Genomic DNA, 252,533 nt, shown 5'->3' with positions numbered 1-252,533 from the left:
CTGACACTGAGCTCCCGAGTTTGTAGCCTGAACGAAGCCCCATCCCTCGCCACCACCCCCTGCAGCTGCTGCTTTGGCCCTTCTGCAGCTGGGAAGCAGGCCTGGAAATCCCAGCCCCAACAGTGAAATCGTGGCCTTCAGATAGATCCCCAGTGGCCATGGCACCGCGGCACTGATGCCATGAACACGGTGGCTGGCACTCATCACCAACTAGCAGGAGCTCTTGCCTTCAGCTGAGCTGAACTCATGACACTCATTGGTGTGTCTAACCCAGGAAGATCAAAACAAATTAAAAAAAATCCCAAATTTAACAGGACTTTTTTTTTTGTTTTTCCTTTTTTTTTTTTTACCTCTGAGGGTTGGATAAAGTGTGCATGGCCAAAAAGAAAAATATGAGCACATTACTCTAAGCTTATAATGGTAGCAATAAGTCTCATGGGTGTTTCTCCAAGTTGCAGTTGGACTTTTACAATATGCAGAACCCACTGTTAAGACATCTCATTCTACTTTTTCACAAATGCAAAGTGCTAGGCAATTATTGCAAGGTTGGAAATGCCGCAACCTTTAAATGACACAAGAGTCAATATATTTTTCTTTCAAGAATCTTACACTCTTATACTCTGCAAAGAGATTTATAATGTACTGTTCCTGTTCCACATGCAAGACCTTGCAGAGCATCTCTGGAGAGAGCAGTAACTTTAGCCCTGTGTCCACACTGGGCTAAGGCTAAATGAAGGAAACAGGAATGCTTCCCTCGAGTCCTCTACTTCTGCCTCTGATTTTACAGAGCTTGGTATTTCAGGTACTCACCTAGGCCTTTTTTTTCCTCACCCTCCCATTGGAAAATTAATCAGTTCTTCACAAACTGTAGGTGAAATTTCTGACAACTCTCCCGAGCTTTTTCAGATTCTTTTGTACTGGAAGACAGAGTTTTTCTCTGCATAGTAGTGGCAATCTCTCCCTCAAGATATAGGGCTAACATTTAGCCTAAAACATTAAGTGTATTTCATATGTCTGGTGATCTAAGCCCATGCCATTTTTATTGGATAAATATTTAAGAAATTATAGTTTCAGCATCACACTAAATCAGATCATTTGCACATGGAAGGTCCTATCACAGCAAACTCAATGTGTTTTACAGTGTGACAAGAACAGTTACTTGGAGAAAGAAGTCATATCTGTTGATAAAATGACAGAATACAAGTAATCAGTTTTGAAAGTTTCCTTTTGGGCAAGCTGCTCAGACATTTTTTGACCACTGATTCATTTGGCTCTGTGCCTGTTGAGTCAGGATACTGTATGGACACCAAGGACACGGACTAAGAAAGCATCTGATCTGGATTTCAGATTGCTTCAGTAAATTCAGAAAGATTAGGAGAAAATTTTCTAAAAGTTGATTGTTTCAGTAGTTCCTCACAAGATGGAAAATTTGTTCCGTTTTTGTTTTGAACAGCATCCCCTCTTGTGGCACAATATCTACTACAACCCACGAGATCTTTCTTTTGAGAGTGGCAAAGCATTTCAACTGTAATTTTAGCACTCCCCTAGCAGGCACTTAGCAACAAAAGACTATAGCCAAAAATCATTATATGATTTCATTAGGAGGCCATATAACAGCTAGTGAGTGCCTACACTAAACTTAAAGATTTGGGCCAAGGAAGGACTACTGGGAGAGAGGTTCCTCTAAAAAAGCACTTAACAGATACCAGTGAAAACTGGCACGTCATTGAAGCAAGCAGATTGCAGGGTGGGGAAAGAGGATGTTGTTGCACTTGCCATAGTTAAAAACAGACTAGATATATACAATCAGACCTTTTTTTTTTTTTCAGCTTTGTCCAAAATGCACTTCAGATAGATTAAGAGTGCTTAAAAAACAAACAGCACTAGGTATTGTGGCAGCCAAAGAGAATAAGCTAAAGAGCTACTTGTATCCATAATGTTCATATATTTTTATGTCTAAAAAACACAGATAACAGAGCCTGGTCTATATAGAATCATAGAAACATAGAATGCTTTGGGTTGGAAGGGACCTTAAAGATCAAATATATAATGTAGATCTAGGTCACCATCTAGCACTAGGCAACTTTATCTTAAGCACTAATACCATGGATGACCCAGGTAGCATGTGGGTGCTATTAAATACCTTTTCTCAGCACAAATCCATAGCTTAGCCAGCTATGGTACTTAGCAGAGGATATAGCAAATAGAAACCACAGGAGAAGGGGGAAAGAATACACTTTAGTTTTGGATGTGAAGGCTAGTGAAGGTCTCTGACTTCTTCAGCCCTGGGCTTCAGGATATCTTCCTCCTGCCTGGGGATGGGACTGCTTACCTGGCTTGCTTAAAGCATAAGCACCAGGAAATTTATAAAGCTGTGTTACAAGGTACAATGGTTGCCTGGGGCCGGAGAGAGAGGTTTACTTTGATTTGATCTCTTTGTATTATTTTGTATTATTTTACATTTTATCTTATTTTTGTTTGAAGGAATCTAACTATTTCTTTGGCTTACTTACAGTTCTTTATATTGTCCATGGTGGGGAGATGTTCACATACACATTTTTGATGCCTTTGATACACTTGTTTTTTCAAAAAAAAAATAAAAAAAGGGAACCTTATATGAAGGGGATAGCTTATATATGAGGAAGAGGTAAAAAGGGGGAAAAAAATAATTCCTCTGTGGGTCAACTCCTCCTCTCCCCAAAAACCCACATGCACAATGACAGAATGAAAGTTGGGAAGAGAGAGAAAGAAAAATGAATCAAGCAATGACATAAGATTAAAAAAAACACAACCAAAAACATAAAACCCAAGAAAACATCTATATCTAAACCTCAGAAAGAGATTTTATTTGTTCATATTGTTTCCTATTTCCATTTGACTTCCTTGGCAGGTAGCCCAATGCTCCATCAGTTAGTTACAGGAAAGGAAGTTACAGTATCACATTGTTGTAGGGATTGAATTTTATTGCTTTGCTATTACAATTAGGCAAGTATTAACTCAGTTAATGAGGCATAACTTTTTTATAAAAAAAGTATATACAACTGGGGATTGTGGATTAGTCCTCCACTAAATCCCCAAAAAACCCTTTGTGAGCATGAAGGAAAGAGATTAAAAATAGCAAAATAATAAAAGATGATGCAACTTTGAAGGGGCATACTAAAAGCAGGGAAACATTGATTGGCTGACAACCAGCCTGAGGGCAAGCTGCATGTTTTAGCAGTGACCAAACCCACTAGCAAATACCCACCTAGCTATGCAAAAAGCTGCCCAGATACCGCTGAAAAGATGGGGAGCACACCCAGGATCCCTACTTCACCAGCCTGTGGGGGGGGAATATCTATTCACTGTCCAAATTATGAGCTTGAGAGGCACCACCCCTCGCAGTAACCTGGATTTTTTTGGGGGTTTTGTTGGGGTTTTTTGGTGTTTTTTTTTTTAATTTGCTTTCATTTTTCTTTTAAGCATCATCTGTTTTTATTAAAATGATATCATTCTGTAGCTAAAATTATTATTCTACCACTCTAAATCCTGAGTGGAAGGAAATGTCTACACTGAACACAATTTATGGGGAAAAAAAACACAGGCAAACCTAAACGTCTGGTGGGACTTTGCATAGTTAAACTTGTATGGCAAGAGATCAGATATGGGAAGCGCAGCAAGGCAGGCAACTAACTGTGCAAATTTTGAAATATTGCTTTGACTCTAAATATTGCTTCAGTCATTTCCCATCCTAACTTTTGGGTTCTCCAGTGGGTTGGGCTATAAGCCATGGTGTATTGGGACCCCCTCTCGCCAGCACGGGAAGAAGGGGGGTCAGGACGATGCTTGGTGGGCACGGCAGGGGACAGCGGGTACCAAGGAAAGTCTGCGGGAGGAAGCGGTGCTGTGACACACAAAACTTTTGTGGTTTAAGCCTAATTTTGCGGCCCGCTGAACTGCATGAGGCAAGATGGGAGCTCTGAGAGTAATGAAAGTGAGGAGTGAACTACCTTGTGAAAATAAATCGCTTCAAGCTGTAAACTATACCCAAGGACTCGTTTCTGCTGGGTGGGGAGGAGGGACGACAGGAAAATTAGCCTCAGAGATGCTTATTTGAATCCCTGGTCAGACAATGGCACAAAGCTACCAGACCTCCATTTTCTTGTTCATTCAAACAGATTGTTTTTAGCATATATATTTTTTTTCTGGCTTCATTTCAGCTCAGTGCCTTAAAATAATATGTTATGCTCTGTGCTCATGTGAATGCAGCAAGTAAACGCTTGGGTTTTGTTCTTGCAGGCCTTGTGCCAGAAGAAGAAATCCAGCCCCGTGGGGGGAGCTGGGCTGGGGCCCGAGCAGCATTTTGAGGTGAGGACTGCAGCCCTCCTAAGGCGGAGGTTGGTTTGGCTGAGGTGTTGAAGAGGCAGTGCCTTCACAGCACACACCACTGCTCAGCAACGCGGACGCATGCGCACTTTGTCAAACGAGAAGCAGTCTCAATGTCTAACTGCAGCAGCTTCTTCTGGGAAGGATAAATAATATTTATTAGAGCAGCATCCCACAGGCACTTTACATACACAGGATGATACGTATGGGTGCCTGAGATCTCACATCTGGCACTTTACGCCCAGATGTGCTTTACTGTTGCTGAAACTGAAATTTCTGCTATGTATCGTGGCTTAGCAATGAATCAGTTCAGATACAAGCTCAGCATCTGCTTCCCTAAATCCCCAAATATTAAGAATATAAAGCTCTCGTTATTTCACACTCTCCTGCAAACATACTTTTGAAAGGGTTGGAAACCGACCTCGGCATTAATTACAAATCCATGGTAGGCAAACTCAAGTGGCTCACTTTACTGAAGAGATTTAAAAAGGGAGCTTTCTAATAATATTAGGATAAACTAGATGGAAGAGGACTGGAGGTGATAAAGGATATTTCCCCCTTTATGTAGATAGCAGCAGAGTGAATTATTAGAAGATTTCTAATGATCCCAGACAGTGGATCTCAAGTACCTTCACAGGATGTTTGACCTTATCATCCAACTTCAAAGTCAGTCATACAGTAGTGATGAACGTCAGTTGTTCAATCTAATTAAAAACAAATAATGAAATTTGCTAACCAAACAGACATTACTACATGCTTCTTTAATGATGACTCTTAGTGGTTGCTTGCTTGCAAAAATTCAAGACATAAGCTGAAAACCCGGGCAAGCAGTAAAAACATTTGCCCATATGTATTTTATTTTTATTTTACGATTAGGAACCCTAGGAGTCAGAACAAGTGAACGATGCATTCAGGTTTGCAGAGTCTGTGAGATTTACTACAGCAACTTAAGGGACTAGTCCAAAGGTAGCCACTGGCTATTCTTTTGGAGGAGTCATAGAGTCCAGGCAACTGGAAAAGAGCAAAGATCATCCTGACCTTTAAAAAGGGGAGAAAAGCAGAGCCAGGCAATTAGGGACTAGGTATGCTAACCTCAAACACACAGAAAGACATATATATCACACATTACATTTCTAAGCAGTTGGAAGATTATATGGTCTTAAGAAACCAACTAAGATTTGTCAAGAATAAACAAATCATGTCAAACCAGCCTAATTTATTTCTGTGACAGGATAATCTAAAAATGAGTAAATGTGATTTATCTTGTCTTTAGTAAGAATTCTGGTGCTGTCCCACATGACATTCTTATGAGCTAACTGGGGAAATACAGGCTATTATGAAATCATTGTAATGTGAAAGCAGAGTGAGCTGAAAAATCTTGTGTACTGAGTGCTCTTCATTTACCAGAGGTTCTCTTGCCATCTGAAAAGCATAACAAAGCAGCCAAGAGAAGGCTGTCCTTCATGTGTCGTGCTGTTCACCATTTGCATTAGTAACCAGTATGATGAGTATGTGGATGTTTACATGTGTGAATGAATCAAGGCCAAGAGAAATATTTTGAGGAGAGATACTTTTAAATTAGGAAAGTAAAATTCATTAAGAAATACACAAAGAATTGGCCTGAGAACTGAAAAAGAACCGAGTGCACACATACAAATGGGGAATTACTGACCAAGTAGTAACAGCTTGGAAAGGATCTGAGGGATTACAGTGACTCAAAAAATGAAGGGTAGTCAATAGTATGGATATTTGTCTGAATTAACAGGGGTGGCATATGTGAGACAGCAGAAGTAATTGTCTGATTCCACTTCACACTGCTTAGGCTTTTACTGGTATAGATATGTAGGTCTGGACATCACCCTTAAGAAGGAATGCAAAGTGGAAAAAAGTCACTTAGACATTACCAAAATAAGATGTATCCAAATTTGTGGAACTGATTATCAGCAATTTATCCCTCCAGATTTGAGCTGAGACATGGTGGTGGGCTGCAAGTCATTTGCTTGTTCTGCTGCTGTTTGTGTGAACTTATCCTACTGCTGTTCCAGAATTGTCTGCAAATATTAATACCATTTTACAATAAATGCAACAGTTATAAAAGCATTAACATCCACTGTGCCCTTTGGGATATAAAGCAAATACAGTGTACCAGTATGGCTAAAGGGATAGATGCAAGTCAGGGTAACACAGCTGCTGAAGTGAAACCTAATTGCAACGTAAATAGTTTGCATACTGCATAGATTAGACCTACAGAGCTGCTTCCCTGTTGTTCAGCATCGAAACCCACTCACTAGAAGTTAAAATGACACCATATGGACCCACTGCAGCACAAGGCATACTGGTGTTAGGAAGAAGTGGATTTCAGTCCAGCTGTTGTCATTTAAAGTTAAGTCTAATTTTTGTCTGTATACTTCTGGGTAGCTCTTTTCCATGATTGCCCTTTCTATTAAAGATACCAAGACAAAATGCCAAAAAAAAAAAAAAAGTATGCCACATCCATGTCCATAAAGTTTATCAACTTACAGACTCCAGGACAGGTATATCATTCTCCGTTTTGCACCAGTAAGCACAGTAATATACAAAAGCATGCAAAATAATTTATGGTACAGAAAGATCCTGCAACTTTACTCCTCAAGTAACTGGTGAACATTCAAACCACTCCTACTTTTCTGGGAAGATAATTCCTGAGATGCAAAGTTGAGTTGTATGTTGGCATTTTCAAAGACACCGTACTTCAGTGAAGCATATAGAAACATCTTGGTAGTGACAAAACAAAACAGGAGCAAAATATTATCTAACACAGATACTCAGAGGCAAGAAATGATCATGGGGTTAAATTACAGTAAGTGGTGGGCTTTTTATTTTGTTAAAAAGTACACAGTAATAAGATGAAAAAAGGTCCACTGGCAAGGGAGGAAAAAAAGCAAAAGTTTGGAAATACTTGACACAACTAAAATAAATGACAGCTTTTTCACTATCCCATAGTCAGGCTGTAGTAGACGACATTTTCCCGTATCCATGGAGAAAGTAAAGTCTTTGACTGATGTAAGTCAGTTTAGACAAATGCTGGTCTGTCTAGTTAAAACCTGCACTACTTGTTTCTTTTAATAGATAATATAGGTAATATCCAGCTTTCACTCCGAACCCATGCTTTAACACTCAGAATTTATCCATATTTAATTACAATTTTATCACACTTCTCTAAATTTCTCAAAGAAATTTACCTTGTCCTCCAAGCAATCACCTCAGTATTCCAGTATGTAAAAAATACTTTCATTATGTTTATTATAAAAATATAAATGTTTCCACTACAAATCATTTTACATTAGTAAGAGGCCATCTACAATTGCACAATATATAATCTAAATGAGTAAGTAATGCTTTGAAATACAAGTTAAAGTAAATACATATTGCCAATCAAATCACATCTATACATTGCTTATTGAATGCTAAGTAACAGCACAAAACTAGATATGTTAACAGAAATAAATAAAATGGGAACTATATTTAAAGATACAAACCCAATAATACGGCATGTCATTTTATGAGTAGTTGCATTTTGCTTGATGTCGATAACCGATGCAAGTCCTGTACAGGAAGATGGCCACACAAATTCTAGTATCTCTACTCCACAATGAAGAATTGTACACTGCTATGTATACATATGTACACGGGGACAGGGAGTATAGGATGGTTGCAACAGAGGCCACTTACAGTACAAATCAACTTTTGACAGGGAGAGAAAACTAAATGTATTTTAAAACTCTCTACTCCTAATAGCAAAGAAAAGCAAAATTGAGTTTCTTTTTTTCCCAAGCATCAGTGAGATTTAACCTTTTATGCTGAGCATGCTCAAACAGCGGGCATGGAACATGACATGATACTAGGAGAAAACAGAGGGTGGTTGGGGCAAAGTTTTCAGTCATCATCTAAAACTCTAAGAACTGGTTCTGCATTTTCAGAAGCATTTCACAGATATCTTCCCCCCCCACCCCAGCCCCCTCGCTCCCACTCTCCAGTGGCAGAATGAAGCTGAAGAGAAATGTCATGAGGAGTATGTTACAAAAAGTTGTCCCCACACAGACAATGTCTGCAAAACGGATTTTGGAGACTTAAATACACTAACAATGCCTGATTTAGAGCAATCTCAAACTGAAGAAAAGAAAGATTCTGGGTGAACTAAGCAACGGAAAATACAGCTTTTCTATTCAGCATGCTGCATTTCACAATAGATTGGGGCAGATAAGGAGCAGTGTTCTTTATATCTTAAGTACTTTATTTTAATTTTCTTCCATTTTTCATTTTTTATTTCAACTTACTTTAAACCCATTCATTTTTCTTTCAGAAAATATTACTAATTGTTATCCTGTGAGTTTGTTTATAACCCAGTCCTTTACAGCATGCTCACTGCCAGTACTCATTAAAAAGTCTCTAATTCTGCTTCTATTCAGCCATGTGTGATAAACATTGTGTCTCTACATTTTATAAGTCCTGGACCCATGATGAACAATTTAAATGCTGATCCAGTCACACAATTCCTAGGAACTAATTCTTCCTTTATGTGCCCAATGCTACAAGGAGCTTCAAAAACCAAACGAATACAAGAAAGCAAGCACAACTAGTTACCTGCTTTTGCATGCACAGTGAAAGGCAGCATGCCATATAGTCATCTGCCTCCCACACAGTCTTGGGCTCACAGGGACTCACTGTTATTCATCAGAATCAGGTTTAGATTCCAGTATGGCAAGTTGGGAAGTGGTTTCCACTAGTTCCAAAGCTTGACATCTGTGTGCCTGGCATCATATGTGGAGCATTAAGAAGCTTGCCTGTACGTAGCACAAAGGAGTGCCTCACACTGCGATTTAAACCACTCACTCTCAGAGCAAAGTGCTGTGTCTGCTCAGAATCAGGACCGACGTGCTCTGGAGCAACAGCTTGAGAGCTCGCTATCGGGAAGATGCTGAAGATGGGGGAGGACTCTCGAACCTCACCTTCCAATCTCCTTTTTCCACTGGGAAATGTGAATGTTCTCCTAACGGTTGGCTCCTTTCTGCTTTCTTTTAAGGAACAGGTGCCTAAGGAACCTGTGCCATAAAGCAAGGCTCCTGGAGGATGGTAGTGCCTGGACAGATGTCTTCTAGGTCAGACGTATGTAAAATTACATACTAAAGTCCCATTTCACAAGCTTAACTCATCCTTTTAAACTATCCTCTTATCCTTGGCTGCACATCACCGCCTCAGCGTAACTACCAGCGGCTGTCCACATTGTAGTAACACTTCCCAGTTCCCAGCGCAAGGAGCAAAGCCTGCCAGATGCAAGCCAGAAATGGACCACTCCCCAGGGAACTCAAAAAGCATACTCAGTTAATGCAGGATGAAACCCTGACTCTTTTTTATATTTGCTAGGCAAGTGTCCCACCTTAACACCCCTCGAGAACAGGGGTCCTTCGACAGGAAAGCAGGCAATTGGGAAGTCAATGAGACTTGTGTACTTGACCGGGCAAGATGCCATCTAGAGATCGATGAGCACACAACTCTTCCAGAACTCAAGCCTGGGTTAAAATACCACTCACAGCAAATGGAAGGAATCTCAGCGAGTCCAGATGCTTTGTCTAGTGTCAGAGCTGGAGAAAAGACCATCTTTCTTTCCTTCTGTATTTCATGAGTGATGTTATGTGTATAAAATAACCTAGTAATTAACCCTCAGACAATTTCTCAGGTTGAACCAATGAAGTTTTGATAACATTTGGCACTTGGCAATAATACAGCCAGGTTAAGGTATGTAAGCATAAATATAAACAATAATGGAAACAAACAAAGGAAATAAATAAGTCTTTTAAAAATTAAGACTTGTTGCTCTTTAAATGAACACAATTAGGGAAGCTAACATAATGGCAAAAATCTTTTGTCAACTAACTCAAAGACACTACAAACTTTATTTCTGTGTTCCTTTCTGAAGTTGAAATAGCATGTTACAATGACATTATAGTAAATATGGCCAGACAGGTTGTGAGGTAAATCCTCTATTTTCCTTGCTTTTAAAGAAATAAAATACCTGTTACAGATCTCTTCTGTATAAAAATACTGCAAGTCTTTCTTTCTTCTTGTTTGCTGTATAGATCAAATACACAGCTTTCACGTCCATGGGTTTTTCGTGTTATTCAGTCACTTAATATTCAAATGGCTCTAGGTTTTAGTATCACTGTTTTTTACTTGGAAGGATTTTTTACATATTTTTTTTCTTTTGAAATTTACTATCTGCATTAACAGTCAGTCAAGAGCACCCACCCTTTAGGATTAACAGATAGAAAATAAGTTCGCTCCTATTTTTAAGGCATTTATACTCAATATTTGAGTGTCTTAGTGGGTTTGAAATTTCAACCATTATGTTTCCAAAGCTGTTGCAAAGAACTCCTTTAAATTCTGCCATTTATCAGCCACCGCTTTTGCCCTGTGATGCAACTTTTCTCTTTTTTTCCTCTCCTGAGCAACATCATTTTGGTACCTTACACAGGAACAGGGCTGTTCTTTGTATGAGTTTCTAGAGCTTTGATACTGCTAACAATCTTCTTTTGAGGCCCCACAACTGTCACACCGACTTTCTTCGTGTCACTGGAAAAAAGAGAAGATGCACTGGGTGAGTGAGTACTGTCTCTGTGTTTCCTAGCACTAATGTGAGCAAACAGCAATCAACTTGTTCATCTTATACTGCCACGTTGGAGAAGCCTCCAGGCATGGCAATACTGATGAAACACAAGCCCTGGTATGAAAAATACTGAGAGCCATTGTATGAAAAAAGTGCAAAAAGAAAGAGTAAAAACTCATTTAGCCTTGTTGTGTTTGCTTACCTGGAAGAAAAGACAATGAAACAGTGTTCTCCAGTGATACACACACTGGGACTTAGGGGCAAAGGGTTCACTTCTGGGCCAGCTGTGATCTTGAGCCTCTCTACTGTCTCCATCCCCCTGTCAGTCTGATCACTTTTTCTAAGCAGTGCTGACATCTCGCTGTTACGTGCTGAGCCCTCTGAATCCTTGTCTTAACCTCGGTATCAGCACTGAGATTAATGGCTACACGGCCAAGCTTCCACCATCTACTCTGTTATTCACCTCTCATTTCTCCAGGCTGTCCAGCCTCTTTGTTCCTTGTGCGACACAGAAGTGGTTTAACACTTGCGAAGGGCTAATTAACCAGTGGCTCACAGGAAATTGGGCATTCCTAGAGGATTTCTGCACTGTCCCCAAAGGGTAATTGTTACAAAAAGCCATTAGCAGCCTTTTTATAGTTGCAATAATATACTAATTAACGGCATTGATGTGTTTAATTGTCAATACCGCAGCTGCTGCCTACTTCTTCATAACTTGTCTTCTGTGCAGCTAGCCCAACAGGGAGTCAACATTTCCTTTGGCAGTAAGTTCATAACTGTACTTGATGCCTTTTCAGGTGCAAAGAGGACATTACCCTACTCTTCCTTCTCACAAGAACAAAGATGGATTGCATTTAAATGTAATAAATTTACAAGTTGTAAACTTCCAAGTTTAGCACATTTAAATGTCAAAACTGGAGGCAGGAGGGAGTTCAGCCCCTGAATAATTATTAGCATGTAGGAGGACAGCAGCTACAAAGAGCTTGCTCTGTCTCACCTAGTTTGATGGAATATGGGATGGGCAATAAAGGAAACGACTGGCACATGTGCCAGCTGTGGGGAAACCCCCATACAAAAGGCAGAATATAAAGAATCAATAGAGAAACTCCTAAACTGTGAGTGAAAGAAAGTGATGCTGGTGTACCAGATGATGCACGGTGCTACTGTATCAGAAGAAACTGGGACTTTCCTTGGCATCAGTGAGAAAAAGGTATGGGACCGTGGCCCTCACGCAATCACAAGAGCATCTAGGTTTCCTGCACGTGTATTGGAACTACAACAATTATTTACATTTGTCTCTTTAAATGTAAGAACGTTTTAGCTAAAAACTGGAAACTCCATATAAAAATGCTACTCTTATGTTTAAACTTGTACCTCCAGCCACAACCAGTGTTGAAGAGCTGTAGCCAATTCAAACTTACTCTGTAGAAATCTTGGCTATTGTATCACAGGAACTGTACTCCACGCCCGTGAAAATGTCTTTGCACTGTCCTGTCCGAAAACCATTGAGCCAATCACCTGTCGTGCGGAAGGCTGAAATGTCAATGTTACTTTGGTCCAGGAGAAGATTTGATGGCCTGAAATAAAAAAGAATACGATGAAAGTTAGGGAGCAGGGATACGTGTGGATTTATTTTGTGTCTAAACAGTACTGGCATCGTCAGGAGCCTCCAGGGTAGACGTGGCTTTTCTGTTCGTCTGTGGAAGTTATCTGCTGCTGGGGCCACCACATGTACTCACGCTGGCAGCTCTAACGAACGTTGCGTAATCACCTTGCTTAGGACCTCCAGCTTCTTACGCCCATGTTTAAATCACTGAAGCATCACCAATTCATGAAGTGTATTGTTACATTATAATTTAATATGTGAAGCACTAGCAAAGACAAGCCTCATTTAGATTATATTTATGTGATTCACCTAGTCCCAAACAACAAATGATGCACACTCTAGACTCCACGTTGAGCATGTTGGTAGAATTTACACATATCAAATGTTCAGAGTATTGCAGCCCACTGACAAATCCTAATGCTGCTACTAAGTTAGAAGCACAAATAATAAGACTTTATAAGGCAGCTTTAAAAAAATCACATCAAGTCTAAAATTCTAAGTCTAAAAGTTAACTGAATTTTGTGAGACAAATGCAACTGCACGAGACTGGCATTCTGCAGTGCGCAGAAGCAGAAATGAGGAAATTTGTTATTAAATACGCTTAGCCAAATTTCAAATGCAATTGCCATGTCCAGTTTAAAATTGATGCTCACTCTAAGACTGAAATTTCCATAAGGATCTCATACAAATAATTTAGAAGTGAGAACTGAATAATCTCCTGCCTTTGGTGCTCATGATGCTGAACTGACATGACTTGCATCCAAGTTCTCTACTTAGACAACAATAAAGAAACCAGTAAGAAACAAACAAAACCAACTCAATGAATAAAAAAACCCCATATGTCCATGCTTTTTTGCCCATTTAAACCTTTTTCCATCTGCATAAGTCCACCTAGAAGCTATTGAGAAAACAAATACTTCTGAAAATAATGATTAAACATATAGTTTTTTATCAAGGAATATATTGCAGCTGACCTTGCACTTTGCATATTGCAAACGGCAGAAGTGGCTGCTCCCATATTGATCCAGAAATTCAGTTCTGTCTGGTAAGAGGACTCTTGTTTTCACAGTCTTTTGAGCATACTGTGAATTCTTCTTTGTGGGGCATTGAGGCTAAAAATGAATGCCAGCCCTTCCCCGTAGAGTCAGGCTCTACCACACCTCATTTTAGCCATCTAAAAATACCACAAATAAGCCCAGCTAGTTTTCTGAACTATTGCTGCAGTCCATGGAGAGACACACGCATTTCCAGGCAGTGGGGTTGTCCTCTCTGAAACAGGTCTTTCAGGCAAACAGCTTGGAGGAGCCACCCAGCTCTCAGAGAGGTGAACGTGTTCCTGCTGTCCCTCCTCCCTGACTTGCTATCTTTTCTAAGCGGTGTGAGAAGCCCCTGAATAGCAATACGAACAGTAATTTCTTTGTACTGACAAGACATCTTACTAATTCTAATTACCTTTCTCTCTCAGTGCTAATTAGCACAATAATGATTTCCTCGACTAGTCAGATGTTATTAGAGACATCAACTCTATTTCTGCATTTTCCCCTCCACTGACAAACATACGCCCATATTGGACAGCTTTTTAGCTCCCATTCAGAAACATATGTGCTCTATTTTAAGTAAAGTACTCATCTCAGGCTTAAAAGCTAAGCATGTGCTTAGCTGTGCTCCTATAATGGTGCTACTCATGAGCACAGGAGACTGAAATTAGAGAATGTCCAAAGCAGTTAGCACTGCAACATTACAGCCTATTTTCTGCCCCATAATTCTTTTTCCCCATGGCTCTAGTGAAACATCACCTGCAGAGGAGTCTGACTACTGCAGCTAAATCCATCTGAAGTGACTTTTGTCACTGGAAAGAAGTGAAAATGAGAGGTGGTTAGACTAACACCGTAATTTAAAGGTAGTGATTATGCAGTGTAACAGGTAGATTACAGGATCTGCATTGTAAAACACCCTCTTCACCCCAAACCCAAGCCATCTCTGAGTATTAGAAAAAAGATAAAGGGAGAGTTTGTAAATGCTCCAAAGTGAACGAAGTGTTTAAATATCAGTGAATTTAAGCTCATAAGCAGCCTAGAAAATCCAAACATTTCAATCTTAACTAACTACTAAGTTTCATCAAGATCAGTAGCACTTCAATAGCTTACTCTTGCAGTCCATCTGACCAGCAATGGAATCAGGAGATTCCACATCAGTTACACTGAGACTTTTACCTTTGAAGAAAAGAACAAAAGAGCTTTGCAATACAGTAACTCTTCTTAGTACTGGCTACCTACCAAACAGCACATTTTACTTATGATGTTTTGCCAATTACTATCAATCAGCTGATTTCTTTCAGGATCAGAAAATGATTTTAGTATCTTCTTTTCTGAGATCACAGACCACAATTAAAGACCTCGTTAGATGCTTGAAAATCTTAACTTCAAAATCACAAATGGACATAACAACGCTGTAGATTCACCACCGATTTTCACACCTTTCGCTTGACTACCTTCCCTCTGGAGCCCAGCCAGGACAAGGAGCTGCTGCAAATGACCATCATCACTGGCATCAACTACGGACCTCATGTCCTGGGAACACCCGTAGCCAGAAAGGAAAGCAACAGAAGACACCAGAAGCCCGCTCTGCCTCCAAAACACTAAAGAAGGGAAAGCACAGCATGGCCGCACTGACACAAAGACCGAGCTGAGGACAGAAGATGCATCACACTCCAGGTTACTGTTCTTATGCTAAAAATAGGTCTTAGGCACCTACGTGATACACAGCTTTAAACTCACTCCAGTTAAAAGCTCAGGTTAGATAATCAGGCCCGAAATATTTTTATTCAGTAGCTGTATGGCCTGCATCTCCCTGACTACTGTTTGTCCCATGAAGAGCCAATGCTTTTTATTTATAGTTTTCTGGGTATAGCATCTGGAATCCCAAGACATTTATTAAGAGTATTTATGAAGCATTCTTAGTGTTAAAGCATGGAGATTTTTTTTTTTCCAGCCTAGTATGTCTTTTCAACTTAAATCTAATAAAACAAGGCCTGACTCAAGAATCACTAATGAAGAAAAAAAAGTATAAACAAGTTGAAATAGAACAGGTCTCTCGGATTAGGAATTAGAGTGGCCCAAAAGAGCTTTTATGTTTATTACTTGGATCAAAGTATCATCAGGACAAAAAATATGGCCTAATTTTAATGCAAGTGACCTCAGAATAACCAGCACTGTAAAGTATCATTTTTCTCCTCGTAGGATTCCAAACAAAAATTAGTTACTTTCCTCCTCAGAGAGGACATCTGGACAGTTTATCAATGAACAGGAATTTGCCTCACTGTGAAGAGTCTGTGATGTCTCCTCACATGCACCGAGGGAAAGCTGGGCTTTCAGAGCATCTGCACACATCGGCAGTTTTTCTTCCCCCGACCCAGCCCCTAGACAGAAGGTCTGAACATGAAATTTATGGGCTGGGTGATGTGCGCCATGAGCTCACACTTTACTAGACAAATTAGATGGGTTGCAATCCATGCAGCTGTAAACGACGTCCTGCAGGGTTCCACCTGATCTTTTACAGCTTTTCATAAATCAGTACCTACTAGCTTCAGAAGAGAGTCATTATAAAGAAATCATGGAAATTACATGTTTGCTCAGGGGAAGTGAAATAGAACATTTCCCTCTGTCTTTTCTTCTCTCCCCTCCTTTTTTGGAACCCTTTTTACTTTGTTGCTTTGACCAGCTATGATATACCCCATCGTGTCATCTTTCAACAGTCATGGAAAGACTGTCTATCCTGTTCATCCTGACTGTGTGTCTATCTACGGAGTTGTATTTATTGACATGTGGTGCCCTGAAAAAAATCAGCAAGACTGACTTTTTTTTTTTTTTTTTTTGAGAGAGACAAATTTAACAGCAAGACGACAGTTATAAAATGCCCTGTTGCTCAAAGCTTTCTCTGGATGTGCCCATTACATTAACAGTGGGACTTAAAACCTTTGAGTCATCCGCAGTAGCAGGGAGAACTATAGTTTGTTATCATTAGCGTGGCTTTTTGTCACAACCCAGTGAAACTTTTGCTGCCTCATATCGTAATGACAAAGACCACAGAAAACATTATTAGAACACGTCCCAATATGGCATGGAAATCTCATCTCTGGTCGGCTGCTGCCTGGCGAGAAAGAGATACATTTAACTGGTAAAATCACAGAATCACAGAATCAACCAGGTTGGAAGAGACCTCTGGGATCATCGAGTCCAACCATTGCCCTGACACCACCCTGTCAACTAGACCATGGCACTAAGTGCCATGTCCAGTCTTTTCTTAAACACATCCAGAGATGGTGACTCCACCACCTCCCTGGGCAGCCCATTCCAATGTCTAATAACCCTTTCTGAGAAGAAATTCTTCCTAATGTCCAACCTGAACCTCCCCTGGTGAAGCTTATGGCTGTGTCCTCTTGTCCTATCGCTAGTTGCCTGGGAGAAGAGGCTGACTCCCACTGTGCTACAACCTCCCTTCAGGTAGTTGTAGACTGCAATAAGGTCACCTCCTTAAATCCAGGAACTGAGACAAATAAAATTAAAAAGTCCTGCCACTTCTGCATGAAGGCTGGTATTCTGCAAATAGACAGAGGAGTTGTGCACACACGATCCCGGACTTCGTGTTGCAGCAGCCTCTCTCTTTCCATCCCTTCCTCCAAACAACACAAGCAACCTTCAGTTTTTAAATCTGGACCTCCCCTCCTGCAGTCAGATTCTTTTAAAGGGGAAAGCATTTAAAAAAACATAAAGTAATTTCCTGTGGTAAATTTTAGGTAATTATAAGCTGATTTTGTAAAGTGAAATTGCTCCCTAGGAGGGAGCCAGGCGTGGTTTGAACACAAATCGTACGTGCTTTGTGATTATGGCAAGCTGAAGCACAGAATTCAGGTCTAACATGAAGGGCATCTCCTATTTCAAAAAAACAACCAACCAAACAAAAAACAACAGCTGGCATACAAAGCAAATTTTAGTTTTATCTTCTACAGCAACCAGAATCATAAGTACACATGTGTATCAACAGGAGACTAGTAAATAAATGACATGCTGAGGAAAAGTAAAGTCATTGTGTTTACTTGATTATCCCTGGACCTTAAATATAAGAATCTTTGGAGTTCCACCTCTTCATGTCCATTGCTAAGGTACCCTTTGTAAAATTTGTAACTTAGTCCCTAAAATAAAATTTACCTCTTAGGGTGGCACATCTACTTTTCCCAAGGGGCTCCGTATCACGTGTGCACACTCTAAGAATACGCAGGTTGTGACTACTCTTTGAAGTCAAAAGAGAGCTGGAGAAATAAAGAGGGGTAATACAAATAACCAACGTGGGAAAAGAATGCAGGTGAGGCTGCTGGCTTGTTGCAAAATGATACATCTCTCTAAGTGTCACCCTGGACTTCTTATTTTCTAGCTCTATATTATCCGTTGGCAAAAAACTTACCACAGCTTCCTCTAGGATAATGAGGAAACAAAATTTAAATTGCCCCATAGGTCAGTTTTCCACTCTTCCCTACTCCTTTAGCTGCCCCTTAGAACATGGTTTTCAAGGGGCTTATATGTTTTCAGCACCCCTGTGGGGTAATAAATCATATGCCTGGGTTTATCCATGTTCCTCAATTTAATTTTTCCCCCCACCAAAACCACTGGAGGCAAAAAATACCAGCACGTTGCTGAAATGGTTTTCTTTTTCTCACAATACAGCTTAAGCTGTGCTTTCAAGCCGCAGAAGTAACGTCATGTGGCCATTTCCTGGGATTCGTAGCTGGCCCAGAGACAGACCCTTAACGGCAACCAGTCATTATTGTTAGGACAGTCTACAGGCTCTTTAAAAGAGGGAGAGAAAAATGCCTCAGAGCGCTTTTAAAATGCTTTTCCAGCTCTTTGCATCTACCATTTGCTGTGTACGACTTGCCCTTATAGCCCACATTTGGCCGCGCTGTGAATTTCTACAGACTTTGGCTACAGCGTCCGCAGCATCAGGCAGCGGCTCCGTGCAGTTTCTTTTTCCAGCACTTCCAGCGTACAATTGCCATTAACGCTAACGAGGGCCTCACGTTGTAAACCCGGCACATCGAGCTGAGAACAGCAGAACAAAATCCCTCGGAACCCCAGTAAACAGCAAACGCTCACCATCAGGCCTCCCGCTGATCTGGCTGCGTTACTATCTAAATTATACAGTGCCCGGCTCGGTCTGCTGTGAATTCTTGTCTGAGTTTCACCAGCAGAGTCAAATTAGAGGTGTGAAACTGCAAATAGATGTTTTACTGTCTGTGTTAACAGCGAGTCCCAGCAACTTTTAACTTTGAAGGAACAACGTCTGATCCGTGTCTGCCTCAGGCACGGTATTAATGACTGCTGGAAAAGGCAGGTGAAAATAGGGCTTTTCTGTCTCTAGCGTGCTAACTAACCGAAGTCCCTACAAATCTGCTCAAAACTCCTGATTCCCTGCACAACCCAAACTATGATTAGACACCAAGGAGTATAACTTACTGTAATCTTCCATTTTTCTTTGTGATTTGCAGTGAAGTTTTTCTCCCCTCCATAAATTCACTATTTTATGTTTAACAGGCTTCAGAAAGAGAGCTAGCATTGTAGGCTTACATTACTTGAATTCTTTTAGAGCCAGCAGTCCATTTTAGGACACAGATTATATTGTTGCTGAGTTTTGAACGAGGCTAAAAATTCACACGTAGGCTTGCACTACGCAGCATTTGGCCAAACCCAGACCCTGCTGTTAATGCCTGGACAACCACAAAGCGTAAGCCACCTCTGAAACGCTCCAAGTCAAACTGAAATCTCCTTCCTTCAGCTCTCCAGCCTGAAAGCTCCTAACGGGGAGAAGCAAATAAGCAATATTACAGGAGGTCAGCAATACATGCCAAGCATCTGAAGCCTTCTGACCTGGATGGAAAAAAAAGGGAATTTTTCAACAAAATCTTCAGCCAACACAAACAGTTGTTTCATTGCAAATATTGTTGTAAAAAACAGGGCTTGAATTATGCTGCACAATGGAGCAGTCTGAATTTTTGATTTGATCTGTTCGCTACTCCTATTGAGTTTAATTTTCGTAAATATCCTACCATGCTTGCATACTAGAGAGTTTCCACTGAATCATCAGATTTTAAGTGGAAACAAACTTTGTGAGAAGCAAACATCAAATTTTCAATTGCAAATGATGCCTCTAGATGTTCCAGAGCAAACATTACACTTGACACCAGTGAGAGCACCACAATGACGGACAGCAAAGCACACGTTTAGCAGTGAACACTTGCAATCAATTACTCGCAAGTAACAGGCCGTCCAAAAACTGCTCAAGAAAATTACTCTAGTGAAAAATTCAAACAACACATCAAATTCAAGAAAATCAGGATAGGGTTGTAAACAACTTGCTAACCCATGAAAGAATGCGTGAGGAATTATTCATACACATTTTTGAAGACTTTTGTTTTTTTCATCAGGAAGACCCTGACCCCCTAAATTTCTCAGACTATATTAAAAGAATTTCAGCTATGCTTTTTCTGAAAATAAGCACTTTCTTGTTTTTCTAGCCTTAGCTATAATAATAGCGGTAGAACTCGTATTTTAAATGGAGAACTTCTAACACATGAAAGAGATCTGAAACCAAATCTACCTCCAATGCTGCAGCACAATCCAGAAATAATGCTGCTTTTTTTTTTTTTTACAGTTACATGGTCATGAATTACCAAAAAAAGATGTATTTTGGTGGTGGAGTCATCATCTCTGGAGGTGTTTAAGAAAAGACTGGACATGGCACTTAGTGATATGGTCTAGTTGACAGGGTGGTGTCAGGGCAATGTTGACTCGATGATCCCAGAGGCCTCTTCCAACCTGGTTGATTCTGTGTGATTCTGTGAACTGTTCATAGATGATTTTTTTTTTAAATTTTTTTATTCCCATAGTCAGGCATGCTGCTTCCTCATCACAGAACTGGGACTTGGAAATTAATGAAAGATGTGAAATTCGTATAATAGTATGGGATATAGAGTCTCGGGCCTCTGAGTGGATTTTCAAGGAGGCAACTACACATTTTGTAAACTTCAGTTCCATAGCCTTCAATAAAATCTTAAGAGGTTTTATCCATGTACCTTAATTATCATTCATAAACACAAAGAATAGTGCACATTCATTACTGCAAATCAAAAATAACTTGACTGAGCCTGACGAGGTACCTTATTATGGAAAACAGAAATTTGGCCTTACATTTTATTTAAGTTCTACAGACCTAAAAGGTACATAGTTAACATGCATAACGGTCTTCATTTTTAAATTAGCATAAATATTTTAAAATTATGCTAAATTTATGCTAAAAAATATTTTTTTTTTTTTAATATTGGTAAGCAGCATTATTTCTTTAAATATCTGATTTGGTTTCTCTATTTTAGAATCAGCTTTTCACTTTGTACATCTATTCAGAAATCCTTAATAAACTGAAAATAAAAGGCAGACGTAACTTCTTACGTTTTGCAACACATAACATTTATTATGTTATTCAGAGCAGACTAGTGGGCTAAAATGAGTACTTGAAATTACAAAATAAAACTTTGCTTCAGAAGCCTCTATATGTGAGAACACTGATTCCTATTTTTAATCCTTTGAAAGCACCTTAAACTCAAGGACTGACTGGAAAGCAGTTTGGCTGTTTGATCATAGAATCGTTTTGGTTGGAAAGGACCTTTAAGATCATCAAGTCCAACCGTTAACCTCACACTGCCAAGTGATGATGCTACAAGCATCAAGTCTACAAGTCTACAAAGTGCAAGAGAGACAGCCTTGTGTCCTGCCTCTGTTTATGAAACCAAATGGCTTTAATGTCATTTACTGCCTTTGCTGAACAAGCCCACTCTTTTCCATGTATTTCATACTAAAGGTAGCTCCATGTCAGAAGAAACAGATGCTGAATCCTGTTGGCTGGCCTCTAAGCAACATCTTCATCTTCAAAGATGTGGGGCAAACTTGCTAATTAATCCTCCTGTGAGGAAGGTAATTTAAATTTTCGGTGAGACACAAAAGTTAGCTAAACAAAACAATAATTTAAAAAGTCCCAGTAAGACAGCTGCCTTTGAAATGGATGATGTTTTGACTTTTTTCAAAATAAAATGAGGACCAACTGATTTTGCAAAATATTTCATAGCTGCATTTCCAAATTGAAAATTGTTTCACAAATGTGTTTCAAACCACATTGCTGGCATCTGATTAATAAGTGGACGAAAATCACCAGATAATTTTACCAAACTCCCCGTAAGCAGTAAGACGTGATAATGACTTTCCATATTAGATGCTTGGGCTAGATATGGACTGAGAATAAAGATACCGAACGATAAATGTCCCATTAAAATCTCCATCCTCTGAGAACCTCCTCTCAATTTGCAATGCAAATTAAGTAGCATTTTCTGTGAAGACCCAAAGAAACTACCAAACTGTCATCTGTTAACTCTGAACAGTTCATTAAAAAAAATGATCTTTTTTACAAGGAAGACTATTAGCTGTTTATTTTCTGCATTCGATATACGAGACACATTCTTGCAATTCTTTCACTTAGATATAGCTAATAATACAGCTCGAAACACAAAAAAATTGTTACAGACTACTTAATAAAGAAGTATCCTGAATTCTCAAGTGGTCTTCTCCCCTTGTTTGCAATATAATTCTTTCCTCCTCTCCTGAATATATGCTTGTGGTATAAAGAAACAACAGCAGCAATACCTGACACTGACTTTTACTTTACCAAAAAGTTATATAGAAACAAAAATACAGAAGCAGTTTATTTTTCTGTGTGGATTCCTTCCCAGTTTTGAAACCAACCACAGATCTGGCAGAAATTTAGAATTTCTAAAAATCACATGTTGGAATTAGAAACATTTTTCAAATTTTTTTCAAAAGCTTTTTCTCGGCAGAGGCTGTGGATTAACTTGGCTATTCCTGGTTTATAGCAGGCTCATGAAGACCAAGTGACTTTAGTTGCACCTTCATCACAGATGTGAACATACATAGCAACTATAGGAAAGCTGCCATAATCCTTGGGTTGCCTGGGTCCCATATCAGAACCATTATACCTCAAGGTCACACTATCCTCCAACAGCTTAATTCACTTTGAGACACAGAAATGCTTTAAATATATTTCTAATTATTCACTACGGTTTAAATATATTTTTTCAAATGGCTGTGTAAGAGCAAGATTCATCTACATGAAATGATAATATACCTTTTAACTCTAGAGAGCCATCATATATATATATATACACAAAAGATCAGAATCAGAAATATAAATAAGAAAAAACAGAAATATAAGTGGAAAAATAAACAGATAAAGAAGAAGTGTTATGAGTCCATTTAAGATTTGTAGAGCATACAAAGTATTTCCAGCTGTGTGACTCTTGGCTTCCATTTTTTTTTCCCCACACAAATGAAACAACAACTAATAAGCCCTTTCAGACCACAGCCTCACCAACTAGTTAGCAGGTGGGTGAAGTGATTCTGTCTCTCCTACTCAAGTTTAGAAAACTTTCCATCTGCTTTGTATCTGCATGAAATGTTCACAAATGTGAAGCAATACACAGTGGACTAAAAAATAATAAGCTCAAGAAGAAAAATAATGAACCTGATCAAAATTGGAAGAACTATGAACTCACTTCCACCCTGAAGATATCCAAACAACCTAAGGACTCTGTTATAAAAATGAACATCACGCTTAGAAAACAGGAAAGAACAGCAAGACATAAATCAAATAAAAATATCATGAGGTTGTGCTTTATAAAACCGCAGGACTTGTATGACTTTTTGTGTACTGAGTTCTGTTCCTACAGCCCTTTACAGAGCTAGATAACTCCGGGCAGCCTAAAGGACACAAAACACCCGGGTGTCCGTAACCAGTGCGGGTCTTGTCAGCAAGAGCTCAAGGTGGCCACTTGATTAAAAAGTGAATTTTGACAGGCAAGAAAGAAATCAGCCATACTCTTTAGCTTACAAGGAATGGGAAAGGAATTTTTACATGAATGAGGGATGAAGCGCAACAAACACAAGGAAAGGTGTAATGAAACGTTTGTTGTGCTGAGGTTACAAAAAGCATTTGTCAACGTAAGGTTCACAAGCACATAGAATGGTCTGCAAAGAGACAATCAGTAAGGATAAAAATATCCCCCTGGGTATCAAGAAAATATTAGATGCCATGGAGGGGCCAGATAGGATAGAAAACTGAAAAGGAAATACAGAATTGAAGGCTTTGGCTCCTCTCCTGTATTCCTAAGAGGTATTAGTATAAAACATGCCTGGGCTATGGCCTGGAATCAGATGTACAGTTAAGCACATCCTTCAGTTGAATCAGTTAACACTAATGCACCAGAGGACAGGGATATCCTATGCACCTCCAGCAATGTGCTTTTAAATAGGATACAACAGTGCTGTGACTATTTTAAACAAACATCAGCTCTAAAATCTGTAAGAAGAGACAGGCTTTGCATCTGCAACAGACATCGTCAGGTTAAACACTTTTCCTGACCAAGTATATTCTGAACACCTACAAGCATATGGTGGGCATAAAGCTTTAGAATTCTTCCAGTAGCACCACAGACATGGGTAGAAGAGAGCTGGGACCTCTATAATTTAGATTAATTGCTTATTATGGGTACAGGAGAGGTGCTGCGGGAGTACTACAGCCTCAAATAACAACTGAGAGCAGCCATTTGATCTGATGCAATCCCCTGAGCCCTCAGGGCTGAGTCGCCAAGTGCTTTACCTCTGCAGCGATGCCCGTCCCTCTCTGGCTGCTGACAGGACAAGGATCCCGGCAGGGATCCGACTGAGGGTCTTGTTTTCGAGCAGCTGCCCTGACTCACCGCCCTTTCGTATCAGTTACATATTTTTGTACATAAGGCTACAGCAAGACCCAAACCCATTTTAAGTTTGGCTTCTCATTCTTCTCTGTCAGCCTGTGGAAAGGCGATGCTGGATGGACCTCCAGCACTCAGTCCCCGTCCAGGAGCACTCCCGGCTCCCGCTGCAGAAGAAGCGCATGTTACCTGCCAGCAGTGCCTCTCTGCAGGACACGTAGCGGGTGTGGAGCTGGCTGTAGCTTTTCAAGCCAAGTCTGAGGCTCGAGATTAGTCTGTTTTGGCAATGGTTACATGGGGATGATCACTGATTTCCAAAACTCCACAGGACTGCCCGGCACCCCTCATGTCATACCTAATTCTCGGTTGTACTCAGGTTTAAGGATAACCTGCGTTGGTCTGCAGACACTGATGGGGGGAGACTGAGGTGGAGAGATCACAGATCACACATTCCTTGAACTGCAACAAATGCCTTCCCAGAGGGGAAGGGCTTGGGCTCAACCACGCTGGTGTGTGCACCGCTCAGGCCCCACAGTCCCCCATCTGTCACCGGGGAATGAGGAGCTGCAGGGAGGGAGAGATACTGCACTGCTTGGGAATGCAAGGGGTGCAAGGACGTAACAGCAGAAAGGTAATTGGGAAGGAGGGAATAAAAATCACCTTTGACACTCCCCTCCTCAGAAATGTGCTCCACATCAAAGCAGCAGCCTGCCTTGAGGAGCATTTTACTGAGAGCTCACCTAAAGCAGCTGTGAGAAGTCTCCTACCGTGTTAGCAGCCTCCTTCCTTCCCCACGCTGTGCCATGAGCAGAGAGCACGGCAACCTGGTATGGATGTGCAGCCTCTGCTGCCCACGCCAGTGAAGCATATAATGAAATAGGAGCAAAGACAGCAAGAGAGAGACAGGAGAGAGCAGTACTGCACTGTGGTGCTCCTGTGCAGAACCCAGCAAGTGCAAGCAGCACTCAGACTGAATTTGGTCTGCATTAGAAGATATCAGCTTTTACTGGTTATGAACAGGTAAACTGGAAACGATGGTTCAACAATGTTTTCAGTTCTGCTGTGGTTCAACCCCCTAATTTGAAGGACAGTAAACAGGGAACATTTTGCTTCTGTTTGGAATGCAAAACATGCAGCACTGGTTTCTGCAATCAAACCCCCAAATCAAAACGTGATAGTCATGATTCCCAACTCCCCTGTTCAGCAGATTGCTTCAATATACCCCTACAAAATAACTATTTTCACCAATCATTTGCCAAATGGGGGTGCAAGATGTTTAGAAGAAATGTGCTTGACTGAGAAGATAGTGCTTAAACAGTTTGGGGCTTTTTCCAACAATTTTGTGGCCTTTTTTTTTGTTTTCTGTTATCTGGCAGGTAACAGAAATAATTGCTTTGGTAAGCTTGTTGGTTTGCTATGTGTTAAATGCTCACCAATCAAATTATCAAAACACAATTACTGTGCAAGCAGTATTCTCTCATTACATATTTTTAAAAGCAAACCCCATTAGTATGGCTGCCTTCCTCCTCCCGTCTCTGCTTTCTTTTTCATGTGTCTGTAGTGGCAGTGGGAGATAATTAGGACGGCCAGCCTCTAGCTCAGGATGCAACAAAAGGCCAGGGGCCAGGAAAAAGGAGGGAAGGTCCATGTCAGCTGCCCAGCAGGCTGCAGTACAACGTGGTTCTTCCCGCTGCCTTGGCTCCATTTCCCTTCTGTCCATTCCCACTTGACTGCTATGGCGAGAAGTGTGAAGTAAAGCACACAAAGCACTCCTCTCAGAGGAATGTTTTGCCGTGTTCCTTTTTGAAGCTTGCCTCATGTCAGACTCTGGTCTCTTGCCCATTGAAACAGTCTCCAAGCCCTGGGTCTGAAGCAGCAGAGTGTATTTCTCCCTGACTCTGCTTTGCAGACACAGGATTATGCACTAGCATTCATGCTAAAAGTAATTTTACATCTTTTCAGATCACTTCAGTAAGAGTATGACATTTTGTGCATTATATAAACCAATTCACTTAAACCCTGCTTAACCAAAGCTCTTCTTTCATTGCGTCCTCATTATGTTCTTAGGTGTCAACACACTCTTCAGTTACTCTCACTCAATGAGATAATTCTTATCTCATCATAGTGATGTTCCAGAGTGTGTTGAATAACCAGGACTATAAATGAATGTTTTTAATGCAATTCAGAGTATTGCACAGGTTGGAAATGAATTCCTAGTTAAGGCATTGATCTAACAGAGAATGTAAGTGCATTTTTAGGTTTGTGAGTCCTACTGACAGCAAAATGATTATTCATAGGATTAAAGTTAAGGTGATTTGTCAGAGAAGAGCATAAGAGTGTAGGATATGTGTTTGGACCCAATTCAGAAAGATACTTAGGAACATGGTGAGCTGTAACCTACGAAACACCAAGCACTTAAAACACTACCTAAGGTCAGAAGGAAAAGGAAGATCCCATGATGCCCAAATCTGCCACCCGTGTTTTTCTCCCAAACCCCTGCTCAATCTTACAATGGGTTTCATAACTCTAGCATAACAGTTTTTCACAATTCAAATAAATAATAGCAAATCATTAATAAAAACAACATCAATAATAAAAATAATAACATTAAATCCTTCTCCTGAAGGGACAGTCAAGAAGCTTTCTCTAGCCTTCAAGATTGCAAATAGCTAAGGTTAAAAAAGTTGAAGAAGTGGGTGAACTAAGTAAACGATTTCTAATTATGGCAGATGAAGAAATCAAAGACATTTATTTATGTGCAATGTAAGATCTAGTATGTCACCTTGCCGCCGCATTGGTGATTATTTTCAGACTGCTGGGATTACGGATCAGCTTATCCAGGATGCTGACAATCTGCTCAAACTTGGGTCTGTTGTTTCTGTCTTTCTGCCAACAGTCCAGCATCAGCTGATACAAGGCAGCTGGGCAGTCCATAGGAGGTGGCAAGCGGTACCCTTCATCAACAGCCTTAATCACCTGCACAAGTAAAAAAGTTTTTGAAAACTTAAAGGCACTTAAATCAACTTGTTTTTATCAGTTCTGTGAACCACATTAACATGGACTTCCTGTGTTTAAACAAACGTGTTTATTCACTAATTGCCTTGTCATGCAATGCCTCTGGTTTATCTGCAAAGTAAACCAGGCAGTACATTAGGCATACAGAAAGGGGAGTTAAGATACAGTATGTGACTTTGAGGAAGGTGAGAGTCTAGAAAGGATCTCCAAAACTCACACTTCATTGAACTAAATCCATAAACAAAAGCTATGGTTAGTAAGGTGCTTGCTTAACTATGCCAAACTTCCAAAGGACTTGAATATCTCTCATCTGACCACCCCAACAACACACGCTTTCCACACTCTCCAGTGGTCACAGCACTTGGCAAAAAATCAACCTACCCTCTCAGGGGTCGCCCTGAACTGGTAGATAGAAGGTCTTATGGATGATCTCACAGGGCCAGAAAATATTCTTAAAACTTACCACGAGGATAACTACATTTCTTACTAGGCAGTGCAGGCCCAATTCTTTTATCATTTGTCTAGATTGTCTATCATTTGTCTAGACTGACAAAAGAAAGTTAGCCCAGAATTTACAGTTATGAAGCTTTTTAGTACAATCTTTTCACTAGAGTCTAACACCTCTTGATCAGTCCTACCGTATCTATTGCACCATGAATAAAAAACCCAAGGTATTCTAAGTAGAAAATGACAAAGCCATATTCTGTTAATCTTTTCTTTTTATCTGGATCAGCTAATTCAAAAGCAGGACAAACTATTCTGAGTCAGAACAGGGATAGGAAAACAGTCCATGGTTTAAGCAGCCACGAAGCAGAGGCACATAAATAGGCTAATCCTCCTGTTTCTGATTTTAATGTGATATTATTAAAGGCCTTTCACTAGTATATCATCCTACGTAACACGATTCATTAATCTCCACAAACAATAAAAAAAACGTTCATGACTAATTAAAAGAAATACATGGTTTTCTGCAGAGACTTGTATTCCAGAGGTACTCATTTGAAAGGAAGTTTTCTTCTCTTTTTCCTGGTTTAACATAAAGTAGTACAGAAAATATCTGACTACAACTAAGTTATTGACTTTTTTTCATTTATTACTAGTAACAATATATACCAACCCTATGGAAAATCTATTTGTGCTAGTGACTGTACTTCAGAAAACTCGGTTCATAAGTAACTCCTGTGGAATAAATCTAGGATTAGTAAGACAACAGAAAAAGAACCCAAAATAGATATAATAAAAATCTTATTTGGGGAAATGTCCTGCTTCTTACAAAAATACTGGGAGAGATCCATTAATCATTTGGATTGCGGGCTTGGATAGTTTACTAATGTTGCAAAGAAGCCTGTATTGGAAGTCTTCTAATCAGATCACTCTACTTCTCTATTTTATCCGTTGATTACTTCCAGAAGTATATTGGTTTCATTAAACTCTTTGTAGAAATGCTTTGCTTCTTTTCTTCACAAGTGCCAAGAGCAATTTATCTGGTGTATTTGACATTTACAGAAAACTTGTACAGAATATTATACAAGTGGAACCAAAGGGGATCAACAGAAATTTAAGAGGGTTTTCTAACAATAAGCTAAGGAACGTAAAAGGCAATGATGTCATTGCAGTGGAATTGTTCGAATCATCCTACAGAAAACCACCAGTGTGATAAAATTCTCTAAGATGTTCCTTCAGAGGTCCAAAATACCCTTCTATAAAGATGTTGGCTTTTTGTTAAGTTCATTAAAACTTTTACTTGACCAGGGAGATTTGGAGTTTTTCATTTCTACATCTTATTCAATGTCAACGTCAAAAAACTCAGAGCCACCTGGTTTCATTATGCTTCGCTTCCTTTCACAGCTTGATCCTTTATTTGAGAACATAACTCAGATAACAATATACTCACATCCTGGTTGGACATTTCCCAGTATGGTCTCTCTCCATAAGACATCACCTCCCAGAGAACAATGCCATAGCTCCATGCGTCGCTGGCTGATGTGAACTTCCGATATGCAATGGCTTCTGGTGATGTCCATCGGATAGGAATCTTGCCCCCCTAGGAGCAAAACAAAATAAAACACTCCATTTGACTGCAATGCAATGAATTTAATCCTGCATGACTGATTATTTTATCTCTGAGATTCTCAGTTCTCCTTATATTGGTGTAAAAAACAGTGTAAGCTGGAAAATGCTATTGCCATTTGTCACGCAAGCATCTTGTACATTACAGAGAGTAAAATATATTACAGTGCAAAATCTACTGAAGCTATAGATATCTAGTATAATATACATACTGTATCCATGTACATATATACATGTATGCACACATAGATATTTATGTGTAGCATAATATGCACAGATAATAATAAACAGTAAGTTAAGTATGGTTGATTTTCAGTTATAAAATGTTTGGAAACTGTCAAGACAGTCACACAGCATTGAAAACGAAAAAGCTAGTACGGGGTCCTTGCTTATATCTTAGACCCCTTTGCACAGCACGAGAGGCCTGGATTTGGCTATTTGTGAGCTATTGCAAGTGAATTCCCTGTTGGCATGGAACCGGCATGGTTTCACTGTGTTTTCACTCCATGTTTTCTAGGACATTCAAGAAAATGAGGGGCCACACTGTTGCTCTGTTTCACAAACACCAAGCCTCCAAACTGCACAAGGCAGTGACTGTGACCATGTGCACAAATTTCCCATTCCAAAGCCATCAGAGACAGTCACAGAAAGACAGGTTCGGATGGGGTCATCTCTGCAGAGGCGAGAGGGCAAAAATGTCACCTGGGGAAGCGGGCTTAAACATTTTTTACAGTCACAAGAGAAGCAAGCCATCATTAAACGATGTAAACTTGAAAAGAATTAAAGCTACCATTACAATTAACATTGCTGTTAGGGGAACATCTCTCTCATTTTGGCCACTACTCAATGCCATAGGTGAAATCAGTAAAATGGACACAAGCAGCCTCAGGCTGAGTTTCTGCAAGATGAGAATGAGAAGTAAGAGACAATTTCCAATGGTGTTTAAGAAAAGACTGGACATGGCACTTAGTGCCCTGGTCTAGTTGACATGGTGGTGTCAGGGCAACGGTTGGACTCGATGATCCCAGAGGTCTCTTCCAACCTGACTGATTCTGTGATTCTGTGTGCCAGCTTTGACAGATGTTTTTAAGACTGATTTGTGAGTCACACATGAGAAAACAAAGTTCTAAAAGACAGTGGTGCAAAACTTGTTACTTAAGGTAATTCTGGAGAAAATATATTTGAATACAGAAAACCGTGAGAGTTTAAAGTTGTTTCTAGTTCCAGGGATGCACAACATGTACAGGGGTATATTCTGAAGATTTCACACTAGACTAGCTATTCGAGGTACCTCTCCAACCCTCATTATGCTACAGTCATACACCTATCCTCACAATAACCTGTGTGGGAAGGGAGTGCTCTTATTTCCACTGAATAACCAGCAGGAACTAAAATGTAAAGATATTCATGCTTTGCCTACACTTCCAGAAAACATACCTGCACTGAGGGTAGCCATACACTCACCAGCTTTAGATTAGCTAGCTTGGTTATCAATAGAAATACGGACATTAGAGTTAATTAGAAACCTAAATACAGCTTAAATCCACTGCAGCCTAAATATCTGTAATTTCATGGCCAATATTGCACAAATTAGATTAAATATAAGCAACACAGGCAGGCCTGACTCAGGCTACAATTTAGACCTCCAAAATGTCACCAGATGTGTCTTAGAGGCTCGGCAAAGGTCAGAGAGGGAAACTATCTTGGCATACAGATTTTATGGATCCCATCCTATTTAGCAGACTCCCTACCTTAACCAAAAGACAAACCTTCATTTCACACACAACCCTTGAAGTTAGGTCAACAGTGAATTTTGACGTTACTTGTGGACCAACAAATAGGACATAGAAAAAAACCAGCAGTATTGGAAACTACCGTTTCATCACAGAAGCCAGACTGAAGAGCCTGATGTCTCCCTCTCTCTTGGAATATAAGATGTTCTTTAGCTACAAAAAGTACATTGTATTTTCTATTCATTGTAAGTTTATTCACAATTCCCAGTGCTGCTCCATAACAGTACCAAGAACACAAAAATGATTTTGTTTTTCTCATACTCTATTGATAAGCAATATTATACCCGCTTTGTAAATGTCCAGGGTGAGTCCAAGGCACAGCCAAGAAACAAGGAAAGCTCTCCTGTGTCCTAGCATTTTCACAACAAATCCACTTATACTTTTAGATGTGGGGATGATAAAGAAATCAATCCCACTTTTTCAACCTTTTTTCTGCACATACAACTAGAATGAACTTTGATTTCCAATAAAGAATGTCAATGCTGGAGGAAAGCCATATCCTAAATTTACACAAACAAAAACCCGCCACCACGAACAGAAAGAGCTTCCTCATCAAACATCTCCCACTCATCCCACAGGCTCAGAAGTTGCCTGTGAAACTGAGCGGACTTACAGCACAGCTTCAAGGCCAAGGTGCCTGAGCGCTGCCTGCATGGAGAGGCGGGCGGGGGGAAGCCAGGGCTGCATGCTGAGGACGCCAGCAGAGCTGCACATAGGGTGCTCACCCACCCCAGCCCATCTCAACTGCCAGGACAAAACTGCCTCTACGCTACCCAAGACGTAAACTGCAAAGGACTTTTACAGATCAAACCAAACCCCGTGGACCGCATCTGGAAAGGATCATATAGCTCGTGGGGCCACTGGAGCGCAGGCATGAGGGGCCACCACTGTGTCTCTTGACTGCTGGGGTCTTCTGAGCTCCATCCCCCTGCCAGTGCTCCCACAGGTGAGTGTGTCCAGCAAGGATCAAGCTAGACCAACACTGGCATTCGGTTTGAGATGAAATGTTTCATATTCCTGGCCAGGTGGAGACATAAAACAGGGAATTGTTGATCTTTGCTGCTTCCGACAACAGCACTGCCACCCCAGACAAGCCCCAAGCTCCTCTCATCTCTCCTGATCCCTCCCCTTGTGTCCAGAGGCATCAGCTCTGCTGGGAAAGAGACTGTGCCATCTGATTCAAAGAAGCTGAGATACAGAGCTAGGTATCATCAGTGGGCTCATGGAAACATAGCCAGGCTGGGCCTCATTCTCCAGCAATTGCTTCAGCTACATTTTGAATAGAAGGATGGCAGAACATAGAACCATAGAATCATAGAATGGTTTGGGTTGGAAGGGACCTTAAAGATCATCTAGTTCCAACCCCCCTGCCACGGGCAGGGACACCTTTCCTCTAGACCAGGTTACTCAAAGCCCCATCCAACCTGGCCTTAAACACTGCCAGGGAGTCCATTGTGGAGGTCATCCACAACTTCTGTGGGCAACCTGTTCCAGTGTCTCACCACCCTCACAGTAAACAATTTCTTCCTAATATCTAATCTAAATCTACTCTCTTTCAGTTTAAAACTGTTCCCCCTTGTCCTGTCACTACTTGCCCTTGTAGAAAGTCCCTCTCCAGCTTTCCTGTAGGCCCCCTTCAGGTACTGGAAGGCTGCTAGAAGGTCTCCCTGGAGCCTTCTCTTCCCCAGGCTGAAGAGCCCCAACTCTCTCAGCCTGTCTTCATATACCCATGATTGTGCCACATAAGAAAGCCCTTGAAGCAGGGAGTAGTTATTCTGTTTTTCTTACATCAGTATAATGGCTGGATATGTGAAACACAGAAGTATCATTTTGGAGTTTCCAGAATATTACTTTCTAAATAATCTGAATTTCCATGGGTGGCTTCAGGCTCACTTTTTACATTTCATGTTAAGATATGAAAACGGAGCCCTTCTTGCTGAACCCAAGGGAAATAATTGCCAGATACCACATGGAAAAATGTGCTCACGGCTAGAACAAGAGCACTGTAGGCAAGGGCAGGAAATATCATATTTGATAGAAGGTCTTTACCTTTATAAAGTCATTTATACAATTGGAGAAACACATTTACACAAAATGACATTAATTAGTCTCCTAACATTTTGGAACTGCTTTATTTTAGGGTAAGGAAGCTAACAAACTCAATGAAACAAAGTTCTTCTAGCTTTGTTTGTTTTAGTGAAAAATGAAGGTACATCAACTCTAGATTTCATTACAAGGGAATAAATTTTCTTTGCTACGTCTCAGCTGCAACTCTGTACAAGCCTACAGATACATGTAGCACTACCATAAATGAGAGTAAAATAAGGAGAGTATTAAAATGTAGCTAAAAAAGAAATCAACTGCCACTGAAGAGAGCATAAAACTATAATTTTGCTATTCTGCTCCCCAATTTGTCATAAAAATGTCAATCTTATCTTTGTATTTAAAAGGGGACTTTGTTGACTCATTTTTTGAATAATTTAAGAGAAAGAACAGCAAAAAATGTTCTGGTAAATATTTTTAGACAAATAAGCATTTTAACGCAGAAACAATTCCCCCCAAAGGATTATGCAACATTCACATTTTAGCAGATGTCCAAACATCAATACATGCAGAAAATCTGAAGAGTCGTGTCAAACTAAATACATGGTTTTCTATTGCTATTACCTTCGAAAATTATAAGGCTTGCTATAAGTCAAATAGCCTATTTTGAAATCAAAATACCATGATCATTCAGCATTAGAAAATCCCTTTTCACTTCTCTCCACTATTTTTGAGAAATACACATCTCATTTGAACACATATCACCTCTTCAATTTTCTGCTTTGCCAGAAATCAGGATATTCTTTGCAATATCCTTTGCCAGCATCAAAGCTATCTTACATAATTTACCTTCGCATAACTTAAACCAAATACTTTCTCCTAGACCACAGAGTTAAAGCTGGGAAAACTAAGCTCCCATACTTGTTTCTTTACTCGTCTCTTGCTTTTTACCCCCTTTCCCCAGTCTCCCAATATTTAAAATGAGTATAAGGATACCTGCCCAGTAAACTGCTATGATGAAAGAAGAAAGAAAATCTTTAGATTTTCAAGATTTTAAGATAATGCTAAGATTTCAAGATGCAAGATTTCAAGAAAATGCTAAGAAATCCTACCTTTTTTTTTTTTAATTGTGTATCGCATGTCCATTAGGCTTTCATGCAATTTATTCTTCTTTATCTGCTATCTCTGTTGCTTATTCTCCATGGGAAAATCTGAAACTCTAATATTATTGGCTGGTATTACTGGACTCCTACCCTTCAAAATTAGTACTATCAGGACTGAACACGTAACACAAATGTGCTAAATGAATGGGGCTCTTCAGCCTGGGGAAGAGAAGGCTCCAGGGAAACCTTCTAGCAGCCTTCCAGTACCTGAAGGGGGCCTACAGGAAAGTGTGAGAGGGGCTTTTTAGAAGGACAAGTAGTGATAGGACAAGGGGGAATAGTTTTAAACTGAAAGAGGGTAGATTTAGATTAGACATTAGGAAGAAATTGTTTACTGTGAGGGTGGTGAGACACTGGCCCAGGTTGCCCAGAGAGGTTGTGGCTGCCCCCTCCCTGGCAGTGTTTAAGGCCAGGTTGGATGGGGCTTTGAGCAACCTGGTCTAGTGGAAAGGCGTCCCTGCCTGTGGCAGGGGGGTTGGAACTACATGATCTTTAAGGTCCCTTCCAACCCAAACCATTCTATGATTCTATGGTTCTATATGCCTAGGAAAAAGGTCTGTCCAAATCTATTTGATACAGGCTTATAAAGGGAAATCTACATGTGCATGCATCACTAGCTATTGGTAATATATTTACTGATTATCTTCTGAAGATAAGCACAGGTTTTGTATATTTTTGTCATGGTCTCCTTTTAAGGGCATGCTCATCATGAAGCCAAATAAGCTGCCCGAATTTGAGCAGAAAGAAAGCACGAGTATTAGAAATTGTAGGAGTTTGTTATTGCAGCTCAAAATCCCAGGCAGTCTAGGTCAGAGAACGACTCTCGGGGTTTGAAGTCAGTGAGGCAGCAGTAACCAAAATTTTTATCTGCTGTAGATGGAGCTGTGATTCCTACAGTATCTGGCCGTTCAGCGTAATTCATCTAAAGTCAATTAAGTCCTCAATTTATTTCTAGCACGTCTGGCATTCCAGCACAAGGCAGCTGTTTCCAGGCCTTCATAACCCATTCCAATATTCTGATTTATAATCTGTTACAGGGTGACTGCCACAAGCACCTAAGCCACAGGCCTGGGGAGAGGAGAATCAAGAAAAATGGATTCTAATATAATTATTAGAAGAACTTTGCAGGAAAACCTGAAGGTAAAAGCCTGACATTAATTCATTACATGAGGATGTAGACTAGTTCAGGAGACATCTTGCTGGTACAGAACAAGATGGTTTCATGTGAGTGAGACGAGCCTCACTGACCCTCTTAAGCACCTGAAAATTACCTGGTGCTACTTGTTCATCCCTTACCAATGAATATTTTATCTTGAAATTATCTCCTTCTTGAGTGGTAAATGATAACAGAACACTGTTTCTCTTCCTCCTGCTTACCAGGCAACAGAATTTGTGGGTTTTTGTTTCCTTTTTTACCACACCCTTCAATACACTCAGACTGTATTACCGTGTTTTTGCATATATAAGGAATGAACGAACAATGACAAATTTCTGTCAAACACCAGCTGCAATAACCTGTGCATAACAGAAGGGACCTGTGTGTCCTTCCCTGTGGCACACTATGGAGCAGCGCCTTGCCGTGCCCTCCCTGCTCTGGCACCGTTACCTGAGGGCACAGGCTACCAGAATACGTGCCATAAAAGAACAGTATTTTTTGAAGTGATGTAGATTTAATGAGAAGTTATCCATGCAAATATATAATAAATGGACAGTGTTTTACATTGAAATGCCATGAACATCAGTGATGTATCCGACGATGTGCTTAAATAGTCAAAGTTTGTCTACTGATTAACCAAATATTATGCCTTTGAGAGACATAATTACAGTCCCTCTACATGTCTGATGGCTTAAATTTACTTCTACTTCATACTGTGTCATTAGTCCGCCCATTTGTCATACAGACATCTAAAAATAATAAGAATAAAAAAGATCAAATTGACATTTACAATTTTAATACAATCTTGGCCTTTCAATTAAAAAGTGAATAGGTACGGAGAATGCAGATAATTACAGAACATCCCCTCCAGCACAAAAGGCTCAGTAAAAAAAATCCAAACACTCAGTCAGCCCGATTCACATGCTGGCTTCTGCTTCTGTAAGCAGGAAGACCACAGGCTGCCAAAGGCCTTTTGTGGTATCTAGCCAGTGACAATAATTCAGGAGGTAAAAAATGACCCTGTCAGGTAGCAAAGTTTTCTTACAAGTCCTGATTCCCTGTATTTCACACATGTACCTGTGATCTTTGCATTGTCCTTCAGAGCTCTTGTACAACAGCATGAACATCACAGATTATGTATTGATATATAAAGGGATACATACATTACTGATACATAAAAGGATACACGTTCATATCCTTTATGGATATGAACTTCAGACACAGCTTCTGAGAACAGAACAACATAAAATTTCACCCAGTCAGTGGTGTGTATTGAAAGCCTGAAGGGCTGACTGGGCTTCTTGGGGGTAGACCAATCCTGTTTTGCAATTATGAATTAAAGCAATGGAATCGTTCTCAGGCTTTGACATTTACAGGTGGAAAATAGGGGTAGAAGAGGAAGCTAAATAGATAAAACATCTGTCTTTGCAACTAATCCTATAAATGTCCGTAGTTCCACTGACAATAAATGGAGAACTTGGAGTGGGAAGAGGTGGAGGGGAGGCAAAAACTCTCTATCTGTTAATATAATGTGCACACTTTACTGTTTGAATGTTTGGAATTGCTGTTATAATTTGATTTTTTTTTTTGTCTTTTCAAAGATCTTACTCAGTAGTTGTCATCCTTTAGTTGTAAAGGCATGGAATTGTTTGGGATGATGTCAGTATTTTAAAAAGAGGCACTATTTTCGTCTTGGTTTTGTCATATAATTAGTGCTTGCAAAATGCACTAGGAGCAGCCTAGGAAACGGTCCTCTGTTTTGTGATATGACTAAGCAGCAGGAACATGAATTGCCCAGCTTTATGCCAGTGGAGTGAAGCTCTGTTCCACACTTGTGGTCCCCAGTTCTTTAAGCTGAGGATCATACATACCCCAGGGACACACTACCTGGACATGCACACAAGATTCACTTCAAAGGGAACTGGAGCAAAAAGATGAATAGCAAATAGCTTTGTCCTTCTCTCAGAGTCACGATGTGGCAGAGGTATATTCAGCAACTACTTTTGAAGAAAATTAGATTTGACCTAGGTTGTATTTGAAGGTTTTAATTATCTGAGCATCTTCCTGCAGCAGTTTGCATACACACCATAAATGCCAGATGGAGTTTACTGAACACAGATGATTACACTTTACAAAATAGTTTCTTTCCATCTGATTCCATGATCTAAATGTAAATAGGCAGGTAGGCTCAGAAAATAGGTGGCAGAAGAAGAAAAAAAAAAATCAACATTGCACTTGGCCATAGGAAACTCACATGTAACACTGGCCAGAACCCCTGACACCCTGTGCAGCCTGGTTTGTCCTAGCTCACCCACGGATGTAAGTCACTGATGTTCGCTTCATTTTCAGGGAAGAATACTTCCCTTATAAAGCTGTATGATATGCAGTTTGATGAGGAGCTACTTTTTCCTCCCTGTACAACTTTTTCGTCCAAGTTAACTAGGACTCAAAGGTTTCTTCAGCTCTTCATGTGAATACACAAAATGCCATTACTAAATTACAGATTAGTTTGCATGCCCAGATGAATTTTGGAATAAAACAATTGCACTTCGAAGCCTGGCAGAGGTATGGGTCCAACCATGTAGCAAAGCTGTGTTGGGGGAGACACAGCGACTTCTCACTCCTAGAGATATTAACAGAAAGGTCACATGTAAGAAACATAAGATAAATATGCTATGCTTGGTGCTGGGGATTAGTATCCCTTTTTGGGCATCACTTTTAAGGAAAATGTAGTTAAATCTGTAGTTGAAAAGAATCTGAAAGAGACCAGCAAGAATAGTAAGTTTGGAAAAATTGCTTAGAAAATAAAAGAATGGAGGGATGCATGTGAAGAGGACAGCAATCTCCATACATGTAAGCTGCTGCTTTAAAGGGGAGATTGATCACCTGCCTATGGGCAGTAGCGGTAGGACACAGAGAGCAATTGCCTTAGCTTGCAAGCATACATGCTGGGGGAGGGAAGTTAAATACGGGACCAGATAAATACTATATCTAAAACTGTTTACCTCAGAGACACTAACACCCATTACTTTCACAGGAGTTTTCAAGAGGGCAGGCAAGCATATCTGACAAGGCAATAAACCTCTGGCTGAACTACAGACAATTTTCTCTTGAGGAACTCTTGCATTATATTAATATTTACTTACGAATGCTGCACCTATACTGAGCATGAAAGCTGCCTTCTCCAACTAATGTCTCTTTATATTAACCATAAGAGATCTCTGCAGACAGCTTTCTAAAGTGGTATGTATTGCATATTTCTAACAACATGCCAAAGCTTATCAGAGGTCAAATAAAGCACTGAAAGGTCAAGTAAAGAATAGAGCCTTTATGCCTGGTAAGTTATGAAGGTATGATTGATAAATATGTATCTATAAATGTACGTGTATATAATGTATATATAATGTGTAAGAAAACAGCTAGGATTTCTTTACTCATTTGTCACATGTTACTTTATTTCAATCATGAAGAAGGCAGCATGCAAATGAACACAATAATTGATTGCTCCTGTCAGTGATCAGGAATGAAGGAAGCCCTTGAAAACCCACATTAAGATTTTGCTGATACATTCTACTCTATTCTGGTTTGTACAGTGAAGAGGAGACAATTACTAGGCATCACTGCAAATTACACTTGACTAAGATAGTGGAGATTAATGCCACTTTTTCTAAAGTTAATAAAATCCACTTGCAACAGGATTAAAATGAACAACCAGTCATTCCAGTGTAATATCTACATACACAAAGCTAAATGTATGCCTTCAAGGTCTCCACAATAAAACAGAAGAGTTATTCAAGTGAGAACGAGAGGTGCAACACAGCTGTATTTAGAAGACACTCTGGCTTTTCTAAGGCTCTGAGCCAACAGTATAGCTTCCAGGTAGATTTTCAGGTGGGATGAAATCCAGAAAAGAAACAAGCAGCAGCCTACACTGTGGGCAGTCCCTTATCCAATATAAGCTTCTCTGTCTCAGGACGAAACAGTCAGAGGTAAGTCTCCTCCTTGATACCATTACATCTCCAAAAGATGGGTACCACCTTGTATATATGATACAAGGAGAAAACACAGTAGATGATTTATTACATTGTTAAGCAAGATTTCTTTTTTTGTTTTACTCAACTTTTTACTCAGTTAGGGATACATCAGCAGGTATAACTGATACACCCTTGCAGAACAGTGATATCAGTATGTTCCAATCAGACATACGTCCCATCATACTAGAAGACACAAAAAAGATAAAAAAGAAAATCTTGCTGTGTATGTTTTTTTTTTTTACTGAGTGGGAGCTAAATCAGCAGTGTAACAAAACCTGCTCAAAGCACATATGAAGTCTTACATTATTGTGTGGCAAACCAACTCAGGCCTTAATTGTGGTATTCATTTCTTTACACATCCAGCAGAAAGAAACAGAGCCATGAACTTTGCATACTTTAAGAAAAAAATCTACCAACAGAACCCATATTTTTTGCCTTCTATCTTCCGAGACATGAATTAAAAAATAGCTGTGATGAGTTTATAGTTTATTGAACATCTCTGGGCATGCAAGACTGGATGGCCTCTGCAACACAGAGTATAAACCTCAGGGACTCCCTCAGATTTCAGTCTAACTTTGTCACAACCAACAGGAATTTTAAAAGGATAAACAATCACAGAAACTCACCCTTGTGGTATAAGCAGCTTCTGGGTCATCTTCCAGTACACGAGAGAGACCAAAATCTGAGACTTTGCATACCAAGTTACTATTGATGAGGATATTACGAGCAGCTAGATCTCGATGGACATAACCCATATCAGACAAATATTTCATGCCAGACGCAATCCCTCGAAGCATGCCTACTAGCTGGATGACTGTGAACTGGGCATCATGTTTCTGAAAAACATTTGAAATGTCATTTCAGAGATTGTTCATGTTCCCCCTTGCACAGAATTTTTGATAAAGACCCTGGTAGCTCCTCAAGTGAAGAGTTTGTGAGCCAGGGGTCATGATTTAAATGCCACATGTGGAATTACTTTGATCTGTGGAGGATATCTCCCAATCAGCTGAGGGAAGAGGACAGATTTTTGAATTCAGATAAAAACTCATTTTTCCCATTCTTGCTGTCATCAGAATTTTAATTTCCTAGATGGGACCTGTGTGAAAGCGGCACATAAATCTAAGTTGTGTGTGCTCATGAGGCTGGAGTGTTAGAACATTAAGGAAACAGATGTCCAGCCTCTCTGAAAGGCCATAGGAATTGTTAGTGAAAACCTCAGCCTCACTCAATGGACTAATGAAAGTTTTCTATTACACAAGCATTTTTTCTAACAAAAGCAAATGCTGATCTGATTCAGTGCCTTTCAAATTCCATTAAATTGTAACTCATTCCTCAAAATTTTCCTCAACTTCAGGAACACAAAAATCACTTAAACACACTGTGACTTAGCCTATAAACCAAGTTACATACATTTCTAATTGTCTATTTCTAGACACATGTTTTAAATCTCCCAGCTCTTACTAATGCTGTTTATTAACATCTAGCTTTGATAATGATAGATATATAGACAACAGGACAACAGTACATCTTAGTGCAGCTCTCAAATGAATCCCTCAGTGCTGTAAATGTATCATCATGGGCAGCTCTCCAGCTCTTCCTGCTGCTTCTTCCAGAATTTTATTAAATACATGGGAACTGGCTCTGCCATGCGGGGTGAGCTCACACGAATCAGTCTGCAAGACTGATGGCATTCATTTCATTTTTGATTAATATACTTAGGGGCGATATTAGCACTGTAAACATTAGACAAATATATGGCACAACAGATGCTTAAAGAGCCTCTCAGAATTCCCCTTCATGAAGAAATTCATTATTATAAAAGACTCTCAAAGGTTCCCTGTTATGAAACCTTCTTTAACTAGAGCCAACACAAGAGTATCTATATAGAGCCTGGAAAAGATTTAGCTAGAAATCAGGAGAAGGTTTCTAACCACAAAAGGAATGAGATGCTGAGATAGCCTTTCAATGGCAATGGGGCAAGCAAACTAATTAGTTTTAAAAGGCATTTATAAAAAGGGTTATATGGCCTGGGTTGCCTGTGATATTAATGAGTCACAAGGTTCTTATCTATGATTCCACACAACAGTAGTAAAAAAAAAAAAACAACTAACAAAAAAGCCCACGCTCAAATGAATGAACAAGCTGAACAACTGTTTTGTACAGTCAGAAACTATCCTCCTTTCCTCCTCAGAAAGCTCCTCAGAGCTTTCTTCAAGGACTTTTAGCCTAAACAAAATATATACAGTTCAGTACAGATATATTTCATTCAGATATACTGACACATTATTTATATGTATTTTACATGCTCCAGTGGACATCATAACATATATAGTATATACTGAAACTAAGGTTGACAATATATCCCCTTTTGGGGTTAAATGTCTAGTTCAGTGTCATGAATTTGGGGGATAATGTCATTCAACCGTGGCAGAACCAAAGCAGTCTCCCAGCCACAGCTGAGTTTGCCCTAACAAATTAAAATTAATCTAGTGTTTCCCCTCAGATGGGATTTCATTTCTGCAGCACTTCTTGTTTTGCCTCAAGTAAATCTTGGTGACACGGGGAGCGTTCAAATTTTTTTAGGCTCGCTACCAACTTTGACAGAAAACAAAGATAAATCAACAACAGTATTAGTATGTCTAAGGCTGGGGAAAGAAAACAGGCCAATAAAGTTTGCTAGCACAACATTTCAAACACCCTTTAAGTATGGGGTTATTCCCTAAACTTTTCACATTTAGGGATATGGCTCTTGGCTCAATACTGATAAAATTTCCACAAATCCATTGACTTTGGAAATCACTTGATAAGATGCACAATAAGCTGCCAACCAATAGGCATAACAACATTATGGTAGTAATTCAGCCCTCAGAGAAACAATTTCCATTTTTGTGTGCCAGAATGTTGTTTTGTTTTGGTTTTATTGATGTGACATACAAATAAAACAAAAATGTTCTTCATTTTGGAATAATACTTACTGCAAGCAGTCAAAAGGGACTAGCAGATCCCTGCCTGGCTTTCTGAGCACATCACAATGCACGTAAAACCAAATGGAAATAATGAAATATCAAGCAACAAGAGCTGACGAATAATCAGAGTACAGTGGCAGCAAAGTCATAACAAACACAGAACAGGAGCCAGTCTTGCACCACGTAGTTCTCTGTTGCACTTACCCGTAGGAAGCTGTCCAAGGAACCATTTTCCATATATTCAGTAACAATCATAACTGGTTTACCTGCAAATATATTACAGGGGTCAGGCATTTAAAATGAATACATAAGTATTCAGTAAAAACAGACATTTCAGAAATGTGCCCAAATCTTCCAAATCCCAAGGATAATTTTACATTTAGAAAGAAAGCAAAAGATGCATGGGCAAAACCAGCTCTGTCCACAACATAACTGTGATTTCACTGACATCAACAGAAATACAGTCATTTCAGCATAAACTGATAAAATTTTTAGCAGCTCAAGTCCCAAGACACAAAGTGAAGCATCCTGCATTTTCAGTATACGGTGTCTTATCCATCGCCATCGAATATAATCCTTCATATAACTGTTGAATTTATGCAATGAAGGCGGTGTATTTTGCCATGCATTTGCCCCCAGGTTCCCTCTGGGAGGGAACTGGGCACCTTCTGTGGAGAGAGTCGCAGTTTCTCTTGAGGTGCCCTGGTCTGCACAATGGAGGGGCAAGGACTGTGGAGCAGTGCTCAACCACATGGGCACAGGCAATATGTTCCTCAGATACTACCGTAGGGGAGAGATTAAATAGCATACATGAAAGCCTCTGATATTTTTCAAAACTTGTCCATGCAGATTCAGATAATTTTTTGAAACTATTCTTTCTACCCTAAGGTATTGTGTAACACAACCAAGGTTTCATACGCAACTCCGACATGTTGGGAGAGAAATGAAATGCAAAAATTAATGTGATTACGGTGAAGTTTCCATACAAAGGTCATTGCCCTGCTAATATTTTACCATCATATGGATTTTATTATTTCATAATATTTTCTAAAGCTTTGTTTATTTTCTTTTTGTGGTAGAGAAAAAGGTGGGTAAGAGCATGAAGTTATTTAAGGAGATGAATTATTATTTCACATATAATACAGGAAGGCATCTGACCATAAAAGCACGATGAAGGCCTTCATGTTGTATAGTAGGCGTGGTGATACTTTAGCTTTTAAAATTGGAACAGCATGAGGCTTGAAAGAGGTACCCAGTATAATTAAAAGCAAGAAAGCCATTAAAAAAGTAAAGTAAATGGTAACAACTCCTTTTTTGTTTGTTTTTCAGAACATACAAGTCCTACCAAATAGAAATTTGTAGAAGAGAAATATTAGTTTCAAAGAATGAGTTTAATGTAATGAGAAGAAAATCATTTGTCCTCTATGCATGGATTAATGGGTTAAAACATTTCTGCTGTGCAAATGATGCATGTGGGAGTCACACTAATGGTAACTGACACTCTCATCCATTAACTAGCAGGAACAAACTATCCAAAACATTAATCCTAAATTATATAGGATATGGTACAGATAAAAGACCCAACAATCTAAACGCCCCCCAAAAAAAAAAAAAAATCTGTTGCTTGCTCACTCACTTATACTGTGTGTGTAACATTCACCCAAAGGCATTTCTGGTAACGTACAGAAATTGCTGCTGGATCTTTCAAGTAAAGGGCAGTGCACCGATGGGGCTATCAAAAACTTTCTACGATAAATCCATGTACTTCGAAACCAGGAGACAGTTGCCTGGTTTCTGTATAAACTCAGTCAATTTTACGACACATCAGAAGATTGAAATTAGAGTAAGAAGATACGTCTTTCAAATTATTAAGAGAGCATCTCCTTGCCTTGCTCACCCATACTCAGAAAGCCCCAAGTGCAGAGTTTCATTCTCACTTAGTTGGAAACGTGTCCATAATAAGAAGCATATGCTCTGAAGCAACACGGTGCACTTTTAAAAGAACATTCTGCATTCATTTATCAAAGCACAGCCGTTTATACACGATAACAACTTGTGTCAACAGTGTTGCCGAAATTTATTATACTAACAGGCTACAAATTGCTGTAAATTATTAGTAAACTAAGCAGAACATGTGTGCTGGTTATTAAGACTACTGCCTCCAGCGTGCCCAGGAGACCGGTGTAGCAGGAAAACACAGAACAGAAATCAACATGAAGCAGGGGAACAACTCTGTGTTGAAGCAGAGGATTGAAGTCTTATCTGGTGGGTGCACCCCCTTCATACTGCCGGTGGGTTGTCCCACTGGCAAACCACAGCCACCCAGCTTGAGAACTTCTCCTACCAAATGGTCCTGCTACAGGGGATGATGACAATTGCAGTTATTCGGAGTTGCTTCAGATGATCTGCTTAGTACAAAAAGCTAGATCATTGCTACGGGCCACCTGTCAAAAAGAATTTGGTTAATGAAGAAAAGGTCATATCACCTCTTTATCGTGAGTTATCCGGACTGAGAGTGATCCAGCAAATACCACAGACTCTCTACTGAGTGTGCATAAACTAACGCTTTTGAGTGTGATTTAATACCTATCATTAAAAAATATGAACACTTGCTAATTTGTTATTACAGTATATTGGTTTGTTATTAAAAAAACAAACCCCACAACCTTCTTGTCCTTCTATCACCCTACAGAATGTTAAAGAAAAAATTATCTTTACTTACATTTATGCCATATAATTTTACCCAGTAAAATGGGTACAAATAGTTCCACAGCAGTTTTCTCAACTCCTGTATTCAAGCTATCTGGAGAGGGTGTTGTATCCCTGAGGCCTTTATTGACTTCAACTGGGAATATTCAGAGCTTGCTCTCTCATACTTAAATACGATAGGCAGCTGGCCCTTCCAACCCCCCCGAAACAGCCAGCAGTCTGCTGTGAATACAGCTGAGTAGCAAACTTACTAATAGTCACTTATACAGAATACGGACAGCATTAGTAATGCACATTCAAAAGCAATGCACCAATTCCTGCATGCACAGCAATTAAATTATTTTCTCAAGTGCCACAGAAATACAAAATGTAACAAAATAGATTTTAGCTCAGCTCTGCATAGATTGATGCTGGCGTTTCAACTACTTTTGGGACTGCAAATGTTATTCTGACTGTACGAAGTGTGTGTCATTAAAAAGCAGGAGATAGCTTGGATTTACACAGGCAGATCTGTCAGTCCTTTCCTAAAGGGACTGTGAGACCTAGGCTGCAAAATAACTTCTTTGTCATTTAAATCAGCAAAATAGACTTTCATGAATCACACTTAGAGAAAGCATTATTATTGTAATTATGTCTCTTCATAACATACAGGATTTTACATACCTTTCACTAGTCATTTTTAGACACATTCTTGTGGTGTTTTTTATTTCATATAATTTGTTGCAGTAAGCTATAAAATTCTTTCATGCCTGTCTATGTGAAACCTTTAATCACACGATTTTAAAAACTAGATTCCTTAAAAACCAATAAAACCATCTACTTAACAACACAGCATTTGGTATACTTCCTCCCAGTTAAACTGGAAACATCCTCAGCACATTCCAAGCAGTTCACTGAAATGGGAAGGAGCTGCTTTGCTGGCAGAGTCCTCTAGGATGAACTAGGAAACATCCTACCGATTTTTTTCCACTCCCTTGAAAAATCTCAGGGCATTCCTGAATTTTTTTTTTAACAATACCTCACATAAAATCTTACTGATCACCTAATAACTACTGCAGGACTTTGATCACTAAATTTATCACCTCATGCTGCAATGGAAATTTAGAAAGTCTCTGAATTTACATCTCTCAGAACAAGCCAGTTTTGGTACTTCATGCAACCTCTCTTTTCTACTAACTATTTCTGTCTTTCCTCCTCAACGTAGAGGACAATCAGCAGCACAAGCGACGAGAGACAGAACTTGCCTAAATGAGGCAGCATCACCAGCACCAAATCCCACCAGCTCCTCATAAGGAGAAGAGCACGCAGGATCTGAGTGGCTTCAAGGATGCTACAGTGGCTGCCACGGGGAAGCTGGGCAGGAGCTCTAAGATCACCACCGCTGTTCAGGAATGCCTGTTACAACTTGCTGTTATCTTAAGGAAAGTGGAGCTGGAGAGAGTTCTTAAAATATTTAACTTTTCCAGGAAGGTACTGAGCATGGATGGAGTTTTCAGTTATATTTTCTCAAAACGAGAAGGTGATTTGTTATCAGACAAAAACATGCTTTAAAAAAAAGAAAAAAAACACAACAAAAACACCCAAAGGCAATTTAGAAAATGTCTATTAGTAAAAATACAAATATTATCAAAGAAATAAAATCAATTTTACTACTGACAGCTTAAAGGCCCTATATTTTTTTTTGAGATTTTTACTAAGAAGTATAAATTCTAGAGGATCAGGATCTTTAAAGTGCCTGTGGCACATACTGAATATCACATGGATTATCTTCCCTGAGTGAAAACCATGTAGGAAAAAGTTTGGACTTATTTACTAATATACTAGTATCAGCTGCTGTAGCCAGGTAGGTTGTTCATTAATTTGTGCTAATGATAAAATCTAATGATTTAGTTGAAAGCAAAACATATTGCTTCAGTGCAATTAGGAAGCCTTGTGATATCAGGCTCCATGACTCCTAACAGAGGCAAGTGCCTCTTGGCCACTTTGTAGTAATTTGTAGCTCTGGAGTTTATTAAACCTGCCTGTTTATTACTGAGCTGCACTGATCTTCAGAAATGCTCCCTTTTCTCCACGTTCTCTCTGGTTTTTTTTCAAGCAGATCATTTTTATTTCCCAGTTTTTCCCATCTCGTTAACCTGGGGTACTGTTTTTAAGTTCTCAGCAGCCTGAGAGCAGCAAGAAGGTCCTGCAGCTGCACTGCAGGCAATTGCCTCCGACATCGTGCTTCATTGGATCCAGCAGCGTGGGTTTAGCTGGTGCTTGTGCATGGCTAATTTTTTTCCTGCTTTTGAGGAAATATAACATACACTGCAAAAGCCAAGCTATGTGTTTCCGCTGTTATATCTTTTGAAGGATATTTGGTACATAGTAACAGGATTATAACATAAACATTTCTGGAAGCATTTGCAGAGCATAAACATGGATGATTCAGTTTTTTATTTGCTTTTGTTCTTCCTTGAAAGATCAGAGAATCACAGCATAATTTAGGGTGGAAGAGACCTCCAGTGACACTGCCCATGCAAAACAGACGCCCCTGTAATATCTTACTTTTAGTGACGACTCCCTCTAATCGAATGATATTAGGGTGGTCAAACTGTCCCATGATACTTGCTTCTCCCAGGAAGTCCCTTCTCTGTTTTTCCGTGTAGCCAACTTTCAGGGTTTTGATAGCCACCGAAATTTCCTTTTTAGAAGGCAGCTTTAGGCGCCCACTGCACACTTCTCCAAATTCCCCTAAAAAAGTGGAAAAATGACAAAAGATGAAATGTAGTTATTTCATGGGAATTTAAGAAAGAAGACTTAGCATTCAGCAAAAGTCCCTGAAGTGTGATGTTTACTGATGGGCCACAGACCGGAGCTCTAAAGGAGGCCTTCGGACAACTACTTAACATTTCCATGCTTGGTTTCTCCAGCTGTCAAACTGGACAATGTCCCTTATTTACACTGCATATCCAGATGACCGTAGAGCAGAAGAATGCATAAATGTCACCAGAAAATTCCCTTTTTGTTTCAGTTGATGCACTTTGTGACAATAGCAGGAGGGCTAACTGATTAATGCAGACGTATCAGTAGAGTCATGCATCCTTGTGAACGTTATAGTCTTCATTTCTACCAGAGATAGTACAGTTCCCAATTATTTTACTTATTTCAATTAAAGTAGCAAGAAAATTCATAATAAAAGAATTTATGTACACAGCTGCAACTAAAAAAGTAATCCATACAGATTATCTTTGTTCTATCATTATTCAGATGGATCTAATCATGCAAAGTGTCACTATGGGGCTCCAGGACATGATAGTCCACCATGACTATTGTGCCCACTGTATATTGGGTGAGATCCCTAAATAGAAAATGGCAGATATCACTGCATGATTACTTACACACAACATGGTTTATCCTTTGCTATGTAACATCCAAGAAGAGCACACATGGAAAATTATTTTAGCATTCAAATGAGCAAGTATTTAATATGTTGACAAATTGCTGGAAGAAAACAACCCACTTGAAAATTTGTGTATTTAACTAATGATTACATAAAGCATATAAGGAAGTTTCAGTATCTTAAAAAACATCTGAGCAGCAACTGACTTTTGATTCCTAATTATCCAACCCCCCATCTCAGATTTCATATGATATAATAAACTGCACATACAACATCCCAGTTAAAATTACAGTAGAAACTTTTTGTCTCCTTGTTTTAATGACAAAATAATTGAAATAATGAAAAATACAATAAAAACAGAGAATGGATAAAATACACAAGAAATATGATGGCAAGAATTGCCCTACATGATTATTTATATTTAAAGACAAGGAAAACACTTTACTGAACAGAGAAGAAAAGAAAAGTGTTTTGTTTTGTGTTTTTTTTTTCTTTCAAGAAACTAGACAGTGTTGCTGGAGGGCTTTAACACTCATTTTCCAACAATACATGCCTAGTCAGGCTGTTTAGTCAAAATACATGAGATCTAAATATAAATATTCCCTCATATGCCTTATTTTGTCAAGTGGCCTTGTATAGAAAGTTTGACTTGGAAACAAACAAACCCTATAAATCTAAATCTAGCTGGCATAATTTTTATGAAAACTGGGAATTTTCTTTTTATTTGTGAGTGAAACATAACGGAAAGAGTGATTATACTGCTCACATATGAGCTTTTCCCAACTTAATGTGTAATAATCTTAAATGCAATAGCATTACTATGCCTCTAAAGACCAAAGGCTCTTGGAGCCCATTTGCCCACGATTCTTTCTTTATTTCTGCAGCTGATTGTTTACATTGAGCAACATCTGTGAAAACGAAAAATGACCAAAATCCACAGAAATAAGATATTTTTAAAAGGCAAATTTAAATCATGTTGCTCTTCATAGATTTAATGCTCAGAAATGTGTGATGGATTGACAGCCCTTCACCATTGACTTCAGATGTAATACCACATGGGATACATTTTAGATGTTACATTCAGCCCATTTATCTGCAAATTGAAATTATTCTTTCAACAACTTTCCACCAATACAGCTGGCATGAGAGTCCATGTCCCATTTGCGGCACTGCAATTCAGGAATGATAAAGGGAGTAATAACAATGATGAGAATCTTAAAAGTCAGGGCCGTGTCTTCAACGTTCAAATCTCAAGGAACTGGTGTTATTTATACACAACAAGGAATGAGAAGAGAGAGACATGACAACAGTTTTGGCTTATCAAAATTATGGTTATAAATAAGATGGACACCAACTCCTTTTTCTACACACAAGAGGCAAACCAAAGAATAGTTGCAAATTACAACGAAGGTCTGTTAGATCAGGAAAAAAATTCTAACAGTAAGGACACTTCGACAGTACAAAAGATTTTTTAGGGAGGCTATAAAACTCTCTTATCTTGGAGATTGTAAAGAATAAGCATCTGTCAAGAATGGTACCTAGCAAGTTCTGTTTTGGGCAAGGGTGTGGAGTTAATGACCTCTTGAGGTCACTTTTCAGCTTTATTTTCTAAGGTTTCTCTGTTAGACAGCCAATTTAACCAAAAAACATGAACAAATGTGTCACAGGGCAACGACCTTTCTCTGTTGCTAATCCAGGCTAGATTTGAGTCAACAACATAGAATTGAATGTCACCACATCCTATCACCAGCTGCTGAGCTGCTTCATCCTCTAGGCATGGTACTGCACTATTAATGTAATAACAAAAAAAAAAAAGAAAAACAGGCTATATCTTTATATACACATATATTACTAAACCAGCATTTTTATTACATCCATTGTTTCTAACATTATTTGTATTTCAGGCTGCCAAGACAGGCAGCAGCTCAGAAAATGAATCGTAAAACCTATTACTAGTGACTAATGGGTGTTGAGTTCTGTTCAAACTTCTTAATCAAAAATATTCAACCTCTGCAAGCCAAAACGACTAGGATACTTTACCAAGAGCAATCACTGCTTCAGTTCAAATACTAACCCCAGCTCAATACTGCCAGAGCACCACAAAGAGGAAGACCAAAGCACATCTTGGAAACAGAAGGAAGGGGAAAAAGCGCTTGAAATAAATCTTGTAATGTCCAGCTTTGTATTCCCTTTTCTCTATGTTTTAATGGTCCAAAAAGCTGCAACAAGCTAACCTCTTAAAACTATTGTTCAGTTACTGTCAATGGAGACTATAGCTATGATTTCAGCAAGCAGTCCAGCAATCAATCCTTCATTTCTGACTGAAATCGTATATCTGATATTTGTTTGACTTTTGGGAAGGAAAAGGTTATGGCTAATGTCCATCAACACGGTTCCATTTAGCCATGGCTGCACAATTTAGAACTTGGGTGATTAATCAAGCGCCCCGAGGCCAGTGGATGCTGCAAGAGACTAAAAGTTGGACCCTTCATAGCAATGGAGCTTATTGTGGTCTGTGAATATAAAATGTATTTACTTTATTGGAAAACTCACTGTAAAGCTCACTGGGCAGCCCAACTACATTAACCTTTGATTCTTTCATGTACAGGGCAATATGGATGCTACATAAGTCTATCTGGTCAACACCCATCGTGACATGCAGTTACGCTACATCTTTTTCCTGCAAATCATTATTATATGGTCCCAGTAAGAAATGGACTGGATCTCATCAGATTCAGGAGGAATAAGGACTTGTGTTCAAGTTGGAAGGCGGAAAACCTGGTGCTGATTTTAAGAGATGAAGTTGATGGCTTTTCATGTAAAGCCCTTCTGAAGCGTTTATTTTCAATCATGCTACACATGTAAACATTGTATAACCTGCCCTGCAGACTGATATGTCTATTTACATGTGGAAAGCAAGTAGATATTATCAGGAGGGCTGTTCATGATACAAAGATCTCTCTTCAGGAGATCTTTATTTCTTTTTAAATAGGCTACTTAGTGCATCAGTAAATGGCATTTGTTGTGCATTTAGACCCAGCGGACAAGTAAAAGATGACTGTGAAATTAGCTACTCCCTTTACTTTGCCGTGTTTTAAATCATGACTGTACTGCTGTGCACAGAACTCCCTCAGAGTTGGAGAGGCACCTAGGCTGAATGTTTCATAAACCTTGTGAACCTCAGCAAGCCCTCACTGAGACACTGCAAACCTTCACAATAAGTTCATGGACAGGTAGCCCCTAAATTTTAGAAGATATTATACTACAAGGATATTTAAACTTTGAAAGAAAAGCAAATGCTTGCTTTCATGTTCAGCAAAGCATGTACTTACATCTATCCCAAATCAAGAAAGTACTTTGTACAGTATTCTCTTGCTATCCAATTGGATTTAAACTTCTTAAGTGGTTTGCTGAACAGGATCCATAAAAACAAGTAAGTTGTTTTAAAAGAAAGAATTACTGTAAAGAAAAATCTGAAAAAGTGGCTCCTGACCTCAGTTTTCTTATGCTTAGCCTCCCACTAAAATCCCTTGTGTTTTTCTTGAGGTTCTTTTGGACAAGAGTAGTTCCTTATTGCATTTGGATGTGTTTTCAAAGCTATGTAAGCTGCCCTCTATTCTCAGAGACTTCTGGCTAAAGCTGTGAAAAACTAGTTGGAAAAGTACCTCAGAATATCAAGATTACTTGCCTGACTTGAAGGTCCCATTACTTACATCACACTTCAACGCAGTTAAATGAATCCCTTCTTCTCAAATCACTGTCTTTTTATAATTTCATTCACACTTGCATTTGTAAAGGAGAAGGGCAGGAAAAGACCAAGTCATTCACTCAAATGAGTCATTGACTCAAGTAAGAGACAGGAAATGCCTTTCTGCTTTGGGGGAGGATAGAAGTGTTCCTGCAGAAGCAGTCTCGGAGGCACTCACTCCGAATGCAAAAGCTACCACGTGCTGAACGTGACAGCAGTGTAAAGTGACGCTACGAATGCATTTTGGAAGCTCCCAGCACTCTATAGTCTGATTTTCATCTGTTCTTCCCTGCCTGGCTCTTCCTGTTGGCATCTCTGGCAACTGCTAATAGGAAATGCTACCTGTAATGCCATAGGTAGTTTAGGCTACATGAATCTGAGTCATGGTCTCCAACAAATGGCATTATTGTATCTTGAGTCCAAGCTTCAGTGTAGAGGACCTGCAGGAAACTACTGTCACTTTCACTGGAGCGGAGCAGAAGGACTTATTTTTAAACTACCTGACTCTTTTAGGACAGATCCCTTTTTTTGAAGCCTCTCAGAAAACTCTTTCTCCATTTTCAGAGGCCATATCTGGCAGATTTTGGTTTACCTCTCATTCTCATGTGCATTCTGATTAAAAAGAGGTCAGAACAATGAGCTATACATTATGACATATAATTGATTCTTATGAATTTGTTTTCTAGATTCATATACTGCGTACAACCCGAGTTTAGAAAGCTTATAATTGTGAATGAAGGCTCCTGAAAGTCTTACAAGGAAACACACTGCTCTTGGACTTAGCCTTTCAGTAATCCCCTTCTCTATCCCCATATTAATTATGTGCAGTAAGCAGAGCTTTGCTGAGTTGACTGAAGATGATGGAGAACAGTGCACTCTTGTGGGGCAAAATTAAAACCAGCAAGGAATAAAAATTCTACCTTTGCAGAAAATAACCTAACTTCATACAAGCAGTTGAGTAGCTGCAGTAAGAGAGGATGTTTCTTTTTACTGGGTGACTCAGGAGCTACTGACTACAGTAGCTTGGTTCTACATTTTTTTCCAAGTGAAAATCTTTTGCTGTGCACTAGGAGTCTGTCTCTCTCACATCTCATGATTTTAATTCAAATAATACATTTAGAGCAAAGCAAAAAATCAATAATAAAAGAACTAGTAATTTTCAATGGATTAAAAATCAATAGTACTTCTCACAAATGCTTCAATTTAGCAGGAAAGCTAACACTTCATGATCTTCTGACTTGACAAGACAACCTGCCACTTCACTTCAAGGAGCAAGCACGCATCCTATCGGGAACTACATGCTGCACTGCAACATGCACAACTCAGCGTGACAAGACTTTCTGTAACCTGGCTTCTCTGCTACAAAATCTGCTCTTTTCAACAGTTTGTTTTCTGTAAACCCAACAATCTATGGCATCTGTATGGCTCAGACATTCAGTTATCAGACAGACAACCCTTTCCTCCTAAATCGATAATTCAAATCCAAAGCAGTGACCAAAATCAATCCAAAGACCAAAGGTCATTGCAGTCTGATGGATGCATGGTGACTGGTATGAAATGAGTTTGTGGTTTCACTCAAGGCATAATAGTCAACAGTCCTTTAAAGGGAAAAAAAGAAAACATCTTCACAGTTGATACTATTTTCTGTGCTGACAGATTTTAAAGAGAAACATAGAAATGAGGCTGAACTCTAAATTCACTCCCAACAGTGCTGAGTCCAAGTATGGGCTGACGGGTGTCTTTTGAAAAACTGTCTTGCTATCTGCTTTCTTTGGGGAAAAAGAATAGAATTGTGTGCCCTTAACTTTTCATATGCACTGAAGTCAGCTCTAAATATGACATAGTAATTTGAAGACTTTAGAACATTTTCTTTTAGTCACAAGATGTAAAACAGTATATACAGCAACAAGCTATCTTTAGTTCAATATATCTGATGGTCATTACCTGCTCCAACTACTTTATCAATGGATATATTAGAAGCATCCAGTTCCTTGGCAAATTCATGCACAGCTTGATTGGGATCCTCATATGTATGTGGATCTACGTAAGTTCTCAGGCCTGGGAGTTTTACTGTATAAAAACAAATTCAGAGAGAAAATGTTACTTAGACTTAATTAATCCTTCTAAGGAAAGCTCATGAGACAACAGAAATCAAATCAATAGAAGAAAAAGGTATACTGCTTCTTCAAATCAAACTGCTTTTCATGGGTCTTCAGGAATCTTAATATAGAGTGAAACCAGAGACACTAATGCAGTTATTGCACAGAAGTCTGAAAATCAATTTTAAATATATTTGCACTTGCCATATTTAACTGCTTTTCAAATATTAAAATACTACCCATCCCTCCCACATTTAGATGCTTCCTTATATTGTCCCTTTCAAGGTAACAACAAAGAGGCAAGGAACAAAATGCGTGATGCTACAGTCAACCTGAAAATTCTTAGGAATATATTAAGGATAGCACATTAACTCAAACTTTTTCTTTCCAAGTCCTTCAACAAGATGCATAAGAAAAGAAAATTATCTGTGAACAAATGCACCTCTGCCTCAGTCCCTCTGCTAGTACATACAAGGATGGCAGCCAGTTGTTATTATTAAAGTCTGGTTCTAGTGCTCAGTTACCCTAACATCCATGTTATTATTTTGTTCCCCTCTACAGTTTCCTGGCTAGGGATTGTTCTGTTTGCCCAGGGCAAGTGCTAGTTCAAACGACAGAATGATTTTAAGGGCAGTCTCAAGCTCTCCATATCTCTTCCTCCAGCAGGACTGGAGGTGGGAAGAACATATTATCATTCCCAACCTTTCTCTCCAGCAAAGATGCTGAAGGCAAAGCATAGCCTCATTCCCCCTCCCCAGCTAAAGGCCCTGCTTTTGCTTGTACCCGCTACCTTGTGTGCCTGCCTCTGTATTCATTTTAGAACACAAAGATGTTTTGTTATCAAAAAGTGAAATAACCGTTACATCTAGCTTGAAGTTTTCTGCTTCTGACACAAAACCTGCCTTCCTGGACATGTATTGTAGCTTTTCCTAACTGTACCAGTTGGTCTTGTAAAAGATATTAACTCCTCCTACAAACACTGCCTTAACCCACTCAGGAATATCCTTTCCAGCTTGACATTATTATACTGCATCAATTTGTTGACTGCTAGAATAGTTAAACCTTTTTTTCTGGGTTTACACAGATAGGAAAAAATACCTTCACACCATTAGTTAGAGCACACCATTGTTTGTCAAACAATCCCAAGTGTATGTAAAAAAAATAAATAATCAATTTTATGGAGATTTATTGGCCTCAGAATTGACAAAGAAATGATAAAACTGAGTTCCCAAGCTAACTGCCTGGAAAACAATGCAAACTAAGAGCCATGCTCTTAACACAAGGGCTGTGTGTGCACGGCATTAAATGCCGACTGCCTTTCCTTCAAGAGCCTGATGATTACAGAATTACTTGCAAGTAAAACAAAAAGTAATTGGCTGTATATTGCTGTTGGTTAAAAGTCTCGTAAATGCTCCTTTCCGCCCATACTGAATGTACATTACAGGCTCCCTCATACCCCCAATAAAAATAACAATTAAAAGCTTCTGCACTGTGGGGTTTTTTGGCTGCAGATTTTTAATGCTGACCCCAGAGGTTCCCAAGATCAGGTGACGGTGACTGCAAGGAGAATAATCCCTTCACACCAATAATTAAGGGCAGCCTGTATAGTAACTGGGTCCTGTCATGAAAAACAGATAATAAACACATGCACATGTGTTAAGCTGTACTACTTTACAGCTCATTCTGTGCAAACATAATAATTTACATTTTCATTTTAACAGCATGAATTGCCCTAAAGGTAGCAAAAAAATAAAAAGGGCCTAGCCAAAGAAGGCAAAGGGAGAGGATCTGAGGAGGTGAAACATTTTTGCCCCTTTGAAGTAATATTATAGGATTTGTAATAAGGCTGCAGGGAATAGTTCATGGCTGGAACCTTTTTTAAAGTAATTCAGAATAAACTGACTGAAATAAACCAGCTGCTGGATTTAGGATGCTGAAAGTTTACGACAGCCATGGAAGTTACTTTATCCTTTTTTACTTCATAGGAGCAATTTGCTTATTCTTTGAGAAAGACTGTAATTTAGTAGAATAAAGTTTCAACAGCCACACACGTACATACATACAAATCCTAACAGTTTAATATCTGCAAAACCAACAAATCATTTTCAAGAATTTCTAACAGAAATACCAGGTCCATGATCAGCTCTGTTCTTACTACACAGTGAATCAGCATGGCACTACTCAGAAAACAGTACATAAATATCTAAAGCCAAATTAAAAGCAATTTAATCCACAGGAATTTAACAGCACTGACATGTTTAAGAATAGTGATTGCAATGTTCCATTGTGTGGGAGTAAGGAGAGCAAATTCTGACCTGTTATTTGTCTGCGACACTTTTTTTACTGGCTGCTTTTATTTTATAACCTCATTAAATTTGGATGATGAAACATTAATTCTATGGCCACATGTAACCATACAGATTTTTTTTTGAGACTAGTTGGTTAGCGGTTGTTGGGCTGCACGAAGCAAACCCACTGTTACAGCTTGTGTATCCCTTGACAGTGCAAGGGAAGGAGCACGTGCATCATGGATATGCATGCTCAGGGCTCTCTGGAGATAAGGAGGGGCTCCAAACTCAAAATAAGGATAATATGAACAGTCAGAGAACAGTTACTCCATTGTCACGGGGATTAGGAAGCAGTTCTAATTTCCAACTACTGCAGGTAAATCCCTCATTAAAATGTTAATTCAATTATATTTGGTGGGGAGGCATCTCATTATGCTACCAAGAGCTCTTTTCTTGCAGATGGTACAGTGCGACTGTTGTGTGCGAAAAAAACATGTACATTAAACTTACAACATGCTAAGCAATAGAAATATATGGTTCAATATGGTTTACATGGTGTAGCAAAATATTTATCTGGAGCTGAAACAGTTTCAAAGACAAACTACTGCTTCTTATCAAAAACACGCTCATTAGACAACAAGAATTCTGTGGGTGAAAAAAAGGAATTTCCAGTCTTGGTGTTTATGAAGGGCATTATCTTTGCCCTGTAAGGATGAAAAAAATCCAAAATGGAGCAATAAAAAAACCCCAAGAATCTCCCCCTACTCCTGATCAGGAAGGTTAAACCATCACCTTCCTCTCCCCTCAGCTTCTGCTGCTCCAAAACTAATTTATTACTATTTTAAAGAGGGTATAGATGGGCCTTTGACTGTGATCTTGTCTTCATGATCCACAGCTCGTCTACTGTGGAAAAGTGCTGCAGGGTTATGCACATTGCAGAGAGGAACCAGGATCGGAGAGGAGCTGAAATACTGCAGGATGACACTCCCCTCCAGCCACGGGCCATAGCAAGCTACTTCTTCCTGGTAGCCAAGACATGTGCCTGGGCTCAGAAAATCAACACGTCTTCCCCTGAGCATCTCTCCTGGATGAGATCTTGCTCCATGCGGTTCCTTTCACAGGGCACAGCCAAACGACCCAGAGTAGCCATGAATAAAGTCCCATTTAGCCTTACTAGAAATAGGTATGCAAACATCAGAAATAGATAGGCTTTGGGTCTGGCGTTTGAACACGTTTCAAAAGTAGCCCAGACTCCTCAGAATAAGCAAAATCCCTCATCCTTAACTATATACAGTTTTTGTGATACAAAGACAACATAAGTCAATAAAAAGGTTCTCTTCTTAGTCCTGGATGAGACTCAAAGAAAGAACAGACATATTCATTCTTGCAAGTGGGGAATCAGGACTTGAACAAAACATGTTTGTAAACAGAGCTGGATTAAAAAATCCCATTACTTTGTGAGACACGTGTTTATTTGTTATTCTTAATTTAAGAAACTACTCCAAAACACTTTTTAGCCTGTGCTTAGAATATTTCCAAACTAAATTATTAGTGGGTCAACTTTGTCAAGCAAGCAGTTTTCCTAGTCCCTTCAGTAGTCATCAAGACAGGTTTCATTGATTTTATATTTTGCTTTGGGAAAAAAATGTCATTTCTCAGACTTTTTACAGCTGATAATGAGGAAGCTGAAGATACAGTCTGCATTTCAGTAATGCACAGCAAAATCAATATCATATCGCTAACCACACGCACTGTTTGAACACAGGCAGAGATGTTTTGCTCATTACTAACCTGAACACAGATGAAAGAATTTGAAACAAAGAATAATTGTTTGGGGAAAATCTCCTTATCCACAAGAGAAGAGATAATTCTCTTCCCAATTTCACCTTGCTTTAAGTGAGGTATGACTTCTTTTATTTTTAAATTGAAAAATACCAGTTACCTAGGGGATGAATTCAACGGATCTGGAAGCATTAAAAGACTTCAGTAACTTACAATGGCCATTCCCAAAATGTAGTCTTTTCTCATCAGTGCCATGTTTAGACTTCTTGTATCCACAGAATCTGCAAGCAACAGAGAAAAAAAAATTAATATAGAGAATTTTATATGCTAACAGCAGGTGGAAACAGAATAAAATGTTTTCCCTCCACAATTAAATGTCTGTTTGAAAGTTTAATGATATTTACATTCTCTGTGCCCTATAGAGGCATGTTATGTTCTCAGGGAATTTGAGGAAATTGGCTAATGAGAGGATTTGTTGATTTTTGACCACTACAGTTTAATTTTACAATTGCCTAAGAATGTGTTTATAGCATTTTTTAACAACTGCTGCGTGATTGGGGCTGCTAATGTTAGCGGGCTCATTACAGAGCATGAAGTAGTATTTGGAGCTCCTGGGCAGCAGACAAAGGAGAAGGTGCAAACCAGCCACGCTGCTGCCCGACGACACCCAATTTGCCATGCTCATCAAGGCCCCTCGGGGAAATGGAAGCAGGAGTAAACGTGCAAACCAGATGATAAACTAACCTCCCAATCAAGACGTACACCACAACTGTGAGGAGAATAATGGCGACCGCCGCTGAAATGGCAATCATCACGACCTGGCTGTTCTCACTGGAAATGGAGAATGCTGGAAATGTAACACAAAAATATATAAATAAACACCCCCATACATAACACTGATTACATCACAATTGACTCATATAGGGAACAGACAGATTAAGTCATCACTATATAGCATTTGGTCTCCTGCCAAATATTTAATCTACTAAGTAATTTTTCATCAGACAAATAAATACAAGGGAAGAAAACAAAAGACTCTGGCCATCTTTGACAATTTACCAAAGTTGTTTCTGTTACTGCTGATTTTTACTCTTGCTGATTGTAGTAACTGCTGTTAAACTGATACTTATATAAACATATTTGTAAATACAAACATACATACCATGACATACATATATTTTGTCATGGTCAGTAAGGAATTTTTTCTTAGCAAGAAATCCCAGGCAAATCCCCAAACCCCCCCAATCATCACCCTTGCTCTCACTTCCATATGATGGAAGGTGCTTTAATGAATTAAGCTTCCCAGTTAAGCTTGACAGTATCCCCGTGAAGGTTGTGAAAAGCCAGGGCACACAGAAGCAGACAGAAGGACTATCCATGGTTAATCAATGTCTATAGGAAAAAGGAGGGTTATTTTCTGCCTTAGATTGGATGCTTCTCCTGTCACCTTCCACGTTTTTGGATGGCTACTTTTTTCCTTCTTTTTTAATATTACTTTGCACAGAAAACTCGTTAACCTCTAAATTATGAAATTTGTTATCACTGCAACTGATTTTTTTCTCCTTGCTACACTTGTTTGTCCTATCTTGAGTTCCAGTTTCATCCAGTGTGCCAAAGCTGCCTGTCACCATAACAGTGATTTGTAACTATTTTCTTAAACTAGAAGCTTGTTTGCTTTTCAGAGTAAGAGCTAAGGTTGGGGAGGAAGAAGTGGGGATGAAATACGTAATATATCTCAAAAATACATGGATGCCAAGTGAAAGACCATTTGGCTTGATGCTACTCTTCTTGGTTAAAAATTTGTTGCTTTTAGCAGAGCACTTTTTACACCATGGGTTCTCAAGCCTTATCATAAGTACATGAATAAGCCTTATGAGAGTGTTATCAGAATTATAGTCCTTAGCTGTGTTGTAACTCTGAACAGCAGATATGAGTCTTCTGTGAAAATCTGACCTTCTAAAAAGCCAGAAGTCTTTAATTATGCATCATCAGTCTACATCGGTAACAGGGTACCTAAGCAAAGGCTGACTTTTTGATGCATTAAGCCACTTTCAGCTTCTGGCAAAGAGAAGGTCTGATTTACTATATAGCACCAAGTGATGAGAAAGTAACAGTTAAGACTATGAGTTCTATTAAGAGTCTTTCTGATATAATAACGGAACTTGTAAAGAATACCTATAAGGTCATCAGTTAAATAATGTTATTATCTAGGCATTAGAGAAAAGGAAAAGGAGTGCCAACCAGTAAATAACTTCCCCAAGGCCACCCAGTAGTGACAGAGAGGGGGAGGAACGCAAACAGCCCAACTCCCTGACCAGCCACTCAACTGAATGACCATCCTTCCCGGCCTGTGCATATTAGTTTCATCTCAAGGCTACGCAGGAGACATCAGCAATGCTCCGCAGTAGCGTAGAGTATTACACACTGACCCACAGGACTAATGGATCAATATAAATATTACTTCTCAAGGAGCAGGGGTTTATAGTCCATAGGGTTCAGGCCACAAACTTGGAACAGCACGAGGCTGTGAATCTGTTTTTCTATCAAACTTCCTCCCCTGACAGTAGCTGTGCTCTAGCAAGGTATTGATTCTGTCATGAGGCAGAGGTCGGGTAGGGAATGGAAGAAAATACCACCTGTGATAGTCATGGTACACTCTTTATAGCATGTTTCAAGTTTAATGACAAATATAAAGTTATATAGTAACACTACCCAGAAAGACACATCATAAACAATTATGAGTCGCATTTACTAAACTAGAAAAGGAGTGAAAGCAGCCCTTCCAATCAGTCAGAAACTGGGCAGAATGGCAGTATAAACCATTTGAACAAATACATACAATCCGGACTGGTTTCAAATTCAAATTTGCGGCTGTTTGTCCCGTATCCAGCTGCAGTTCGGGCTCGAATCTGGAAGACGTAGGTGGTATCAGGTTTGAGGCCACTGATGGTAACATTGGTACCTTTGGCTCTCAGAATAGTATAGCTTGTCTCTTGCTCCTGCTTTTGGGAAGAGAAATTATCAGATTAAAACCACACCCTAAAAAAACAGAAACAAGAGGTGGTTGCTACAAAACTACTACAAATCACCTGGAGAGCATCGGCGTATTTTTTGAATACTTATAGCCTGACAAATGCCTCTACAGACATTTTCAATCAGCTAAAAATATTTTGATTAGCAAGAAATCTAAATCATTAGAGCTTCTATGGCCTTGTGCTGTAAATCAAATACTAGACATGCTGAGTATATGACATTTCATTATATGGCTTTGCATCATTTTGTCCATAGTCTGTAACACAACGTGAAAATGAAGATTAAAATGTTATTTAAAAAACCATAAACCAGATTTGCCTACTGCACTGAACTGGAAGTTGTAACAGGCCAACTTAGGTATTTTAGGGCCCTGCGGAGCTATTGCAGGATGCAGTTTTTACTGCCTCACATTTTACAAGACAGTGTTTACCTTTGTAACAGCCAGAAGAGAAACCCCACTCAGGCTCCTCACCTCAGCTCTGTGAACAGGCAAATACAACTGGTTTTCTATTATGCTGTAAAAACTATGACATTGACGCGTCCATCCTCATTTGGGCAAAACCTCACTGAACTTGCTCCTGAGTGAGTCTTGGGCTTTAGTAGCCAGAAAGGAAACGTGTGTTTGCTCATTAGTGCTTTTGCTAAAGAGCAAGGTGTGCGTCCAGTACGGATGATAACGCACACAACCACACTCTGCTTAATAGTCACATATTTCTGCCATAACAAATTTTTTATATAAAATAAGAAATTGACCATTTTGTAATTTAGTAAGTTTGGATACACTTCACACTGTGTAAAAAGCTAATTCTGATAAAAGTACATCTCAGTCCCACTGTAAGCATGTAGTCTAAAAATTTAAGCATGCATTTGGAGCCTGAGGTATTGCTTATTTTATTAAAGCCATCCTGTACCAAAAGAGCATTTTTGGCTTCCTAAAAACGGCAGCTGGAACTGCCTCAGAAAAAATCTTGGACAGCAGCCACACATGTGGGGAGCTGTGAGAATCTCAGTTGTTTAGGTTCCCAACCATGAACTTTTTTTTTATTCTGGAGGTGGTGGGGATTTCATATGCTGCCCTTTTACTTTGAACACTCTGAAATACACTAAAACCATTGAGTTTTGCCTGGTTGAAAGCAGAAACTGAGTTAACATAGGTCGGATGTGAACAATCTCATCTAATTCCCACTAAGTTTTATGGCATTGCATTAGCTTGCAAGGTACTGACATTTTAACTTTGACAACACTAGAGTGCCGACACACAAGTATAAGGTTGGAAAATACTCAAGACACTTATTGTCAAAGCCATCTCACCTTCACGTGAAAAGTTCAAGTGAGTGGAGCTGGTTTAGGGTGTTTGCTCTGCAGCGCTGTCTAGAGTAAGAAAGTTAGGTTTATTCTAAGTTAGTAGGTGGACATCAGAAACTGCTCACTTTGGTGCTACAGAAGTCTAACCACCCTGTTCCTGGCAGTCTGATATAGAAACAGAAACATTTACACCATAGTTAGGGAAATTGCCAGAATCTCCACATAATATTCAACGTTATGCACACGAGTAATCACTGTGAAGGGGAAAAAAAAAGAGAAAAAAGAAAAGGCAGCTAAGCCTGTGCCTAAAAGTTACCATCCAGAATCAAAACCTCAGACAGGGTGAGCTGAATAAACATAAAAATGTTTATCATGGCCCATTTTCTTTGCACACTAAAAATAAAAAGGAAATCAGCATTGGACCCCCTCATAGTTTCACGATACTTCTCTGAAGAAGTTTTCGGTTATAAATTCAGGGGAGAAAATTTACAGGAAGACATTCTACGGAGCTAACAGGCTTGCCTAAAATTATTTATTTTTGAACTAACAAAGGCCTCGTATTATAATTTGCAGGCTTTCCTTATCTAATCATTCAGTTGAATGTAGGCAACTATTTTCATTTCAAAGCCATAATAATCTTGTCTTTAAAACATTAAATCTTTTGTGTATGCTATGACTGGACATTCATTTTGATCTCGCTTCAGGCAGCTTTTATGAAATGCAAACATTTCCTTCTTGTGCAGATACATACGTGCAAGGGAAAATATAGTCATGGCCCTGTCTGTTAATAATCCACAATGGAACTTGGAAAATAAACGTTTAAAACAATGGTATGGAGGATGTCATGGTATCTTAGTTTATGGCAAGCTTTTTACATACATATTTTGTAAGTCATTTTTTACGTTACTAGTAATCAAATCAGTGAAACACCACATAAAAGCCCAAGTTTATCTTTCTTGAGGATGAAGTAAAACTTCAGAGATACAGCACTATAGCTGCCATAAGCAGAAAGAATATACAAAAAGGAGAGTCAGTCTTTGCCAAGCAGAACTTTAACCAAACACTCTGATGATAAATTTGAACTTGGATGCACAAAGCATATTCTTCCTGAATATTTCTGCATAGTTTACCAGACACAATCTTTACTGGGAAGCAAATCCCACTACTGTTAGTGTCTCATTTGCGAATGACATTTTATAATTTTCAACTATGTTTTACAAAAGACATATTTTAGATACATTTAACATTTATAGTGGCAGCACTAGTGAGAGTGAATGGTATGTCCTTTTTCAGATAAACACAGTAAGTGTTTATATTACACGAGGAAGAACATTTTCTCCATCAGCTGCATGTACACTTGAGAGGCCAAAGCCAGACTACACACCTTTGGGAGGATCCCACAGTCCTGATACTGCTTCCCATTATTGCCAGGCGTGAACTGTTTGTCGATACGACAGCTCCTACAAACCTCATGGAGTATATGTGGCCTATCTGCCCTCAAAGCCAGAATAATAAGAGTTTAAAAACAACTAAGTGCATTTGCATATAATTTACTTTTTCAGCCTTGGAAAGAATCACAGAATCACAGAATCAAGCAGGTTGGAAGAGACCTCAGGGATCATCGAGTCCAACCGTTGCCCTGACACCACCATGTCAACTAGACCATGGCACTAAGTGCCATGTCCAGTCTTTATTTATTTGTTGGCTTTAGCCAGTCTACTGAGCACACAGTTTCAACGATGGCAAAGGCAAATCTATTTTAGGAATGTGAGACTGCAATTAAATTTTATTTGTTTGCAGCAGACTTCACCTTAATAAAGTGTGTGGGATTTAGTTATAATTGTAAGCCACTTATTTAAATGAAGCAATTAATAGTTTATGTGTGATATTTAGGAGACAGCTTTTTTTGTATCTTTGCATGACAAGATACTCCTTCCAGAGAACCTAACTATGTGAGCAAGGACAAGGAGGAAACAAAATATCTGCTCGTGTAAGAAAAAAACCTGACTTTTGTCATATGTGCACTTTGGTGGCTGAGACGCTTAAAACCCAGCACAGCATTATACGGACGGACTGAACTGGGGTGTCATTTGGTACCATTAACATAATATAAAATGTTATGCCCTGCCATAAAATAAATGCCTAGAAGTTCCATACCGTATTCCTCTGAAAGAGGATTTTACTTCTTTTAAATATTCTGAATAAATAGCAGCTGGTGCCTCAGAACCAGGCCTTATAGATTTTTACAGAAAATACAATTCTATTCCAAACAGTGAGTCTGAAAAACTGTCACTCTCCGTTCATAATGTTATGCATTAAAATCCCATAGGTTCATTCCAAAAAGTTAAAACAGTTTCCCCAAACTGTAGCTCCTAATCGCTCTAGAAACATCACATAAAGCTCTATTCTCTGTTGGTTACACAAGTGAAATCATTGGTGAAAAAAACCTGAATAGGTTAATTAATTGCCCTTGCAGCAAATAAATATTTTCCACATACTTTATGCCAATAATGCATTGTAAAAACTACACGATATCATAATTTAGATGCAGGACATTCTATTTTTATTCCAAATCTGTTCTAACATCCTGAATATCAATAACATGCAGCTGCCCATAAATATCACATATTCTTTGAAATTTAAGAACAACTTAGCAAAGTCAAAAAAATATGCATGGACAAGGTGTACGACAGAATTGGGCTGACCTGTATTACTCTGTTCATGCTGTATTTATTAATTTCTAAGGGATCACAAAAGGTATGTCAAGTAAAAACAAGCAGCAGGGAAAAGAATGGCTCAACATAAATCAGCAATTAGGTACGACTTGTCAGGACAAATACCCACATTGCTAACCGTGAAAGGTTTATTTCCTAGCAGCTGTCACTTAACAGCAGTGGGTTTTTTGATGAGCACAACCAAGATGATTTCTGAAGCAGAAAAATCAAACGGACTGGACTGTTTTAAAAAGAAAGCTCTCTTTTCAAAAGAGGAGGGGAGAGGAGCTGCACAGAGATCTCAGACTGAAAAGCAGCATCTTCCAAAGGTGTTTGCAGAAGAAATGAAGAGTAACAGTCCAGCACGAGCTGCTCTGGCCTCAGGTAAGTTTAACATGTACAGAGTAGTAGTCTCAACCTTTTCCAATTTGCAGACCTAAAAAGGGCAATGGATTACAGCCTCCTGACGATAGATTTGCTTGCCTTAGTTACCTTTCATAAACCCTGAGGAATGGGCTTCTGACTCCCCAAGGGGCTGCAGAACACACATTAAAAACACTGGTGTCAGAAGTGGGTTTTGTTTTTTTAAAAACCCTTTGCTCTAAATGGTCTGGCTCCTATTGTCAAGCAGTTGGCTTTCTGGTTTAGGAAAGCTGTCTGGTGCATATGAACTCTTGATCACAGACTTCAAAGGGAAGAAACACATGTGCAAGATCAGCCTCATAAGGCTGGCTGTCTTATGAAGCTGTCTTGTGACAACCAGTTGCTCCATAAGACTGGACATACTCGGTGGGAATAGCAGCCGTGTGCTCACTCTGTGCACACAATGGTACTGGGAGGTGACAATTTTCTTGAATAAAGCAAGCTAATTTCAGCATAGAATGATGATCAAAACACCGCAAAAAAACAAATAAAACTTCTCAGTCATTCAATTACAATGAACTAAATGCTCACAAAGGGAAAAATTCTCTCCCTTTGGAGCAACTACAACCCAAGAGATCACCCTAACGCCACGGCATGCAACGCACCCGTGTGTTAGTTACACCCCATGCAGAGCCGCCCAGGCAAGGACTTCCACCTGGTGAGTCTGGAGGTGGAGCTGAGACAGGGCTGCAATAGCTCTTGGAGAACAAAGGTACAGCCAATGGCCACAAGAGCAGCCAGGTAGCTCTCAAATGAAACGTGAGTTAATCATACAGAGAAATAACCTGGCCTGTGCAAAGCAGGCTGAAGTTCTGGGATCTGTCAGGCATAAGCTCTTTGTGAGCTAAATAGCTCTTCCAAGCCTTATGAAAAGGCAGTATCTATTTTCTTTTCTCAGAAAAATTTGGAAATAAGAGACCCTAAATAATTCCTGCATCTTTTCACTGCTGAGGATGTACAAATAAAGACAATACAATGCATGAGCTGGTTCTCTTTCACTTCTCAAGCCCAGGATTCAGACTTGATCCTGTCCCCACCGAAATTAACAGAAAAAAAAACAAAGCGAAAATCTATAGTGTACCACTCTATAAGGTGAGACTGAACCGAAATGTTTAGGAAGCTTTCTTTTTCCCCTTTTATCAGTAGTGCTACATATATTCAGATTTTTACCAAGGTCTTTGAAGGTTCAAGTTCCCACCAAGAAAACCTCCCAAAATCAGATGACATATTAATTTGGGAGAAATATTGTCAGAATATGGCCTTCTGATCCCCATTCTTCAGCTGAAGATCAGGCATGGACTATCAATACCACACATCCCACTGGTAAGCTCCATGAGCAAACTTTCTAAAGCCTAACTGAATACCCATGGAGTCTTTCTAACACCAGTTTCTAAGTGGATATTGGCACCACGTCTTCCCTGGTACCTAAGAAATATAAGCCTGATTTCTAAATATGAACAGCATTAGTAAATGCTAAATTAAACCATTGTTTCTGACATTTTTTTCAAAGTTTGTCAACTTCAGTAGCAATATATTTCTATCAAAAGGTCTCTCTGATCAACCTAACAATGGCTAATACCACTCTTCACAATCTTCACAATGATTTATGGCCTTTTCAATTCAACCAGTAAGATTTATTAAAAACAAAACCCCATTCTGTTATGAAGATTTATTTTTTCCTAAATACAGATCTATATAGGATGTAGAAATCAACAGCTGTAAAGACAAGAAAATGTCAATATAAAGCAGAACCTATTTAATGGCAGATTTTCTTTGATTTGTAGTTATTTACATAGAATTTATGAAGAATTCAGTTATTCAAGTAAAGTGGGAACTTTCCTAGTGCAAACCAGCCACTAAAACATTGCCCATCTCTTTACCAAATCATTTTTGTGTGAAAGATGCTTGTGCCATGGGGAAGGACCAGCACACGGATGCTGACAAATGAACACTGACAGCATAACAGAACTGAGTAAACAGTATTCAAGAAGAAAAAATAAAGTATTACAGCTTGTCTGCATCACTTTCTATATTTGTTCTGATGTGTTTGGGGATGAACCTGGTAGACAACACAACTTAACAATTTCACTTCATATTTTCATGATGTTCTCCTCACCAAAAATTGAAGAGTTTCAACACTCAGTGTCATTGAGACAGACAGTGAGCGAACAGGGGTGTCTCTGAATCCTTAATATAGGCAAGATGCAATAATTTCCTTACAGTATTACCAGCACAAAAACCTCCCCTTCGATCTTTCTTCCCACCTTTTCGTAGTATTTGACCTCGTAGTCCAAGATGATCCCATTTGGATGTTCGGGTTCTTGCCAAGACAGAGCCACGCTGTTCCTGGATGTCCTGTCTTTCCTTATGACTGTGATGGGGGATGGAGCTGTAAAGGGGGTGGGGGGAGGAGGGAAGAGAGAAAAAGCAAACTGAGTTTATCTCTGTTCCAATCCTTGGCAAAGAGTATTGTTTCCATTTAAAAGGCTCATATGAGCATAGGTCTGGACTTGTATCAACATTCAGCAGCTGGATTATAGTCCTGGTACACATGCCTTAAAGCATACTGGCCTCAAGGAAAATGAACTGAGATTTTCTGTTAGACTGGCAGACGAGTGGCAAGGCAGCAGATGGTTTCGATCTGCTACTACAGTGTAAGCAATGAAATACGTTTGATATACTAAAATAGAGAACAAAATAACAGTACTACCTATTTGTTATAATGCTGGAGTATTATCATTACCAGACTCTGCAGAACTCTGATAACATTTTCATACGCAAGTGTAAAATGGTGCTGGGATGCATTAAGCACAAGGAGCTCCTGGTATCCATGGTTAGTAATAACCATCAGCATACTGCAGAACACAGCCTCTTTTATAAAATTATTTGGTAAGCTCTCCAGATACAAATTGCTCCCATACACACTTCTCCTTTACCACATTTCTTTGAAAATGAAATTTGAAGAAAAAAAATCTAAACTGCAAAATAACCTCGTTTCTGATCTGTATTAATCAGTTCGGCATGACGATTGATTGCATGCCACAGACTCACCCACCACCCAAAACTTGGAATTATTAACAACATTACAGAAAAAAAATATAATTACCTAAGATTCTTGAACATCAGTTAAGCTTCAGACCACCCAGCTCTACGCGTTGTTCCAAGACCAGGCCTAGGTTTCCTGGACTCACTGAAAGCTATGCAATTTTTAAAATTATTTTTTTTCTGTTTCTTTTGGGTTGGCTTCCCACTCCAAATGCTTCTCTTCCATGGCTTTGGCCAAAATTAATCAGTTGATAGCTTACAGATCACACATTAAAGGTCGTAACTGTCATTTTAAAAAAAAATCTTTTACCAATAAACAGCCTTTTATCTTAACATGTAAAACAAATGTGTTTATAAGTTCAACATTGTGCTAGCCTAATAAAAAGGCTCTCGCTGATCTAAACAATTTTATTTCAGCTGAATCCTATGAAGCTTTTATTGTTCATATAAAGCTGGTTGCACTTTACAGGCATTACACATTTGCATGCATTAGCCAGTGCCCATTCTGTTTAGGTTTTCATTCCTGCAAGACATCTTTCAAAAGCCAGAAAAAAAGAAATTTTACTTAAAATAGTCCCTTCCGACCCAAACCATTCTATGATTCTATGAAAATAAATTTTGGAAAATTCATTCTGTGTTTGATTTTGCTAAACTTCCATCAAAACATACTTTCTAGTCTTAAGTCATAATCTAAATGTTGCTATCCTCCTTTAATTGAGTATATTTAGAAAGCTACACACACCCGCACAAACACATATGTATATACACACTTCCACATTCGTTCTGGGTTGAAACACATCCTCTGAGCAGCACTTTCACATGTCGCATGGTTCACAATAGCTTTCTGAGAAGAATTAAAAAAAAGGCTTTTTGCAACTTTTTCTTTTCTTTTTTTTTTTTTTTTCTTTCCTCAGCAGGCAGAATTTATCCTGAATTTAAATTAAAGAAATCAGATCTATGCTTGCTGAAGAGCTGAAAAGCATTAGGGCAAGGTATACAGGACTGGTTTGTAACGAACATCCTTCAGTAATTCCACTTGAATTCCATTCAGGCACAAACCAGTGCTAGAGCCAAAATACAAAGTGGTTAGCTGGCTGGACTGCTCCACCAGCTCTATGTTAACTCGTATACCCATGATTGCTGCTTTTATGTTCTTCTAAGTAATTTTTATGTCTTCTTTTTAAGTCAAGCTATTCATCTCTTTTTTTTGTATGTGAATAGATTGCCAAGCCCAGTACCCCAGCTGGTAACACTTCCCATTAAGGTAACATTAACACAGATTTTATGAATAATTAATATATGATTAACAGAAATGGCTCTTCCCCTAATAAATTATGGTAATTTGTGCTATAACACATTCTTGGGGCAGGCTGAAATAATCTTATATGCCTCAATACAGATGTGCTTTAAAAAAAGCTTTCTTCTAACACAATATTAATTATTTTGAGCTCATTTACACACATCTCTGCAGATGCTACCAGTAACTTATCTCACAGCAGTTTATTAGAAAAGCGTCTGCTCTGCAGTTATCAATAACATCATAAAACATTCATATACCTTTTCTAATCCCTAGGGTTCCCAAAGCTGCTTAGAAGTTATATATACTGAGTGTTTGGAAGAGACAGCATCCCACTGCATGGGCAAATGGAGGAGAGATGGATAATCACGGGAAACACGAAGTTTCAGGCACCTTTAATCCCACGCGCAGAACAGATCCGAGTCCTGCAACACAGCACTACATGGCAGGGCACTCCAACAGCTACTGAACCTCCGACCTATGGAAATTATGTATTCCAAATCTGTTTAAAAATCACCATCTTATCTTAACTATGTGGATTACAAAAGTTACCTGGTTTTAAGGCATTAATCTTCAGCATGTAAAGGAACAGTGTCTTCAGATCTTTCGGTGGTCAACTATTTACTTCTAGAGGATAAACCACAGTATTGTGGCAAGAACTGACTCTATTAACACACAGGATCTACTGATGAACACATGCCACACTTTGGTTTGACTAAGGTGAGATAAAATGGTTTGACCAAGATCAGATAAAATGAAAAAATTACCAGCAGAGCACCAGGCATAACCTTTCTTTGCTGGTCTGCAAGAAGCTGGACTGTCAAGTTTTAAATCTTAATGCAATCTTTTTTGGTTTTCTGCTATACCTGTTAGGTAGGTAGGTTTGAAAAGTGTTAGAAGCCCATGAACCCTAATTTAAGAAAACACCTCGTTCAGATGACTTCTAAGGGTCTGGAGGGTCTGACCTATGAGGAACGGCTGAGGGAGCTGGGGGTGTTTAGCCTGGAGAAGAGGAGGCTCAGAGGTGACCTTATTGCAGTCTACAACTACCTGAAGGGAGGTTGTAGTGGAGTGGGAGTCGGCCTCTTCTCCCAGGCAGCTAGCGATAGGACAAGAGGACACAGCCTGAAGCTTCGCCAGGGGAGGTTCAGGTTGGACATTAGGAAGAATTTCTTCTCAGCAAGGGTCATTAGCCATTGGAAGGGGCTGCCCAGGGAGGTGGTGGAGTCACCATCTCTGGAGGTGTTTAAGAAAAGCCTGGACATGGCACTTAGTGCCCTGGTCTAGTTGACAGGGTGGTGTCAGGGCAACGGTTGGACTCAATGATCCCAGAGGGCTCTTCCAACCTGGTTGATTCTGTGATTCTGTAAGTTTATGCTTAAATCTACCGCAATCAATGGATTTAAGACACGGTAAGAGTTAAGGTACCTGTAAGTATGTATTGTCCTGCACAGGGGCAGCCAAAGGACAACAGAGGTGCCTTCCTGACCTACAGTCCCAGCTCAGGGCTGGGGTGCAGTTGGGAGGAATTACTTAACATTTAGACCATGGAATTAATTTCTTTTTGTATGCATCCCTAGAATACAATGTAATAAATCAAAACTCATCAACTGTGTTCTAAATAATAGTGTCTAAGCAGAATCCAGCCTTAATTTCCATTTTGTAACACAACTAATCCTCCCTTCTCACCAGAGCAGCTCCATTACTGTATTTTATTATTTACTTGGAAGAGTCTGAAAATCCAGCAAAGAGAGAAACCACAGTTAAAGGGTATTAACATTATAAACCATTAAACAACGAAGGCATCACCATGAGCAGCAATGCATATAGTTTTTAGTCTTATGTATGAGGAACCTCTTCCTGTTCCCTGAAAACCATTAAATAGTACAATAGGATGAGACTGAATTCAAAATCAGGCTACAAAAAGGAACAGAAGTACTTCATATTTAGAATAGCCATTTTTCATTGCAGTTCTACGATTTTCCTTTCTTAAATTAAAAGAAAATTAGATTGTGCAACAACAGAATGCTAGAACAAATATTTTAAATGTCTGCAGCTCCCACTGACAAAAACAATTTTGTACTATGGGTTAGCAAACATGGACACATTATGAAACTTTTTTTGGATAAACTGAAGTTTTAAAAATTATATTAAAGCATCAACAGCAACACAAAGTTAGGTTAAATTAATGTATCATTTAGAAAGATACACTTCAAGGTAAAACTTAAGGAAAGTACTTTTTTAGACTAAGAAGTTGAATAAACACTGCTTTAGTGATTTTTGGATAAATCCTGTGGCTCATATACCTTTGTGTATTTAGATTTTTATTGGTGTTTTGATTAAGGTTATTAGTACTCTTAACTTCTTCATGGAATAAGAGTTGTTTTTTTCTTATAATTAACTTTAGGCTTGTACAGTCATGCATTAAGAGGTTTAATCTCAGTAGTCACGTGCAATGCATATAGAGGCATTTTTATGCATCAGATGGTTACTATTTGTCCAGTACTACAGTCTAACTGGTTTACGACTAGTTTAAGCAGTTAATAGGAACATTCAAAACTCCCTAGAGTTACAAGGGGAAATGTACTTTGAGCGCTCAATGTTGTTAGGTAGCATTTGTGACAACTGGGAATGCAGATGATGAAAAGGTAACAAACGCAATGATCCAGGGAGCTTAGACTCACAAGTGTAAAAACCTCCTCAGTCATGACTATTAAAGGTGCAAGCAAATAACATGAAGGATCTAGCAGAGACGACAATAAAACTCTGCTCAAATTGATTTCCCAGCAAAACTGACCCCAACAGATCATTTGTTTTCCTCCAGTTTAATATCAGCTGTATATAAATCTCCTTATTGACTTTTTCCTTATTCCTTGGTTATTGTTTTCATATGTGACTGGTTTACAGATGTATATATATACTGGAAGAAAATTCCCTGCCCTGTGACAGAGAGAACTCAGTATTAACTTTGGGAAGCCATGTGTGTACAACTGCTGAAATATTTAGAGTCCTTTTGCTTCTTGCTTAGGTCTCTAGATCACAAATTAAATTTTAGGGAAGGATTTCATTCTAAAATAACCATGGCCTGCTCACTTCCAGCTTTTGCTCGCAACAGCTATCAGCATCAGAGAGTAAAATATTCCTAGCTATGCTGAAGGATGGTGATCAAGAATATATCTGAGCCAGCAGAACGGACTGTATTACCCAAACTGCAACTTACTCTGCACTGCTGAATAAATGGGAGGCTTGTTCCTTTACCTTCCAGGGCATCACAGACATTAAAGAAAATTCATACATTATGCCAGAGGACAGTATTATGATCCGATAATAAAATAATCAGTTTTCTAAAGAAAGAAAAAGAAACATATATAATACAGTAAAGAACAGTAAATAAAGATCATAATCTGAGAATTAAATCTGCAGCCTCTGACAGGAGGATCCACTGGGACCCACACCCAAATCTCTAATTCTTAGAGGACCAGTGTCCAAACGACAAAACGATCATACAAGTCACAGTGGAAATAACCAATGTTTGAATGAACAGACCGATCTCTTGCTTAGAGGCAGCTTCTCTAGAAAACTTGAGTCACACCTGCAGAGTCAGGATGCACGAGAGAACTCACCCCGGTGCAAGCATTAGGCGCCCATGGATGGCTCGGTCTGGCACTGCTCATGATGCTGCAAGTACACATTTCACTCACTCAACGAGAACTCAACATCTGGGTTTTTGTGAACCAGCCTTTCTATCGTTAGGTTTATCCAGCTATTCTACTACCAACCAGCATTCAATTTGTGACAGAGTCCTAAGTAATGACTTGCAAATCATTGTAATGATGTCGCATCTCCATGACACGATCACATTAACATGACGTCTGTATGAACTGCTATGCTTGTCCTTGCATCCTTTACATCTCCAACACCCAGTCTGTGGATTAATATCTGAGGGGTTTATTATAGAAGCCTGCTCACAGAAAGCAGGAGTTGCACTATTTTAAACCTTCTCTGATTGCATTACTATTTACTTTCTCCGTTAAGTGCAGTTAAAGGCGCTGCCGCCCTCTATGAGGGAAGGCTGATCCCACAGGCACGTTCCAAGAAGGCTCAGTCAGCGCTGGGTCCCCAGGCACCTCCCAGGAGGCAGGAGGAGGAGGAAACAGTTATGCTTTTAACAGTACTTTGGAAACCTGCTAAACCTACACGCTCCTCTTCCAGATACAATCACCCACCTCTTCAACGTGCATGCACACACAGTCCTTTGCCCTTTAATCTGCAGGACACGTAGTTAAACCAGCACAGTACTTGTGTTAGCATTCCTGCACCTTTTGCTTGAGCTGAAGCAGACTCAATACATTTTTATGACTTGGGCTGTAAAACGTCACCCGATTCTGTAACATCATTAGGTGACTGTCAGCCAGAATGCAGTGCACCTTCTCTGTCCTTCCCTGGCGCCAGGGACCAGGCGTTAGGGAGCCTATCCATGCAAACAGCAAGAGGCCCATGTCAGCATACAGAACCCTCACACCAGATCCAGGATGGATCCCAGCAGGACACAATCCTAAGGAAGTGGGTGAAAAGCTTCCCATTTTCTGGGAGAGGGCTATCAAGATCTGGGCATTTACACACATCAAAATGTGGAAGGAAAGAATAGGACAAAATTTTTAGGACAAATAGAAGCAGGCTAACTTTGGATGAAACAAAGCTCTGTGTGGGAGCTGTGTATGTTCCTCCCAGAAAAGGGACAAAATATTTTAAAGACTGACTTGTTCATGGTCATTTTAATGGATGATTGCCTGCATTATGGCAGAAATACCCAAATGCATCTGGAACCTGGTGGACTCCAGCCTGTGGTTAGAGACTCCAGAGCGGCTGCAGGCATTGCACAGGTGCTGTGGAGGAAAGGCAGCAGGGGACTGGAAAGGGGAAAACAAGCAGCTTCATCAGGAATTGCACTAAAAGGCAGCTGCTTGATTTCACTCTCAAGTGCGGAGAAAGGCAACCTTCTGGGCAGCAGCTGTCCCTGGACAAGTGATTATCAGAGCTCATTTCTCACTCTTACAAATAAATTCTAAATTAAAAGCAAACTTCATTAAGTGTTGCACATTCATGTTCTTATTTCTCCTTCTTTTTATTAAAAGAGATAGCAAATGCCTTCCACAGAGCAAACAAAACGTTAGACTTGCTCATATGTTTAACACGTGTGTAATAAATCATGGAAACGCCATGTCCATTTGGGAAGTATCAGGCTGGACAAGGCGCTCGCTTCAGAAACTGAAAATTATGGTGCCATGGCGTTCACAGCTGTTATTTCAGAGAGGAGACAAATGCTGTATATGCTTTCATAAGGATTCAGCCCAAAGGTACTCCTAACACAAATGTTATTCTTTCTCTTCTCTGAGATGGTGATGGTGGGAGCTTCACAATACTTCATATTTTTCACTGAATGTGTTTAAGACCGTATCAGTTTAAAATAAAACAGTTTTGCTTTGCCTTTGCTACCCCATTGTTACATTACTTTATAGAATGTTAGAGCCTCAGGCTTCCTGGTGTGAAGTTTACTTATTACCTCAACCAGAGAAATCCCACTCACAATTTAAGAAGTATACTTAAGAACCATCTCTAGAAATGCCAGTATCCAAGGCTGAAGAAGATATTTGCCCTCAGGTAAGTAATTTATGATACAAAATACTCCTCTCCTTTTAAGTAGCCACCAAGAGCTCCTGAACTGGTCTGTCAGTAAGTTCCATCTTTTCAACCTGGTCAGAAAACTCTGTGAATGGAAACAATATTTCTCAAACCTCTTGCCATGTCATTCTTTGGTAGTTTCACAGACGGCTCTGGACCAATTCATTTTGCAAAGGCTAACCAGGACAGAAGAATCTCTGAAGGAACAGACTTAAAAGGTGATCACATCTCCTTTCACTTTTTTTTCGGATTTTGGGGTGACTTAACTTTTATTTTTGTTTGGTTTTAAACAGTTTCTTTATACAGAGAAGCATAGTTTACTAGAAGGAATGCTAGAAAGAAAACTCTTTCATACGTGTTCTGCTGTAGAATTAGACTGCAAGAAAAATAAAAAGAAACAAAGAAATATAACTTCCTTGAGGGATTTCTGGTGTCAAGCTTACAAATTCTGAGGATGCTCACTTTGCAACACTGGGAAGTTGGCACTAGTGAGAAGAAGCAAAGTCTTTAATTTTCAGAACAAGGTCTACTGGCTTCAGAGGATACCTGTCTTCACAAGAAGGATGACACATCCTCAGGCTCAAATCAGCTTATGTAGTTGGTCTGAGTAAAACCAAAGCTTCATGTGTTTGAAGACTGTAACACGCAGGGGTGCGTAACTTTGAAACTATAATTTGTCTTTGTATCAAAATGTTTTAAAAAAATAATTATTACATTAATAATTCCTATTGACAGCAATAGTCCCCAAACCCAAAAAAACCGGTAACGTTTTTTTCCCCAGCTGTCCGCAGCCTGCAAATTGTCTAGACGGAATAGCTTCAAGAAGCAATGGAAGTTGATAGCTTTGTTTACGATCAAGAGGAACATAGACGACTTCCCTCAGTGATCAGTGCGGCACTGGTGAGGCCGCACCTTGAATACTGTGTCCAGTTCTGGGCCCCGCACTTCGAGAAAGATGTTGAGGTGTTGGAGTGAGTCCAGAGGAGGGCGACCAAGCTGGGGAAGGGTCTGGAGGGTCTGACCTACGAGGAACGGCTGAGGGAGCTGGGGGTGTTTAGCCTGGAGAAGAGGAGGCTCAGAGGTGACCTTAGTGCAGTCTACAACTACCTGAAGGGAGGTTGTAGCGAAGTGGGAGTTGGCCTCTTCTCCCAGGCAACCAGCGATAGGACAAGAGGACACAGCCTCAAGCTTCGCCAGGGGAGGTTCAGGTTGGACATTAGGAAGCATTTCTTTTCAGAAAGGGTCATTAGCCATTGGAATGGGCTGCCGAGGGAGGTGGTGGAGTCACCATCTCTGGAGGGGTTTAAGAAAAGCCTGGACATGGCACTTAGTGCCACGGTCTAGTGGACAGGGTGGTGTCAGGGCAACGGTTGTACTTGATGATCCCAGAGGACTCTTCCAACCTGGTTGATTCTGTGATTCTGTGATTACTGTGAATGCTAGCACCGATAAGGGAAAGTGACTCAGAAGTCTAAGGAATATTATTTAACTGAGTGTTAATCTTCCTGTTTACCCACATTTGTTTATTTTTACTATTTTACCAAACCAAAATATTAAATGAGCATTCACACGTAGCCTCATGTTAAGGCTGTAATAGAAGCAGTAGAGAAAACCATGATCGACTGATTGCTGAATACAACTTCACCATGACCTCTGGAAAAGGTAGCTAAAAGCATTGGAAGTGAAAAACACTGGCTGAGCCACAAACTTCACCTGCGAACTTTCTCTAAGGTCACAAGCATTCACATGAGGACTGTGTGCACACAGAAGAGACCAATGTATGTCAGAGACTTTGAAGCCTCAGCAGAGCTTCCTTGACGTTCAGGGGAAAAAGGATCAAAGGCTTTACAGGCAGAACATCTCTAGCTAATAACAGGCTATGCATGGAGTGACATTGTTAAAACACTTCCCTTTTATATCCCTAAAGGAGGAGTTTTATTGAGTTAAAATGATCCTTGAATAGCCTCTGGGCTGAACTGTAAAACACATTTGAAAAGCGTAAAATCTTTATGCCAGGAATGTTTGAAACTCAAAAGATAAATGTCATTCAAAAAACCAAGCATGTCCTAGGTATTCAGTACGTAATGGGGCACAGCTGTAACAACAGTCAGTGAACCTGAGACTCCCTACATCATGTCATTAGCTCACTTTTAATAAGTCTATCTTCTTGTCCTTTTTACAAGGACCATAGGGAAAGAAAGAAATATATCATGCACCAAACATCTGTGGCTTTCTCAAATTGTCTCTCTTGGAAGGCGGATCTACTTAAGGGACCTGTCTTGGGATATAGATTGTAAAGTGCACACAACCCTTTCTAAATATGGATTTTATTTAAACAGGGAGCATCACACATCGTTTGCGAGTTGCTGAAGACAGTGCAGTCTAGCTTAACAGAATAAAGGTTGAATACATAAAAAACATCACAGTTCCTGCAAGTAATCAAAGACATATATTGAAGTAAAGCTTGGTGCTCAACTTGGTGCTGAATTTATTCCCTTGAAGCCACAGATTTCAGGCAAATAAAATTCTAGTTCTGAGGAGGTTTTAACAGCTTTTCCTGGGAGCCAAGTGAGTCTTTGCTTATAACAGCACTGAAAAATTTACTGATTCTTTCCTCATTTTAAATGGTTATCCCCCAAGTTGAAACTAAAAGATGGCTTGAAATTTTCAATCTGTATATGACACATATAGGTCAAGATATTAGAAACCAGCTACATCTGCCCTTCAAGACTCTCCTCCCAATGATCCTCATTTCTGTACCTAGTGGTCAGTTCTGTTCTCAAGCTTTTTTGAACAATTTTAATCCTGGCCCCGTGCAAAAACTCCCTAGCGCCTTATTGGTTCCCTTGACCTTAAACAAACTCATGCCTTCTGTGTTTCAAAACTGCTAGATTTGCCAACCAATACATTTAAGAAAAAGACAAAAAGAGGAGTAAAAATAAATTTGATTCAATGTATGTAACAGACTGGGCCATGCGTTTACACCTGAAGAAAATATCTGGTTGATGTGTTTTTACCACATCGTTGTTCATTAATCCAGAAAAAAATGAATGGATTACTGAGTCAACTTCAATACCTGATACTGCTGCACGGCAGTGCACACGCACAGCTACTACTGCTGTCATCTGTTTTCCTACACCTTTTCATTCATGGGTTAAATGATTAAGCAAGACGATTAAACAGGCTACAGGAACTGTTCTGCTTTGTGGGTTTTAGAAATAGAAAACACAAAAGGAAGAGACTCCTGATAATCAGACTGCTGCTCTTCTAGGGAAGCCAGAGATGGTGTATGGTGTATCTGGTTTTTTTGTTATCTTTTCTACTATAGATGTGCGTAGATGCCTGAGTTTGGATCACAGAATCAATCAGGTTGGAAGAGACCTCTGGGATCATCGAGTCCAGCCGTTGCCCTGACACCACCCTGTCAACTAGACCATGGCACTAAGGGCCATGTCCAGGCTTTTCTTAAACACATCCAGAGATGGTGACTCCACCACCCCCCTGGGCAGCCCCTTCCAATGGCTAATGACCCTTTCGGAAAAGAAATTCTTCCTAATGTCCAACCTGAACCTCCCCTGGTGAAGCTTGAGGCTGTGTCCTCTTGTCCTATCACTAGTTGCCTGGGAGAAGAGGCCGACTCCCACTCCACTACAACCTCCCTTCAGGTAGTTGTAGGCTTCAATAAGGTCACCTCTGAGCCTCCTCTTCTCCAGGCTAAACAACCCCAGCTCCCTCAGCCGTTCCTCGTAGGTCAGACCCTCCAGACCCTTCACCAGCTTGGTCGCCCTCCTCTGGATCCAGGGATGGTTATTCACTTTAAGCTTCCTAGATGAAAGGAGCTGTGCAGAGAAAGGAATCAACATTTTACAAGTGCACAACTGACCGGTGAGGGGACCAAAACTCAGGTTTAGGCATTTTTAGGCACTTACTTGAGGAGCATAATCACTTTCTATAGTTACTAGGAAAAGACTGACATCTCTAGGTAGAACTAAGCCCACAAAAAACCTCCTGTGTTTCCTTCGCATTTCTTTCTACAGCAGGTAAGTGGAGATTCCTATTTATAATCCGATTTTTTTTTTCAACTGATTCCTATATGGATTGTGTGGAAGAGCTGGTTGAACTGGGGGCAGAGTTTGAGGGGGCCTCTTGTTACAACATATCCCCGTTGTTCCTCTCCTGATGCCAGGATATGTGACAGCACAAAACTCTTTGGAATCGATTTAGTACTGACATTGTCTTATTGTAGCTGAACTCAGTTGTTACCACCATTCACAGCTGCACTGTTGAAACCTTAGTTTACAAGGCCTTAAGTCCTTAAGAACCAATCAAATATAAAACTACATTTAAAGCTGTTACGCTGTGCTTTTAGTGATTAAAAGAAAACAGTTTATTTTCAAGCAGGTATGCAGTAAAGACCTGAGGTATTAAAAAAAATTCTTAGGCATCAGCACAGGTATACTTGGAAAATACAGAAAATGTAATTATTTTCATTGAACTTTGTTGCTAATAATTATTTTGCTGGAACCCTGGATACTGAATCATATTGGAAATAACAGAAGGGGTAAAAGCTCAGGAAGACGCACATGCAAAGTTGGGATTGGGAGACAGAATATTCAGGCTGACATGGAGTAGCTGCTCTATCCAGGAAAATGCTGTCACAAAAAGAGAGTAACAGACTTAACCCCCTTGTTCCCACCTACCCTGTACAGGGTTTTAACTTTGCTCATTCTCTTTGCCCCTGTGGCCCCTCTGGTCGATCCTGGACAACTGGATTTGCTACCCTACATGGCAACTCAGAGCCATTTGAATATGGTACATAGAAATTAAAGATAAAACTGTAGACAAGCTCTCTTGGGACCGCAGTTAATATTCTAGAGCTTACACAGTTCTTACAGCTAGGAAGCCCAAAGACATCTTCAAAGATAAATTATCTGTCTCCATAGTAAAACTTTACTAGCATAATGCAAACTTGTTTATAAACTAATTTGTTCAGATCCGTTCAAATCCCCAAACGGGCACTCTTCCTTTAGAGTGTCCCAATTAATGTAACATGAAAAAGTAGGAAAAAACTAATTCTTAGAGCAACACAAGCGTGACTATGCAGAGGTTTGCAGTAGTTTAACTGAAATGCTCACACGCAATTTAAAACCGCTTCCCCCCATAATCAGGCATCCTAATATTCACATGGGGAAAGCTAGTTAGTGGAAAGTAGGTCTCAGTTTACTCATTGCTGACTCCAAGGGGGAGTACCATAGCTGTTTGCTATAGTACCACAGCATACAATAATGCTGTACAATACACAGATGAGTAAGACTGAATCCTGCAGGCTCTCTGATGAAAAAGCTTAGGAAGGAGGAGGTAACCCCCAGGCAATTTAACTAAATCAAATCTCTCTCTCTCTAAAGCCATTTTGTCTTACAGAGGTATTCTGTAAAATAAGCAAATCCTACTGCAGTTTTCCATATTCATGTATGCATAAACTTTATGTGCTGTGACAAATGGTAAAGAGTTTTGAGGTTATCATTGCTAAATACCAAACCAAATGATTCAACAATACTCTCCTGAATTTCTTTGAGGCAGGGATATTGAGGTTTTCAGCCCTTCTGCACCCACAGGTTTACTCTCTGTCCAACTTGAGTAAGCATATGGGGAGTTTACTCCCGCAAATTTCGTTGAGAGGGCCTTGCTACATGGATGAAAAGGTCAGAGTTAAAAGAAGACAGTAATTACTGAACAGTCCCTTACCTGGTCTCCTTCCAGTTGCCACTATCCTCTTTGCACACCATCATCAGACACGGATTGAAGTGGGAAGGGACCCATGCAGATCACCTAGTATAACCCCTTCTGAAAGCAGAGTCAGCCCGAGCAGGTTGCTCAGGACCTTGATTAGTTGGGTTTTGAATACCTCCACAGATGGAGATGCCACAATTTCTCTGGGCTACCTGTTCCGATGCTCAATCACACTTGGAGTAAAAAAGTTTTTTCCTATGTTTAAACAGAATTTCTTGTATTTCAATTTGTGACCATTGCCTCTTATCCTGTCACTACGCTCTCACTGAGGAGAGCCTCACTGTCTTCTTTAGACCCTCCCATCAGGCCTTTATATACATTGATAAGATCCACCTGAGCCTCCTCTCCTCCAGGCTGGGCAGTCCCACCTCTCTCAGCCTCTCATATGACAGATGTTCCTCTCCCTTAATCATCTTAGTGACCCTTCACTGGTCTTGCCTCAGTATATCCACATCTCTCTTTTATTGGGGGGTAGGGGGTAAGCTGGACACGCCACATGTGGCCTCACCAGTGCTGAGTAGAGAGTAAGGATCACCTCCCTTGACCTGCTTGTAGTGCTCTTCCTACTACAGTTCCAGATGCTCCACCAGGACCTCCAGGTCCTTTTCTGCAAAGCTGCTTTCCAGCCAGTTGGCCTCCAGCATGTACCAGTACATGGGGTTATTCCTCCCCAGGAGCAGGATGCACTCAACTACAGGAATGTTAAAGATTTGACACTGAAAATAGCATGCTGGAGAAGCTCACCAGGATTACATTCTGGAAAGTTAGGAAAATGCAAAGACTTTAAGCTTCTTCACAGTGCCAAACCATGACTGTTGAGGAAATGTTCTGTATCAATTTTACACATCAATTTATTCAACTTTGGGACACAGACTTAGAGTTCTTTACAAACCAATTCTAACACCTTCTCCAGGTAAAACTAGAGCCTTTAAAGGTAATGGCTAATGAATGCTAATTATTTCTGACTTAGGTCTTAAGCAGTTAAATCAATTTTTACCATTAGGTATATACTTATACCCAATAGCCTTATATGGATTGTACTTACACCGACAGCACATTTATTTGTTAGATAGGAAGTGCAGCCCCTTTCAGGAATATAGCAAGTTTTATTTGTTATTGCTCACTTTGGGACTTCCCCAAGTTTCAACAGGCTGAGGATGCTTTCAGTATTTGTTTTGTTTTACACAATAAATACAGCAAGAACAGTGTTTATTATTTATTAGACATGCCACTATCATATTGTTTGCATGAGTTTATAGTTGCTACAACTAACGAATACTAAGCTAAACAAAACTAAGCAAACAGACTTTAGATCAAATAAACAGAACCACTGCTTGCATGGTGAACCTTCTCCCCAGATCTGCTGGGAAGAAAGGATGGGGATTGCGCTGTGTGTGCTGGGATACCAGTGGGATGGCCAAGGCTTCCTAAGAACTACCTGACAGATAATATCTGCTAATGGTGCAGATTTCTGCAAGTTCTGAAAGTTCTCCTTGCCTCCTCCAGATTGCAAAGATCACTGCAGAGAATATGTCTATTTAAAGTGCTGTTAAGTCAGTTAGGTCCTTGGTTAAAACACTAATCTTTTTGCTCAGCATTCCTGAGTCATACCTACAACCTGTGTGACAGTGTGTGATACCATAATAGCAGCGATAGGGCAGAAAAATTGTTACTTTCTCATGCAGCATCTGCAAAACATATTCAACTCATATATGTCCCTGACCCAATGGTTGTGTTTTGCATTGGAAAACCTCCTCCCTCACTGTTGTAAACTTATTATCCAGTAGCACAGTTGTGTTGTCCCTACAAAATCCTAGTCTTTCTTCAGTGAATCCCACATCCTATTTCCATTTAAAACCTGTCAGCCTCTCTGTGTGGCACATTCACAATTAGCACACCACCTCCAGGGGTACCGAATTCCATACCCTCTCCCATAGCAGCCAGTGACCCTTTCTAAACGGGGTTGATTGGTGTTATTAGGAGATAATATCTGCGTGGTGCAACATATTGACGTGAGGAGAGAGCTCTCTTTGCGCAGCAGCAGAATGCTTCAATATAATTTGGAGGAAGGTGTATCAGGTGGCAAGTGAAGGCATGTATTACAGTGCAGTCAAAGAGGATGATCAACCAACTAAATTAAATAGAAATGTGTGCCCTTTCTCTTCCATTTCCATACCAAAGACAGAAAGACTTACAGGAATTGCAAATATTGCAGTGTCATACCTGTCTAGCCCTATTTGGAAGGGACCTTTGTTTTTTTCCAGTGATGGTTGCTCATTAACCTTTGAAGGAAGGGAAGGAAAACAAAGTGCAACAAAACCACAGAAAAATTCCATCCAGACAGTTGGAAGAAAAAACACAATCCATTCTCCCAAACAATTCAGAATTTCCCTTATTCAGAGGACTGGATTTTGGCTTTACAACAGTTTTGTATTGTAAAATGTATTACCTTTCTTACATTCACAGCACCAGCAGAAACAGAGTGTGCATGTTTCAAACCTTGCAAGTGACAACGAAGCACACCTTTCCTTTACTTCTAGGCCAGGTCTGAAAACTTTCCAGGAAAATCTTACTGAGATTGTTAGTTAGAGATTCTAAAACTCGGAGTCAGTGTAAAAGTATAAGCAAATTTTTCAGAAACATTTAAGGTGACCCTTTTTGTGCACGTATATATCTACATATATATGTAAATCACAAATATGTGTATGCATGTGTGTATATGATGTGTTTACATACAAAAATGGAGCTGCTGTGCAAACTGACTGACTCAGCTGAATTTATTTTAACACTCTCTGGTAGATCTCAGATTGCTGCGTTACAGAAAATTGGTACCATGCACGTTCTGACCCATTAGGCTGGTGATGGATTCATAGGTAGAAATCACAGAATCACAGAATCAACCAGGTTGGAAGAGACCTCAGGGATCATTGAGTCCAACCGTTGCCCTGACACCACCCTGTCCACTAGACCATGGCACTAAGTGCCATGTCCAGTCTCTTCTTAAACACATCCAGAGATGGTGACTCCACCAATGCTCATGTGTACAGTGAGGAACATGGAATGAAATGTTTGTTCAGTTTTCAGCAGGTCTTTGGAGCTCAGAGACCCAGCAAACAGAACACCAACCAATGCCTCTCTTGAACTGAGTTAATCTGAAATAAAGATGTACAATGCCTGACTTTTACCACCAAGAGAACGGTCACAAACATCACACTTTTGTCATTAGAAAATATAAAACATTCTGCAGTTCTGCCTCAGGCTCTTGGAAACCCACCTACTTGAAAACGAGCGTTTTGGGTGGGTGAGAAACATTCTGCACAACAGCTTTCACTAAGCTGGGATGGGCCCTGACAGTGCCTGAAAGAAGCACGTGGATACTGAAAATCCAGGATTAAAACTGCAACTTCATGATACTCATTGCAAGGGAACAGGGCTCTCAAATCAAGGTTGGCAGAAGTGAAAAAGCCTGGATTCAGGAAAGACTGAGGAGATCCAGGTTGCAGGGACCTTCTACACTTCAATCCCCTCTCCAAAACTCGCAGCCTACTGACTGACATCATTCCTTCTACGGGTTTGCCAGGGGCTCTGTCCCCAGGATCCATCTGGACGTACTGAACCATATCACCCCACGTGATACCCCATCCACAGAACAACCTCCTAAAGCAATACGCCTCCCCTACTTCCTTGAGTCCAGCAGAGTTTAGTCATTTAACCAAAGCTTTATCCAACTGCTGGATACCTCTGTCCTTGAAGGAATGCACTTAAAGTCAGCACAAATAACAGCCCTAGAGTCACGACTGGTTTTTGGAGTCTTTTGGTCTTTTCCAGATCCAGCTCAAGTGTGCTTTAATTCCTTTTTTTCGAAATGCCTGCCAGTTAAACCTTTAATTACAATTATAACATTATAAAGGACTTCCTCCCTGCCCCCGCCCAGGTGTTTAAGTATGACATTAACTAAAAATATGCTTCTGGTGTGTCCCTTTTGTGACCTAACCAGGAAGGGGATGCAAGAGAAATTGCATTTTTGTAATTATGCTTTAAAAGATGACTTACATACATATTTAAGGTCTAATTTTAGCAACTTGCAGAACTTCAAGAGGAATTCTAATACAGTAAACCAGTCGGCATGATCAAATGTAATTACAACAGTAGCAAATTGTTTGGAATGGACATAAAATGCAAGTTTCAGAGCTGAAGTCAATGCTTAGATGAGAAAGAGATCATGAGAAGGTGTTTCAATTGGGTAGATTCACCTCTGTCTGCCTGCTGCATAGTTACACAGTCCTCCAGAGCATTTGGAAATGTACTGACTGCTGTCAGGCAACAGTCTGGTCTCACAATTTTATGAGAACTGAAAGCTGATCTGTGATCTGAGGAGAAGACATACGTCCTCTATAGTGAGAAACACTGCAATAACGTAGCTCGCTAGGAGAACGTCTGCTTAGAACAGTGTTAACTTGGTTTGTACTTTGAGGAAGACAGAAACGTAGGTATTTTGAGGACAGGATGTGGGATGGGAGGAGGTGGGAGAAGACTTAGTGCACACACGTGTGCTTTCAGTACAAAGCTTCCTGATGGTGAACCGCATGGAGCAGAACTACAGAAATTTCAGGATCCAGCCTTTCTCTTCACTGGCAAACAGTGCTCATAAAAAAATGGTACCTAAACAAATGCTAGAGAAGAGTCTAGATTCTTCACATCTTTCAGATAAATGGAACCTTGTCAAACGAGAAGCAAATGGTAGGCTAGCGCAGCAGTGACAAAAGCTCTGATCCAACAGTCAGGGCATACTGCTGTGCTCATGCAGGGCCTCAATGACTTTAATAAGTCTCCACAGAAGGAGGAGAGCAGGCTCTTCGTACACTATCAACTACGACACCAGGACCTAATTCAGTATCCAGCTCCACACCCCCATCATGTTGGCAATAATTCAGAGTTGGTGAGACAACTTGTAAAGGAGGAAAAAAAAAAAAAAGAGCAGTGTTCTAAACCTCTCTAATTTAATGTTAGCTTTTTATGTGTCTAACATCAAAGCATTTTTTCACTTCTATTTAATCAAAATTAATCACTAAGATTACTACAGTAATTTATGTTGGAGATTATTGAAATGAGTGTTTTATTAAAATCTGGTTTTACTAATAAAACACATTCTGGCTAAGGGATCATGTGAGTCTGCTATTAGAGACTATTAACTGGGAACTGGGAGTTAATCATAACAGTCATGCTGCCAGGTCCTTTGACAGCAACACACACTGGGTTTGTTTCTGCTTTTACTTTTATTAGTATATTCAAGTCAATTAAGTTACCCTAGCACACGAGCGATCAAAGTAACTCCTGTAAAACAGGGAAAGAAAACAAAGGTACCTACATCTCAGCAGTTTTGAACAAAGAAAAGGTAATCAGAAAGAGACTCACCAGCTTGATTCGTCGTGATGCTGACAGCAGCAAATTGTCTGGAAAGTGTACTCAAGTCAGATACCCCGTTGACTGCATCTATCTCAAAAGTGTAATTGGTATGTGCCAAAAGGTCCACTACTGTCACTGTAGTGTTGGTGAGTCCAGTCTGACAGGGTAAGAATCGCACATTGTCACTACACGGCTCACACATCTTGATGTTTCCTCCACATTTTTTGCAAATGATGTTGAAAGTGACATCTTTCCGACCCCCAGTGTCAAGAGGCCAGCTCCAGTCCAGGATAACAGATGTCTCGTTGATGTTAGAGATGACGTTTCTTGGAGCAGATGGTGGTCCTATAAAAGGAAACATGAAGGCAGAGGGATGACATTTTCTATAGTGCTCTAAGGTGGAAGTAACAAGGGTGCAAAAATACAAAAGTCAAATCCATAAATAATCAAACTCTTCTAGTTATTTCCTGTAGAATCACAGAATCAACCAGGTTGGAAGAGCCCTCTGGGATCATCGAGTCCACCCGTTGCCCTGACACCACCCTGTCAACTAGACCATGGCACTAAGTGCCATGTCCAGGCTTTTCTTAAACACATCCAGAGATGTCTTTAAGAGACTTCTCATATAGTTCACTGGACTACAGACCTAGACTATCAAGAATCATGTTTTCATATAGACAGACAGTACCCTTAGGGTGCAGTTCAGGATGAAGGGTTGAATATATTGGTAGCAATTTAAAAATCCTAGCTCTCCTTCTCAAGTCTGACAGAGAACAAGAAGAAGAAATTGAAAATAGAAAGACATAAAACCAGCCCACCAGTGTTTGGTAGCCTGTCCAACATGTAAGAAGACATGGGAGGCAGTGGATGGCTGATTGCAATGGGACATGAGAGAAAGCAAGCAAGCTGCTGAGATACAGATGGAGGAGCAAAGAATGACAGCCCGGAGCATAATGATGCTACTCACTGGTGCAAGCCATGGATGGAGGGTCTTTCTCAGAGCGAAAGTAATTCTTTTCACACCTGCAGTTCAGAGACGCATCTTCGTAGGTAGAGCTGTGAGGTGGGCATTTGGCACACTTCACGTTGCCGGCAGAGGCTTTGTAGAACCCAGGTCGACAAGCTGCAAAATAACAGGAGTATAGTTTTAAATTACATGGACATGTCCTCAATTTTAACATGCGACTTTGTTACTGCCCTGGGACTTATCCATATGTAGATCACATTTTGCAGACATTTATGGTCTAAAAATAGGGATTTTTCTCATAATGAGAAAGCTGATGGAAGTAAAACCTCTTGGTAGAATGAAGCTCTTCATGCATCAACTTGGATTTGCATTTAATTTTGCCTGGAAAACAAATCAGTGTATTGCACCACTAAGAAGAAACATTTTCTATGTTGCATTTTAAGAACTTCACTTATTTTTCTTCTCTGGTTAATTTACCAAAACTTTGGCCCTATCCTGCATAGGCAGCTAACTTCACCCTCTCTCTGCTGCCAAGGTTTGCTTACAAGGGCACACTAATTGCAACCCATGTCTGTTCAGTTCAGCATGACTAAGCAAGAAAACAACCTCAACAGTGAAAGATATGTTCCATTTCTGAAGGACCATGCATCAGGCTCAGTGAGCTGCTTCTGATGCTGAGCAAGTATCAGGAACTTGCATGGTTGTCCTCCAGGGATGGTGCCTCCACCCACAAAAGCTGCTTCTGACAAATTCTGCGCAGTGGTGTTTCATTAACATTGGCACACTCCATCTGTTTTGGCTCCTGTTGCATTTCAGACTGATTCAGGGCCATATTTGCATCAGAAAAAAAAGGACTTTGAAATAAGTTACAGAAATGAACAATTAAGCAAATAACTTTTCATGAAAAACCCATGCAGCGAAATAACAATGTTGACTTCTTTCCACTAAGATGATCTCACCATCTGAAAATAATAATAAAAAAAAAAAGAGACCAAAACCAGATAAAAATCAGCAGACTACTATTCAGCTGCTGCTTCCCTCCAAGACACGTGTCCTTCTCCAAATGGAATTTACCAAGTAAAATCATTCCAGCTGACACTGGTCACCCACAGGTCTGTACTCATATGTACAACAACCTAACACACACAGACAATGTAACAGAAGGGAGCACATCCACAGAAAAGTGTATGGGCAGCCTGAGGTGGGAAAAAAGTCAGAATAAAGAGATGGTAGAGTTCAGGATCTCATGTGGCAGGAACAGAATAGCTAGCAGAATCACAACCCTGAACTTCAGGAGGGCCAACTTTGGCCTTTTCAAGCAATTGCTAGGGGAAATCCCATGGGACAGGGTACTAGAAGGTAAGGGGGCCCAAGATAGTTGGTTAGCATTCAAGGACTGCTTCTTCCGAGCTCAAGATCAGAGCATCCCAGCAGGTAGGAAGTCAAGGAAGGGTACCAGGAGACCTGCATGGTTAAACAGGGAACTGCTGGGCAAACTCAAGTGGAAGAAGAGGGTGTACAGATCATGGAAGGAGGGGCTGGCCACTTGGGAGGAATATAAGTGTGTTGTCAGAGGATGTAGGGAGGCAACTAGGAAAGCTAAGGCCTCCTTGGAATTAAACCTTGCAAGAGAGGTCAAGGACAACAGAAAGGGCTTCTTCAAATACATTGCAGGTAAAGCCAACACTAGAGGCAATGTAGGCCCACTGATGAATGAGGTGGGGGCCCTTGAGACAGAGGATAAAAAGGCGGCAGAGTTACTGAATGCCTTCTTTGCCTCTGTCTATACTGCTAGAGGCTGTCCTGAGGAGTCCCGGACCCCTGAGGCCCCAGTGGAAGTCAGGATAGAGGAGGAGTCTGTCTTGGTTGATGAAGGCTGGGTCACGGACCAATTAAGCAATCTGAACATCCATAAATCCATGGGCCCTGATGGGATGCACCCGTGGGTGCTGAGGGAGCTGGTGGAAGTCATTGCTAGGCCACTCTCCATCATCTTTGCTAAGTCGTGGGCAACGGGAGAGGTGCTTGAGGACTGAAGGAAAGCGAATGTCACTCCAGTCTTCAAAAAGGGCAAGAAGGAGGACCCGGGTAACTATAGACCGGTCAGCCTCACCTCCATCCCTGGAAAGGTAATGGAACAACTTGTCCTTGGTGCTGTCTCTAGGCACATCAAGGATAGGAGGATCATTAGGGGCACTCAGCATGGCTTCACCAACGGGAAGTCATGCTTAACCAACTTGATACGCCTTTTATGAGGACATAACCCGGTGGATAGATGATGGTAAAGCTGTGGCTGTGGTCTATCTCGATTTCAGTAAAGCGTTTGACACGGTCTCCCACAGCATCCTTGCAGCTAAACTGAGGAAGTGTGGTCTGGATGATCGGGTAGTGAGGTGGATTGTGAACTGGCTGAAGGAAAGAAGCCAGAGAGTGGTGGTCAATGGGACAGAGTCCAGTTGGAGGCCTGTGTCTAGCGGAGTCCCTCAAGGGTTGGTACTGGGACCAGTACTATTCAATATATTCATTAATGACTTGGATGAGGGAATAGAGTGCACTGTCAGCAAGTTCGCTGATGACACCAAACTGGGAGGAGTGGCTGACACACCAGAAGGCTGTGCTGCCATTCAGAGAGACCTGGACAGGCTGGAGAGTTGGGCGGGGAGAAACTTAATGAAATATAACAAGGGCAAGTGTAGAGTCCTGCATCTGGGCAAGAACAACCCCATGTAAGAGTACAAGTTGGGGACAGACCTGTTGGAGAGCAGCGGAGGGGAAAGGGACCTGGGGGTCCTAGTGGACAGCAGGATGACCATGAGCCAGCAGTGTGCCCTTGTGGCCAAGAAGGCCAATGGCATCCTGGGGTGTATTAGAAGGGGTGTGGTTAGCAGGTCAAGAGAGGTTCTCCTCCCGCTCTACTCTGCCCTGGTGAGGTCACACCTGGAATATTGTATCCCGTTCTGGGCCCCTCAGTTCAAGAAGGACAGGGAACTGCTAGAGAGAGTCCAGCGCAGAGCCACGAAGATGATTAAGGGAGTGGAACATCTCCCTTATGAGGAGAGGCTGAGGGAGCTGGGTCTGTTTAGCTTGGAGAAGAGGAGACTGAGGGGTGACCTCATTAATGTTTATAAATATGTAAAGGGCAAGTGTCATGAGGATGGAGCCAGGCTCTTCTCAGTGACATCCATTGAGAGGACAAGGGGCAATGGGTGCAAGCTGGAACACAGAAGGTTCCACATAAATATAAGGAAAAACTTCTTTACAGTGAGGGTAACTGAACACTGGAACAGGTTGCCCAGAGAGGTTGTGGAGTCTCCTTCTCTGGAGGCATTCAAAACCCACCTGGACGCGTTCCTGTGTGACATGATCCAGGTAATCCTGCTCCGGCAGGGGGATTGGACTAGATGATCTTTCGAGGTCCCTTCCAATCCCTAACATTCTGTGATTCTGTGATCCCAACATCTCTCTAAGTGATGAGGGAGAGACGGAAGCTGTAAATTTCAACTGGATGTTCAGCTTCCACGTTATCCTCCATAAGCAAACCCTAACTGAATATCTGGCTTAGGCAAATTTGTTGATTAGTTCCTGGTGCCAAACACCTGAGTGAAACGCACTGGCAAGCAGAGAGAAAACAAACCCCTGTACAGTAGTATATCCGACTCTGAAACATCTTGATAAAGGAAACCCTCCTCACACTGCAGTGAACACCGTGTGAGAAGCACGAAATGTTTCACAAGGAAGCAGTACACTCAGCAGCTCTTCAGCACTTCACAGCCCTCGCAACTCGAGGTGCCTGGCTGCAGCTGCTACCTCCGACTTCCACACTAGCAAGACAGCTGGGAAAGACACCTCCTGCTCCAAGTTCTCTCCTGCAAGCCCTGAGGAAATAATCCCAAGTCTGAGCCTCCGAGGTGTGGGCCCACTGAGCAACCCGTGAAAGCAGAACTGCTAAAAATGACTTTGTGGAGAAGCCCCCAGAGCCTAACGCCAACCCGCCCCATCTGGCACAGCCTGTCCTCCTTCAGCTGGCGTTTCTTGTGTTTCCATCTCCTTGAAGGCTGTAAAGGTGTTTGGGGATTTCTGTTTAACTTGAGGAAATAAAGGAAACCTCAGCCCCTCTTGAACACCTCCACTAGGAGAAAATACAGCAGGAAACAGTTGGCTTTTTTTGTTTTGTTGTTGTTACTGTAGCAGCCTTTTAAAACAAATCTCGTTCCCTCCCAAATACTGTACCCAGAGCGAGCCTCTTTGGTCTCCCTCCCGCTGACAAAGGAGCTTCAAATAATTTTACTGTCTCTCGGCACAGCACAGCTGTTCCTGGCCGTAAGACAACGAGCCAGGCAGAAAAGAACATATGCCAATCCCGCTCTTACCAGCCCTAGTAACTAAACAAACACATAAAGAAACAAACATCCAACTACATCTGTCCAGCACTTTCACCAAAACTTCCCGTGGAAACTCACTGCCAGGTATTGAACTCAGATGTTTTTTCTTAATCATATCTACTCAGCTTGAAGGGACATTTTTATATTTATGGGCATGCATACAGAATACAAAGATGTATTTATGAATACATACAGTACAATTTTTAAATTTTTAAAATAATTTTATATACTACTTTAATGTAAAGATTGGAAAAACACTACTAGCCTAAACTGAACCTTTGTCATATCATTGGTCTTCCTACAAGACACAATTTCCACAGCTTATTAAGTATAATTTATTTTACCATTGTAACACATAAGCATCCATTTACATGACGGAACTATAGAAGACTGTTTATTTGGGACACTTTTAAAGCACCTACCACCAACATTTTAATACAGCAATGAATTTAACATAAGTAAACAAGGTTGTGTAAGAAGTGGACAGATTTTGTGGGGTAAGGAAAAGAAAGGAAGGAATCAAACTGTTCCGTTAATAAATGCCTCTTTCATCCCTCAGGTGAAAACTTGTAGAACTCATTTAAGAAAAGGTGGTGGTGGTGTGGGGCCAGAGAAGAACAGAAGCAGAAAGAGGAGCATGCAGGAAGCACCCTGGTACCACAAGACCAGGCTTTTTCTTTCCCACAGGAACAGGGACTTCATTGTCTCACGCCTCTACTGTTATGGTCAGACCAATTTAAGATTATGCACAACTGCAGCCCAAAGCAGAAAAAAAAATGCAATTATACTTGAAATTGAAGCTTGGAAAGGAGGATGGCAATAGAAAGTGTTGTCAACGTACTTACTATTATTATTCTTTTCCTAGTAATTTTTTAATTCTGATATGTAAGAGAAAAAAATGAAGCCTTTACTTCAAAAGACATTATTTTTTTATGTCAGAAAAATTGGATTACATGAACTGACGGAAGAACGTTTGGCTTTTTGAGGTGAATACCATGGCTTTGGTTTCAAAAATAAAAGGACTAGCATAGGAAGTCTTCACAGAATCTGTAATTTCAGCGTGGGAAGCAGCTGTGACAGCACTTGGTGTTTTTCAACATTTTCTTCTAGAAGCTAAGAAATTTTCCCTTCCTTCACAAGCGGGAATGATGCAAGAGGAAGTAGATGCAATGGGCTGGGAAGAAAAACCTCTCGGCACACTAAAAGTGAGTAAAGGGAACCTTGAGAGTTTCCACATACATGATACAAACTGTACAGCAAGGCTGCCTGGGTTTGCTTTTTAAGAAGATCTCCTCAAGTCAGATGCCCAGTACCTGTCGACCTTGGTGACTCCTGTGATGATAATTCTAACCTGCAATATTGTTTTAAAACTGTATGCAGTTTGATTTCAATCTCTTTTATTTGAGTGCAAGCCACACTGACTTTATTGAAGTCACCTACTGGTAAGAGTTTCGGGACTGCAGTTGTCCTCATTACTGTATGAAAATGAATTTCTTTAAGCTATAACTGATGAGTCTGTCTCAGAGATAGAGAGCAGGGAAAATTATCTCAGTGAAAGAAAAACAAATGCATGTAGCAATCTATGGTAGTTACCACTAAAAGAAATGTGACTGTCTTCAACAGCAAAGTAAATTTTGACTCTGTTTGACTAATCTGTTTGTGATGAAAACATGGTCCTAATTAAGGGTTAAATGATTTATTTCAATTTGAATTAATTTTAAATTAAAATATAAAGCTGTTTGTTAGTAAATAGGAGCATTTTAGTATTCAGGCCCTGCAGCCCCCTATACACAGAGCCATATCACCAATTCCCAGCCGTAAATACCAACTAACGACCTGAGCCTGCACTGCCTGAGCAGATGACTTCCCAGCCCCAGTACTCCAGGCCTGACAGGGTCTGTTTCTCTGCACAAGGTCAAAGCAATTCTTTATTTGCAAAACAAGCTGCACTCCCTGATCCTACAGGAACTCTGCTTTTTGTGCTCTGGGTAGAGGTGCGATGCTTCGAGGCTCAAGCATTGCAATGAACTGGAAGCAGGTATACGCAGCCATGAAACTGGGTGTGCAACAGGCAGCATCCACCAAGTGATTGAGCGTTTCCTTCTGTTGTTCCTCTGCTCTTCAATAAAACAGCCTGGGGGTGAAATGCCACTGTGGCATTAAACTACAGCATTTAGAAAAGCAGGGATTCAGACATAAACGTGTACAGCTCACAGATACCTTAACATTTCCCCATCACGCGTGTTAGCAAGGTGGATGACAGCAACCCTGGGACAAGCCTCCTGTCCCCTGCAGAGAGGACAGGGAAGCATCCCCCATGCATGTGGTCCATGTCAGAGGGGCTTTGCAAACCATCCCACTGTCACCTGTGGAAACAGCATGCCAATGAGGAGCAGTTGGACCTGAAGCCACAGGCATGACCTTTGGCTGTGCAGGTGTGCTGGGAAGTGAATGCTGCAGACTGGCTCACCTCGATGCCTATGTAAAGTCTTGCGTCTTCGCAATGTTCTCAAGTCCCTTTTAAAAGCATTTACACAGCTCTTTCTTCTCACTACTATTATGGTCATGCTCTGGAGATGCCAACGGCACTACGTTTACCACCAAGTAACAGAATTTCACTTTCACCCACCCAAACGCACACGCACATGTGCAAAATGAGATGTAACACAGCTGTCAGCTTTTGAAAACGAATGTCATGACAAGCAGCATAGATTAACCTTAGAATACCCTCAAAACCATTTTATTTTCCTTGGGTGAGTAACTTCTTTCCCTTCTTGTGCTTTTTTATATCTTTGAGAAACAACAAAAAGGTGAAAATCGTGATTAACTTTAAATGAAGATTTCAAAACTGTTCATCTCACACTTCCATCACAAATTATATCCAGCCATACATGTTACTCTTGCTATATTAAAAATAACACTATACAGATATGCTGTAGTTCTGAAGTGTATGAAATGAAGGTAGTATTCTGCCCTGAGTCATCCTGTCCTCAGTTTGTCATTCACAACAATGAAAATGTCCCATTTTTTTCCTCCCTTGCTCACTATGGCACCTGCTTGGCAGGAAACATGCTTTATAATGTAGGTTTCTGGCAAAATCCCTCAGAGTAGGGAAACCAGCAGCTCTCACTGTCCATTAGTGTATGAAAAGCCACATAAGCTACGGCATTACATATGTATACACCCTCACTCTCTCCTGGGCCTCTACGTACCTTCTTGTATACCCACCAAGCCCAAACAGGCTTCTACAAATCACATTTTTAGAAGTATTTTCAATTCTTATTTCCATTGAACTTAAGGCACACTTTTTGTCACGAGATCTGAATAAACAGTAAGATCCTACTTAAGGGAGCAGGTCTCAAAGTGCTACTCCTTACAGCAGAAATAGAGGTACAGGGCTGAATGTCACCAATACACTTTGACAACTCCCTGTAGCTGCTAAGGAGGAGGAAGAGGAGGAAGAGGCAGGTGCAGCCCTAATGGTTGTCAGCAGGTGGGGATCCCCACTAAAGGCTACTGCCCAGGCAGAGCACGCTTTCTCTTTGCTGGCTGTGGCCGTAAGATTGTGGGAAATAAGATTGAGAAAGACTTCAGTGAGGGCTAAAAGCTGTGGTGGGCATGGACTCCATGACCACCAAGGCAAGAATATCCCCAGGAAGAGGTAAGGACATTGGCTTTCTCTCACTGCCCTTAAGAGTCTATTTCGTTTGTTGGAGAAATAAAAACTTACAATTACTCTTAGTATTCTTTTTATTCTTACATTGTCTTCCCTGTAGTCTTCATCACACTATACATAATACCTGAAATAATTACAAAATAGGTAGTGCTGGGATCAGCAGCAGAAGCAACCCAGCCATTTTTGCTAAGCATTATATGCAAACCAATAAAATCTTGCATTGTCTTTTCTGTGCATGAGACGTATGTTTTACTCCAAAAACACAGGCATAAAACTAAAAGTTGCATTTTAAATACTGAAGTGAATTCCCACCACTCCTTTCATTATTAGCTGTGCAACAGCGCTGGAAAATGCAACTGTTTATTACTATAACTTATCTTTGGTGGGGAAACTACTGCATAAGGAAACATGCACCGTGTACTTTTGCATCTCTAGGCTGGAAAAGACAGCAATCACAGCCAAAGCTGCTGACAGCTTTGAAGAACTACTGCAGCTGTCCGCTGCTAAAGGAATCAACAATGAACAAAAACTGATGCAATTTCTCTCCTATCACTAGGCCTCCTCCAACAGTAAGAGCCCAATAATCCGAGGGCTCAGGAAACGACCTCTCTTCTCTCCAACCCCTCTCCTACCCCTCCAGTCTTTGTACCAGCAGGATGGACTGTGCCGTACGCATGGGGGAAGTGACACCGAAATACCTCTAGAAAAATACTCTTCAGAATGAGCACTTTTCATTTTTTACACCTGAAAGCTGCTGCTCACACAAAAAACATATTCAGTAGGATTTAATCTCACTCATGAGTAAATTTCTGCTTTTTCGTCCCCACTTCATATTTTATAGTGATCTGTGACCTTAACATATTTTAATCAGATGCTTTTTAAATTGGCTTTACTCCCAGGTCAAGTCATTCAGCAGAAACAATTCCTGCTCTTTGTTTAATAACTGTTACTGGCAGACATATTAATTATATGTACATAAGAGATAGCTTTATCCTGAGGGAATAACACTGCACCTTTCAACTGCAGCCTGTAATAGCTCCACGTTATGCCTTGCAGGCTTCTCCATCTCTTTTTATGAAGTGCATTACAGCTGTGATTGCTACCAGCAATATCGTTGAAAGTGCAATGTCAAAGATAGCAGGTCTAAAACACAGCATGACAGCAAAGATGTTCTCGCTTGTGGGTACACAAATATCTTGCTTCAAAATGCATAAGGCATTTCAGCTTCTTTGTAGGCAGTTTTAGGGGAAATAAATCTTTCACTAATAGGAAAACATTGAGAACCACAGCCTTGATTAAGAATTAAAGCAAAATAAACAAAGTTCTACCTTAATTCCACCCATACTTAGTGACTCACGCAAGTATTTAAATGGGGAATTTAATAAACCCATGTTTATAAGCACTCTCACTTTCCCTAAACAAGATGCTTTCCTGAAGCAGAGCCTGGACACACTGATATATATTAAGCTATCATTTTGTCAAACAAAGAAATGCCATGTTCTGATTTTTAAAACTTAATTTAATCCACACAGAGATGAAAAATAACTTCCTAATTCAAGAAGCATTGTAAAAAAAAAAAATCTAAATTAAAGAAATACCAGAAAAACAACCATCAGCATCAACTTGAACAGGAAAAACAAAGTTGTGCAAACACACACACAAGGAATCTGGAAGTTTTAAATGACCATTTGGCAAGGATAAAATGTAAAGAGAGACTTTTTTCCTTGAACTAAAATTACACTGTGGACTCTTCAAAAGCAAACTAGACACAGGATCCCAACAGCTTCAAACAATAAATGTTTTCTAACATCAGGCCGAGAGTGCCACAAAGGGATAACCGTGGTACCGCTCTGCTTTAGTCTTTCCTCAACCTCCCCTCTCTGTGTCAGAACTTTAAAAAAATCAAGAACACAAACACAAACAACCAACCATCCCACCCCTCAAAGCAAACCAAACAGACCTGGTAGACATGGCAGCCCCTGTCCCACAGGACACGAGCTCTTGGGAAGATGTTTCCTTTCTAGCTCAGTGGAAAAATCAAGATAGTGCCTGGTAATCTTCCCAGGCTAGATTTTGCTAATAAGTAAAACACAACTTTCATAACTTGGGGATGTTTATATAATTTTCCTGTGCCTGAACTAGGCCAGATTAACAGGTTAAATATATGAAAGGTAATATAAATAAAGAGGAACAAATGAATTACCACACAGATCACATCTAGCCCTAGCACTTACCCTGTGCCTATCTTGCATCTAATGGTAGCACCATATGAAAGTGCAAAAGAAGGGCCAATAGGGGATGATCATTTGCCATCCCTCATTATTCCACCCTCATCCCTACAACCTAGATATTATTTCAAAGACCCAGCAAAGACTTGGAAACCCAAAGTTCGATATATCTGCTAATTTATTTTTTAGCAAAGATTAATTACGATAATCCTCCATTGTACTGCCCTTCATGTAGAATATCCAATGTTTTTTTGCTAACTATTGGTCTCAATGAATTCTCTGACATTCCTCACCAGTCTAGGTGGTCAATGTGAAGTGAAAAAATACATCTTTCCTTCAGTTTACCTTCAGATTCGGTAGCCTTTTAGCCAAGTCAACGTATCCTTGGTTTTTATTATGAGACAGAGAGAAGAGCTGCTCCTGATGTATCCTCTCTAAGCTATTCCTTACCTTTCAATGATCTATCATGAACTTATCTTGTCTGTGATGAACAATCACAAACTTTTCAATCAGCTTTTATAGGAATAACTTCTATGCCTTTGATTATACTCTAGTTCTGCAGTGTCATTTCTTAGGCGGAAAATGCTCTTATTGCCTTCGTAACACTTCTGATGAAACTGATTGATTTATATATTGGACTACATTTTATCTCTTACTCTATGTTATTAACACATTTGGGGCTTTGCTTTGCTTTTTTATTTCCAGCAATCCATTGACCAGGCTTACGTCACCCAGTTGTCTGTGTCAATGCACATATCCCAAGCCAAAACAATTAATTCAGACATAAAAAAAAAATCTGTATTTTCTCTCTGGGAGGGAGGGAAGATGATTTTGCGTTTACTGAGGCTGAATGGTCTTTTGCAGCTTTCCACCCTTGTTAACGCATACAGGAGAATGTTGCCGTCCTCATTCTGCAGGTGAAAAAATTAATGCAGAAGAGGCTCCAAACCCAATGTTCTTTCTTCCAGAGACACCTCCTAATCAAAATGCTTGCTCGTGGGTTGTGTGATGTTACGAAGTGCTCAGCCCAGCTCCCCAATGACACAGGTCCACTACTGCAATTAGCATGAATTAGTACTTCTGTTAGGAGTCTCAGCAGAGCTGTCAAATTAATTGGAAAAGAAATTTAACAAATGCCTTTCCCCTTAGAGATATTATTTCGGGTCAAGGTTGAGGCATATTGATTGAGCAGTGTGGAGGAAGCTTATGTTCCTTACGCCCTTCCTGAACCTGCTTTGTTGATAAAAAGAGAAGACTTTGGTTTCTGGAGCTGTTAATCCAGTACCTGTCACAAGCAGCCCGCTGACATAAAAAAGACAATCAATTTTTATAATACTGAAATATTCCAGCTGCTGGTAAAAAAAAAAAAAAAGGCTCAATTAATGGCCAGTGGCTAGAATATCTATACATTCATTTTTCATGAACTCTCACTTTCTCACACCTCAAAGTTAGTTCTTTCAGTTTATCTCTAATTTGCAGAGGAATGCACCATTTCCCCAATTTTAAGATATTTCTGAATTCAACTACTGGAGGCAAGACACGGCTAGATGCATATAAGCCTTAAGGTTTAGGAAGCAAGCACTGGAGATGCTATACTGTCCTCCCTTACCAAAAAAAAAGTTGGTATTTTTAAGTACTCAGATTAACAGGAGATGAAAAACTAAAATTGTGTGGCTATGCCTCATTTGATGAGGGCTACTGAATCCCTTACTGCTGGTTTCACTGCCGATCATTGACATATTGCTGCTTGAAGTCCCTGAGAGGTGGTGCTGGGAAAGGGAAGCCCTTAAGAAGAGAAATGGTGCTGCAATGGCAGGTGCTTAAGCCTTCATGAAAAAATTCCTGTGGTTTAAGCCGCTGTCATTACTTGATGACATAATTCTGGGATGTAATTTAGTGTATCAGAACACAGTTGTGATTTGTAACAGCGTACAAGAAACAGCCCTTGCTTTACTAATGATGTTGTTAATGCCACTTAATTGGTGCATCTACCTAAGTGTTTTAGCTGAGACCCGGAGAGCACTTTTAAAGCAAAATCCCAGTTCTCCTTTCTTGCCATGATCTGGTTCACAATGTAAAGTGTCTTCAGAGCACACGAACAGGTACACTGGACGATGCATTCCCTGCTACAGGGAGTCTACCGGACCTGACTAGAGATATTCTGGAGTAAATGGTTATGGTATTGGCACAGAGTCCTTCATACCAACTGCTTAATGCTACTGATCTACTCCTACTTGTCCACACAAATTGCTATTGTAGACTTAACTCATGATTACCAGCCTTCAAATTCCTCAATGCAGTCAGTATTGCTAAAATTGTTAGATATTTCCATAAGAACAAAGATTCAAAAGCCCTGGTAATGGAAAAACAAAAGGATAATTTTATTATTGGAAAGCCATTAAACATATAAACGCAAATAAACAGATTATGGTCTATATTTTACCACGTTTAATAGGATATGGAAGAGGCACAAAAAGAGGTTTCAGTGATTACTAAGGAAAGGCTTTAACCAGAAGACCAAAACATTACGGCTTCATCATCGTCCTGACAACCTCTCTTCTTCATGTGCCTTTTTCACTGACTGTATTTTCATCCTTCCAGTGGAAAGCCTGAAAATTAAACAGCTACAGCCTCTGGGGACATCTGTGCATTGACAATCATCTTCTCACAGCTGAAAGGAAAAGCCCAAGGCTTCTGCAAAACTATATAACCACTCAAGTGCAGTATTTATACATTGTACGCTTTAGTTTTTATCTGGACTTCCTTGGTATTTTGTCTTTTTAAAAGAGAACTCTTAATTACTGAACATGCATTTTCTATGCCTGTATTAAAAATGTCTAGCTTTGCAGGGTAAGCAATTATTTGCTGAACAAAAACCCAGTTAAATGTCAATTAAAAAAAAAACCCCACAGTTCAGCATTTTTATTCACTAGCCTGATACCTGTGTGAATTCAAGGGGGGTAGAATCTCAGCTGTTTAGAAAACAAAGAATCTGATGTATTGCATTTTACAGGACATTTGCTACAGTATTAAATCTCTCCTTGTAGTGGGGAAGCTTTACGGACAGTAACAGCAACAAGAACACAATATTCTCGAATAGCATTCACTTTGCAATGCAGAAAATGCATTGGAAGGGAGAGAAAACTGTTTCCAGTATTGCATTCTGTATATATTTTCTCTAACAAATGACACTGTGTGCTAGTATAAAATGCCACGTGCTCAACTAAGAGTTTTCAATTCCACTGAAGCTCAATACTAGCAGCAAGTCAACATCGCTGCATTTTATGGGGAAAAGAACGGAAGAAAAGCTTTAAAATATATTTAATGACTCTGCATTGTTTTATACAAAAGCTTTTGTTGTATAGACACCATACCATTTTCTGATTTAAGGAAGAATATTGTAACCACAAAGGATTTAACTGCATCTTTGTTTTCATTTTCATTCTTCCACTTCTTGCTTTAACAATTCAAAAGCAGAAACCAAAGAGGCTGAAAAAACATATAAACCCCTCAAAAGTTGAAAGCATTTAGGCAAGTCCACCACGAGATACGAAATTCTACATCTATCAGTACCAGCTGATGGAGAAGAAGGGTTGTGGTGGGTTTTTTTTCCTACTAGGAATATTCCCACCTGCTCCCCCTAGAATCCTTTGGTGTTGACTAAGAGTTTTGAGCCACACACTGTGCAGGTGAGTTGAAATAATTTTTGTGCTTCATCTTGGAAATAGGGAAGTCAAACAGTGGCTGGCTACTTGGCTTAGCAAAACTCTGATCAGAGTTCTGTTTCTAAAAGATCTACTTTACTTTTTCTGACCAAATCAGGTCATAAAACCTGATGGCACATTTGTTAATCACAGAATCACAGAATCAACCAGGTTGGAAGAGCCCTCTGGGATCATCGAGTCCAACCATTTCCCTGACACCACCCTGTCAACTAGACCATGGCACTAAGGGCCATGTCCAGTCTTTTCTTAAACACATCCAGAGATGGTGACTCCACCACCTCCCTGGGCAGCCCCTTCCAATGGCTAATGACCCTTTCTGAGAAGAAATTCTTCCTAATGTCCAACCTGAACCTCCTCTAAGTAATTTAATGAAGTAAATTATGTGGTAGGATATTGAACCAAAATTGAATCTTACTTACTCAGGGCAGTCCACTGCTGTCTAGATTATAAGTGATATACCATCACAGTGATGTATATAAAACCCAGGAAATTGTTGCATATTAATAGAATAGTAGTTTAATCAGTCCTCTGAAGAATATCCAATATATTCAAGCACAGACATATTTTCATCTGGTTGTAACTGTAGTGAAAGGCCTATATTTTATCGTTTAATAAAGCCTTTTAAATCTTCTATTATGTGCAAAAATTAAAACAAGTTACAGCCTTATAGACTAGAGCAAATCTCAAGGCAAGGAAAAAGTTTTTCTTGGCTGAGTCACATATTCAGTATTTGTATTTATTTATATGATTTTAAAGAACAAAAAAAGCATCTAAAAGGAAGCACTCTGCACTCTCTCAACTTACGGCCAAATAGCACAAAATAGCACATAAAACCAAACATCATGTTTGTTGTGTCCAAGAGACTGGCCACAATATATTTGTTTGTTTTATTGCTAACTGAAAAATCAAGTTAAACAGAATCACAGAATCACAGAATCAACCAGGTTGGGAGAGACCTCTGGGATCATCGAGTCCAACCGTTGCCCTGACACCACCCTGTCAACTAGACCATGGCACTAAGTGCCATGTCCAGGCTTTTCTTAAACACATCCAGAGATGGTGACTCCACCAAACAAATCAGTTCAGATAACTGAAAAATATTTTCCTCAGATTGCTTTTGGCAAAGCTGTAAGAGAAGTATCTAAGTCCTCTGTTCTTTTTCCTTCCACCACCCTGTATGCCATACAGCAAGAAACTCTTTCCCTGCCCTGATTCTCATCAATTTCCTTGCAAAGCCTGGGGCGTGCAGAGGTTCAAGACAAAGCAGGTGGAGGCTGCGAAGGCACAGAGCCTCACTGACCACAGTATCCCCCACCATGGAGCACATTTCTGAACACACCCTCAGCAGTCCTACCCATAGCAATAGATAGTAAAGGATGGATGACCTCAACGTCATTTAACATGGGGTATATAGCGTATTTTAACGCCACCAAGGATTATGCTGTTGAACATAAACAGAGTAGCTAATTTCTCCAATGAAAAAAATCAAGTAAAGAAAGTCTGTTCTTGAAAAATAAAGTTATAACAGAAGTAATTTTCTGATTATTAATATGACTTCGATTGGGACAACTTTTCCGGCCCGGCGGAAAGAGACCTGGGGGTGCTGATCGACAGCCGGCTGAACATGAGCCAGCAGCGTGCCCAGGTGGCCAAGAAGGCCAATGGCATCCTGGCCTCTATCAGGAATAGTGTAGCCAGCCGGTCTGGGGAAGTGATTGTCCCTCTCTACTCGGCACTGGTGAGGCTGCACCTTGAATCCTGTGTCCAGTTCTGGGCCCCGCACTTCAAGAAAGATGTTGAGGTGTTGGAGCGAGTCCAGAGGAGGGCGACCAAGCTGGGGAAGGGTCTGGAGGGTCTGACCTACGAGGAACGGCTGAGGGAGCTGGGGTTGTTTAGCCTGGAGAAGAGGAGGCTCAGAGGTGACCTTATTGCAGTCTACAACTACCTGAAGGGAGGTTGTAGTGAAGTGGGAGTTGGCCTCTTCTCCCAGGCAACTAGTGATAGGACAAGAGGACACAGCCTCAAGCTTCGCTAGGGGAGGTTCAGGTTGGACATTAGGAAGAATTTCTTTTCAGAAAGGGTCATTAGACATTGGAACGGGCTGCCCAGGGAGGTGGTGGAGTCATCATCTCTGGATATGTTTAAAAAAAGACTGGACATGGCACTTAGTGCCATGGTCTAGTTGACATGGTGGTGTCAGGGCAATGGTTGGACTCGATGATCCCAGAGGTCTCTTCCAACCTGGTTGATTCTGTGATTCTGATTCTGTGAACTGGTTTCCAGCATACACAACATTGTGAGCTTTTTGTCACTAAATACTACATCTGAAAAAAATTGTCAATTGAACATCCAACAGTACACAACACTGGGCATCGGACAACAAACTCCCCTTCCAGACCCTGATTCTTAAATCAGAACCACACTGAGATAGAGAAAATGAAGGTAATACCATTATTTTGCTTTGCAGAAAAGATCCGAAGTACACAGCACACTTAAAGGGATTTTTTTTCAAGAAACAAGCTATAAAATCCAGAGACAAATCAGATCCCAAGAATCCCTGCTGTCCTCCCAAGCTGACGCAGAGGGAAGAATAGGAAAAAGGTTCCTCCCTGACTCAGTCAGTGGTTACACATCCCACACCCATTACTAACCATGTGCACTTCTGAGAACTCAGGACTGATGGATCGAAATCTACACCTGAGGTAAAGTCTTTGCAGATTGCTTAGATCATACATAAACTTCCTGGCCACAGCTGGAGCTCCCAGCCCCATGCTGAGATGCTGTGTGCGTCGCAGGCAAGAGCTAGCTCTCGACGTGACCTGCTGCTCTGGTGTAGCTCATCCAGAGCCTGCTCAAGTATTCAGCTTGGGACAACACTGGACTACTAGAAGAGGTTACTTAACCTGTGCCTTTCTGCAAAGCCATGGTTCAGCAGATCATGAATTCTCATTTCACCATCAAACCCACAGAATAAGCATGTACATCAGTTGTAAGCATCCCATATGCAGTTTTCCTCCTATATAAGCAGCTCTGTGCTTCACACAGAAGAATCCAGTTAGTTGAAGTATAATAGAAACCTCTTAACAATAAATGCAAAAACATTCATAAACATGCTCTGCAGCCAATATAAACCTTGGTGCCTATGTAAGTCAGTAAAGCTTTTAAACATTTTTTCCTTGCTTTTCTTGCTGCCTGTGCTGTATATGTCAGATTAGAAGAATAGAACAAGCGATTACAATAGGCAAGTATAACAGTATTTTGGAGGTACTGTCAAAATGCATTAGTGAAATGCCATATTATAGCATAACAAACCTGAAATGATCTTCCACTAATATGAATGTCACCAATACCGTCGTCCGCTGTACCGACATCATGAAGTGAGACTACGACAGCTTTCCACAGTTATAAACCTGGCACGGCAGATCCAACAGCACGCCATAGCAGCTGATTAAGCTGCTATGTTCAGGGCTCTCACATCCCCACCTGGTGCCAAGAAAATGGTACACACAACCCTTTGTTTTGGCTTGTTCCCATGTTACAAATTAACTGTGCAGTGAACCTTCTTTGGACTGCCTTCAATACTGACAAAATGTCCTTGTCTGAACAACGCATGGCCAGCAACGTTAAGGGCAGGTAGCTTACTCCAGTCCGTCACAATTTTCTCCGCTGCTCTGTGCCACTAGGAGCAGGGCTTATGAGCTGCTGTGTCCAGGGACAGATGCTCCAACTATGAACAGGGACACTGATTTGCACTGACTGGGAAGCCAGTCACTTTCAGATACAACAATAGTTCACTTTCTAACTCTTCCCTAACAAGGAAAACTTTGCTTCTACATTAGGACTCTCTTAAGGAATGTTTTGCTCTTTTCCCACTTCTTCTCTCAGTTACAGTGAACCCTGGGTTAAATGTGGGTACAGCAAATACTTGAAATAGGTTAGCAGCAACTAGCCTTGTTATTCTTGATGAATAGTGTAACTTAAGAGCTGTAACACTTACAACTGATTTAATAGCTGCCAACAGTCCCAGTTTAGAAGAGAGTGATGCAATGCTTGTAAATGTCTTCAATCCTATTAATCCCCCCTGCTACCCTGCAAGCAGTTGGAAAAGTTACTGCCCTGCCTGCTCAGTGGCACTCTCCTTTCGCTTTGCTTTATCTGTAGCGATGGTTCTCTGACTCCTATCCTCAACTTTTCAGAAGTTACTCAGAGACTGATACCACCATGATCAATTCAGTATGAGACTCTCACCCCATTTAATAGGTGGCCACTTCCGAAGTTCAGAAGCAAAGATTAAACTCAGTGGATCATTGTGGGGAAGAAGGAACAGCACTTCCCAGACCCGGCTCTTCTAATGAACAGAGGGACATGTGTATGTAGCACTTTCTGCACATCCTACAATTCTTTCGCTCTGAATCTGCAAGGGGAAAAAATCTAAGATTCACCAGAAGAAACATCCAGCTGCCTAGCGGCCAGGGGCAGAAATTCTAGACTTCTGTCTTTTTAGGACTATTTCTGCCTATCAATCTTTGTATATCAGCACTACTGACTGCTCTGAAATGAAAGCCAGTTTCACAGACACATGAGTTCTTAGAGAATTGAAGCTACTCTTACCAATTCGTTCTATCCTCTTGAAAATATCACTTGTTAATATCACATTACCAAATTCTAGAGTTGCTTTTAATACTGAAAATCCCCTCCCTGCCCCCCTCTCCATGCCCTCTCCAAAGTCTCCAATAAGGTTTGGACTTTATTTTTATCTCATTCTTCTCACAGAGTCTTTTCTTATTTTTTTACAAATGTGGCACAACAAAGTCGGAAGAGGAGTCAGGGCTCAACCAGCCATAAAGTGTTCTATAAAAAGCATCTTTCTCCTGCATCTCCTGGGTTACAATGTGCTCACCTCACAAGGTCAAGGCAACACGATTCCAGTCTCTGCAACAGCATAACAAGATTTCCAAAGTGGTGGGGGAAGGAAAATAAAACTCAGTGACATTAGGAATGCTTATCCACGGCGGTTTCATTGTGCATGGCTAATGTTCAACTACTTTAAGCAAGCTGTAACAGCAGCTATCACCCAGCAAAACCAACCCATTTTCCCCTTGCATCTGAAACAAGTGGGGAAGGATACAGTGAAGCTCCCTCTCCATTGCTCTCTACCTTTTGATTACTTCAGGTTTTCCTACGAAGAGAACTTTCTCTGAGAAAAGGTTTAAAAAAAAGAAACCTGTGGCCCTTTCTGGGGCCGCTTTTGATTAGGTAATTTCTGTCCCAGAAAAGCATTGTAGAGCCAAAACAATTTCAAAATAAAGCCTGTAAGCAAATATCAAGTTGAATTTTCTACTGGACCATAAACAGAGGGAAGGAAACTTTTAAGGACATAAAGAAAACAGTAGAAAATAATAATAAAGCAACAATAGGAGAGACTAAATCTTTTTAAGTAGCATTTTACCAGTCTAATTTCTATTATTTTCAAATAAGGCTACTACCTCAACACTCATTTGCACTAAGATACCACAGTCCAAGTAAAAAGTAGAAGCTGTGTGCAATATCTAAATAGTATCCTTCCTAATACACAGAAAAAAGTTACTATGATATTTTCACAGCCAAATACTCTGTGAATTCCAGATTACTAAAATAATTTAGTTTTATAAGAGCTCTTGAAACAGTTCCAACTTAAGCACGAGAAGAGTTGGCCGGGATGAGCCGTTAGGAGTCATTGTGATTATTCAGTCTTCATGTTCACTAAATTTAACATTGGTTCTTTGGGGAGGGACTCCCAGAGATGAGACAGAAGGCGGCCAGTTAGACTCTGCCAAGTTCAGTGGTGAAAAACTTGGAGTGACAACCTGGTTATCTAATTGTTAGCAGCAGGCAGAAGCAGTTTTAAGGAGCAAATTAATATGCTCGGGGGTTATGCAAAACAAGAATAATTTACAACAAATTGGTATCCAGAGCACTTTTAATCAGCCATGATCTGAAAATCCTGAATTCTCATTAAAATAAATTGGAATTGCATTTGCTTCTACCTAGCCCGATTTTGACTGCAGAAATGTTGAGTAGAGAAAGCAGATTAGCAGGGGCTTGGCTTTATCTATAGACTTTATCTCTCTAATTATATACTCAAGACTGGGAAAATGAGCATACAAAATAACAGAAAAGTTATTAAAAATTATTATATGGGCCAGTCTTTTGCCCACATATGGAAAACAGAGGCCAAGGGACGCCAAATGACTGATCAGCTACTGAAGCAGTGACTTAGTTCAGGGGTAGATGAAGAGAAGAAAAAATATAAGAAGAAGAATGGAGGGGAAAAAAAAATCCCCTCTCCTCTGGAAAATGTAAAAGGTTGTTTCCAGAGGTGACACCAGTGAAAGGGAACTTGATCAGATTATAAATGATAAATAACCAGTCAGCATGGGAAAATTAGGTAAGGTTGATCTGGCTTCTGGGGAGAGACTGAAAGGTCTCTTAAGATCCCTGCCTGCCCACTTCGATGGCCTTACGACAATGTCCTTCCTTACTCTCTCTCACCTCAAGACAGGGCCAGGAACTTCTTGGATGGGCCTTTAAAAAACCCATGAGAAAAATTCTTTTGCATCATCACATATTCACAAGTAGAAAAACAGACCACAAAGAAGCACCTAGGATTGATCGCTGTCAGAAAGAGGACACCAGACTAGAAAACCACTCGTCCCCACCCATTTTACATGGTAGTCATAGAATTACACCAGTATAACTGGTTAAGGTATGTTTTTCTCTTTCAGCAATTGCTATACAAACTTCTGTCTATCAAATATTTTTCTTAGCTATATCTTCATACTTTAATCTGAAGATCTGCATTTCCATAGCCAGCAATAAAATAAGACCACTCCTCCTTTGCACCAGCTGAAACATATTCCTAATGGATACATAATAAGAAGTACTTGTAAAAAAAAAAAAGAAAAAAAAATATTTCAGAAACTCATCTCAAAATCCTCACTTTTTTTGTTTGGGTTTTTTTGGGTGGTTTCTTTTTTGGTTTGGGGTATGTTTAAAAGTAGACAACAGAGTTCAAATATGACTGACTAGCCACATCGTAAGAGGTTATCACGAGCAATAGTAACTGCATTTGTGTATGTTCTTCACCTGGTGAAAATATGAGACTGTAAAATGCACTTGTGTAAGCTTCCTTCATTGTTTGCTGTGGGCTACAGGCATGGCAGATCCTCACCTTTCCTCCACACCATGAGTTACTCAGCTGCAGGAACTCCCATGCACAGCTAAGCTCTTAGAGAACGACTGCAGCCTGTATAAAACCATTGCAAGAGGTTTCAGCAGATCCAGGGTAATTCAACCTTGCATCTGTGCTCTGTGTGGAAACATTTAATACAATTTTATTTTGGTTTGCTAATGCTAATCAAATTTCATGTAACTACTAGCGAAATACGGACCACCTAAATGTGTGTGTTAACCCGTTTTAGTTCCATGACTGTAAATCTCTCTGCACATCTTTTGCTTAACAGTCGTTTATATCAGCTTATCTTAAATAGCTTTCTAATCAATTCCAGTTAAAATAAAATTAGCCTGAAATTAAGCCAGGATCTATACAATAGTAGCACTAGTTTAAATAAATCAATTTCAAACAACCACTTCACCTAAAGCTACACAGCTTGCTGATGCGCTAAACAAGAATATAAGCACTAAATCCAAGTAAGAGTTTCTTAAATCAGAATACTGTCCACATAGGTGTTTGCAATTATCCAATTAAGGTGTTCTCACTAATCAGGACATCAGTATATCTCATGCAAAATCCGGATGTGAGCCAACAGGATTTCCTGATAACATAGATCAAAAATCTATGTTAAAATACATATTACAAAATGACTGATTCTGGCATTTCTAAAATTTCTGTGGGTAGATCCCAACACACACTGGAAAGAGGCCAAAACCATACAAATTCTACAGCAGTAGTATAATTACTTAATTCCCGAATTTTAGAACAGGACTGCTGAGTCCCATCTTGTCCTAATTTTCCACTCTCATTGTCTTTCCACAATAGTATCCCAGGACTTTTCTATTCTTTTCACTTTTTGCTTTCTTTAGTTAGTTGAGCATTTCTTGAGTCTTCTTCCTCAGCTCAGAGCCACGCTATTCACTACACAACTCTAAGATCCACAGCTCCTCCTTACACAGCTCCTGAGGCTGCAGGTTGCAGCTACACATGACTGGAGCTTGCCACAAGCAACGCAAAGTCGCTTTGTTATCCCGCCCACTAATTTTCTGTCACTGAGATTAAGACCTAGCACAGAAGAAAGGTGATAACACCATTCTCTCATTTATTTTACTGGTGAACTTTGGTATTCATAATGAATAAGAAAAAAAATGGAGCAAGAAAGAGAATGATGATCACTTATAATAAGCTGCTGAAGTTTTATTCAGATAGAAAGGATTTGACTTATGTGAGCCATCGAATAAAAAAGAAAACATTCTTTGGAACAGCACTGCCAAAATACAGAATAAGAACCTGCATGGAAAATATTTCCCGAGATAAAGGGATAAGCTGTCAGAGCTAGCACATGCACTGACTAATGTGAAAATAAATATAACCACGTTCAGAGACATACTGCAACATCATCAAGGCAGGATCTGAATTCTCCAAGGACCACTAGGCAACTCCAAGGATATTACCCATCCCCATAAAAAGTCCTGGGCTAATGCTATTGCAGATGTGGCAAATGCAGTTGACAAGACTAGATAAATGGATTTAAAACTTCAGCCAGTCCATATGGGGCATTTCAGAGAAATCAAGGCTGCACAGAGAAGACAAGCTAACCAGAAGCAGACAGTACTAAACTAAAGCGATAAATAGTTGGGCAATGGGATACTTCGGCAGAAAAAAAAGCCAATACAGGGTTGGTATGTAGAATGATGTGTTGCTTTGAGATCGTACTTTTGAACTTCATGCAATAGCAAGAGTGAAGCTGCAACCAGAGCAATGTTACATTCTTATCGAAACTTTAAAAAATACTATTGTATGAGTGAGAGGACAGTGAAATTTCTGGTTTGGGGTTGAAGAAAGTACCGTTCCAGGCGTGTCCAATCTTGCACCCAGTATACTGGAAGACTTTGGTCCACCTACCTGTTACCTGGTGGTGAAGTGCATGTGTACAGTGTTTACACTAAAAACGCCCACCAACTCTGTCCAGAAAAGCATCCAGAAAATGTCAGGAAATAAAATGCTGTATTTGTTTAGAAAGTCTATTTTTTTAAAAGTGGTTTCAACATCTAACTAGAGGAAAAGAAAAAACTGCTAAAATTTAACATTGTTCATAAAAGCCTAGGAGGTATTAATAAAAAGTGAGGCAAGTGCAAGAGAAAAATGCCTGTAGTCAAGAAACTAAAGCTAACATCTTAAAAGATGAAAAGGAAACTACTAAAAACAAATAGTGTAATGATTTGGCAAAGTAGATTCTGAGATCACCATTTCAAACAGAGGTTTCAAGGTTGGATGTGACAAAGAACTACTGTAGAAAACTAGCAGTACTATCATGTAATAACCCAAAGCTAAGTACAAAATGACTCCAGAAGCTCTTTTTCAGCCCTAATATCTCAGACTCTTACTTTCAACCTTTGCCATGACATGATTTTGGTATAAACAGAGAAGCATAATGACCTTGCTCCCTGTCAGCCATTAGACAAGCAAGTGTGAGCACCAAACACTGAAATGTGGTAATGACCCACATCTTGAGAACACGTGTTCTGGGACCTTGGAGTCTCCTCTTGCAAAGTATAATTTAAATGACTCGAACAGCTTTGTTCTTACCAGCTAAAACTCAAGTGTCTCGGCAGAGTGGTTGAGAAACGTTGCTCCAGCACTTCCCTACTCTAATCCTGGCATGAGCTACTGTTGCTAATCCTTTGCTTTCCTCAGAACTAAATTCATTATTATTTTCAATAGTCATGGCAGATGCTGAACTGGTGCTATGCATGCACAGAGAGATGAGGGGCCCTCCCTTTGCCCAAGTGATGCAACTGCACTGAAAATTAATATCTTTCAATTATACCCTTTAATCCTAATATTCTCATAAATAAGATACTTTGGACTCTTGCCAAAGGAAAAAAAAAAAGAAATGGATTTAGATGCATAGTAAAAAAGAGAAAGATTTTAAAGGTAGATTTCAGACTGAGCAAAGCATTATCTACACTGTTCATATTTTCAGAGAGGACAGTGAGATCCTTCAAAGTCTTAATTTCCAATATTAAATTAGACAAAATGAAGAGGGAAAAAAAAAAGCTACAAGACCAAAACAAATAAATACTGTGAAAGAGCCAAGTGAATTATAGAATCACAGAATCAACCAGGTTGGAACAGACCTCTGGGATCATCGAGTCCAACCATTCCCCTGACACTACCACGTCAACTAGACCATGGCACTAAGTGCCATGTCCAGGCTTTTTTTAAACACAGCCAGAGATGGTGACTCCACCACCTCCCTGGGCAGCCCCTTCCAATGTCTAATGAACCTTTCTGAGAAGAAATTCTTCCTAATGTCCAACCTGAACCTCCCCTGGCGAAGCTTGAGGCTGTGTCCTCTTGTCCTATCGCTACGAAATTACACCAGAAATATTTTGTTTATCTGGCTGTGGAAAGTTTGGAGAAATTATCTCCCTTTCTCTGATTATTTATTTATTTAGCGCATGTGTGTGTTTGGTAATCCTAAAGAAAGGTGTCAAGGTTGCAGCACAAGCAACCCCAAATCCTTTATTTAGGGCTATATCACAAACAATCCAATCTTTTCACATTAAATTCTTTCATTTTAGGTAATCATTCTCAGTAAACACAGAGAAAATTGATTTCCTTTTTCATGTAGTAATTCCTTATTACCTTGCCACTGTACTTTAGGAAGAGGTTGCTACGTTGCAACTACTAAAATAGGACTACTTTTGAACCAGTAATGTATAAGGGGGTGGGATGTAATTCTCGCAAACAGAAGGAGAAGAAAAACAGCGGCAGAAAGCAAAAAAAAAGATAAAAGCTCAATCACCCCCAAAGGAGAGAAGAGCAATCTTCAGCAAAAAAGAAATGCTATTAGAAAGCTGAAGATGCAATTTCCATTTTAAAAATGAAGTGTTAAATAAAGCCATTATTCACTGCCCCATGACAAGTACACAGTTTTCTCAGAAATTATGCAGTGTCTTTTTTGTGGTACTAAAAAATGAACAAATTTTCCAAAAGATGGAAGCACCTTACCTTTCTGACATGGGAAAAGGAACCTCTTATTGTACTTGCACCGTAGTTATGCTAAACTTTTAGAAACACAGAATCTGAAGTTACACTTTCTGCCTCTATAAAGAGAAAGTTAGGCAAACACTCTACCATGGGAAGATTTTTGTATATATGAAGAGTTAGCAGAGACCTGCTAGCAATTCAGATAAATCATCATTTTGACACTTTAACATGCTATACTGATGCCTTCCTTTCCTTAGGTGATTTTGTCCTGCTAGGAAGTAGCATCCTCTTGAGACTGCTGTTTCACTGTCTGCACGGCCTTTGGATTGATGAAGCCACTATTTGATGAATATGTGGACAAAAGTACTCTAGATATTTCTTGTTTCCCGTGTCACCTTTCCAAAACTCAGCACACCATTCCGAGTTCCACCCTCACATGTTGAACATTATTTTAATCTAAGATCACAGCATAACAGAATCAACCAGGTTGGAAGAGCCCTCTGGGATCATCGAGTCCAACCGTTGCCCCGACACCACCCTGTCAACTAGACCACGGCACTAAGTGCCATGTCCAGTCTTTTCTTAAACACATCCAGAGATGGTGACTCCTCCACCTCCCTGGGCAGCCCCTTCCAATGGCTAATAACCCTTTCTGAAAATAAATTCTTCCTGAACCTCCCCTGGCGAAGCTTGAGGCTGTGTCCTCTTGTCCTATCGCTGGTTGCCCGGGAGAAGAGGCCGACTCCCACTTCACTACAACCTCCCTTCAGGTAGTTGTAGATTGCAGTAAGGTCACCTCTGAGCCTCCTCTTCAAGAGGAGATCTTCAGGAGAAGATCAAAGGCTTCACAGATACGGTGCTGATGGGAGTCACTAACTTGCATGAAACGGTAACAAGTTGCTGCCTATTACTGTCCAGTCTACACAGAAAACACAGTATAGGTGATCAGCAAGATCGAAACGCAATTCACCTTACCGTGTGTCATTTGACCATTATTTTATTTCAAATATCAGCCATATGAAAAAAAAAAACAAAGAAATACTCAGCACAGGAGCACGGCAGGACTTGTCCCTTTCAAATCGGCTTAGCTGGATCCTGTGTAGGATTCGGGCTTCAAATATCCCTTTCTATGCACCAGCCAAAAGCAGCAACTAGCACAAATAAAGTGTTGCACTCAGATGGTCAGAAACATGTATGAGCCAGGTCAGCCAGCTGCAACGAAGAGGGTCAGTTAAAACCTGAAGGGTCAGTTACTGCCTTCACAGTTCCCAGCTCAGCATAGAGCAGAGAAACGTCTCATGCTGAAGCTCTGCTTTCATAAGAGACAGAAATGCCAGGCTTGGGCTTTCTCCTTAATTGTATCAGATGTTAGGAAAATTGTAAGGGTTGAAATTACACGTGGAAGTAGCTCTTTTTATGGGATTTCTTGTGGCGAATTAATTAACGCTACATTGAGTGCTGACTGGTGCCATAGGATAACCAGAGTAATTAAAACAGAAAAAAATTTCACAAGGCTTTCCTTCATATAGCCCATTAACTCAAGCACTGGCAGGTGCCAGTATCAATTCTTCAGCTCCTTCTCCTTTATTTAGTTTCAGAAAGAAGCCTGACTAAACAAAGTTGAAAAGAAGCAATGGTGCAGGCTGCAAAGGCTTTATAATTACACTAGAGGGAAACAGACGAGAAAGTGCTGACTACATATTACAGCATCTGAGATCATACTACACTAAAAAGCTGCCCAGCCTGTTATGCACAATAGCGAGAGAAAAACTAGCAAAGTCTGTAACAGAAGCATTAGTGCTGAGTGAAAACAGGACTCTGATTTATTTCTGCATACATCAATTAAAAATGCCCATCTCCTGAGGCTTACAGAGCAGAGGAACCTCAAGTGACAGCAAGTTTCTGCATCCACCCAGGAACAAAAAATCAATCAAATTATATGCCCGTGGTTCAGCTGGGATGTCAGCACATTTGTTAACATTTCATAGCCAGCCATCTCCAATTTATCTCCACTGACTGGGCACTGAAACTGTCATAGGGCAGATTGTAGACCTGCCCAAAATACATCAAACCTCTTGCAAAACAACAAGAAGTTCATCAGGAGAAGAGATGTTTTCATATATCATGCCAGTTAGGCACCCACGTTACATAAATCAGCCCAAACTTTTAGCCATGCACAACAAAGTTTCTTTCTTTTTGCTGTCAGTAAGCGACAGAGTTATAAAGTGTAGGAAATGATCCTTGCACATAATCTCATGCAACACTGCACTTCAAGGTCCTCAGCTAGTGGTTTAATAATAACTCTTCAGCCTAAGTACCTAAATTGCCTAAAAGGTATCTTTAATGTGCAATCTCGTACTGATCTCATTATTCAAATATTCTGTAAAAAATTCTCACTTCCTCCCTTTTCTTCCAGGCTTGGGCTTTTGTTCAGGACTAGAAGTGCATTTATTAACTTTCCTTAAGCATCTCTGCATTTAACATCAAGCTGTTCTACATAATTAGGTTCTGTGGGTTTAGAACATCACGATGTTTCTCCAAGCCAGGCATCCCTCGCATGCCTTGGGAATGCTAAAGAAAGCAGTTTCTTGTGTAACTGGGATGTTTGCAAATGCCCTCTCCTTGGGGAAAGCTGAGGATTAGTCTTCTCAGAACCATGCGCCTGGTGAGAAATACTAATAATAGAACAGTAGAAATAAACTGCTAAAGGTATCTACTCACATCATGGGAGGCAGGGTTTTGATTTGCTCGCTGTGCCAAACATTTTATCTCTCAAATAAATAACTACAAAAACAACAACAAAAGTGAGTCCACCATTATCACTGACTCAAGTCTGAGTCTCTGAGCATGCCACCCAGTTACATCTATTTTCCCAGTTTTGAAATAAGGCCTTCAGATGCCTCTGAGACATTATGTCCTGTTAGCAGAAGGCTTTACTATTTCCTAATACTCAACGAGTTTATCTGTGAAAATCCGTTCTTGTGCATAAGGTGCTTGTTAAGCTATTAACTTTTACAAGAATTACTCAATTTATTTTAACTCTACTAACCTTTACACACTGAATTACATTCGCTTACATGGTCAAATGCCACAAATTGGATATCCTCATGGATGATGCAAAAAAGGATATATTCCTTTTGCTTTTTATCACTTTGCAAAGTTACAGAAATGTGTAGCGCCCTGGGTCACAGAAAATCAGCTAGGCTTCCAAAAATTTAGCTTCCAAAGCAAAAACTTGTCCTGGTAGACTACATTCTATCTCACATTATATTCCTCAAAAAGCAAAAGTATTACAAACTTCATGTGGCCAGAAGTTGAACTTTGAGTGAAGACCTTATCCTTTTACACAAAATGACTTTTGCAAAACCCATTTGATCATGCATGTATGCTCAAAAATGCTGAAAAATATTTTACAAAATTCACAGATAAAATGTTGTAAATTATACTCAGGTGCAGAAAAGAAAACCTACTTGCCCTGCCCCCAAGAAACATGACTTCAAAAATTACAAGACCAGGTCATTTAAATCTAGAATTCAGCTTTGCTTGGGGATAAGGCAGAGATCATCTGTGTAAAATACTTTTTGTGTATAAATGTATTATTGGCAGCCAAAACAGACAAGGCATTTCTGTTCAGAAAAATACTTTAATGAGGGACTTTCAGGGTCAAAAAATACCTTGAATACCACAGTGCTTTAATGAGATGCAGTCTATCTACACAGGCAGCCTAACACAGAAAATTAAAGGAATTCATACTACAGTCACAAAATGACACTTTCTAATCAAGACTTTCTGTATGAATTGAAAAAACAATTTTTTCCAATTTAAAGTGTTCAGTTTTGTATTAAAAAGTTAAAGATTTCCATTCAGAGCGGACATTTATCATAATTAAAGTTTCTACAAAGAAAAATATTTTTCTGGTGTAACTGAGCTTTGGAATACAATTTCAAACCAGCAGCAGCCATATGTCTATGCATAGAGTTATACCTATGTTGCCATGTGTGTTTCCTCAGCTTTGCAAGTCCCATGTGAAGAAAATGCAGTCTATGTATTGCACAGATGTTAATAGTCCATGCCTGTTTATTACAAGGCAAGGTTGCCTTTCAGCAGGAAACCAAAAACCCCTATCAGCAAACCAAACGAGACTCACAGTTCAGCACAGGCACATCCTTTTCTTTTTTATGTATTCATATGCAGGTCCAAACTGATCAAAATCCTTAAAATTCTTTCTAAGAGTTACCTTTCTAAGATGGTAGCTAGGTATTATCATCATATTCTTATAAATGCTTTAAAATAAAAGAAGAGGTTAAAAGATTTTCCCTAGTTTATTCCAACAGTCAATGGTAGAAACTACTACAGACATCTTGATACCATGTATTTTACATTTGACATAACGACAAGTCACAGAATCAGAATCACAGAATCAACCAGGTTGGAAGAGACCTCTGGGATCATCGAGTCCAGCCGTTGCCCTGACACCACCATGTCAACTAGACCAGGGCACTAAGTGCTATGTCCAGTCTTTTCTTAAACACCTCCAGAGACGGTGACTCCACCACCTCCCTGGGCAGCCCCTTCCAATGGCTAATGACCCTTTCTGAAAAGAAATTCTTCCTAATGTCCAACCTGAACCTCCCCTGGCAAAGCTTGAGGCTGTGTCCTCTTGTCCTATCGCTAGTTGCCTGGGAGAAGAGGCCGACTCCCACTTCACTACAGCCTCCCTTCAGGTAGTTGTAGACTGCAATAAGGTCACCTCTGAGCCTCCTCTTCTCCAGGCTAAACACCCCCAGCTCCCTCAGCCGTTCCTTGTAGGTCAGACCCTCCAGACCCTTCACCAACTTGGTCGCCCTCCTCTGGACTCACTCCAACACCTCAACATCTTTCTTGAAGTGCGGGGCCCAGAACTGGACACAGTATTCAAGGTACAGCCTCACCAGTGCCGAGTACAGAGGGACGATCACTTCCCTAGACCAGCTGGCTAGATGTTTCAGCTAGTCTTCTGATGTTTCAGCTGAGGCCTTAATTTTCCATCACATATTTACATCAGAAAGCCCCTGTGGCTCTCTGAAGAGTCAGGTGGAGCAAGGCCATGTAAAACATACATTTAAAGGCATCTAAAACATCACAATTTCATTTCAAAGGTTTCATCTTGGGTTTTGCTGCTGCACCTGTATGATACCACCCCTGTGTGTGGTTGTGGGGTGCTCTGCCTTTCCACAGAGAGACCAGATCAACAGCCCTCTCTCCTGTAGGAGACTGCAGAGAGGTCGCTTTAAAAATAACCTATTGCAGGGTGAGCTACTTTTCGGAAATTAACTTTTTTAACCAACATTGTCTTGTTGGGAAAAGGTATGTGATGGCAACCTCATGGAAAACGCGTTAATGTTCCAACTATTTATCAGCTATTAAAATAGAGTTTTCACCCAGTTAGGCCACTCAAAGGGAATCCCACTAAACTGTAACCTAAAGACATCCATTCTGTATCAATGTAGTCCTTGAGCGAGCAGATAAAATGCACTGCGCTGCTGCTCCTGTACTCGTTACAGCAGTGAGGCTGCCAACTCCACAAATCACACAGTGTAGTAAGATTTCAGCCTTTGATGCTGAAAGAAAAAAAGACTTTGATGCTGAAAGGAATGAAACAATGTGTGTTAAAAAAAAGACCCCCCCAAAAAAGTCTGAATTATTTTTCTTGTTTTTTTTCTCCCCTCAGGTCTCTATTACCACTGCATTGCCACAGCTCTTAAACTATACCATGCACACACACCGACATGTACATACTCTACATCAAAATAACATCCTAACTTTGTCAGATTTATAAAACAATTGCATTTTTCTTCCATTAATGACTGACACATTTTTCATAGCTAGTCACGTAGTGAGAGGCATCTCATTCATATTATGCTTTTCATTCTAAACATCTCCCTAAATGGATGCCAAATACAATTTCTGGGTAGGTTAAACATTTAACTGGTAACATGTCTTTTCCGACACAAATGAAGTACTATGGTGCTGTACCGTGTTGGCGTTTACAGCCCTTTTCACAGAGTATCTTAAATAGCTGTAGAGAATACGAAGTCCACAAGCTGGTGAAGGGTCTGGAGGGTCTGACCTCCGAGGAACGGCTGAGGGAGCTGGGGTTGTTTAGCCTGGAGAAGAGGAGGCTCAGAGGTGACCTTAGTGCAGTCTACAACTACCTGAAGGGAGGTTGTAGTGAAGTGGGAGTCGACCTCTTCTCCCGGGCAACTAGAGATAGGACAAGAGGCCAGGGGAGGTTCAGGTTGGACATTAGGAAGAATTTCTTTTCAGAAAGGGTCATTAGACATTGGAAGGGGCTGCCCAGGGAGGTGGTGGAGTCACCATCTCTGGAGGGGTTTAAGAAAAGACTGGACATGGCACTTAGTGCCATGGTCTAGTTGACAGGGTGGTGTCAGGGCAACGGTTGGACTCGATGATCCCAGAGGTCTCTTCCAACCTGGTTGATTCTGTGATTCTGTGTACTGAAGCACTTGTATGCAGGCAAACACAGTGGTCTTTATATGATGAGCACCATTATATTAATGAATGTTTGCACTAGGAACATTTATTCTAGACGGAACTGAGAGACAAAAACTTGCCCTTAATGCAATTCCAGAGGCAGTCTGTAATTGAACAATGCTCTAGTATCACAAGCCTGAAATAATGTCCTACAGTTTGCTACTAAATACTGCTTTTGTGAGCCTCTTCACATTCATGCAAACATATCAAACACAAGCAGCACACTGAAGCAGTTACAGCCATATTTATAGTTAGAGGTGGTTTAGAAACCTGTGTTATCGCTGTAAATTATACAGGGTAACTCTGGCATTTTAGACCAGCTCTTGAGTATTATGTCATTTGGAAGGATGGGAATCTGCAAGAACACACAAATGTTAGATCCTTTGCCCCTTCAAGCTCAGAGATTCTCTGCTATTTCTTAGCTCCGGGAGCAAATGAAAGGATCCTGCCGTACCCCGCTCTAGTTCCTGAGCAAGGCTGGGGCACAGCCAGTCTTGAGAAGGATGTGCTTTTCTGGTGTTGCAGAGCTACAGTTTGGGCACGTACTCTGCGCAGTTCCAGTCACACAGAATCACACAGAATCAATCAGGTTGGAAGAGACTTCTGGGATCATCAAGTCCAACCGTTGCCCTGACACCACCCTGTCAACTAGACCATGGCACTAAGTGCCATGTCCAGGCTTTTCTTAAACACATCCAGAGATGGTGACTCCACCACCTCCCTGGGCAGCCCATTCCAATGGCTAATGACCCTTGCTGAGAAGAAATGCTTCCTAATGTCCAACCTGAACCTCCCCTGGCCAAGCTTGAGGCTGTGTCCTTTTGTCCTATCGCTAGTTGCCTGGGAGAAGAGGCCGACTCCCACTCCGCTACAACCTCCCTTCAGGTAGTTGTAGACTGCAATAAGGTCACCTCTGAGCCTCCTCTTCTCCAGCCCTCCACCCAGCGAGGCAACCACTCTGTTGCACATAATTATCAGCTTGTTAAAACTGAGTCCATGCCCAATTACTTCATCTGAGAGGTCACTCCCTGACCTGTAATCTAACACTGTCTACTCATATTGATCAGGTCTAGGAAAAACAAACGGCTTGGATACTCCTGTCAGAGCTAAAGCAACGGAGCTGTCAATTTAAGATATTGAGATCTTGTAAGGCATATGGTTTGGAGCCTAACTACCAGAGGTAAAGCCTTCTAACCTCTATTGACTAATACCAGAGTCACGCCAAACTTTCTGTAAAGAATAAAGATGGTTTATGGTAAATTGTACAAGTGTAGTTTGAAAATCTATAATTCATCTCAATTCCAAGTTAGGAGAATGATTTCTCATCAGTGCAACAAATACTTCATCATTTTGGCTTCTGAAAACGCACATAACACCTGCAGAGCTCTTTCTAGAATCACAGCCATTTTAAGAAGTTATGTAAGGTAGCTAGTGCCAGGACAACTGACACATTTGCATTTCATACGAACCACTTGTGCCAAGAATATGCTCACACATCTATAGAAAAAGCAAAAACAGAGAAAAGAAACAGCTCATCATTATACATTACATTAAATGAAATTCAGTTACACCACAATTAATGTTGAAGCCATTGGTATCCATCAGCTACGAGCCTGGTACCACAGACAGGAAACTGAGGAAGAGACATGGGGATTGAGCTCTCAAAAGGATCCAAGAGAGCCAGAAACTCAACCACACAAACCTCAGGGAGTTATCTGTGAGATTATTACTTCTCACCTTTAAAAGGAAAAACTAAAGAAAAAATGAAAGATATAATGAAGTCATTATTACATCAATCATCTAGACAGCCATAATAAAAATATTTTCCCCCCAAAACATCACCAATGACACACTTCAGATTAGAATCTTGCACAAACCACTTCAGAGAAACAAAACACAAAAGATTTCACTCTTTCATGAATGGAAAACACCTAATCCCAACCATATTAAATTACAAAGGATGCTCTTGCATTAAGCAAGATGCCAGAACCAAATATTTAAATTTATCATAAAAAATGCCTAGAGATATGTTAACACAACTTTCTCACATTCCAAGAAAAGCCTTAAAAATTTTACAATTGGACAACAGTAAAAACTACTTCCTGCTAAGTTTTTTCTTTTCAACTCCTGCAAGATAACCTGGGAACTAAGTTGGGAAGATTCTGGAATGCACGCTGAAAATCACCTACATGGAGACTTTCCAATTAATTAGAAACTATTATTGTTCAACTCAACTATTATTTACAATTCCAGTGGTCTAGCCATTACAAAACTAAACTCAGGACTTAACAAAAAAACTCCCAGAGAACACAAACACCAAAAACCCAACTCCACACTGACTTAAATGGTACTCACCTTACCTACTCTTCTGGAGTATTTTATCAATGTGACGACTTACCAAAAACAGAGAAGAGACGTTGCCCAAGAACAGGAGCAAGAGATAATAATTTTTCAACTAGTTTTAGATGTTCTTGTTTACAGACACAGTTGTAAGTTAAAAAATATTTTAATAGCATTTATATCAATTACTTTTTCAATTTCAAACTATTAAAGACTGTTGAACATCACTGGAGAAGGTACTGGAATGCATATGTAAAAAGGAACTATACTGGGTACTCAGAAATTCATGAAGGCTAGACTATGGTTCATCTCACGTTGATACCAGACGGTTCAGTTCAGCAAGAGTAGGCCTCAGAGTAGGCTCTAAAAGGCCTGCTCTGTGTTACCTTTACACAGAACAAACTTTCCTGTCAATAATTTTCCTTTCAGCTAGAATAATAGAGAATAACAATAGGTTCTGAAGAAAACTACATGTTTTGTAGATAGAGTTTGTTTATGGGATTGATAACAAGGTTCTAGCAGACAATGATTCATGCTGTTTACGCTATAGTCTTCGAAAAACAAAGGTCTCTGCTAATTATAAAAGGGTCAAAAGACAAAACAAAACTGTAAAGAACACCTTTGTGATGTCTAAATTAACTTGATTCATAAACTCTTGTGTCAGAGGAGAGATAAGTCCAAAATGATATCTTCTTCTTGAGAACACATGTACTTGTAAACAAGAAGGCCTTGACCACGCTTGCGCACAAGCACGATTAAAGGGGGATTGCGACCACCAGTGACCCCCAGAGACCACCCAAGACCCCTTCCCCAATTTAGTACGCATGCGTAAAGACATTATGTAATGCATTACATAACGTATTATGTATAAGTTTTTTTTTGGAATGGGTGGGCTTTTCTTGGAATTATGTATATAAGGAGCAAACTTTTGTTCTTAGGTGTGCATGGTAGGAGGAGAGATCCCCCATGCACCCAGCTGTAATAAACCAGTGTCGGCTTTCTAAACTATCATTTGGTTTGGAGAGTTTTCTTGGTTACTATTTTTCGGTAATGATGTCAATAACATCTCCTTTGCTCCCTCTAAACCACCAGCGAGTCTGTGCCATAAAGAATGTTTTGCAAAGGGCCACCTGCCTGTCTCTCTCAAACCTGTGTCAACAGGGTGATTTCTTATCTTCAGCTTTTTACTGAAAAAAAAAAATACTTTAACTGCCTCAATAGATATTTTAAGGCAAATAAATTTAAAGGGAGGTCAGAGACAGAATGATTAGAGTTCTCATTACAGAACATCAGTGGAGAAGCAATATTTTTAGTTATTTGTGGGTAAAGAACAAAGAGCCCATCATAAACGCTTTCGCACCGATGAGAATATGCTCATCAAAGTAGCACAGCACTGCTTGGATGGTAAGCACCCTGGGGCTGGGATGAGGCTTTAAAACCTGCAACAAGGCCACAGATAAGGAAATGGAAAGAGTGTAAATAATATCACACTGCATTTTCTGTCACTTTTCATCTACACGTCTTAGAGACATTTATACAAGGGGGTATTGATCTTATTGTGTATCTGTGGTAGCTGAGACACTGCATGGATGAATAATGCCTCTAAGGTTATGCAGTAAGTCAAAGATGGAGCAAGGGAGCCAAGAAGTCTCTATTCCCGCTTGCCAGCTGCAACTTATCTTTTCATCACCTTCTCCTCTATTATTTCTATGTGCTAAAGCTAAAACTGGGTTTCTGGAGGCACTCAAAGCTAGCTACACTAACCACTGCCAACAGCCTAACTTCAGATGTTTGAATATCTTACGAAAATTAGCTTGCTGCAAATAAGAAATAGCCAAACAGTAAGTATATGCATTTAATACAAGTCCCCAGCAGAATTTAAGTGCTTGCATAAAATCAGTAAATACATAAAGGAACGTCTCTTCGTTCTGACTAGAACTGTAACATCTTAACCTTGGAAGGCACAAAGGAAAAAAAAAAGGAAGGCTTTAATGTCTGTGTCCTGAAGGCAACATTTATCCATCAAAATAGTCATTATTAATGGTACAGACCACGTAACTTATGAGAAATATACTTTCACAGAATTTTGTATATTATTGGCACAGAGGCTTTGTTTAAAAATAGATTTACTATGACAGATGTCCTCATATGCTTCAAAATTCAACAGTTCCCACATGCAATTCCAATTATAAGGAGTGAAGAAGAAATGGTGTCAATCAAACACTCCATTTCATCTATTGTAAAACTTGCACATCACACAACTATCAGTTTACTATATATCGGTTTTCAAAACTATATGCCGCAGGATCATTTCTGCCTAGTGCTGTTAGTATCTCAGCTGGATTTGTTGCGCTGTATAACATGTAGCAGCTGAAAACAGTGCAAAATGAATGCAAAGCAATATAAAATACTAACAGTGTCATACTCTCTTCTTCCTGGAGTTAATAACAACATAAAATGCATGGTATGTGAATAGCACAGTCCCACCTAGATCTCTATAGGTTAATGATGCTTTTTTTTTTTCCTTTCATTTTCCTTAAAGCAGGATTTACAGTGAATGAAAATCCTGATGACTTAGGCACCAGATGAGTGAGCAGAACAATCATGAACAAATCTGGTATTTTCAGATTACTTACTGTTGCCCCAGTGGGCCAACACCACCATAGAAATGTTTGGCAAATTTCTCAATCTTAAGATGCTGCAGAACATATCAACACTTCAGATAACAATGCTCATGGACACTGGTAAAAATCAAATAGACGTAAAATTGTACCATCATCTTTGCTTTCTGGCTGATCTCCATTTGAAGCCCACCAGTATGGGAAAAATTCACTGACACTGTCTACAGAGAATTAGCTAAAACGTTAAATACAGGACTTCATTCTTCATGGCTGTCACCAAGCAGGAAAACAAAACAGAAGAGTGAATCCTTCTGTCTTCCTCACTAGCACACTACAACACGCAATACTTTTCCTTGTCAAAACACCAGAAACTGAACATCAAATTTGCAGGTAGTAATTCAAACAGAAAATATATTAAGATAACAGGCAAATATTCAATTACAGACTTTTGTTCAGTGAGTTAGAAACTCATTCCCCAGTGGCAAAACTTCTTCAAAGCTGATGCAGTGAGCACAAGTGCCCAGCTGCCTTCATCTTGCGCTGTGGCTGCAAAGGATTCCAACAGCAAAATCTGAATCCCTTATGATCGGCTATGTTAGAGTGCTGAAAATAGGTAACTGTTCCAATAAGTTTTTGAGTCAGTTGATGTTTAGCCTCAATGTGGACTCGAGTTGATTTAATTCAATTTTTGTTTGAGAAAGAGAAAAATCAGCTGAAGCGATGTTTGGTTTGATTTGCCATCCCATCCTGGAAAAAAAAATTATGCCTAAATTCCCATAATGGTGAGGCCAGCTGATCTTTGGAGGTTCATCTCTTGCTGTGCATCCTCCTGCTGGGAGTTCTGGAGGAGGTATACTCACTTATCTACTTAAAATCTGAAAGAGTTTACTAACTGGTCTAGAAGGCCATGATAGGCCAGAAGACCTCTGCTGAAAAAGCAGTGTCTGATGAAATGACCAGCTCATGTAAGCCATACTACTTTCAAAACTGACACAGCTCCACCGTTTCTCATCTTTAATTTTCGTCTTCAGTTTGCATGTGTTGCTTTTGGGGCTAAACGTTTAAACTTCCCAAAATTTGTCTCTGTTGGCTGCGGTGTGGCATGTCTGTCTTCAGGCCACCTGGAAGAACCAAGGGACCAGGCTCACCAACACTGCAAATACACCTGTGGCTTCTACTCAATTCCCACACAATTTTACTTGGTTCCTCTTTCAGGTTGTTGATCAACTGGATAAAAAACATGCAGCAAGCACTCTACCACCTTCACAGCACGTGTGCATTACACACATGCAACTACGCAGAGGTAGGTAGGTATCAACACAAACTCCAGCCATTTCTAACAGCTGTACTGATGGGGCTCGTAATATAAACCTCACACTCTGAAAATCAGTCATTCCCTCCAGGATAGTTCACTCAGCTGAGATCGATAGGAAAAGAAACATCACTTGTCACTGCTGAAGCGCTTTGATTTGTATGAGCTGTACAACAGGCAGCAGAGACAAGACGACAATGTGTCCCCTGGTTTGCTTCACCTGACCCTGGCAGCCCTCACATTGATTTAGAGTTAAATATGAGAAGCTCTCCCCACACCACCGTCGTGAGGATGCAGACGGGCTGTCTAATGCAACACTTGCCCTTAGTCTATGTAAAAAGGTCTCAGCTTTCTAGACTTATTTTTCTCAATTTCTGAGGAACAACTCACTGAGACTTCTGTGAAATATGCTGTAGTGATTCCAGAGCGTTTTCCAGAGACTGAATAATGAATAACATGAGTAAAAGTGATGCATTTAATGCCACTCCATGCATTTATGGATCACGGGTACCCTTTAGATTTTTTTAGTTTGTCCTGTTCTTCCCAAAGAACGGATCACAATAGGTGCAGACATCTAGGTTTGCAGTTCTTGTCTTACTAGTTTTTTGGGTTTTATTAATTCCACATAACATATACTGAGAAAGGAAAGAAATTTTCTTTGGGGAATTTGACAAAAACAGTGGTTATTCATTTTTAATTCTCAAATGTAAGAATAGGAGAGAAAAATATAAAGTAAGCTAGAGGTAATTTACATCTGCAGAACTGTGTTATCGTCAAGAAACAGCACTTGTGTTGATTTAAAAGGGATTAGGCATATTTATTGTATTCAAGCAATGTATTCTTCTTTTAAAACATTCTAAAACAGATTGAAAAGAGGGTATTTTTCAGTCTTGCATGTAATCATGCTGGAGACGCTAAACCGTACTCCTGATGGTATCTATACTCAATACTCACGTGTCAGCATCTGATCTAGTTTTAAAAGGCTTTAACCCTAGCTTAGGCTAAAAATTAATGAGGACAGGGTACAGCACCTAAAAGGCATAACATGTTTACCTTAGGTATAGTGCAGATGTTGTACCAACTATGCACTTTTATAGGACCCTATTGAAGATTAATGCCATCACTTAAGAAACAGTGGGATGTCACTGGTGATCAATTAGTCGAAATCCTACGCGTACAACTGGCTGACACACCAGCTTATTTCACTGAATACTGAGCAAATTGAGCCATTTCTCTGAATTTTCAGCTCCATTTACCCTAGACATTTATTAAACAAATCTTTAAGCCCTTAACCAATTATCTACAGACACCTGCTTAAAAGGAAAGTAGAAAATTAATTAATGACAGATAGCTCATGATGTTTCTTTTATAAATTGTGTCTTATCTGGTACTTTATCTGTAAATACTATAGTACAGCAATTGTACCTCATTGACCTTTTCCACCTTCTCCTTGAAAGACAAGCAGAGTGCAGCTATTGTATCAGCAGGACTGCACAACCTTTTAAGCATATTGCTTACTGCTCAAAGAAGAATCTATACCTGACTGATAACAGTTTGCTTTTAAGTCAGAAATGGCTACTTTTAGCTTAGCAGAACATGATACGTTTCATCAGGAAGAAGGTCACTCTTTCTGGTTACAAACATATAAATAAATAACAACTGAAAGCACCCTGCCCCTCTTCAAAAACCTTTTAAGGGATGATTTTTAAGAGGCGCAAAATGTAATGAAGACAACTCGCTCCTAATGAATGTTGATGTCAGGTAAACATCTTGAAAGTGCCCTTGAAAGCCTGCATGAATAGTTTCAGTTTGTTTTATTTTCAATAATACTGCTGATAACAAGCTGGAAAAAATGAAAACTACATGTGACAGCACTTCTGATAGGAATGATTTCCCAGACCGTGCTCTTGTCATTACAGAGCCCCGCAAGGGCTACACCACGGCAGGCTGATGCCAGATCCTGCAGCCCTTTCTCTCCTCAAGTAGTCCCATTCACTGAGGAAGGACTAGCTCATGAATGAGGGCAGCAAACAGCAGTGAACCTATGACAAAAGTAAACAGGTACGACATTTCAGTTCCTTGCTGACAGTAAGTGAAATTTATCACCGTGTCTAACCTGGGGAGCTTCTTAGCTGCTCAAAATAGTGAAGGATGGCAACATCTGGAGCTAGAGAGACCCTTCTTTATCAAATCTTGCACCATATTCTGTGTTAAAGATTTCTTGCAGGGACACAATCCTTCTGGGCTGCAAACATCCTGTATCTAAGTGAGTATCAATACACATTTTCTGTACCGAACAAAATATTTTAAGGGCAACAGTAATAGTCTGATCGAGATACTCTGTTACATGCTGGTCTTCCACATTTTCTCTAAACACTAGTTTGTGCATATATAGAACCGCAAGAGAGCAAGACAAAAGAGAACTGACAGTACAGATACTATACATGACACCAGCTAGATCACAAAATAACTTTCTGGTAGAGGAAATCAACGGGGAATCTGGAATGTACTCCCGCTGGGTCTACACATGGTATTCTACTCAGTGAATGAAAAAGTGGATTGTTTCCCTATAACAAACACAGCGAGCAATGGTAACCCAGAGCTGCAAAAGTTTTCATTTAATGAACTCGGTAAACTAATCATGTTTCCATAACTCACTGTGACAGGTTGATTTCTCACCTGAAAGAAGGCAGCTTCTTCGACCTGAAGCCACCTACAGAGCTAACCACATGCTCGCTGCTGCCTTTATTCAAGAGATATGACATACTTAGATACTGATAGGGAACCAGCAGAGCACAGGAATAAAATCAAGCAATATGCCTTGAATCATGCTACAATGTGCTTGGGATTAGAAATATATCTTCAAAAAGGGAAAGGTGACCAAGAAAAGTCATCACAAATCTGTCTTCAGGGTAATCTTTATTCAGCAGCAAAGCTACCAAAGTACATTTTAAAAGGTTTCAGGGGAATTAAAAAGGTGCTATTTCAAAGACATATTGTAAAAAGTACAAACCCATTGTGAAGCTTTTAAAAGCAAAGACAAATACCTGTGAATCTTTTTTTTCTTTGTACGGTGAAGCGTGACCAACTACCTAGTAAAATAAGATGTTGCCACTCTTCTCATAAAGATTAAAAACTTTGTGAGCTGAGCTGATACCTCACACAAATTCCCAGAAACGGCATTGTTTGAATAACAGCTGTATTTAGCTAGTGAAAATCAAGATACTGTGAAGTTCTCCAATTTTTGTTTAGATTTATCAAAAGTTCAAGTTTGTAACCTTCTCCTCAACTCCAAACTATTTTTCAACGACAAGTCACTTTTTTTCTGCATTAGAAAAAGACAGACAGAAATGTCATGTCCTCAAGTTAGATCAAAGCTTTGAAAATATGAACTGGCATGACCGGCTTTTCTTTCTATAACAGGTACTATTCATACTTTGAAAAAATTCTGAATTCTGTTCCCTTCCCTTGCCTGACTTCATTGTCTCCTTATTTTTCAGTCTCTATTGCACGTACTCCAGGAGCTCTTGCTCTCTATAGCTCTGATTCAGGAAGTGTGTTTAAAGTATACTTTAATTTAAGCACGTACCTACATCCTACAGAGTGAGGCATATACTTAAGTGCTATTCTAGATGAATGCCTTTTTCCCTTCTCTCTGCCGTTTTTATCCCCTAGAGGGTCTTTACAGGTAAAACACAGATCTGATTGTGTTAATCTCACTAATTTAGGGTTTATTCAGAATGGATTAAGAAAATTTTAAAGGCTTTACAGCCTAAAAACTCGTCTTCTATCATGTTGTTACTGCAAATTAGTATTAAATGTAGATGAACTAAACATGTATTCAATTTCTGGTTTTACACAGTTGGAAATTAAGGTAAACAGCACTGAACTTTTGTTGTTAAAGGAAGAAAAGTAAAAAGGCAACCCTTTTTGACCCTTAGGTCTCTAGAATCTGGGAAAATAAAGATTTATATTGAAATGTTAAGTGGTAAGAAATCGTAAAAAGCTGACAACTCATTACTGCAAGACAGTACAAAGTTCTGTTTGAAAATCTAAAAGGTATGTGGAAATACTTCTATAATTTAAGCATAGTTAGGAGAAGGTGATGATAATTTTAAATGCAACTATTTGGTAGCAATATTAACACTGTCTGAGATGCAGTCACAGTCTTGGTACCATTACCCTGACAAGCACATTAACGCAAACACTTATTTTAACAAATTGTTGGCTCATATTCTTATTTCATCAACTATTCTTATTTTATCACCTAATCAGAACCTTACGACAAAGGATAATACAAAAAACCCAGACAAATGCTTGGCTTCTCTGATGTGGGCTGAATGACATTCTAAACAGCTCATCCTAAAGCAATGGATACTCATCTACATCTATGCTACACACGGTGCGTCTGCTCATTTTTAAGATGTTCAATTCTGTATCTTTGTAACTTAAACAAGTGTTGTTTAAAAAAAAAAAAGTTGCTTGAATACCTAAAATTTTGAAAAGTTTGATTTTTTTCGTGTAAAGACATTCTTTTCAGAATTCTCTGGAATCAAACATAGCCCAGGATTGTAGCTCAAGAACTCATCCCTGATTTTTTTTCTATCCACTTAAGATATCATTTTAATTTTGAGCCTTCCATCCAATGACAAAAATACCTCAGCTAGAAAATCCACAGTGCGACTTCCTTTAAACACAAGAGCCTGGTCTTCCCAGGGAGAGATGACCCTCAGCTGCCAAGCCTGTTGATTTCATGCTGTACAACAAATTCCAATCTATAAAATTTTAAGGGAAGAAAGGTCATTTCATGGGACAATTAGTTAAAAAATGCTACAGCATTAAAAGCTATGAGTTTAATCCTTCAATGAGATGCTCACTAAATGTAAGCAGAGAGAGCATGTAGAGAAAAAAAGCTGCTGTTACAGTGTTAGCCTAAACATGATCTTCTAGAATTTCTGTAACAATCTATGTTCACATTTTGTAGATTAAACAGTAACTATGAAAGCAAGCTTGAAATAATATATCTTAAATCAGAGTTTCCATTTCATTTGGAGTGCTCACCCTTTGTCAGACATCAAGGACAGAACGTGAATATTGACTGCAACAATATCACAAGTGCACCCAGTAAAAACCAGTAGTTGTTTGAGAAAAAAACAAATTTCTCAGACCAAATCTGTACTTTAGTAAAAACCAAAGCAACAAAGAGCTGTCAGATGGCAGAAAACAAGAAAAACAAGGCTTTTGAAATACTCATGCCGCAAGTGAGCTCCAACACTTATTTGGAAACAATGTGGTGTGGGGAAGCAGGGGGAAAAAACTATTTAAAGATTACAGATTAAAACTAATTGTCTTGTTTGAATCTTCAGTTTAAAATATTTGCCACACATATGTAAATCCATCTTTGGTTGCTTTATTTTTTTAAATGGGACTAAAATTACAGTGGTCTGGGTTAGCATCACAGCTGCACTCCCTCAGAACATCAGTGACTCAGATACGCCTTTTAATGCAGAACGCTTTCTTTAGTGCTACAGAAAAAATACGTGATTTCCTGCGTTCTGTGGGAACTTTGGCTTCCTGAGAGCACCATTTAGCTTATTCTCATAAATCTTCCTACCAAATGCCGAAAGCTCAGTAAAACTCACTCTCTTACTTTATCAAACTAATTTTATGAGGCTTTTTTCAAACAACACCTAAGTAGTTAAACTAGCTCTCTACCGTTCACTGCTGCTTTCAGCTCCTGCGTTTTTTAATTTACATGCCCATGTGAAACTGCTATTTCAAAAATGGAAGACAGCAAGTTACCTTTGCATATGTTATTATTCAGGCTTTAATTAGGCACATGGTGTAAAGGATATACAATACTATTTTCCTCACAGGCAGGAAACCATTTAGAAATTCTCTTGCATTTAGTTACCTTTTGCCCTGCCCGTAAGAACCAGCTTGTGGCAGGTAGAAGGATCAATAATCCATGAAGCATGGCACGTGGCTCTTTCCTCACACTGAGAACTCAGTTGTAACTTACTAAAGAGCCTTTCAAATAGCACAGTATTTTCACTGCTATAGGTCAGGTTGTGTCAGCATTACCATCATAAAACCCTATTCTTAGTAATTTGTAACTTAGACAAAGGTGGCCAAATTGCAGAAGTGACTTTGAATTCACAGAAGTGAAGCTGGATTACAAAAGAAATTTATGGCAGCCAACTCTCTGTTGACAAAGCAACAAAGCTTTATTCCAGATAAAAGTTTTCCAGCACTATTTCAGCAAAGCACTGTAACCTGGAATAAGACACCTAGCATTAAGAAATGAGAGGGTCAGCCTCTGAGTCCATGCAGCCCTCCATTAAAATTTGTAGAGGATGAAGATCATTCTGCCCTGTTTTGTGAGGTACAAACTGGACCTTCACTGAAATCAACATTGCATAGGAAAACTGTAAACATTGCTTAAATAATCAAATGTATTTAAAAATAGCTTTAAACAATTCAAATGTATACTGCCAAGCAAGTACAGAAATCGTGTGAGAGTGATTCAAACTGATTTTGCTCAAAACAATAACAGAGTCTATTAGCCAATGGTAGTTGCCTAAATATGGTTCAGTGCTGTAAGAGATGTACAAGAACAAATTTCTAATGCTACATTTAAACCTGTCTAAACAGGGCACGAAACAGAGTTTGTAGTCTTGCTGTGCTTCTCAAGTCCGTTAAATAAAAAGGTAATCTATAACTTATAAACAATACCAAAAGAAAAAAAAAAAGACAGAAAAAAAAAAAAGACATTTCATCCTCATGTCCAGTGGTTCTCAAGGGAATTTTCACGTGACTACACGTAAGATGATAACCCATTTACAACAGCCCTAGTTTTACCAGTGTAAGTATCCTATTAGCCCTTTGGAAGCCCTGTTGGGACTTCAAACAGCAGGTTTTGTGGTTACATGCAAGCATCACTGTGCAAAGGCTAAAGCTATCTAGAACAATTGTCATATTCCTGTTTCACTTAGCATTTGTCTTAGACCACCAGGTTAAAAAAACTCAACATTTTAATACCAGAATATCAAGTAATACTCCTTCAACCCTGTTGACAAAACTGGTAAAGAAATTGCATTTCATTTATTTCTGATAGGAAACATTTTTTCTTCTCACTCCAAAAAAGGTTTTCCTAAAACCTTGGAGGGAGCCAAAGCTTTCATTAGTTAGTATAAATGATTGCACAATTTTTACTTTGGAATATCATGTTCCCAAAGAAGGACCCCTATAATTTATTCCACACTCCCCACCACAAGACAGATCACAGTCAGTATTTTCAGGCACAGAAGACATGGCTATAGGAACAAAGAAAACATCAGTAAGTTATTACACATAGATAGCCACGGTAGCAGCTCTGTCAATCCTTTTGGAAAATGACAGGTGAGAAGATATGTTTTCTTCCAGGGGAACATTACTTGTTAAAATTAAAGGGGTCAGCTGAAAAAAAACATTAAAATAGGTTTCCTCTCTTGACTTCAAGGCCCAGGAACATTGCACAGATTTCCTCTGTTATCTCAGTCCTTACTAACTGAGGGATATGCTTAACCTCTAAATACTTGTACAGGGAGGAAAAAAAAAGAAAAAAGGAGCAGCAGACAGACATTCTACTAACCTAACACTTCTAAAGGAAGAAAACAGCTTAGACCACGATGCAAATGTGACCAGCAAAAGCTATGACGCAAAACATGGCATTCTCACCTAGGTCTGATGGAGTTCCTTCTGTTTTCCACACTTATGTGAGCCCATCAAGTCAGCTGGGTATCACAAAGAGAAACTAATGTTATTGCAATGCACTCACCAGAACAGAGACCATTAGCTCCTTTCTAGAGAGAGAATACTGAGGCCAAAAAAAAAGTCACCGAAACCATCTGGAGAATATGGGAAGTAGATTTGGTAGAGTTGCTCAAACTCTTGATAATAAGGCACTTTTCTTCTGAAACAACAGTGACTTGGCTATTAGCATTTCAGTACAAGCAAAAACCCATTAATTCCATGCCATTCCTGAAGTGAGAGGCAGCAGTGTTTTTTCTGACTCAGCATAGTAAATACCAGCAGTGGGAAGGGATTCAAGTGTTTTCCTTCCTGAACCACAGTGATTCTGCCGGCAGAAAAGCTGGCATTTTTGCAAAGCTCTAGATGCAGTGAAAGGCAGGAGGACAACCTCCTGCCCCGTTCCAGCCTCAGGTGTATGAATTACGCGTGAACACAGTGCACTCACTGGAAGAGGTACAAATGCAGTCAATGGGTAAAGACACTCAGAGACAGAGAAGAAACGGTTACTAAGACACAATGCTAAAGGATGTTTCAACAAAACATTAAAAAGGCAGCCAACAGTAGGAAAGGTCACAGAACACAGAGACTGACAGCAGCTGGACAAGAAACAGGGAAGGAAACAAGAACAATAAAGATGGATCAACCTTAGCACCACCCTTATGGAAGAACCACCCTTAGCAACAGTTTATTAAAACCATTTCTTCTCTGAATCCTCTGAACAACTTTGTTAGGACAGACAACAGCAGAACTCTCCTTAACCATAGTTATACTGCAAAAGCAGCCACATAATGGCAGCTTTAATTAGAAAATAGGGGTTTTCAACAGTATGATGCACATGTGTTTTATTCAGTATCCCATACTCCGAACTACTGCCCAGCGGTATTACACATGACACTCAAACACCTTCTTACAGTAACAAGCATCTCATTTCTATGGCTTTCCTCTAGTCTTCCATATTATCACGCCGACTCCCCAGGCCCTGAAAGCTAAACACAAGGAGCAGTAGTAAGAAGGTAAGTACAAAGGAAGAAGAGGAATGATGTAGCTAGCAAACACACTGCTCACAACACACAGAAACACTAGTGTGAAACAAAAGCATTGATCATGTCATGATCTGGCCATCCATGTCATGTAAAAGTTTTGCAATCTCACATTTTCCTCCCACTCTGCTTTATTACAGTGGGAGAAGCTCAATATGTGTCTAATATATCTAAAGAACATCAGACACCAAGAAAATGAAGGGAAACCAAAAAGGTTGTATCTTCTGGAAGCAAAAGAGGTTGAAACTACAGGGAAAAGATTTAATGAGTTCCAAGAGAAAGAAATATGTACGGGAGACTGACATCTCTTAGACCCCAGAATAACTTCTCAAAAGAAACAATGGAATCCAGCACTTCGGATCTATTTAAGGTAGGATCAAGCAAAGCACAAAAAAACCCTGTACTGCAGGGAGCAATCAACATTGAAAGAGAAAGACAGAACCAGCAGGTCTTCTTTCATCCTTAGCTTAGACATTTCTGAATTTGTCATTAGAAATTTTTGCTATGGATTTCCTTTTTTTTTATTTTTAATCATTGGAATGACTATGAAGCAGTTGAAAGTGAACTCCTTGATGCTATAAGCATGCTGGCCTGTTTTTGAAGGGTCTTCATAGTTTCATTTCATTAGGAAAATACTAAAATGTCTAATCATAGTCTCTATGAATGTATATAACCAAAATAAAATCTTGAAAATGCTTCTTTGGAAAATTCTTAGCACGGCAAAATAAATAAATCCCTCTGAAGAACATTCCTCACCTGTTTTAACAAAGAGGAAAGCTGATATTTGGAGGATCTGCGTTCAACCCTGGGTAGCTGTTAAAAATAAGACTGTGTGAAATGCTTCTGTTGAAATGCAGACCACGTAACCTTTACGCCATCAGAGATTTTCTCCAACCTGGTTTCTGGTTTTATTCAAGGATTTGGACCAGTTTTATGAAAGATCTTGAAACTAGTATAATAAATGACTTCATATCAAAATTATGCCCTACTTTCATACCAGTGCTTCTGCATAACCACTGAAGATGGAGAAGCGCGACAGAGGTGCAGAACCGATGCGTACAAGCAGTGAAATCTGAATGCTTTGATTTTTCACATTCCTGACTGATGAGGCTTTGGGCAATTCAGTTTATCTGTAAAAAGAAACCAGCTGGAGTCCAGAAGGCCTCTGGGTTTTGCACTTAGGGCAAACACAGAGCACCGGCGAACGGGACAGTCCCAGGAGCTGGCCCTCCTCCCTTATCCACAGGTGCCACAGTCCAACAGGTAGCCCAGAGGCTGCCTTTACCTGCAGCCATGCATCCCCCAGAGAGAAGGAAGGAGGGGGATGGTTGGGGCTCCATGTCCTAGAACGGGAAGGCCAACTGAAGGAAGGTGAGGCTAAAGCAAGAGGAGGAGAAAGGACGGTATCCCAGCACGGTGTGGTACCCGCTTCACTTTCCCAGGGTGACATATTTAGACCATTCTCTAATCAGAAATGGTACAGACGCACATCACAGGTCAGATCTGAACAGCTTAAAAAAGTACACAGGCCTCATGTAAGGTCCAAGGTAACAGCAAGGAAAGCTTCACCAAAGCTGGAAAAAAGATGAATCAAACCCCGTAAAAACGGGCAGAGCCAAACAGAACGGGATATGCTTGCTCAAGACAAATGTCAATCACAAAGCAGATCTTCAAGCTGTGACACCACATCACATGCGCAGTATATTTGCCTGTTTTTTGTCACGGCAACTTCTGAAAGCACTTTGAATTTAACCAAAACAGGTTAAGTAACCCTGCCTAGCTGCTACCCTCCCTGTGACTGGTGCACCAAGGCCAGAGTCCAACAGTTCCTGACACTTATTTCCTCTTCTATCATTCCCCTCCCCGACCTCCAGTGGGAATTGCAGTGTGGTTGCTCATGCTGTGCTTCTCAGGAGTACTTGCTGACTCCTCATTTTTTTAATGAGAATGTCCCAAGGCCCCAGTAAGCCTATTTCATAGATTCATAGAAGCTGGAGATGGAAAAGACCTGGGTCATCCAGCCCATGCCTTTGCTGCCCTCCCTCCTTCCCTGTTTGGCTGGTATGTGATTGTTTCCTGCAATGTATTTCTTTCCTGTTTGCTGGCCCAGTAATGTCCAATTTATCCACTGCATAAAATAACTGCAGATAATTAATTACATGCTTTCAGTGAATACACAGCAAACTGCCTACCCAGAACTCAAGCTCCCACACCAGCAGACACCCGACTGAATTCATTTACAAAGCAAACAATAATGTTGCTCACCAGCTCCTTAAATTACTTCTGGAGGCCTTGAAACATTTTCTCTAACTTTCAGAATTTGGCTTTCTGAGGATAAAGTTACTTTTTCCCACTGATCCAGTTTGATTTCCACTAATTTTCTGCTACATGTTTTATTCAGTTTCATTTACAATTTAGTTACCAAAGAAAAAGAGCAGTCTCAGGGGCTGGGATTTTTTTTTTTCCCTTCTCCTCAGCTTCGACCAGCAAGCCTGGCTATGTTGTTACAGCAAGAGAGCATAAAATGTGTCTGAGAAATGAATAATATCTGAGGAAAAGGATGTAGGGAAAAGAGTTTCACTTAAGAAAACTCTCGTTTGGCATTTTGTTTTAAATATTTTTTAAAGGTCAACTACCCCTGAAGGACTCTAAAGGTTGAGTAGGAGGATCTCAGTATCTGAGCAAAATAGAATATATCATAAGGTAGTGAAGCAGTGCAACAACGTTATGCATAGGGAGTTTGACAAATTACAAGGTCAGTGATCATCATACTTCACCTGCTTCATTTTTGCATTTACTATTTACACTCCATAATGCAAAAAATATACAAGTTTTCTTATGGTTCTTTTGCTGTGCCGCACGTAGTCCTCTCTCTTTCTCCCACCCATATGCATATTGGTCAGGAATACCAAAGCCACGGTATTTTTGACTCACCTGTGTTTGCTCCCAAAGGTACCCCCCAGCTTTCTTGAGAAAGGCACCTTCCCCTCCCTCGAAGGTACAACAGAACAACTGTAAAATAAGGCAAAACAGCAAACACCTATCTATGTCCTACGTTTTCAGCAAGCTCTGTTCAGTGCAGGTATTATCCCTTCACACCAGAAGACACAGACTGCACGGATGCATTCTTCCATGTCCAGCAATGTATGCCCAGGCCCCGCTTTTGGCCCTAGATAAGCATTTTTAATAGTTGGGGCAATTTTCATTCCAACCTTGGAGAAATAAATCCATTAGTGCTGACCTGGAGCTGTTAATTCTGCCTGGAGCTAATGGGGAATTTCCCCGTTAATAGCTGCCCACAAGTCTCATTCTACTTCTTGACTCTCTTGTGTGATTTCCTCTGTTGGTCTTTACCTCCTTTCCTGTTTTTTCCCCCACCAGTCTCCTGAATCTAACTCTAAGACAGCATAAAAACAAGCAGGTAAACAGAAGTATATGTGAGAGTCAAAAAAAAATTAATATCCATCTCATTCTCTCTCATATTTCAGCTTGCGGTTCCATTTTCTGAGGAAACAAGAAGTAGATAACCCTCTGAAGAAGAGGACAGACTTGCACAGATGGTGGGGAAGCTTCTCACAGTCCAGCAACCTAAGGGACTGTATAAGTAACCTGAAGAACAACCAGAGTGCTCTCAAGAAGGCAAGCTTCATTCTCTTCGCAATACTAAACAAAAATTTGCTACATCTATGAACTCTTCCTTTAAGCCACACAGGATAAAATTTGTATGAAAAGAATCGTAATACATAGGGACAAGACAAAAACAGTAGGCTGACTGACAGTAGGTTAATGGACCAGTTCTTGCAGTGTTAGGAAAAGGTCCGTTCTCAACACTCCTCTCAGGATGTCATGTCTCCCAAAATAAGCACCTCCATTTGTGAAATGGGGACTGGTCTACTTATTAAAATAAGCCATGTCTTCTGCTGTGCTCGTCAAACCTCCAAAGGAGAAAGAGCCAACAGTAAGTTAGGATTGGAGCAATAATTTCCCCCCCCAAAAAAACCTGACAGAACACATATACATTGACTGATCTATCTCTTGGTCTTATTTTCATGTTGTATCAACAAATGTATTATGCATATAGTTTTGCATACAGGCCAGTGAAAGGTTAAAAAAATTAAAGTCTTACTGCCAATCAGGTGTACAAAATACTTTGTAGTGAAGTGGGAGTTGGCCTCTTCTCCTGGGCAACTAGCGACAGGACAAGAGGACACAGCCTCAAGCTTCGCCAGGGGAGGTTCAGGTTGGACATTAGGAAGAATTTCTTTTCAGCAAGGGTCATTAGCCATTGGAAGGGGCTGCCCAGGGAGGTGGCGGAGTCACCATCTCTGGAGGGGTTTAAGAAAAGACTGGACATGGCACTTAGTGCCCTGGTCTAGTTGACAGGGTGGTGTCAGGGCAACGGTTGGACTCGATGATCCCAGAGGTCTCTTCCAACCTGGTTGATTCTGTGAAATCCAGCCCTGAAGCTGCCTAGTCCCAAACATGCAAACTGCTATACATTAGTGTGCCTTTGACTGTAAATGTACTTAACAGAAAAGCACATCTGGAGGGTTTGTTGTGGGTGGCAATGATAACACAGCCACTATCAACCTGTTTGAGGATGGGAGGTGGAATGCATGAGCCCCTGTGACCTTCACCAGTATTTTCTAATGATATTTTTGAAATATCGCTATCCAGCCATTCTTACAAGCTTTTTCACTTCAGAATTTGAAAAACTTCAAGCCTCAAGTCCATGGTTTGGGATGCTATCATTGCATAGAGTGAGCTAAATTCCTCCTTTTTTCTTAATGTAATCTGTGGCAGAAAGATCCCATGCGGTCCAGATTATCATAAATTCAATTTCTCCAAAACAAACAAGACACATACACTATGCACAGGCTCTCTTTGAGGACAGTCTTGCCTTTGAAACAAATAAGATGCAGCGCAGGATGGTAGCCATTGGTTTTTAAATGTTAATGGAAAGACAGATGAAATTCAACTATTTCTTGAAGATACACACCATACCTCATTCCCAGACAGACCAAAATTTTATGATTTGTACTTTGTTTTTTTTTTTTCTTCTGAGAATCTCCCTGCTATCAGCAACGGCCTTTGAAGCTCATTCAAACCCACAAATATTTGGAAGTGCAGCCTGTGCTCTACTAATCAAGGCAAGCACTTATTTATAACATCACCGCTTGACTAATCTCCCCCAAAGCATCTCCTCATTTCTTTATATATGAGACCTGAAACTGGTCTTTATTTTTAATAGACCATGAAAACAGGACCTGATCTCTCCCCATTATATATAGGGTCATTTCTGACAGACATTCTCTTTTTGATAAATTCAACCCATGTTACAGCTCTCAAGAGATTAACTGCAGTTAGAGCACAATCAGCAACTAAGGCTTACTCCAAGTCCTTAAAAGTTTTGTGGGTTTTTTTCCTGCTCATCTCTCTTATCTTTGTTTGGGTAAGGTTTTTTTAATTTCTTCCTTTCTTAAAGAAAGTGGTGGGTGAAAGGAATAAGAAGTATTCAAACTATTACGTGATGGTAATTGTTCTTATAAGTCTGAAAATCCTCTTTTTTTTTTCATATATGAAACCCCTTTCAGATCCTCTGAGCGCAAATGTACTGGATTAACTTCTATTATGCACCTCAGGAATCTCTAGGCCAGAAGAGGTGACATTAACTTCCATAAGAAAAGTCTCTAGAAAATAATTTATGGCTATTCACAAGGGGAAACTTTGCAAAATCTTCCAAAAATGCAAGCATGCCAGTAACTCCTGCTGGGATCAGGAGTATCGCTTGCAGCACTGCTTTAACCACTGTTTCACCTCCACACTTGTCAATGCATAAATCTTTCATTATCGCTGGGAATAACTGAATGACACCTGGGAACAGTATTGAAGGAGGATGAAAAAACACCCTAAAGACTCCCACGTTTCCTTAAACCAGATGAAACTGAGAGGAGATTTATCCAAAATATTATGGTCAGGCCCATCTTAAATATATTCATTTTACGTTCAGAGCATTCTTGAAATACGATAAGAGATAAAGAAGCCCATGCCCTGTAGTTAACAAACACAGTATTGTAATTAATACAGATTGAATATTTCATTAGCGACATTGAGAGCCCATATATAGAGAAACCACTGTTCTCACATCAAAATATATTTTAACTCTATTTCTAAATAACAAGTGATAAAACTCCTTAGGTTTCAAAAATTAGACTTCAGGTTCACTCTGGTGGTTTACTAGAGGCAGTAACTGCTAAATATAAGCTTCACTACTGCGGACTTTCCTGGATTAATATTTAGGATATTAAACAATTTAGAAACAGCAATCTCATGGCATGGTTCAATCTTCTTTCCAATGTGACATCTGAAGCATGCTTTGTGGGAAGAATATACCCAAACTATTGAGATTATATTTGAAATCTCATCCAAATATCAATCCTATACAATCAGATCAGGCAGCTTTCCTCACTCTTGCAAAAATCCCAGTTATTTAAATTCTTGTTAGTAGCTAGCACAATATATTTAAAACATAATAAATTTCTGTTCTCAGGAATAGATGATAAACATACAGTCAAAATCTAAGGGTATCATAATCTCTGCGTCAGCTATCAAACTTTCAGAAAGAAGGGTCTAAAAGAAAAACATTTATGTATTTTATGCATTTTGTTTTCAACCTGTAGTTCTTGGACTATTTCTAAGATACACTGCAGAAGTTAAGAAAAGGCAGTCCATAGCCAAACTTAAATTCACTATACAGATACCTGCTTTTCCAACAGGAAAAAAAAAAATCAGGATCTGAAAATCCAAAAAAATGCTGAAAAACACTAATTCATGCTGTTGCAGGATTTCTGTGTTACGCTGGGCTGGTAAAAAATTTTAGGAGGCAAGGTGTTCAGGGAAGCAACCTGTCTATTTCCCTGTGTTTATAAAAGTATCTAACTGTTAAAAGCACACTTAGTGTCAAAATAAATATTAATAAAATTATAACTGTCATTATCACAGAATCACAGAATCACAGAATGTTAGGGATTGGAAGGGACCTCGAAAGAGCATCTAGTCCAATCCCCCTGCCGGAGCAGGATTACCTAGACCATATCGCACAGGAACGCGTCCAGGTGGGTTTTGAATGTCTCCAGAGAAGGAGACTCCACAACCTCTCTGGGCAGCCTGTGCCAGTGTTCGGTCACCCTCACCGTAAAGAAGTTTTTTCTCATATTTATGTGGAACCTCCTGTGTTCCAGCTTGCACCCATTGCCCCTTGTCCTGTCAAGGGATGTCACTGAGAAGAGCCTGGCTCCATCCTCATGACACTTGCCCTTTACGTATTTATAAACATTAATGAGGTCACCCCTCAGTCTCCTCTTCTCCAAGCTAAAGAGACCCAGCTCCCTCAGCCTCTCCTCATAAGGGAGATGTTCCACCCCCTTAATCATTAATTATCATTAATAGCAAAAATTACCCTACCAGACAAACCCATAATCTATATATCTCAAAGCAGATCTAAAGATATGTGCATTTACATTTAAATAATAATATATGGTGACATTTCATCTCCACATACTTGTAAGCCACTCCATTAAACCTGTGACAAACTGGGATAAATCCATACGGGGTCTTTATGAATGCCCTGTGTGTGCATTGCTGGTCCTATTTTTAATTTTTATTCAGGTTCAGTAAGTATCTTTTCTTAAATCTGCAATAAGCAGGCAGAAGCTGGGAAGGCTGCCCTTCGTGGTTCTGTCCACCAAATGTCCCTCTAGAAGCAGCACTGATAATTCCCACACGTCACACATCCTTCCCAGATGACACTCCTAGCCCAGCTAAGTCACATTTCTATAGTTTGCTAAGCTGCTGGCTGAAGAAACACCAATCCAGCTTGGACAAATTCAAATACGATATTTAAACAAACTAAGCACCAAATAGTTTTGGGTCGGTCATGAGTATGCTCACAGGGAAAAAGTGAATGCATTAGTTTTATTTTTTAGCTACCTCACATCTCACAATGATACCTTATTGGAGTATTTGCTGCTGATTGAATATTCAGCTCAAGGTAAAATTTCAAATGTACAGATTGATATTTGCCATACTTCATTACAGTTGAGTCAGCATTTACGGTATAACATGTTAGACAGTACTTCATACTGACGTTTTAAAATGTCTTTCTGGTTTTCATGCAACAGCTCTAGAGAAGGTAATTCATCTTTGTTAACAGGTTTGCTCCAACTAACCTCCCCTCCTTCAACAGAAAGGAAATCTCACAACAGTTTTAGAGAAATTGTTACATGTGCACACATATAAACATTTACATATGTACACTTGCGCACACACGTATATATGGGATATTTTGTCAGTTAAGGTATTTCTAAAGGGATGCTACATGAGGCTATTCCTCTGCTTTTCTTGCTCTGTCCAGATTCTTAAATAAACAAATGCAGTACAGCGTGAAGATGGGAGAAATACTTATTAATACATACATTTGTCTCGAGCCTTCAAAGAATTAAAGTGACCTTCAAAGCTGATCAGACAGAACCCTGGTTGTATTGCTACTAGTCATAAAACCAATAATGAAGTTTAGCATCCCTGTGAGTTAGACCTACTCTTTCCACTTCAATTTACATCAGAAATACACTAGATGAGACTGTGCTATTTGGTATGAACAGAGACCCCAAACAGATGGATTTAAATTTTATTCAAAACAGAGACCCAAACCATGGTCCTCTGGAAGAAGCAAAAGTCAATGGAAATCCATCCATGAAGAGATAAATTTATAAGTGAAACATTTATGCATAACTCATAATTGCCTAATATCTGTAGCCTGATACAGACTAATGCCAGTACATTTTTTTTTGTCAGAGGAGCAGTTAGTCAAACAGTAAGTCAATATTTGGTCAAATCACAGAATCACAGAATCAATCAGGTTGGAAGAGCCCTCTGGGATCATTGAGTCCAACCATTGCCCTGACACCACCCTGTCAACTAGACCATGGAACTAAGTGCCATGTCCAGGCTTTTCTTAAACACCTCCAGAGATGGTGACTCCACCACCTCCCTGGGCAGCCCCTTCCAATGGCTAATGACCCTTTCTGAGAAGAAATTCTTCCTAATGTCCAACCTGAACCTCCCCTGGCGAAGCTTGAGGCTGTGTCCTCTTATCCTATCGCTAGTTGCCCGGGAGAAGAGGCCGACTGCCACTCCACTACAACCTCCCTTCAGGTAGTTGTAGACGGCAATAAGGTCACCTCTGAGCCTCCTCTTCTCCAGGCTAAACACCCCCAGCTCCCTCAGCCATTTCTCGTAGGTCAGACCCTCCAGACCCTTCACCAGCTTGGTCGCCCTCCTCTGGACTTGCTCCAACACCTCAACATCTCTCTTGAAGTGCAGGGCCCACAACTGGACACAGGATTCAAGGTGTGGCCTCACCAGTGCCGAGTACAGAGGGACGATCCCTTCCCCAGACCGGCTGGCTACACTATTCCTAATAGAGGCCAGGATGCCATTGGCCTTCTTGGCCACCTGGGCACACTGCTCGCTCATGTTTAGCCGGCTGTCGATCAGCAACCCCAGGTCTCTTTCTGCCGGGCCGCTTTCTAACCACTCTTCCCCCAGCCTGTAGCGCTGCATGGGGTTGTTGTGGCCAAAGTGTAAGACCTGGCACTTGTTCTTGTTGAACCTCATGCCGTTGGTCTCGGCCCATCTATCTAACCTGTCCAGATCCCTCTGCAGGGCCTTCCTACCCTCCAGCAGATCGACACTCCCACCCAGCTTGGTGTCATCTGCAAATTTACTGAGGGTACATAACGACAGTTTGTTTCAAATCCAGCTGTACCTTTTCAGTTGGTGAAATTAGTCTCATATTAATTAATCCATTTGTTTTATCCTCAGACAGGTACCAACTTGAAAATTTCACTAAGTACCTAAATTAAAGTATCTAAAGTTTTTTTTCTTTTCAAATTAAATTTTTAAAAAATATTCCATGGAATCACAGGGCTTAACTCAGCTACTATTTAATTGAAGTTTTTGTATCCAAAAAATACAACCCTCTCTTCTTGAAGCTTTTTTTCTCGAACAGAGTGGGACAGGTAGAATATAAAGTTGTACATCATCAGAATCCAAACCACCAAAAAGGCGAAAGTATGAGGAACAGAAAGGGGGAAGAAAGGAATGTTTATCTGGCTAGTATCACACCTTTTTGCCTTTTTAACCTGCTGTTTCAGTGGAGGCTGGAAACAGTTTGTATCCTACTGGTTCGGGGTCTAATTGCTCATCTTGCATTGAAATACACCACAAACGTGTTTCAGAAAGCAACTGAGATAAGCAATGTGCTGTGGTATCTCTTTCTACCGTTTTCTTTTTTTCCTCACAGGAAAAACAGAGAGGAGCTGGTGAAGAACTAGTACATCATGTCTTGCATGTTTCCATTTGACAGGAAGAGTTTCCAGAAAATGACCTCCCTACAGTACAAGAATTGCTGTGAAGGAAATTATTTTATTTTACAGGATGGATTCAGTTGTCAGATTTATGACATATTTGTCTACAGAACACTTCACATCACTAAGCTTTTAGGGGTCCTTTTACTGTTGACTGGACTGTTTTTAACTTGTTTGCCATGAAAGAGCTTGTAGCTTGCACAGGACAGCAGTGAGCACTCCACAGCATCCAAATCTCCGCTGTAGCTTGTGTAAATGACTTATCTGACCTACATAAACATACCTTTCCTGAAGAGGCTTCTGAAGTGCTATAGAATCACAGAATCAATCAGGTTGGAAGAGACCTCTGGGATCAGCGAGTCCAACAGTTGCCCTGACACCACCCTGTCAACGAGACCATGGAACTAAGTGCCATGTCCAGTCTTTTCTTAAACACATCCAGAGATGGTGACTCCACCACCTCCCTGGGCAGCCCATTCCAATGGCTAATGACCCTTTCTGTAAAGAAATTCTTCCTAATGTCCAACCCGAACCTCCCCTGGCCAAGCCTGAGGCTGTGTCCTTTTGTCCTATCGCTAGTTGCCCGGGAGAAGAGGCCGACTCCCACTTCACTACAACCTCCCTTCAGGTAGTTGTAGACTGCACTAAGGTCACCTCTGAGCCTCCTCTTCTCCGGGCTAAACAACCCCAGCTCCCTCAGCTGTTCCTCGTAGGACAGACCCTCCAGACCCTTCCCCAGCTTGGTCACCCTCCTCTGGACTCGCTCCAGACCGCTGGAGGTGGTATAGCTGTGGGTGGTCGCTATAGACCACCCACAAGTCACAGTAAAGACCAAATTATTAATTTCAAAAAGCCAATTATTTTTTCAAATGTTTCCGCCCTCCAAATCAGCATTTAACCTAGAATATTACTCCTAAGTATTCAAAACAATCACGTTGTCCCTCAAGTATTTAAGCGTATCGAGATATCTGCACCCAGAGGGTAACAGCAGATACCGAAGATTAACACCAATGACAACTCACCGAGGCTTCCCTCACGACCGTCCTACTAACGTGCTTTTTAACAAGCTGTTACACTTTCTTCCTTAACCTGAAGCATCAGGAGGAAGCCCAGCCCCAGTGGGGCTGGCAGAGAGACCCCTGACCCTTCACTCATGTTCAGATGTCAGTTTTGCCTGTGCAGCTGTCCTGCTCTCTGAGGGATCAGTTGGCTGGAGGGGGACAGACAGGAGACCTATTAGCACCTCCACAGCTCAGGCCAGTCTGCTTGATTACAAATTCATTGAAATTAATTAATTTTTAATTTCACACTAACCTCAGCTATTATAAATCAAGCCAACCAGGCCAGGGAAACATTCACTGAAATATGAAACTGGCTGTCAAAGAGGCGCCTGGTCACAGGTCCAACTTCAGCAATCTGTCACTTGAGAGACAAGAAGGAAGCAAATTACTTTTCACAGAAATTATTAGAAAATATTGCCTTGATTAATTATGCTGTTTCAGAAAGGGCACAAAATGAAAAAATATTATACCAGTTCTGAGCTCTGAAGCCAGGGTCTGGTCTTCCAGTCTGCTGAATGGTTTAATCATCTGGAAAATCTATTTTTTTAAATTTTGTCACTTTTTTTTTTTTTTCAAATGAAGGAGTAAAACCCCTTTTACACAATAAAATTAATTAAAAATAATATAAAATATTAACATCCCTGTATCTATGAAAGTAATATCTACGCTCTTTACAGGTGTTTTTCTCACTGGCTGTGGACTTCTCTGCCATAGGTCCAGGGAAAAGGAAATAATCTTACTTTGAGATATTGACAGGTTTGATAAAGATGCATTTGATATCCTTCTTCCTGCCTTCTGGTGCTTTGTTAACATGAAGTAGTTACTTATCAAATACATCTCTACAACAGGAGCATGTTTCAGTTCCATCAGAATTAAATCTCATGCAAGATACACCACCTCCTCTCATCAACACAATTCAGGGGCAGTTGTTGCTTGCTTTCTAGTTTTTGAAGTTCAGATCTATCGTGCTGGAAGTATGAATTCAAACCTTGGTTAGACCTGGTCTGACCGCACTGAAGTAAAAGGAAGAGTAACTACTTTCATGAACTCAGAGCATAAACCTGAGTTGGTCCAAATATTACTCCTTTAATATTAATATATTGGGCACCACTAAGTGATAGTATAAGAAATATGGCACTGAATGTGATGCATTCAGTGTACATGTAAAATAACAGTTAATTTTAGACAGACAAAATGGGACCAAGCTCAGAGACGTCCTACACTACTCCTTTCTTTCTCTACTCAACACGCATTTTGCATTCACATCTACTTACTTTGAATGCCTGTTTGCTGCAAATAAGGTTACTTTGCTTCTTAAGGATAAAATTTCATAGCCAATATCCTTATAAATGTAAGAATTACTACAAGAAGTACTGTAGCAAGTAAGATCAGACCTCCACCAAGACTGCTGTCCTTACTGGAGACCATCTCTCTAATGGCCTATACCTGACAAGAGTACAGCAACAAGACAAATGTTTTGATGCTTCCTCAGAATATTTTCCTAGACTCCAGCTATTTGTGGTAAAGGAACTTCCTGAGCCAGAGAAGGTGCCTTTCTATTTAATAACCCTTGATAGATTTTTCTTCCATAATTTTTTATCCGGTCACTTTTTGAATCCATGTACATTTTCAGCATCCACAGTGTCTCAGGGCAAGCAGTCCCATAACTCAAAGTGCAATCAGACAATGATAAAACACATTAAAGTACAGAAATAACTACATATGTCCTCTAGATATGTGATGATAAAACCACTACCCCACATCTTAACATATTATGCATCATTTACCCTAGTTGGTACCGTAGGACGTTGGAGGAGTGTAAAACATTTATTGTGATTATTTTCATATCATGTCACCTGCAAAACTAATCGTATTCATTACAGAGAATCTAAATTGCCCGAACTTGAAAACATCGAAACAAGAAAACTTTTAAAAATCAGTGCTGGCTGTCCAGCCGTTTAGCACATATATGTGGAAAGGATCTGACTTTCTTTTTTCTATATGTAAAAGAAATGCAGCAGTTTTACAGCCTTAACCCTGAACCTCCTAGGACAGAAACAGACAATTTAATGGCAAGGTGGGAATTTTCTCTTTCCCACGAGATAATACTTCTACATCAAGCTTTGTTTGCATTAGTACTTAATTTTAAATTTAAAAATCAATGACACCTTTACTAATGGTACCAAATACACCAATTTAAAACTATGATACTTTTAAGAATAGGGAAGTTATCCCTGACTGAATTTTGCTCCCCTTTATCTTTGGACAGAGATGGTTTCAGTAGGAGGATTCAACATTTGAAGTAGGAAATGTATTTCTTTTCCAAAACCAGAACAACTTCAAAGCTACTCAGTCATATAAGATTATAGCTGATTGGAAAATCCTTCACCAAACAATTTTCTGCTCAAAAACACTGTTACATCAAGATTGAAATCCCTTCTGAAAACTGACAAGACGTGTGCGTGTGCATACATATTTGGGTGACTGTGAGAAAGTCAATGAACAATCTATGCTTAAGCATACAAATCCAAGAATGTCATCCTAAAAAATACGGTTATTGGAAGCTTACCATCTAGTATTTCAAACATACTCATTTTTTGAGTGTGTTTAAATCACGAATTCTGATATTCTAACCTGTTTCATATTCCACACATACACTAGCCCTACATTGTCAGCTGGAAGAAAATGTTGAGCTGTTAACGACAGCACATGCATGAGGCACGATTCTTCTGTATGGACAGGAAAGGAGAGAGTTGAAAGACTGCTCACGGCTGCATACGATATTTCAATAAAACTATTGTGCTCTGCCACTGTTATAAACAGCCCAGCGCAAATGCGTGCAAGTGCATTTCATAGCCGTGCCAATTATGTATGTGTATGCTACATGCATGTAAATATGGGCAGAAACACTCAAGATAGGTACAAACTGCTAAAAAGTTCTGCTCTGAAACGCACACACACAAGCAAATTTACACAGAATCACAGAATCAACCAGGTTGGAAGAGACCTCTGGGATCATTGAGTCCAACCGTTGCCCTGACACCACCCTGTCAACTAGACCATGGAACTAAGTGCCATGTCCAGGCTTTTCTTAAACACCTCCAGAGATGGTGACTCCACCACCTCCCTGGGCAGCCCCTTCCAATGGCTAATGACCCTTTCTGAAAAGAAATTCTTCCTAATGTCCAACCTGAACCTCCTCTGGCAAAGCTTGAGGCTGTGTCCTCTTGTCCTATCGCTAGTTGCCCGGGAGAAGAGGCCAACTCCCACTTCACTACAACCTCCCTTCAGGTAGTTGTAGACTGCACTAAGGTCACCTCTGAGCCTCCTCTTCTCCAGGCTAAACAACCACAGCTCCCTCAGCCGTTCCTCCAGACCCTTCACCCTTCACCAGCTTGGTCGCCCTCCTCTGGACTCGCTCCAACACCTCAACATCTCTCTTGAAGTGCGGAGCCCAGAACTGGACACAGGATTCAAGGTGCGGCCTCACCAGTGCCGAGTACAGAGGGACGATCACTTCCCTAGACACTCAAAAGAACTCTCACTGCTGCCAACAAGCTCCCAGGATGAGCAAGATTACAAAAGAACACTGAACTGGGACATATATAAGCACCACAGCCCACCACCGAACGCTTATGTTTAGCTACTTGGCAACCCCTCAGCAAATTCACTATGACAAGAAGTAATGGAAAAACAGAAAAAAAATAGAAACAAGAATTAACCTTTTTCAATATTGTCTTTGTAAGTACTTTGTGTTACATGGTCCTAACTTTTATGTTCAACTTTATTTTGTTTGATTCCATTTCCTCTTGAATGACTGTTTTTTCTTTGTGCAAAATACCTAAAGATAAACATAGAAAGGTTAAAGACAAAAACAATAGGAATGAAAGACAGACTACATTGTCAAAGGAAAACACAGAAATATAAACATTATGGTTTCTTACAAGCAGCTATGAACCCACCATTAGGATGAGAGGAAGAGATTATTTCATCTCAGAATATAGATGTCCACTTACATGAGGGAGAAGCGGAGATGAAAATAATTATTCTTATATATTGTATTATCAAAGTACTCTAAGGTACCTTCACATCCAGAATGCTTTCCTGGTAAAGCCTGGGTGGTCTAGGTGGTGGTTGTTGTTTTTTAAAACAACTGTCCAGAATAATTTTTTTCATCTCTGTATGTTTGAAGTGTAGCAGCCTGGAGAACACAGTAGCTGAATTAATCATAGAATCATCTGGGTTGGAAAAGACCTTCAAGAAATAATACCTTTGATTTGAAACTTAACCTTCAAAACCAAAATCTAAATAATGTGTCTTCAAAAACAGAAAATGTGAGACCCTTCACTAAACTTTTATCTTATTTTGTAGAATATTAATTAGGAATAGCACCCATTACATTCATACATAATTTACTGAGCAAATAAAAGCAATGTCTCTTCTGTAAGTCACCAGGCAGATGAACTACGAAAGTTAAATGTACTAACTGACCACCTCAAGGAAAGGCATTCAAGGAACAGCAAAAGTCAATTCACTTCTGTTGCAAGGGGCTTTCTCATATGATCTCATCCATAGTGATACTACATTTATTCCCTTTCATTCCATAGGAGAAAAAAAAAATATCTCACTTCTGATTTGTTTCAAGCGAGATGTTTTCCTCCCCTGAGAAGGTTTAAACACACATTATGAGCTTGGTCTAGTAATCATTCAAAGCAAAATTCTGACTCAAGTCTGCAAGAGCTTTGTCTGCATAAGGACCCCAGGCTTGGCCTCTTGTGAATACTTTCACTTAATACTGAAAGGCTTCATTGTTTACTGTATTACCAGAACATGCATATGCGCTTATAAATGGGAGGCATTTATCATTCTCAAACAGTGATGAGGTGGCCATGGATCATGAAGCAAGCAGAGAGATGAGACTCAAGAAATCTGGGTTCTGCTTTTCACTGGGCGACAGATTTATGCGACCAAGCGACTGCATCTTTTTCCTATTTTAATACTTTATTTGTAAACTGTAGATGATATTTTATTATGCTGCAGAGTGCTTTTAGATTAATGAATTAAATTCCCTGATTGATCATTAAACAAAGATACTTCTTCGCAAATATAATCATCAGCAGAATGAAATATGAATGAGACACTATTTAATGAGATGCAGGGGAAACAGTCTCTCATTTCACAGAATCACAGAATCACAGAATCAACCAGGTTGGAAGAGACCTCTGGGATCATCGAGTCCAACCATTGCCCTGACACCACCATGTCCACTAGACCATGGCACTAAGTGCCATGTCCAGGCTTTTCTTAAACACATCCAGAGATGGTGACTCCACCACCTCCCTGGGCAGCCCATTCCAATGTCTAATAACCCTTTCTGAGAAGAAATTCTTCCTAATGTCCAACCTGAACCTCCCCTGGCAAAGCTTGAGGCTGTGTCCTCTTGTCCTATCGCTAGTTGCCCGGGAGAAGAGGCCGACTCCCACTTCACTACAACCTCCCTTCAGGTAGTTGTAGACTACCTACCTATTTAACACAGCTAAAGTATTTCCATAACATCGAGTTGTGTTTTAGTCCACCTTCACTAAAAAAACATTTTCTACAACCATCAAATTTTGTGGCCTTTATATGGAAGGCCAATTTTATGAAATAGAGACAGAAAAGAAGTATGCAGGTAACTTGAGCCCTTACAGGGATGTAGCCTCTCACAACCCTTTTGGGGCATAGTATGCCCACTCCTCTTTGAGTGGCCATGTACCTCGAAGTCCATTGACCTCACAGATGGTTTTGCTTTAGCAGCACCTGTCCAGCACGATTGCTGCCTGCCCCTTCCTGTGGGTCACACTGGTGTCATCACAGTCTGCAACCCTCTCCCCAGCACAGAGCTCCAGTGTGCCTGGGACCGAGGCAAGCCCAACACAGGACAGCATATCGAAAAAGAGCTCCCGAAACTGGGAAGTGACTTCTCTAGGGTGCACCTGTGAACCCCAAAGAAGGCAACCTGCAATCCGGTCTGAAAAACAGCAGACTGGCTGTTTCTGTACCAGGAAGGACCTGCTTTCCAAACACTGACAGAAGGTGTACTATAGTATTCTTTTTAACACACTTTAAGCAAGAATAGCACATGGTGGAGGAGGTCAGAAAGTAATAATCAACACTATTCTTGGAGAGTCATCTTCCCCTAGAAAAGCCCCTGGGGGTATATTTACCAGAAATGCTAGAAGCAATGATTTTCCTGAGCGAAGAGGATGAGCTGCACCCAGCCAGTTCCTACGCATTGTTTGAATCCAGGGGATAAGCAAAGGTTGTATCAATAGCCAAGAAAAACAACGCAGTATAGGTGAGCTATACAACCACTGGACACTGAAGAAAGAAAAGGAAGGGAAAAAAGGAAATGGGTATAGAATCACAGAATCACAGAATCAACCAGGTTGGAAGAGACCTCAGGGATCATCGAGTCCAACCGTTGCCCTGACACCACCCTGTCAACTAGACCAGGGCACTAAGTGCCATGTCCAGCCTTTTCTGCTGCCATCTCAGAAGTGCCACAGCACTGCAGGGGACAGGACTGCAGAGCAAGCACCTCAGCCCAACAAATCAACCGGGAACTGGCATCTGAGGGAAATCACTTGTATTTCAGCATCAAAGAAAGAGTGAGCAAGAGGCTGCAACTTAAAAAGAGAACATTTCAGCTCTCATAAAAAATACGTAACATTTGTGAACAAAGCTGAGAAGATACAAACTATAAAGTATTAACAAAAGCCACCCTTTCGGATCGTAATAATTTACTGCATTATTTGAATAATTCTTTTTATGCAGTGCTCTATAATGAATTACGAGCTTTCCTCAGGGTAAACCAGACTAAAACAGCTGTTAACAAAAGTAACTGAATCACAGTTCCGATTAAGCCCAGCAAACAAACATTTTTTTGTCTACAGACGCTAGAGCTTCTAGGAGGTTTAAATAACACTAATACTTAATTTCTGCACCAATTTTTCATTCTTTTCCCTTCATATGCCTTCATAGCTATGTCTTTAAAATAGAGTTTTAAAACAGATCTCCCAGATTTAAAAGTGTTATTATTTACACCAAAGTTTGTCTCTCTTCATCAATTCAGTTAAATTCATGTAAATTAAATTTCCTTTTGCATTAGCACTATGTGTTTTTAGATTAAATGTGTTAACCCTTATTAGTTGCTTTTTAACATAACTTGCATTAGGTGAGATTCCTCTATTGCAAGTTTTGTTACTTGGCATTACCAACAGGGCAATATATTATGTGGCAGCAGTGGCCTGCGAGCCAAATACGTCCCCTGGTCACTAAGCTGAGTTCATGCAGACTGCCAGCCCCAGCATGGGGCCATCTAGCCTGATCCACCAGCTTCTGTTCAGCTTAAGACGGAGAGTCCCATGCTGGGACAAGTAGCCTCTTCAGGCTTCACCTCCATGGTTTCCATATGTTTTCAAATAAATTTCCCTGTCCCACATTTTATAAATTACTCTCTGAAGACGTGCAAAGCGAGTAAAGGCCAGAATTTAAGTTGTTCTTTGTGGGATGTATCTATGTATTTATACATATCTGTACAGAGATATAGGTGCAGGTATGACAGAGGCAAAATATATATGAAGACAAAAAGAGGGGGAAAAGGACAGTTTTTCTTTTAAGGCATTGAAAGGACTTATTTGAACCAGAAGACTGACCCAAAGCCCTCAGGCACGCTGAAAGTTCAGTCCTGTGAACGTAGTAATTTATGCAAATTTCTAAATTACAGGGAAGGAGCATGACAGTTGCAAACCGTTTCAATATATTGCTAATTGAAGCATTTTTCATGCACACAGCTGTAATGAAACTGTGATCATGAGGACTCTGTAAAATACAACACAAAAAGCAATAAAAACAAAGCCTTCAGGTTATTGTAATTCTTCTGTAACAAGACAAGTGTGTGCAACTGGTGATATTTTTTTGTAACTGATAACAAATATTTATTTTTAAAAAGCTTTGATATACAAACATTCCATTAAGTTTCTTACAATTGTACATAAAGCTGGCAGAATTGGACCCTGAATAATGAGAGTTGTAAAACCACCAGTGTGTACATAGCTATCTACATTCTAACCTAAGTTTCAGCTGGACCAAATTACATCCACAAATACACAATTATTGCAAATATTTGTGCTGGTGAAGCTCAGCTACTGCTTTTTGTGTAAGATACTATTTTTAGATTAAAACGTATTTGTTTATTAAATTGATCATTTGAAAGTTGGACTCCATCTGTTAGTAAAATCACACCGCCAATTGCTTTTGTTTTCTAACTGGATAATATGCACTTAAATTAGTATCACACAAACATTACATACTTCATTGAAATGTTTATAAGTTCATGTCGATGTTATAGACACTAGGTAACTGGAATCTAAAAGAACACCACTTGACTAATATTATTAGCACACCAACTGTCTTGTATTTTAAATTACAATATAATACAAAGTGGTTTTGAATGACTGACAGCGCTGAGGATCTTCCCTAAGTACATTGGCTAAACAATTGATTCATTCCTAATTTTGCAAATTTCATAAACTGATTTGTAAGGCATTTCGCAAATACAAAAAGAAATTTATTTACTGATTTATTGTACTGCTTTCCCTAACTGTAGAGCGATATGTTGCTATTTAAGAGGAATAGCATTTTATCAAAAAGCCACATGTTCTCATCTGTCCAAAAATTTCTTATTGTTTGAAACGCTTGGCTTGTTCCCATCAAATCAATGGGAATTTTGCAACTGATTTCGGAGACGGCACGAGCAACCCCTGTATGCAGTCAGAGACTTTGCATGGAAAATGTAAAGACAAAAAAGAAAATAAACTCCACCAGGCAACCATTCCCTCATGCCCCACCTTTAGAGAAGGTGAAAGCAGGCTTTGCTGATGAGGAAAGCATTCCTCCTCATTCAGGCCACTGCCGTTTTCAGCTGACAGACTCCAGCGTGCCATCATCTGTCTCTGTCACGGGTTCCACCGACTCCTACTGAGCGCCGGCATCGAGCATCAATCCTCAGCCAAACGGCCTGACAGCTACTCGAGATGGGAAAGCTGGCTTTCTCTACCGACCCACTCTCTCTTCCCAAAACAGGAACACAGCAGACAAGAAGAAAAAAAGTAGCCTATGCAAAGGTCTGCAGGTCCATCACAGCATGAGAAGGTGAAGTAAAAAGTTATGTCAACAACAACAAAGAAAAAATGAATGCTTTGATGTTATGAATAGCTGCTGATGCAGAAGGTGAGGCATGCTGTGTGCACCGTAACCCCTTCCTCCTGCCTTCTCCACATGTCCCCACTCCTCAGGGAAAAGTAGCCACAGAACCACTGGTTGTTTTTACTCGTTTCTTTTCAGTTGCACTCCTCCAGAATGAAAAAAATCTTTATTTTTCAGGAAAGAATTTATTAGAAGTTATGAAAGCCTTGCAAGCATGCTCTTGATGATTCTCCAATGGGACTCTAAAAAATGTTATATGCCTCTATAAATAGTTGTCTTCATAAACATTTTTTTCCAATCTCTATACAAAATCGCAATCCTCACACCTTTTCATGTTTTCAACTTGACATAAAGGAAACTCCTAATGGGACCTGGCATGAATGATTCTGCTTACATCCAAGAGTCTCCAGTATGTAACAGTCAAGTTTGACTCTGAACTTCTTCATAATTGCTACAGGAAGGAAAGAAAAATACATTTTCTTTTCCTTCAACTAGAAACCTCCTCAAATTACTGCAGGATATTACTATTATCCAAAAGATTAAGTGTTTCTAAACTGGTTGCAGAAACAGTATGCAACATTCTATCATTCTTTGGTTTGTTTTTAAAAACACCTTTGGATACAGTCAGATTTTCAACTCAGAAATAGTCCACAGAAAGTCAACAAAACACATCATCAAGCACCACAAAACAAGTTGCAATGCCCCAAATCAGATTTACAGTCCATAACAAAAGACCAAAAGCCACAACCGTATCAAAACACTTAATCCCTAAGATGTCAAGAGCATTTACAAAGTCCCAGCTCACAGCAATAGCAGAGAATTTTTTACAGAGTCTCCCAAATGATCCTACAAAATCAGATGTATACCACAGCACAATGAATACATAAATTCGCATTCACATGTGTTTGGGCAGGGGGGTTAGGAATCTGATAGACTTGACCAAACTGATCCAGGGAAAAAATCCCCTTCCTGCCCTCAAACCTCAAATTTAGCAAAAAGATCAATGTAGAAGGCAGGAGCAGAACATGGCATCAAAGGTGCCTAAGAAAAGTCAACTTGGAGGAGCATCAGTATCCTCGAGCTACATCTGATCGCAGCTGTAGCCAATCCAATGCTTCAGAGGACAATGAAAGATGCAACAATTCAAAAGCCAAATTATGTTGCAGTGGAAAAAAATCCTTCCAAATAGTGGAAATTTTAAAGCATGGTATGAAAATAACAGACTACAAATAGACAATAATTTATGAAAAATCATCAAATTAGTATGCTTTTTATTCTGCTATCTTTTTGAGAGAATTATATCCTGGGACTTCTTTCTCTAGTGGAGAGAAACTACTTACACCACCACATACATACTCGTAAATGCAATATAATATATGGAATATATTATATTGCATTCTTGAGTAATATATTAGAATATTTCCTGCCATACCAAAAGAAGAAAACACCTGTAGATTGGATGATTGTTTCAACCTGGTGGATGAGCAATCTGTGGATGCACATCTGGGGATCTGATGCTAACATGCAAGTGTGAGTTAACAGCTTGACTGCTATGATTGCAAGACAGACAAGGAAGCTTCCCAACAGATGGATAACTGTCAGGCTATAAAATAATCCCTAATTATAAGAGAATTTGGGATAGATGGCATGCCTGGGTTTTAAGGCAGTAATTTAAACATACTGGGCCCGGAAAGTAATTATTGCACAGAAAAACAATGTACTCAGTTCCAAAGCAGCCCTTAATCCATGTTTAAACAAGCTCTACACTAAACAGTCGTGCCTGAACACCTGCTTTTACCACAGGATTTGGAGGTATTTGTGTGTTTTTCAATTAAAAGACTAATATTTAACATTTGAGGGGAACTACAGGGTCTACTTGTTCAGGGAAGAGATTAAGAATTAAAAGGTTAGGTTGTTATCACACTGCAGATGTGAAGCAGAAGTAAAACTAGAAATCTGGTTGAGGGCAAACTAACGTGATCCGTATTACAATCACATTTCAGATTCGCTGTGGATTAGAATGGGTCAGTAGCACGGCTGCAGCGTTGGGGTGAACAAGGATTAACTCTTACTCAGCCCAAAAACCTCTGCTACCCTCTTCCTCCAGCCCTCTCAGGGATTCATCACCTGATACCCTCCTCGTCCACTGCTGTAAGCGAGTGGCCAGGGAGGGCAGAGACCGGGTGGACTCAGGACTTCTCCTGCCGCAGCCCCGCTCTTCATACACCTCCTCCCAGGCCACAGCAGCTGTTTGCCTACAAACACGGCGTGAAGCAGCTGTTCCCAAAGGATGCGGATGATAAACTGCACCTCTGAATCATACTTACAAAGGGACAGTATATATATATACACATGACCACTGGCAAGCGCTTTATCTCATGTCTCTCTGTTAAGTACTGTGCAGAGCAGGGCTAAGTCCACAGGACAGAAGGCTCTTTGAATCACTGTACCAGAAAAAAACGGTCCACTGAACTCAGGACAAGATGCAGCCCTTTCGCTTTGAAGTTTTGGCCACAATTTCTGAGACACTGCTAGGTACGTACTCAGAGCTCTTGAAAATTCAGCAATGTAAAAGAAACATCAAGGAAACGTTCTTAAAATACTGGCCAGAAGAGAATGAGACCATTTGCACACCGCCTTCCTCTGAAGGGAAGGCTCTTGAGAAAACAACAAACCTTTTCTAGACTGCAACTTCATTTAGACAGTGCTCACTGAAACACAGGAGATGTGTTCCCATCTGCTGTAGTTCATATCAGCTCTAAATCTTTCAGTGTAACACACTCATTATTACAATTTTATTATCATTATTTGCAGACCATTTCCATGCAAGACCTATCATATATACTCAAACACAGTCTTCAAACAGTCACGACATTTTTCCCCCCTGAAACTTGAATATCTTTTTAGCAGTTAGGCACAGAGCAAACTTGCACAGAGATACTCATCTTCCTTTAAAGACGCCATTAAATCATAGTTCTGTCTGAACTCAAGTCAATCTCCTTCCCTTTTTCATAAGAGCCTCTTACTTTTTCATGACCTTTTTTTTTTTTAAGAATACTAACTGCAGCATTTATGTTTCAATTAAACAATTACATAGGTGTATTTTACTTACCATGGTAATTTTTTCCCTCCATTCTTCTTTTTCCTCTTGTTCTTTTTCCTGTTCTACCCTTTTAAAAAAAAAGTCTTTAACTTACTTTCTTCCACTGTCTGCTGTGGTTAGTGTGGGTAGAGAAAAGATAGAGAAGTTGATTCCCCTTTTACTGTTAATTTCACTGCCAGTTCATCCCCTCACACAGTACGAGAAACAAGACCATCATTGCTTATTAAATGTCATGCACAAGTAGCAATTACATGTTCTTCTAATTCGGTCCCCTGGGTTAACAAATACGTATTTGTACGGCCTTGAGGTGAAAGCTCTGGACACCCCATCTTCATAGTCAAAGAAATCAGAGAGGTTATACACTGTATAAAGATGGCAGCTTAATGAATGGTCTATTAATGTATGAAACAGAAGGTTCATTAGCCATGGTTAACTGAAATTCCTGAGCTTTTTCTTCTGCTGCTAAGATGTCCTCTTCCTACCCAACTCTTTTTTTTTTTTTTTTTGCACAAACACCAGTTTTACAGCTGGAACAGTGATCTTATGTTCATGGTTAATACACCTTGACTTCACTTCAAGTCACAATCCCTCAGCCCTGCTTTAGTTTTCCATATTATTCTTTTGGGAGCAAAACCTGGAAATTCCTAGAACAGATTTGAAGAGCAGCTTGTTAAAATAACTGCCCATACCTGTCATCTCTGTATTAGGATCGCATTAGCGAAATAAGAAAAAAATACTGTTAGACCTTCAGAGAATTCAAGTTGGTTTGTAATCTAATGCAGCACATGACAGCAGCTGGAGATGCCCCTGTTAAACTGGAACTACATACTATTGAATAATTTGCTTGTATTTATTTGTATAATAATAGTGACTACATTATGTGATTCAATATAAAAGCGAAGAAGCAATTCTTATTTACTGTACCCTAGAGCCTCCTACTATTAGTGTGACATTAAAAAAATGCTACAGAATTTTATTTATAAATAAAACAATTCTATATGTGCATACCTAAATCTTAGAATTACCTCTACAGAGATTAAAAGACTGTTCAGATTAGGTCAAATCCTGTATGAGTGAACTCTGTATAAGGTTGCAAAACATCAAATAACATGTTTAATATCTGACTTCAATATGTTTGCTAAACTTTATGTCTTGTCTTACTTCAGCTGGGTAACAGATGACCATTCCAACGTATTTTACTGCTTTATAATAATCACCTTAGAGATTTTCTCTTTTTTTCTAAGAGAATGAAAGACAATTTTTTCCTTCCTTAAACAATAATTTCATGCTACATTCTTATTGGGGGGGGAACAAAAATAGATGCATTCTTAGAGATAAGTACAGTGTTGGTGGAAGTTTCTTGGTCACTTGTTTATTGGCAATTCTTAGATCTAAGCGCTGGGTATTCCTGAGTAATTTCTTCTGTTATTCGCCTTCCATTAAAAATCTCTGGCAAATCAAAGAGAAGAGAGTCTGTATTTTTTACCCAGAACTAATTTTTGTGAAAAATGGTTCCACCAAATTGGAGGACAAATGAATTCTTCCTAGGATTTTGAACTCCTGTTGACTGCCTTACTCCTACACTTAAACTGACCACTACAGCTTAGGCTGAGCACAGTAAATGACCACTTTCATTAGGTTTGATGCTATTCACATGCTCAATTTACTAGAATTTGTGTATAAAGGCAGTGTGACTTAAATGAAATCCTAAATACTCTTGCTAAAAGTGTATGAACTCAGGTATTAGACATCCCCTCTAATAATGCATGTTATTTTGGTTGAAAATTTTGAAGCGATCGTTCTATGAAACTTTGATACATTTTTACAGCACAAAGAGTGGCCTGGACAGGGTTATGAACAAACTGTGTATTTGTAAAGCCCATAACCCTTTTCTGTCACTTAATCACCATTATTAATAAAAAAATATTATTTAAAAATAACTACAAAAGAAGTATCATGGGATAAAGTATGATTCAAAAAAGCATACAGATTGGAAATACCGATGGCAAGTAAAAATGCATTACTTCAACCATCTTGTTGAAGAGAACTGTCCTGTATCACTTCTGCACTTATTCAGGCTTGGCACAGTGTCAACTTTTACCATATGGCTTTTTCTTCCCTTGCTGAAAGTGAATCTTTCTGTCAAAGAGCAGCTGTTCTAAATTATCACATCAAATTTTAACCTTACAGTAGACAATCACTGAACCCACAGATTCGTGACAGTGAAACAGTTTGCCTCCTTGACCTATGAAGGATTTGTCATTGTTTAGGTCTATTTCTGCCTTAGCACAATAGATACACCAATTGTCAGGGTATCTGAGGCAGGCAGGTACTTAAAACTGAAGCTACAAACAAATCCTAGGCAGCGAACTTCTCATCTTCTCTCCCTAAAAAGACTGCTTGAAGTCCAAGTTATTATGTTCCTGTTGTGCCCTCAAGAATAAAACTGCAATTTCAAATGCGAAAAAATGAGGCATTACAAATGCAACCCTTGTTATTCAGTTTGTAATCCAAAGAAACAGTCAATTCTGATACTTCTCCTGCAGTCTAAGCGTTTCAATAAAGTCTGATATCAATTACTGGCTATTTAGATGTCTGCCAAAAGCATGTTTTGACAACATCTTGTGCTTCACGCTGAGGACTGGCAGACGTATAGAAGATTCTTGTCATCTTGTAATCATCTTTCAAGATGGTTCTTACTTTAAGAGCGTTTTCGTTGAACGTTATCAAAACTTACAGCTCTCGCTACAATTGCTCTCTAATATTAAAGTCTAGTACCAGCTGTCAGTTGTAATGCAAACCCCTGTTAGCCTTTGTAAGTTCCACTCTGGAACTAATAAGGGATTGTCAAATAGCTCTATACGCAGACGCGAGTGGCAGAGAAACCGATGGAGAAAGTGTGTGTTCAATGAATTCACACCAACAACACAATCTCTGTGCAACTCTGAGCTAAGCTGATATTGAAAGTCACCAAAGACAGTACAAGTAAAACATGCTCAGGATGATACTATTAATTTAGTTTTTAATCTTTTGAAAGCCTCCAAAGAAGCGAAGCCATTAAAATGAAAAGGTTAAGAAAATGCCAGCAAAATCCCTTAGGATTCCCTGTAATAGAAATCCATACGATGTTTGTACTAAAATCCTGCACAAAAATTCAACAGTAGTGGGTCTTGAACGTATAAGTGTCAGACAACTAAGGAGAAAACTATGTTAAAAAGAGGAAGCAAATGTCTCACACATACTTGTTAAATTGTAGAGAGTCTGCATCCATACCGAGTATATTCCACTACTTCAGAGAGGGTTTGTTGGGATTTTTTCATTTGGATTTTGGCGGGGGGCTTTTTGTTGCTTGCGAAGCAGGTGAGGGGACAAGGAGGAAACTGCCAAAATACACCCAATGTGGCATAGCAAGCACCACCTCTGAACTGGTAAGAGATCATGACTGAAAAAACACACAGTGCAACTGTATTAAGTTGTAGCAATTTTGTAAGTCATTAACACTTGTACAAATATTTCATTTTCTGAGTGAACCTTTCCGTCTCCCAACTAGTTTCAAATACAAAAATTCAATTCTGAATTACCTATGTCATATGTTGACACCGTAGTACTGAACAACTTGGAGAGAAGGATTAGTAAGCTGTTTTTAAAGAACACTAACACTAGGTTCCTAATCACTGAACAGTAAAAAATGAATAGAAATATTTATCATGTTTTTTAAATATTTCTATCACAATCTGCAAGAAATTTAGTAAAGATTCTTCTCAAGTAACTACAGAGCACTGAAAAAACACTTCTGACTTGAGAATCTGTATAATGTGTCGAAAAAAATATCTTTTCTAGTAATTTCAGAATGTTTCTCTTTAGTTTTTGCTTGTTTGGGACATGTGACAAAAATGTGCTCACAAACCGTAAGATTCTGCCCAAGAAGTTTTGCCTTTAAAGCATTTTAAATCTATGGCTTATGACTGTCAAATCATAGAATATTTTCAAAATTTGTAACAGACAGAAAATGTTACATAAAAAGTTGGCTGTGATCTTTCCAAAGTATTCAGTGCAGCATAATTCTTCCCCTATGAAAAATCATCTGGATATCTCTGACATAACTTTCGTAAGAGTTAAATAAACTCTAAGCAGGAAGGTAAATCCTTCATTGTGTGCTTTGTTTATATACTTATAGAATACAAAGTGGAGGAAAACAATGAATATTTTACAAATAAAGTGATTCATAATTTATAGCGGCTGTCAGTTTAGTTTACTAGCTTGAAAGACTGAGAGTCCCTTTTAAAAAGCATCTCTCTTGCTTTTTAAAATCAAAACACTTCAAATCCAAGGAAAAAAAATACACATCAAACCTCTGCTTTAAAAAACGTGAATCCCTAGCTTTGTCAGATTTCACATAAAAGGAATCTCTCTTAATAGTTCTGTTATTATGTGATATATCATATGATCAGTTCGTACATTTTATTAAACAAAATTGTCCCTATACAGAGCCTAAGAGTTAAAAGCACACACTTTTGTAACGTCAGCAACACATCCAAGCCACTCGGCTATTTGCAAGGGAAAATGTTACATGTAAAGTTTTCTTCTATCTACTGATATAAGCAAGTAAAAAGTATATTTATTTATGCGAAGACAAAACAGTTATGTAAAGCATAGGGGGGAAAAAAGAAATCTAGAGAAATGTTTTTCATCCTTAGTATTAATGACTTTTTATATATTTTTATCTCAAGTACAGCATTCATCCTACTGAAAGAACTCAGCAATGTATGCGATGGTTCAGATTTAGCAGCCACAGATGGCATTCCTTTCATATTGCCATAAACTCAAAGAGAGAAATATGATTCAGGATATGCTCACTATACAACTTGAAGCACTGAATAATTTAGTGTTAGGGGAAATTTTGTGAAGTCATTTTTATAATAACCAGGCACAGTGGGTGAACTTCACCCCTCCCTCCTTTACCCCTTACTCCCTTTTCTCCCAGTCAATCCACCTGATTAATTGCTAAAAATTATATACATAAGGAATGAATGTTGGATTATATTCGCTTTTTTCTTCTGGCTTTGTTGTGGAAAATTTGTCAGTCACAAATTTATTTTATTAATTATAATACAATTTTATTAGATAGTATTACATAGGAAATTTACAATTCAGACTTACTCAATTCCAGCAACTAAAATTTAGAAACTATACCTTCAAATGATAGCATGCAGAAAACGTAATTCTGTGCTTTTCGAGTAATTCTGTTCAGGCCCACCAAGTTAATCTTCCATTTGATAACTGCAGTCACAAAGCTTGTTTTTGGTGTAAAGGGTCACCTGGTGGAAGCATTCAAAAGAACATTCAAACTCACTCGTACTCCCACATGGGTAAACAATTGCCCACTGCATGTGTGCTAATTAAGTATATCATCATGAAAAATATCATTCTCCACGTCCAGCTAGTCTTTCTGAAGCACATGAAACAAACCAACAACAAAATAGACACATTCAGGATGGAAGACATTTATTACTCCAAGCTGCCAGTGCAGGATTTCCTTTATCTTCCAGTTACTGCATTTTTAAAAAACATCTCCTGAAATGAGGCTTCCATTATTTCTCCGAGGAGACTTCCAGATTATTACAGAACTAAAGACAGTTATTCTAACATTTATTCTACATTTTCCCATTTATTTTGATACTATTACCCCAACTAACCAACCTTCACATCATGACATCTATTTCCTCTCTACAGCTTTCAGAACAAAACCGAGCCTGCTTCTCCATGTACAAATCACTCACTAGGTAGGTGATGTGAATGCTCCTTTTATTGATCTTTGGACTCTTCCAAACACTATGCCACTGCATAAGCTCCTGGTGTACTTGCAACGTAAACAGCACTCACAAGCCTTGTTGCCCGTTTCATAAAAATCACATTGTTTATTTTGAATATGTACAGAGACAGTCAAAAATGATGAGCTGAATGAAGTATGGAGCAATTAGCCTGTCCTCCAAATAAGAAGGCACTAGTAAAGAGGGACAGTTGGGAAAACAGGTATTAGAGATAAGATATTTGTCACAGTTTAAAGCTGGGCCAGCTATTAACCAGGTGGCAGATGCTCTCTGTTAACCCTCTCCCCCCCCCCAAGGGAAAGGGAAAGGGAAAAGGGAGAGAGACTTATGGGTTGGAAAGTTAAAACAGTTTTAATAAACTATAATAATGAAAAAGAATATAATAACAATAATAATAGAAATAACCAAATATATACAAATATGTACAAAACCAAGATCAAAAGCTTGGAAATCCTCCTCAGGCAGAGTTGCTCCCCCCAGCACAGGCAGAGGGGAAAAGGCAGTAGCTCCACCCAGCACGGGCAGAGGGCAAAATGCAATAGCTCCCCTGCCATCACACCTGCAGGCTTTTAACTGGAAACTGGCAAAGCTGGTACCAATCAGTGGGAGACAGGAGGGCCCCTACCTCCTGGGCCCCACCTCCAGGAGGCAGTGGGTTAGTGATAAATAGGAAAGTGAGAATGACGTGTATGGGATGGAATACCCTCGTTGGTCAATCTTGGGTCACCTGCCCTGTCTGCTCCCCCCTGCAGCTGCGACCCCCCCTTTGGCTCTTCACTCATAAGCAGTGAGAAATTTAGCAGTGACTTTGGTTTCTTTAAGACTAATTGGCCTGGTTTGGGCCAAACCAGGACAATATTAGACATGAAAGAGATCTAGAAAATCGTTAACAGAGAAGCTGAAAAGGAAGCAGTTATTTTCTCATTATACAAGTAAAACCTTATCCAACTGACTTAAAACTGAAGGCTCAGAAAGAGCACGAAGGTATGTGTTTCACACACGACAAGTTATGGCATTCATTATCATAAAAACTCACAGAGATTAAAAATATAAATGAGTCAAAAAATAGACAAATTAACAGGTGACAGGTCACTGACTCCTATTATACATAGTTTTTCTCACAAGATGAAAGAAAACATAAGTTTTGGAAGTCAACAGTTGATTTGCAGAAGCTGAAAGGTATACCCAGTAAAGCAGCACTTTCTACAGTTTCTTATACTTTTCCTTAAGAATCTGCCATTAGCCACTGTCAGAGAAAGAATACTAAGGCAGATAAACCTCTGACCTCATCTACTATGGCTGTTTGATGGGGAACAAATGGAAAAGATGAGCTACCGTTGTTAACTGAGTAACAGCATGAAGACTATCAGAAAGCATTAGGTTCAGTGTGCAGTTCCAGCCAGATGTTTTTTTTCTAATTAAAACAAATTAAAACACAGTAATTCTAAGAGAGGAGATGCTATAAAGATGTAGTTTGGCCAAAATGGCGTGAAGAAAACCATGAAATAATACAATACGATCAAACAGACAGGACCACTATGATGCTAGTACTAACAAAGATGTAATAACAGTCTACAGTGGACGACATATACCAAATTTAGTTGACTAATATACAGAATCACACACAGAATCACAGAATCAACCAGGTTGGAAGAGCCCTCTGGGATCATCAAGTCCAACTGTTGCCCTGACACCACCATGTCAACTAGACCATGGCACTAAGTGCCACGTCCAGTCTTTTCTTAAACACATCCAGAGATGGTGACTCCACCACCTCCCTGGGCAGCCCATTTCAATGTCTAATACATATTAGCTAAGGTGAAAAACAAGTATGAGAGAGTGCCTTTTCCAACATGCACCCCGACACATCTTACCTTACACCTTATACAAACCTACTCTCTCCAAAGTACTGAACAGGTGCAAAAGTCTTTTTGCTAGATGAGGCATTAAATCTTAAGCTGTTAACCTAAAGTATACCAGAAAGATGAGAATTCCTCAAGGTGAGATATACAACTTGCTTTTGAGAAATCATTTCTCCACACACATACAATAATGAGGATGAGGATGGTCACAGCAAAATTGGTCTTGATTCTTCAACTGACAGGTACGTATCATATGTGTAAAATGCTTATTAGTTGGTAGGACCCAGCACAGAACAATAATCTCTCCAACAAGAGCCAATGCACTGAGTAAAGCCAATAGTCCAGTCTTGGCTTTTCAGAGCTTAGATACAAATATGTTATAAACACGTATGTTTTTATATGTACTTGTACACCAATAACAAAAAAAAAAAAAAAGCTTGAGCCTTATGACATCTTTTCCTGGTTATGCAGAGAAAGGGAAGCAGTCATGGAAAATGGTACAATTTGTGCTATTTGAGGGCATGACTATGCTTTAATATTTTTGCAAGTACCAAGAAAAGTTGTTCTGAATGAAACATACATAGGCTGATCATATACCATTAGGGTCCTTCACTTTAATCATTAGTGATCATCTCTTGGTAATGCAAAATGACATTGTTTCCAAAAACAGCATCACGGAAACAAACAAAATCAGAAACAGTCTGAATGTAGGATCAAGTAGTGACAGACGCTGAGGTGCTGAATGCTTCCAACTACGGTGAAGAGAAGAATTTCTACTACTTATTACTCTTTCAAACTTCAGCTGAAACTTTTTTTTTCCTAAATTATCACTTCATTCCAGCCCATGCTGGAAACACTATTTTGGATCTTCTTTAGACTCTACAATTCTGTCTCTACTGCCCTTTTGTTGACAAAAAAACAATACAACCTTAAACCCCAACACCCTACAAGAAGGCGAAAGAGAAGGAGAGAAGAAAAAGAAAAGGAAAGGTGCAGGAGCAGACTTGAGCCTGAGGTCAAAACTGAACTCTTTTACCAAGCTTTCCAACTCCTACTGAGCTACCAATGCCAACAAATGGGAGGTTTTGAATTACTGACTGCTTTTAGAGTGCCACTTCAATCACACCACACTGAAAATTTTTGATAAATATGACTCCAAATAAAAGCTAGTAGAACATTATATGTTAAATCAGAATAAACCAGAAGGACCTGTCATTATTGTTAATGGTTTCATCATATATCACTCCCTTGATCAACAGTTGGTGAGGAAGTCCAAAAAAAAAAAAAATAGGGGAGGGGGTTGGGAAAAAGAAAAGAAAAAGAAAGAAAAAGACAGTAGTCCTAAGGTCTGATTTTATGCCTTCCAAATCATGTGTGATATACTCAGACACGGACGTGAACTCACTCCTAATCTCTGCAGAACTCAGCAGGAGCTGCCTTGCCTACCCCAAGCACCTGAGAACCTCTTTTTAATAAAACAACTTATTTTATTGGACTTTATTTAGCTCAACTTTTGCTCAGTTGTAGTCTGACGCTTTCTGGAGTGATAGCCTTTTTGTGCTCACGTGTAACTCAAATTCTAAACCAACACCTTTCAACCATTTACAAGTACACAGGCTCTATAGTAAGGAAGACTATATACTATAAGAGTATCAATCACTAACACTTTAGTATTTTTAAGTGTAGCTAGAGGAGGCCCTAGATAAAGCATTTCTGAATAATAAAATACCCTCTCCTGGATTCAGCTCTTAACAGAAGAATTAAACCTGGTTTTCTTAATATCACTATATAACTGCAGAAAAGCATACTCAAAAGACTCAGCTCCTCAATTTATTCATTTTCAGGGTAAAATCAATGTAAAAATCTACTTAAAAGCAAAACCAAAAAAAAAACCACAAAACCACACATACACACACTCCGCAGTATCTCATCTGCTTCTCCTTCCATCCATGGTATTTCTAGATATTACTGTTCAACTTTTACTTAATTATTAATGGAATACCCTTTGCCACAGCCAGCGCCCTTTAAGGCACTCTGTGAAAAGAGGTTTAAGATTCAATTAGCAAAAAACTTCAAAACCAGCTTTTGTCAGAAGCAAAAGGTAGACCACCATCATTTTGGTTGATATTAAAATTAGGTAAATATAATATGCATTTCTCTAACGTTTAAAAGACCATTTCTGGAAAAATTAAAAATCCCTGGTGTAGTCTTGTTCTTGGGAGCATTCACATAACCACAGTTTGCAGAAACCAAAAGTTTGGAGAAAATTATTTTGACTTAAATACATGAGTATTAATGAAAATGCAATTTTGAAGTTCAAATATTAATTTTCCAAATGTATCTGCCTTTAGGAACTATGCTATCTGAAACAACGCTACTTGTTTTTTTCTGACCAATCTCAATTAATCAACACAGCTCAGTAGCAAATATTATACATGACGCCACAAAGTTTAAAAAAATCACACAAAACATCAAGTATTTTGACACAAACAATGCATTTGAGAAAAACTATAATCTACTGAAAGGAAGTCCAAGAGTGGTAAGAGAGACTAGATTTGCTAGATACTGTATTAACCAAAAATCAACTGTTGACCCTCACTAAATATTTTTAGCAAATTACACTATTCACACAGATTCAATAAACCCCATTTTCATGGTGATTTTATGAACTAATTTATTTCTCTCACGAATTTGGAGAAAATTAACACGACCCAATACACAGAGGAGGGACATAAAGTGAAGCCCCTGTTAATAACTGAACGATGAACATGGAGTGCATTGTTACCTTGGCACGCAAAGCCTCTCTCTTCATAGCCAGCATTACACAAGCACTTCCCTATGGGCACTAGCCATTCTCCTTCTGTACTGCAATACATCTTGGGTGGCTCTTCCTCCTTGGAATGATTGACACAAGAACCCCGCACCTCCACCAGTGACTGGGAGTCCATGGGTACCGTATCTGGAAACATGGCGAGGTTCTTGACAGTGAAAGGGCACTTTTTGAAGTACACTCGCACCGAGACTAAGGCAACACACGCACCTACATCTTGAAAAGCCAAGTAAAAGCCTTTCCTGCTGACAGGCCCCACCTCACGGACTTCCGTATTCAGCTTGAGAATTCGGTCCCCAAGGTCCATTTGGGTGAAGCTCTCATCAGCCGCGATGGTGTCGATCTTTGTAAACTGATGCTCTCTGAACTTTCCCAAATGGTCATCATCGGACTCCATATAATACAGATTGAAGGTCTCTTTGCAAGTGCCCAGAACCAGAGGGATACTATTACAGTCCCTCAAGGTAAACTTGAGCTCCACATATATCTTCTGAGCTGAATTGCGTGGAATCCAGTTTGTTCGCAGCCAATTGTTTTGACTATGATCCATAACATTGCACACTTGGTAAGTTCTGATTGGAGTATAATGCTCATCAACACCACTAATCTCTTCCCACTGGAAAAAAAAAAAAAAAGAAAAAAGGAAATATTTTGAGATTAATAACTATACCAATAAAAATCACATTTAGAGACAAAAGCTGTGAAAAGGCAAAAATCACTTTGCTTGAACATCACTATAAAATACACAAAGTCTGGTTGAAATTGCACTTACTTTTTTCCTATTAAAACACATAAACAGCTTAAATGAACAAAGAATTCACTATTAAGAAGTCAGTTTTTACCCTTATTTCAAGGTGGCATGAAAGAGATGCAATAGCTGGTTTGCATTATTAAAAACCTGTAATTACTTAAAAACTATATGCAGTGCTGTCCTTTTGATCATGATCCAACATGTCTTTACTACAACCACACTCACCTCAAATAGACGGTGTTCACTAGGACAACACCACATTTTCTCTGTTAGAATCAAGTTGCTCTTCCAAGATTAAACAAGATTTAAAATCTTACCAAACAAAAGCCAATGGCTCCCACTGAAATTCCATGCAGTCACAATAAAATGTTACAGTTTTAAATTAATTTATTCAAAGCATGACAATTGATTTTGCTTGGGATATATGTCCTCTAGACAAACAGTCAAGCTGCACCCAGTTTCCAGAATTATTAAAAATTACCATCAACTTACTGTAAGTATCTTGATTACTTACTTTTACTGTGGACTACATAGGCTGTGACGCTAAAATGGTTTTTGAAGAATACATAGTCATCATTTGTTTTTTTATCAGTAATCAGCTGCCAAATTTCCTTGATCCAGACAGGGAAGGAATGGGTTTCCTATTTGTGAATTACTCGTGTACCAGTCCTATCCTATTTCTGAAGTCACACTTACTGGAGAGGAATATTTACCAGTCACCAAAAAAAAAGAAATCCTACAGGGTTACTTAAAGTAAATATTTCCCGTTAGTCATTTACCATACACAACTCAGTGATTAAGATGCATCGTTCTTCACTTTCTCCCTGAATGGATGACTATCATTTTAAGGTCATGGTTCTTCAGCTTTTAGCCACACAAAAACTGCAGCTGTTCTATATTCTGAGTCTTAAAATACAAAATGAAGAGCCTCACACTAAAGTGCTGGGATTAAAACTCATTACAATGAACAATACCTGTTACAGAATCCCACCACCATTGAAGCTGAAAGAAATCCTTCCAGATCTTCTAGCCCAACCTCCTCATGCAGGGTCAGCCAGAACAGGTTGCTCAGGATCCCATCCAGTCAGGCTTTTGAATATCTCCAAGGATGGAGACTTCACAGCCTCCCCGGGCAGCCTGTGCAGTGTTTGATTGTACTCAGAGTAAAAAGGTTGGTCCTTATGTTTAAATGGAATTTCCTGTATTTCGGATTGTATCCATTGTCTCTTGGCCTTTCACTGGGCACCAGAGAGGAGTCTGGCTCCATATTCTCTATACCCTGCCATGAGGCATTTATACACACCAGTAAGATCCCCCTGAGCCTTATCACCTTCTGTTCTATGCTTCAAAGAAGAAGAAGAAATTACAAATTACAAAATTTGTAATTTGTAATTACAAATTACACAAACAAAAGAGGTAAACTCCTATGGTGACATTGAAGCGCATCATAACAGAGCATGAGGTAGCTACAGGACTGACAGAAATCCTGGCTTTGCTGTCACCCACACACACAGCCTCTGCGAGAAACACAAATGCTGCCCCACACAACCATGTGAGGTGCAGCTGGGGAGCAGCAGAGCTTCAAACAGAGCTGCTGTGTGGTACAAAACCTGGAGATGTGAAGTAGACAATTAAGTATATTGTGAGAAATCAGAGAGTCACAGAATCGACCATTCCCCTGACACCACCATGTCAACTAGACCATGGCACTAAGTGCCATGTCCAGGCTTTTCTTAAACACATCCAGAGATGGTGACTCCACCACCTCCCTGGGCAGCCCATTCCAATGTCTAATAACCCTTTCTGAAAACAAATGCTTCCTAATGTCTAACCTGAACCTCCCCTGGTGAAGATTGAGGCTGTGTCCTCTTGTCCTATCTCTAGTTGCCTGGGAGAAGAGGCCGACTCCCACTCCACTACAACCTCCCTTCAGGTAGTTGTAGACTGCAATAAGGTCACCTCTGAGTCTCCTCTTCTCCAGGCTAAATAGCCCCAGCTCCCTCAGCCGTTCCTCGTAGGTCAGACTCTCCAGACCCTTCACCAGCTTGGTCGCCCTCCTCTGGACTCACTCCAACACCTCAACATCTCTCTTGAAGTGCGGGGCCCACAACTGGACACAGGATTCAAGGTGCGGCCTCACCAGTGCCGAGTACAGAGGGACGATCACTTCACTAGACCGGCTGGCTACACTATTCCTAATAGAGGCCAGGATGCCATTGGCCACTCTTGGAGAAGGGAGACATAGAAGAACTTCTACCAGAAAAACATCTTCCCTCAAAAATCAAGTCACATCAATGTTCTATTTATGAACTCGGTCCAACAACTATTCATTTTACACAAGCGCCTTTTACTGCAGGACCTTAGTGTACTGCAGAGCAAACATTAAGAGAGGAAAGTACTATTCCCACCATACTGACAAAGACACTGAGGTGCATAAGTGTTAACTCTCTTTACAGCTCCTAGTTTTACAATACATGCATCACACATACATACAAAGGAAAAAAAATAAGTGGCCACATCAGAGTAACATCTGAGAGTTCTCAGTCCCAGCCCACTGATTTAAGGAAGTTTTGATATGACTAAGAGCTGGTCTGCACAATGAAATTGTCCACGCACCACTGAAGATATAATTTTAAATCATGTTATTAAACCAGTAGATAAAAAGCAGTATAAATACTTTTCCTTTAATTGAAACAAAGTTTATTTTAGTTCACTTTACAGATCTGACTATACACAAGTTTTATCTCTTCCTGACTAGTTCAACAGAGTTAAAAACACAATCTTAGATGTATATACAGCAGCTGAAATGCTGCAGCAAGCCATAATTAGCTACATTGCCAAAGACAGCCAGCAGTCCAGGGACTTTCTGAGTCAAAGTTACTACACTAGAGCTCATGGCCACTTGCGAGCTGGGCGCCACGTGGTAGCCCAACATATGAGGATGAGTTCTTGCCTGCATAAGAAGCACACAGAATCACAGAATCAACCAGGTTGGAAGAGACCTCTGGGATCATCGAGTCCAACCGTTGCCCTGACACCACCATGGCAACTAGACCATGGAACTAAGTGCCATGTCCAGTCTTTTCTTAAACACATCCAGAGATGGTGACTCCACCACCTCCCTAGGCAGCCCATTCCAATGTCTAATGACCCTTTCTAAAAAGAAATTCTTCCTAATGTCCAACCTGAACCTCCCCTGGCAAAGCTTCAGGCTGTGTCCTCTTGTCCTATCGCTAGTTGCCCGGGAGAAGAGGCCGACTCCCACTGCGCTACAACCTCCCTTCAGGTAATTGTAGACTGCACTAAGGTCACCTCTGAGCCTCCTCTTCTCCAGGCTAAACACCCCCAGCTCCCTCAGCCGTTCCTCGTAGGTCAGGCCCTCCAGACCCTTCACCAGCTTGGTCGCCCTCCTCTGGACTCTCTCCAACACCTCAACATCTTTCTTGAAGTGCGGGGCCCAGAACTGGACCCTGGCTCCCAGCCTCTGCCAAGTTCCCAAAACTGAGTGGAGGACCCTCCGCTGACAGATGTCCTTGTACAACGACAGGCCCTAAGCAAAAAATCCTATTGCAAAAAGCCATTCAGATGCCATAACTGCCTCCCATGAAGCTAGATGTATCTATTTAACTACAGGTCTTACCTGGACAAATAAAAATTCAGTTACAACAACTGGATGAAACTAGATAAAATTATATAATGAAGCATAATTTTATGGACATTTAAAGCAGCTCACACTGATTCATTAGTGATCCACTTTTCTCTTCCATATAATTTCTAAGCAGTTCAACATATTTCACATGTCCAGTGAGAGAGAGAAACAAAACCAGGAACTTGCAGAATTTAGAACATCTCCACAGCAGATATTACTTTCCTGAACAAGTCTCATTGCAATTTTTTCCAGAAGTTTCTGATACAACATGCTTACACAGACAGTTGAATGTAGATATATGAATTGCACAATAAAAGTAGCACCACTACTATGTTCTTCACCCAGAATTCACAACATGCAATTTTCACTTCATTAACTTGCAATGAAGACCAAACTGCTTGGACACAATTGTAGTCCACGTTAGTCCTCTTACATAAACAACAAGATTTCACATCTGTCGAGCGGCTGAGGGAACCAGGGTTGTTTAGTCTGGAGTAAAGGAGGCTGAGGGAAGACCTTATCTCTCTCTACAACTACCTGAAAGGAGGTTGCAGCGAGGTGAGTGTCAGTCTCTTCTCCCAAGTAACAAGTGAAAGGACAAGAGGAACGGCCTCAAGTTGCGCCAGCAGAGGTTTAGATTGGAGATCAGGAAAAATTTCTTCACCAAAAGGGTTATCAAGCATTGGAACAGGCTGTCCAGGCAAGTGGTGGAGTCACCATCTCTGGAGGTGTTTAAAAGAGGAGTAGATGTGGTGCTTAGGGACATGGTTTAGTGGTGGGCTTGGCAGTGCTGGGTTAATGGTTGGACTTGATGATCTTAAAAGTCCTTTCCAACCAAAATGATTCTATGATTCTACGATTTATTGCTGAAGCATTGCTGAATGGAAGCACTAGTCTCACACTAGGTGCTAACTTGACCAAAATACTTTAACTGTTATAAAATTATGGAGATTGCAGCTGTCGCTTTAGAAAGAATTAAAGTGAAATAAGTCACTGAAACTACAGGAAGAGTGTCCAAATCAGAACGTGTACCAGATTCAAGTAGATTTGTGACTTCAATTATGATCAAACTAAAAAACAAGCAGTACATTTGCATTGCTCACACATCGCAACTTTTCCCAGTAAGCCACTGTATTGTATCCCCAAGTGATCTTTATTCTAAACGGATTATCAAGAACATCAAGATAATTTCCCTTCCATGACCCATGAGTTTTTTTCTATTAAGTAACATTTCTCAAACGCCTATAGTTGTAGTTGTTTTATTTTTTATTTCTGTACTTGTAATTCATGTATTCAACTTCATCTGCAAAGTTATAATACTTTCAAAATTACTTTCAAAAAAAAAAAAAAAGAGAGAGAGATTCTTATTCCAGGGACAGAATTAAGGAGAGAAAAAAACCATAAAACAAAATGCATGTTGGTTAATAAAGTATTGAATGCTTTTTTTATTTAATCACTATTGTCAATTGCTCCTGTGTTGACTTCAGGGGCTCAAATGAAGGCGAGCAGTCTTTCACTGTAAACCCTTATATATTACATTCATGGGGCATCCTACAATATAGGTCTTTTGAGGCATCATTTATAAGGACTTCTCAGCCCAAACTTGTGCTGAACACACATAATCAAAAAGTTCCATACGGTTTTACTGCTGTAAAATGCTAAACTCATGCTCACTTCAGACCAAGGGGAGACTATGCATATCCTCTTTAATGCAAAGTCGTGCTGTTTTAGCATTTCTTGTTCTTTTCCCAATATCGCTCTTGTAGAGCCACTGTCCCCTTATGCTGCACTTAAGCTCTGCTGCTTCTAGAACAAAGTATCAGACAGTACCCAAACAAGACTATGCCTCTCACAGCTTTTCTTTTCAGCACTAAAACTCTATTATCACTACATCGAGGATAAAAATCAATAAGCAAACAAACCTTTAGCAGTTGAGAATGTATACTTTAGCTTTATAGAGAGGTATTGTCACGAAAATGTGCTGGCTATTAAGAGGCTAAGTGGCAATAGGGAGCAAACCTCCTGGGTGGCATCGCCACATCGCCTATTCAGTATGACAGTATTCAGTACAGTTTTGTTCTGTACAGGCATCATTCTGACCTACATTCCCAAACAGCTGGCTGCAATAAGAGAACAACAAGGTAAGAGCTAAAAAGTAAAGGAAGAGAGATATAAACAGGAGTAAGCATGGGATAAAGTTTATTTTCAAATCTTAGAGAAAAGCCGAGTGTAAAAAACCTAAGATATTACTTATAATAGAAGACATAGATACTCACAGAATCACAGAATCAACCAGGTTGGAAGAGACCTCTGGGATCATCGAGTCCAACCATTGCCCTGACACCACCATGTCAACTAGACCATGGCACTAAGTGCCATGTCCAGGCTTTTCTTAAACCCCTCCAGAGATGGTGACTCCACCACCTCCATGGGCAGCCCATTCCAATGGCTAATGACCCTTTCTGAAAAGAAATTCTTCCTAATGTCCAACCTGAACCTCCCCTGGCGAAGCTTGAGGCTGTGTCCTCTTGTCCTATCGCTGGTTGCCCGGGAGAAGAGGCCAACTCCCACTTCACTACAACCTCCCTTCAGGTAGTTGTAGACTGCAATAAGGTCACCTCTGAGCCTCCTCTTCTCCAGGCTAAACAACCCCAGCTCCCTCAGCCGTTCCTCGGAGGTCACACCCTCCAGACCCTTCACCAGCTTGGTCGCCCTCCTCTGGACTCACTCCAACACCTCAACATCTTTCTTGAAGTGCAGGGCCCAGAACTGGACACACTCCTTACAACAAAAGCTACAGAAAAAGTGCCCTTCCTGTAGGGAACAAAAGAGCTACACAAACATGACAAAAAGAATTAGAAACAAAAAGTATCTAAGGTATTTTAAACACATCAGGAAAATTCTGATCTGCCGGGAGGTGGGGACTAAATCAGCTAAAAGAAGAGTCCAGAATTACTATGTTGTAATTAAAATGAGTCTTTATATCTTACAGTACAGAAAGAAAAGAGCAGCATTCTGAGTTTGCATGAACTTGGGCTAGGGCTTGAACAGGTCAAAAAGCAGGTAGCTAAAATAACAGGAGACTGAAATGTCACGAAGAGGGATTCAGCCACAATGGAAATGAGACAATGAAATGCAAAGAAAACAATGCAACAGAGATATGAGACGCACTGAAAGAAAACTTCAGATGTAAGGCAGACATTTACTCTGTGTAGGGCAATCAGATGGCAGAAAGGGACACAACTTCTTCTAGGCAATCCTGCTCTGGCAGGGGGATTGGACTAGATGATCTTTGGAGGTCCCTTCCAATCCCTAACATTCTGTGATTCTATGATTCTTTTCACCTTATGCCTTGAGTCCAGTCTGCTGCAGTCTCAGCTTCCCCTGCTCCCACCTTCAGCTTCCCAGAACTATTCCCACCCTGGTGGGGGACTAATTTCTATTGAATCAACTCTCCTAAACAGAACATCATGCAACCACTAGTATTTCTGCAGGAACAAGAATATAATGCAATGGGCAAGAAAGCATCCAGTGTGGTCACCCAAACTTAGCTACAACAGAAACCCACCTGGAACTCAAAAAAAGACAGATCTATCCCTGAGGATACTGCACTTTCCCATACAAAATTTCATCTTGTTGAGGTTTTGCTAAGAGAAAATAAGAACGGTTTACATTTTCGTCCTCCAGATAGATGGAAAAGATAAACAGAAAGATGAAGGAGAAGCTGTCACAAGGAGACAGACAGACAAACTACACAGCAGCAACAGTAGAGAAATACTGCTTGGGCACAGGCACTTTCCCAGGAGTTAGGAAAGACCTAGAGAAGGTTACCTGAGCCAGGAAGGAAGGAACTGGCACTATGTAATATTGAGGAGGAAGGGTGTTGGTGGGAGTTAGGCTGAGAAAATCTGTTGAGATGCTGGCAGAACGACTGTGTGAAAGACTTGTACTTACACTGCATAAATCAAGACACTGGTGGGACTTAAACCTAATTCTCACCTCAATTACATGCAATTACTTGGGTAACTCTGATCCATGGGGCATTACAATTCAAAGGCATCCCAGCTGGCATTTCTTTCCTTCAGTACTGTGCAGCTACAGAACTAATGGATATTTATCAGTCCTGGCTATGCTTAGACTGGAAATTAATAGCCAGGTTTGAAATATTGGAAGAACGAAGTGAAAGGACTATCTTCCAAGCAGTCCAACAGGAATAAATCCAAATTTTTTTACAAAAGAGATTTATAAAATTGTGTCAGGGATTTTATGACAGCATGATGGGGGAGCTGAAAATCTGAGGCTCTGATATGAGGCTTTGGGTGCCGGATTTCTTCCTACTGTCATGAGGGAAGAAGCAGAGGTGTGATCACCATTTCTGAATTCACATTATTACTCAGTACTTATATCATATTACTCTAATGCCTTCAGGCACCTTCAACACTTTTGAAACACATCCAGGAGAAGTGCCACAGCACCACTCCCTACCCAGCATGTAATTTGGCTTTTGAAAAGTGTTCTTTTGTTAGCTTTTCATTTTTTAAATCTTTTTTGGATACTGTTAACAGCAGGAAACAAGAGAGTGCTTTCAGTGGTATAGAAAACTCTCCAAGATCCCCAGTGAGAGGGTCTAACTCATCGGCTCCAGTCATAGTGACTGATAAAATTGGGACAGAAAGGATTTTCTTTTCCAGAACAGATCTGGCAGAGTATGCTGGACTTCTGGCTGTGTTTTTTTTCTTCCATTTTCTTTACAAAAGAGAATATGCAGAAGTGAATGTAGGCCATTTCCTAGGATGCTATGAGCAGTCTCAGTAAAAAGTTCCCTCTATGTGGGAATCTAGGACATGAGTGATCTCAATTCCTTCATCCTTCTTGTGGCATACTTCAGGTTTTGTGGCTTTTTATACTTCATATCAAAAATCTTCAGTTTACATTAAGAAATTGAAGGCTATTTTGTGATTTACAATACAACACATAGGCAACCGCATGATTCCAACAAACTACATTTTATCTTTCATTGTCACATTGCTATAAAACTGTGAAACTATAAATCTACTAAAAATGGAGTTTGATAATTTTTCAAGGCCCCCGTGGAACCCAGGCAGCTAACTCCAAGACCCCAATGACAATCTCAGGCAACAGTCTAACAATATTTATTTACAATTTTATTTCCTTTAAGCATTTGGTATGATGAAGTATTTGGTATGATTTGGAATGAGCATCATTTCAGGTAATGTCCAACTGTCCTTTAACATAAATTAACAATTCTAACAGTGGCTACATGGAACACAGATTGGGAATACAGTGCCAAGAAATCAGAAAAATAGTAACTGAGTTAAATGACTTTGAAACCTCACAAAAACATCTTCATGTGCTAGGATGTCCCACCCTTGCTGAGCAGAGCAGTCAAATCATTGCTTATTTCTAAACTAATTTTAAAAAAATAAACTTTTTTTTTCGGTCAGTGTAGTTGCTTTTCCCTATATGTGAGGTGTTCACATAAGCCTCTACAGAACCACCATTCAAATTCTACCTGAAAACCACTTTTTGTTCTAATACTGAAAACTGACCCTGCTCTGATCTTCTGGCTCTTAGTATTCAGTACAGTTTTTCAGCCAGCAAAAAAAAAATCACCTTTATTATGCCTTGCTGAGCAATGACAGAAAAGTATGCATTCCCATGTATGCACACTTTCTGCCTTCTGCTATTTATTCAGGCAATTCCCTTCCCAAACAAAAATATCATTATGATAGGAATCTCATATTTCAGATAGTCAGTGCATGCAACTTTTCAACATTTCACTGACAGAATACCAACTGGCTAATAATCTTTTTTTTTTCCCTCCCTTGGTTGCCAGGCAATTACAATAAAAAGCGATAAACAAGCCCTGCCATGAACAACAGAATTTATGAAGCCTAGTTTCCTACAAATCTGTGTCTCATGCCTGATCTCCAACATGGACTCCGATGTCTAATAAAAGGTGAGCACAAAAAAGTCTCTTCCTCATTGGGAGCATTAATGCCATCTCTGTCTCTCTCCCTCTTCCTTTCCTCCTATTGCTTATTTTCATAAATCTTCTAGGGACTGAAGCCTTTGGAGACCTCTGCTCCTCTGTGAAACTGTTAGAATTCACCTCTGAGTCCAAAAACTATTAAGTGGGACCTTCCTTTCCCTTGTATATACACACACTTAAGTGCATACACGTCTGTGTCGTTTACATCTTCTCCAGAGATTATGCTAAAAAGACAAGGCTTCACATACAGGCCAAGCATAGTATTTAAAACTGCAAAGATTAATGTAGACACTATGTATTTTTATTAAGTTTTTAATAGAAAAAAAAATATCTGTATTTGCAAGCATAAAATCAAAAATTTTCCAGAATTATATTTCTTTGTGCCAGAAATGTATAACTATAAAGTTAATTTTCTTATTTTGGAAAATGGAAGTGCTACCAACAAACATTCTTAACCAAAGAAATACAGTTCCAATGACATCCTGCTCAAATTGGTATTACAACAAATCGTTTTGTACATTTGTTCCTGTAATAGTTAAGCATCCTTCACTGTTACACAATGCTCTCTGCTATTTATCTTAAGTGTGGGAAATTAATCCTCACGGACATAAAACTTTCATTTACTTTTTGGTGTGTATTTGCACTTGCCTAGGAATCCTTGATCTTGCCCTCAAGGGACATTTGCCATTAACTTTGACAAGAGCATGAGCATAGTCTGAGCTGAAATGTTGAAATAAAATCCCATCTGCTAAGAAAGATGCCTTATGATAAGCAAGACTTTCAGAAAGGACTAGAAACCGAAGAAATAATATTAGGCAGAGGGAAACCACAACAAAGAGGACAAACCATCACAATCAGACATTTGTATCTCTACAAGTCATTTTCTGACAACTTTGTGCTTGGCATATTAATTAACTGAAGATATAAGTCATGCTACTTATGAAACATCTGACATACTTTATACCATAGCAACATAACAGGCCAAGATTGAAAACCTCAGGCATGGGAATATTCGCCACTTTTCTAAATAACGTGTATTTTTTTTTAAAAGAAGAACTTTGTGTAAGAGAATTTGACCTGAAAATCTTTCAGTATGATAATAAGCAATTATATCATAATTAAACATATATATATATATATTTCGGTCTAACACTTTCTTTCTCTGTCGCATACTGCCCAATATTTCAAACATTTCCATCATGCAGAAGCACACATTTGGGAAACAGGGTGCTGGATTTAAGACAAGATGAGTACCTTTGATGCCTTCTTTGTTTTAATACTTAGATCTTCTGTTGACTTTTTTACTGTAATGCTAAATATGTCCAAATTCAGATCAGTAAGAGAATCAAGCTTTCACATGTGTTGAATACGATTCTAATGTATCCTACTCAACTTCATAGCCAATACTCAGAGAAAAAGAACTTTTTCAGTTACTTGAAAGTAAAAATGTATTCAAGGAGAGATTTCTATAAACAACAGCCAAAATACTGAGGAGGAGTGAGGAAATCAAACAGCCAACAAAAATTAACACACGTTTTGGGACAGCTTGAGACTAGGAATAAAATAATTCAAATTTAAATGAAAAGCGGAACCTTCCCAAATATCATATAAAAGTTTAACAAAATAGTAACAGAATGCAAGAGCTCTGAAAGCTCGCTATTAACAAAAACCCTGTAATGACCGTATCATAGAAGAATGCAATTCCAGACCAGCTCATCATTGTGGAAACACCTTCCCCACAACATCACCAAGGGCGCTGATGCAAGGCCCATAAATATCAATCAGCTGAGATCAGAGGACAGAAAATGATCCGATTTGGGACTTTAAGAAACTTAGGAAGTACCATGGAAACCTTCTACGTTTGGCCATCACAAATCAATGAAATTACATGCTGGTACTGGGTCTCCCCCAGTTTTTATTTTTAGTTTTTTCTAAGTTGAAAATAAAAGAAGAGGAAGTTGCATTGCAAGAGGTTCCAGTTAAGTTACACACGCGGTGAAATTATCACTACCATTGCATAAACGCTTTGAAGACACAGACTTCGGTACACTTTCTCCTAATGCTGTTTACTAGAAAGTGTAGAGTAAAATGCATCGTCCTCTGCTACCTACAGCACAATATATATTGCCACAGTTATCTGAGTATCTTTCAAAGTAAATAAACCTCATTTCACCATGGCATAACAAATACATGCATAATTTAACATAAATCTTGACCTTCTTCCTCTCTCAAAACAAAACACCAAAAATGTTGTATGACTCAGTTTTTAAAGAGCTTTCATCTGGGAAGGAAAATAACATAAATATTACAATAAGTAGAGTTTAAAAAATTAAGTGCAACTGTGTTACAGGTACTAAGCACACATAAACACACAATTTTTGAGAAAGCAAGAGTACACACACCTTATCATGGGAATACTAGACTAATAATTAAACCAAACTGCAGAAAGATAAGTAAAGCCATCTTTTTTCCCCATCTCTAATTACTAGACAGCTGAGTACCTCATCATCAAACTTGTAAGGACAGCTGACTCTCACCCTTCTGCAAGCAAAATCCTCTAAATCACAGTGAGGTAAAAAGGTCACTACAATGAGGAAAACATCTGACTTTCTAACACACATCTGAATCCAGCATTCAAATGCCCATTCACAGCTTGGACAAGCAAAACATTTACAGCTTTATTCTTCTCTAGGCTGCATGTCTCCTTCAGAAACAGGTTTCAATCTTATTTATCTCACAGGTTAAGCAGATTTTCTGGGAAGTTCTCAACACAACAGTCCCCACGGTTGAAATCTGTACTGAACTATGACTCCCATAAAAGCACCTTTCATTCATGAACACTGTACAAACTGGGTAAGATTCAGCCTTTAAGTGTAGCTGTTTCAGAGATGAAAATGAGCAGCTGTTTAGCACAATGGGCGGAATTTTATCCAAGATGGAACTCACCCAAGGCTGGAAATCTGGTGAAAAATTGAGTCTTCAGTAATTACAATTAGACATGATTTCACACTTCACGTTAGACATAACACTCTCAGCTATATGGCTCATAACAATAAGATTCTGTTAATATTTAATAATAATATGAATAAAAAGCATCAGGTACTCCAGCATTATCCTCTGCTTCACCTAAAGCACTACCTCTGGATGTAGCTGATACCAGACAGTTTAATTTAGCAACGGTTTAGCAAGAGTAGGCCTCAGAGTAGGCTCTAAAGGCCTGCTCTGTGTTACCTTTACACAGAACAAACTTTCCTGTCAATAATTTTCCTTTTAGCTAGAATAATAACAATAGGTTCTGAAGCAAACTACATGTTTTGTAGATAGAGTTTGTTTATGGGATTGATAACAAGGTTCTAGTAGACAATGATTCATGCTGTTTACGCTTAGTCTTAGAGAAACAAAGGTCTCTGCTAATTATAAAAGGGTCAAAAGACAAAACAAAACTGTAAAGAACAACTTTGTGATGTCTAAATTAACTTGATTCATAAACTCTTGTGTCAGAGGAGAGATAAGTCCAAAATGATATCTTCTTCTTGAGAACACATGTACTTGTAAACAAGAAGGCCTCGACCACGCTTGCGCACAAGCACGATTAAAGGGGGATTGGGACCACCAGCGACCCCCAGAGACCACCCAAGACCCCTTCCCCAATTTAGTACGCATGCGTAAAGACATTACGTCTTTATATAACGTGTTATGTATAAGTTTTTTTTTTTTAAATGGGCAGGCTTTGCTTGGAATTATGTATATAAGGAGCAAGCTTTTGTTCTTAGGTGTGCATGCTAGGAGGAGAGATCCCCCATGCACCCAGTGCTGCAATAAACCAATGTCGGCTTTCTAAACTATCATTTGGTTTGGAGAGTTTTCTTGGTTACTATTTTCCGGTAACATAACCACACAAGTACTGATGGCAAACCTTTACATGGCATAGTCATTCAATAATGGAAAGAAGCCAGTTCTTCCCCAGGCCATTTGCTGGTTAGGTAAATCTGAAGATACTCCCTGTCCACATTTACGTCTCAGTTTTCTAGTATGTAGAATAGAAACAAATTGATAGTGGGGAAGACATATTTGTTACTAGAGTTATTACTTGGACTCTTAACAGTCGATCATGCCTTCACAGAAAAAACCCAAACCATTAGCAAATGGTTTCAGAAGCAGCAGCATGGAAGAATTTTTAAGTATGAAACCATTACTTAAACAGGAAAACACCACCGCAGTAGAGAAAGTGAAAAATATTTATGGCAGATGAAGACTTAAAAATTCACATTTGAAAAGCCTCTGCAGTTTGTTGCTTTGTATTTGCCAGCAAAACACATGAACACAAAAGTATTTACATCAAAACGCACAAAACAGGTGCATAATACAGCATTTCCGTGGTATAGTCAGTCTTTCAAAACAATGTATTTTTACACAATGACATTTCCTGTAGAAATCCCAAACCACCCCATGTTCTCCTGTTGTCATTAACACAACACTGAACATACAGTGAAATTCAGTAGTGTTGTGCTGAATGTAACTGTAAAAAGCACCAGCTGGCTGTGTTAGAAATGGCATTCTTCCAGGTCTCAAATGTCTTATTTATATACAATGGAATCCTGCCAGCTGTTTAATATTTAGGGCTAATAAATATAATTGGCAGTACTACTGCACAAGGACAAGTAACACAAATACATACTGCCCAACACAAAATCTGATTTGTATTTAGATGATTAAACCAAAGATAGATGCAGAGTTCTGAGCAAATTTTACATAGCTGTGTTTTTTCTTTAATCCAAACAATATTTGCTTGTTTTCTAAGTGCAAAACTGAACAGAAAAAAATACCAGGCATCGTTATGCCAGCTGCTCCAAGACCAACGTAGCCTTCAACCAGTGTCTTCCACAGACCATGAATAAAGATAAATTGGCAAGGACAGTGTGTTGAGGTAGAAAAACAAGACACAGCACAAGTTTCCAGGGTGGGGGGCAGTTCATTATCCATTCCACAGAAAGTGCTGGATCACTCCAGAAAACAGACAGTACCATCCAGTGCAGAAGTGATACTTATTCCCACAAGCAATTCTTCTACGCATGTGCAGGGCAACTTTACCTCTTCACAAGCAGATTAACTCCATGTAAGTGGAAGGTGAATACAATGCACCCGAGAACACAAACATAACAGAGTTGCCCTATGGACATGCTCTAAGATTTGTGTCCATATTTCCAGCTTTCTGGCAGACTTGATGTTGGCAAGGCTGCTACATCATTTCCAAAGCAACAGTGCAGCAGATGACTGCTGAATGTAGTAGTCTTCCCTCCAACTCAAGAGGGTCAGCAAATCCAAAGAGTTGGGCCCCTTTCTGAAGCAGGCAGCTTCACAGATTCTGAGAAAAGCTTCAGGATCTGTGGCCTTCAAGATTATAACCTCCCTTAAGATCACACCACCAGATGTGCCCTTGTGGCCAGGAAGGCCAGTGGTATCCTGGGGTGCATTAGGAAGAGTGTGGCCAGCAGGTCCTCCCTCTCTACACTGCCCTAGTGAGGCCACACCTGGAGTACTGTGCCCATTTCTGGGCCTCCCAGTTTAAGAAAGATAAGGAACTACTGGAGAGAGTCCAGTGGAGGGCTATGAGGATGATTAGAGGACTGGAGCATCTCCCTTATGAGGAGAGGCTGAGGGAGCTGCGTCTGTTTAGCCTGGAGAAGAGAAGACTGATGGGGGATCTTATCGATGCTTACAAATATCTTAGGGGTGGGTGTCAAGGGGATGGGGCCAGACTCTTCTCAGTGGTGCCTAGAGGCAGGACAAGGGGCAACGGGCACAAGCTGAAACATGGGAAGTTCCATCTGAATATGAGGAGGAACTTCTTTACTTTGAGGGTGACAGAGCACTGGAACAGGCTGCCCAGGGAGGTTGTGGAGTCTCCTTCTCTGGAGATATTCACGACTCGCCTGGACATGACCCTGTGCAACATGCTCTAGGGAAACCTGCTTTGGCACGGGGTTGCACTATATGATCTCTAGAGGTGCCTTCCAACCCGAACCATTCTGTGATTCTGTAATCCTGCACCACAGGCAGCAAAAGGTAAGTACTGTGACTCCCTTCTGTAAGACCTTTATTCCCTCAATTGAAACTTTCTTCAGCTCCCTGGCACGACCTAGATGGAGAACTAATCTAGAAATGGGAAAGTTTAATTTGTGTGAGTGAAGAGTAGTTAATGCTTCATAACTTCATATGAGAGAACAATTTAATTTGAAAACTCAAACAACTTCCATGACAGATGGAGCCCCCAGTCAATTCCATAAAAGGCTGTTCAGTGTAATTACCATCATTTAGAGGTATTTGGGTTGTTTTGGTTTTACTTAGTTCATATGGCAGTGCTCTTTTTTGATATTCCTCAGCTAAGCAAAGTTCCACACTCCCACGTCTCCTTGCTCCCATCTTCAGCATCGTTTCTTAATAACTTGAGTTGTTCTTTTCATTCATCATTTCATACTTTCACTGAAAACTGCATTCTTCAGTATAGTTATTTAAATGACAAAGTTCACTATCATGACTACCAGCAGAAAAATGTTAAACAGGCATACACTAACGTTAGTGGTTAACCACCCCTTCTTCAGCCTCAGCTTCAACTCAGCTGCTGCAAGCAGCTATGGCATCCCCTTGCCTAGAAGCTCCCTTTCATCCAGTGCCCAGACTTACCCCTCCTACATCCCTGCCACATATTTCAGCTGTAGCACTGACCACAGCCTACGCTGCCTCCCCTACCTGAGCTGTACACTAAGAGCTTCCTCTTTCAGTCTCTTTATTCAGGCCCTAAGGAAGGCTTGTATTCAGACCCAGCATCCTTACCCACACAGAATGGCTTTTGGTCTGGTACACAACAGGTCTCCCATAAGGACTAACACCTCCCTACATCAGCTCAGAATCAAACTGAATCTGTGACAACAGGTTAACAAAAGTCAATCAGCACCTCTGCTGTTAACAAAGTATGTGAAGTACTTAACATTATGATCTTCCTATAAGTAATCAATAAACCCAACATTTTTCCTCCCAGGATCACCTTTTTATTCCTGTAAAAGGCAACACACACACTCTTTTCTTAAAGGAAACAACGTGAGAAATCCTGTCTCTGCCATCATCCCTTCCCTTTAATGGGGATAAGCCAGAAATAGTTATGAGATGAACCTGAAAAGTATAACATTGTTTCCTCCAATCCCTTGCTTGGAAAGTACTGCAAAAAGGGTAATAAATAAAAATAGTACAGGTATTACTTTTTAAATCTAACTATCACATAGGGTCTTGAAAATTAAGCACATTTTGAAATCAGAGAAGAGTCATTATGCTTAAAAGGCTAAGTTAAAAATACCTCTTAAAAAAGGTTATTATTCTATTGTCAATTGCTGGGTCAAAAGAACAATGATAATTATTATATTTTTACTGTAATTCTATGTAAATTAATTTTCTCACCATGCAATTAGGAAAAGTTAGTTCTATGCACATATTTCCATAAGTTATTTTAATTGAAAAATATGTTTAATACAGGAACTCATAGCTTGACATTTCATATTTTCTAAAGATAAATTCACTTCAGTTCAAGAAGAAAGTAATTAGACTGGGAATTCTGGAGATAGTCCAGATATCTTCTCAACCTCTGGCTAAGTTGCCCTTAATTTCTCAAGGCTTTGAAACATTATTAAACAATTATTTTTCATATGTCAAGCTAGGGATGAAAGCGGAACTCATGCCTAATTTAATATCAGATAAATAAACAGAAGTAACTCAACCGGGACTTCTACCAAAGAGGAGCAACAGCATTAGCTAATTTTCACAGTTCTATACTGTAGCAGTAAGTTGGAGATGCATCATTTTCTAAAAACTCTCAGTTCATTATTTGACAAACTGTACACACTGGGAACTGCAAAAAAAGTAACCATGTCCCGGATATATGTAGTTTAACATCTAGGAAAAATAAAATAGTTAGCCATAGTCCTATAGCCAACGGGCAGCTTTCAGGTTCAATCAGTTTCAGTCTTGGGTAAACAGCAACTCATTAGATAAAATAGCTCACAAACACACAAAAAAACCTTGAAAAAAAAAAAACACAAACCTGTTGTTCACACCACATTATCTGCATCTTGCACAGCATCTTTGCTGTAGACCTGGGTCACAGGGAGGTTGTAGTGAAGTGGGACTCGGCCTCTTCTCCTGGGCAACTAGCGATAGGACAAGAGGACACAGCCTGAAGCTTCACCAGGGGAGGTTCAGGTTGGACATTAGGAAGAATTTCTTTTCAGAAAGGGTCATTAGCCATTGGAAGGGGCTGCCCAGGGAGGTGGTGGAGTCACCATCTCTGGAGTTGTTTAAGAAAAGACTGGACATGGCACTTAGTGCCATGGTCTAGTTGACATGGTGGTGTCAGGGCAACGGTTGGACTCGATGATCCCAGAGGGCTCTTCCAACCTGGCTGATTCTGTGATTCTGTCCCTGCAAGCCGAAGGAGAAGTCAAATGTCTCCTTAGAACAGGATACAGGCAATACTAAAAGTATTGTCATATTTTAGAGAAGCCTCACAAAGAACCTCAAATCCAAATTCCATTATATAGGTATATTTGTATATTTACTATGTGGGAGGTTGATAGACATGAGCAGGAATACAAACTCCCAGCCTATAATCCTGCTAACAAAATTCTTCCATAAAACCTTGTATGTAAATATGAGGCTTATATTTCATTCTACCTTACTATGGTACTGTGGAGCATGATGTGCTTCAAGAGATATGCTACACTAATTGTTATCATTGCTATCAATACCTTGATGGAGAGATTAAGTATGGTTCAGAGAATTACTCTAAAGCTAAACACTGCTCATTAGCTGTAATGCTGAAAATATTTCTATACTTACTTTTATTTACTCAAGCTTCATTTGTTTGCTATAACCAACTTGGATATAAACACAATCAACAGTACAGCACTGCTGGTTTTGTATTCAAACATTCAAATTGCCTCACTTCTAGGTCCTGTGGTTGAAAAAAAAAAGTTAAACTTGCACTGCTCTCAGTGCAACCACTGATTACATACCGTGACAAGCTCAAAATGAAAACAACTGTACAGGAGAGAGGGGTTTTTTTTTTTCCACAGACCACAGCACTAAACATAAATGAAGGCCTGTTGGGAATGTGTATCAATAAATGTGTGTTTGACTCTGTTCTCTGCATTTGTGACTGCACAGAGAGGAAAAAAATATCAGACAAGGATTATACTGTTTTATTTATTTTCATGAATTGTGGCTCCAGAGGATGAAGTTTACGCAGAATCAGAATACAAGACCCTCTATTTGCCAACAAGGTAGCCTCACAGTAGTAACCATACAGTCTTACACAGAATCACAGAATCAACCAGGTTGGAAGAGACCTCTGGGATCATCGAGTCCAACCATTGCCCTGACACCACCCTGTCAACTAGACCATGGCACTAAGTGCCATGTCCAGTCTTTTCTTAAACACATCCAGAGATGGTGACTCCACCACCTCCCTGGGCAGCCCATTCCTAACAATGATCTCAACAGTAATGGGTGAATCACAACTCAAAAGATGAGAGAAAAACTAACCTTCATTTCCCTGTGCTTTTCCTGCCCAAAGGTCAGGAACTGTGTCAAATTATTTATGGTTCTGATAAAGAAGACTCAGTCTCAGGACTCTGAGATAAGACCAGCACAGATTTTCTGTGTGAGTTAAGTCTTTGAAGTCCCACAAACCAGAAGATAAAAATTACATTTTAATGTACTTGGTTAGGAAAGCTGCCATATGTAGGCAACTGTCTTTCAGATCTTCGGCTTTAGTCACTTGCTTCCTAGTGTCCATCTGAACACGTTGTGAGAATGAAATTCAAAGCCCACAGGTTTCTAACGGACAACCTGAGCTGTCAAGAATCCTCGCCATTGCTGGAATGAGAACTCTCTACTACAAGATGGATGGGACCTAGAGAGAAACCCATCACATGAGAACACTTGGAAAGTGCTTCAAGCCACATGAAACAGGAAAAATTCAGTATCGCTACTAATTTATAACCCATGAAATACAGCTAGTAATATGGATTTACTGATATGCAATAAAGTTCAAAAGTGCATTTCATAGTTGTTTCATATTCACATGTGCCAGAGCTAATATCCTAGTTGGCAATGTTTGGGGAAATGAGAACTACAGCTTGAAACCCATATGCCACTTAAAACAGCAGAAAATGAGATGAAAAATGTAGGAAGCTGATAACCATAACACACAGAATTCCATTTTTGAAACAATAATGAAGAAAATTATTACTGATGAACCTCTGTGGTGCAACAACCAAAACCAAAGGTGTTAGGCAAAAAAAAAAGTGTTAAATATACACATTATCTTTGACGGCACAAAAACCCATATGTCATATACCAAAATTTCAAGTGGTAAGACTAACAGTTCTGTCATGAAAATTTGCCCCCCAAACCAGCCCAAAAATACATATTTGTTTGTCTCCATTTCATTTTGTCAAGAAGAAAAAAAAAATAAAATAAAAAGGCTGAATTTATAACTTAAAAAATGACAACATATCTTTGAATTCATGGAAATATTTTTTGCAGGTGATGCTAAATACACACTTTATGCCCAGCAGTTTTATAATTATGCATTAAACATGCTGGAATGTTCTGGTGTGCTAATTTTAAATGCAATATTATCTCATACTAAATGAAAAATTGTGTTTACTGTGATTACACTGCACCTATTTCACTCTATAACTTCCAACAAGAAAATCATTTTGTTGCCATTATTGAAAAATTAGCAATTATTTACTTAAATTAAATATAAAAAGTCAGTGAAAATACTGAAAAATCACGCTTCACAAGCCTGAACGTAATTTATCCAGATTTAACACTCCATTCACTATACACAAAGATTTTGGAAAGAAAATAATAAAATATTATTTACATGTCTACTTATACAACAGTCTTAGAAGACATTCCTTAGACTTAGAAGTATTGCTAAATTTAATTGTGTGGACTGAGCACCCAAGCAGCTAAAAATAATAAAATAACTTTTTTTTTTTTAAATAATGAGGGATAATTTTCCATTATAAAAGACATACTATATATCCCACATATACTTATTTTGTACTGTAATTTCTCTTTTAATTAAAGCATTTTTGAACTCTCTGAAAACTCAATTTCCCACAAAAAATGCAGGACTGACAAGACAAAAGGCTTCTGCTTTGACAAAGGTTGACAAGAGAGTAAAAGCACAATTTAGTTATGATCTATACTACTTTTCACGTATTCAGGTTCTTGAATTCAAGTATAACACTGGAATTTTGCTCTTGAGGTTGTTTTTTTTTTCTTTTCTTTTTGCACTAGCAGGCAGATAGTACTTAGAAAACAGCCCAAATTTAGTCTCTGTTTACTCTTACTGCTGTTGCTCAGGGGTTACATATTGGTTTTAGCAACAGTTTTGCTTTATTTCCTAGAGGTGAGGGGGGAACAGACAAGAAAAGCAAGTAAAATGGTTTTCTATGTAGATGTTTGACAAAGTTTTTGTAATCTTAGCAAAGAAACAGAAACATCAACATGCAATGTATGTGATTAATCACACAGAAAGTCTCATCGTGAGCCTCCCATGGCTGAAATTTGTTACAGAATCACAGAATCAGCCAGGTTGGAAGAGACCTCTGGGATCATCAAGTACAACCGTTGCCCTGACACCACCCTGTCAACTAGACCATGGCACTAAGTGCCATGTCCAGGCTTTTCTTAAACACATCCAGAGATGGTGACTCCACCACCTCCCTGGGCAGCCCATTCCAATGTCTAATGACCCTTTCTGAAAAGAAATTCTTCCTAATGTCCAACCTGAACCTCCCCTGGCGAAGCTTGAGGCTGTGTCCTCTTGTCCTATCGCTAGTTGCCCGGGAGAAGAGGCCGACTCCCACTTCACTACAACCTCCCTTCAGGTAGTTGTAGACTGCACTAAGGTCACCTCTGAGCCTCCTCTTCTCCAGGCTAAACAACCCCAGCTCCCTCAGCCATTCCTCGTAGGTCAGACCCTCCAGACCCTTCACCAGCTTGGTCGCCCTCCTCTGGACTCGCTCCAACACCTCAACATCTTTCTTGAAGTGGAAGGCCCAGAACTGGACACAGGATTCAAGATGCGGCCTCACCAGTGCCGAGTACAGAGGGACCTTCACTTCCCTAGACCAGCTGGCTACACTATTACTGATAGAGGCCAGGATGCCATTGGCCTTCTTGGCCACCTGGGCACACTGCTGGCTCGTGTTTAGCCGGCTGTCAATCAGTACCCCCAGGTCTCTTTCTGCCAGGCTGCTTTCTAACCACTCTTCCCCCAGCCTGTAGCGCTGCATGGGGTTGTTGTGGCCCAAGTGTAAGACCCGGCACTTGTTCTTGTTGAACCTCATGCCGTTGGTCTCGGCCCATCTATCCAACCTGTCCAGATCCCTCTGTAGGGCCTTCCTACCCTCCAGCAGATCGACACTCCCACCCAGCTTGGTGTCATCTGCAAATTTGCTGAGGGTGCACTCAATCCCTACGTCTAGATCATCTATAAAGATATTGAACAGCACCGGCCCCAGAACTGAGCCCTGGGGAACACCGCTAGTGACCGGCCGCCAGTTGGACTTCGCCCCATTCACACAAAACATTCAAATTATATTTACGAACTATTCCAGTTTGAACAAACTTTTTTTACAGAAGAAACCTAAATGCACAGAACAAATTACACATTGTTTGTACTGCTCCGTCTCAAAAGGCAAGGATATTTTTGCCAAGCAGAAAGAAAACAAAAATATAGACTTTAGGGAAATATTAAAAAGAAAGTTAAAAGTATCAGAAGCTTAGGTGGAGAGTAAAAGTGGGGACAAAAGGATGTCAGGCTTACAAGACTAGGCAACAGAGAGAAGGTCAGTAAGTGACAAGAAATGAGGAAAGAAGAATGCTGCTGTAACCAGAAAAGGGAAAAGAATAAACGATTATATAAAATTCGATGCAAAAGTGGGTACGATTCAGAAACTATTATGGACAAAGATGTTGAGGAAAGAAAGCTGTAATTGAATCAAGTGAGAGACTTGGACACAAACAAAGAATGAAAGGTGGGAAAAAAGGAGCCATTGTAAGCATAAAGGTGGTAGTTTGTACAAGAACTATTCCCAGCCACTTAGAAGTGGGGGGAAGAAGTAGAGAGCCCAAGGTCTGGATCAGTAAGCAGATATAATGAAGGCCAGAGAGAGAGAGAGAGAGAGAGAGGGTGGAGCAAATTCATGCAGCTTTCCAAAAGCCAGGAAGGCAACTCCTAATTAAATCCGACGGCTGTGAAAGTGACAGAATATGGAGGGAATACACTGATATTCTCTGGAGCCAAGCTGTAGTCTGAGCACAGCAAACTGGACACCTCCATATGCTGAGTGTGGCGATTTGGGTAAGAGTGACAATCTTGCAATATTCAAGATGGGACATTTTGGACGTGAGGGTGTTTTTTTCAAGATTATCTAACACAATGTTCTAAGGCATAATTTAAAATTCAGTTACTGCCAAGACACTGTTCCTCAGAAAGAACCACTGCCTGACTACTGCAACAGCAAGCTGAAATTAAAACTCCACAAACAAAATACCATTCCATAATACTCTTTATCTGATGTCTTTTTCCTGTGAAGAGTACAAAAATGTGTGTGTGACCTCTAATCACCACATGGAAAACCGATTGAACTTGCACAGTAAGTGAAGTCATGGTTCTACAACAGCTTAACTGCTGACCCTGCCCTGCCCTACTCCCACATTCTCTAATGCCAGTTCCATGGCTGGGGCAGGAACAGAGGGATGGGGAGTAGGGAAGACCTGGGGAACTACAGGCTGGCTAGCCTCCTGGGAGGCTTCCCATCCCTGGGAAGATGATAGAACAACCAATCCTGGGATCCATTTCCAAGCACACAAAGGACAAGAAAATCATCAGGAAGAGTCAGCATGGCTTCACCAAGGGGAAGTCATGCTTGACCAACCTGACAAACTTCTATGATGAAATGACTGGCCTAGCAGATGAGCAGAGACCAGTAGATATTGTCTACCCGGACTTCAGTAAGGCCTTCGACACTGTCTCCGATAACACGCTCACAGAGAAAGCTGATGAAGTATAGGCTAGAGGAGCAGACAGTGAGGTGGATTGAAAATGCCTGAATAGCCAAGTTCAGAAGGTTGTGATCAGTGGCACAAAGTCGAGTTGGAGGCCAGTAACTAGTGATGTACCCCAAGCGTCAATAATGGGTCCAATCCTGTTCAATATCTTCATTAATGATCTGGATGATAGGGCTGTGTACCCTCAGCAAGTCTGCTGATGACACAAAACTGGAAGGAATGGCTAATATGCCAGAGAGTCATGCTGCCATTCAGGGGGACCTTGACAGGCTGGAGAAATGGGCTGACAGGAACATCATGAAGTCCAACAAAGGGAAGTGCAAAGACCTGCACCTGGGGAGGAACAACATACTTGGAACTTTACTTAGCAAAATTGGATTCCTCTGCCCGTAAGCACATCATCCATTCACCATGACCCAAACATAAACAGCTAGCTTTGGTAAAAAGACACCTAGATCCACATATTTGCTTTCTAGATCACTGACTCTTCCACACTGGTATCGCTCTATACACTGCAGCAAAGAGTTTATGACTGATCCAGTACTGCTGGTTTCCTGCATAATTCACAGAGTGACCTCATTCTGATTTTCAGAAGAGCACCCTGTGTCTGACACAAACCATTTGACCGTGCAAGTGAAGTTCTCCATCTCTCAGCAATAGTACCAGCAAGTACAGTGCAAACCTCACTAGAACAGGACCAGTTTGCAGGTGATTTAAGGTTAAATCAGTAACTTCGTAACTGCACTTTATAGCCTCTGTATGCATACAGGTCACAAAGATGCTTCTTTAAACTAGGAGAGAACTGTGATCTAAACCAAGGATGAGAAACAAGAGCCTGTACAGAATACCTGTGCAAGGTCTTTTGTTCTTACCTAAAAGCACTTTCACAAACACCTCCTTCTATGATCACTCAGACCCAATCAGCACCATTTTCTATTCCACAAGTCTGTACCCTAAGGACCCCATCCCCTTCATCAGCAGGGAAGCTATTCTCACTTCATAGTAGCGTTACCAGAAAATAGTAACCAAGAAAACTCTCCAAACCAAATGATAGTTTAGAAAGCCGACATTGGTTTATTGCAGCGCTGGGTGCATGGGGGATCTCTCCTCCTAGCACGCACACCTAAGAACAAAAGCTTGCTCCTTATATACATAATTCCAAGAAAAGCCCGCCCATTCCAAAAAAAAAAAAACTTATACATAATACGTTATGTAATGCATTACGTAATGTCTTTGTGCATGTGTACTAAATTGGGGAAGGGGTCTTGGGTGGTCTCTGCGGTCGCTGGTGGTCCCAATCCCCCTTTAATCGTGCTTAGCACAAGCGTGGTCAAGGCCTTCTTGTTTACAAGTACATGTGTTCTCAAGAAGAAGATATCGGTTTGGACTTATCTCTCCTCTGACACAAGAGTTGATGAATCAAGTTAATTTAGACATCACAAAGTTGCTCTCTACAGTTTTGTTTTGTCTTTTGACCCTTTTATAATTAGCAGAGACCTTTGTTTCTCTAAGACTAAGCGTAAACAGCATGAATCATTGTCTACTAGAACCTTGTTATCAATCCCATAAACAAACTCTATCTACAAAACATGTAGTTTGCTTCAGAACCTATTGTTATTCTCTATTATTCTAGCTAAAAGGAAAATTATTGACAGGAAAGTTTGTTCTGTGTAAAGGTAACACAGAGCAGGCCTTTTAGAGCCTACTCTGAGGCCTACACTTGCTAAACCATTGCTGAACTGAACCGTCTGGTATCAGTAGGAACACAATTTCTGTTAACTCTTTCTAGGCTATACTTGGCAGTCATTTACTTAAACAGTGCTATTTCAGTCATGACAGCAATTTTGGGGTGACTGCATATGTGTGATCCAAGCAGGGAAGAACGAAATGAGATTGCATTTAACAACTTCTCATTCATGACTCTAAAGAACAATACAAGCAAACAGGTCCAGATGTTCTAATCCAGACAATTTGGTCTTTAACATATTTCTGTGGTCATCAGCATATATAGGGTAGCTGAGGATGTAAGGAAAGGTTTTTAAAAAAAGACAAGATCAAGTATTTTTTACAAACAGAAAGAGACATTCTCTGCATAACACTAGAGATAAAAGAACAAATAATTTTTGGGGGTGGCCAAACTCATGTCATCAACAGTATATGCAGCCACCTGCTTTGACAGAGAAAAGTATAAGGGATAAAGACAGAGGGCCCTGTAATGATGGGCAGACTTCTACTCATTCTGGGATGATGTAAGTGAGGTCAGTATTTGGGAAATACTTAAACACTTACCTTTTTTTTTTCCTCTCTTTTTTTTTTAAACTGGGGGAAGAGAGAGATGATAACCATACCAGTGTGATAGAATTCCCCTCAGTAAAACAGAGGTGTGACAAGTTGAAAAGGAGTCAGAACATATGAATGACGGTCATGTAAGATGACTGCATGCTAACACACGCCCCATCACCACATGCTTCATTCCAGGAAGCCTGGCTAGTTGTTTCACAGACAGCACATGAAATGAAAAACAATACTCAACAGACCTCAGCCCTGCAGAATAACCATCCAGAAAGCAAATAATTTCAAAAATCATAAGGAAAGAGATGATATTCCTTACAGTGAAGACTAACCCCCATCACCTGTGGCACACATATCCATGGAGAGCTATGGTACACCTCTGCTGAAATGATCCCTTGCATCAAATCTTAGAACACAACACTGCACACTATACAGCTATAAAAGGTCTTGCTGAGTTATTACAATATTGAAAACGTGTAATGGCAGAAAAGTAGTTTGAATTACCTACCTCATACCAAGCTTGGGAGAAAGCACAGTACAAAACTAGCAGCTAAAATTGCTGGCAGGAAAGCAGCCTATGCCATTTTTGTTCAGGTTGTCTTGTCACTATAAAAAGCCCTTCTTTTCCCAGATCCCTGCTGAACCATTTGAAGGTCACTTTACCCTTACTGCAGATCTTCTGGAAGAGTAGCAGATCATTAAGAGACTGGAATAGTTCTTCCGCTTTAGAAAGCTGCAGTACATTATTTTTAGGCACTCAACATTTCTTTTGGCATGTAACATCTCCTCTTGTGCTTTACATCTTTTAACAGTCAGAATAACAATCAACCAAATCTCCTACAATGAACAATGTAAATACTCTAGCCTGAAACTATGCTAGTTAAAAATTAATTTCTACATTTTTAAAACAAACTTATTCTCTACATTGATGAACTTAAATATATTTGTATAAAAACAACCTGTCTCACAGAATTGACCTAAGATTCACGTTAGTATTCCTGTTTTACAATCATAAAATCTAGCACTAACTTAAAATTGAAGATTTAGCTAGAATTAAAATTATTTACAATGCACTAAATGACAAAGAAACCGAGATTTACACAATAAAGAATACAGACAGATTGGCTGTGGAAAAAGGAAGAACTCTAAGAATTATCTACCTCTACAAAGTAGGTCACCTAAAGAAAAAAAAGAAACTTTAATGTTCCTGACAGCGAGATAATGGCACTTTTTTGTAGGAGATAAGTTCAGGAAAAAGTATTTTTACTGCTACATTTATTACTTGAAAAGTGGTAGTACTAAGCAGGAACAATCCCATTGTGCAAGGCATAATAGGAACATGTAAGAATGACTCGTCTCTGTCCATAAAAAGCTTTCAATCTGAATGGTAGATGCTATTTTATAGCATAGATTTGAGAAAGAGGGTCCAATGCCATTTTACAGTGAATTATCACAGCAAGAACACAACACATCTCAAAACAGAAGTTCATGTTTTATCAGTCTAAGCGTCCTGGTTTCCAGTAACTGTAATGTCCTGGTTTAAAGTAACTACAAATCAGAAAATTCTGTAGCATTTGAATGCAAATGTTTGTACGTACAAATGGACAGTCAGCTTTTATGCCACTATTTTCTGAAAACCGAGACCTTAGCTAAGAAGACGTAACTGGAGGAAGTTTTGCTAAAACCATCTGTTTGTGCTACCAGCACTCATCAACCAATACTCAGCTAACAGAAAATACATGTTGCAAATAATCCTGGAAATTAGGTCAGAGTGAAATTTTTCACTCACATAACTTATAAAAACAAAAACCTGAACCTGTTTGGGGGCAATCAAAAATTATAGAGATTCCAGACACCAGCTTTGACTGAAATAGTGGAGAAAAGTCGAATCAAAGTGTCAAAAGAATATTTTGTGAAAAGCGTCGTTTGTTTTCATTGTTTTAAAAAAAAATTCATTACAAAAAATATTCGGTGTTTTTTGTCTTACACCTATCAAGGAAAATATTAAAGATGGCACAATGTTAAACATTTATACAACAAAACTGAGATCCACGAAACTATACCAGTTTAAGTTAACCTGTGCATTCTTTTGGTCTTACTTGGGCCAGAAAGTTTCAGACAAACAATCCAAAATCTTACTCTTTTTCTGTGGAAGTAAAATACATTATTCAGCACTCATGTAAAAAATGAAAAAAAATGCATCAAACTTTCTGAAAGTCTGTAGCTTCTGAGCACAGTATATTGTAACATAATGCATGAAATAACATAGGAAATATTTTCTTTGCCTAACAACTTCATATCAGACCACAGAATCACAGAATCAACCAGGTTGGAAGAGACCTCTGGGATCATCGAGTCCAACCATTACCCTGACACCACCCTGTCAACTAGACCATGGCACTAAGTGCCATGTCCAGTCTTTTCTTAAACACATCCAGAGATGGTGACTCCACCACCTCCCTGGGCAGCCCCTTCCAATGGCTAATAACCCTTTCTGAAAAGAAATTCTTCCTAATGTCCAACCTGAACCTCCCCTGGCGAAGCTTGAGGCTGTGTCCTCTTGTCCTATCGCTAGTTGCCTGGGAGAAGAGGCCGACTCCCACTGCACTACAACCTCCCTTCAGGTCACCTCTGAGCCTCCTCTTCTCCAGGCTAAACAACCCCAGCTCCCTCAGCCGTTCCTCGGAGGTCAGACCCTCCAGACCCTTCACCAGCTTGGTCGCCCTCCTCTGCACTCGCTCCAACACCTCAACATCTTTCTTGAAGTGCGGGGCCCACAACTGGACACAGGATTCAAGGTGTGGCCTCACCAGTGCCGAGTACAGAGGGACCATCACTTCCCTAGACCGGCTGGCTACACTATTCCTAATAGAGGCCAGGATGCCATTGGCCTTCTTGGCCACCTGGGCACACTGCTGGCTCATGTTTAGCTGCCTGTCCATCAGCACCCCCAGGTCTCTTTCACCGGGTCGCTTTCTAACCACTCTTCCCTCAGCCTGTAGAGCTGCATGGGGTTGTTGTGGCCGAAGTGACCACTTCACTATTCCATTTATTTTCCAAGGAAGAACTGGTTTCCTCAGCAGTAACTTCTTTTGGTATTCTGTTGTTTTATCTTTGCTTTGTTTCGCCTTGGTTCCTCTTTCTCTTTTTAAGAAGAGGAGTGTGGGGCAAGCACAATCCAGCAGCTCTCAAGTGATATGAAACATTTGCCTGTTCACTCAGACAGCAAAGCCCCTTGAAGTACACTTTGCATAAACAGACCTCTAACAGCCTTGCAATTATCAGTAATTTGAATCAAGTGACCAAAGCAAAGGTTAACTTGGAGTAAAAGAAAGCATGGCAACTAATTAATATGTCAAAGCAGCACACTCTCTTCTAGAAGAGTTAATGAAGCTTAGGAAGGACACATGTGCCTTTTGTTGCCCAGGGCTGCCCGTGCAGTGTGGTGCAGCCGAGTTGGGTTACAGTGCGTGGTACTTACCTGTCTGCCTCTGCCACTGTCCTCTCCTCCCCAGCACCCCACCTCCATTAGGCAGCTAGTGATAGCTGAGGATGGTTAGCCCCACAATGGGCTCCTGCCATGGCAATGAAGAGCCGGGACACAGGATGAATGACGAGGTTTTTCTGTTTAGGCTCATACTAAAAACCATCACACACACACAAAAAGAACCAAAAAACCCAAAGCCAAAAGAAAACAAAAAAAAAAGAAACTGAAAAACCCTACTACGAAAAAAAACCACCCCCACACCACCATCCTCAATGTCTGTGCAGCTGTTAGCATGTATAAGAATATGCTAATAACCTTTGAGCCAGCTATTACCACACTCAGTCCACTGACAGTGACAGCTTCAGACACTAACAATGAAATAGGTCTATCCACTACAAAGAAAATCTTTCCATATTCTCCTCCTCAAAGAAGTTTCTTATTTATACTACACTTCCACCTGGAAAGAACGAATCCTCTTGCCTCAGAGAAATTATCCTTCTCATTTTGCTTTTTGGGAAATGAGTACACTGTAAAATAAAAAATTACCTATTAAATTCAAATTACATGAAAATCTACACCAAGATATTTGCCCATAGCAAAACAAAACACATGTGAAATGCTGTATATAGATGTGATTTGGGAAGAGTAATTTTATAGGTAAAGACTAAATTACTTATTACTATGACCATATAAAAATCCAGTTAGTTTTAGGACCACTAAATAGCCTTTGAAGGCTAAATTATTTACTTATTTAAGTCTGTTAATCTTCCCATTTTCTTTACATTGAAAATCCTACTTTCTTTTTTTAATGACTGCAAAAGAAAATAGTAATTTCCTCTGAACTCAGGGTTCAGTCCTTTTCTCCAGAAAGCAAATTAGGCCTATAAAGCTCTAAGCTATCAAATCCTTGCAGTATCACCCCTTCCATAAGAAAAAAACCTCAGGAATTAAACATCAGCTATGGTAAGCTCAAAAAACACACAAAAAGACCCCTAACCAAATGTTCTGTCTCTTCCTACTCAGCATGAGAGCACCCACTTCTTTCCCTTAGAAGACATCATTCATGGTGATTCGTTCACATTTGATCATTTTCAGCAGTTGACTCTTTTTCCACACATGTCTGAATTTACATTGCAACACCATTAAATCAATGTACTGCATCCAGCTCTGGGGCCCCCAACATAAGAAGGACATGGAGCTGTTGGAGAGAGTCCAGAGGAGGGCCATGAAGATGATCAGAGGGCTGGAGCACCTCTCCTATGAAGACAGGCTGAGAGAGTTGGGGCTATTCAGCCTGGAGAAGAGAAGGCTCCGAGGAGACCTTCTAGCAGCCTTCCAGTACCTGAAGGGGGCCTACAGGAAAGCGGGAGAGGGACTTTTTACAAGGACAAGTAGTGACAGGATGAGGGGGAATGGTTTTAAACTGAAAGAGGGTAGATTTAGATTAGATATTAGGAAGAAATTCTTTACTGCGAGGGTGGTGAGACACTGGAACAGGTTGCCCAGAGAAGCTGTGGCTGCCCCCTCCCTGGCAGTGTTTAAGGCCAGGTTGGATGGGGCTTTGAGCAACCTGGTCTAGAGGAAAGATGTCCCTGCCTGTGGCAGGGGGGTTGGAACTACATGATCTTTAAGGTCCCTTTCAACCCAAACCATTCTATGTTTCTACAAACCTGCCAGGCTTCCACCGTTACTCAGGACAGCAAGCATTCCTGATATCGTTTTCATGCTTTAATTACCAGAAGTATCAATTGAGAAATACACATTTCACAGAATCACAGAATGTTAGGGATTGGAAGGGACCTTGAAAGATCATCTAGTCCAATCCCCCTGCCGGAGCAGAATTACCTAGATCATGTCACACAGGAACGCGTCCAGGCGCGTTTTCAATGTCTCCAGAGAAGGAGACTCCACAACCTCTCTGGGCAGCCTGTTCCAGTGTTCAGTTACTCTCACTGTAAAGAAGTTTTTCCTCATATTTATGTGGAACCTCCTGTGTTCCAGCTTGCACCCGTTGCCCCTTGTCCTGTCAAGGGATGTCACTGAGAAGAGCCTGGCTCCATCCTCATGACAATTGCCCTTTACATATTTATAAACATTAATGAGGTCACCCCTCAGTCTCCTCTTCTCCAAGCTAAAGAGACCCAGCTCCCTCAGCCTCTCCTCATAAGAGAGATGTTCCACCCCCTTAATCATCTTCATGGCTTGACCCACTGACAAATTAGAAGAAATATTCACCAAGACTCATCTCTTCAGGTAGCAGGTGAGCCTGCTATGAATATGTGCACAGAGGAACTTGACTGAGAAACACACCTACCTACAATCAAAAATCTCTTAAATGTTTCTTTTTACAAACTGGGACAAAGAACAGCAGAATTGAACTGTTATAAAACAAAGGTAATAGAACAAATTTTAATTTCTCAAACCCCCAAAACACCCTTTTGTCAGGCGAACTGCATGCTTGACAAAGAGATTCCTATGCACACAATACTGGCAACGGTACTTGCTCCAGAAGGTACTCACATTTTCTCAAGAATGTCTCCAAAGAACATTTTCAAAGCAAAGGCTTTTAGCCTTTTTCACAAGATACGGGCATGCCATACAAACTCAGCAGAAAGATTAGGGTGTCTAGAGACAGGTGACATTTTGCTATTACAATAGACTCCACGTAACTCCTGATACACATCCTACATGAACCCCACCAGGCATTTAGAGAACAAGAAGCTGACTACTGAAAGTGATCTCACACATCTTTCAGTTCTAGTCAGATCTGCATGCAAATTTGATACTTTATGGAATCAGACAGATACATAACACACTTTGGAGAACTTTAAGGCCCAAACCAACAGACAAGATTCAGCTAATCACACATTAGTTCCTCTGAAAACAGCAGAAATAAAGGCAGAAATAAATATTCATTAATGACTTGGATGAGGGAATAGAGTGCACTGTCAGCAAGTTCGCTGATGACACCAAACTGGGAGGAGTGGCTGACACCCCAGAAGACTGCGCAGCCATTCAGAGAGACCTGGACAGGCTGGAGAGTTGGGCGGGGAGAAATTTAATGAAATATAACAAGGGCAAGTGTAGAGTCCTGCATCTGGGCAAGAACAACCCCATGTACCAGTACAAGTTGGGGACAGACCTGTTAGAGCAGCGGAGGGGAAAGGGACCTGGGGGTCCTAGTGGACAGCAGGATGGCCATGAGCCAGCAGTGTGCCCTTGTGGCCAAGAAGGCCAATGGCATCCTGGGGTGTATTAGAAGGGCTGTGGTTAGCAGGTCAAGAGAGGTTCTCCTCCCCCTCTACTCTGCCCTGGTGAGGCCGCATCTGGAATATTGTGTCCAGTTCTGGGCCCCTCAGTTCAAGAAGGACAGGGAACTGCTAGAGAGAGTCCAGCACAGAGCCACGAAGATGATTAAGGGGGTGGAACATCTCCCTTATGAGGAGAGGCTGAGGGAGCTGGGTCTCTTTAGCTTGGAGAAGAGGAGACTGAGGGGTGACCTCATTCATGTTTATAAATATGTAAAGGGCAATTGTCACGAGGATGGAGCCAGGCTCTTCTCAGTGACATCCATGGTCAGGACAAGGGGCAATGGGTGCAAGCTGGAACACAGGAGGTTCCACATAAATATGAGGAAAAACTTCTTTACAGCGAGGGCAACTGAACACTGGGACGGGCTGCCCAGAGAGGTTGTGGAGTCTCCTTCTCTGGAGACATTCAAAACCCGCCTGGACACGTTCCTGTGTGACATGATCTAGGTAATCCTGCTCCAGCAGGGGGATTGGACTAGATGATCTTTCAAGGTCCCTTCCAATCCTGTGATTCTGGTGTTTTAGTCTGGTTTCCCCAAGACACAAGGCTTCAGAATTACGTCAACCAATTTTATCCTCCCGTCTCTCATCCACACTGCCTCCACTAACATTGCAATCCATTGGTGAATTTCAACCAAATTTTAGAAGACTGGAGCCTCAAAGGATTTCTATGGGCCTTGTAAAAGTCAGTGGACAGGTAAAGGAGAGAAATACAATGCCCCTTTTGAAGGGCAAGGCTACAGTGTGACTTAACAGCTGCTCGGCCTGCCATCCAGTTAGTTTGCACACACATACCCACACACTTTTCAGAGCTAAGTCCAATGTAAGAGGACTGCTGGTTGCCCGTCAAAGTTCAGGGGACAGTGAATGAAGACGACAAGTCCAAAGTGAGAAATCTAGTGTGTACAGGAATCAGTCTGAAACTGTACAAAAGGAATGGCAATGGACAGTAGAGAAATGGCACTGCTATGAACGAGAGAAGCCACAGGACATTTGTGGGCAAGCTAGGGTTAGGATATCAATCCGAATAAAAATTGCTTGGTTCTGCCACATGTAGAACAAGCTACTGAATTTAATTGTCCAGATATAATTCAGTAACACTGACAAAATAGTCTTAGCTTCATTACGTTTTAAGCCACTGCGTATAAGGAAGTAGAGCTGAGTGAACAGGAGCAGGCATTAGCATTTTGCAACACGTGGCAAGGTTTTCAAGAAAGTAAAAACTTACATAAACTTTGTTATTTTAAGCAGCTTTAACAACTTACAAGAGCTCAGAACCTATTTTTTAATTATCTTAGTCCTGCTAGTTTGAAAAAAGGCATTCATCCAGTGCTCCAGTCATCATCGTTTCATAAGTACTGTGCCATCAGCTAACACTTTTGCCCATCAAGAAACACCATCCTTGCCCCATATCTCCCATGGAACACCAAGTGGTCACAGGAAGCAGGGATGAGACAAGATACTGTGTTTGGCCTGCAGATCCTGACAGTGTAGAAGACAAATAGTAGGCTGATTCCAGAGCTGCAAGCTCTTTACTAAAAGGCCTGTAACACCTCCTGAAAGAAAGCATCCTCGTCAGATCCTCAAAAAGACAGAATGCAGAAAATAACATCATTTCTTCTCATTCTTCACAGAGCCACAGAAATGTCAATCAATTGTACACTCTCTGAGACATGGAAATCTAACTCTGCTCCACTGTGCATATGCATTATGATACTGCCTAATTAGGTGATTATACATTTTTTTTCCCCAGAGGACCTTTGTGTTCCAGGAAGGTGGGAAACCATACTGAGTAGAAAGATCTGGTCTAGATTCAGATACTTCTGGAAAGAGACAGTTTAGAGGGCAGCCAAAAATTGTATTCCAACTCTGGCCACAGGTCAAGATCACCCTGGATTTGGTACAGTGGATATGCAGTATCCACTTAGATGTATCTTAGGATGCCTGTTAGCAGAGAGCCCAGGCTGCAGAGAGACAATGCCTGAGTAGGGTCAGCTTCACAAGCTGGATGCAGAAGGTCACCAGTCACGGCAAGAGGCAGAATCCAGAATGAAGGCGACGAAAAAGGCTCTCAGCAGTCTGACTGTGACAGAGTCTTTGCTTGGGCATTCATTTGGCATTTTATCTGGTAGCCTCAGGACTGTGAGGAGTTTTGCTTCCGGGATCTTTAGCAGTTAAAATAATATAAAATGACCCATGCTAGTTAGACATTTTGGCTCTGAGTGTACAAGTTGAATGGTGCTTATGCAGTGAGTCAGCATTTAATCCTTGGACTCACTTTTTTTAACTTTCTGAAGTGATCAAATAAAGACGCTGAACATAGAGTCATTCTCAATGTTTTCTTTCCTTAGACTCCTCCCACATTAATACCAAGGAGCAGATCCAGAGACCACTGAGATTAAAGAACAAGCAAACAAACAAAAAAAACCTTCAGTGATTTTAGGCAATTTGGACATGGCCCTGAGAGATAATTACAAGAGAAATATCTGATCATACAAACATATCATCACAGCAGAACGTCTCTTAGGAACAGGGATTTTGCTTAGGTAGGCCAAAAAATTCTTTATATCCATATTCTGCCAAAGGCATCCACAACACGAGAACTCTGCAGTACCACCCATGCAGTTATAAATTTCTGGGGCAATGTTAGGATTCTCCTAAGAAAAATCACTAGAAAAACATTAATTACATAAGAAGCAGAAGCTGGGAGAGTAGCTAGAAGCTAGCAGAGCTACTAAACTCCTCCTGTTTAAGTTTACGCAGTTTAAGATCCAATCAAATGCATAAAACGCACGTCAAGAAGAAACTGCTTTGTAAGACACCACGTGCAGCAGCAGTTGACAAGCTGGAAAATTTAAATCCTCATTGTAACAACTTTACCTGAAATACCTAAAGACAAAAGTGAATAAACAGCTCAGCTCCCAACTTGTAAGGCTCTTCTGTCAAATTTATACCTGGCATTTCAGTCTGAGAAATCTTTCTTTACAGCCACATTTGTTTCAGAGAACTTTAGTCCCAACGTTACAATTTCAACGTAGTAACTACAAGCCACATCATCTCTGCATTGAGAGATTGCCAGTTATAGTTAAGTTACCGAGTCACCAACCTGGACACTATCTTATGGCCTCTTCTTGTTTTATTCAATTTATTATGAGCAAACTCAAAATGATTAAGAGTTCTTTCACTAGTCCAATAAGATAAAAATGAACTATCTTGGGCATACTAATTGAAATGCATGCCTTGTTTCTCTCTTCATTAAACACTTGTAATTAAAGAGCCTCACATTCATCTGCATCTACCACCGTGTAAAGTCAATTCCATAGATGAGACACTGAGCACTCAAGCCAGAGAAAGAAATAAACATCCCTGAAGACTCCAGAAGTGTTCGTAACTAAGTTATAATGCGTGAATCCAAACAGAATTTTTTTGTTTCTGCTTTTGCTTTGCCTTGAGTAATGACACACAGCTGTATTTACGCTGCTGAGTATTTACATAAAATGTGCCTGCAACCTGTGTAAGATAAGCAATGCATTTTGCTGTTGGAACATTAACTTTTGGGTTTTCTGACCTGTGTGTTCAAAGTGTTCTGCCTTAATATCGCCTTCATTTTCTTTGCCCTGAATATTTGTGCACACAGTCTGCAGAACTGTTTCGTGTTCGCAATGCCAGAATTCCTAGCTGCGCTTTGATCGTGCTCAGTGAGTGGCAATTTTCTACCTTGAGCATGTCACAGCCTAATAAAACGAACAAACTGTTCCCAGTCTCAGAGACTGAAAAACAAAAAATCCACAGTTGCTGAAGTTATCTGCTTCTTATCAAGATCTGTGTTTGGCACCAGATGCATTTGATTCATTCATCATTGTCACTGCACTCACACACTAATTATTGCAAATTGTTTCCTCTGGCAGAGGTCTAGGACAAATGCAAGCAAGCCAAAAATAGCAGTTATGAATAATTATGCATAATTTACCTCAAGGCCTGCGCCAGTCTATCATTAAAACTTCTTCTTGCCACCTGTGATCCAGGCTAATTGTGGACTTCAAATTAGTTCAAGATTACATTTTTTTTTTTTTAATACAATGCCAACATTTAACTTTTCTGTTAGTAGTTTTCTGAGGCTTTAAATGTTTCTAATAAAAATTCCAGTAAGGTTCCTCCTTTTCCCTCTTTTTTAACTATGCCTTTATATTTCATAACCCAACAAGTTTTCTAACAGGAAAAACTTCAGAGACAAGGTCAGCACATGCAACCTAACTGTAAGACCGCAGAACGAGGTTCTTAGAAAAGCACAATTCCTTTTCCACAACCTCACAGTAAATTCTAATGCTCCAAAAGTAAAGTTGTTTCAGTGCCTAGAACTTTCCCTATTAGAGTTCTAACTTCTTATGGAGAAAAGAAGAGAACTTTCATAACGCTGACATTTCAAACAACAAACAAAAAGCCTGATTAAACACTTGCTCCTGCAAATTCAGAAGTACCTGTTTAACTCTACAGATAGCAAACTTGTTCGTTCCAATGGGATCCGAAGAGGTGAGCGATGCAGGTGAAGGTTTTGCAGAACTAGAGCCTTATTTCATTCATTTTACTGAATGTAGCTCTGCGTTGTTGTACTGCTTTAGCTATTAAAATTACAGGTTTAAAATATGAGTAGCTGAAAGAAAGAAAACATACCCCAAAGATTTCTGGGAGAAGAAACGTGTCATACCAAAAACTAAGTGTACATACCACTGATAATTCCTAAACACTTACTCAAGCTTGGGAACACAATAGAGATGTTTCACTTTTAGAGACAACAGAAAATATGTAATAGTAGCCAGAGCTATCAATGCACAAATCACAAGTATTGCTTACTCAGGGAAAACCATCTATGAACTCCTCCATTCAGGTATGAATACACAAACATCAGACCTCTGAGGGACCATAAATACTCCACTGTTCAGTAAACAGTGTAAGACAAGCAGGAACCAGTCCAGCTAAGTTGTGACGTTGTTTAAGCTAAGGATATGCTGATGTACTTCCCCAATTCAGTCTACAACTACCTGAAGGGAGGTTGCAGTGAAGTGGGAGTCGGCCTCTTCTCCCAGGCAACTAGCGATAGGACAAGAGGACACAACCTGAAGCTTCGCCAGGGGAGGTTCAGGTTGGACATTAGGAAGAATTTCTTTTCAGAAAGGGTCATTAGCCATTGGAATGGGCTGCCCAGGGAGGTGGAGGAGTCACCATCTCTGGAGGGGTTTAAGAAAAGACTGGACATGGCACTTAGTGCCATGGTCTAGTTGACGTGGTGGTGTCAGGGCAATGGCTGGACTCGATGATCCCAGAGGTTTCTTCCAACCTGATTGATTCTGTGATTCTGTGACAGGAGACAAAGCAAACTAATGTGTTTTAAATTGGAGCTTACTACGTTTCCCAAACAGGAAAAGAAAAAACAAAGCTTGCAGTGCAATTCTTTCAAGTATCAGATGCTTTGGCATCTCCACCCGAGTTAGAAAGATAGCTGCATTGGATGCCTTTGCACCACATTATTTTGTATTAGGGCATCTCCTGCTGAACTGTACGGAGAAAACTGTGTATTTCTAACACTCACATAAAGTAAACTGAAGAAGGGTGGGAATGCTGAAGAATGGATACAGAAAAGGGAATAACATAAATTCACTTCCTCTATAGGGTATCCTTGTGGCTGCCACGACATTAAAGTCTCTTGTGTATGCAGTTGATACAACTTGTTTGACATTTCAGGTATAACGTGATTAGCATCAAAATATTTTCATATCAGAAAATAATGTTCAGGAACTTTCATTTACATATCTTGTCATCGTGCCCATGTCATGGCCCAACTGCTAAGAACATCTGCAATTGTACATAACAAATTTCCTGTTGCTGAGAGAGATGATGCTAACATCTGATCTCAATTCTGTGTCAAATATAGTTGTGGCTAGTTTACTATTATAGATCTTATACCATTGAAGTTTGTTATTTACCAATCTACTTGTGTTTGTCATAAAGAGTTAGGAAGCAATTTACAATTTGTGGAATAGATGTCTCCAAGTCCTTCAGGACTGAATTAATGCAACCATGGTGGACTAAGTTTTGGGATTCAAGTGACCTTTTTCCACCTTTTTCCGTAAGGAGAAAACAAAGGCATAAACTCATCTTTCAGCTGTTTTCTATCCATCAAACACACCCCTTCAATGAGAGGTGTAGACTACCAAATGCTCCTCAAAGCAGAATTATTTTTATTATGAACAACTTGAAACCCTTGTTATGACCAAAGTTTTCACAATAACTAGAACAAATAGGTAGTATAAATATCAGTAATCGCAATTTTTTCTTTCCTGCCACCATACATGAAATTTATAATCGATATATACACACAGAAACCAGTGTCTAAGTCGTATGTACAACAGAAGAATATTAATTTTTAAAAGTTGAGGAAAGTAATTTAGAAAGATCTGCATGCTAATCACTCAACCAATACAAAAAATTAAAGGTGTTTAGAAGGAACTAACTTTGTTTTCTCTTTGTCACATCGTGATTTTAAAGCGGCAAAAACAAATGAAAAAATAGAATTTTCATAAAACGAAAGAATTACAAGTTCAATTGGACAATGAGTAGCATTTATGTTGAAATCAGTTATTTAAATCTTAATCTGGCCTAATCTGCTTTTCTATAGGGAATTACATTTTTTAAACTGCAGGGTTAAGATGATAGTGCATATTACTTTAAAATGCTTATGAAAAACATTAATGAAATTTCCTGTTGTTCTCTAATTCAAGTATGCTGGAGTCAGGGATAACCACATTGTCAAAGCCCAAACTTAGAAGGGTTCTGATGTCCCCTGTACAAGGAGGATTTCCTTCAACAATATCAAACTATGAAACAGCTATTTTCCCTTTGATACCAGACGGTTCGGTTAGCAACGGTTTAGCAAGAGTAGGCCTCAGAGTAGGCTCTAAAAGGCCTGCTCCGTGTTACCTTTACACAGAACAAACTTTCCTGTCAATAATTTTCCTTTTAGCTAGAATAATAGAGAATAACAATAGGTTCTGAAGCAAACTACATGTTTTGTAGACAGAGTTTGTTTATGGGATTGATAACAAGGTTCTAGTAGACAATGATTCATGCTGTTTACGCTTAGTCTTAGAAAAACAAAGGTCTCTGCTAATTATAAAAGGGTCAAAAGACAAAACAAAACTGTAAAGAACAACTTTGTGATGTCTAAATTAACTTGATTCATCAACTCTTGTGTCAGAGGAGAGATAAGTCCAAAACGATATCTTCTTCTTGAGAACACATGTACTTGTAAACAAGAAGGCCTCGACCACGCTTGCGCACAAGCACGATTAAAGGGGGATTGGGACCACCAGCGACCCCAGAGACCACCCAAGACCCCTTCCCCAATTTAGTACGCATGCGTGAAGACATTACGTAATGCATTACATAATGTATTATGTATAAGTTTTTTTTTTTTGGAATGGGTGGGCTTTTCTTGGAATTATGTATATAAGGAGCAAGCTTTTGTTCCTAGGTGTGCATGCTAGGAGGAGAGATCCCCCATGCACCCAGCACTGCAATAAACCAATGTCGGCTTTCTAAACTATCATTTGGTTTGGAGAGTTTTCTTGGTTACTATTTTCCAGTAACACCTTCAAGTGATAAATACTGCCTAGCATTCCTTCTTACTGTATAAACCAAAGTGTTTTCCCCCTTTTACTCTCTCCATATTTCTGATTTACTGCAGTTCAGTGTAACTTCAGCTTAGTGTACAAACTGAACTCAAGCAATTAATAAATCATTAATAAACTATTACTTTCAAAGAGAACTATTACTTTTCAAACAGTTTACATGATTCACTGGATTCATTCAAGCACGCCCTTTACAACCACTTTTAAGTCACACATTCGCATTCACATAAATAGCCATTTGCCCTTCTCTTCATTGCTGATCATCACTTATTCTGGGTGAAAAACTTTTTAGATTACTTCAAATGATACCTATGCTTCCATCAGTTCAAAACTAGGAGACTGAGCAGTGAGTTTGCTTTTTACTATGAGCAACAGAAAGGGATCAACAATGGCAGAGAACCCAAAGGAAAAAAAAAACAGAAATGGAAATCGGGTATACTGATGCAAGATATAGGAGTTAGAGAGCTATGCATTTTTGCTAAACAAAGCAAAGCCAAAATGATGATATAGCAGCTATTTAAAGAGCAAACAAGTACAAAAGGACTTATTTCATATGATTTACCACGGTAAAATTCAAAAAGCATTCATTAAAAAAAAAAAATCCCACTAAGAAAAAGGAGACTGATTATCAGCAAATAATTCACAACAGCAAGAGATACAAAGCAGGCTGCAAAAAGAGCTCCCAGAGGAAACCCATTGGCTGGAATTTTAAAATTAGGCTGAACGAGGTATAATACATACTCCAGGGATCCAACCTGCTCATCCACGGGGATGGAAAGATGCCCTTTCAAGTGTCTTACTTTCCCAGTTTAGTTGGATTTGTTTTGATGCTTGTTTGCATTCTCTCCTCCCAGGGTGGAGGTCTACATGGCTGGAGTAGTCTGTTATGGCCTCAGTCATTTTTTCTACCTGTAGCATTCTTTTATACATTTTATGTATCAGGTAACACAAAAGAGATGTAAATGTAAGTTGAAGACATACTCTATACTGTTATTTTCTACAGCAGTGTTGAAATACACTCTGCTGCTGCAGTCTACAACTACCTGAAGGGAGGTTGTAGTGAAGTGGGAGTCGACCTCTTCTCCCGGGCAACTAGCGATAGGACAAGAGGACACAGCCTCAAGCTGCGCCAGGGGAGGTTCAGGTTAGACATTAGGAAGAATTTCTTTTCAGAAAGGGTTATTAGCCATTGGAATGGGCTGCCCAGGGAGGTGGTGGAGTCACCGTCTCTGGGGGGGTTTAAGAAAAGACTGGACATGGCACTTAGTGCCATGGTCTAGTTGACAGGGGGGTGTCAGGGCAACGGTTGGACTCGATGATCCCAGAGGGCTCTTCCAACCTGGTTGATTCTGTGATTCAAGTACTAGCTACCCTATCACGTTTCACAAACAGACAGGTGAAATACCTTGCTGTTGATCCAAGTACAAACACCCACAGTGTTCTAACCTACAAGGCCTCACACCACACCTGCAGTAGCACACTGGGCAAAACCGCCACGGTAAGGCACAGTGTTTCCTGCTCTTCTGTACTTACCAAGCACATTTCTCATAGTTATAAAACTCTGAAAACTCCAAGCCCAAAGGAAGGGGAGAAAAAAAAAACACCACACACACACACAAAAAAGTAATGAGCCTTTGTACTGGTCTCTAAAAAAGTTCTCTGTTTCTGATCCACCTGTTCCTTTTCAATCTAAAGCTGTTTCTTATAGTCCTCTCAGTGCTCATTTTTAGTACTAGAGTTACCTACAAATATTTTATCCTTGTTTTATTACATCCAGATATTGTTTAGGAACTAATGAAATCTCACCATAAAACAAATTAATACAATAAACTATACTCTGAACTCCACTATAACATCACAGTCACCTTCAATAAATTTCTCTCACTAAATTTCACCAAAATAAACACATTTGTTTTCAACTATGGTGGCACTGATACTGCCAGATTATGTTTTCCCCACATGCCTCAATTTTTCCTCCAGACAATGCTGCTCCCAAGAGGCTTTATTTCATGTCTCTTCAATGCTACACCCTCCAATGATTTGTCATAAAACATCTGCTTTGAGTAAACCAATATTTATAGAAGAAAGATAAAATCCTGTTCGTTGCATCTGCACACCCAGGCTAAAAACAACAGGACAATGAAGTATCGGGTATTTATGAAAAACTCTGAAACAAATTCAGAGATGCTGTGAACTATGGTGTCGGTTACACGTAGTGAAATACATATAATTCAGGGTGAAAAAGACTGGCTGATGTTAAGAAACAAAAAGACAGACTACCTCCCAAAGAAAAGAACTGGAGGGCTGTTTTATTTCATGATCGTACAACAGCCTGCAATGCAGTTTTCTGGGACAGCCTGGAAAACTCTGTATTCCAATTCTGCATTGCACTGCTGCCTCTATTTACCATGGCCACAGACACAAAATATCTACAGACCACCTTAGGTGAGGACTAAGGAAGTTTATCTTGGTATTGGAGACCACTGTGCAGTAAGTGCAGAGCAGGAGAATACTGGAGAAAGCGACAAAGCCCCATCTATCACTCAAAGGCAAAATCTGTCAGTGTCTGACCTTCAATTGTTTCAAGTTTTTTCTTTTTTATCTGCAAGCTAATTTCCCATTTTCATTTTTCCACATCCATACTGCCATTCCCAAGTACAGTAAATCTCTCTTTTTTTCGATATATAATCTCTTTTAATATCCTGTGCTCTCTTATCACACTGCAGTCCTCCCCTGTAATATATTACACAGAATCACAGAATGTTAGGGATTGGAAGAAACCTCGAAAGATCATCTAGTCCATCAATATTGTCCATAAATTTTTCAAATTATATAAACTTAAACAGCTATAGATGTGACTGAAATACAATGTTAACTATTTTGCTCCTACAAAAATTTTCTATGGAGGTTCACGCTCATTCTTTACATTTAAGTAACATCTGGGTCATGCAATTTTAAAAATGGCAAGAAAATTATTTTAGTCCCAAACTCCAAGTCATAAAAGACGCAACACCAAAGATGACTCTTTTTCTGGTTTCCTCTGATTTATAATATACAATTACTTGACCGTGAAAGGAGATGCGTAAGCATTTTAAGACAAAGACATATAATTAAAATGCTAAAACTCAATAATGTGATGTGTCATGGTGACAGCTGATAAATGTATCAGCCATAAACGTATCATGTGTGCATGGCATACAGATCGCATAGCACAAATGAAAACTAAAATTAAATATGGTTTTGTTGAGGAACCCAAAGTGTTACATAATACTGTTTTAAAAAAAAAAGGACTGCAATTCTCCATCTTCCAATGCAGTTCTTTCTAAAATTATCCCACTCACCCACTGAAATGTTTAATTTTTGCTACTTCTTTCAGCTTTTTGCTGGGATAATTCCACCAAGCTGAAACACTTGGAGCATTTGCTCTGCCTCGGGTCAATTCCAGCTAAGCCTATACCTACAAAAGCACTGTAATGGCTTTTGAATGTTGCAACTTATTTTTCATGTCCCCAGCCTCCAAGTACCAACATATTCCACTCTGTGCAAACCCCCATGGTACACTCTGTACAATATAGACAAACAATCACAATTTGTCACAGAAGCTCAAATACATGGATTTTGCTGCAAGTTGCACTTTTGACAGATTCTTGGGGAGGCCTAAGGACAGAGCTCACACAAGAAATTTCTGCAACTGTAGGTCCAACACCCTACTAAATTGAGTTCATGATCCTAGTGAAGCATCCCTGAACAGTGGTTTACTAGTTAACTTTAAGCAACAAAAATGCCTACCTGAAGTTCTTTACTGGTACCCAGCTTACTATTTATGAACACCACCACAAGAAAACATTGCCTTGTAGTTCAGAATGTGTCAAAACACACTAACAGATGATTAAAGAACTTCTGCTCAAAACAACATTGCAGAAAATCCAAAAAATCAAATCCAGGGAGTAAAGCAACAAGTTACACAAGTTATTGGTCTCCAAATACCAAGACTTTTCACATTTTTGAGACGTGCTTAATGATATAGTAAAACCACAGCTGAAAGTTTATGAGCTCAGATGAAAATTCCATACCTCAGTAATTTTACTTCTTGTACCATTTGTTTAATTTTAACTTTTATTTTATACTGCAGCAACCGGCACAAATCATCATCAGGAAACAGAAAACTACTTTCTCATTAAAAATTACTTTCTTATTCACCTTCTCATACCACTCAAAAACTGTACATTTTTATGTGATTTTTTTCTGACTGGCATTTTCTTCCTTTCCTCCAGGCTCACCCCTCCCCAAGAAAAGATGCTAGTGAGACATACAGCAGCTATGCAATGAATAAATTTTCTCATTATTTATCACTAAATAACACAGACTACTAATTTCATTTCTGAAAACAGCAGTACTCCCCGTTAATCAGCTATGTGCCTATACTGAAAAAAAAAAAAGTAGGGGAAGCTGGTTCTTAGTTTTAAGAATAATCAAACCTGTATAATTAGCTTGACACAAGTAAGTATCATAACAGCAGCAAAACTTCATTAAGTTAGGATTCTAGATGTTGTTATACTTTCACCAATTTAGATTTCACAGAATCAACCAGGTTGGAAGAGACCTGAGGGATCATCGAGTCCAACCGTTGCCCTGACACCACCCTGGCAACTAGACCAGGGCATTAAGTGCCATGTCCAGTCTATTCTTAAACACATCCAGAGATGGTGACTCCACCACCTCCCTGGGCAGCCCCTTCCAATGGCTAATGACCCTTGCTGAGAAGAAATGCTTCCTAATGTCCAACCTGAACCTCCCCTGGCCAAGCTTGAGGCTCTGTCCTCTTGTCCTATCGCTAGTTGCCCGGGAGAAGAGGCCGACTCCCACTTCACTACAACCTCCCTTCAGGTAGTTGTAGACTGCAATAAGGTCACCTCTGAGCCTCCTCTTCTCCAGGCTAAACACCCCCAGCTCCCTCAGCCGTTCCTCGGAGGTCAGACCCTCCAGACCCTTCACCAGCTTGGTCGCCCTCCTCTGGACTCGCTCCAACACCTCAACATCTTTCTTGAAGATTTAGTGATTGCCTGAGAAAAAAATGTAATTTCATTAACAATACTCTAAAATAAGCATTTATTCTGGTTATATAGTGATATAACCACAGCATATAAGAGCTGTTCCTCTGAAATCAGCACACTAATGCTACAGTAAAAGGCAATAAAATTGAGACCAGATTTGCACCCAAAGAATTCCCTATCAATATTTAAATCAACACAGAAGAAAAAAAAAAATCACTAAAGCATGCACACGCACACGTTCAAAACTCTTCAGACACTATGATTATAGCTGCTATTGACATTACACTGGCAGCCCTGAAAAAGCTCACTGCAAATTACCTGCCAGTCACAGGCACATTCTGTTCTCATGACTTGCATATTATAAATGGATTTACTTTAACACCACTGGCAGACTCAGTGCTGTGAGTTCACAGAATGGTCAGTGAAACTCGTTCCATATAACAATTCTGTAGTATATTGAATCAATTCAGATTAGAGCTGTTGATGTCACACGTCATAGCAAGGTACTAGTTTACAACAGCCATAGTTTCTTCTTTTCCCTCAAGATATATTGAGATGTATTACTACATCTTACTACTAGAAATTAGGATTTGAGCAGGCTTGTGATATGGAACATTACTCACTGTCTCTTAAAACTAAGTTGCTATTATTAGAAATACCATGAATCTAAGTTTGACAACATTGATTTTTTTCCCATTGCACACCACATTGCTACAGCTCACCTGAAACTGTTGTGTAGTCTGAAATGCTCATTATTTCTAGTAAGAAAATCCAACCATTAAAGGATTTTGTACAATATGTGACTACTTTCCTTCCCACTTCTGACAGATACTACTGTGTTTTTTCTATTTCCCTACGAAAGTGATACTTGAGACATATTTATATGGCTACTCCAGCAGCCAGCCCCTTAAAGCAGATCTAAATGGATCAGAGGAATACCCAAAAGCTCTGAATAGTATCTACAACAGTTTTCCTATGCCTACAAGCACCAAATAGCCAGAGGTAATATCATGAAAAACTGGCATTAAACTGAACACTGTATTTATGTCTAAATGCTGCCTATATGGCAACTTAAATTCCAAAGTTTATAAAATAAATCACCATTTATGTGGTTTGATGACTTTTCAAACAAGCCATTTGAAACTAATCAGAGCTGTGGGATGAAGGCAACAGACCTAAGGGAGACAGATTAGAGAATATAGAGAGAGTAAACTCGTCCAGGGTACAAGGTAGAGGATTTTTTTGCCTAGACTTCAACTCTGCATACATGGTGCAACTTTTTTACATATAATTACCCAGTAAATCTTGTTTTGTTATTCAGACTTCAGAAGCAAGGCATTTAATGAAGACTTAATTTCTCAAATGTAAATTTGAAGGAAAGTGGTCCAAATCATCTCGTACCAGTGAATCACAGAATCACAGAATGTTAGGGATTGGAAGGGACCTCCAAAGTTCATCTAGCCCAATCCCCCTGCCGGAGCAGGATTACCTAGATCATATCACACAGGAACGTGTCCAGGCGGGTTTTGAATGTCTCCAGAGAAGGAGACTCCACAACCTCTCTGGGCAGCCTGTCCCAGTGTTCGGTCACCCTCACTGTAAAGAAGTTTTTCCTCATATTTATGTGGAACCTCCTGTGTTCCAGCTTGCACCCATTGCCCCTTGTCCTGTCAGTGGATGTCACTGAGAAGAGCCTGGCTCCATCCTCATGACACTTGCCCTTTACATATTTATAAACATTAATGAGGTCACCCCTCAGTCTCCTCTTCTCTAAGCTCAAGAGACCCAGCTCCCTCAGTCTCTCCTCATAAGGGAGATGTTCCACCCCCTCAATCATCTTCGTGGCTCTGCTCTGGACTCTCTCTAGCAGTTCCCTGTCCTTCTTGAACTGAGGGGCCCAGAACTGGACACAATATTCCAGATGCGGCCTCACCAGGGCAGAGTAGAGGGGGAGGAGAACCTCTCTTGACCTGCTAACCACACCCCTTCTAATACAACAATGAGTTGAATCCAAATGAGTTGTTCAAAACAGTAAGGAGAGCAAGATCAGAACAATCGTTTCTCCCCATATTAAGAAATCAAAAAGTAGGAAGTAGAGTAATAAGGAAAAAACTTTATTTTAAGAGCAATAAGAAAGCAGTCAAACTCTGGAAGACAGATATCACATTACACATTGTCAATACATTGCAGTACAAGATCAATGAGTATCAAGTTAATTTCACATTCACTCTTGTACCATCAATCAAAAAGAACCTGGTATCAATACAATGATCCAGTCTATAGCCTTCATTTGAATTAAACTGAATTCTTTTAACACTTAATGCTTTCTTTGGGAATGGTAAGTTTTTTGGGGGGTTGTTTGGTGTTTGTTTGGGTTTTTTTACTTTCCAATAAATAAAAATCTGATTTCCAAGACTTGACAGTGTTTCCCTCAGTTCACGTTCACTGCATTTGGCTACTCTGATATACCAGCACACTCCTTAGCACTGTAGGTTCTAGTGTAATAAATATTAATTTATGAAAAAGTATACATACTTAATGTTCTTTTAGGAGATTCTTTTTAAAAATAGTTTGTGTATACTTAAAAAAAAAACATGGACATGTTTGCATAATGAAAAGCCAAGATTCATATAGCAGACTGTAATGATAAAACCCCTTGATCTGTGAAATATTTTTGTGGTTAGTGCCATATAATTCAGTTCATAATTTTTAATTGAATGCCACAAGCTATCACTATGCTCCCAGATTTGGATGGTGGGATGTTATTGTTGGTTTTAAATTACTGGTAACAGCTCATTTCCCAATGGGAAATTCCTAATAGGAAAGTAGAGCTAACGTTGGCATATAGCACCAAGCACCAAAAGGTCAGTTTTGGTCAGCAAAGATCAGCAGCAAATATTTCATAACACTGACTTTCTGTCATGAACATTATTCAAATACTCTTTTTTTTTCCTGTTATTGATTTCATCAAACTACTGAAACAAGTAGTACAGTCTCCCTAAAGCTTACCTCTATTTCCAGAGCTGAAAATTAAAATGCTGGATTGTGGACCTGCCCTTTGCCAGCTGCTAGCAGACGTCAGGACTTTTTGTACTGGCTGCCAGTCATCGGAATCAGCAGCTTGGAGAAGAGCTTTTTATTTGGCACTTATACAACAGGGGTATTTACAAACAGCACAAGGACTATATCTCCTGGCATGAACCACTGTCAAAACACAAATGAGGGGCAAAAAAAACCTGTTCTTGAAAGAAACTCACAAATTCTGAAAGTACTGGCACCTGAGACTCCTATTGAATGGTAACAGTGAAATCTGCTGGTACTCCCACCCTCACAATACAAAGCAAGACCTTATTCCACAGCCGAGAAAGATCTTTCACCAGCTTAGCACATCCGAACCAAACACAGAAAGAACTAAATAATAATACAAATGAACAAACTCCTCTTCTATAAAATTGGCCTCAAATGCTTGAATCTGAAGTCCTAAATCAGTAAACTGTATTGACAACAAAACTGACAGAAGAGCCCCTTGCAGGTCAAGGTACCGATGACTTCAGAAATTCAAGAGCAGAAACTTCACCTCCATTTCTGTTCTTGGGAACTAAGTACAAGAAGCAGAAGGCGGGGAAGGAAAGAGAGAACTTATGTCTCCATGATGCAATTAATTTCATTCAGGTTAAAATCCTAAAATAATACTTTCAGTGAAGAGCTAAATAACTCTCATGTGTGTGTATGTACCACAGCTGATAAAGTGAAAATCTACAGAGAAGGAACTCCCACAGCTCTCAAACATTAGCACTGCTTTTGCAAATTCCCTAGAAAAAGCAGCCCACATGTCACCAAACTGTACACACACTTCCCCTGCATACTCCGTTCTCACTCTCCCCCTTCTTGTTTATTGATTCCTACACAAACATGGAGTCCTTTGCCTTTGCTCACAACACTCTTTCCTACCTGCAGGATGAGCCACATTGATGGAGAAAGAATATTTCTTGAAATTTGCTGCTGGAAATCTTTGCATGACAAAAGATCACAGAATCACAGAATCAACCAGGTTGGAAGAGACCTCTTGGATCATTGAGTCCAACCGTTGCCCTGACACCACCCTGTCAACTAGACCACGGCACTAAGGGCCATGTCCAGGCTTTTCTTAAACACCTCCAGAGATGGTGACTCCACCACCTCCATGGGCAGCCCATTCCAGTGTCTAATAACCCTTTCTGAAAAGAAATTCTTCCTGATGTCCAACCTGAACCTCCCCTGGCGAAGCTTGAGGCTGTGTCCTTCCTCTTGTCCTATCGCTCGTTGCCCAGGAGAAGAGGCCGACTCCCACTTCACTACAACCTCCCTTCAGGTAGTTGTAGACTGCAACAAGGTCACCTCTGAGCCTCCTCTTCTCCAGGCTAAACAACCCCAGCTCCCTCAGCCGTTCCTCATAGGTCAGACCCTCCAGACCCTTCACCAGCTTGGTCGCCCTCCTCTGGACTCGCTCCAACACCTCAACATCTTTCTTGAAGTGCGGGGCCCAGAACTGACACAGGATTCAAGATGTGGCCTCACCAGTGCTGAGTACAGAGGGACGATCACTTCCCTAGACCGGCTGGCTACACTATTTCTAATAGAGGCCAGAATGCCATTGGCCTTCTTGGCCACCTGGGCACACTGCTGGCTCACGTTTAGCCGGCTTTCGATCAGCACCCCCAGGTCTCTTTCCGACGGGCCACAGATGCAAGCTCACTTAAAAATGTCATGTCCATAGAAGTCTGAAAACCTTAATAAGGAAACTGAAACATGTAGAAAGATAAATGGACAGACAAAAAACCACTTGCATCCAAAAAACTCACGCTGACATCTAAAGACTTAACTAAGCGTGAGAACTAGACTCACATTTACTAGGTTCTGTGACCTGCTGCTGAGATCTGAATTCATCTTCAAATCACTAGAGTTTAGGAACATTCCTAAAGGGAGATGCTGTTACTTTTGACAGACAAACGATGCTACCCATGTGGAAAAGGGAGATGTGATATCTTTTACATGAACAACATGTTTTATATTTATTTCTTGCATCCACAGAAAAGCCTTCTCACACACAAAAGAAGAAAAAAATTTAAAAACTGCTTAAAGAAAGCCAAAATAGCAATTTTTTTCACAGCCAACTGGACTCAATCATTTTCTGGAATACAAGTTCGGTGTCATGTTCTGATATCCAGTCCTTTTACAACTGTGACCATATTGTCATCTTTTTGTCTCGGTCAGAGTCAATTTGGGCAAAAACATAATTTTCACAATGTATACACGACACTTAATTAACTGCTTCCTTCTAGGGTTTTCCCTTCAGCATTCCAGAAACAATCTGTGAAACTACAGCTGAAAGCGCCTGAAAATTAACTCATTAAACAAACTCATTACAGACCAAAACTGTCAGGACTTACGCAGCTCACAAATAACAAGTATGTACTGTATGGCTAAGAAATAGGTGTGTCTGTGTTTATAGACAAATAAGGTTGCATACATGTATGTAACTTTGCACAATCATCTGTTTTTCAACTACTTTATCACACCAAAGAGTCAGCGTGTGCATGGCTATAAAGCTATCTGCATTTTTTTGTGTGATCTTCATAGGAAAAAAAGACCACAGAGAGCTTCTACTATGGTCATAAAAATGATGGCAACTATTACAATTTTGCTTTATATTGTAATACTTTTGACCAGGATTCTGTATTCATTCTACCCATTAAGGTATCTGCTGAACCTTGGAAAAGTCTTTTTTTTTTTAAAAAAAAAAAAAAAAAAAGGTAATTCCCAGTAGCAAAAACAGTGGAGGCCTCATAGTTGTTGGTTTTTTAATTACTCTCTTCATTGAACAACACAGAAACAACAGACCTGGAGATACACAGCAATGCCAACTGGTTTGTGTCTTAATGTTGAAAATCAGAGCTAATGGTAATTTTTTATTTCATCAACTGAATCAAATTTTATCTGGACAACATAAGGGCAGTCATGCTTTGGGGCAGGCATTACAACAGGATCCAGCTGCCTGCCTGTCTTCTGGTCTCCCACCCCTACCCTTCACCACACCATTCTCATCCCACAGCTACTTTACATGACCAGTAAAAGGATTCAGGAACTTCCCAGAGTAACACCCCAACGATACAACATGAAACTGCTGACAGATGGCTGCTGTGGGAGGAGACACTGGTCCCAGAGCTGCCCATTGCTCACCTTCACCTTTTGGGACTCCCAGGAGCACAGACAGCCCTTTGGAGAGCAAGGACCATGCTGTCATACAGACCACAGGGTATGAAGCAAACATACATAGATTCTCTACTACTAGTTCAACAAACAGCAGGAAAAAAATATTTAATCTGTAAGCCATATGGCTCGCTCTCTCAGTTCACAGCTTGCTCATACACAGCTATATATTTTAAAGGAAGATTGCATCCTTCACTGTTCTGTTTTCTCCCTCTTCTTGAATTTCTTCCCTTTAGCTCTTCTCCTTAGTTCCATCTCCTTCCACACAACATTTGCTGTGGACATCGGTTACATTCTTATCTATTGTTTTCCCCCATATCCCTGCTCTTTCAGTACCCAAAATGCCAAGCATCACCAAGAAAAGCTAATGCTAAATCACTGCCACAGTCAGTTAGCCCAGGACGATCTTTCTTGCATTACTCCTGGTTTACAGAGTTTTAAAGATTTGTGGACATTGCAACAATTCTTTAAGCTAATTTTGGTTTTAGGCAAATCCCATATTAATTAAATTATCCTGAGGCATTTCTAAGATCCCTCAAATTTTTTTAATTGACCCATTCTCTCTCAGATAACACAATATGTTTTTATTATTTATTTTGACCTTTTGGCACTCTTACGTTATTATAATTTTAATATTGCCATTAACCATTCCATAACCTTTCCAATTGCCGAGTATACTATACATATTGCTCACACCACCCATCAGTGATTGCTTATTGTACTTCTGTATTCATTCTCTCTTCACAGCAAAGGCATTTATAGCTGTTTTGAAGCAGTGATTTCTCTTCAGACACTTATTTCACCTCTGTCCTTTGCAGCCATGACTTTATCCCCCTGAACAGCTGGCACAAAATGTGGTGCCAAAATATAACAGTTTATATTAACTTCAGTTCATCATATTTACAAAATACTACTCACATTTAGGTTGAACAAGGTGGAAAAAAAAAAAAGATGAAATTAACTAGTCTCTTTATTATCACAGAATGGTTGGGGTTGGAAGGGACATCTGGAGATCACCTAGTCCAACCCCCTGCCAAAGCAGGTGTACCTACAGTGGGTTGCACAGAGTTGCATCCAAGCAGGTTTTGAATGTCTCCAGAGAAGCAGACTCCACAACCTCCCTGGGCAGCCTGTTCCAGTGCTCTGTCACCCTCAAAGTAAAGAAGTTTTTCCTCATATTCAGATGGAACTTCCCATGTTTCAGTTTGTGCCCGTTGCCCCTTGTCCTGCCTCTGGGCACCACTGAGAAGAGTCTGGCCCCATCCCCTTGACACCCGCCCCAAAGGTGTTTGTAAGTGTTGATAAGATCCCCCATCAGTCTTCTCCTGGCTAAACAGACCCAGCTCCCTCAGCCTCACCTCATAAGAGAGATATTCCAGTCCTCTGATCATCTTTGTAGCCCTCCACTGGACTCTCTCCAGTAGTTTCTTATCTTTCTTGAACTGGGGGGCCCAGAACTGGACACAGTACTCCAGGTGTGGCCTCACTAGGGCAGTGTAGAGGGGGAGGATAACCTCCCTCAACCTGCTGGCCACACTCTTCCTAATGCACTTCAGGGCACCATTGGCCTTCTTGGCCACAAGGGCACATTGTTGGCTCATGGTGAACTTGTGTTCACCAGTACTCCCAGGTCCTTCTTTGCAGAGCTGCTTTCTAGCAGGTCAACCCCCTACCTGTACTGGTGCGTGGGGTTATTCCTCCTTAGGTGCAGGACCCTATACTTGCCTTTGTTGAACTTCATGAGGTTCCTCTCCACCCAACTCTCTAGCTTGTCCGGGTCTTGCTGAATGGCAGCACAGCCTTCTAGTGTATCGGTCACTCCTCCCAGTTTGGTGTCATCAGTAAACTTGGTGAGGGTACACTCTGTCCCTTTGTCCAGGTCACTGAGGAATAAGTTGAATAAGCCTGAACCTAGTAGTGACCACTGGGGAACACCGCTAGCTACAGGCCTCCAACTAGACTCAGCACTGCTGACCACAACCCTCTGAGCTCTGCCATTCAGCCAGTTCTCAATCCACCCCACTGCCCACTCATCTAACCCACACTTCCTGAGCTTACCCATGAGGGTGTTATGGGAGACAGTGACAAAAGCCTCGCTGAAGTCAAGGTAGACAACATTCACTGCTCTCCCCTCATCTACCCAGCCAGTCATGTCATCATAGAAGGCCAACACATTGGTCAAGCATGATTTCCCCTTGGTGAATCCATGTTGACTACTCCTGATAACCTTTCCTCCACATGCTTAGAGATGACATCCAGAATGAGCTGTTCCATCACCTTTCCAGGGATGGAGGTGAGGCTGACCAGCCTGTAGTTTCCTGGGTCCTCATTCTTGCCCTTTTTGAAGACTGGAGTGACACTGGTTTCCCTCCAGTCCTCAGGCACCTCTCCTGTTCTCCACGACCTTTCAAAGATGATGGAGAGTGGCTTGGCAATAACAACTGCCAGCTCCCTCAGCACTTGCGTGTGCATCCCATCAGGGCCCATAGATTTGTTCAGTTATGAACACAGTTATGTTCAGTGCTGGAGCATTACTTGCATGAAGCCATATTTTACTTTTAGTTAAAATGTAAATCCAACACAATTCCTCTCTAAAATGGGTTCAGAGGTAGGTTAACAACAACTTTAATACACTATAGACCCTAGAGCTTTGTCCATCCTTCACTTTGTCCAGAGTGATACACTTGCTAGGATAAAAGTGATTCTGTCTCCTGCTAAGAATTAAGTTTAAGAAATTCATCAGGGTAACTCTTCTAGACACCCTTTTCATTATTCCCTCTGTTTTTCTACATAAACCTTTTCAACTAACCCACACTGTTGAAAGCATTCAGATGGGAAGTAACTATGTCAGCTATGGTAATGGTTCTGATGCTCCTTTGCTAGGAAACAGAGACCTCCTAACATCATCTTGTCATCTGATATATCTACGATCAAAAGTTTTCTGTCATACATGTATTAAGTAGCAGCTGGTTACTTCCCACTCACACCTCCAATATTTTACTCCTGTATCACTTTCTTCTATATCATTAACTGCTAGCAGATATTGCAGTTGTTGTTGTTCTTGTATAATTTTCAAATACTATTAATACTCAACACAATCATATTTCAGTGGACAACACAGTGAGCATGTACATACATCCCTAAAGTGTTTCTCTCTCAAATGCAGAATCACATGCTTAAGACTTTCTAAAGGACGCTAATTGCTAGGAATATAAACATCAACTTTCAAACACACAAGTATTTCTAGGGCCTTTTAAATTCTATCCATGTATTACGGTTTTATGCAGTGAAACGGAGATGTACGTCCTGCGTGGGGTCACACCCATCACTTGCCATTGCACCTCGCGGCACCATGCCTCAGAAGCCCTCCAAAGTCAAAGGAAGCGTCCTAGAACAAGCAATTCCTATGCATGTGAGAACTAAGGAAGCCTGGCTTCATACGGGTTTTTATCTGCTGCTCATCTGACTTTATGTTTAGGGACATGAAGCTTTATCGAAATGATTTTCCTGAGTTGGACTTTTATAACGGCTGTCCTCCATGTAGATACTGCAACGGTTAACAACTACAGCTTGAGTGAGGCTACTCAACAGAAGACTAAGTCCTCCTTACATGAAACGCAGGAATTAAGTATGTTTGAGACCTGTGCTGCCCAGCCCCCTCCAGTCAAATGTAGCTGAAATCAGAGGCGCAGTCTTCAAAAGTTATTAGGGATGGATGAAAAATAACAGAATTTACGTCATGATTTCTAAAACCTATTTCCTTAATAGACAAAGCTAAACACGGCGGGATTCAATTCTAATATTGTAACTGTGTAAATGGTCATTTTTTTCAATTCTATAGTATACAGTGTACAGGAGCATCTATCTGTACACACGTATGTTCCAGAGATGCGCACCAACACCACAGCTGAAGAATGTCCTTGCACTGATAAGACACCATACAGAATCTTTCAACCTTTGACAGAAGGTCACCAAATCAACTCAGGAATGCTTGTATCCTAAAAGAACAGCTGAGGTGTACAGCAATATAAATGACATTCCTCCAGAATACCCAGTTCTGAGAACATACACAGTTAATTCTGCGCTATCCACAGCAGAGCACTGGAAAAGACTTCTACACTATTCCCGTCCTACTGAGGCTTCAGAAGCCTCCAGATCTGGCACTCAACTACATCCAGGAAACTCCTCCCGTGCAGTCAATAGAATCTTGCTGTACGTAACAAGAGGAAACAACTGGACCAAAGCATTCACTGGCAAGAAACACAGACAGGAAGATTGGTCTATTCTTCCTGTAATGGTGAAGAGGGGAAATTTAGCAGTAAAAAAATAAGCTGAATGGAATGATATCACTCACAGTTTTGCTCTTCTCTTCCTCTTCCCCCCCCTTTTTTTTTGTTTTATAAAAAACATTTGTTTAAAAAAAAAAGAAAAGGAACAGAAATAAACTGTTTCTTGTCTGTTTCCTAGGTCTCTTCTGGATGAGTAACTTTTGCTGAATATGAACAGGTAAATAAAAGAATTTGTAAGGTTTTAATTCAAAATCTCTGTTTTACAGAAGAGTGCAAAAGGAAGATTTGAATCTGTATATTTAAATCAGTTTTCCTAAACAAGGCATAACAAAAGAGAAAAAAAAACAGTGCCCTAGTTACTAAATGAACTTGATTTCTAAATAAAACACATTGCAAGTGGCCATGCCAAAACTTGTTTACATTTTGTCATAGCACTGCCTTTAACTCAATTAGTAAACTAGGTTAAACAAATCTACATCACATTTGACCAGCGTTTGTAAATACCTCTAACATGCACCAGTTAAAAAGTATATGGCTTAAAAAAGTTCACTTCCAAACATGTCAGAAACAATTAAATATACGTTTTATATTTAACATAAAACAGGATGGCAGACATAATCCTGCAAACCTTTTTACATCAGTCGTTCAAGAGTCCAAGAGCACACCTTCAGTTCAGATACTTCCTTGCCCCACTGTTGAATTCTTTTCGTTTTTAAAAGGACATAAACACAAACAGATTATATACTTAATAACAGATCGTACTACTCTTTTACACCTTCTATCTGGAGGCCTGCCATTCTTCAGATTAAAACACAACTCTCAGTCAAGTAAAACTGTGTTTTCTTTGCTCAGTGCTCAAAGTCACTCCATTTCAACCTACAAATTGCAGACCTTTCACTTTGTCTCTCTATTAATAGTGGTTTAACCAAGTCAGTTAGCTCTATGAGTTCAATGCTGCCCTCCACCTTCTAAATCAAGACATTGCACTAGTGCAGTCACATGCAACAACTGAATTTTCAAGATGTAGTATGCCACATATCTATTAGTTTTCCTAAAATCTTAAGAACACCAACACTCCACATTTACTTTCTACTTCCAAAACATTCTCCATTCTCTTGGTTTCTGCTTCTATTTTACTTATCAACACTTTAAAATAAAATCACAAACTCTTCAGGAACTCAAAAAGAGGAATAGCCCACAATCCACCCCCTGCTACAGCATGAGAGAGATAATGCATAGCCTTCTCTATGAAAATTAATCTCTATGAAAATTAATCACTATGAAAATTAATCACTATGAAAATTAATCACTATGAAAATTAAAGATGTGACAGTGCTGACACTCAGTAAGTGGTTTGTTCCAAGATTTGGGAAATGTTGTCTGCCCATCCCATCTCATCTTCTGTGCTTTACAGTCAATACCTCTGTTTAGTCACATGCGTACTTGGGAGATACTTCCAGTTAGTTCCCAGTCTACAAGAGAATAGTAATTCAGGAATCCTGTGGTCCTGGCAAATCGGTCACGTAGTAGAGGGAAAGTTTCCACCTGGGCTGCACATTTATTTTGTGCATTACTTCACCACCCCGACTGTCCTTTATCCACACAGTGCTTTTCTACCAATCTTACAAACGTTCACCCCTCTGGATGTTTTCATTGTAAGAGAATGTTCTAATCTGAAAACCATTTACTTCTGAATACACGCTGCTCAATTGCAGTGCCATCAGGAGAAGCGCAGCTCAGCTTCTCCTCTAAACATTTCTTCAGGCTAAATACTTCTACATAAACGCTCTACAGTTCAAACATTTATTACCAGGTTTCAGAGTAAAATTAAATTACTGTCATGAATACATTACGTTTATTAATAGTGTGTCACAAAAGTATTAGTGAAAGTTAAACAGGTAACACAAGGATATCAGGGAACGTAAACGCTCCAGTTCCAGTAGCAATGTTTGCTTTGCCAGGTTACAGATCCCGTAGGTTTCATGGAATGCACTGCACGTTATCTATCAAACTACACAGCCAGGAAGAAAATTAACTTCTAAAGTCCTGGTTGGGATTTTAATTTTGCATTAACATTACGTGTTAAGTAAGAATCCTGTTTGTTTGGACATCTAGTAAATATTTACACACAGGTTCATGAAGGCAGTTTTGAACAGATGACAGGCACAAACATCGCTGAATCCATCTCTGCTGTATGAAGGAAGGAGTCAGAACCACAGGGAAGCGAGGAGTTAACCCAAGCTCTCTCCCTCCTGCAGAAGCCAAAGGGTCCTGCCTTTCCTCTGGAACATGAAGGTTGTTGTGGCATCTTTATTCCCTACTGTCACATGGGAATGAAGCTCCAAGTCTTCCAGATGGAAGGCAGCAGGAATAGCTCCACAAGCAGTTTAAATCCAGGTTCCTTTCTGCAGATTTCAGTCTTGATTCTTCACTCGCCCTCACACCTGACACCTCTCTCCACATAGGCTTTAACTGTTTAATGTCATTCTACCCAAAGTTCTCACCTTCAGTTCAGCTGCCGCTACTTCCTTAGCCCTCTTTTTTTTTTGTGCCCTAGTCACCCTCATGAAACATTTGCCTTTTTTAAGGAAAAAGAGAAAAAAAAAACACAAAACACTCAAATCAGAAAAGCACTCCTGCTACCAAATCTTAAACAAATAAAAACTCCCTTTCTGCCTGTATATTCAGGCAGAATATACAAACTTAAGATTTTTTGCTATCGTGGAAAAAGCTCTTAGAAAAAGCCTTCAAAATATTCAGACTCTAGACAAACATGTCTCCGATTATAGGAGTTTTTGGATAAAAAGCTAGTATAGGACCAGATTTCTCATCTTTAGGAGCTGTGGAGAAGTAAGCCATATTATGCTGTTATCTTCTCTTTCCAAGAAATCTCAACACCTCCAGAACCCAGCTTCTACTTGTCAAATCCCTGGCTGGTAAAAAGAATGTAAAATAAAATACAACATTGCCTGTGAACTGTTTCTAGACTGAAACACTTGATCAGTTACATAGATAAGGCACCTAAGCTCCTACTCCATTCCCACTCTTGGATTTCTTCTGCCATCCTAGTAGAGGTTTTCCACGTGTTCATCCCCCCCAGTTAAGGAAGCTACTATGGCAATGAGGGTGGCATTGCAACTAATAAGATTGCTCAATACCAAGACAGTCAGAGGACAAAAGAACATGATGTGAGGGAGCAGGGATTGTTCAGTCTTGTAAAAAGAAAAAGCTAAGGAGTGATCTAATTACAGACTGCAACAACTTGAAAGGGACTTAACATAGCCAAACTCTCCTCAGCAGCGACAGATGGTGTAAGAAGAGAAAACAGCCACAAACTGTGTCTTGAGAGATTCAGATTAGGCATCAGGCAGAATTCTGTCCACGATAAGCCTGCACAGCACTGAAACAGGCTGCCTGGAGAGGCTGTGATATCTCTGTCCTTAGAGGCTTCCCAGACTCCACCACACCCAAAGCCATAGCTGTTGACCTGATACAACGTAAGCAATAGTCCTGCATCAAGCAGGAGACTGGATGGGCTAGGTGGCCTCCTAGCAACTCTTCTAAACAACATTTTATTATTTCTCTGATAATCTACATCTCTGAAACTGAGACACATTTCAGTATCAAATTTTAAAAAAGATTCCAAGTGAAAATTAGATTCTGATTTATGCCATTCTGCAGCCTGATCCATAACCAACACGATCAACCGCTTCCATCAGTCACAATTTTTGGGCACCACAATTTTTTTCTCAATATCATTGAAGTCTAAACAGGCACTAATTAAAGGATTGGTGGTCAAAATCTACCTTTAATGTTCTAAGATAAACAACTGATAAAGGATACAAACCCCCTAATTCCTACCATGCCCTAGCTTTTCTATGCAGAAAGCAGTGTATGTGAATGTTGACATCCAATTTAGCAACTAAGCTTCAGCTACTGTAAACTGTAACTGTCCTGTACATTTAAAACATTCACTTTGGGTTTAGGTTTTTATTTTGTTTAAAAACAAGAACATAGAGTGATTCCAGTTTTTTCCCTGGAGTCTAACTAAAATCAATTGTCAGCCCCTTGAGGAAGGATGGTGTTGACTGCCCCTACTCGTCTAATGCAACAGCATACAAACCACATAGCAGCAGCACAGCACTCATCCATACGTACACGTGCTAAAAGAGAACTGGCAATCATTCTGCGTGCCTTAATTACCCTTTGGGGCCTCTGAAAATCTAACAGCTGGAAATAAAGTTCCAGTCTGAGAGACATCGAGGAAGAGCAGTTAGGCAGGGAAAACTAACACAGATGCAAGGCCCAAACGTCACCGAGTAAAACTCACAGATTTCACCACCATATTATGTCTAAGACAGTATCTACACACAGTGCAAAGAGCCCTTAAACCCAGTATATCCTTCGTAGAGCTCAACCACTGATTAAAAGCAGAACACAAGCATGAAACATGCACTTCACCATAGCACCTTCCACTCCAAACCAAATCAAGCACACAAAGAACTGCAATAACAGCTGGTGAAGGGTCTGGAGGGTCTGACCTACGAGGAACGGCTGAGGGAGCTGGGGGTGTTTAGCCTGGAGAAGAGGAGGCTCAGAGGTGACCTTAGTGCAGTCCACAACTACCTGAAGGGAGGTTGTAGTGGAGTGGGAGTCAGCCTCTTCTCCCGGGCAACTAGCGATAGGACAAGAGGACACAGCCTCAAGCTTCGCCAGGGGAGGTTCAGGTTGGACATCAGGAAGAATTTCTTCTCAGCAAGGGTCATTAGCCATTGGAATGGGCTGCCCAGGGAGGTGGTGGAGTCACCATCTCTGGAGGTGTTTAAGAAAAGACTGGACATGGCACTTAGTGCCATGGTCTAGTTGACAGGGTGGTGTCAGGGCAATGGCTGGACTCGATGATCCCAGAGGTCTCTTCCAACCTGGTTGATTCTGTGATTCTGTGATTCTGCTTGCTCTGTCCTGGAGCCGGACGGCACACCTAAAGGGAACGACAGCAGCTGCCTAAAAGAAGGTGGCAAGCCCAACCACGCAGGAGCCAAGAGGAGCCTGCCGTGGGCCCACATCCTCCCTCCCACCGCCCGAGAAGCCGGGGGCGGTCAGGCACGGCCCGGCCCCGGCCGGTGGGCTGTGCGGGGCCGCGTGACGGACCAGCGCCACCTGCCGGGCCGGGCCGGGCCACGGTCACGGGCTGTGAGGGGAACGGTCCGGCGGGTCCCGCGCCCCGCCATACTCCTCCTCAAACACCGCGCGGGCTGCCCGCTTCCCGCGGCGCTCCTCCTCCCTCAGGGGCGCCCTCGCCCCCGGGGAAACCGTATTTCGTAGCGGCCTCACGGCTGGCACAAGGCCCCGAGCCCCGCTCACCCGCCCCTCCCGTCGCCGGCGCAGGGGAGGGGAAGCGCTCGCCCCGCCGCCTGCGGCCGGGAGCCCGCGCACCTCCGGGCCCTGAGGCTGCTTCTCCTCACGGAAAGGCTAACAGGAAGGCTTGGAAAACCGCTCTGGACAAGTTAAAAGTGTGCGAAATTAGGAAATTAATTAACAGAATCCTCAGGCTGTTTTCACAAACAACTTTGAAGGGGGAAAATGAAGGAACACGCGTGTCTCCTGCCTAGAAACTACCGCATCCTCCGTCCATCAGTGCACTACACGCCTACAGTATCTTTTAAAAGAACAATTTTAAATTGTAGAAAACACCATTCTACACGGGAAATCATTTCACACTGAATATTTTCAGAAATCTGGAAGAAAAAAAAAAATATATAGCCTGAATAAATTACCTCCCAAAACTATTTAGACCATAAAAAATGCAGAACCACAGCAAAGCTATCAGGCGAAAACGTTTATGGGCATTTTTAACTGGAGACTGTAGTTACTCTTCTTGTGGTTTGATGTTATAAAAACAGTCTTAAAATGGACTGCAGTGTGCCCCTGTGATAAATAACGTCGTATTTCATGACAGTTACTGTATTTACTCTGTTCTATTCTGGTTTATGCAAATAAATTCAGCACAAAAGAAAATGAATAACATTATGAAGTAAGCGTTTCTTTACAAAGGGAAAAATATCTCACGGTGATCAGGCCATTTGAGAGAACCTCTCACAAACGGCCTGCATTTATGCTGACAAGGCTGACAGAAATAAAATTCTGCCCATGAGGAGAATGATGTCGTTTCTAAGCTTTGAAAGTTAAAAAGAAAAATTGGAAGCTGAAGTATCTGCAATTCCAACTCTAAATAAGATATTTATTTAACTCTTGGAATAGAAGCCAAAACTTGTTCTTTTTTTTTTTTTTTTATTTGAAACCACAGAAAACTGATACCCAACCTTCAGCAACCTATTACCAGTTAGTAAAATGACTGATGAGGCTAATGAAATATGGGGGATTTTTCCATATTTTTCATTATAAAAAATGGTACAAGGACATTGCACTTATTGTACATTTAGCTTTTTTTTTGTTGCTGCAATTTTTTTTTAATAGAAATCTCATAATTTGAAGTAACATGGTAAAAATGCTAGTTTCAAAAGAAAGGGGAAAAAAAGGCTTTGTGCCTTCCTTAATGATGATCATGGAATAGAAATTAGCACACTTTTTACTTTATGTCAAGTTAAAAGCTGTTTTTAAAATGTACCAGAACACAGTACCGTTATGATCGTACTGATTTTTTCAAATGAACGCAATACAGACTACAATTATCAAAATAACACGTCTAAAGAGTATGACAGTGCTCCACATTTTAAAAAAGCATTTCTTTCTGGTAAGAATTCATAACAAAAGACAGTCATAAATATAATTTTGAAGTAATATGCATTATCTCATTTTTTTTCAAAACATTTCCCCCATTTGTTTAGTCAACTCCACGTAACTTTTTTGATTCAAACTTCCACTTTGAATGTATGCTTCGTGCAAGCAGCTGAAGATAGTGTGCAGATGAAACAAAAGTGAAAGCCAGTGAAAGTACACCAAAAGTACATTCTACCCTTGACTACTCGCATACCGCTTCTGAAGACATCAACAAAACTTTCACATTATGTTCAGAAAGCAGTACTAAGCAATGCTGATCAATATTCATATAATTAAAATAATCATCTGACATATCTCATAGCTTTATATTGCTAAAAGCAATACGTGTCAGAAAGGGGGGGAAAGTACAGTACAAATAAATGTATTTTTCATCATGTTCAGATTTTGTGTAAAAGCAGCACCCGGAGACTGAAGAAACCACCATTGCATTCTCATTCAAGGCTGAGTGTGAACGAAAAGATTTTAGTTCAAAAGAGGCAGATTTTTAAATGTCCCTCTCCAAAGCAAAATCACATTCACTTTATAGTAATACAAATAAATTCAAATAGTTTTATTCTACTAGGAAGAAAACAAGAAGTCTAAAACCAAAAAATAGCACGTGCTTGATTACAGAAAATTGGAGGTGAAGGGAAGAACTTAGGAAAGCTATAGTAGAAGTGCTCTTATTTTTTAACACTGTCTCTTTCATTATTTTGAAAAAAGGGAGAACAAAATGAAACAAATATACTTTCAGTGCACCTCAAAAGCAAATATCTTAGTGGAGGGGAAAAAAAAAAAGAGAAATAAAGAAAAAAGCAAATAAGTTGCTTTCTCAATCAGCCATTCAGTGTAAGACAAAACAAAGTCTATGATTCACAAAAACAGAATCCCAAGTGGTCAGTTTGACTTTCAATCGCCAAAACAGTCTGCTTGCATTTCAGACTTGATACACAAGCCGTGAAAGGCAGGGAGACACTAGGAAATATATAAAGTTGTAAGGAGACCAAAGCTCAGGCAAAACATAGATAAATCTTGGTTTTAACAGAACGCCTTGTTTAAGAAGTACTAAGGAAATTCCACTGCTAATGAATAGGAAAAAAGAAAGTGTATAATAGCGTAATATGCCTGTTTTAATTTTGGGAAAAAGTACTTATTTTTTATTTTACAAAGATATCTTTCAGTTTCAATCGTTTGTCTCATGCCAATTGTTTGATATCATTTGTTTTACTTTGAAACTCATTTTCACAACCACCTGGTGATTTCGGTTAACGCTCCCCACTTCAAATGCAGTATCGCTTAGAGGTTGACAAGATAAGTTTGGTGTCTCAGACAAAAAATGAATAGAGACTAAGATCAAAAGAAAACTAAAAATAGGTTGTTTCATAAATTGTGTATTTGTTGTCCAGTTTCAAGTTTTTTTGATGGCTCAGCTGTCCTAAGATTCTGCAGTGGTGTGAGAACACCAGACACATGTGAGGAAGAGAAACTTTCTGTGTGCCCAGCTGAGGGGAAGGCTGAAGCGTGACATCAGGAAACCCGCTGGCATTACAGACCTACTGCAAAAAACCCTTCACTCACAGGATGCAATTTACCACAAGACACAAAGCTGCAGGAAAACCAACCTCATTATTTCCACCGCTCATGGAAATACTTATTAGTCTTGAAAAACGTCTTCCATATAAAGGAGAAACCTTCCGTTCACAGCAGCCTGAATAACTGATTCTTGAATGCAGCTTATTTGAGTGCACCTTAATCACAGGCAAAACGTAACTCTGCACAAGTTCTCCTCTACCTTCATCGAGTCACAAGGGATATCGAAATGCATATTTAGTCAGAGCCTTTTTCAGTCACTATGTCCACGATATCCCACAAAAAAAAGGCGAAAAAGCTTTTACAGTGCCACACATTAACTGACTATTGAAACCAGAACAAATGCAGCCAGGGAGATCGTCACTGTCATGGGTAGGCAGTAATACAGTCTAATGTGACAAAACTACTTTCAGGCTTTTGGAATATAAGAAAGGAGGCATTTTCCTCATTTTCACTTGGATTTTTGGATTCTAACCCAATTTTGGTTGATGGAAAAACTCTCATTAATCTCAGTCACGCACACTCTAGCCTTCCTAGCACAACACAAACTATTACAGAAGCAGGGAGTATTACCCTTCTCTCCTCTAATACTTATGAGCCAGTTCCCATTACTGAGGTGATCGGCTTGCTTTGTTTTGTTTTTTGTTTTTTTGGTTTTTTTCCAATTACCTATTACATGACAATAAAAAAAATGCCAGAGCATTCTTTTATCTAGGCTACAAGCAAAACAAGATAAGTGTGATTTCTCTTTTACTTTTCTATCAATGTCATTAAAAAAAAAAGTGCCCCAAAATTTCAAGTCCATAAATATGAGTAATAAACTTGTAAAGATCAAGTCACAAGTTGGGTGACTGCAGAACAATATACTGTGATTATAACAATATTTTTTTTTCAACTTTCCCAAAGAACATGGAGCTAGAGTCAAGTTAGAAACATCTTTCTTACTAAAAAAAAAAAAGATACTGAAACCAATACAACTACTCGCATGAATATGCAGGGCAGGATTTAGACTGTATTCTTTTTGTTCTGTATGAATTATCCATCCCATTTCTATTGTATATTATTAAAGTGACTTCCTTTTTTATCCTCCCAACCCCCACATCTGTGCTGCTGTAATTTATGTGAATTGCAGTTAATGATCACTTGCGTTATGCTTAATCAGCATATCAATAATATACTCTGCACAGACTAAGTAGCTCTTCTTTCTTTCCCCTTTAATGAAACCTATAGAAATGGAACTGGTATTTGACTGATTGGCATTACAAAAAGGTTGCCTAGGCAGGTGCTGGAGATGGTAGTACAGGATACAGGCCTTGTGGCTGCTAGCAATCATGCTCAAGCATCAGCAAAGCCCACTATTATATATTTTAATTCCGTTGCCTCACTATTTAGAGGGGCCGATGTTTTGTACTTCAGGGATTTTAGTGAGCTTGACCAGATCAGTGTTACTGATGCCAAGACTGTGGCTGTGTGGGATGGTTCAAGGAGAGATCACATTCTTACAGGGTGATATTATTAACCACGGTCTAAAACACTGCCATTAGAGTGTTCTTATGTGGGACACAGAAATCTTTGAATACAAATGAGCTATAAATCTTAACATGAGTATTCAGGAATTTCTGGAAGGCTGTTATTACATATGCCCAAGTCGAGGCAGACTTTAAAGAACCATTGAATGCTGAAAATGATGATCAATTTCGGTTGTTTTGCCAGAAATCAATCAATATCATGTATTGTAAGATAAAATTATGAACCTAGTAAGAGGTTTATTAAACACTATGGCTAAATTATTTTTAAAAATTTATAAGTCACCGGCCTCAGTATACTGACATTTATGGCTTCAGATGAGAACACTGCTGCATGCTGGAGAAGACTTGGCACACCACCAATATTCTCATTTGTGAATCACAGCCCCAAGTGTAGCTCTATTAGCTTTACCTTGTAAATCACCACTATGCTATTAGCAATCTTTCAATATGATGTGACATCTTTATTATAATGTTTTTCCACTAAAGTTTAAGTTCATATTTTAGTTAGCTAGGAGACAGATGCAGCCATATTTACCAGGTTTAATTAATTGACTATAAATAAAGGGCTGTAAAAAGAAGGTGTCTCTTTCACATGATGTACAAGTTGTCAACATTTTACAGCAAAATGCTAATTCAGACAGGATAGATGTTACTATTTCTATACTTTATATTCATGTTTCAATATGTAAGCTTAAAATTTCACAGTATTTTGAAGGCTACAGTTTAGAGTCTCAGTTCTCTTACAAAAACACGCACAGTACATGATCTACATTATTACTACCATGCAATTTTTAACTAAGAATTTCATTAACTTGTGAGAACATCAGTACAACTCCATGATTTACTTTGGCTTTGGTATCTGTGGATATTACAGTAAATAGGAACAGCATGCACAGACACACACAAACAACTTGTGCTGGATCTACCTGATAAAAACTTGCAGAAGCTAATCAAATTGCTTTGAGAGATCTGGGGGCCCTTTTTGGTGGGGTAATGTAGCACATCTGGTTTTCTTATAGCCCCCAAGATACCCTGTATCATTCCCTACCAACTGCTTTAAGCATCCAAGGCAAGAGAGGCACAGCTGCAGGGAGCAGAGCAGTAGATCTGCACAGCTGCAAGGAGATGAACAGAGCAGAAGAGTAAAGGAGAGGAGGGCAGGGCAGCTGGGAGAGAAACAAAAAAAATAATAAAAAAATGCAAGTAGAGACAAAAAAACCTGATGAGCTAGATATTGTTGAGAGTTCCCTCTTGCACATCCTGTTTATAGAGGTTTCTTATTGGGAAAAGTCAGCAGGAACAGCCACTAGAAAGAAACATGAACCCTCTTCCTACTTCTGCCCCATGAGATTGGAACAATTTGTTCAGAGACACAGAGAGAGATCCGTGTATAAACTCAAAAAACAAACCGAGCCTTAATCCTTAAATACTACTAAACACCTGCATAACAGGTAATACCAAGAAGGCACTACTTAAATATTAACAACTGAATCCCATAAGGCAGAGATGCAAAAGTAGTTACCACTGATCTCTGTAAAAGCGATAAAGGTGAAGTAACAGCTTGCCCAAAGCCACAGAAGAATCAAAAAGCGGATGTTCACGATCCTACAAACAAACCAATGAGCAAATATGTGCAAACACCGAGAATTCAAAACGCAGGTGGTTTGGAAAAGGACAGGGGCTGGACTCTTAGCTAGCAACTCCTCGCCCTTATCAAGACCAGAAACAACATTTCCCAAGGACTCAGAAGTGGCAGTACTCTCTGGCAGAGGTTTACTTGTAGGGGAGAAGACACAGGCAGAGAGGCATGAAAACTTCTAGGAGTTGTCATCCTAAAGGTAGAAAACCAAAATAAGACTGCCATAGAGGAAGGAAACAAAGCACGATGAGGGTAGGGAGAAGTGACAGGACAGGAAAATAAGGAACCACAGGTCTCAGAGTGCCTTCTTTCAGCAAAGACTTGATGGCACAGCCTTGTCTGAAGGCAAGGGAAGCTCCAGACACCAGAGCTTCAGCCTGCCAAGTGTTTGTTTTTTTTTTTTTGTGGGACAGAACGCAGGAATGCAAGAGTCTTCTTGCATATCTGCGCTATGCAAGGTAGAAAGAGCATAATGGGTTGTTCCTACACACAAACACACATATACATTCCACAGAGACAAGAAGTTGGGGAGTGACCAGATATCAGCACCACTGGATGGCGATGCATTGATATTAAGTAGTCAAAAATTTTAAAAAGAGATTGGTGGCAAATGCTATGTAGAAATGACGGAGTTAGCAAGTTCGAAAGCACAGATGCTCTCAGACTGCACTTCTATTTCTCCAAATAGAACACCTAGTTTCATTAGATCTGGATTCAAGGTAAGTAAAAAAAAAAGCCAACCCTCAAGAACATTATTTAGACATTTCTTCGATAACATTTTAACTCATAAGTAACAGTACTTGAACAATTCAGCACAAAACTTATCAAATAAGTACTTACAGCACTGGCTTAAGTCCACACATTTTTCACCTTCCACTATTTCCATCTGAATAAATTAGCAAGTAATACTATGAAACAGTCCCATAATATTTTTCAGAAATACACATTGCGATAGAAGAATGAACAGTAACTAAAGACAATTTTCTTTTTTTGCTCAGTGCACCTCTTGCTTTCATTTTCTCCAATAATAGTGAGCTCTTCCTGGGAATTACATGCAGTGGGATGTATGTTCTAAAGCAAAGGCACCACAGCTATATAAGCCATATATTGCAAGTTTAGAGCAGACTATTTTTGAAGCTCCAAAGAACCAGTGCTATTGCACGGTGCCCTCTGAAGAGGAAACAATGGTTAAATAGCACATTGGTCTGTAGCAGCACTTTCCCATTTCACAGTCTAGTGAACTCACCCCATGTGATGGGTAGGAGATCCAGCCCAGCTCCCCTTGAATTGTTTTTGAATCCAGCAGATTAACTACAAAAGAAGACAAAATGAAGAGGAATGAGTTTCATTTGCCTCTGTCCAGTTAACCTGTTACCCGTACCAAAAGACATGTTTATTTGGGGACCTTGTGAGCAGTTGATTTGTTCAGGTGGCCTGGCAGTTAGCTACAAAGAAGAAAAAGACAGCCAAATGAAAAGGATCGGCTTGTTTATCTTAAAACACAGTATGAACAGCAGACGGGGAACTTTTCAAAACAAAAAAAAAAGTGACAAAAAACAAACAATGGAGCACTGGCCAAATTAATTACAGCAGGGGGTGGGAACAGAGCGCTTCTATCAGCTGCACAAACTGCAGCGTTTTCCCCTTGGACGCCTGAAATTTGGGTCAATGCATCTAACTACATAGGTGAGATCCGAATATTTTAACCATTATTTGATTAAAAGCCTGTACTTGGCATATATAATTTTCTCAGAGTACAGGAATAAATAATGATGCTGATTAAAATATTTTCTGCCTTTCTTTCTTCCTTCTGATCTAATTTGTTCTCAAATTGTCTTGTAGTAGTGTTTTCTCAGTGTCATGTGTAACACATTAGATACAAAAGTAATCATTTACAATTGTCACGAGTTCAGACAAACCTACTTTTAAAGATGGCCATCGATTCATTGCTAATCTTGCTGTTATCTTTTTTTTTTTAGAGGCATGCGACAATTTTCAGAGTAAGAAAGATTTTATTTGTAAACAGTCTGATATAGACATTTTCCAGTCAATCAAATCACAGTGGCTTTATACCCGTTTTAAAATATGACAGGTATTTAAAATAAATAATACACACACACAAATGAAAGGATATTCTTCTTTGGTGTTTACTCAGTTGTTTTTTACAAGCACAAAAATAAATTTTGTTCCTTATCCTAGCCATATAGCCTCCAAGTGCTTAATCATACAGTTCCCTAACTAAGCATTTCTTTACTAATTGAAGCAGAACGGGTGAATTGATACAAAGTATCACACAAAAAAATAGCCTCTATATAAATACAAACGAATGAAGTATTAGTACACAACATGACAACACTGTTCCCAGCTGCACCAATCTGTGCACCTTCAATATTTATTATCTGCAACTTTCGTTGTCCCCCCCCCCCATTTTTTTTCAAGATGAAAATTACTGACAATGACAAAAGAAATAAAATTCCCTTGCGTATGATGGGATTTAACACCTGAGAATGATGGATCTATTAGAGGCGGCCAGTGTAGCAATCTGAGCAGCTTCAGCTTCTATTTGTAAGCCTGAAGGGTTGTCACTGCTCCCAGAACCACATGCTCTGGGTATTGGTGCTCAGAGAAAATAAAAGATAAAAAATGAGGGAAATTACCTATGAATCTCCTAAGTTAAGTTATTTGTATTATTTCATCATTCTCCTTTTAATTCCTGTTTCATTTTGGACATCACTTAAAAAAAGTGCTATGAAGGCATTATTTTTCCCGTTATTATTTTCCTGTTATTAGGATGTACAGGAAGAGACACAGTAGGGAAGAACAAGTGTACAGTCTTAGGAATAAGACCATATTATAAACAACCATAAATATATGTATTTGTCTACATTTGTGTGCACATGCATTTGTGTTGTGTGTATATGCAGTGCTATACTACCATGAATGAGCTGCTCTGCCATCTATGTGAGGAAAAATGTTTCCCCATGTAGTTATATGCCCCTTTAAAAGAAAACAACAGTATTTTGAATTTTTACCTATGTCAATAACCAAAATATCTCTACTAATCTTACAGAAAGAACATAATCCAGTATTACAGATTTCTTAGCTCTGAATTTATCAATAATTAAATCCTCAATCACCTACAAAAAGACAAATCAGTCCTTTATTGAGTGCATAGGGCCCTAGGAAGACTATTCTGAAGCAAGGTTTGCATCTATAAAGGAAATGCTAATGAAATTTCAAAAGGAAAAAGTGCACGTCTTGCTTTTGTGACTACGAATTCACACAGATGGTGGATCTCCTGGGATAAGACAGATATGTTGTGCATCTGCAACACATGGTGGTGACTTCTGAGGTAACTTGGCAGTGAGTCGCTAAGGCAAATCACTCAGGAGTAAACTTAAGTACCGTATTTATTCTTTAAGAATGAGCTTCTTGAAAACATTATTACAGCCACTCTGAAATTTATGAACTCAGTTCAAATTCATCAGTTTCATCTGGAAAAATAAACAGACAATAGACTCACAACCTGGTGGTAGTTTCCCTCTCCAGACCTGCCAAGCAGCCTGGCAGTTACAGCGTGCCCTCAAGGTGCAGATCTGCGTTCAGCATCACTGTCTGTATCTCTCCATGCCACCTGCATATCGTCAACTCCCTATCTCAGAGCAGGTTTACCAGGTTACCAGGTACTTCTACATGAAGCACTCACAGGCATTATGAGAGGGCAATGAGGAGCAATTAAATATTCAGTGCAAGCCACGTGTGCCCCACAACGGTGGATGTCCTGGGGCAACTTGTGTTGCAATACATCGGGTTCAAATCTACGACAGTAAGAACATTTTTTCAGCTTTCTCCTTCATTCCACCTTCCTTATTTACCTCATCTGCTTTAAACTGGCACCACTAGGCAGACTACTTTGCCATGCTCATGCGTTTCACTACATTTAGAAATACTTGAAAGGGAGGTTTTCACAATGACTACGGTAGGCTTCTAGTTCAGAGATGAGTCACAGGATGCAAATAGGTACCTAAAAAGAGCGGTACAAATGTTCCCGTTACTGATAAAAATCAAAGCAAAGCTATGCTCCAGACCTGTAACTTTATTAATAAACTAGTTTTGTGCTAAACATACTTATCTGCTTTCATACTGCACAGTCCTTGACCTCCTCCATTTTTATTTGCACAAGAACGAACAAAGCTTGCCATGTCAACTAACTATTTAATATGTAGCAGAATAATATCAGAAAACCCTAAGTACCATCACCTCTCTGGCCACATGGTCTCCAGTGATTATAAAGACCACTCATTCCTTTTTCTTTTTTTTTTTTTTTTTTTTTTTGGTGAAATGCCAAGAAGTAAAAGACCAAGGGAAATAAAATACCCAAAGAAAGAAAACATAACTATACTGACCCCCAGATAACCATTGCCTTGCCTGGGTGTCTTTGTAATTTGTATAGTAAGAATCCTATTACAAGCAAGCAGAAACACACAGCAGACTGCCTGAGTGCTGAAATTGTTTAGAATCCAAGTGAAATTCATACATATAATACTTTTTCTCTGTTAAAAAAAATTCGGGCAAAAAGCCCACAAAACTTTTCACCAAAAGTGTACTGTTCTTTAATAGTATCTAAAACGCAAAATATATTTCCTTTCAGGTAGTCACCTGAAAAAAAATGCCTCCCCCTCCCTGAAAAAAAGCTTCTATGACACCCATTTTTCCTGTGATTTCAAGAGAGATTTGTACACCTTGATAGAGAGCAAACAATTAATAAGGATCTTACAGGCTGCAATGATCACGGTCCTTAGACAAAAATGACAGGAAAGGGTAGTGTTACATTTTGTCATTATATGTCCTAACATTACATAATAATCTGGAAATTGAAGGAGAAAATAGCATTCCCCTACACTAAGATTGAAGAAATACATACAGAACGGATTAGATATTCATTTTCTAAATCTTCTTTTGCAAAGATTTGTAGGGTTAAGAAGAAAAAAAAGTAAAATTTTACACAAGCACTTGATTCATACAATAATTGCTCATTTCAACTTTTTTCAACCCTGATATATATTCTAGTATACCAAAAGGCAACATTTTATTCACGAAACTGACCTGACGAGCTCATGAAGTGTATCATGAAGATATATTTCAGTCAGACCATCACCAGCAGGCCTGTACCAGTGTGACCCTCATTTTTTTTCCACATACAATTAAAGTTAAATGAAAGCTGATGTTTAAATGTATGGCTATTGCCTATGGCCACGTATTTACCAGATGAAAGAGAGAACTGGAGAGAAGAGAGTTCTAACCTCTCAGGGCACTGTCCTGTGCAAGGTGTGTACCTCTAGCCACGCTAGCATGAAGGAAATTGTACAGCTTAAGAAAAGACAAAAAACAAAAAAAAAGAGGTCAAGCTACTTCATGTGGCAATACATTTTCTTTCGTTGCAAGTGTAACAACTAGGTACTCCAGAGCAACTGGCCCAGTGAAGAGCATGGCTGCGCAAACAATTGTAACTGCAGGTCAGCTGCGGTCCTAACTTCAGAGGCTGAACTCATGTTCTTAAATGGTGTATTGGGGAACAGAAGAGGAGGAAGGGTTGGCATATTACGACCCAAAAATAGAGCAAATAATGCTTCTTCCCTCCTATTACCGCTTTCCAGAAGAGAAACAAGTCACGTAAACATACAAGTCACACCACATGAAAGAATCAGAATTTCCAGGCTCCTTCTGAAGCTTATGTTTTTCTCACACGACTCATTTGCTCTCCTTGTATCTCCTCCTCCTGCAAAACTGTGGGAGTGTCATTCAGCTAGTTCTTACAGAAATCTCTGAGGCTGACCAGCTGGTTACTAAGGATAACTCGTAAACTAGCTGAACAGTTTTGTGGCTATCAACGATCCTTCCCTACAGAATGCCTTGAAAAGGATCACGGGCTATGCTAAGATGCCACAGAGAAATTCTCATAAAACAACTTAAAAAAAATAATCAAGTCCTGCCTAATAATCTCAGTGTCCTGTACTGGTTCCCATCACGTAATTAACTCGCTTTAAAACTAGTGGTACGTATGAGGGAGAATTTCCTGATATTAAAATACTGCAGTGCTATACAAATTAGCTTCGCCAGGGGAGGTTCAGGTTGGACATTAGGAAGAATTTCTTCTCAGAAAGGGTCATTAGCCATTGGAAGGGGCTGCCCAGGGAGGTGGTGGAGTCACCATCTCTGGAGGGGTTTAAGAAAAGACTGGACATGGCACTTAGTTGACAGGGTGGTGTCAGGGCAACGGTTGGACTTGATGATCCCAGAGGTCTCTTCCAACCTGATTGATTCTGTGAAACTGAGCAACCATCAGTTGAAAATCAGTGACTTGGTCCTTCTGTACAACAGCCTTGCTCACCATACTGTACACCATAGCTATTTCTACCAAGTGGCAGCATACCGGCAAAATGCCGCTTAAGAACACATTCTCTTTTTAGAAGCTCTCTCCTGTTCGACTCTTCTGGCCTTCCCCATTCATGACCTTAAAAGAAAGCATTATTAGTTCCCTCAATATGCATTTCTGCCCAGGGGGTAAAGATGAATCTCTTTCCAGCAACTAGAACAGGGACGTGGATGCGAAGAGCAAAGCTTGCTCATTCTCCTTTTTGTGGCATGAGACAGAAGACGAATGAAGGCTTGGGTGGAATTTGACATGCGGGCTTGGTCACGCTACCAGAAACTGCTTTGACTCAAGCACTCACTGCTCTCAAGAGCAATGGCAGAAGGCCTGCCGCGAGGCTCACTAACAGCACGTTTCATCAGGAGTAATGTCAGTGAAAGAGAACTGTAAAACTAGCAAGATACCTGAATACAGTCTGAAAGCAGCAGCATTTCCAGAAACGTGGAGTAACGACAGCTACAACAAACTGAACACAGTATAAATACTTCCCCCAGTAAAAAATAAACAAACAAATGTTGTGCCAGGCAGACCACGCTGGGATCCCCCCCTCACTGCCTAAGAAATGGGGAGGAAAGCCTCCTAGGAGGCAACTTGCAATATCTAAAGAAGAACCTACAAATTCACCACTGGAAAGCATTTCCAAATACAAAGTAATAGTCAATGAGGTAAAATATATAAAATATTTCTTCTTCAACCAATTAACATTTCCAATTAAAAGTTAAAAAAAAAACCAACAAGAAACCACCATTGGTTTGTGTTTTCCTGTTTGGCATCAAACTGTCAGTTTAGAAATACTCTAGTTAGTTATTAAAAAAATGCTAACAAATGGGGAAAATTAAATTTGCTATGCAACCAAAAAAAAAAAGAAATGGTGAATGCCCATAATTGAAACGTGTCATATAATCCTGAGCAGTAAAGAAAATACTTTGCGGCAAGAAGTCAGACAGAACTTGGTTTTGGGGTGGGACAGAGCGGAGACAGCGCAAACCCTGAGATACATTTTTGGAATGGTGGCCTCTTCCCGGCAAAGGGGACTTGCACCTGGATTTTCATCCACCTATGAGCACAGATCTGAGTCTTCTCAATTCTCCGTCCCCCCAGCAGTGGCGAAAGTGAAATAAGAGTGGCAGCAGATCAGCTTTGTGTCTTTGGTTTATCCTGAGGCTAGAAGCAACATCTACAGACAGGCTGGGCCCAGGCAAGGCCAAAGTTGCACCTTGGTGCATTCACCATAATCGCCAACTAGGATCAGCTATCATGCTGACATTGCTGAAATCATGCTGAAATTTGCTAAGGTAGACCATGAAATCTTTGGGAAGTGACAACAAATAAATACATAAGTAGAATCAGTAGATAAAGAAACCTCTCTATGAAGCAATGCTAACCAATGCAGTGCTCTCTTCATGGAAAGGTGTACAACAGTGAAGCCTGGTTTTAAGCAGCAGACTTGGGGCCTGATTTGCTGCTTGTCCATTAACAAAAGTCAAGTCTCCTGTGATTTTATGGTCCTGCATTTCCCCTCAAACGTTGTAGTGAAGATGTTATTACTTTGAAGAAAATGACCTTAGCATAAGAGAGATCTTCTAGGTCCCCATCTACTAGCTCTGCTTTTACAGCTATGTCTCCCTCCAGCCTGGGACACCCTAGCAAGCAAAGTGACACTAAGCTACACAGAGTAACATCTCGTAAAAACAGCAAATAGAACATACTTTGTAACGCATACCCAACCCAAGTGCCAACAAAGTTTAGCCCATTTACTACAGAACTCTTCCAAATGCGAGATTTCTCAGTGAGATTTCTGCTACAGCTCAAAGCCAGACTACAGTCCTTCGAGAGGCACAATGCTGTGAGGTCTGCACTTTCAACCCTTCTTGCCTGTGCCGTTATACTGTACAACACAAATATGATTCTGTGCAGAACATTCCAAATTTGGAAACTGTCATGTTCAATCTGTGGTTAAATTGCTGACTGAAGAACTCCACCGGGGTGGGGGCAAGAGACGAACAAACAAGGGAAAACTAAAATGAATTAAAAAACAGTTGCTCCAATACTGAACACAGGAATCTTCACAAAAGACTGGATAGCCCAAGCCTCCATTATTTTCATTTAAATGTTCAGTAAATAACAGTTTCCAAAACGAAGAGACTGTGTTACAAATCTCGGATGAAAAGACAAAAGACTAGCAATGCGTGTCAAGTTACCCTATAGATTATTGCTTCTATAGAACATAAGGTTCCTACATAAATTTGGATTGTTTGGCAAATTCTATTTTTATGGCAGTTGCCCTCAGCTTTTGAAGAGGAGGAGTTTCACATTCCTCCCAGATTTTACTCTTCTCATCAAACACACTCCCCAAGAGCGTCTGAGGCCAGATTTGGATACCTCAGTTTTTCCTACAGCTGAATACTGAAGCAGCCAAAGCAGGAACCTTACTGCAAGTGTCTCTCAAAAGGCTGCCACGAAGGCGGGAACACAGGACAGTGATAAACAACGCAGGAATGCCTGTAAATAAAAGCACAGATTGTAAACTGCAAAACAAGAGCCGAGCAGGGAGGCTCTAAGACCACACAGCAGTCCTCTCCCTGCTTGCTGCGCACAGCATGAATACTGCTAGGGATCAACGGTACTCCCGTGCCCCCTTCGCAGTGGCTCACAGAATCAATCACAGAATCAACCAGGTTGGAAGAGACCTCTGGGATCATCGAGTCCAACCATTGCCCTGACACCACCATGTCAACTAGACCATGGCACTACGTGCCATGTCCAGTCTTTTCTTAAACACATGCAGAGATGGTGACTCCACCACCTCCCTGGGCAGCCCCTTCCAATGGCTAATGACCCTTTCTGAAAAGAAATGCTTCCTAATGTCCAACCTGAACCTCCCCTGGCAAAGCTTGAGGCTGTGTCCTCTTGTCCTATCGCTAATTGCCCGGGAGAAGAGGCCGACTCCCACTTCACTATAACCTCCCTTCAGGTAGTTGTAGACTGCAATAAGGTCACCTCGGAGCCTCCTCTTCTCCAGGCTAAACACCCCCAGCTCCCTCAGCCGTTCCTTGTAGGTCAGACCCTCCAGACCCTTCACCAGCTTGGTCGCCCTCCTCTGGACTTGCTCCAACACCTCAACATCATGGGCTCAGACCATGCTAGCCCGCAGCCAGAGCTCTGCGTGCACCTCAGCCCAGCCAGCCTGTCTCCCATCACCTGCACTCAACACCAAGCAGAAGCTCTCCAGCAGTCTTCCTCCTTTCGCTAAGTATGAAGCCTGCGTGCGGAAAAGGGACAACACTGTCCTAAGTCTCCTGAACAGACAGGACAATGACAGTCAGGTCCGAAAATAAAAGCCTGTCATGAGAGGTTCCAGAGGGCAAAACTGCAGAACTGTACTGTTCTTTAGCAGACAAAACTGGAACTGATTTCAAAGCGGAACAGAAAATGAGTAAACGTTTTGTTGCTAGAAATCTTAGGAGTGTTCACATAACACCAAAAGCCGTTCCCCTCATCCTATTGTAGAGGGACTCCAGGCAATAGCTAAAGCAATGCAGCATATATAAAGCTTTCATCTTATCCTCTCACCAATCTTTTTCGAGTCTATATAGGTGTGCAGACACCCTCAAATGTCCTACCTTAGCACCTTGCAGAAGTTATTCTGGCTACTGTAAAGAGAAAACAAAGACAAGACGTTTCTGCACCGATGATGACATATGAACTAGCAGCTCTTCTTGTAGGAGTGAGGTGACAAATCTGTGCGCTGCTTTTTCTCGGAGTACCTGTCTGCATTACATTGACAACCGCCCATCCATCCTCATGGATGAACACAGACAAAACAGATTTTATTTCTTTTTTATTAGTTTGAAACACGAGAGTTCTCTTGATATTGTTGAAGTGGCGTAAAGCTCAATTTCCAAGTATGCAAAAACATATGACTGGTGGGCTGGAATGCAATGTTTATCAAAGGGGCCTAATAAGGTTTCAGTTTTATTAGGCTATTTCCTGTAAGTTGATATGTGCCAGTTCTTTTCATTAAGACAAGGATATAAAAATTAAAAATGGATTAACCTAATGGGTTCCAAATTACTGTGTCGCTTTCACTTCTTTGCACTTATTTTTTTAAAGCAGTTCCAATTGGTCCTTTTCCAGTGCCTCCTACAAGAGGCGTAAACCCTTAGATACCTGAATTAGTGTTCAGCTGAACTCACATTCAAATCCAAATCCTCCAAATCTCATTCTACTCTACTACTATAGTATTAAACATGACATCAGTGAAGCGCAGTGTTAAACATGTAAATGCAAAATGGGGGCCACTGTGTTAGAAAGGAGCTTAACTGGCAAGACCCAAGTTCACCTTTCTCAGGGGGAAAAAAAAAAAAATCATTCCAGAAACTAAGGATGAGATTCAATTACCTAAACCCAGCCACTGCATGCCTTTCACCAGCCCAGAACAGAAGTGGGTGTCTCACAGGATGTGTCGTATTTGCCAGTCCCACTGGGTGCCCAAATCCTGAGGCATATAACATGGTACCACAGGCCTATGTCTAGCCAAAACTCAACAGCAAACGTTTCTCAAATAATTTTAATAAGTTCTAAAGCACTTCTCGAAAGGGCTTACGCACACTGCACAACTCTTTTTACTTCTGCATTCCTCCTCCCTTGGGAAAAAAATAATACTCAGTATTCACTAGTTTTGCAGAATTGAGCTCTCCGAAGATCTAACAGTTGGGGTCTACCAGAGTGTGACACAGATCCCTCTTGGGATGGCTTCTAGGAACTTAAAGGGGAAAAAAAAATGTTGCAACATAGTGTCCATGTTCACTTAAGGAATTCAAAACCTAGTATGACACCCTCAGTTTCTAGAATTCTAGACACCAAAAAGTGTCACGGAAAATACACCTGGGCACACACAGCACCCATGACTAAAAGTTCTTAAGTTTCCACAAATTTTACTGTAGTTCAAACATATTCACAATAAGTAATCAATACTCCTCTGAGGATAGAAATTTTTGAGACAGGGACCAGAGCATAAGTCCAGCAAATGACCATTCATTTCTTAAAAAGGCTGTGATACTCCCCAAGGGAATCAGCTGGCAGCATGCCACAACTCAGAAAAACAATTGCTTTTAAGAAATTCCTCATAAGACCCTTGCAAGTGAATATAGTTGTTTTAGGTTTAGTTGTGGGCTGCTTTTTTTTTTTTCCTAAGTTTGAAATATAGAAGTTAAGACTTGTAAAAAAAATTTCCGAGAATCCTGAAGTACTGCATTTGGAAAGCCACTTACTCAGGTGTGCCCTGACAGACTTTTGTCAAGCTTTTCTTCTCTACTTCCACGAATCAAGGGCTCCAGCTTGCATGGGCTATGAAATGCTTGGGTCCTTACATAGCTACTCCACAGATAAAATAAACCCATAGAGCAAATGGCTAAACATCTTGGTGCAAATTGAGGGAGTAAAATGCCAATAGCATACGAAATCTTCTCAAATGTCATGTTGAGAAAATCAAGATGCTAAGACCAGTTTTATTTTCCAATACAGTGATGTCACCAACATGATATTTTCATTGTTTGCCAGGTTAACAGAATTTATGGAGGTAATTAATGCAGAACATGTGTGCTGAGCTATCCATATGAAAAATGGAATTGTCCCTGACTTCATTTGCTGCCTTTGCAACCAAAACCCCACTAACATCTTTTTTCACTATTTCCATATGTGAGAAATACAAATATTTATAATAAAGGTAAATGCCTAAATGACTGTTCTATTCCCATCTACCCACAAGACAGTTTTTCATACCCCTGTCTTCTCCTTATTCCTCTACTTCCATTACCTTCCCACAAATGGCTACGTTTCCATTACGTTCCACAAACTAAGCATGTTCCTCACGCTTCTTCTCCAGAATTGCTTTCCGTGGTTAGCATGGACAACTTCTGCTTTGACTTCTTGAACACCTGCTATCCAGCTTTAACCCAGCTTTCGGGATCAACACAACCAACTATGGAAAAAGCAATGCCATTAAACATATAACTCTTTTCCTGTGCCTTTTTTTCTGGACATCTACAGGATCAAAGCACCCCCCCTTCTAGTAAACAGCATTTAGCAAGAAGGAACGGACATATGCCCTCCCAGTCAGGAAAAGAAAATATGATCTTTGTCTTCTGCTCTTTATGGCTGAATGTTGATTTCTGGAAGGGAAGGGACAAAAGAAAAAGCACAGGCATGAGAGAAAGACTGTGGGGCAGTGTGGGTAGGTGAGATGGGAACAAAAGAGACTGATGAGGTTTCCTTACGGTTGGGTTATCTCTAGATGGTTTGGATGAGCTCAGTACATTTTCCATAGCTGTAACCACATAGTCCAGGAAAACTGAACTCTCAACCATTGCTAGGACATTTGCTCTCTGAGGTAAATCATATGTGGGAGAAAAGTTTTTGCAGGATAAGGCCCTCACCATCTCAGAACCTGTTTCGATATAAATGCCTTAAGTGGGTGTTCTCCACAGCTGGTCATGAACATTAGGGCTGGACAGACATAACTTGCTTTTCTTTGCTTTTTTTTTTTTAAGAAAGCACTGTTACAGGAAGATTAAAATGGTAAAAATGCCTTTACCCTGTCTTAATTGCAGCCTCTGTTGAAATTCACCACTGGTAAATCATAGTCATGAAGCTTACTAATGTAAACAAAGCTTAGACTTTCAGGGAGGCAAGGAATTTCTTAATTTGTGCTTTGCTTAGTGTTCAGATCTTTGTCAGCACTGAATTCTGGGTTCCTAACACTGTCATTAATTGGAGAAAGTTGGGATTTTGGTCTGATTTTTCTAAGATTCAGGTCCAACTTTCACTTCATCTCTGCCTACCTATCCTCTTCCTTTAATCCTTCTCTCCCCATCCAAAAGAGATCTCTCAAAAAAGCCCTGCCTCTCAAAAAAATCAACCAGAGCAAAAATTCTCTAGCTGCCTTCTAGCTTCTCAACAACTAAATCAAGAAACCCAATGTCACTCGTTGCTCCACAAAGTTTGTGCAAATCCTACCGTGGACCAAAACATGTTTTTGTGCTTTAATTATTATTTATTTAAATGGTAACTCATGACTCTAGATACAAACCCTTCCTTTCTTAGGCACCAATTTAAAAGTTTTAGTTTTTAATTATTGCCCTCTTATGTGAGGCAGCAATGCTTTAGCAGTTTTTTTAAAATTATTATTTTTTTTAAAAAAAAAGACCAATAAAATGCAAACCTTTCAATCCAAATATCGATATAAAAATGGTATGAGAAAGCAGCTGGAAACAAAAAAAAGCACCATTCCCACACCTTATTACACTAAACTGCCCTGACTGAACCTTAACATTCATCCTATTCTTCACTTAATTGCTAGCAAGTTTCAACAACTGTTCCTTTGGTCTGCTATTCTTCTTTCATCAATATTTTTCCAGCAGATTAATGGGATTTTCCTCCATATTTTGCCTGAAACAGCAGGACACAGTAGTTTAATGAAAGAAAAAAGGAGCATGGCACTAACATTTCTGCTTACAGTGTGTCTGGTTTAATAACATCCCTGCAAATTTAAGACTGTACTTGCTGGTGTTTCATTCAGGCTACTTGTCACTCTCAGACTGGAACTTTTTTGTCACCATCCCAAGATTTCTTTCAGGCAGGATTATCTTTATTTCTGTATTTCTTTCATTCACTCACTGCAGAAATTTAAAAGGAATTTTCAGTCCAAGGGACTGAATTTTAATCTTACCTCAGTTTCACACTGCAAAAGAAGTACTTACACTGTAAAGTAAATACTTGTGCTAGGCTTTATCATGCGCCTAAGAAACTAAAAAGCACAAGACTACCAGTGGGGAATACAATCCTAACCCAGCAAATTACTACCATGTTCTGTTTCCAAAATTACACCACTGGGAGTTCATATCTAATCTTCTGAATTAAACTATTCTCTTTTAAGTTTTGGTTCTTGTTTAGAACAGTTTAAATATATAAAGAAAAAATAAAAGCTACTGCTCTGAAGTGTTTATGGAAATAAGAAAGGCTA

At 40.0% G+C, this 252,533-nt stretch overlaps 1 protein-coding gene across 1 annotated transcript; it reads right to left on the bottom strand.

The window, feature by feature from the left end:
* Positions 1–10,029: 10,029 nt before the first annotated feature.
* On the bottom strand, positions 10,030–239,380 carry EPHA3 (EPH receptor A3). The gene is made up of 16 exons (XM_068425163.1): positions 239,324–239,380; positions 169,570–170,230; positions 88,391–88,546; positions 87,433–87,768; positions 68,468–68,592; positions 61,568–61,730; positions 59,473–59,575; positions 58,942–59,009; positions 54,504–54,629; positions 47,977–48,162; positions 42,925–42,986; positions 40,381–40,590; positions 29,390–29,539; positions 27,263–27,456; positions 12,430–12,585; positions 10,030–10,974 (listed from the first exon to the last, which is right to left on the bottom strand). The coding sequence occupies exons 2-16, from the start codon at positions 170,162–170,164 to the stop codon at positions 10,869–10,871; spliced, it is 2,736 nt and encodes a 911-aa protein (XP_068281264.1). The 5' UTR covers positions 170,165–170,230; positions 239,324–239,380; the 3' UTR covers positions 10,030–10,868.
* Positions 239,381–252,533: the final 13,153 nt, after the last annotated feature.

Source organism: Nyctibius grandis, chromosome 2 (genome assembly GCF_013368605.1).
Source record: "Nyctibius grandis isolate bNycGra1 chromosome 2, bNycGra1.pri, whole genome shotgun sequence".
Lineage (NCBI taxonomy): Eukaryota > Metazoa > Chordata > Aves > Nyctibiiformes > Nyctibiidae > Nyctibius > Nyctibius grandis.
This window is presented reverse-complemented; position numbering and strand designations above follow the sequence as displayed.

Bases quoted from the DNA above. Each gene is read 5' to 3' on its own strand.
- EPHA3 (XM_068425163.1), bottom strand. From the start codon at position 170,164: ATGGATCATAGTCAAAACAATTGGCTGCGAACAAACTGGATTCCACGC. The intron at 48,163-54,503 runs GTAATGACCATC...CCACTTTTTTAG, and splicing joins TGATAAAGTAGTTGGAGCAG to GGGAATTTGGAGAAGTGTGC. The intron at 27,457-29,389 runs GTGAGTATATTG...TTACTTGTGCAG, and splicing joins GGGAAATGTCCAACCAGGAT to GTGATTAAGGCTGTTGATGA.